Raw genomic sequence first — 246,666 nt, 5'->3', positions numbered from 1 at the left:
AAAATGCGTAAATTGGATTTAAAATATTCAAATGCATTAGACCTCAGAGATGCAGCTGCTCCAGTCTACACAAATAAGACTGAACTAGAGGAGCTCCAGCGTTTCATATCTTACCAACAAATCTGTTTGCCCTTTATTTTAACACGAATGTTTTTGTTCTTCTCTCCATCTAAATATGTTTCCCGTCTTCCTGAAAGTCGATAATCAACACATCGCAAATACGCTAACTAACTTTTGGAGAAGGTTTTGTTAATCAAGTCACTCACGCAATGTTATTGGCAATAAAGAGAGCGACAATGACAAACTCGGGAAAATCAGGAAAATGATGCACTGTTACAAACATTTACCATTTTATAAGTAAGTAAGTAAAGTGGTTTTTTTTTACTAAAATGAACTGGTGCTGCTTTCTGGACCAACTGCGGGCAAGTTCATGAGGACTGGGACAGGCCGAGGTGGACGTATAGTCCAGTCAGGATGTAAGAAAGGCGTGAATTACTTTGTCTTTCAATTGCAGTCTTGCAGGTATTCGTATGTTAGAGTTGCATTAATCCATATTTTTACATGAAAAATGCATGTGTGGTGTGAAACCTGTCGCTGGTATGAACACAAGGAGAATTAGAACACAGAAGTTTCCTTCGGACGGACGGACTGACTGACCCTGTCACAGTTTTACACTCAAGACTGTCTGCCATCAGGGACAGCTGAGGCTGCTGGGGGGGGGGGGGGGACAAAGATGGGCTCACGAGAAGCCCCATGCGCAGAATTTTCACACAGCACGAGACCTTTTATCTTTTCATCCCGCCACCGGCTCGGCGGGTCAAACAGCCCGCCGGGAAATCTCCCGCTGCTCCAGATGACCGGCTCGAGCCTCCGGTGCCTCCACAACCTGCACACACTGGGTTTGTATTCTTCTTTCCTTCCAAGTCCTTAGCATTTATTTTTTTTATTTAGCTTTGTATAGCATTTAAAAAAAAAAAAACATTTCTTACACTCCACTGAAAGACTGTTTTAAGGCCTTTCATGAGACGTGTGATCAATTATTGAGTTGAGCCTGGACCTGGTGATTAGGGACAGAACAGCTGGGCAGTACGGGACAGAGGTGGGAGGTTGAACCCCTTTATAAAATTCATCTGTCTTCACCTCACCCTCAGACAGCAGCTGTAAGCAGCTCCGCAGCAGAGGTCCTGCTCGTCATCGGCGACATTAGCAGACAGCTGGGCAACGAGTGGCGGAGGAGTCGCTGCTCCAAAATGGAAATGTCACAAAGACCTGTGTGCTCACAACAATTTGACATTCAAATCAGTCATTTGCTTTTTTTTTTCCAAACAATGATCCCCTGTGTACTGCACACACACACACACACAATCACACACAGTCACACTGTAGATCTGCGCACACTAACCGAGGCGAACATCGGAACTACATCCGAACATGTTCACAGGCATCTTCACGTTTGGACCTTAGCTCACCAGTCAAGTGACGTGGCTCCAGAGACGGCATCAGTTGATCAGTCCACCCGCTTTGATGCAGACTGAAATCCGAAACGTTGTCCAGACGTTCGTGATCCCCGGAGGATGAATCCCACCGACTTTGGTGATTCCCTGACTTTTCATTTAGCTCCATTTTTTGGGTTGACATTTGAGGTTTTGAGTACATCAGTGCTGTACTTTGTGTTTAGTGCTAATTAGCAAATGTTAGTTCAAAGGAACGAAGGCAATGTAATGCGTAATATTCATTGAAATAATGAGAAAACGGTTTCACGTATCTGGGAAGTAGTAAAACTGTGGACACTGAATGTATCCGACAACAAATTTAAATAAAATATCTGCTCGTAGGAAATAAAGCATGTTGAACATTTTATGATTTTGGTTAAATATTGAAAGCGTCTACAGTGAATTGAGACATGAGTCTCTTTATTAAATCTCTATTAAATCATTCTTTATTGCTGGGTTTTGCTTTTTACAAGAGTCAAGATTTATAATGAGTCCAACTGGATTTCGGGGCAGAATGTGATGACGAACATCTTTACATACATTATTAATGCTCTCTGTGCGAATTCATATGTTTCTAGAGACACACCCAATGTTATTTATGAGCCTGTCAATTTAAATAAACTTCTAACTAAGTTAGACATCAAACATGTTGGAGTTATTACTGCGCAGCGTCTTCTACCATGCAAAACGAATTACATTCATGACCTTGCAGTGCCCCTTTTCTTTGCAAACGTCTTTTGGTTTAATCACTTTTTCCAAAACACCAGAAATAAGAAATGAGACCGATGCCAACCCAAACATCAGCCAAACAGGCCTTTCCTCATATCAGACGTGCACGAGCTGTGTCGCGAGAGGAAAGAGAGAAGGCCGAATTAGCGGGCAATTAGCGAATTAGTGAATCCCCAGCTGAACGGTCATCTGATTAGTTCGGTCCTTAAGCCTTGTGTGATCATCCTGGATCATTTTCTTTCATTTCCGCTGCTGGCCATGGACGTCCTCCAGCTGCTGGGAGGAAACACACCGATGCGCTGGTCTCCGTCGCCCAAAAGCTGCACTCCTAATGTGATTAGCATGCTTTAGTGTACAAGCTGTGGACGTCTGGATGACCAATTATAGAAGGGAAGGCAACCCTAACAGATACATCCCCACAAACTGAAGTGTTGAGAAAAGAAATAAACAGAAGCTGCGAGGCTTTTTATGATGTATGGCTTGTGGCGGAAGAGGACAAACAAAGCTAAATGTGCTGTTTATTTTACACCGATGATGCTACGAGCGTTGGTTTCCATCCTCTCCTCGGTGGACACGCGACTCACTCCCATTAAAATGCCTCTCCGGAGGACTGATTTAACCTCGTGTGGTTAAATCGGAAAGATTTCGGGTAGGGCTGAAATGATTTCCTGAGGAACTCGAGTAATTCAAGTAATAATAATCTCAGATATTCTACTTCAAAGCTTCATGTAATCATGGATCTATTTCGGAGCAGATGAGTGGATGGACGATCTTCACTGTCGCACAAAGAACTGACGCTGGTCCAGTCTGCATGTTCACCCAAAGCCTTACACAACAAAACCTCCAAATTACAGATTCAGCGTTGCTATTGGCTGTTGGCTACAAGGGCGCATGAAAACAGGAAGCCAGAGGCTTCAGTTGAAAGTGAATAGACGAAGCCAACATTTGAAGGACTGAAGTGTAACGTGAGCGTAGCAGAGGAGGGATTCAGCAGCACTTTGTGAAATCATGTTTCCCCCGACAGAAGCATTTCTGTGGCCAGTAAAGTGCAAAGCTCATATTTCATGTGAGTGTTGGTTGCTCTCACACACACACACACACACACACACACACACACACGTACATCCTCTGTGTTATTAGTAACATTTGATTAACATAAATCTAATCGAATTCAAGACAATCACCTGCTGATAAATAGAAAAAAAATGATTAGACAGTGTTGTTGAATGTTGAAAGTATTTCTGATTCACCCACAAATACTTCCACAAATCCACAAACGCATGTGTTTAAAAGTGTTTGCAGTATTTGGGAGAGGGTTTCTGAAGCGCTTCGACCTCCTGACAGGCACCTCCGTCGGAGTAAAATGGCATCTTAAATTCGTCACAAGATAAACGATTGAAAATGTGGGTTTCATACTTATTAGAAAGTGTACTGAAGATTATTAAAAGAAACAAGAATAAAGGAATCACTGTTGATGAAAAGGTCCAGCTCTTCCAACCAGCACTCACACACGTATTGTTAATCCTTTACAGGACAACGCTCTTGGAAGTCTCATCTACGGGGGATTGCATGTTGCCCGTTATATAAAGCTATTGTCCTGCACGACGCAGGCTCGGAGCGCAACATCTGCAGGAGTCCCGCGACGACTCGGAAAGTGACTGAAATAAACTCACAAGCACGGCAGACAATGGGAGGGCTCGGGGAGGATTTCGGCTCCCTGTAAAGGTTATAATTGGGTTCCTGTTATTGGTTTTCCTCAACTGAATTAGGCGCGCCATAGTGTGCTGCCTACACACCATAGGAACGGGGGGGGGGGGGACTTTGTCAGCGGCTGCCAAGTCTTCTTCCACGATCGCTGTGTCTCAGCAGTTTTTAATTAAAACGCTGCATTTGTGCCACCTATCCCGGCTGCCTCGGAGAGAGAATACAAGGGAATAAATTACTGCATCCATCCCTGCTGGCTAAGCTCTACCGTTTCACAGCATTTCATTAGGACTGATACGCCATTTTTATAACAACATCTGGGGGGCTTGTTTACTGTTATTGACTGAAAACCTTGATGAAATGCTAATTTAAAGAGAAGACAAAGGATGCAAACAGTTCTGAATACAGCTGCGGTTTCTGGTAACTGTCAGAAGACGCTGGATAAAGTGGAAATTGACTAAATATAAATATATATATATATATATATATATATATATGTATTCCTTCAAACCAGTTTAATCCTGGTCTAAGACATGCACAAGAAACACTCTGCTTTCTGATATCGTATTTTGGTGTCACACTTGTGCACGTTATCTGTATGTTACATTCGTCTTCCTGAATACTGAGTGAGACTCTTGAGGGTTTCTCCTCACTGTGCAACAATCAGCTCACGGTTCAGCACAATAAGAGGCACAATCCATCAAACACTCACACATAGTCACAACCTGCCATCATCGGCAAACACCAGACGTTTTTTTTTTTTTGGTTTGTTTATGATTGTAATGTTTGTAACAAGAGGTTCTGATTTGAAGAGATTCACACAAAACGCAACATTTTTTCATCTCTTCAATTATGCACAACGCAAAACAAGACACAAGAGCTAAATGCTAAAGTCAGTATGCTAACCATGACGTGGCTAAACTGGCAAGCCTAAGCATGGGGTCTCCTACCAGTTCGTGCCCGGGCAACCTCCAAAGGAAGGCGTCCAGGAGCGTCCTGATCAGACGACCGAACTGGCTCCTCTTTGACGCTCCATTTTGGCTGCTCGTGTCCGCGACCACGTATTCAAGTACGCGATTTAGTTGCATTTATTTGATGCTAATTGCTTGACATTGTGACGTTTCAGCTCAACACTCCAATTCATGCAATCTCGAGATATTGCGCTACAATTTACAGACCTATGAGAGCCTTGCGTGGGTCTGCTCGTCCCTCCAGGAGGAAGCCGGTCCTCCGTGGTTCGCCTCTTTGTCACACGGGCGGTCATCGCTGCATTGCATGGCCTTGTTTCATTCCCTGCAGGCGAACAGAGCCACACAGCAGCCGTGTTCTCCTCTTGTCAGTCATGTTAGAGTGATCGTACCTGCTGAGTGGGTGAGTTGACCCCCCCCCCCCCCCCCCCCCCCCAATCGCCTCAAAAACCTGACATTAATCTGCTGTGTGTGAGAGAGAGCACATCATTTTCTGGTTGTTTAAGACCAGTGGCTCCATTTCTCTAGTCTAGAATGAAATTTAAACGCGCCTCTCTGAAGTGCTGAGCATCTCTGTTGATCCTTCATTAACATTTTACTGACAGAATCCACCAGGTTTCGTGTATAAAAGCAGCTGAGCAAAGTGGGACACCCCTCGTTCATCTTCCTGTAGGACGCCGTGTAAACACGCCAGGCATCTCTTTGCTTCGTCCGACTCATTTGCCCTGACTGAGCACATCATTACGCCCGGTAAATCAATTTCACATAGATTCAAACAAGAGGAGTGCGGCAGATATGTCTCAGAGGCACGACGACAGAAAGCAGAACCTGTCTGCTCCGACCTTTCAGCTCGGTGCTGATGAGACAGACGACACGCTGATGTTAGAAAAAGAAGGAGAGGAAGACGAAGAAGAATGAGACAACAAACAAAAAAAAAACACAGAGAGAGGTTCATTTATATTGTTGTGAAGAGATGACGTCAAAAGAAATCTCTGCAGTCTATTTACCTCAGCCCACATTTGACACCCCCCCCCCCCCCCCTCCATGGATGGATAGACGGATGTGATTTTACAATGCATGTTCTTCATGGTTGGGTTTGCTCATTTCTTGAATTGTTTTATGGCATCAAATGTGATTTATTTCCTTAGGAGTAATCTTCCTTGGAAGATGTATTAAACCTGCAATGGCCGAGTTGTTGATGTGGCAAACACGATCCTTCATGTGGAGTCGTGTTTGTGTCACCTGATGGATGGAAGTCCAGTGTTCTCTCTCTCTCTCTCTGTTAGCTCTGTTTCTGGTCTCCTCCACCTCCTGAGGGAGACATCTGTCTCTTCAGCAACTATGTTCAGCAGCTAATCGCTAACTAAGTCTGTTTGCTGCTGAACATGTAGTGTAAAGTTGGTTTTCGGAGCTTTCTCTCTGAAAACAGCTGCCTGCTGTGTGCAGTAAACAGTCGAGTTGCTTGACAGCGAAACAACGGGCTTATTTACCGTTTGCGCATACTGGCGCGCCTTTGAGCGGTGACACGACCGCTTAGTTTACAGGAAAGTGTAACAAAGTAAATAGTCAGTGACCGAACTGAACAAAGCGATTCGAATCAGCAAAATTATTTTGTGATTTCCTCGTCTAAATAAAAATTCAAATGTATGTAAATGGTCTTTGTACCTGTCAGGGTGGGACAACTCACATCTCTATCATTTAGTACACCGAGTTTGGGGACATCCATGCTACCTAGCATGGCTCCACTTATACGCTGACGAGAGGTGTACTCTAATTGAACACACGCAGATTCTGTGTAGTAACTAGTAGCTATAGCTATCAAATAAATATAGTGGCGCAAAAAGTGCAATATTTCCCTCAGAAATGTAGCGGGGTAGAAGTATACAGTTGCGTAACATGGAAATACTTAAGCAAAGCATGTTGTTCACGAGTGCAGCACGAGTAAATGTACTTAGTTTCATTTCACCACTGAAGAAAAATAGTACATCAATGTGAGAAAAAAAAAAAAAGCAGCGTGTTTTGAGGATTTGTTTCCTGGCGGGTGGTCAGGTGTGCGGTCTGTTGTCCCGTGGAAGTTGTTCATCATGCAGTTTTAGAATGAATGGGAGCAAAATGGCGTTTTCTGAAAGGAGGAAGGTCAGTCTCGATATCTCTGAATAGCCTGGCTGCGTGAACTGAAATCAGTACGTAAAAAGGAGAAACGACCTGAGCGTGTGGAACAAAGCTACAAAAACACTGGTATTATTCTGCGTTACAAGAGGCACATCTGCCGAACCCACCAGGCTTTAGTCGAGAGGGATCGTCGCATGAAAAAAAACCTTGAGTTTTTCTCACAAGATGGAAAATCTCCGGCATTTATCAAAGCCATGCTGCTTTTTTTCAAGTTTGACTGCAGGCCCAGGGTCTGCCATGTATCTGTCTTTTCAAGTGCCTCCTCAGCTCAAACACAGCACGCTCTCACTGGGATCTCGATTAATGTGACGCAACCGGGCTCTCTAAACAAACCACACTGTGCTGCTTCGGAGCAAAATTCAGTTTATGCTTCCAAGAATAGATGCGGTAACTACCATGTAATAGAAACCTGGTGACGTTTAAGACGAGCGCAGATGCCTGCAGTTACGCAAAAAGACCAGGGAATGGAGGGGCTGAGATGAAAAGGTTGACGAAAGGAAAACACACCAGTTCATCCCAGATATGTCCATTTTCCACTCCGGGAGGGCTATCAATAGACCTCGCTTTGGGAACCTCTGATTCCATCGTGAGCTTGTTTTGCTGTTTTGTCTCCATGACAATTTCCCCTCAAAGAGAATGCTACAGCAAGCTAATTTCCAAAAATATACACTGAACCGGAAGGACCGACAGGGCAGCTAAGGTCTCCTGGTTCAAACCTAATTTCCTGAGGATTGTCCCTCGTCTCCGTCCCAGGGTCTTACATGTGGACTTGGCAGGATTTTGGAATTAGACATTTTTGAATAGCCAGCAAAAAGCTTGATTATTTTCACATTTAATTGATGAATTTAACCGTTAAGTTATACATACTGAAACTACATGATGATCTAAATACTGTTTCAAAGGCTTCTCTCTACTGGCACACTACTTAAAAAAAGCCCAATTTAATCCAGCATTCATGTGTAACAAGCTCGTAACTCCACATTGACATAACATCTTCTTGTTCGCAAACATTTTAGCAAACACTTGCTTATTTCCAGCATACATACATACATCCAGCAGACACCAACCAACATAAGCAGTCATTTAATGTAATGTCGCTGACCATCTGGTGAACGTGAGTCTGATATTTGCTCTCCGTTAGCTCTGCTTTGGTCTCCACCAACTGTCTGGTGAAATATCTGGCTCTTTAGCTGCTAAGTGCTCCACTATGTTCAGCAGCTAGTTGCTAACTTTGTCTTTCCGTCGTTGGGTGCTTTGTGCGGGTAGTGAGGAGTGGGTTTATCAGAGGTTTGTATCTAAAAACGGCTGCCTGCTGCAGCCGGAAATGAAAGAGGTTAATGAGTTGCCTGATGTCAGACCGAACTGTCAACTCGTTTCACTCCGTTTCTTCAGTCTCACGTTGCCTCCACTCTAACCAATTTCCGTGGGGGAGTGGGATTCGATTTTCCCTATCCAATCACAAGGGACCAACGGATCCACCTGAATCCTGACAACGCTTGACAATGGCGTTAGGCCCGCCCGAGGTGCTGATTGGTGCTGAAGTCGTGAGCTGTAAAACCAAAACAATGAGCTGAAAGATGCTAAAAGGCTTCATAGAGCTGAGCGACCCCTTTCACTTCGCACAGCTGATCCATTGTTTGTATGAAAATAGTGGTGAGTGAAGCTTTAAAGGTATCAAGGACATGACCTTGTTGTTCTCACTGGTAGCTGCAGTCTACTCCGGAACACGGAGTTGTCCCCATAGTGATGATGATGTTACCTTCATGTCACTGTGGCATTTTCATTTGTTTGTACCATTTGTACCAAGTGTTGAAGGGTGAGTGGGTTTGGGGGGGGTTATGTAATGCAAGACATGACAGGGTGAGATGCGTCTGGGATGAGTCTGTTGTGGCAACCCAGGGAGGAAACAGTGGCAGGCCTCATCAATAGTTCTGCAGCATGCGACTGCCTGTTCCCCCGTCCAGCATTGCTACACTCCAGTTCACTGCCTGGCCGGGTCAGAAAACGAGTGCTACAGCTCGCACCTCGTGTAAATTCAAAAAAAGCAGCTCATCGAACACCGTGCCCATGTTGGTGAGCAACATCCTGCGAGCGGCAATCACACTGGATAAATAAAAGAGCGGTGGGAGGCAGTCGCTGAGGTGGCCGAGCTATTTGTCTGAATTTTAGAGGCGCGTTTCGAGCGAGCTGCGGGAGCCTTCGTGAAGCAAACAGAAGGTGTCTCGCTGCCGTCCGCTCGCCTCTTCATTAGAATGCAGCTCCAGCCTGCAGCTGCACGCAGAGCGGAGAGAGAGGAATGATGAAACCGGAGCTAAAAATAGCTGCCTCCCAGGATCCCCCCTCATACGGCACTGTAAACACTCAGAAAGCCAGCGACAGGCAGCACCAGCCCGGGCCTCTCTCTCTCTCTCTCTGTGTGTGTGTGTGCATACATGGCTTAGTAGCTGGTGTGTGTTGGACACATTGCAGTCCTCCTCGCCCTCCCCTCCTCAGTCATAAACCAGTGTTTGGTTTGGCAAGCATGCATCATCGAGCTGCTGTACAATTAAAGCCATCTGTGGGGTTTTTTTTTTAACTTGGACTAAGTCTGGGGAGCGTCACCGCCTCAAACACAAAGCAATCACCTTGATAAATCAAAGCTCGGCCCACATTCACATGTCTGGTAAAAAAAAAAAAGAATGGGCACAACATGTTATGTTGTACCTTTATCACCAGGTCTGCTATTAGGCGACAGGGTGTCCACTTTTTACACACTTTAAGCAAACAGTGTCAGAGTCTGTACACACACGCACAGCGAGGTTAGCTTCCTGCTGACCTCAGAGTAAATCTGGCAGCATCATAAAATACGCTGTTACGGAACCGACGCTCTGATTCTGTCGAGAAAGATGATCACACACACACACACACACACACAAACGCCACAGACGAAAGAATCACGTCATCCAATTTAAAGCTAACGGGGCGTTTAATCTGCCGCAAATCTGTGAATAGGCATCTAACTCTACACAAAACCATCAAACAGCTGTCAAGAGCACCTTAGAAGCTGTTCCTCGCAGGGATCCAGACACCAGGGTGCTAGGGGCGTTTCTATTCAATGCAAATGAAATCAGGAGGATGACGTCAACAATGCACTGAAAAGAAAAAAAAAAACCTCAAATCAACAAATCCATGTGACTGAAGAGGACGACACATGCACCACAGCCTGGAGATGACGGAGGAACCTCCCTGGAGATAAAAAAAAAACAAAAAAAAACTGTATGTTTGGGCCAGATGAGCTTTTAACAGCCAGAACCCAAAAAATACCACAGAGCAGCTTCCCCACATTCAACCTGACTGGCTGACTGAATGGAAAGTCTGTTTGAGCTGGACGCTGATTTATTGAGCACAAACACACCTGATTAATAAGACCAGCACACCCGAGGATGCGTCATCTGCTCTGAAATCGATTCAGCACGACAAACTCAATGAAGACCAGCATTTATTATGCACACATGGGTCACAGGTAGAAGTCGGACATGCTAACGTTTGCAGCTTTAGAGCCGATACTGTTTAATGCATTCCTCACACAACAAGGTAAAAAAAAAACTACAAGCCACGTTCACACACAGTTTTTGTTGTGTTTAATGTGGGAAAAACGCACCTGTTGTCGGGCTCCACCGCACGCAGGATCCTGTTTGTTTTGTGTCCGCTTCCGGCTGATGTTCGTGCTCATGCACGTTTCATTTGTCCTCCTCACCTGGGATGAGGTCCGCTGACCTTTTCTGGTGAAAAATCCAAACAACACGTTGTGGTTTTCAGAACTCTTAGCAAGTCAATGACACGAATAATCTGTCAATCACACGTCAGGGGCGAGGACAGTGTTCATACAGGAACCAGCACAGGGGCCACTAACAGTTATTGACCTTGCACAATCCACAGAGCAACCACACAGGTGATTTCACTTCATTTGCCTGATTGGACGCCTTCTCAGGACTTTGTGCCTTTAAAGCACGATTTGCTGATGTAACTGCAGACCATAAAGCACCAGCAACTGATGCAATTACCTGTAAAAACCAAAAGCAACGCCGAGAAATGTCGTGTTTATACTATGAGCCTATAAATGGGACTCATCCACAGTTTAAACAGCCAGTAAAAGCTATTCATGTAGCAGTCTTGTCATCCAAGATAAACACGACGACGGCCGCAGAGCTGCCGTCCAGAGGCATTTTAACATCGCATCCAGCCGTTCCTTCCTGCGTTCACGTGGTGACCTAAGAGGATCGTCTCGCTTTCCAAACAGATGCGTCCCCTTTCGTGCAGTAATACAGCCTTCATGCTCTCAGACACCAGGATGGATCAGAGAGCGCAGAGAAACGGAGGGAGATGGGTTTCCATGGCAATACTGTTTCTTTTTCTCCCCCCCCCCCCCCCCCCCCCCCACCCCACCAGTTTGACGTCACGTCAGGCTCCCCGGTAAACCTTTAGCACAAAGGTGTGTATGCACAGACAGGAGAGCAGGAGAGGGAGTGAACACAGAAATGGGTGAGACCGCGGGGATCCGTATTCGCTGTGATTGTGGTGAGAGTGGCGTGAATCATCTATTGACTGCTGGGGCTGCACCTCCTGCTTCATACCCCCGTGTGTCTTACAACAAAACAATAATTGCCTTTTGAGTCTCTGCTCTGCCTTTTAATGTTTTAGGAAATGATCTAAATATCAGAGCAGGAAGGAAAACACCGACAGCTGCTTTTAACGGACGAGGTTCCTTCAGTGATGCACTTCAGTCGGCTTGTGGAGGTTATTTGGTTGTATGAACCCATGAACGTATAAATGGAGCCGTACCCTACTTTAATGCTACTGCGTGCAATACTGCCATCTTGTGGTGTCCAGTGAAACTAACGGACAGGAAGGCGATTTCTGATCCAAGTTCAAACCCCACAGCAGGAAAATGAATCTTGACTCAAAGCCCCGTGAATAAACTTAATAGAATAGAGAAATACTTGTGATATTTAGTCAGTGAATGCCTTTATTAAAGCACTTTGTACTGTGAGCGTTAAAATCATCAACTTTTTTTCCCCATCTGGGTCTTTTGGAAGAGCTTTACATTGGTTTTAATAATTAGTTTTAATATGAAGAACCATTGCTGTTACTATAAGGATTAGCAGTAGTAGACGTAGTAGTAGTAATGATATATCTAACAGGCACAGGTATGTATGTGTACAAGTACACATGTACCAGCTGGGCTTCACTAAGGTCTCTTATTTATTGATTGATTGATTGATTTATTGATGTATTTATTTTTTACTTATTCTGTTGATGTTGATGAACATGAGTATGGACATAATTGATTAACTTAATGACAATTAAGTATAAACAAACTATAGATTATGCCTGTTTATTGACAAATCAATAGGACTCTAACCAGATTATAATATTATGATACATATATAGTCACATATTTTCAGTACAAAATGTATAAAGCTTTTTAATGTCATTTCTTTTTTTTAATTGACATTATTGATTTGACTTGCGCTGCTGTAACTTTCTCCCTGCGGATCAATAAAGTCTCATTTGAAGTTCTGACTCTCAGTTTTCATGCTGTCACATCGAAGTCTGCCGCCCAGTTCTGATCTGACCCCTGACTTTATTGATCAGGAGGGAGGGAATTCAAGAAACAGGCCAATGATATGACATATATAGACAGTATCAAAAAAAAAATACAAATATCATTCTAACATAGATAAATAGGAATAAGAAATTATGAATAAGGAGGAAACAGATTCACAGAGGGAGACAACTCGTGTCATAACATCTCAGATCTGGTTCACTTTTGGCTCCGGCCTGGCGGGGTGCTCTCCCTGCATAGACCTCGGGTCCAAATTAAGGTCCCAGCAGGTCCGGATGTGTGCGAGGTGCTCGCTGTGAGCAAAGGTGCATGTGCGTGTTTGAGTGGCAGGCGTGTGAAGGAGGCCGCGAGATTATTGGCCGACTGAGGGCGTCGCGGGCACCGAGCCACATCGCAGAGACACGACCTCTCCGCAGTGGGTCCCCTCAGAGGACGAGAGGGTGACAAGAGACCGAGAGCAAATTGATCTCGTCCGGCTTCAGCGGCGCCTCTCTCTCTCTCTCTCTCTCCGGATGAGAGGAACTCAGAGACTCACATCCTGGATGTGATGACGCCAGCTTTTTAGTATGATGCTCGCGTTGCTTCTCATCTTTCAGCATCTAACAGCACGAACGAAAAGCACAGGTGTAAATATTCAAATGGACTCTTCAGATTCAGGGTGCTGGTGTTCACTGTCATGACTCACTGGGACACTTGAGCAGAGCTGAGCCATGGATAATGTTATTAATAACGCTGAGACCTTTTGATTCAGGACTCTTGTTCATGGCTTTAGTTGTTTTTGTTTTTGGAGCCGTCTGTAAACCACGTTGCTTTTAGACATGAGCTTCTTAAAGTTCTCAGAAAGGTTATTTGTCATGCATACTCAAGAAACAGCTTTGTGAGGATCTCTAATGCATTTAATAAAGGGGTTTATTTGCATGAGGAGGAGTAAAAAAGGATGTTTTCTTACATTTTGTACTACTTCAATGAATTTGCCTATTACAGTCTAACAAAGGATATCTGACAATTAGGAAATATTAGGTGTTTATAGTAGAGTTATAGTAGATTATGTACATAAGAATCTAAAGATCCAGTTATAAAATGCATTTATCACAATTCTGGGGGGGGGGGGGGGGGGGGACTTACGATTACAGAACAGTAATCTTACTGACTTCAGAGGGGTGAAGGCCCGACACCAAGAATGTGAATTCTACACAACAACAGCGTCATAAACAGCCCCCTCACAGCCTTTTTTCACTGCGGTAGAAGAGTGAGCGCAAACAAACCTGATGCCACGTGTTGCTTGGATCGCCATGGCCCCCTTTGCTCATCCGGAACAGGACCATTAAAATGTAGGTGAAGCCTCGCCGTGTAGGCCGTGCTCAAGCAGAACTAGCTTGTACGATGTGAAACTAATGTGTTTATACCTGATCCAAAGGTGGAGTCATAGAGACGAGGTGTGTGTGTGTGTGTGGGGGGGGGGGTGTTCCCGAAGCTATTCAACCACCCGACAAGCTCTTCTGAGGAAGCATGCGAGCAGCTTATCCGTGACACGACATACTTACGTAACTCATGCACGAATCCCAACAGCCAGCAGCCGCTCTTACGACCGACTCCCTCCTCACAGAAATGGCCGAGGATATTGCCAAAGCATCATTTGTTGCACAGTCAGAACATCAAAAGAGAGAGAGAGATTATGAAGTCTGGCTGAGCGGCAGGTTAGTTCCTCTCTCTGAACTACATACAGTGCCGCTGCGTTGATAACAGCCATGTCATTTCAGAGCAGATCAAAGGCCGTTTACGTGAAGCCGCAGTGGTGCTCGTGGCTGCTGCCGTCCTGAATCAGCTTCAGGTGAAACTGTGTCACGTCGCTGCCTTTCATCAGCTGCCTGCAGCGCATCAGCAATCATCATTTATTGAACAATCCATTAGGAAGTTTTTGCTGGGAGACATTTTGAGGGTAACCAGGAACATCGTGGGTGGGTAAAAACTGCTATAATGCTGCAGGACTGTGCTGTTGGCGACGAGGTGTTTCACCAGCTTTAGCTCAGTTTGTTTGAGGTCAGCTTCTAGACCTTGCAGTAGATTTTGTTGAACGTATCCGACTTTGTTCCTGTCTTGTCTGTATGTTCCTGTCTCTCCTCCCTCTCGCTCTCTCTTACATTAAGTCCATCTCTCTTCTCCCATCTATCCATTGTTGCCATACAAGGTAACTCTCGCAGCCAGAAACGGCATTCTTTTCCCCGGGATTAACACAGTTCCTCTCAGCTGCTGAGACAAATCAAATCCACACAAGTTATAAATAACTGAGCTGGTGGAAGTGCGGGGGGGGGGGACGTCCGGACTCAGCCTCCTGGAACATTAAAGGAGGTTTTTGTTCACGCAAATGACAAAGAATCGTAAAACATCGACATGATGCAGCTGCTACTGTAGACTGGAAGACTAAACAGGAGCTAATTCCTGCAGACGTGAATAAATAAATAAATCTGGTTTTGGATTGTAAAAATATATAAAAGATATCAGGGCCCAAACAAGACTAGAGGAGGTCATATAAATGCAAAACCTTAATCCTGACCACAATTCCAAACCAGGTCTTGACTTGATCCTAAACTGAACGAGGGCTGGGAAAGTAGAACATCTTCACAAATCAATATGTTGAGGCAAAAACACTGACTATCTATATTTCTTATTGTTTTAATTGAAAAACAGTGTTTGTATTCAACACATCAATATTCCGATATGTGTATCCTCACGTCTTGTGTTGCTGTAGCAACGCAGCACTGTGACTACGTTACTTATTGATTTCACAGCCTGATCAATGTAACATAATAATATATTAATATAGATGTTTTCTCTCCTCATTAATGATCTGTATCTCTTCTTTAATCATCTGTAGCAGTGAACCGGAATCCTCGGCTCCCGGCTGACTTTCAGCAGCTTTGGTTTCCATTCTTCTCGTCTTTCACGCGTCTCTCAAGACATTTCATATTCTGTTGTAGCAGGAAACATTTAGTTTCAAAGCCCCGCCCCACTCAGAAATGTATTTCACTTATTGTTACTTGTTACTGACACTAGTTTCGTCTGCTGAAGGGGGAAAGTTTCACTCAGTCAGTCCTGTTCCAACATATATATAACTGATGTGACGTGGAAACTTCAAACTTCCTCTGCACAAACACTCAGTGAAGTGGGAGATATTTCGTGTCCGGCAGTAAATCTGTTGTTCGTAGATTCTGGCTTCTATATGTGGACAACACTGCAGCCTCGTGTGATTCTTGGACAGCCTCCTCTCTTCTGGGAAGACTTTCCACATGATTGTGGAGCCTGGCTGCAGAGATCTGCTCCCATTCAGTCCAACACTGGATGATGGTAGCAATCTGCACTCTCCAAAGTTCACCCCAAAGGGTCTTGGATGGGGTTGAGGTCAGGACTCTGTGCAGGCCAGTCAAGTTCATCCACACCAAACTGGGAAAACTAGAGCGGCTTTGCGCGTTAGAGTATTGAGAGCAAACTGCTGTCTGAACTTTAACTGAAACTAAGGGACCTGATCCAAATCATGAAAAACGGCCCCAGACCAAAAGTACACAGAACTATCTGGACTGCAGCTCCGAACATGAGCCACAAGAGGGTGCACACTGGCTCAGTGCGACGTGTAGCTCCCTCCGAAACCACCTCACATCCTCCCTCCCGTTACCCACTGAAAGCGTGCGGGCGCTGCAGTAAACAAAGAGGCTTTAGAGGTGAATAACCCCAGCTGGGAGAACGTGCTGGCTGGACTCCCTTTGTGTTGTCGGGGTCACAGTGTTGTTCCAGTGAGCCGAGCGTCAGCACTAACAGCAGCTGGCATGCTCCAGGCTCTTACTGGCAAATCCCACTGAGTCATCAGCAAGCTTCACCTCTTTGTCCACAGGTTTAGCTGAGCTCGGTGACCTCCCTCCTGTGCTCCTCTCGGCTCGGTGTCATCGCCCCCCCGCCGCCCCCCCCGTCTGCACTGGTGGCTCGGGGCACACCAGAGAGGGACACGTCCAGTGGCGTGAAGACCGGACAGAGGAGGACAGGCGCCAATACACTGTGTGTGCACCTGGAGAGCAACGCCTCAGGAGACATGACTCAAATGCAACTGATTCGAAGTTGAGACCTTCTTATTCATGGTTTTACATAAAAAAGGGACTTCTGCTCTGTCTTAACTTTATTAGTGCATGTTTGTGCAAAGTAATAAACAGAAACCCACATTGCTCACCCAGTGTGTTCCCTGTAAACACAGTAGTCGGGTATCGATGGGGAGTCATTATGTAAAATCATATTTTGATAATTAATCTTTTTTTTTTTTACATTATTGCGATGTTTGTGGAAGTGTAAAAGTAGATATTACATTTATTTTGTGCCAAAGAACAACAAGAATGATTGGTATCAATTAACAACAATCATTTCAATGTTATGAGCTTCGTCTTTAGGGAGGGGGGGTGAGTATAGTTCTTATATTCTCATAAACAACACACAGTAACAATATCTGTGTCATTAACATTACTCCTTGAAATATTTCTTGCAGGTTCGAGGTGTTTCAGGCGACAGAGGGGAGCTCAGTATCGTACAAACTGTGACTAAAGACGGTCTGCAGGGGCAGAAATGTCAGATTTTTATTAATGTCTTGAATTCAAGAGCAGCAGCAGAAATCTCCTTCTTTGTCGGCTGCGTCATATCTGTAATTATTAGCAGAACCGATCCGTAATTCACAAGCTCCGGGGGGGGGGGGGGGTTATAATCATGTGAGAAAAGAGCTGTACGGTGCCACTGACAGTACACAGTTCAGAGCATCTGTTGTGCAGTGAGGTAACTGATGATGTTCAGTAACTTCCTTCAAGGAGCTGGATAATATCTTAGTGTTGGCTGATTTGTAGAAACATTGAAGTAGTGCTGATCAAGGAAGAGGTTTTTTTTTCAGGAAACCTCTTGTTGATGAGACACATTCTCATACTACAGATCGGGTCAAAGCTGAGCTCGTATTTCAGCATGTGAATGTCGGTGTTAAAGTGTAGTTACTGTTACCAAAACCAATGATGACTTGAAGCAATGGACATGTTGCTGTTAACAGCAACAACCTCCACATTTAGGGAATATACTGCTAGTCATGTAATGTTGCACGGATATAACGCCAGGTTTCAGACACACAGTTCAATTATTTATATTGTTTTATATCGAGGAACCGTTCAAACCCTTTCGTCACAAACACTAGTTGTCGGAAACGGCCACTGATTGTTACTCCAGAACAAAAGCACAAAAATGAGGCCCGACAAGCGATGAAAATATCCACTTTTTTAGAAACCGTCTGATGATGACTTCTCTCTCAACATCGTGTATTCAAAAGACAACAGATCTGCCTGTGACTGGTGGAGCTTCATTCATGGATTTTCTTGTTTTGCTGGAAAGCCACGAAGGGTCCAGTGTCATAAGTGGGTGTGCGTGTACTGAACGTTAGTCTGATGATCAGCAGTCAGCCGCCTTGTTTACAGGGGAAACACAAAAACAGAACATGGAGGGATGAATACTGAGCACAATTCTTTTTTATTAAATTCCCAAAGAACAGTTGTGTCAAACGTGAACTAATAGAGAGACGGTCTAAAAGTTGTGGACGCGACGGAAGGACCCCACGTTGGGGTTCATGGCCGCCCACTCAGTGAAGCGGCGGTACTCTCCTCTCTCCAGCAGGTACTGACGTCCGCGGTAGTTGGGGAGCTCGAAGAAGACCCAGGCGCCGTCCTGCACGTGGGCAGAGTGAACCTCGCGGAGGTGCCAGCGGTCGGGCAGGTTGGTCAAATCTTCAGTGCACTCCAACATCTGACCACCGAAGTCAGGACGCTCGTAGACACGAACCCTGAACACACTGGAGGTCTGCAAGACAAGAGGACTTCAGATGATCTCTGCACAAGAGGGCAGCTAGATGAAAGAGATTTGTGAGATGTTGGTTTTCAGTATATGGGAATGTGTTTTGCGTCGCATCTAAAGACAAGCTAAGGTTCTGCATTTCTAAAATATATTTTCATGACGTATCTAACCTCCTCTCCTAGAAACTACATTTATATACTACTTTACCCAATCACGCTTTGAAAGGGACCACCTCCCTATCCTTGAGTTGCATACAGTGGGAGGTGGTTGGGGGTTTATGTCCAAGTCATGTCGGATGACTTGTCGGATGTCAGTCGAAATGATAAATAATAACCTTTAACCTCGGAGACCAGGGTTGGCATCCTGAGTCCCGTGTGCGGTTCGGTTTAGGCAACTAAAGCAAGTTGGTTGAGGTCAGGAAGGAAGGGGCTCATGGACTTTAATTAAGCCTCATCCTCCAAGTCATTTTTTACTTTTCAATATCAAGACCAAGACCAGAATCTTTCCCAGGGTTGAAATATAAAAACACACCTTCATGAGCTTGTCAGGTGCACGTGAACAGGTGCAGAAAGACAAAGTGAATCATATCATCATATTGGATTGTTCAAGTGCATCCCATTTGCTGGCTCTTAAGGCTTCTCATATGTTTTCCGAGGGAACTCACGTTTCGTACGATCCGGCAGGACCTGATGCTGTCATTGTAGCCCATCCAGCGCTGGTAGTCCGGGTACTCCCCCCTGGTCAGGATGTACTGGTAGCCCAGGTAGTTGGGCCTCTCGTAGAGAACCCAGGCCCCGCTCTCCACGCGAACGGAGTTGCAGCGGCTGAAGTGAGTGTTGAGCTCGGGACAGTCACTGGTGCACTCATAAGAGCGACCTTGGAAGTTTTTGTCTTCATAAAACACGATCTGGAAGAGGGCATTCAGAGGATATGCGAAACTAATATAATATACGCTATATTGCATCATATAGTGTCTACATTCTGAATTGTACGGCATCCAAAATCACTCCTCCGAAAGCAACGAAGCGAACAATAAGAAAAAATGTGAACTGGACTTAAACTAGTGTAAATGCTGATCATCACACAGAAAGAACGACTTTATTCCTTTACTCCTTCTTTATACAAGTGATGCTGGAGTCTTCTGACAAATCAAAAAATCCAGACAACAAGCGTTTTCTTGTCTGCCTACCTTTCCCACACGGTCCATGTTTGGGCCTCACACCAACGTTTGATTACCGTTTGTTAATCCCACCTTTCACATACACAATATTGCCTACAGGCCTGCTCCAGATTTATATATACAGTGTATGTGGGCACGGTGAAATGCACTGCCGGGGGCCATCATTGTCATTTTAATTGCCTCAGCATTTATATCTGCACAATGGCTGATGCGGCAATTGTTTTAAAAAAGCTCGGCTTTATACTGTGTTTACTCACTATCGCAACGGCTGACCTTTTGATCTGTCGATGCCTGATTCCAGAAACGATTTATTGATCCAATTAAATTGTCTCCTCTGCAGCTGGTACTGAGGCTGATGCGGTGGAGTTGGCTGGTGGCCACATAGTACTGTGGTGCAGGCCGTAACATCTGTGTTGCAGGGGACAGGTGTATTCAGTCTGTCACGCTCCACCCTCCGCCTACATCCAACACCTCAGTACACAGTCAGCTGACTCTGAAAGACCCGGTGGATGGAAGGCTCGTTATTCTGTATTTACAGACGGCTGCTGAATGTGTTTACGGCCATCCAACACGAGCATGATTCATCACTCAAACAGGGCAAAAATGGAGGGAAAATCTGTTTTGTCATATCATGGCAGATGGCTGGAAGTCGTCCTACTTGACTGCACAAGTAGAGCTGAAACGATTAGTCCATTAATCCATAAATCAATCCACAAAATAATACTATTTTGACAAATTATTCATTGCAACATTTGATATTTCCAGCTTCTCAAATGTGATTTTTCAGCCTCTCCTTGTCTTAGACCAGAGTTAAAAACTTAATATCTGTGGGGTTCGGACTGCTGGTCAGACAAAAGAAGCTATTTGAAGACGTTTCTTCGGGTTCTAAGATTTTCTGACATTTTATAGGCCAAACAATTAGTCAGTCAATTGAGAGAATAATTGGCAGATTTCTCGATAATGAAAATAATCCTTTGACCCCTTTAGCATTTTGAAGAACCAGCGCTGAGTTTGTGTGTTGATGTGTTTCAGGCTGTAAGATATGAGAGTTATAATTCAGTTCAGTTCATTACGGCCAGGGCGCTTGTTCCCATCTCAGGAGATGAGGAAGCATAACAGATGTGATACTGTTACTTAAAATAAATGATTTAAAGTACTTGTCGTTCAGTGTTTCATTGTGTGTGTGTGTGTTTAGGCAGAAGTCTGTCAATTGCCTACAATTTGTGTAAAGACATTTTTTGGTGCGCGAACCCCAATAATTTGCATGAGCCGTCTCTGACTGTCGCTGTTATGACAGAGCCTCTAATGACCCGGCAGCGCTGCAGCCCTGTAATCACTGCAACATTTATATCACTGAGGGTAGACTGCATATTAAAAACACCCCTCAGTATAACGTAATACAATTCAATATACTATATATAACAAACTATATCCTCCAAAGTGGCCGTAAAGCTGACTGAACACCTCCAACAAAAACTGAACATGTGTGTTTATTGGTTGTTGTTGTATTAGACTGTATTATTTCTAGCCTGATAACCTGATAAACTGGCCACTGGATGTCTGTTTTCCTTTAGTCCTTTGAGGGGACTGGAAAACCAGTTACAGTGACATGTTGAGGTAATTGTAACCAGTGCATACAATAAATATGATATACTGTACCAAAATAAATAATGAAGTGCATTATTTTTTATCATTCATGTCTCTTTTTATTGTTATTATATTTATTTCATGATAAGATTTGGAAGGGAAAAAAACTTCACACAGGTACAAACCGACATCAGTGTCAAATGGATTTATTGCGATGCATGACATAACAACAAACTTGAACTGGCCGAATTTCACAGCTGCATGATTCTTCTGATGGAGCCCACAGTTGCTTTCGGAGCTCCCCACTCTGAGTGGTGAGGGTAGTCCCCTTTCTCCAGCAGGTACTGCCGACCACAGAAGTTGGGATGCTCAAAGAAAACCCAGGAGCCCTCGAGGACCTTGCAGGACTGGACTTCATGTCTGAGCCATTTCTCCTGGATAGACTTCATGTTTTCTGTCAACTCCAAAGATTTGCCGTCAAAGTTTGGCCGGTCGAACAGCATCAGCTTGTATGGCCCTTTGGACTGAAACCAGAGCAGTCAAAGAAATGTGTTTAATTTGATGTATGAGGACGAGAGAGTGTTTATTTTTTTTCTGTTATAGCACTTGGTGACTTACATTTTTGATGATCTTGCAGGATCTGACACAGTCATTGAAGCCCATCCAGCGGCGGTATTCATTGTACTCCCCTGGACCAATGACATACTGGTAGCCCATGTAGTTGTTGCGCTCGTACAGAACCCACCAGCCACCTTCTACCTTGACTGAGTTGCATCGGTGGATGAAGCTCTGCAGGTCAGCAGAGTCCCCTTTGCAGTCGTAGGACTTTCCCTGGAAGTCCTGGTCCTCGTAGAACACAATCTGGAAAGAATAGAAATTGACGGCATTATTCACTTCTAAATAAAAAAGTCGGTGTTTGAATTCTCATTGACAAAACATCTGATGTCTACGTTTATTATTTAGAGAATTATTAAGCTCCCGCAACTGCAAGAACACATTTAGAAAACTGTCAATTCTCACCTTCTCCATCTCTGGCGCTTAAAATACTAGACACGGTAACAAATGCAGTACTCTTTATACATGGCAGAGACAATACTACCAAATGCATGGTTAGCAGTGCATGTAACAGTTATTACAATTCAAATATTCGTCTAGAGTCTGCCCATTGTTCTTACTCACTGAATTGCCTATCCACACACAATGGTTGTTTAGCAGTGCCAAGTATCTAAACCTGAGTCACTGCTCAGTCCAAACTGATCTGAACCGATGCCATAAATGTTGTTTGTGGCCTCGGTTCAGATCGGTTGTTTATGCCAGTTTATGTAAAGCTTTCATGCAAGCTATGAACTGATGACACAAGTAACATAAACATATCTAAAGACAAAAAAAATAAGGTTGCCCATTAATTACATTCAGTTTTGTTATATAGTTCTGGTTATATTGACCATCTTGGAACTTTAAAAAACTCAAATGCTTTCTAGAGCAAAAGTTAATCATACGAAAGGACCCTGAAACAATACTGTAGGCACATGTTTGTAAGTTAATGTCTTTTTCCAACCATTGAGCTCTGTACGCAGTTTGGTGTTGTATACAGGTGTAATAGGTCTGTGTTGACAGGATGATGCTTTTAGGCCGCAGTATTTCAATCAGACTGAAGAATTCAGTGTGGGTTAAAAAAATGTGACAAATCCCATGATCTACTTCGCAGAATGAATACGCAGTAGGATTTCCAAATCCTCTGTTTATGGTTTATGAAACAACGAGTTACATGAACACAATAAATACTATATAACTGATTCAATTCAGTTCAGTCCAATTTTATTTATATAGCGCCAAATCACAACAAAAGTTGTCTCATGACACTTTACATAGAGCAGGTCTAGACCATACTCTTTACAACATTATTTACAGGTACTACAGTACCTTAATACTTAACATCTGGTCTACTAAGTGAGTCAGTGAGTTTGACCTCACCAGGACAAATTTAGAAAGTGATATATTCCACCTGTTTTGTGTGAGCAAGATGATGTCAGAATGTCGCTGACGTTGAATGAATGATGTTGAATATAACTCTTTAGTCACAGTTAAAAAGACCAACTCTAGATGTGTCACCCTTAAGCACCGCAGTGTAAACTATGGAATATGACTCACTATGAAATCAAAGGGCCTTTGCAAAAGACTATTTTACATCCTATTCGTTAAGAATTAAAGTGAATAGTGAAAGGTAATGTTACATGTAACGGTACATATACAATGTAACAGTATTACCATTTGGTTGTAATGATACTACATCATTATATAACAATAATCTAAGTTGTGTATCTAACTTAACATGTCTCTATTGAGCCACTACTGTATTTTCATATAAAACCATCATAGTATAAATTATTGAGCATGTTTCTAAACTCTTCTAAAGTTTTTTTTTATTGTGTGTTAAATTTGCAACAAGGTCTGGTACAAGATATACTACAAGTTTCTGTTGAGCATGAATTAAACATGTTTTTTGACCCTTTATAATGACATTGTGATGTCTACGTACATCACAAATACCTGGCAATATGCTGATGTTGAACTATTAATGTCTAATGTTAACCATTTTGTACATGAATGGTATCAGTTATCTTGAACTTGTCAAATTTCTAATTGATATATTCAGATATGATCTGATGACAGTCTGTCTTTAGATGTAAACTGTGTTGTTTTACTGATGGACACTAGAAGACAAGACTAAAAGCCATTGAGGTGTCATGTAACTTAATAAGAAAGAACACAGGCAGCACTGTTAAGGGATAAGAAATACTTTTATTGATTTGAGTGCAACAGTTCACGGGAGAGAACAAATGTTCAAATGGAACAAGCAGGTGGGAGGCTGAGGGGTTCTCAAATTTTAGCCTTCTGGAACTCTGAAATTCTTGAACTTCATTCTAGAACTTCCTCAAGATTCCAGAACTTCAGTGGCATTAGGACTCTGAACTTTTGAAAGAAGTTAGAGTTTTGGTTGCCTTAGGGCTTTGGAACCTTGTAGGGGTTCTAGAATTCTAGAACTTTGGTGGCCTTAGCATTCAAATAACTCTTTTAGGGGCTGCAGAACCCTGGATGGTCACTGCTGTTCTAGAACTCTGTGATCATGCGGAAGGATCCCACAGCAGGGGAGGTGGCGCCCCAGTCTGTATAGTTGTGGTACTCGCCACGTTCCAGGAAGTACTGGTGTCCGTGGTAGTTGGGCTGTTCGTAGAGGACCCAAGCACCATCCATCACCACACAGGAGTGGAACTCCCGGAACTTCAGGGCCTCGTAAACCGATGGGCAATCCTCAACACACTCTATTGCTTGGCCGCCAAAATCCTGCTTTTCGTAGAATCTGATCTTCCAGGACTTTCCAAATACCTTGAAAGAGTTAGAGAATTAAAATTTATGATATTATGGTTGTATTTTGTATCTAAATTATTTGACCTATTTTTATTTCCTCATTTACTTTGAGCTCACATCTACAAATGGGTTTCTTGGCTGTTTTCCTAGTTTCCTTCAATAATTGATGTGCATGGGCATGGACATAAAGCACCCTGCTGCCAAATCATGAGCCTTTTATCTCTCCTTTTTCTCTGTTGGCCTTTGACTGATTACTGCTTGGTTGGTGCACTCTGTGGTATTTCACTGGAGCTGGGCACACTATGAAACTGGTGCATTAACAATATTATTACATGAAGAAGACAATCATTACTTAAGGATGACTTTCAAAGCGTTGTTACCTGTTGGTTATGTTCTAAAAAGCATCGACTGGTTATTGAGCTTACATTTTTGATAGAGCGACATGACTTGATGCTATCATTGAATCCCATCCACTGTTGGTGATCAGGGTATTCCCCGGGGATCAGGATGTACTGGTTGCCAGTGTAGTTGGGACGCTCGTACAGCACCCAGCAGCCACTGTCCACCTTAATGGAGTTGCAGCGGCTGAAATAAGAGCGCAGGTCAGGACTGTCAGAGCTGCACTCATAGCTTCGGCCTTGGAAATTCTTATCCTCGAAGAATGCAATCTGGATGGAGGGGGAAAAAAGAGACAAATCCGGGTAAACTATCATCCCGACATTGTAACAAATACAACAATAGCATATTGTTGTGCTTATAGGTACCGTTATATTACAACGAACTAAAGACAGTTTACACGCACCATAGTTACTGCCTAAAAGATCTTGAACACCTTTAGAAAATAGCATTTGCTCCTTACCTTCCCCATTGTTAACGATATTGCTTGCCTCCCACCCAGCTGCAGCTGTGTTGTGGTTTATATCGAAATGCAGAATGTGCAGACGAGGGAAAGCTATTGTCATCTAAATTAGCTTGATTTGCATATCAGCAAAATGGTTTGTACAAGTTTGATTTCCCTTTGTCCACATGTGATGGCCTCATATCCAAGAATTGTCAAAACTGACATGTAAGACTTATAAAGGCCAACAGCCATACTTAATGATAATTTGTGCGCATTGCTTCCATTGAGTTCTGTCCTATCAAATTATTATTTGTTTGTTATTTGGTTTCTATCAGCTGTTCATCTTTTGTGGGACAGGAGATTATTTGGTAAATTGTCTTCATTCAGCTTTTTTACAGGAGAAGAATATCATGAGGCTTGAGGCAAAGCAGTGTTTTGGTCTTGGACAATGGTTGGCGGCAATAAACCTTGGGACGTCTTCTCTTTAATCCCAGTATTTCATACTTAAGCGTCTTGCTCTAGTTCTCTTGTGCTAGCAATGCACCAGCTGGTCAAGTTGTTGGTTAGAGATTGTTAGTTAAGCAACAGCATGTATGCCAAAATGCAATGAAAACAAAACCTAAGAGATGACAGCACTCGACAAGGAAATGTGGCTCTTTCGTCTCTGTTTCATTAAACTGAACATCATGCTCCACGCTCCAAGTTTGTTCCCAATTCAAGCTGCAGTGCCGCCTGCTCAGAGCTGAACTCGCAGCAGACTCGCAGACGTGTCAGAGCAGGGAAAGCACAGACGTGACGAATCAATGTCGGTCCCAGCGTTACGTGGAGTCCAGCCATGAATAATGTTATTAGTTACACCTGTGACCAAAAGTCTGCAATGAGAAAGTCTATTTGAGACAAGAGTCATTCATAAGAAGCTGAATAAAGCCTGAACCCAGGATGTTGTGGTTTAATGGTATGAGCCACAGACCACTGGGACTCCAGGAGGCACCGTAACAATTTCGCTTGTTATGGTTATTTTGTTAAAATGTCTCTTGAGGATTACATTAAACCTGCCAGCCTGAGTCTCACTGAAGGGCTTTTGTGTTATAAATGGACGGCGCCCATTGAAAAAAATGACTGACATGAAATCATGGATTTACAGGATTAGCTGGATTCCCTATGCATTCGTGTGTAAACTTTTGGGATGACATTGCCCATTTTTCAGAGAGTATTTTTATGGAAAATAGCGATTAATCACTAGGGTACGTACCACAAAATGTTGCGTCAAAAGTACTCACCACACACTTCCCTTAAAATTTGAAAAGCAAGAATGTGTTATTTTGTCGAACGTTATTCAGAAATACTGCAAATATTCTAAATGTTACGATCTGAATCAAGATCTTAGTGTGTCTAAATTATGCAATTTGCAAGTTATATTTTTAGTTAGTAATAAATAAATCAGGGGCTGTATCTGTATTGTTATTTATTTATTCAGTTAAATTTGATTTTGTTCAATTCAAAACTGAATTATGTCAAAAGGAAAGGGTTTTACAATAACCCACACGACAAACGGTTCAGCATCATTACTGCCAGCAGCAACCAGAGACGGGCGCCGACCTTGTTGTAAGTTACTTCAAACTGCCAGTTCAAACAGAGACATACATACAGTTCACAGCAATAGGTCTTTTTTCACACAAGACATTTTGACATGTCACAGCAGGAAAAGCAAATAACCAATGGCTGAATTTAATTTAGCTGCTTCAGTGTCAGGTCTTTCGCTGCCGTGACAAGTCAGAATGTCTGCTGTGAAAAGGGCCTGTCACAGCAATATTCTTACAAGTAAAAGAAGAATAAGCCCCGCCATAAAAACCAGATTGACAGTACAGAGTGAAAGGAAACACGGGAAGAGACGGAGGCGGGACAAATACAGACAAATGCATCACGTCTTAGACTTCTAGCTTAGCAGCACATCTAGAGCCAGATTTGTTAGCTAAATGTATTGAATCAAAGCTAACCTAACCCTGCTGGCTTTAGAATAAACAAACACACATATATCACTAAGATGAAGAATGATGTTTCTGGACATCCAGATGCTTTTTGGATAAGAGTTCATATTAAGGGATCAGAAATAATTTAATCATTTTCAGCCTTACCTACCGCTTACTGTGGTTTGGGTGCATTGTAAATATAACACTGTGAAGTAAATGTAAGTCATTTGAAATGTGTTATCCCTATTCTTAAGACATCCATGATCTGAACTGGACACATTCAAACAAAGCATGACAAATCCATTCAGACAGACAGTTTGTGATCAAACTCAGATTTTCTAATCGTCCCCAGTCTGAGAAATGTGAAAACTGCAGCTCAGTTCTTCTCCTGCCTTGTGTCTTCCACCCATTTCCCCTCCCTTTGTTCTGGATCATGATGGCACAAATGAAATTAACAGCGATCGCAGAGCTGCTTATTCATCAGCTTCCAGATAATTTGAATAACAAAACCCTGTTACAGCGCGTATAAAGTATAAAAGCCGCCTGGCAGCCACAGGTTGTTGGACAGATTCCCACAAACACAGATCATCAAACATGGGCAAGGTATGTGGAGAGGAGACCAGGGAACAAGCACTTTTCTGTGTAGGAGATGTATAGGATGTAAACAAGAGGGGAAAAAACGAAAAGAGAGGGACATGAAACAAGCCAGGCTCACAAAAGCACATATTTAAAATGGGCAAATTAAGACCTGCTCCAAATCAGTTTGTTCTCTTTTTCTTTTCAACAGATCATCTTCTACGAGGACAGGAACTTCCAGGGTCGCTCCTATGAGTGCATGAGCGACTGCTCTGACATGACCTCCTACCTGAGCAGGTGCACCTCCTGCAGGGTGGAGAGCGGCTGCTTCATGGTCTACGATCATCCCAACTACACAGGGAACCAGTATTTCCTGAGGAGGGGCGAGTACTCCGACTACATGTCTTTTGGCATGAGTGATTCTATCCGATCCTGCCGTTTAATTCCTCAGGTATGCGAGGATTTTGAAAAGACAAACATTATTATAAATGAGAACCTACATCTGGGTAATCTTTAATGTCTAATCAATATAATATTGATTCAAAATAGTCATATCAGTTGCTAATTTTACTTATTTTCCTGCTGTGCTGTTGAAACGTGGGTTTGAAACGGCAGCCAAAGTGCAGTCTAAATTCTTCAGAGTCCCATGCTGACCTGTCCATCCTCTGTATGTTCATCAACAGCACAGAGGCCAGTTCAGGATGAGGATCTACGAGAGGGAGAACTTCCAGGGCCAGAGTCACGAGCTGATGGAGGACTGCGACAACATCCAGGACCGCTACCGCATGTCCGACTGCCAGTCCTGCAACGTGATGGACGGCCACTGGCTGATGTACGAGCAGCCCCACTACAGAGGCAGGATGATGTACATGAGGCCCGGAGAGTACAGGAGCATGAGAGATATGGGATACAGCGGCATGAGGATCAGCTCTGTCAGGCGCATCATGGAATCCTGTTGAAGCAGAGTAAAAGAAATGTGTGTGGTCGAATAAAATGAACGAGGAATCAAACGTCACCTTGTCATCGTGTTTTCTTATATCAAATTACGCCTCAAATCTGTGAGGGTTAAATCTGCATTAACTGGTCTGTAAAGTGAGTTAGTGCATCATATTCATCCAGCTTAGTCACACACAGTTACTGTACAAACTCCAAATTACACACCTGCTGTATAGCATGCCAGTGAGGTATGGAAAAATACAGGAAAATACACACTGTAGTTACATATACATACTGTATTAAGAGGTTGTATACAGACCAAATCTTTTGATTCAATTCATTAAATCATACACTCTACAACATTAAGTCAAGTTACTTCTTATATCCTCTATTAAAGCAGTTTTATGCCATGCAGTTGGACATCATTATTAGTGCCAGCACATGTGAAAATGTCTGCACATTAACGGCACACACTTCCACAAACATCAGCTCACTACAGAGGTTTATATGAACACACGGTGCACATATTATACATGTAACTATACCAACGAACCACATTTACACATACAGTTCAGTTTACTGCTCAGCTTGTGAGCACAGTTGCGTCTTCAGTGTTCTGAGGCCCTGAAGGAGATTTACAAAGTGTGAGAAAATAATGATATCAGCAAGGAATGTATGACCCAGAGCTTTTTAAAGTTTGACCAATATTAGGGGCTAAAATCCAGGACATCTCAGCTACGTTGCCTCTTGTGAGCCCCCAACCTTAAAAAAAGTACAATATTAAATTGCGGGACTGCACCTTTAAGAGGGGTTTTTAACATCTGTGAATACACCCCCACTTTGGTTCCATGCTCATTGACTTTTTTTTTGTCTCAATACACTCCTTTGCTACAATTCATGGTGTATTAGTACTTACGACAGTACTTATCTAAGCTATGCATCTCTTCTTGTCCTTATGTAGCTGGGATCAATAAAGTTTTTTTCTTGTCTTTTTTTCCTTCTCTTGAATGAAGGACATCCATATATATATATATATACACATGTATATATATATTTCAGAGAGGGAAGCTCCCAACAAACTGACTCAGGGTCTTTCAATCTCCGGACAATAAATCAATGTCAAATTCAGAGCGCATCATGTTATCAGGTCCAGCTGATTCCTTTCAAATATTCATTTGAATATTGTCAGATAAACTGTGTACTTGTGACAGAGAGGGAGATGTGTTAACACTTAGAAGTAATATATAACACATTACTGGTGTATTCTTTTAAATAACAGTCTGACAGAACAATAGTGAAGGAGGAAGTATTCAGATTTAAGTCAAAGTAACAATGCCACTGTGTAAAAATACAAGTAAAAGTCCTGAAATGTAAAAGTATGCAAGTATGATTGGCAAACTAAAAGTATTTTGTAAACTTCTATTGTTTTTCACGACCAGCGTTACAAGGCGCTTCACAGCTGCACAGAAAACACATGTACAGTACCATAAAATACACCAGTGCAGAATAACAGCCACTTTGAGTGTTATACTATTATATATTATATTAGTGGATCATCTTTAATGATGCATTCATGTGTACGTAGCGTTTTACTGTTGCAGCTGGTCGAAGTGGAGCTCATTTTATTTCATACACTGCTGGGTTGTTTCATCTATGAAAACATCATATTTCATAAGCAAACTACGTTTTATATGTAAAATCTTCATTTGTAAAGTGGATGTGGGTGTTAAGCAAATGTAGTGGAGTAGAAATGTAAAGTACATTCCACCACTTCAGTTTTCTCATCCAGCCGACTTTACATCAGCGTATTTAAAAAGCACATTTTTCATTATTCTTCTTGTCAGTGAAGCGTTGAGCTCAAGTCAGTCGTAAGACAAATGCATCATTTCCCGTATCCAGATGAAGGACTGGTGATGGGAAGGTAACAAAGTGCTTGTCGCCGCAGACCAAACTCTGGCAGCACAAAGAGTCCCACATCTGATGCATTTGCTGCTGTCACCCACCTGAACCCCATCGTACAGCCACTGCAGTTGGCACTTTACCAGCTGCATACAGTCTGGAATAATAACCATTTACAGACTGATTTAACAAACATGATGGCCCTGTATGCTACACTGCTGAGTAAGATATTCAAAACAATGGCTCCATAGATCATTTAGCTATCATGATGGGGTATAAAAGTGACAGAGAGTTTGGATGGGCAAAGTACCAGTACAATCAGGGGTTAGGATTGAACACCAAAATGGGCAGAGTAAGAGACCATGTTTATGCAGTAATTTAAATAGTTTCAACGTAACATTTCCGACCATGTGCTATCATTTTGAAATGTCACTGTTTTCTTTTCAGATCATTTTCTACGAGGACAAGAACTTCCAGGGTCGCTCTTATGAGACCAGCAGCGACTGTGCTGAGTTGACCTCCTACCTGAGCCGCTGCAACTCCTGCAGGGTGGAGAGCGGCTGCTTCATGGTCTACGAACGCCCAAACTTCATGGGCCACCAGATGCTGGCGAGGAGGGGAGAGTACCCCGACAACCAGCGCCTGATGGGGATGACCATGAGTGACTGCATCCGCTCCTGCCGCATGATCCCCATGGTATGAAGCTCTGTGCTGACTCTAGCTCTGTATGCGTGTGAGGTCAAAGATATAAACATAAACTCTCAAACGCAGAACAGAAGAAACCGTTGACTGTCTCTTCATGTGTCATTTTACAGCACAGAGGTCCTTTCAGGATGAAGATCTACGAGAGGGAGAACTTCCAGGGCCAGAGTCACGAGCTGATGGAGGACTGCGACAACATCATGGACCGCTACCGCATGTCCGACTGCCAGTCCTGCAACGTGATGGACGGCCACTGGCTGATGTACGAGCAGCCCAACTACAGAGGCAGGATGATGTACCTGAGGCCCGGAGAGTACAGGAGCATGAGAGACATGGGAATGGGCCCCATGGACATGAGGATCGGGTCCATCCGACGTATCATGGACTCCTGTTAGAGAAGTGAACAGGCTCGAGACTTGAAAATGTAATGAATAAATATGAATAAAGAATTTATCAATTTATCATTCATGTTGGGTTTCAAAACATCAACCACTGAGCTGGGACGACATTTTGGGCACTATCTCAAAATTAGAGGGAAAACTGCATGAATCATCAGCATCACTGCTCCCATATGTGAAAGGACAGTTTGGGCTGTAGTGAAAGCTGCTATTTTAATAACTGTGTCCCACAGCCGGTCAAGACTTCTTCATCTTCTACCTGCGAAATGTGTTATGTCATATATGATGCACGTGACATTAAAAATGAATTTCAAAGGATGGAAATGGTAGCTGTGAGACTTTGCATGATTTACCTGATGGTTCCTGAAATGACCGCAATTAAATACATCACACAATATACTCTATTTGAGTGTAAATACAGTCAATAAATAGAAATAAGGCTGGGGGAGGACATGCAGGTGTTTTATTAGCATGTCACTGCTTGGTCTTAAAGTGTCACAATTCCAGTAACACTCGTGGTATAAAGAACATCATTCTTTTCGCAGCACACGTTATTGCAACAATGCTAACGTCGATGCTAACGATGGCTGCAAGGCTCTGATATTGCGCTTGCTGCCACAGTAAATAGAGTTCAGAAAAAAAAGTTTTTAAAAAAAAGTGGGAGATAACTGGCTGAGCTGATTAACTCAAGACTGCTGAAGCTTCATATTAACTGCAGATACATTTTGGAGGGAGGACACTGGAAGTATGTCACAGTTGGACGGGATGTCTTCATGGCCTGTATGAACAGGGCGAAATAAAAAAACTGGAACAGAGCCACCATTCATTATTTTGTCATCAATTTCCCTGCGTTTTTTGCTGTCATGACCTGTCAACTTGTCTACTGTGAATAAGGCCGATCGTCACACCAAACATAATTAACCAAAAGTGCATTAACTAGCTGCTGTACTTCATCACCCCACAGTACGATTTAGTGAACTTTCAACATGCCTGCATACAAAACCTTTTAACTTATTTATGAAGTTACACAGAATATGCTAAATAAACCAAAACAAAAGAGGTAGTGAACCATATTTGTATAATGGACCATTATATAAATGTATATTTAGAATAATGCAATACAAAAGAGTTGTTTCCCCCCCCCCCTGAAGTCTATGAATGCACCATTGAGGAGGCAGCCTGAGGCTTGTGCTGAGGAAGGACATTCACTTGATAAGACTGTGCTGAAGATGTGCTGAGTCTTTGGAATTAAAGTCAGTTTCAGAAAAAAAAAAGAAAAAAGAAAAAAGTAAAGAGTTGCAATCTGATTCCTTCAATAAACTTTATTGTAACGAGTGAAGTAACAACGGGGTACAATCAGGGCAGGTGTTTGTAATTATCTATGAGGATCCAAATGAAGAATAACAAACTAGCTCCTGCTCCTAATGTCTGTTGGAGTGTATTCAATCATTTTACATTTACCCACAACATGAATGGACACTGCCTTAGAAGAAAACTCCGAAAAGAGGGTAAAGTTAGGTGATTCATTTGTTGCAGTACCAGTGTATACGTGGACTTACATTTATACGCGTGAGTGATGGAAACATCTCTTAGTAAACTTCACCCTCCAGCATCCGCATTTGATTCGTAATCGCAGCTCATGTACACTGACACCAAACATCTTTTGGATCTTTAGTTAAAAGAAAGTTGATGTTGTGTAACACCTGATAGCTAGCACCTCCTCGTGTTTAGAAGGAGAACAGAATTAACTGAGGGCAAGTGGGAATGACTACGCACAAGCACCCATACGTAATATCCAAAGTTTGGTGTAGCCCTAATTCAATCAATATCAATAAGATGGCTGTTACCAAAAAGATTCACATAACGGGTTTTCTGATCTGCCACATGTAAAGTTGACGTTCGGTTTGGTGACGGCAACTCAAACTACTGTATTAACTGCAGTGCACTCAGAGAACTGGACTCAATGATCACAACCATAAAAGTTCTGCATATAAAACTGCAACTTTGGTGGGATTATTAAACATTAAGCCTCTCTAAAATGAGAAGGGAAATAAAATACAGATAACAATTAATAAAGATAAAAAAGTAAAATCAATATATATTTCTATATATCTATATATAGATATATAGATATATATAACACAAACCATATATAAATAACACAATCCATATGTAAATGTCCATTCTCACTCCAGCCTTCTTGGAAATTCCTCATTTGTACCTATTGAGTTTGTTGTTGATAATTATATAACACTCAACTTGCTTTTGTTTTGCGATTTGTTTACATAAATGTATATTGAATTCCATCTAAGAGAGTATTTTCTTTATCATTTAGTGAGTGAAATGTTGAATGCGCCGGGAGATAGAGATGGCTGTCCTATTACGGTTGGAAGCTTCTCTTTATTTTCTTTATGTTAGACAACAATACTGCATGTGTACAGTACATGCATTTCCACCAGAGTGGTATAGTGCTAGATAATAACCCTTTAGCGCCCTGACTGCTCAGTAGGCTTCTATGGCATGTTGCTGGGTCAGGGATTTGCACAATAGAAGCCCTACATACTTTTTTCACATTGAGCAAGTATAAAAGTAACAGTTACCAGCGACAGGAATACACAGCAGCCACAGCTCAGTCCCGAGGAACAACCAAACAATCATGACCATGGGCAAGGTAGGTACTGGGAGTGCTCCATCCAAATCCAAAGTCCATTTTAAAAAGCTTAAATTATTACTCATTAAAATCTCACTGAAAATGGTACTAATGAAGGATTGTTGTGCTTTCAGATCATCTTCTACGAGGACAGGAACTTCCAGGGTCGCCACTATGAGACCAGCAGCGACTGCCCTGAGCTGACCTCCTACCTGAGCAGGTGCCACTCCTGCAGGGTGGAGAGCGGCTGTTGCATGGTCTACGACCGTCCCAACTACATGGGAAACCAGTACTTCATGAGGAGGGGCGAGTACGCTGACTACATGAGCATGATGGGAATGAGAGACTGCATCAGGTCTTGCCGCATGATCCCCATGGTAGGTATAAAACAGCGTCCATCATACTGTGGTTTTTCTATGGGTGACCCTACCCCCCCCCCCCCCAAAAAAACGTGATATTAAAACAATTTGTTTTCAAAAAAACAGCACAGAGGCCAGTTCAGGATGAGGATCTACGAGAGGGAGAACTTCGGAGGTCAGATGAGTGAGCTGATGGACGACTGCGACAACATCCAGGACCGCTACCGCATGTCCGACTGCCAGTCCTGCAACGTGATGGACGGCCACTGGCTGATGTACGAGCAGCCCCACTACAGAGGCAGGATGATGTACATGAGGCCCGGAGAGTACAGGAGCTTCAGGGAGATGGGCATGAGTGGCATGAGGTTCATGAGCATGAGGCGTATCACTGACATGTAAAAACACTTGTATAGAATATGTCTAAATATGCCAAAATAATAAAACTTTTTTGACAAAATGATTCTATCTGTTGCGTCATTTAATATTAATGATTGGGCAGCCATTCCTGTATCATGTGACTAGGGCTTTCCAGTGATGCTTGTCATGTCTTTATATAATTGTATAAATGACCTATAAATATGTGAAACAATACAGAAAAGTACGCAGTACATACACATTTGATGGTTTCTAAAACTACCAAGTACAAGATTAAGTAGGAACTACTAATAACTACAAACTTATTTGCAATTTGAAGTCACCCATACATTTGATTTATACATTATTTATATAAAGTGTAGCTTAAAATGAGTAGTAACATGTGATGGAGTTACTCCATAACAGATTTGCGAAACAATTATTGAACACAAGCACTAGGTTCGTTTCGTGCTGCACAGCAAACATTTTCAGTTAATTGGGACTTTCTAAGGAAGCAAATTGACCCAACACACTTTAAAACAGACTTTACCCTAAAGAATGAACACAAAGTACAGAAGAAAGTGATGAAAAAACATTTTGTCATTTGTGCTGTAGCCAAACATAAAGGATAAAGATATGATATCATCATGGAATACACAAAATAATGCTTTTAAAGATCTTACTGTTTTGGGGAGAATAGCACTGCTTTGGCCCAAAGGATGCGTCCAGTGATTTTGATGACCTTGACCTTTACTGTAGTGCCATTGTTAGTTCAGAATTGCACCTCACCAACACTTTATTTATATTGTCCAGAGTATGAATCCAAACGCTTTTGTTGGCCCCCGACCTTTGCGGACCATCAGCCCGCACAAAATATTCAAATTGGCTGACAAATTTACTGAGCACAATCATGCAACACAAGAGGACACATTCATGCTCATGAACTCTTTGAATTTAGAAATTCTAGCACCGTGGCCGGGGAAATGTTCACACAATTACGTTGTAATTTCTCGTTAAGAACATCGCCACTACTCTGAGCAGGTCTTGCAAATACATTTTCTATAAATTCCACAAAATACCCACTGGTCTGTTTTGAAAATGTGTTTCACTGGTTGCTTTGAGGCAGAACGAGGGGTCAGTGGGTATGAGATGGACATCGGAGGGTGTAAATGATCATGAGGCGTATCCCGACATGTCGTAGACTTTCATGCATTTAACTGTTATCAGTCTAAGAAGAAATAGTTGGTAAACACTTCCCGTTTGCAATTTCATGGTATTTCATTGAAATGTTTTTTGTCTTATTTGTTCAGATTCCCACACAGATTACAGTTTAGATCATAGGTCACGCCTTCCTATACGGACCCGGACCTATAATCAATAAATTATTAAGGGATTATACATTTTGACGGGGCGCTTCTATTTTAACCGGCGAAGCTTTTCTAGTCTTTGCGGCGCTGGTTTAGCGGATCAGGAAACTCACAGAGCAATTGCATACGAGTTAAGCCAGCCCACGTGATGCTACTCAGCCAATCAAATCTGTGCACTCCAGGCGACTCTGAATACAGACAGACGAGAGAGGTGAGAGGTGACAGATGATAAGACGAGCGAGCCAGAGACAGGGAGAGAAACACAGACGAAGAGACGAGTAAGAGACAACAGAGAAAAATAACTGGACGTGGCTCTCTAAGAAGAGAAAAGTGGACAGCGAAAACAGAACAGGACCCCGACCCATTCGTTCACTGCCCAACAACGTGCTAATGAATGTTCCCTCAGAGCTGCTTGGATTTTGGGTCAACACAAAAAACCATTTGCTGATGGAGGGGTTGTCAAGGAGTGCATGAGTGCAGTAGCTGAAACCTTACTTGAGGGAAAACAAAAAGGAAGAGCCTTGTGACAAAATAAAGCAGCCCTTCTTTTACTTAATGAGAGAGGAACATTATACATATCTACAGTATTATATATCTGTATAGCTCAATGTTAAGTGACAATAAATATTGTCAAAATGTTTTTGAATTGTACTTTCTTTATTTGATTTGACAGTCAGTTGTTGATGACATGCAGATGTTGATACGAAACGACTAGGCTACTTCAATATATATATCACACTAAATCACAACGCAAGTTAGACATTAGGATGTTCCGGACCGTTGCTTGAGGACATTTTCTCTAACTGGACCTCTTCGACTTTTAGTTGAATACCCCTGGTTTAGATGATTGTTTCTCCTGCGCACACTTCACCTTATAGAGTACGTCTTTTTTTCCCAGAAAATGTATAGACAAATACTTCATCGGTTCTAGTTGGTAAATCAATAACCATTTTTGATTATTGTATTTGTGTCTTGTGTCATGTTAATAGGATCACATTCTATCCCTTTTCTACCTTTTTCTTATTTGACTTCTTTATATTTGCAGTATTTGGCTCTTAAAATGTGGCTTCTGAGACAATGATGGAGATGAGTTTGGCTTTACGTAACTTAACAAGTAGTTTGAACACATTCAGCATTAGCTAGGTGATTTACAAAGTTCATTTTGTAATGTCAGTTTACTGGGTGTGGGCAGTAATACTCAGCATGTCAAAACTGCTGTATGATGTCTTCTGTGGCGTTATCTCAGTTGGGGCTTAAAAGCACAAATTTATGACAGAAACCTGGTGTAGGAGTATGAGGCATGGAGTATGAAAGACAATGAGGGCCTCATGTAAACACCATTGACTTGCATTATAGGAATAGCAGGATACAGGGTAGCTTAGGTTATAAATGCTGTGATATGTGGCATTGGTTCATGTGATACACTTTTCCCTACAAATATACTGAAATGAATTCAAGAAACAGCCACATAGACGCTGACGTATCGTATGACCCCTCCGAACATTCGTCTACATGCAACCTGGAGAAGCATAATTCCAGTTGAAGGATTTCAGCTTTTCTCTAAATGTCACGCTGAAGGCATCAAATGCAAAGAAATCCTACAGGGACCTAAACCCATAACCAATAATCACGACCCTCCATATTAATTTTTTTTCCTTCACTAACACCAACTCAAGGGCAGCGCACTGTGTTAGTTGACAGTTGATAGTTGATATTGCCAGCTTTCAGGGGTGACTACAAACCCATTTCAGATGGCAATAAAATGACACACTTGCCCACAAATGTTGACTGTTGAGGTTTTATATGCGAAGCCTTTTGTCCACTGAACATTTAGCTTTGGTAAAAATGTAAGCTTGTTGGCTCCTATTGTTATGGGGGAATCAAAAAGTGAGATCAAGCTATAAAGTAATTGTGGCTCTTGACTATTGCCACATAACAGTTGTATTGTGCAGCTTCCAGCAACAATTTTAGACTCTCATATATAACCAATTACACTGCTAAACCACTTTTTTTGAAAAAAAAAAAAAAAGCTCTATTCTTGTAAAGGAAAATTCTGTTTAGAGGTTGTGACCCTGTTGGTATATGGGTAAGCAACTCAAAACTCTATAGGCTTCTATACTAGGTTGCTGGGTCAGGACTTTGAACAATAGAGGGGCACGCAGTCTTTGTTTCTGGCCAGGTATAAATGTAACTTGTTCAGACAGGCAGGGTATCAGTTCAAACACAGTTCTCCGGGAGATCTGGGAAACCACCGCAATCATCATGGGCAAGGTAGGAAAACATTATTAAATAAACATTCCTTTTCCTAAAAATATGTAAGGGGACAGTGTAAATATGACTTTAGTCATTAAACCCTTCAATGCTTTTTTTTCCAGATCATCTTCTACGAGGACAAGAACTTCCAGGGTCGCTCCTATGAGTGCATGAGCGACTGCGCCGACATGTCCTCCTACCTGAGCAGGTGCCACTCCTGCAGGGTGGAGAGCGGCTGCTTCATGGTCTACGACCGTCCCAACTACATGGGAAACCAGTACTTCATGAGGAGGGGCGAGTACTCCGACTACATGAGCATGATGGGAATGAGCGGTGGTATCAGGTCTTGTCGTATGATCCCCATGGTAGGTATAAAACACACCAAAAAAATTGATCTTTGAGTAATAATACCTTTTTAACTCTGGAAAAAAAAACACAACATAACTCTCTTGTTTCTCGAAAACAGCACAGAGGCCAGTTCAGGATGAGGATCTACGAGAGGGAGAACTTCGGTGGTCAGATGCATGAGCTGATGGACGACTGCGACAACATCCAGGACCGCTACCGCATGTCCGACTGCCAGTCCTGCAACGTGATGGACGGCCACTGGCTGATGTACGAGCAGGCCAACTACAGAGGCAGGATGATGTACATGAGGCCCGGAGAGTACAGGAGCTTCAGGGACATGGGCATGAGTGGCACCAGGTTCATGAGCATGAGGCGTATCATGGACATGTGCTAATTGTACATTTTGACTTCAATAAATGATATAACTTTCTAAAATTTGGTGTCATGGTATTTAATTTAATGAATGTAGCTTTTCTGAAAAGCAAATGTTCTCTAATTACAAACATTAAAGCATTAAGTTGATAGATGATAGTACATTTGAAAGGCAATTAAATCATCTTTCTGTGTCACACTAAACGTCTCACTACAGGACTTTATGTCGTGCTGCACAGCAAACATTTTCAGTTAATTGGGACTTTCTAAGGAAGCAAATTGACCCAACACACTTTAAAACAGACTTTACCCTAAAGAATGAACACAAAGTACAGAAGAAAGTGATGAAAAAACATTTTGTCATTTGTGCTGTAGCCAAACATAAAGGATAAAGATATACACATACACATACATACTATTTAAACATCTATATGCATATGTACAAAAATCAATTGTGCATCAAATGGCAGAATAAAAAAAAATATCTCACATGAACTGTGTGTGCGTACACCCATCAGCTTCTGTCATCAAACCAAAACAAAGTGTGAGGACTTGGCAGAATTCCAACGGAGGATTAAACCACTGAGCCGCTTTTCCATAAAAGTCATACCAGCAATCTGACTTGGTCAGACAATTGTTAAAGGGTCCCTGTTATGCTAATTTCCAGCTCTATATTTTCATTTTGTGATTTGCATGATTCACAGTTCAACAAAGTCCTGATTTATCTCAAACTGGCCCTTCATGCAGCCCCTCAGTTTCAGTTCTAGAACAAGCCGTTTGAGCTCCTGTCTCTTTAAGGCTCCCCTCCCTACAAGCCCACTTTCTACTGATTGGCCAGCCAGAAGTCTTTGGAAGAACTTCCAAAGGCAAACTGTAAACCTAATGTTACTAAGCAACATTGACATAAACATAAACATCTCGTCTGCGTGACATCAGATGGACGCGGCGGTTGAAAAAACTGAAACGGAGCGCTCAGAGCAGTCAGAGAAGACAGGGATTACTTTTACATACGTTTACCTCATTATTGGCAACTTTATTCATGCCAACTGCTTACCAGCAAAATTCTTTACATACACCATGAGAACAAATAGGAACGACCTAAGATCTAAGACATTTTGACATTTTCAACTATAATATATTAGGTAGATTGAGGGTTAGAGTGAAAGAGTGGAAGTGATGGAGGCAATGCTAGTAATTTTGTATAGGGTCCCATTTTCAAATGCTTTTTTACTCACTCCAGGGTTTACACACCCTCCAACTCTAAACAAAGCCTTGGTGATACTAAGTGTCTTACCAGTGGCTATCTAACTAAGAAGACATAACACGTAAGGCAACTTTGGAGTCACTGTAGGCTGACCGTATTTTAAACCCCCCGAAACCAGGACCCTTAACTGGACATGTATGCGCTTATGCACGCACCATAGGCGTTTTCATCAGGACGGGGGACAATTATTTCAGTGCTTATCACACCTACCGAGCACACCTTTCAACACCATGGACGCCATAAACGCAGCATTTTCGCTGGGTCCTTTACGAAGGAAGGAGTAGGCTAAACCTCCTGCCTAGCAACAGCCTTGACAACGACACATTGATTGATTGACACAAAGCCAGCCAAATCAGTGTTGCATTGTTTATGTTTTTATATTGGGTTAGTATTTCCTCCTTGTTTGGTAGAACTATTTGTCTCCCGTCCCTATGTTTCTCTGAATGCAAAGAGACAAAATTGATATCAACACACCCATCCAACTCCGAATCAGCTGTCCAAAATGTGTAAGTAACAGAACGTTATTAGTAACTATAGTATAATTACTGAATTATAAATTGTGATCCCTTATACTACCATAATAAAAGTTATCACATTACTGTAACATTTTATGGAATGCATTAATGCACAAGAATCAAGTGCAATGAACAAATGACACTGCTGTGTAAGCTGCTTAATGGGTGAGCACGCCTGGCTAACTAGCTTACTAACTTACGTAATTACCAACTTACAAGGGCAAGCTAGGTGCAGCCTAAAATTAAGGAACTACATTATCTAATTGGGTTATAGGTTATGTAACAAAAGTCCTAATCAGAAGTGGCAATGGGCCCTGAAGCTCGTCCCAGATGGTAACTGAGTCTTCAGTCATGTTAGCAACTGTACCGTTTTTTTTTTAAATTTGATTTGGGGATTTTTGGATAATTCTCTAAACCTTTTCTCTTGTAAAGGCAAAACACATTGTTTAAAAAATACTTACAATGAAGCTAATATCTCATCTTTGTGTGGCTTTTTCAAATATATTTGCTATAGTTAACACTCAAACAAACAATTATGTTAGAAAGAATCATTTTAAATAATACTAGGACAAGGCTGATGAGCCGTATTCTACAATGCAAGAACCGCTCCTTTATTTCCATGTCTTCCACAGAAATCACACAGAGATTTCAATGTTTGACAGTTACAAACTACATTTGATGTACAAACCCTAAAATTACAAACCCTGATCCAGGGTCCTTCAAGTAGCTTGAAGGTGAAAAATGAACTTATTCCACACTGAAACAGTATCACATGTAGACTACAGTCTTTATTAGCTTGTTCCCCGCTCATCTTGAATCGATGTTGTTTTCACACTGAATTTTTCAAACCATAGAATCAATGCAAAATATCTTTTGTGTTGCGGATCACTTTATACACATTTCCTCAAAATAGACTCTCTACTTTAAGTCCCCCCATTTAGCATTTATATGCAGTATACACATACATTTATAAACACTTAATAAACAGTTTATAACACACTATAATATAGTTGTAAGCAGATGTAAGCGTTTATTCATGTATTTATCAACAACTGTAACTCCTGTGGGCAACCACAAGCAGAGACTGGTTTATAAACAGGTAATGGATGACAATACAGTAAAACACAATTATGTCCTAATAGACGTTATAGTTGTTGACAAATACTGTACATTAATAAACACTTACATGTCCTTATAGCTGCGTGGCTCTACAAACAGTTGGATAAACAAGTTTTGTTCTTATAGATATGCATTAAATACTGGTACATGTCAGACTATTGTCGTCACACAAAAGTTTACTCATGTCAATCAGTGGGCCATACAGTGTGTTTTGTAATGTGTAAAAGAGACTATTGTTGGTTACTCTGTATTGTAACTTCAAAATAAATGCTCGTTGTATTGACCTCCCTATGGAAAAATCCATTCTAAAGATTTCTAGGGGATCCAGTCACATGGAAAATGACAAATGCCTCTCAGCCCTCTATAGGCCTCTATACCATGTTGCTGGGTCAGGAGTTTACACAATGGGAGCCACAGATTCTCTGGGTTTGGTCAGGTATAAAAGTAACAGTTAAAACAGGACCAGCATCAGTGTTGCAGCAACCGTTCTCTGAAGAACTAACACAACAACCATGACCATGGGCAAGGTAAGCACACTCACCTCACCAACTACTTTTGATTATCAAGTATATCAATATTATCTTTTAGCTTTAATTCATATTCCTTGTATTTTGTCCTTTTCCAGATCATCTTCTACGAGGACAGGAATTTCCAGGGTCGCTCCTATGAGTGCATGAGCGACTGCTCTGACATGTCCTCCTACCTGAGCAGGTGCCACTCCTGCAGGGTGGAGAGCGGCTGCTTCATGGTCTACGACCGTCCCAACTACATGGGAAACCAGTACTTCATGAGGAGGGGCGAGTACGCTGACTACATGAGCATGATGGGAATGAGAGACTGCATCAGGTCTTGCCGCATGATCCCCATGGTAGGTATAAAACACCGTCCATCATACTGTGGTTCTACTCCGGGTAACAACCCCCACAAAACTTGATATTAAGACATTAATTTGTTTTTACTCTTAACAAAAAAAAAAAAAAAACAGCACAGAGGCCAGTTCAGGATGAGGATCTACGAGAGGGAGAACTTCGGTGGTCAGATGCATGAGCTGATGGACGACTGCGACAACATCCAGGACCGCTATCGCATGTCCGACTGCCAGTCCTGCAACGTGATGGACGGCCACTGGCTGATGTACGAGCAGGCCAACTACAGAGGCAGGATGATGTACATGAGGCCCGGAGAGTACAGGAGCTTCAGGGACATGGGCATGAGTGGCACCAGGTTCATGAGCATGAGGCGTATCATGGACATGTAAAAACACTTGTATAGAATATGTCTAAATATGCCAAAATAATAAAACGTTTTTGACAAAAATGATTCTATCTGTTGCGTCATTTAATATTAACTTAGCACATGATTGGGCAGCCATTCCTGTATCATGTGACTAGGGCTTTCCAGTGATTTTTAGCGCACATCATGGACATACTTGGCATGTTTTTATGTTTTTTTGAATGTTTTAAATATGTGAAACAATACAGAAAAATCAGTGATAGCAGGAATACAGTACTTGGTACATACAGTACATACACAGAATGACATATGTTGCACATTTGCTGGTTTCTAAAGCTCCGCAAACTACAAATATCTGAGTACAAGGTTAACAATAGTAATAACCATCCCTTTGGCACTTTTTTGGCACAAATCTTTTTGTGGTCACCCCTACGACCCTAAAATGAGTAGTAGTAAAAAATAAAATAAAATAAATGATGACTATGAATGACAGTAGAGGTAGAGTTACTCCATAACAGATTTGCAAAACAATATTTTAACACAAGCACAAGGTTTCATACTGCACAGCAAACATTTTCAGTTAATTGGGAATTTCTAAGGAAGGAAATTGACCCAACACACTTTAATAAATGAGATTTTACACTTAAGAATGAACAGAAAGTACAGAAGAAAGTGGTGCTCTAGACTAAACAAAAATGTCGGCCCATAATGTAAAACACTGGCTTATGATATCACCATGGAATCCATCATGCAACACAAGAGGATGAACCTTTTCCACATTTGCATTTAAGTTACAAGTTATAAAATAATTGGCTGGTTACTATGACATTTGCTGAGCACATGCACGCTCCAGAGGACATAAACCCTTTTAATTTAGGAATTCTAGCACCTTCAGGGAAATCTTTACACAATTACATTTCTTGTTAAAACTATCTCTCCCTCTCTGAACACTACTTTAAAAGCACTGGGTTGATGTTGGATGAGGTGACAGGAAATTCCAAACTTGTTTTGCCGCTTCATTTAATTTCACTCCCATTTAAAGCAAATTGAAATCCTGTGTACAGCGCGCATTGTCAAGCTGCTTTCTCAAGTGGCAAGGCGGTTGGCTCTTTGGGCGGCCGTTCCATAGTCTTGGTGTTTGTCTTCCTGGCCCACAGTGCAGTGACAGTCAGTTGGTAGTGTTCATCCGCCTTGTAAAGATCTTGACCTGGTTAGCAGACTCTGCATGTCTACTTTGCAACAACAAAAATACAATATGCTATCAATGTGACCGTAGCAATTACCTTGTAGCTAACTATTAAAGTCAAGCTAACAGTACTTAAAGCCTATCCTTGCGATGCTTACGTTACCTAAAGTCAGTATTGGCAATCAAAACATGCAACAGAAACTGGAAGGGCAAAGCGTGGTCATAAAAAGATGTGCTCACTTCAGTGGTCTAGCCTGTCGAATTCATACAAACCACCGTCGATTGCCTGGTGCATGTTGTTCATCATGCTCATAATCACAGGAAGCTTGGCGGTTGCTTGCTTTGCTCGACAAATGCAGCTAACGTTAGCTAGTTTTGTTTAAGCCACCAACGTAAAATCATATATTGACGGAAAACCACACCTTGCAATGTATTTCATAATTACTTATTACATACCTGTCTAGGAGGAAGAGGGCCAATTCAGGATGGGTATTGAATTCTTTAAAATCTGTAACCCTCTCCATTTGTTGAATGACCGACCGACGTTGACTTGTGTCTTCGCCCGTCCTCACCGTCCCTTTCAGCTTTTTCTTTTCTTCGGTCAATCCTTTTCTTTTCTCTTTGCTGATCCTGCCCAGGTATCAGCCGTAACCACAAATTGTAACGTGAAAAATAAAATTCTCTGAAGAAAAATCCCTACTTACTATCTGTAATGTTCCCATATTTTAGCTTAGCATGAATCTGCCGTTGGTTGCTTGGTATCATTGGCTGATAATAAAGTGATTTGCAAACGGAAAGTTAGCCTATTTATCAGCCAGCTTTATCAACGTTTATCAGTCTGGATGAATTAGTTGACGTTATCCACTCAAGACAGTATTTTGTTATGTTAGCTAGCTAGCAATTAGTCCGTGCTAGCAAGCGAGCTACGTGGACTTTGTGTTGGGCTCTGGTGTTTTGGATTGTAAATTTGTAAATGGTTTAATAATGTGTATCCTATATGACTCCAAGTGAAATAAAATCCTTAGCTTTGGACAATACGGACAGGTTGTTGTTGATTAGACTTCAAAATGTACAATAAGGTAAAGTAAAGGTGGTGAAATATTTGTTCTACCTCCGAATTTCTCATTAAAGAACTAAAATATTCTGTATTTCCTGTGTGGAACCCAAATTCGTTTTCTATTCGTGGAGTCATTTTCGCTGACATGCCACTACCAAGAGCAAGTTACTACAAGCACTATTGTCTCTATAATATCAACTTAACACTTCCATAATGAGCCAAATAAAGTGTCACACAATACACATGAAGCATATTCTAACAGATTCTGAGGCATATATGTGTGTAACAAAGTTATTACGCCAATATAGAGTGAAATATAGAAAAAATATGCACGATACAGGTTATACAAATGTCACATGGGCCAGCCTATTCATATGTCACAAGCATTGAATGCTTTCTATAATGAGAGAAAAGGCCTTTCTAAAGACTGCGAGGTCCCCAGTCCCTGAAAAAATGGACATAACCTCTGCATTCTATAGGCTTCAATAGTAAGTTGCTGATTAAGGGGTTCTCTGATGGGGGGGGGGGGGCACTGACTCGTTACGTTTGGTCAGGTATAAAAAGAAGGGGTTAAACTAGGAAGGCAGTTCAGGAGCAACAGCACATCTGCAGCCAACATGAGCAACACCGGCATGAGCATGAGGGGCAAGGTATTTATAATGATAATAATATAATAAGTCTTTTTGTAAGTTGAAGAAATGACTGTTTACAAAATGAGATCAACATTTTCACTTTTTATCCTAAATAATTAATTTCATTCATTTTTTTCAGATCATCTTCTACGAGGACAGGAACTTCCAGGGTCGCTCCTATGAGTGCATGAGCGACTGCTCTGACATGACCTCCTACCTGAGCAGGTGCCACTCCTGCAGGGTGGAGAGCGGCTGCTTCATGGTCTACGACCGTCCCAACTACATGGGAAACCAGTACTTCATGAGGAGGGGCGAGTACGCTGACTACATGAGCATGATGGGAATGAGAGACTGCATCAGGTCTTGCCGTATGATCCCCATGGTAGGTATAATATAATTATGATTTGTTGTGTACAAGGTGCACTGACCCATAATACTGTACAATGACATTTTTATGACTCCACGCTTAACTCTCAAACTGTTTTTCAATTTACAGCACAGAGGCCAGTTCAGGATGAAGATCTACGAGAGGGAGAACTTCGGTGGTCAGATGCATGAGCTGATGGACGACTGCGACAACATCCAGGACCGCTACCGCATGTCCGACTGCCAGTCCTGCAACGTGATGGACGGCCACTGGCTGATGTACGAGCAGGCCAACTACAGAGGCAGGATGATGTACATGAGGCCCGGAGAGTACAGGAGCTTCAGGGAGATGGGCATGAGTGGCATGAGGTTCATGAGCATGAGGCGTATCATGGACTCTTGCTAATAAATCTTCACTAAATGTTAACTGAATCTATCAAATGCAACTAAATAAAGCAATTGCTGCACTACTACTGACTTTTGTCGAGCTTATTGCCCAACTGTGACTCAATGAAATATTTCACATTATACCATAAAATATAAATGGGTCATAAGAATTGATATATTAGATTTCTTTTGACAGCAGGTAGCCGTTAGCAAGCAAATGTTCATTCTAAAATGTTTAAAATTTGATGAGAAATTTGGCTCTACATTTTATTGTTAGACCCAACAGACAAAGGCTTACAACAAAGAAGGATATAATATTTAACAATGCATGAACTTTACGGGTGGATAATACAAAATTGACAAATACAACCAAAATTGGGCTACTCAATTGTCAAAGCAAAGTAAGAATTCGATTTAGTTTCACATATTCCCAGTGGCATGTATTCAGATCCTTTATTTAAATAAAATACTAATACCACACCAAAAACACTCCTTGCATTATTGTTACTCATGCATTAAAGTGAAAGCAGGATTTTACTGTTTTAGTCAGTTGAAGTGAAGCTCAGTTCAGCTATTTTTTAGGACTGCAAATAATGATTATTTTCATTGTGGATTAATCTGCTGATTATATTTTCCATTTATGAATTGATTGATTGTTTGGTTAGTAAAAATTCAGAAATCTGTGAGAAATGCTGTCCCAATTACCCAGAGCCCAAAGTGACGCCTTCACAATGCTTGTTTTGTCTGCAGTCAAAACCTCAAAATTTAAATGAGCCAAAATTATTAAAATAATTAAAAGGAAAAGCAGCAAATCCTCACATTTGAGAAGCTGGAACAATGAAATGTTTGGCATTTTTGCAAGAAAAATGAGCGATTATCACAAATGCCAACTCATTTTCTGCCAGTCGATTAATCAGCCAATCGTTTCAGCTGAACTTGTACATTTTCATGTTTTGTGTGCAAAAATCAGAACTTGTAAAGTTACTAGTAAAGCTGTCAAATTGTTGAAGTGGAGTAGAAAGTACAATCTATCCCTCTAAAATGTAGTGACATAGGAGTATAAAGTCGCATGAGAAGTAAAGTACAAGTAGTATTTGTATTTAAGCAGTTAGATACATTCCACGTAAAATCTTGAACAAACACGCAGTTTAAGTATTTACCCAGAGTGAACATCTGTACAGCGTATGAAACATGGAAGGCGCTTCGGACTTTGCGGTCAACCCGTGATGCAGCTAATGGTAGCCACTTGAACGAGCTAACGTTAGCTAAGGTTTGTTGTTTATATGCCACATAGCAAAATTTTAGACATGAAATATCACCGTAATCATGCCTTGTCTCGCTAGCCATTTGTCCGTTTATACATCTACGACTCCCAAGGACCACTTCAGTAATCCAGTCACTGAGCTTAACATTCTGTTTCGTGCACCGCTAAGAGCAAGCGCAAGCTAAAGTTTACTTTGTACTGACCTGAAATAGTTCGCAGTTAAAATCACTTCACTTAAATTATGTTTAAATGTTATATGAATTCAGCAATTATGGTGCAGAGTAGCATTGAGAATTTGCTATACGTTAGCTCTGATTCATGTCTCAGATTGGCTCCTTCTCCGTAGAAACGTCGGCTGAGGCTCATCTGAGTATCAAAGTATTTAGAGATATTTGCCATAATAAACTGATGGGAAAACCAAGGCTTCTCATTTAGAATAAAGAAAACTGATGGCCCTAATGTAAACCTGCGGTATGCTAAATTGATTGTGTTTACATGTCAGAAGAACATTAGGTGGCTTTCCATCGACCTGTTTTTATGCACATTTTTCAATTTGCTCATTAAAAAACCTGAGACGAAACACAGAAGATTCGAAAAATGTTTTAAATATTGCTAAAAAGTTTTTATGCTTGATTGAGGTGGGAAAAGTAAATAAAAGCCGAGAAAGTGCAGCGGAAACACGCTTGGTAAAATCATCACGACATACAGAGAGCATGTGACTTAAACGCCACGAAGAGATGCGGCGATGAGGAAACAAACATAAATGCCATATGTCCATCGTGTGTTCTACATTTTCTTCCACCATTTGAGGTGGGACTGGAACTCTTTTAATAATGTCATCTTCTTCTGCAATGGTCTAATGGCACCTGACTGAAGCACTGAACCACCTGCTGCTTATGTTGATGAACCAACTTCCAATATTCGCATAACAGGAGTGGATGGAAACACGCATTATTTTTGTGTGTTCTTCTTCCAGATTTTTCCGAATATTCGATTAGAATTAAAATTTGCACTACGTTTGGATGGAAACTTGACTATTTAGCTCATACACAAAATTACAGTTAAACATTTACTGCAGTCTGGGGTCACGGCTCATTATGTTTATTCTACAGCAATTGAGAAAATGCAAAATATGACATTTCTGAACAGGGATGCATGAGGTAGCCAATATATCCAATATTGGAATCATACAAAGAACATATTAAAAATAAAATAAACATTGTCAGCTGATTCTTAAATACCAAATCACACATCCGAGCAGATTCATACTGCTATAATTAAATTATTTAAGGTCGAGCTTTATGACTTACTGTATTTTGTTAGTCTTTGAATTCGTTTGATGAATTATTAAGTATAAAGTTAATTACGAAGTATTTAATCTTTTTTTTGCAGTTTTGTAAGTTTGAGTTATTTCCTTCCATAATAAAATCAACATCAGATTAACAGTGATGCACTAAAGTGTAAAAAATCAAATGTTATTTATAGTGCATCATGAAGTACAGCAACTATTAATACTTTCGTATATAATAAACAATTTAAACAGTTAATGCAACTTTAATTGAACTGCCTCTGGCATAACATAGATAATACATTGAAACAGGAATAACAACCTTAGAATTGAAAAAAAAATAGGCTTTGTGTTACCTGATCAGCTGGGTAAAATTTCTAAGGTCTTCGAGGGCCCAGTCATGTGGTTATGTGACACAGTAACACAGGCCTGTACAGCGCTCTATACCATGTTGCTGGGTCAGGGGTTTAAACAATGGGGGCCCACTGACTCTGTAGGGTTTGGTCAGGTATAAAAGCAAGGGTTAAATCACACAGGACAGCAGTGCAGCAGTAGCAATAGCAACAGCAGCAGCTCACTTCCAAGTATGACCACCACTGACATGAGCATGGGCAAGGTAAGCTTCAGAATCATTTTAAACTCAAATTACACATATCATGATTATTGTTATTTACACAGCATAAAATGGTAGACTTGCTAGATTCAATTATGTCCATGTTTTTGCTGTCAACCCAAAATAAACTTAACGCATCCCATTTTCCAGATCATCTTCTACGAGGACAGGAACTTCCAGGGTCGCTCCTATGAGTGCATGAGCGACTGCGCCGACATGTCCTCCTACCTGAGCAGGTGCCACTCCTGCAGGGTGGAGAGCGGCTGCTTCATGGTCTACGACCGTCCCAACTACATGGGAAACCAGTACTTCATGAGGAGGGGCGAGTACGCTGACTACATGAGCATGATGGGATGGAGTGGTGGCATCAGGTCTTGCCGTATGATCCCCATGGTAGGTATAAAATCTGTGCATACTGTGGTTCTACAACGTTCAAAACCCCCACAAAACTTGATATTAAGACATTTGATTTTATTTACCTAAATTTATTATGTTTTAAAAAAAACAGCACAGAGGCCAGTTCAGGATGAGGATCTACGAGAGGGAGAACTTCGGTGGTCAGATGCATGAGCTGATGGATGACTGCGACAACATCCAGGACCGCTACCGCATGTCCGACTGCCAGTCCTGCAACGTGATGGACGGCCACTGGCTGATGTACGAGCAGGCCCACTACAGAGGCAGGATGATGTACATGAGGCCCGGAGAGTACAGGAGCTTCAGGGAGATGGGCATGAGTGGCATGAGGTTCATGAGCATGAAGCGTATCATGGACATGTGCTAGACAATTCCATTTTGAAATAAAACATTAAAGATAAGACAAAAACTTGAGCCTGTGGCTGTTTCTCTGTTCTTTCATGTTTACAAAAATAATGACTTTATGAAATACACTGAATAAACAATGAGGATTACTAATGAGTACCAAAATATAAAGAGGTGTCCAAAGCAAGCATGTTCACAACATTACAGAAAACAATTTCACTACAATGTCACTTTTCACTTGGATAACAAATCAAGAAAAGAACAACATACATTCTGCAACAGTAAATGTAAGAAAAATCATGTATTAGTTTACACAAATCACAACTAAGAAAAATAGATTGAAATTATAGAGGCATCAAATATGTTGATTAAATATGTTTATTACAAATTATTCATCTGGTGTAACAATTGATGAAGCAGTTGTAAGAAATGCATATATAACTGGAATAAAATGTATAAATTCTTCATCTAAAGCCGCCGTAGTTGTCAGCCCTGGCTGTGTTCAATACTCTTCAGTATTCACTATTTTTTTTATATATATGTATATATATATATATATAATATATATGTAATTTACTTAACCAGATAACCAGATCTCATTGTGATTAAAATCTCATTGAAGAAGTCACCAAAAAATCCAGTAAATACAATACAAGATACGAGATCAATCGATCACGTATGAGTCTGCATCTAAAGTAGAGTAAAAACAATACATTTAGATATTTAGTTCACTGTTTACCGCGTGTGCCTTTCTGTAGTGCTGTCGAAATCTTAACTGAAGATGATCATTCCCCATAATGCTCTCAAATGATTCCACGATGCAATGTATAAAATGCATATTGAATTGCATTGCAAATTGTTACCACCCGCAAGCCTGCATTGTGCAAAGTAAGGTCAACTATTATAATTATGCAAACAGCTGATGATGATATTGTGTATGTGTGTGTGTGTGTGTGCAAATAAGCAGTGGTGGAAAGTAACTAAGTACATTTACTCAAGTACTGCACGTAACTACAATTATGAGGTAGTTAATAGTAGATTTTAGGGGTTAAGCAAAATATTATCAACAAATAAAATGAGATATATTATTTTGGATTAAGCTACACAGCAGTATATAAAGTAATTTGGATTGGCTCCATTTACCAGCTGCAACATTAAAGTGACACGTACATCAGTCTATCACTGACTATACTCCAGTAACATAACACACATTATTATGAAAAGTGACATGCTGCATAATTAGTACTTTAACTGCAGAATGCTTTTACTTGTGACATAGTATTTCTACACTGTGGTAATGCTACTTTTAATTAAGTAAACGATCTGAGTACTTCTTCCACCGCTGCAAAAAAAAGCCTACATATGAAATAAGTGTATAAGTGAAGGTTGCCATAAATCAAACCGGTATTTGCTGCAGCCTTCATAGAATTCGTGCACGCCTTTGGAATAGCACAGGCACCTTTGTATGAGCACTTCATTTACCTTCGTGGTGACTTGAGGGAACAGTTTGAACTGAAGACTCACACTGTGCCTTAAAGAGGATTCAGACATGTACTGCCTGTATTTTTTTGTTTCAGTGTTACTTCCACATTAGAACAAGTTAAATCACGATGACATTCAAAGTAATCAAAAATGTAAATGATAGATACAGAAGCCATTTGATCTAGAATGATGAAAGCCTGTGAGAGGATGCATAATAACCCTTTCCCATCAGCAGTCACAAACACAGGGACTGACATTGCATGCTCATGCTGACTCATGGCTTCTACACAATAGTGCCATAGATTGTTTGGATGTCGCGTTAGGTATAAAAAAGGCTTAAATCCGGGATAGGATTGCTAAAGCATCACTCAAAGTATCAGCCACCATGCACGGCAAGGTAAGCTTATTACTTTTACTTTTACTTTTCTATAATTGTTTCTCTTACAATGTTTGCACACATTCAGTTCTTGTCTTTGCTTTGTTGTATTCATATGCGTGCCAAGAAAAGCTACATGGATGCATCCTTTGGGCACTACTACCACACTAAGATAATGATTCCATAATGACAGCTGTTTAGAGTTGACATTTGTAACCATCCATCGTAATGCATCATACTGAACTTTGACTGCTCCTTCGGATTCTAGATAATCTTTTACGAGGACAGGAACTTCCAGGGTCGTTCCTATGAGACCAGCACCGACTGCGCCGACATGGCCTCCCACCTGAGCAGGTGCCACTCCTGCAAGGTGGAGAGCGGCTGCTTCATGGTCTACGACCGTCCCAACTACATGGGAAACCAGTACTTCATGAGGAGGGGCGAGTACTCTGACTACCAGCGTATGATGGGTTTCGGTGACTGCATCAGGTCCTGTCGTATGATCCCCATGGTATGACACTATTGATGATATCACGAAATACAAAGTACTACTACTCACATGACTGCTAACAGGAGCTGAGTTTCCGTCAAAAGGACTAATGCCTATATATTTACATTTCCTCTTAACAGCACAAAGGGTCCTATAAAATAAGGATCTACGAGATGGAGAACTTTGGAGGTCAGATGAGTGAGCTGATGGAGGACTGCGACAACATCCAGGACCGCTACCGCATGTCCGACTGCCAGTCCTGCAACGTGATGGACGGCCACTGGCTGATGTACGAGCAGCCCAACTACAGAGGCAGGATGATGTACCTGAGGCCCGGAGAGTACAGGAGCTTCAGGGAGATGGGATACGATGGAATGAGATTCAGCTCTATCAGACGCATCACTGACTCCTGTTAACTTTACAAATGAATCTGTTCATAAAAAATCTGACCTCATAAATAAACAGTTTTCAAATTCAACATGGCATACACCATTGTTAATGTTGGCAATATATTAATTTAATTGTGTTTGTATATTGTATAATTTGAATGCAAAATTTTGATACACAATACAAAAAGAGACAGTGGTTGTTGCTCATTGATTGGCTCCGTTATCCTCTACATTAGTACCAAAGAAGAAAGACCTCAAATGTTATCATCATTTACAACTTCATATTTTCACCTACAGAAGCTCTTGGTTGTTAAATAAATAAATATTATTCTTAATATATCATGGTTTATTAGATGACATGAGGGAGTTAATGTCTCTGTTCCTTTATAGCTACCAAGAAATGATATGAACATGTTATAATGTTCAAATAAGGGTTAGTGTTTGAATGCAGGACATGCGGACTTGATTGACTGAAATGGTCCCGAACACCTGATGTAGCTTTCAACGTTATGGTAACATTTAAGAAGCCTACACAATTAATGTAATATTCATATGTAACTTCTCACCACTTTTTTGTATTATTATAATCATTATTATTGTTAACAGCTGCTAACAGAATTAGAATTAGAGTCTTCCCTTCCCCTTTATTACTAGAAAATCAAAAAGCAGTTCATGTGTTTCAAACAGTGGTGGAGGAATTATTCAGATCCTTTACGAAGTAAAAGTAGTAATACCACACTGAGAGAATACTCTACTTCAAGTAAAAGTACTGCATTCGAAACATTATTTAAAGGTACTACATGTAACAATTTGCATGTATTAATCGCTTTTTATTGCCAATGTAGGAAAAGATTGTCACGTCATTTAAAAAATGAGACCCTCCCCGACTTTCTCGGTTTCTATGTAATGGACTAGGGGTGGTTTTACTGGGAAAATCAGAACAATGTGAAGTTTATTCGCGCTCCTGAGTGCCTTGCCCGAGCCTCTTTTCAGCTCCCCTACACCACCAACACTGTGCAACGCTAGCAAACGTTAGCTTAGAAATGGAGTCTGCAAATGTCAACAAACGACCAGCACGGGTCCACCAACACAAAGTCCATGTAGCTTGCTTGCTAATGTGGATGAATAGCTTGCTAGCTAAATTAAATACTTGAGTGGATAACGTCAGAATGTCTGATGTGGCTGGTAAATTGGCTCGGTTGCCCTTTGCTAATCACTACATCAGCTAACGTTATGAAGCAGCCAACGATCCATGCAGCGTACATAAGTTACAGCCAGCTGGCTAACCTTAGCTTGCTCGCTCGCTAACGTTATCACTAGCAAAATAGTATGTGAGTGGATCTGTTAGTTGGCTAGCTGATCCATTATAAGTGATGTATTATAAGTGATGTATTATGACAACCAGCGTTGATTTTAGCCAACAATAAATGACGTAACATATCTGTAATGATTTGACAGATATATCACCTGTTTTTGGGGAGATTTTTGTCATTTTATTTGGCTCATGGCCTGCATCCGAAGACGAGAGCGAGAGCCACTGCTCAGCGGCAGACTCTCGTTCAGCGAGCTAACCCCGTAGTACAAAGAGGCCAGCGATGGCAGAGAATTAAGCTAGTCTTAGTTTAGTGAAAGAGAGAAACCTGAATTCAGAATATGTATGTGGGACACAGTTGTACTTTTCTGTCTAATAAAGACATCTGACATATTGTGAGTTTATTTATTAGACAAAAAAGCTAAGGGAGCTTGTGGAGCATAGCGAACCCGCCGCTCGCTCACATCTCCCGGCTGAAACTATGGGGGGTCGTCGCACACACACGTGCACGAGTATATCGGCGGTTGTTGGGTTGACACTGGCCGGTTGTAAAAATATAACATATTGCCCAACCCTAGTGTATACCTAACGTTTGCAACTCCATGTGAAATATTCATAAGAAAACTCCGTATAGAACCTTTAAGTAAAAGTATGTACTGTAAGTATTATCAGCATCATTTACTCAAAGTACTCACTGTATAGTAAAATGGTCCCTGTCAGTGTTTTATATTAGATCTGATGTTTCCGGATTAATATTACTGCTGCATTAATGTGTATGTTGCATTTTACTGCTGTAGATGTTTATGGTTGACCTAATTTGAAGGACTTTATACACTGTTGGGTGGTTTCATCTACAGCGATGCATCATATTCTATAAGATCATCATATATTCGTAGCGTTGCTGTCCTGTGAGGACCTCATATCTCTAAATAGTCTAAAAAGTACTTTCATGAGTTCAGGAAAACGGCGCTGTTTTCAGTTGTGACAATGTATTTTCTGTCATTGCAGTCAGTGCCTCATCCAGACGTTGATCTGGATCTTTGTCCCCCCCCCCAGGAGAGTCAGCCTTTCCCCTTCTCTCCCTAGTTTGCATGTTATCACGACTCCCTCTGTGTGCTTGCTTCTCCTCTTTCCAGGTATCTATGGTGAAGAGGATGTGGTGTGGCTCAGATCCGGCTTAGTGGGCGACACCTGAAGCTGCTCAGTTATACTCCTGGATCCATCCTCCTCACTTTCACAATCTGCGTTTTGTCATCATAATTGTATACACTACGATGTTCTGGTGAGAATCTATTCTGTACACACGACATCTACTTCCTGTCTGTCCATCCTGGGAGAGGGATTCATTCAAATCGAGGGTCTAAGGACAGAGGGTGTTGCATGCTGTACAGATTTGTAAAGCCCCTTGAGGCAAATTGTGATCTGTGATATTGGACTATATAAATAAAAGGCTAGACAGGAAGTGACGCCATGACTTCAGCTCTTTATCTCATCATCTTCTTGGTCTCAGTGTGCGGCACTATAGCAATACATGTTTTTTTAAAGTTGCAAAACCAAACAGAGAGAAAAGTTAAAGTCACTCAGCCTTACCCAGAACACAGGAATGTATGTTAGCACACTTAACCTAAATATATGTGGGGAAAATCTGGCTATGAATGCTGTACCTGTGACCAACAGGCTTTTATGGTCACAGAGATGGTGTGATTTATAGTTTCATGGTCAAATCACCAGAGAGGGTTCTCCTGCATGATGAGACATCTGATTTATTTATCAGAGTTCTGCTCCTGTATACATTCCACACCTTACAAACCCACAGAGTCATTATAGTAGAGCAGGAAACCTACCTCCACCTCCTCAAAGCATCAAACACATTTCCTGACGCTTTCGTGTCAGTTTGACTTTTGGAGATAGAGGCGAGCCTGGTCTCGAGTATTTATTGATTTTACAATCAAATTTAAGAGTCAAGAAGTTACAAACAGAAACTTGCGTGTTCATAAAGGGATAAACTCACATTCATTGGTATACACACTCTCTTGGTATCAGTGAACAGGTGCGAGTAAATATATTTTTAAAAAAAAGTGTTTTCAGCTTGTTTTTGTTGTTTGCTCACGATGATATGGGGCTTGTTTGTGATTTGATGATACTTATAAAGTTCCCTCCACTCTCCGTACATGATCCAAGTGTTTTGACAGATTATGAACATACACTTGTTTTTCATCTATTTGTATGAATAATATGTCAGAATATAATTGCAAATTATTTGAAGATTATGGTTAAGAATAAATCAAAGACCCCTTGTTTTGTATGCAGCACAGTCGGGTTATCTATTCATACTTTATAAAGTACTATTATTCTAAAAATGAAGATATGGATACTTTCATTTGGGAACATTAAAATAACAGCAATATATTTTCTGGTGTGTTTAAAATGTGTTATACGGTTTAATCTCAGAAACCAAACAGGTGTTTCATGTGGCCCTAATCTTTTCTTAATATGATGCTGTACATTAATTCAATTTGGTTTTTAGGCTCCTACAGTTAATTTGAATTCTGCTTCAGCTAGTCGTGTATCTGTATTGTTCGGAACGTACAATTGTAGCAAGCTAATTGCTCATATACAGCAATTAGCTATTTATTTGGCCAAAAAACATCTGGTGTATTGTTTGACCTATTAATCAGAATCAGAATCCGGAATACTTTATTGATCCCGGGGGAGGGGGAAATTGCACGTTAAAAACACTAGATTACAGGTAACATATTTAATGAGCCCTTCAAAGAAAGGTATGTTTGTGGAAAACACGCTCTCTGTTATTCAGTGGCAGAGACAATACAAAGGGGGGCCTCTTCTCACAAATGCAACCACCGCAAATCACGATCTGTAGAAGGTCACTTTGAATTGAACTGTACACGGGGGGCCTCTGCTCCATGTTGCTCTGTCAGGAATTTGAACAATGGGGTCATGTATCCTTTGGGTGCGAGGTCAGGTATAAAAGCAACAGGGGGGACATCGAGAAAAGTGTGCAGTCATTTTGAGCCTATACAGTTGTAACTGTAGCCATGACCATGGGCAAGGTGTGTGCAGCTTCAGCTTTTGATTTATAGCGTTTTTAGTCTAATTGATGGGGGGAAAAAAACAGAAATTATACATTATACAACCTCTGGTACACTGTGGTGGCATCATAATGGTTTACTTTTTTATTTCCAGATCATCTTCTACGAGGACAGGAACTTCCAGGGTCGTTCCTATGAGACCAGCAGCGACTGCGCTGACATGTCCTCCTACCTGAGCAGGTGCCACTCCTGCAGGGTGGAGAGCGGCTGCTTCATGGTCTACGACCGCACTAACTACATGGGAAACCAGTTCTTTGTCAGGAGGGGAGAGTACTCTGACTACCAGCGTATGGGCATGAGTGATTGCATCAGGTCTTGCCGCATGATCCCCATGGTACAGTAACTCACTACTTCATCCTGTTCCTATATGAAAAATATTTAACCTGGTGAAAGCAACGTTTTCACAGCATTTGACTCATTTAAATTTACAGCACAGAGGCCAGTTCAGGATGAGGATCTACGAGAGGGAGAACTTCGGTGGTCAGATGAATGAGCTGATGGAGGACTGCGACAACATGATGGACCGCTACCGCATGTCCGACTGCCAGTCCTGCAACGTGATGGACGGCCACTGGCTGATGTACGAGCAGGCCAACTACAGAGGCAGGATGATGTACCTGAGGCCCGGAGAGTACAGGAGCTTCAGGGACATGGGCATGAGTGGCACCAGGTTCATGAGCATGAGGCGTATCATGGATTCCTGTTATTAGAGCACCAGTGTACAAAAGCGAGATTTTAAATAAAATCTAGTGATTCTCTTTTAAATGAATTTCCTCCCTTACTTGTTACTGAGTGATTTTAAACTCACTAGAAAGTTCAACCCAAAGCAACCTACAATTATTTGATAACGAGTTCAGATTTTCTATATATTAAATATTCTTTATATACAACATATGCCTACACATAACAAAGATCTCTTGTTGGATCAGTAGTGCAAAAAAGGTTATTTGTTGAGACAACATGGACACTAATGCTGTTGTTTGGGATTTGTTCTGTCATCATTTACTTCAAATGTAAAAAAAAAATACTTATATGTTGATATCACTAACAGATACAGTTGAATTAATAGGATTAATGTTGTTATAATACACCAGGTTTGATCACTGGTAAGTGCACCTCCAACCAGAGGGGTACTTTGAGGTAGATTGACAACCTGAGCCCTCCTCGGCACATGGTGCAGTCAATAAGTAAAACACATTTAATGCACACTTACAAATTAAGTAGAAAAACACAGATTGTAGATGGCAAAATTTAAATTACAGTTTTGTTAATCTGTTTTGCAACATACGTGTCACGTCTGCCACATGACTTACTTACTTATTTTACTGGCAGTCGACAAGCCTTACAGTCAGTTACAAGCACTAAATCAATCAATTAGAGTAATGTTATTTCACATTAGTACAAAAAATATGAAGAATGAATGAATGAAAAGATGTTTAAGAAAGCACCCTCATATTCCCTAATGTTTCTAATCACTTGGTGTTGATCACATTGTATACAAAGTAACTGAGTGAGTAAAAACACAAACATCTTTTGTAATTTGCACCAGCTTTTCAAAAAGGCTGACGTTCAGAACAATTGATTACATTACAATCTTTGTATTCCAAGAGAGCGGGGAAAAAAAGAGCCAGAATCGCATTGTGACACACAATGGGAAATGTACAGCATTTTGTTTTTCTCTTTGTCAGTCACCAGTGTAGTGGATAGAACAACGGCCATATATATTCTCTTATTAAAGCAAAATAGCCCCCCTGCTGTTGTGGTTTTGCAACAGGCAATAAACTACACTAATAGCTAATTCTCCACTGTGAGTCAACAGAGGTTCCTTTCTTGAGATGAACGGTTTCCACACATTACTTTTGCCATCTTTATGGCACAAAAACCAACTTCTCGTGTTTATCTGCCCAAAAGCTGTGAAAGTCATTTGTCGTTTGTTCTACCGCGACTGTCGACATCTCGCGATGACGCCGCCCCAAAAACCCATCCATTTAGAGCGTTGACATTCATGGTGCAGCAGTGGTTGCTATGGACATGTTTATACTTTTGTTTATGTGTATATTATATTTTATTATATTACGTATATTATATGATCAGTGTTAATTAGTGTTAATCAATATTCAGGGAAATCCGTACCACCTCAAGACTCTGTAACATTTCAGGAAAACGGCTGTGCTGTGATAATAAGAGACATCTTCTTCTTCTTCTTCTTCTGTTGTTGAGTTTTATGGCATCCATAAGTGTGACCACCATCTGCTGGGCCGTCCCATCTATTCCAGCGTTGCCATGGCACTGTGTGAAGCGGCACACGCCCCCGAATGTAACTGCATGTGCGAAGAGTGAAAATCACTAGCGGTGCCTGAAAGGTTAACCCGGTAATTTACCGGTAACTATGTGTTTGAGGATTTTCTAAACAACACACATCAGAGCTTCTCACCATCTTAATCAGTCGCAACTGTCTAAATTATAAATAACCACAGCAGATGTTTATCAGTAAAGAAACCGATGGTGAAATATGGCTAAATACATGTATTTAACGTCTGTAACTCACAACTTCGAGTCACAGACAGAAAAAGGTAATGTTAGTTAACTTGTTTTATTGTATCTGTGCCATTTGTTATTGTCTTGTATCAATTTTACTGTTTCAATCTATTTTATTGGTTTTATTATTGCATTGTCATGTCTATTTCTCGTGTGCATTAGTTTCATTGTTTATTGTCAGTTTGTCAGTCACCTGTAAAGCACTTTGAATGGCATAAGCCTGTGTGAAAGGTACTGATTGATATAAATTGTAGATACATTGGAATACTGCATATAATTAAAGGATTAATATGCTTTATTATAACTTGGATCTTGTTTTTTGTTGGTTTGTCGTGTTGGTTATGATAACTGATAATCTCAGCATGCGTGGTGAGTGTTTCACCTCCGGATAGAACAGTAGATAATCTGGCTGAACTGTTGGCTTGTTTACAACATGTCTGAGCGCCTGAACATTCGTGTTTCCGGTCTGACTTTGTTGTTTTGATGTTGTCGTGATGCAAATATATTTTAAAGTAACCTGTGTTAAGTTTGGGAGCAATAGCAGCTATCAATCCTTTATGGGTATCGAATTTTGGCGATGGGATTTAGTTCATTATTTGGTTGTTTTAACAGTTATTGACGAACCACACAGAGGAAGTTCTTGACAACATGGTTATGAATTACAGATCGTTTTTATTTACTTAAGTCAAATACAGAAGTCTAGCACATGTCAGTGATACGCCTCATGCTCATGAACCTGGTGCCACTCATGCCCATGTCCCTGAAGCTCCTGTACTCTCCGGGCCTCATGTACATCATCCTGCCTCTGTAGTTGGGCTGCTCGTACATCAGCCAGTGGCCGTCCATCACGTTGCAGGACTGGCAGTCGGACATGCGGTAGCGGTCCATGATGTTTTCGCAGTCGTCCATCAGCTCATACATCTGACCACCGAAGTTCTCCCTCTCGTAGATCCTCATCCTGAACTGGCCTCTGTGCTGTAATACAATGTAAGGGAAAATGTAAGTACGGTCATTAACACAGATTTTAAAACCAAAAATGGAGTTTAAATTGATATAAATCAAAGTGATGTACTGATGCGGTCTCTTACATAGGGGATCATTCTGCAAGACCTGATGTTGTCGAACATCATTCCCATGCTCATCATGCGCTGCATGTCATGGTACTCGCCCCTCCTCATGAAGAACTGCATGCCCATGTAGTTGGGACGCTCGTAGACCATGAAGCAGCCGCTCTCCACCCTGCAGGACTGGCACCTGCTCAGGTAGGAGGACATGTCAGAGCAGTCGCTCATGCACTCATAGGAGCGACCCTGGAAGTTCCTCTCCTCGTAGAAGATGATCTGCAAAGGACAACAGGGGGAGAATCTGGTGTTAATAATTAGTGTTCACACCAGCGCTAACCTTAAAATCTAGAATTGCTGTGTAAAAACAGTTTTTAAGCATGTAAGTAAGTAAATATCCCATTACCTTGCCCATGATGGTGGTTTAGGTTGTTCCTAGTGGATGGTTCAACTTGCTCTGCCAACTCCATGACTCCAGGGCCCTTTTATACAAAACCCCAGGGGCCATGATGTGTTGTTATTCAAATGTGCAAAGCTGATGAATTAGCAGTATGGCTTTTGCTGAACGGGGCCTATAAATGTGTAACAATGGTTCTCCATCCATACATTTCTGGCAGCGGTCTTCTGCATTGTCTATTATAAGCATGAGCTTTGTTTGTGTTCCATTCTCAGTCAGAAGGTTCTCCACATATGGTCTGATCATCACTGATGGAAAGAACGTGACAGCGGGCCATGTCTCCTAACAAACCTACGAGAGACCCAGAACCTGTGCAAATATTCAGTTAGTATAGAGAATTAAACATACTGACTTTGTGTTTTTGTATTTTCACCACAGTTTTTCCCCCGACTGATAACCGATTCTGTTTTGTAAATGAAAATGTTGTTTCATGCAAGCAAATGGAAACCAATTTTATTTAAAAAGGCAATTTGTATGTTTGGAGCAACATGGGATATCCAAGAGATCTTAACTTTAGCTGGACCACTATTTCGTGGGATTTAGAAACTGCACCTTATTAATACTAATTCCGATCATTTCTCGTGGAGTATCCAGTGTGTCTGCATGGGGAGAGGAACCTTCATCTCAAATCAAATGATCAAAACTCAGGTGACTGATCTATTAACTATATACTAAATAGTGTAAGTAAATTAATAAAGACCCGTTTTGATAAGGACGTGACTGCTTTAATTGGCAGTGATTGTTTACTCAGTAGTCATTACTACATTATTACATGAGTACTCATGTACTCATGGGTCGGACCACACCCACATACTAATACACAGGGATACAGTCATCCGTGATTTAAAACGAATGTGGGCCAGGGACATAAAGTGGGGGGTCCCGTGGCCCTCTCCCTGCTTTCTACCCTCCTAATATAATAATACAAACTTTGTTTTTGTTTTTTTAAAGTGAAGTGATTTAAAAGATGTCACTGATTCTGCAAAGATATTGGATACACACTATATGGGTGACACTAAGGAACTTCAGCTATGAAATGTTTGAATATTTTTTCATATTAATATAATTACTAAAATACTCGGTTTCGCTCAAGTGTTTCCATCTAACACAAATAAACAAATCGTATTGATTAATATTGGATGGTCTCTAAAACTACCTGCGTCCCTCTGAATACATCAACAAACACAACTGGCAGTTATTGTGGGTGGGAAGCCGGTGAGGGATCTTGCACCTATGCACTCCAGTTGGACACGTGCTTGAAGGGGGTTTGGATCAGGAGGAGGAAGCATAAACCTTCCCGGAGCAGCAGGTTTGCAGAAAAAAAAAAATAGGGAAGCAAATCACAAAAAGTATATTTTCTGACATTTGTTGGACGGACAGCGACAGCTTAATGCAAACTAAAACGCTGCGTAGGTAACTCTTTCTGTCCTTCTCTTTCCCCCTCACTCATTATGTCTCCCTCTCCACTAACTATATGTTGTGTGTGTGTGTGTGTGTGTGTGTGTGTGTGTGTGTGTGTGTGTGTGTGTTAAACAGACAGTTGTGGGTCAGAATAGTTGCTTGAACCAGGTCCTGGTGTTGTGGATCTGGGCTGTCAGAGGGTAAATCATTTATCCATTAAACTGTATTATTGAATATCATTTCTATTACTGTGATTTGATTATGAAATTGTTAATGGCGTTACATTCGGTAACGTGCACATAATGACTCCACAGTGGCCCTTCAAAATAAAGGTTTAGGAGTTTCTCTTGATTTGGAACACAAACTATGACAGTTTCCCACCTCTGCTTTGAAATGAAAGAAAATATGTTTATTTTTTTCTATAATAATAATCCAATACTATCACTTTATTGTTATTTTATGTTTTTAATCACCAATAAATTATGGGGTACAGCAGTGTGACAGCAGGGAAATGTGGTGCTAATTATGTAGGGATTTATAGTAATATGTAAGTATATTATAATGATTCATATTCTACAGAGTACAACAGTGAACATAAGTGAGTCAAAACACATCACAGAGGAAAAGATTTAACAAGTGTTGCCCACTTGATGGGTAGTTTATTTGCTCTGGAGCGTCCTCAGTACAGTTTATGGCTGCTTACCCCTCTTGTTCCCAGTAGTGAAGGAGTAATCACAATAAAAAAAAAAAAAAAAAGAGTGCTTGTTACCGTCGTGTTAACAGTAATTACAGAGTAAGTACAAGATCTGCAAACCACACAGTCACAGTGTTTGCAGCCATTTTATCGCTCACTCCTTTTACTTACTTGAGGCCAGACAACAAAATCACACTTTCAGATGCCTTTCAGAGCCAATCTGACAAACCAATGAAAACACATGCAGAAAGGAGGTTAAAAATTCAACATCTTTAATAAACAAAGTGTTTGATATGTACAGCAAGGTTTTCGCTTAATGGCTAAAATTCGGTGACCCTCCTGAAGGAGCCGACGATAGCGCAGGTGGCGCACCAGTCGCGGTACCTCCTGTACTCCCCAGTTCTCAGGAAGTACTGTCTGCCTCTATAGTTGGGGTACTCATAGAAGATCCAGTAGCCATTCATAACATTACAGGAGTAGACGTGGCGGTGATGGAAACGGTCAGACACACAGGGGCAGTCATCCATGAACTCCATCATGTGACCGCTGAAGTCGGGCTTCTCGTAGATGCGCAATCTGTAGGAGCCTCGATACTGTGGGACCAAAGGAAAGACGGTTGATGTGTCTTCTGTAGCCAAGTTAACAACCTTAACAATGCACACCAACATATATATTCCAATGGCAGAATCCTTACTACCACATGAAGTCATGCAGACGTTTTGAAATGAACACAAACTTTAAAATAAGAGCTGTGCTTAGACTTTTCCGTTGCACTCTTTATTTTATTTATTGTCTTCTGTCTTCACAAATAGGACCCACTCACCACTGGAATCATCCGACAGGAGCGGATGCAGCTACTGAAGCCCATCCACCTCTGGTAGTCAGGGTACTCTCCCCTCCTCATGAAGTACTGGTGGCCCATGAAGTTGGGTCGCTCGTAGATCATGAAGCAGCCGCTCTCCACCCTGATGGAGTTGCAGCGGCTGAAGTACGAGTGAAGGTCCGTGCAGTCGTTGCTGCACTCATAGCTCCGACCTTGGAAGTTCTTGTCCTCGTAAAAGATAATCTGGTGGGAAATAAAAGTGTCACGAGCCGCGGCGTTTGCTTAATGGCATGTTTCAGCGAAAAGAGAATAAGGAGAACTCAGCTTCGTGTTCAACATAAAACACACTGACAGCAAACTGAAAAGCTTTGTAGCAAATTTACATTTAATGTGAGCAGAGAGGAAAAACAGTACTTACCTTGCCCATGGTCTCCGTTGGAGAGATTCCCCATGTTTTCAGGGCTTTTTATACTACCTCTTGACAAACAAAGTATTGTTATTCAAATTCTCTCATAGCTATAATTGAAGGCTACTGGCACATGTTTACCTTTTTGTTGGAGCACAACATTGGGTGAGAAATATGGATTTGTATTTGAAAAAACAGGATAAATAATTAACTGGTTTGGTGTTTTGACATGCATGGACAAAGGAAAAGACTAGTATGGTATCCACACATCCAGTGGACAATGGCTGCAGAACAATATGGAACAGCTCTTTCGCATTAAATATGTTGCGTAACAGAGCAGGAAGCCATTCACTCTCCCTAATGCTCTACCTGAGCAGCCCCACTGTATGCAAATAAGTAAGTGTATACTGTGCTGTTGCTCTGTATGCGACACTGGACGTACAGACTGTATTAGGATTACTGTATGTTACTTGCATGTGTGTGGGATGGTGGTGTCAACTTTTACTTCGTTTACTAACGCCGCATTTACCCCCAGATTCAGGTGTGCTACAGGGGACACAACATTCCCTTCATGTTGCCTTCCTAGCCATGGTTGACTTTTTTGAAGTCTCCCCCTCTAATATCACACTGCGAAACGAGCATGTGGTCTCAACTGTTTGGTCCAGATATAGCAAATAATTACAATAGTAGTTCATGTTTGGTCACCACAGGTTGTATGTTGTGTTTAATTACACATAATTATTCATATACATCTGTCCTGGAGAATATCTGCCATGGTGTCTTGGTAAATATTTGCTGGTAAGGTGCCATACAGATAACAACAACTATATATACTAAATATATATACATCTCAACTTGATATCTGAGGTTTATACATATCAAAATGATAATGCAGCAGCAATAGTTTGATTTGATTTATAACTGCAGGGACTTTTGAGGATATGTAGCATACATATACACAACATATATATATGTGTGTTTAAATGTTCGTGAGGTTGTTACTGATGTTTGAAATCAACGTTTGGTATTATTTAGTTATAAAAAAAAATGTATTATGATTATGGTAATTTGTTATGAATGAGAGACGTAAAACAAAACAACATGAAACTTTTATCTTTAAAGTAAATTCTGTGGGAATTTATGTAAATAAATGTGGATGATTTTTTGTCAAAAGTATTGTCTTTTAACTGTTTATGTTACGGTTTGATTGTTTTTGTTTGTTTGACAACCGTAAACAGTATGTGTATGATTGTCATCATTTATAGGTGTGTTTTAAGATATATTAAAGGTATGGTAGTAAATAAATGCAATATGACATTCATCATCTCAAGTCTATTTATTTTTTTATCTTTTCTTTGTTTTTCATTTGGTAAAACTCAGTTTTCATGCTGTGCAGAAGTGAAGTGTTTTCTTCTTTTTGTTATTTTTTACTTTGAGATATCATCTGTCCTCATCTTTCACTACTTCTATCATATTCTGTGATTTCCAGAATCGTTGCATTTGTGACATTCAGCTCACTTTTTCATGTCTCTCACTCTCCAGTCTGTGCTGCTCCTCTCTATACAGTGTTTTGTGTTTAACACTAGTCGTATGGATAAATTCCACCACCACAGAGGGCAGCTAATCCCAGCGGGGTGGGGGGGTTGGGGGGGTGGCAAAGTGGGAGAGGGTAACTCTGGCATTGTTTGGTATGGTATGCCAAAGCACGGAGGAGATTAAACTACAGTGTACAAGCTAACCAGAAGATATGGCAGATACATTGTTCAGCCCTCGGCTGTCAGACAGTAATAATCAACTGGAAGCAGACAAATTAGGGGTGTTTTATAACATGATAATAAAGCTGTGTAGTAATCGGGAGGCAACAAACCACAGCTGAGAACAGCCAGATACACAGAATAAAACAGGAATGTTTTAGTGAGCAGTTAAAGTTTATTGGGAGAACAGACAGTTAAACTCAGGGAAAGATGCATTTAAACGGAGCTCGACTTCAGTTGGTGTCAGTGATTCTTCTGAGGGAACCGACTCTTGGGCTGACGCCTCCCCAGTCGCTGTATCTCCTGTACTCTCCGGGCCTCAGGTAGTACGCTCTGCCCTTGTAGTTGGGTTGGTCGTACAGCAGCCAGTGGCCGTCCATCACGTTACAGGAGTTGAAGTCGGACATGCTGAGGCGGTCCTGGACGTTTGGACAGTCGTCCACCAGCTCGTGCATCTGGCCGGACATGTCGGAGCGCTCGTAAAGCCTCATCCTGTAGGAGCCTCGGTGCTGGCACAGGATGGAAAACTGTTACTGTGACCAGTACATATATACAGTATATACTAATGTACCTCATTGGTATCCGGGGATATTTTAGTAGTTTTAAGAATCTCACTACTGACTTGACTACAAAAAAACAGGCATTTAACAGCAAAAAACTAAACTACATTGGTCTATTAGGTTTATTTTTACAGCATGTTTAAACAAAATAGCAAACAAAGTCTTTGTGACGTACCTGGGGGATCATACGGCAAGATCTGACACAGTCGTTCATCCCGATCACACGCTGGTTATCAGAGTACTCCCCTCTCCTCAGGTAGAACTGGTTGCCCATGTAATTGGGCCTCTCATAGATCATGAAGCAGCCGCTCTCCACCCTGATGGAGTTACACCTGTTGAAGTAGGAGTGGAGGTCGGCACAGTCGCTGCTGCTCTCATGAGAGCGCCCTTGGAAGTTTCTGTCTTCGTAAAATATGATCTGCAAAGGCAATCATTGAACACACGCAGGGATAGCTTACATTTCTAACTGTGAGTGTCCCGTCGAGCAGAGGTGCGAGAAAAAAAAATCAAATCTCAAGAGTTAGAAAGTGTGGGTAAAACCATAACATTTAATTTCCTTTACCTTTCCCATGTTGGCATCAGATTGCATTACCGCTCAGTGCTGTCCCTGAGCCAAGCCACTGTGCTTTATAAAAAAAAAAAAAAAAAAGAAAGAAAGGGCAGCTGTGTGATTGCACAGCATAAAGTATTGTCATTCAAATATATCCCTCACAGTGATGATGGATCAGGGGTGGTGTTGGGGGGGTGGGGGGGGGGGTGTTTATGTATAGATGACTCTTGGTGTGTGATGAGTTATTGTTCTTTCCTCCATGTTCATCACAATTTCCCCCCAGAAAATGCCACCGTACAATAGCCTGATAGAGTGTGTACCGCACAGCATCAGCAAGATTCAACTGATATTTAATAGTGCTGACACGTGATCATCTGTACAATCTATCAGATGAAGAGATATCTTTTTTATATTTGGAACGGACGTGGGCAGATATAATCACCGAGGTAGAAGAAGATATCACTTCATATGAAGCATTGACATGAATCTCCCACTCATCATAGGTCACATGTAATCATTGCAGTTGTACAAAAGCTTACGAATGAGGATAAAATGCCTTCATCCGTCTGTCCTAAAGTCCCAAAAGTTACAGCCGTCACAGCTCATGCTGTGTTTTCAAATGTCTGGTCCTCCTCACAACTGAATGGACTATGAAGACTCCTTTTTGCAACAGCTTTATTACAGTGGTGAGTGTTTGATCAAGAACAGGTTATCCATCCAAATATCAGGGAATCAACTGTTCTTATTTTGATTCAAAATTTCAGAAGCAGGACTTTTTGTCTCAATGCTTGAAATCCAAAATATCAACAAAAGCAGTCCCTGTCACTGAGCCTCACGCACAGTGTTTCGTACTTTCTATAGTCTTGTAGGCTGCACCCGGACGACCAAAAACCGCCATGCCGCTCTGGGATGCTCCAAGCCAGATCACTACTCCAGGATGCGTCTGATGGAGCCGACCCTGGCGCTCCTGCCCCCCCACTCACTGAACCTCTTGTACTCTCCGGGCTTTATCAGGTACATCCTGCCCCGGTAGTCTGGGTGCTCATAGAAGAGCCAGTTGCCGTCGGTCACGTTGCAGGAGAAGATGTCGTTTATGTGGAAGCAGTCCATGACGCAGGGGCAGTCGTCCACCAGGTCCATCATCTGACCTCCGAACTCGATGCGCTCATACAGGCGTATGCTGAACGACCCAGGCTCCTGGTTTTGAACGAGGGGGGGGATCGTTTAGTAAAGCACTTCATTTTTTATAATTTGAACTTGTTGTCCCATGTGCTATTTACAATGTAGCTGTAATGACATGTCCATGTTTATAAGCATGTTTTTTTTAAGCTGTCCACTGAAGATGAATCATTGAAAGATGCTGTCAATAGTAATTCATAAAATGTATTGTATGCACCCATGAAAGGTGATACAGTACTTCAACTACTAAGGACGGCGATGTTGGTTGGTTGGTCCACCACTTTGGTCCAGATTGAAATAGCTGAACAACTATTGGATGGATTATCATGAGATTTTGTACAGACATTTCCTCCTCGGGATGAATTGTAATGGTGGTCACTTTTTATCTAGCGCCATCATCGGGTCAAAAGTTTAATTCACGCAAAACTGAAGACATTCCTATCAGCCTCAGCCGAACTATGCGTTCACGGCTAGTTAGCGAATGTTAGCACGCTAACACGCTAAATTAAGATGATGAACAAGGTAAACATTATACCTGTTAGCACGGTCATTGCGAGCATGTTAGCGCCACGGTGTTAGCATTTAGCTCAAATCAAGTACGGCCTCACAGAGCTGCTAGCATAGCTGTATATTTTACGTCTTTAGATCTTCAAATTTGACTATTTTCATGTTAAAATTAAAAAAAAAAAAGTTTCAGTGTTTCACCCAACTCATTTATTCTTAACATCAGTAAAGAAAAACATCGGACACCAGAACTCCTTAAGGTGACGTGACAGTGTCGAAACAGTATCTCACCGTGGGGATGAGGTGACAGGAGCTGACCGAGTCGTTGACACTCAGCCAGTGATGGAAGTCGGGATACTCTCCTCTTCTCAGGTAGTACTGGTTTCCAGTGTAGTTGGGTTTGTCGTAGATCATGAAGCTGCCGCTCTCCACCTTGATGGAGTTGCAGCGGTTGAGGCGACACATCAGGTCCACACAGTCACTGCTGCACTCAAAATGGCGCCCAGAGAAGTTCTTGTCCTCATAGAAGATAATCTACACATGGAAATAGTCGAGAAGCTGAGTTTGATTTCCGCTTTCTCCTCATTTAATTTGAGAAGATAACTAGTAATAATGACCTGTTCGCACTTTGTTTACTTCACAATAAGAGCATTTTCCCGTCAGGTATCAACATGAACAGCGTACTGACACCCCCCCCCCCTGCCCTCCTGGGAGCGTGTGTGATGTTTACCTTCCCCATGTTGGCTGGTTTGCCTGCCCTGTGCCTTGGCCTGTGTGATCCATCCAGCCCTTTGAAGACTCCCACCTGTCACAAACGGTATATAGTGAATGTGAAATGCAGACTCTGCACGTGTCATTCATATTGTAATAGCCAGGAATCTTTGGCGTTCGTGTCGCGGTGTCACCCTGAAGAGATGTTTGGGAGTTATATTTGCACAGGTGAGAGAGCTGGCACGTTGTTTGGGGTCGTTGCAGGAGGTTTTTGTCTCTTTGTCATCACTGAATGGGTGGTGTTTTATGTACTACTCCTGAAACTGGGGCCATGGTCTTTTATTTTGTAGGTTATGCTTTCATCCAAGCTGCCCATGTGGATGATCTCTGACATCAGTGGAGTTCTTAGCGTGGATTTCTTCTCTCACCTCTTTAGCTTTAAGTAGAAACATTTCCAGATTTTCTTGTTATTTCCAAAGTTCAGTTTTACCTGAGTGTTTTAATGTCACATCATCACTTTGTTCTCTTTTGTTTGAATTCGGTTTCAGAGTCACGTGTTGTAAAATATTCTCAGATAATCATGTTATTAGTAGTAAAGGACCTTCAGCTCCTATATTTTTGTCTTCAACTGTGACCATAATAATTACATAGAATTTCAAAGCTGTGTTTGAAGATACTATCAAATCTAAATTCTCCCATGAATTTACAGCTTAGAGTACAAATGAGTACTTGTGTCTCTTTGTTGTCAACAGCATGTTGGTTTGACCTTGTGTTCTCTATAATTCTGACTCTTTACCACTGCCCTCTGGTGGAGAGGCTCATTTCTGTCCAAATAAATATACACACACACACACACACACACACACACACACACACACACACACACACACAGTAACTACACGCTGCTTCGTAAAAAAAAAAAAAAACTGCTCTGAAATGTTTAAATCTATCGTTTCAAGAACAACATTATCCTTTATTAATCTGTAGGATACTCTGTATTTATTCTTTGTTAAAACAAATCTAAAGGCAGAGCTTTCGGTCATGTCACATGACCTCTCGTCCCTGTCAGAGTTCACTCTTGACCTAAGGAACAAAAAGTCCATGACAGCTACACCCCGTGGTGGTGGTGGTGGTGGTGGTGGTGGTTTTATCATTTGTTTTACTCTTTGCACTGTGTGTCATTTACAGTATATGTGTGAGAGGTGAACAGGCAGAAAGACTTTCCTTCAGCTCTGCAATAGATAACGCTTGAGTCTCGGTGGGGTTGAGTGTCAGTGCTTGCAGTATTTTATTCAAGCCTCTGATGAGGGTCAGGATGTCAGGCCATGACCCCATCACATCCTCAAGGGAAAACATGCCCTCCAAACGCAGAGAGCAAGAACAAAACTGAATACACTTGAGCACTGACGCCATTTTATTCAGCGTGTGAAACAAGGCAAAGAGCAGACATTTCACAAGAACCGTCCTTCTGTCTTTAGAGATCCATGAGCCGCCTGATGGAGCCCACCCTGGAGTTGTTGCCGCTCCAGTCGCTGAAGCTCTTGTACTGGCCGGGCTTCAGGTAGTAGTGGCGCCCCCTGTAGTTCGGCTGCTCGTACATGAGCCAGTGGCCGTCCATCACGTTGCAGGAGTTGAAGTTGGAGATGCGGAAACGGTCCATGAGGTTGGGGCAGTCGTCCGTCAGCTCCATCATCTCACCTCCCATGTCGAAATGCTCGTACAGCCTCATCCTGTAGCTGCCACTGTGCTACGGAGGGCGAGAAGGTCAAAGGTCACATCTCAACATCCTATCTTTCACACGGAATTATAAATCTTAACGTCAGAGATAATTACGCCTCAATCAAAGCATATACTGATAAAGGTTGTTTAAAGGAATGGTTCAAACGTTTCAGGAAATACAGTCGTTTGCTGTGCCCAGAGTTAGATGAGAAGACTGATACCACACATGTCCGTATGGGGAAAGCTAAGCTACCACCAGCAGCTAGTTAGCGTAGCTTAGCATAAAGACTGGAAACAGGGAAAAACAGCTAGCCTGGCTCTGTCCAAAGTTAACTAAATCTACCTGCCTTGAAAAAGTCGGACACATAATGCCTCATTAAACTGGGAAATCTATGAGTGAATTAAAAGCTATAATGTGTTAGTTACTGATTACTGATAAGAGGTGCTGGTAGCTATTTCCAGTCCTTATGTTTAGCTAAGCTAACCAGCTGCTCGTGATAGATCCATAACTATAGACATGAGAGTGGTAGCAATCCTCTCATCTAACTCTCGCCTACAAAACGAATATGCATATTTTCTGAAATGTCTGGCCTTTTCAGCGATATCCATTCATTTGAGAATACAGAGCGAACTAAGCCGGCTCTTGATAACTAGGATGAAACTAAAACTCGTGTTTTAAAAAAGAAAAACGTGTGTTAGAAAGTTATTGGTGGGTTGAGGGGTTTTGTTTACAAAGCAGTTCTATACTGTTTATGACCCCTTGTATATGCTAAGTAGATACAGTTAAAGATGGTGAAATGTGCCAGAAGTTTGGAGAGCATTTCCTGCTAAGTAGATACAAGTTTTCTTCTACATCTGGAGCTGCAGAAAAGTCCTTGATACAATCCTCACATTTCTGATTATTTGTGGATCTGTGAATGCAGTTCAATAAAGGAAAATGGTGGAAATATAAACTCAGATTCCCTTAAATTGCTTAGATTCTTACTTAATCTGCCATTTAGGGGACAAGTTGCTTAAATATTCCTTAAATAAAGTGGTGAAACCCCTTAAATATGAATGAGAGGGCAGCTGAGGAGTTATGTTTGGGATCAAATTCGGTTGTTTTATCCCTTGAGGTTATTTATTCTGTGCACATTTGACCTTCACAAGTTTTGGAGGCCGTTTAAAGTCTACAAAATGTGATGATTTTCACATCATTTACATCATACTGACAAAGTATACGTTTATTATTTTACAGAGGGCCTTACCATGGGGATCATGCGGCAGGACCTGACACAGTCATTCAGGCCGGTCATGCCTATGTAGTCGGAGTACTCTCCCCTCCTCATGAAGTACTGGTTCCCCATGTAGCTGGGGCGGTCGTAGACCACGAACATGCCGCTCTCCACCCGGATGGAGCGGCAGCGGTCAAACATGGAGTGCAGGTCGGCGCAGTCGCTCATGCACTCATAGTGACGGCCTCCGAAGTTCCTGTCCTCGTAGAAGATGATCTGAAGGAGCAGAGTGAGTCAGCCTGTCACATTCAGCTCACTTGTTTACTCACAGTGATTCTCAGAGAGCCTGAGGTCCACTTGTTGGACATTGTCTTCATTTGTAATGTAAAACTGGAAACACAAACCTTTCCCATCTTGGCTGCTGCTGCTGGTCAAAGCGCTTCCTGTGTTTTCTGAGCACCGAAGGCAAAGTCACCATCTTTATATACATTACCCTGTGGGAGTAGGTGCTGCCGTGTGTGTTGTTATTCAAATGAGGCCTGGTGTCAGCAGAGACTCTACAGGAGTCTGCCTACTCCTGTTTGTCACGTCCTCTGTTAGAGTTAACAGACACTGGACAGCTTCTAGCAAGAGCCACGGCATGGACAGGCGCTGGAACAGTCAATGCTGAGCTCTTTTAGCCATCTTCTGTTTGTTTTGAACGGGACGGATTCAACACATTCATACAGCGCATGAGAACCTGAAGATATGGTGGAAACGTGGGCAGACAAATATATTAATGAATAACTATAAACAATGGTTTCTCTATGTGTAGTAACAGATGAATGGTGCGCATAGTAACTCCATTGTTTCCAGTCAGTCAGTCTGTAGGAATGTGACACAAAAAACGTAAACAAGGAATGCTTCTATTGAAAATAAATGAAATCAGAAAGAGACTCTAAGGGGCTCATTTTTGTTATTAAAAGTGTGTGTGTGTGTGTGTGTGTGTGTATTAATGTGAGGGTCACATTTGTGTAGACTCATTCGTGAGCAGATTAAAACAGATCACATCATTATGAAGCACGGGAAATAACAAACAACAACGGTTATATTAAAGCTGCTAACGTCCACAGGCGGACAATAAAATGGCTTTTTCGTGAGCCAGTTAGTTAAATCAGTCGATACCAGAACCATGAATTCACAACCACAGAGAAAATGGTTTACAATAGATTAATTTATTTAGTTATTTAAAACAACATCATACTGATATGAGGGTCAGTCTCTTCATCATAGCCAAATGAAACATCCCAGTCCTTAATGTACCACGTGACACGTTCTTTTATTAACATTACCAGTTTCCACACATAGATGTCTTTTAAACTGAAATGTGAATAAAATCAGTAAAGTGAGAGTCCCGATTAAAACTCTGTGATTCTGCGGAAGGACCCGGTGGTGGCGCAGGTGGCCCCCCAGTCGCTGAACTTGCGGTACTCCCCGGGCCTCATGAAGTACTGCCGGCCGCGGTAGTTGGGGTGCTCGTAGAGGGTCCAGTAGCCCTCCATGACGTTGCAGGAGTAGATGTCGCGGCTGCGGAAATGTTCCTGCACTGACTCGCAGTCGTCGCTGAACTCCATCATCTGACCCTGGAAGTTGGGACGCTCGTAGATGCGCATGCGGTAGGGGCCCTCGCTGGTCTGGAGAAGCACAGGGAAGCGAAATGCAAGATGAGAACAGGAACTGCATCCTCTCTGCAGTCTGCGGCCGTTTCTTTAACCAAACATTTTGTCCTAAATCTACTGGTGATTATCCGTCTTTCTTTTACATCTACATCTCAAATGTCAGGCTTGCTCAACACAAAACAAATCAATCAATAAATCATGTGGGTTTTTTTAAAAAAAAAAGGATTTTGAGAAGATGTTACGGTAAGTTTCGTATCTTGTGGAGGTCCATGTTTGGTGAAAAGTGAAAAGCAAAATAAAGCATATCTCCATATCATATATATATATATATACAAAATACAATTCTTTAGTTATCATGGTTATTTGCCTTATGCACACACAAAACACAGAAAAGAGAGCCTAACACGCATCTAGGCACTCATAAACAAACCGGATCAAACACAAGAACAAGTTGCTTCTCGGACACAAGACGTCATTTTCATGCATCTGTCATTTGGTAGGAAACACCCTGCAGGGCGTGCCGCTCCTTCCTCCACGCACTTTTCACAGCAGCACTGGCTGAAAAGCAAGACGTTCACTCACATAGGAGAAGGTGCGGCAGGAGCGGATGGTGTCGTTGTAGCCCATCCAGCGCTGGTAGTCTGGGTAATCTCCTCTGGTCAGAACGTACTGGTAGCCGGTGTAGTTGGGCTTCTCATACAGCACCCAGCAGCCGCTCTCCACCTTGATGGAGTTGCAGCGGCTGAAGTGGGGGTGCATGTCAGGGCAGTCGGTGTCGCACTCATAGGAGCGACCCTGGAAGTTTCTGTCCTCATAGAATGTGATCTGAGAAGGAACAATGTCAACGCGCTCATCAAATGAATACACTCTCTACTATATATACTACTATATATACTCTGAATACACAGTACAGCTGTTGCAGTATTAATCATGCCAGTGCTGTGTGACCGATTTTATCCACCACATGTTTCCGGGTGTTTGGCAGCAGCTCAACACCCGGAACCGCGTCAAGATGCGCCGGTTAGAATGAAAGGTGTTTCAATGCATTTGCTACCAGCTTCTATTTGGCGACAGACGACATGAGAGCGCTCTCTTACCTTACTACTCATCCTGCAAAGAGTGCTGGAGCCAGTCACCTAGGGAAAATGGTGGTCTCAGAAAGCAGCAGCAGAGACCCGCTATATAAACCTCAATCAAAGGGTTAGCAGATCCCACTTTAGCTGTTTTTTCAATGAGCGGGGATTTAACGCGCTGGCACCGCTGCCAAGAGTCTTGATCCTGGCCATAGAGCAAAAATCCCTGAATCATCAGCGCAAAAGTCCTACCAGGCAAATTGCTGACCCACGGTGCCCTCTTTATTGATATGGACATCAGAGAGACGTTTTATCCGCTAATCCGTCATCAAGTGGATGAATCTTTCCACGCAGAATGTCAGAGGTCATCATTAAACAACACGGCCTTTAACCATTTGTTGAACTTCAAACTGTTTATTATGAATATGTGAGGCCTTAATAACAGGCTAACGGCTGTATTGTTCGTGATACCAGTAAATGCACCATTCTCATTAATCATCTGGACTGGGGTTAAGCCAGTTACTCATGAATCCACCACTGGGTTTGAACATAAGAGTCCTTCCTAAGTTCTTACTGGCTACTTTCAAGCTAAGTTGCGCCGTTAAAACGTGGTTGCTAGGATACGTCCGTAAGACTGTCCAATCAAGAGCAACCAACTATGTAAACAGGAAGTCACTGTAGCATCACAAGCTAGCGTAAGTTTTAAAAGGTGCGAAAGATACACTTATCTTTTGTAAATGTCTGCGTACACAGAGAAATATGTATTTCAGAGTTAGTCGTAATTATCCAGTTTATAATGAGCGGTAATATATAACCTGACATTATTTAGTTATTTAGCTAGTCAAATGTTATTGGTATACCACCTCGTAATTTGAGGTATGTCGTGTTACATTTGTGCAATGTAATTTAAAATCTTCCAAGCTTTACTTTATCATTAAAACAGCGTTTATCCAGGTCCAGGACCGTCTTTTCCTGTTCACTCTGAGCAGGTCAGACATTAGCAAGCTGACGCTGTCAGCTGGTTTAGTTAGCTACACAAACAGTAAACAGTGGAGCAGTCGTCATTTTAATGTCGTCAGCTTGCTTTGTCTTTTTTCTTTTCAAATCACCGTTGACAGATGGAAGTTTAAAGGTGGTCAGTGTGAAGTGCACAGCAAATGTAAAGACAGGAGAAAGCGGGGAAACTGTAGCGCTCAAGAGGGACAGAGTTAAAGGGGGGGCTGCTGGAGGGCGGCTTCAGTCCCGCAGAGACTCTCGTGAACCCTCGTAGTGCTCAGCTCTGTCCCCGCGGCCATCATTGATGCCCTGAGAGTGACACAGAGAGAGGAGGCGTCAGTGAAGACCATGTCTGTGGACGTCCACAGGGCGGCAGCAGAGGCCGAAGGAACACTTCTGAGGGCTTCCTCTTGTTTTAAACTTTTCTACTTTTAGCCTGAAACAAGGTCAAAAAGTTTGTTTTTTTTTCTCTCGTTCTGTTGTCCCATCATGTCCAGATGTCCAGTGAAAGACCACAGAGATTAGGACGCTGCTACTCACACTGAGGAAGGAGTGAGACGAGGAGGAGGAGGAGGAGGAGGAGGACTGCACTGGAACTCGTGCAGGTGGGGCACGAGCCTTCACCCTCTCAGACAGCCATCTTTTCAACTTTAGACCTACAAGAGATTATTAAGGATTTTAAATTCATTGATACTGTTACTGTTGGATCAGTGGTTCCCAAACTGGGGGTCTGGACCCCCCCCCCAAAGGATCACAGGATAAATCTGGGGGGGTTCTTGTGATGACAAATACATTAGGACAGAAACAGCAGTGGTGGAAAGTAACAGATTCACTCAAATACTGTACTTCAGTACAATTTAGAGGTACTTGTACTTAATACTTCATACTTTCAGAGGGAAAATGTGCTCTTGCATACTTTCTGCATTTATTTTAGTCACTAGTTGCGTCACAAATGAACATTTTACATAATAAAATATGATGAGCTTACAAAACCTAACGATAAAAATTATGAAAAAAGGACTTTCACTTGTAATTGAGTGTTTTTAAAATGCTGTATTGGTACTTTTACTAAAGTAAAGGATCTGAATACTTCTTCCACCCCCGAGAAAGAGAAGCATCTCAACACAAGGTCCAACTTATTTGTTGTGTGGTTGTCATGGTGGCCTCTATGGCAAGTTTTGTTTCTGTCATGCTGCTATTTACAAGGTCAAGTCTATGGAAAATGTTTTTTGTCGCATCTCTGCTTTTGTTTCTTGTAAAATATCGAAGAGTTTTACCTCCAAAAACTGGTTTAAATGAAACCGTTTCAGAAGGCAGCTCTTTGCAGCCTGTGATGGAGGGTCACGAGTAGACATTGTTTGGCTATATAGGGTCCCATGCCAAAAAGGTTTGGGTGTTAGATAATACCAAGTGCGTGTGTTTAACATTAAATACACACTTACTGTGCTTCTTGGAGTGATGCACAGCCTTGTAAGAGCCGAGCATCGCAAACGGATGGTAGGACAGAGTGAAGGGATAGACGATTGCGCCCTGGGGTTAAAAAAAAAACAAAAAACAATGAAGATGATGATACAAATGGCAATGGCAGCCACCTCTACACAAAACAATTAGACCCATTGCTGTATCCGTTTCCTCTGAACATGAGTGTGAAATATTAGCCAGGATGCTTGTACCTTGGATTGGTGGTTGGGGTATGAAGCAGCTGGTTTACACCTGTACAGAGCCAAGATTTCCTCCACCGGCAGGCTGCTCTGAAGCAGCAAAGTGGTGCGTTTAGTTTAGCTACTAGCAGTACTTCACAGCAGTAAACTAGTCACTTTCATAAACACACAGCATTAACATCCTACAACGCATCTTCAATTAAAAAAATCAACCAAAGGAAAGGAGAATAAACACACGGAGGAGTAAAAAATGGATACCCCAGCTAAGCCCATACCCATAATTAACCTTACTGGGACTTCAAGATTTGATAAAAGCTGCATTCATGTACAAATAACACTCACCAAAATCACCCCGGCAAACGACGACAGGATCATCGCTTCCCGCTCTAAGCGATTAGGGTACTGGGCACCTCCTGAGCTGCTTGTTGCTCCGCTGTGGCAGAGAGGTTTCATTTGCAACAACTCCATATACAGTAGAATCTCATTTCATCTAGCACTACCTATCATTAACCAGCCCCTCCACAGAACCACTAGTCATTTCTCTGCCTTCACAACACCACTGATAACAGTATAGGTGTAGCTGGAAAGCTGGAGAGCCCAATATTATTTTTTAGACTGAACGAAGGACTATGATCTATATCATGTGGATCACCAAACAAATGTTCCTCTATTATGGGTCTTTTTAACCCCAAAGCAGAAATCCAAAAGAACTGGGGTCCAGTACTCTTGCTGGAGGGAGTGTAGATTAGTACAAGTGGGCCATGCCCACAATATGTCCACATATTAAGCCTTTTTGGAAGAAAGTGGGATGTTTACCATCAAGACAACTGGGCTGTAACATTGATGCGTCATGCTTCTCTCTGTATCTTGAGTTATTCCTGAAGGTTTGTGTAAAAGTGATAATTACCTACTGAAGATGTTTATGGTTGCTAATTGAAAATAAATAAATAAATAAATAAATAAAAAAGCTGCTATCAAACACCTGTGGGCCTTTTTATAGGTACTGTCAGTTATCTACACCCCATACACCCTCAATCTACAGAAAGATGGGGGCTGGAAACCACTGGATGAAACGGGAAAGGGTTTTCTTTTTGGTAACATTCATTTTCATTTTATTCCTTTTCGTCTTTAACTCTTTTTTTTTTGTTGCTTTTTTATAATTATTTCCACTTGTTTCCCCACACGTTTTGACAAATTGCAAACTTCTTGTACAAGTTACAAGATGCGTGCATTTGGAGAAACATTCGCACACAGCACCTATATTCATGACTGCACCATCAAACAGATATTCTAGACGCCTTGTTCAGCATTAAACACACAGTTCTGCCAAATTCACCCTCATATGTGTTTACTTTGTAAGTTCTGGGGTTATTACTGCTAGAGGCTTTGAGCTAAACTGACGAAGTTCCAAAGAAGAATAACTCTCAGTCTATAAAAACACAAGCAGCTTACATGATGTCTCTGTCAAGCACATCCCGTCCCTCTTCTTTGTCCAACCACCAAAGGGCAACACTAATGGCGAGGTCATAGTGGGCCTGTAACATGCACACACATGAAATACATAGCAATGCCTCACTGAAGTCCTCGCTGCACCTTTTAGTTGATTAAGTGTTATCTAATGTCTAATATCCAATGTTTTTACCAGGTCATCCAGCATTGTGGAGGCCCCCTTCCCCTTTGGATCAAAAGAATTTTCTCTGAGTTTCTGTCCAATGTAATCGCCACTGTTCAGAAAAGAAACAAATTCATCAGTCGCCATTTTGAAGTGTGCTTTATATTGAGCTTTCCAACGCTCTTCTGGCTTTTAATATCCACTCACATGAGGGCCTCAACGTCTCTTTTCAGCTGCCTTGCCTCCATTTTTGTGAACGGACTCTTTTCATGTGGGACGCCTGCAAAAACAGGAAAACATCGAAACATTTTCTTCCTTTTGAGCGAACATTAACCTAAAAACAAGGGGTTCATTTGCTGCCGAGGACGCAGTATAACTCAGGACATGAACCTGACACCATGTTGGGCTCACACAACGAAGCTACTGACAAATGCAATGAGACAAGTGTCCAGTAAGTCCAGTCCACCTTAATAAACACATTCTCTAGTCACTGCAAGTGCAACAAATCCAAAGCAGAATCCGTCTCTCGGTGCAGTAACAGCTTTTAATTGAGCAGACAAAAAAAAAACAACAACAACAATCATATTAAACACATGTTCAGCAAGCAAGCATCTGTACTCACCACACAAGTCAGTACCCCCGTAAGCTACCGGAACCAGCTCACAGTCCCTCAGTTTACATGATGGTACGAAATGTAAAACATGGTCGGCTGCAGTCATACCACACTGAATATGCCAACCTTTCTGGGGGGGGGGGGGGGGGGGGACACAAGCCCTTTAACAGCGATGTGGAACAGACTTCTCAGGTGAACAGCTCGGACTGAATCATTTATGAGCAACCAGACAACACTGGGAAGCAGGTGGAAGAGTTCATCAGAGCGAACACATTAGTTTCAATGTTTGAGAGGTGAAATGGTGAATACTGCAGGGGCACACAAACACACAACGTTTGTCCCATCAAAGGTTGTCTGCAAGTTTCACTAAAAGTCTTTATTAAGCTTTAATAACAACACAAAATAAACCAGGTAAAAAAAAAAAAAAATTAATAATCAGTCCACCAAAATGGATCTTTCCAACTTTGGGTCGGCTGCGGTCTTCTTGGGCTTCTTCTTCTTCTTCTTGCCGTCCTTGAACACCGGAGAACTCAGAAAATTGCTGTCGGTGAATTTATCTCCACGCCTTATTTTGCTGTTGCAAAAAAAAGAAAAAAAAAAAAAGAAGAAAGAAATACAATGACTGACCTGCTGGTGTTGATATGATACAATCAATACTGTGAAAAGGGCTGTGGCCACAGTTACACAGACAAAGATGTCCTCACCTGTTGAGAGCCGGCTCCTTATAACTGACAACACCTTTCCTTCTTCTGGCTCTCCCTCTACTTTCACTGTCTGGGATTGTAATGGTGTTGGTCAGTGATGTTAAGGCTCTTCCTGCTGCAAAACACAATACATCTTAATAAAGTTGCCTTTTAAGCTTCTTGACAAATTTAACGGGAACAAGGAAACGGACGGATGAAACTTGACTGACATCAGCTGTGCACTTCAGCATATTTTCCTCACATACTTATGGGTATGCAGCCATGCAGATAGTTTTGGGTTTTTTTAATATGTAGCTGTACAACTGACAATGCCGCCTCAACGACATCACAGTCACTGCAGCCCAACAACACTCAAGTTGGATCGAAATCAAATAAATGTGACACTATATGTGTATCTAGGTAGACACTGTAATGGATATCACACCTGGGGAGGCTTCAGCTGTGACAGCAGCAGACTCCTCAATCACTGCCGCCCTGCCCGACGTCTGCCTCTTGGGAGTATCAAGTAGACAGTCCACCTCGGTGTCAGCAGTGCTGACATCTACGGCCAGCCACGGTGGCATCTCATCCGTCAGCAGGTCTCCCAGGTTCCCGTGGACTGCCTCATCGCTGGCGTCCGCCACGTGACTGTAGGCACCCGACACATCGGACGTCCTCGAGTTGTTCAGTGAAACATCGTCCTGAGTTTTCGGCACGTAGACGACAAATGTCTCCCTGGGATTTCTGGTTTCTGCGGGTGTACGCAGCTTGGACGCCCTTCGTTTTGGATTCCAATCCAACGTGGACTTTGACTCGTAGCGTTTTAAATCATATAAATGTTCAAAGATGTCATCCTTTTCACTGACGTCGGAATGTGAGTCGACCACTTGGAAATCATCGAATTGTTCTTTGTTTCTTTCAGGACCACCAAGGCCACGAAGAGGTGAGGCATCACTGCGGTCCCCGAGGTAACACGCTTCATCCCCAGATCTGAAGTCCTTGTTGCGGCGGCTGCTTTTTTTCTTCTTTTGCCCGTCATTTGAATGATCAACGCATTCCTCCCTCTGCGCGGCTTTCTTCTTACTGGATCGACTCGTTTCCTCTCTCCTGGCTTTTTTAGGTTTCTGAAAGTCTGTTGCTGAAGTGCAGCCTTGGTCCAGGGGCAGTGCTTCATGGTTATCGTTGCTACTCAAATCCTCTCGAGCTCTTCCTGAATCCTGAGTGGCCAGCCAAGGACGCTTGCAGGAACTCTGCGTCTCCCCTTCAGAGGCTCTCTCGCTGTGCTCGTGCGGATTTGAATCCGAATGTCGCCGAACGACACTTGCATCGCGGCTCGTTGGCGGTTTTTGTGCCCCACGGTTGGAGGATCCTGTAAAAGGCACAAAGCTCTGCTCTACGGCACCCACTTCTGGTGATGCCCTGTTTGATGCGGTGCTATCTCTGGCCACTGAGATAACAAATGTCCCTCTGCATCTTGATTTGTGACTTTCCCCAGAAATTGTCTCCATTTTGCTCTGTGGTTTAATGCTCACATGTTCTGACTCTGGATCAGTGACCTCATCTGCACAAAACAGGAGCTCTTGGGGGAGTTCTTGGTCTTTGCATGCTTCATATTTTCCCTTAACTTCTTCTTCCACTTCATTATGGACCTGTTCAAGTGTGGACTGACTGCTCTCGCGTTCATGCGCCGGAAAAGTGACAAACGTTTTCCTGGTGACTGAAGACACCCTCCTGCCTTTAGTCCTAGACCTCCTGCATGTGATTTTTGGATTTTCTGCAGTATCTGGTGGTAACTGTTCACCTTTGCTGGCTTTGGAGAATTTAATTTCAGGATCCATGAAATAATCGTCCAGGTCTGGTAGGACAACGTCATGGGACCCGGTTTTTGACTTGGTAGGGTCACAGGATTTGAATTGGTCCTTCGCCATTTTCTGACGGTTGCCAGCTCCAGACTTGCTCAATTTGGGAATGAGAGACGCAGCGACACTCCTACAGAGTGTTTTGGGTGACTGCAGATCAATAACCTCCGGGTCTCCAGTATCCTCTAGTGCGTGGCCCTCTGCCTGTAACAAAGTGCCAGCAGGAGCACTCTGAACCTCACTCAACCTAGAATCCGCAGAGTTCTTCACTTGTGGATTTTCAGCCACACTTGACCCACAGGCTTGTTCCTTATTCTTCTTGCCTTTCGGCCTGCCAGAGCGGCCTTTTTTCTTAGCCTTGCTTTCCACAATTACTATGTCAGCGGCATCACTTAGCGTCATCTCCATTGTTGTATTCAGAAGCACAGTCTTCTCTTGTTTGTTGCCATGCTCTCGTTCCATGGCTGAGCTACTTGGAAGGTGAACGTCATCCGAAAGAGATGGCTCGGGTTTTTCACATGTGCTTACAACTGAGACGGAGGAGGTTCGGCTGTTCTGGAGACCGGGGACTAACTTCATATCAAACTCAGACTGAGAGAACATCATTGACAGCCTCTCTACTTCATCCCTCAGGCTGCTGGACGGGCGGGATGTTCCTGTCTGGGGAGCTTGTATGAGCTGGCTTGAATAGCTTGTCTCAGCATCTGCGTTATCTGTGAAAAATAAGTCACGATGAAATAAACAATTTACTTATTTCCAGGGAACTCTACATCAGTATCTCATGGTGGTTAACAGCAAATTATGATGATTTATGATTATGAATACAAAAAAGCTCCCTACCATTGCAAATATGCATAGACCTTTTGGGTCTGTTCTGGATATTGAAGACATCCGCACAGACGTTTTCTTCGGGCAAGTCCGCTGTTACTTGACTGTGACTCAACAAAGCCCCTGAAATTTCTGGCTGAGGAGGTAACTGGTCTGTAAGACTAATAATGGGAGTTGGGGAGGGAATAGGGGAAAAGCAAGACAGAGAGGAAGAAAAAGCAGATGTCATTCACGGCTGCCTAAACCAAAAAACTGTTCTTAGTTCAAAGTACATAACAATCTCAATACAGTACTTGCTCACCTTCCCACTACAAGATTTTCTTTGTTGATGTCACCAGATAAGGCCTCGTCTTCTTTGGACAGTTTAGGAAGATCCTGTGGGTGATGAATACAGTTGCAGTCACAGACTATACGTCTGGTATATCTTATGAATATGTGTGATTTTTGTTAGATAGCAGTCTGACTTAAAGCACGTTTTTCTCTTGCCATATAAAACAGCAACTGTTAATACTCATTGAGAGGAATCCTTACACTGTCAGAGAACAGGTCCGCCACCATGTCCAAGTGCTGCAGAGTGTTGCTATGGAGGTTTTTCAAGATGAGGAGCTGTGAGAGGAAAAACAAGATGAGCCACAGTCAATACAATCAATCATCACATCAAACACAACCACTCGTGTGGTCACAAATGATTGTCTTCTTGATGTTTACTACTGCAACTCTAAATCATTTTAAACAAAACAACAAACCAACCAGTTTCCTGTGTTTGTATTTCTTGGCGGCCAGCTCGAAGCACAGAGCCTCCACTTGTTTCTGGAGGTACACGATGGCCACCTCCAGCTGCCTGCTCCTCTCCTTCTGGGCCTCCAAAGCAACAGCTAAGGCCTTGTTGTTGGTCTTCAAGGAGACCTTGAAGAAGGACGAGGTGTCTGGTGGGGACACGAAGAAGCAATATTCACTTCTGAATGAATATGTCAGGAAAATGACGCACAGCTAGTAGTGCAATGTACGCGTGCAACAGAAACACTGTTGGTAAACGTGTTCAAATGAATGACATGACTCACTGAGAATCTTATTTTTGATCTTTGACGCTGCAGCTGAAGTCTGCTTGGAAGACTTTAAAGATGCCATTGTCCTCACAGGTAACATAACCAGGTAAACACCAACAGTTGCCCGAGTGACGAAAGCAATAACCTGAAAGACAACAAAGGTGTTGGCGTTGGATGTTGCAGTTGCCAATGATTTAGCACAGGTACAGGTACATTAACACAGTTGGCCAACGTTGATTTTGATGGGTGGTGTCTGTCCGATTGGGCTTAGTCACCCACATTAACGTTAACTAGTAAGATTATCAACATAATGCATAATTTGCTAATCCAAGCGACAGACCAACCGATGTTAATAAAATATAATAAAAATAAAGCTAGCCAGCAGCCAGGTAACTACTACTTTTTGCTATCAAACCAACACTTTCTTTTCATTTGCAAACTGAACATATCTCACACAGAGCGACTTTGCTGAGACACTCGAAAAAAACTATTCATGTTGTCGCCCAAACGTTAGTTAGCTAGCCGGCGCTAACTAAGTTACCTTATTTGAATGCTGAGTCCGCTAACCGGTGGTGTAAGTAGCACATTACTCTCGAAACCGCGACAAAACGTAAAGTTATTAAACGTTAACCAGCGGTAGGCTTATCCTCTTGCAAGCAAACTGCCGACCGTGAATTGATCAAATGCAGCTTATCATCCGTATTAACCTAGCCAGTTGGAAAACGCTGCTGATTCCATTTTAAATATAAATAAAAAGTCCGCCGTCTTTCTGCGCAAGTGCAAGTAGGCGGGTCCTAAAAGCTGGGAGCCAATCAGAAACGATATTTCATGAGTTTTCGTGCCCTTAGTTTATCTGTTCAGGCAGACCTTACTTCGAAGCAAACAAATCAACTGCTCCATCAATCACGTTTTAGTTTAGATTATAGTTCAATTCATAGCGGCCCAAGCCATGGAGGAATGATTTGGGGAAGTGGGAAAGATCAAACATTTATTTTGATATAAATTTATCAAAAATAATTTTTTTTGGAATAACGTTTTATCAACAGCCGTACTGATGAAATGTTATGTTATTTTGGAAGCATGTACTGTTTGGTGTCCTAGAAGATGACAATTCAAAATTGAACTCAAAATCTAGATAGATAGATAGATAGATAGATCATTGTGAGAGTAAGTGGTTCAATCGATATTTCTGTGTGTGAGCTCTGCTGCCTTATCTCTCGATCACAACACTTGGATTCTGTGCTGGTCTCGATTCGTCAGGGCTGCCTGTGTACGGGAGTCGGCTTTTGCAGGTGTTTAGCAGATGTCTTCGAAGTCGGACTGCTTCATACATTGATGTCAAATTCATATAGTTAACGGGTAATTCATCTTGTTTTCTGTCATGGCAGTCCGGTCATATTTCACGTGTAAACTGCTCCAAGAACAAGGTTGTTGCAGCCTGCTATCTAGTTAGCATAGGAGGCTAACATTTGATAGCCTGGCTAAATACAACTGTACTACTGTACATACCGTTAAGCTAGTTAGCTAACGTTAGCTAACCCTATATTAATTGAGTTCTTTTGTGTTTCAAGTAGTTGCTGCTAATGACACACTCAGTTATTAGAAGCTACGTTCATGTGGTTGTAATTGTCGCATATGACAAATACGATGACATTCGAATTGTAATTAAATTAGCTAGCTGAACTGCCTACAGTTGATAGCTAGCTTACAAGTCAGTTGCTAGCTAAATTCAAGTAAAGGCAACATCCACTGGTTGAAATGTTGAAACTCCGCGAGGGTCGCAATCTGTCTGCAGACTATCAGCGCATCCACAGCTAATCTGTGTAGATTAACCACTGTGGGATAAGGTGGAGGGCTTGGCCCTTGGCTGTCAAGTGGTCAGGACCCAGCAGTCATGCTACGGCCTGTTATGATCACATGATGAGGTGGAGAATGTGATGCTGCTACTTCTGCTATTTCCTCTACACATGATCTAAAATGGCATGCATCGCAAACTCAAAGTCTGTAGCCTTCTTCAAAGGGTGAGTCTAGAGGAGATTTCAAGGGGTGTTCCCGTTTTATACGCGGTTAGTAAATGGACAAGAACTGTAGATAAGAGTAACGGCGGTAGGATGGCGTAATCAGCCGGCTCTAACTAACCAATCAATCACCCGTTCAGCTGTCATTTGAGTCCATTTGTCGGACAATCCAGTGATGGATCCGATTAGATAGTTCAGGTTGAGATTGTAATAGCAGTGTGTGGATTAATAAAAACACGTCATAACTTTATTTGCTGCTGGCTACCTGAAATCTGTTTCCTGTTGCTCATGTCTGGGGACACATTCAGAATCACAGGATGAAATCTCACCATGACAGTTTCCTCTCTACTAACGAGAACCAGAATCAGACAGATCTCTTGTAAAACTAGCCTATGATGGTTTTTAAAAAAAAAAGTTATCATAAAGTGTTCAACCGGTTGCACTGAAATCTTGACTTCCTCATTTCAAGTTGTGGTATTTTCTCACATGGTTAATACAGTTCACTGGTTATAGGTTAGTTTGTATGAGGCCACTCGCATGATGACTATCACATGTTTTCCTGAGTGAGCTCATAAAGCTAAAGACCTCTGTGGTTCTGTTAAATTACTGGTGCTGTTTAGTGATTGAGCTTCCTGCTGTAGCATTTGCTATGAGGTCATTTGCAACCACGTTTTATTTATCGTCAACTTCTTCTTTGGCTTTCATGTTTTTGTGTATACAGTGTCGTGCATGTAGTTTTAAAGGCTGCAGTAATAGAATGGTCAGTAAGTTTACAGTTAGGTTGACTTAACCTAACATACTGTCAGATCAGTGGTCCACCGGAGAACTAGAGGGCTTTGGTCAGTGGTTTATGACAGGTGACGGTGAGAGTTTGATTCTCCTGAACGTAGTTCTAGTTCTCCGATTGCCTCTCATTAAATGTCATTTAAAAGTGGACAATTATCAACATCAGGAAATGAGATGTCAGTTGCAAGAAACAAACAACCGCTGCAACCTGGCATGACTGCGGTGAGCAGTTTCTATGCATAGAGCAACGTAGATGAAAGAAACTTCATGCTGATGGTGTGATAACACTGTAGATGTTGATAGTGCTTATTACCATGACTGACATTAATGCAGATGGTCTGTTCAAGGAACTGGCCGCTGACTGACGCTGGCCTACGAGACGAGCTCAGCGACGCTGTCACAATTTGATTAAGAGTCTTTACACGTGGAAAGAAAGTTGATCAGTTACACATGCTTAAGATATATATTTTTTGCCTCTCTCGCAGGACTAGCAGTGACATGGCTGCTGATGACAAGTCCTCGTCTTCATCCTCAACGGACTGGAGCGTCGAGCCGCCCGTCATCTCGCCCACCAGCCCCTCCCACCTGACCCACTTCAAACCACTGACTCCAGAGCAGGATGAGCCTCCGCTCCGCTCCGCATACAGCTCATTTGTCAACCTGTTTCGTTTCAACAACAAAGGTCAGGGACGCACGCCCCACACAAAATAATCTAGATGAAGTTATGGATGTAGCCCCAATATACACCAATGTTTTGTTTTGCTAAAGCCCCTTACGGTCACTTTTGTTCTCTCTACTGTACTTGTACCAAGTGTGAAGGTGATGTGTAGATGATGTACTATATAGTCCAGGGGTCTAAAGGCTGACACTGTGCCCCCATCATTAGAAGTAGGCCAAACTAGCTATTAGCATTTCCTTTTTGTGGGAGTTATAATGAGCATCTTTTTTTCTCTGATTTCTAAGCAGATTTATGGACGTTTATTTGATAATATCCTGATATTCTCAGGAGGAGTACGTCACATTGAATCGAAAAGTACTGTATGTGAATCAAGTCTGTGGGTTAAGATCGGACTCACAATCTGACTGAAACAAAAAGTTCTGTGTAGGTAATTGCCAAAACAAGTTCTTGACCAGGGCTGGCATGTGGTATGTAATTCTGAGGTTTGCCTACGAATTAACTAAGAATTAAGAATTGAGAATAAGTGACATAAACTTTGCTACAGATACTTCAAGCTTCATCATACAAAGCTGCTTCTTTTTGCAAAGATTCTTTTAATCTTTTCACAAACCGGCCCTGAGGTCTGGACATTTAAGGGGTGTATATAGCTTTATTGTCATATTTGACTAAATGTGGTAAAAATGAACAGAGAGAAGGTGATATATCATAAACCGCGCATACAAAAATAAAAGTTCTTTAAACTTAATGAAGTCGTGTTAGTAAGTCGACGGGCGCTGCTGTATTTGTTAATCTTGGTATGAGACAGCCCACCGATTTATAAACTCTTTACAAAGGTCAAATCTTTATTTCTTGTTATATCTTTACTGCTGGAAACAAAGCTTAATAAATCTGTAAGACAAAAACACATCAAACATTACAGCACGTTAGAGCCTGTCCCGCTCAGTAGTTTACAGAAGTCAGGACCATAAACCAAAGTCTTGTGAGGTCACGCGGTAGAAGCTGGACGGGAGCCAGGAACCAGGGAACCACATGACTCTCGTGTTTATAGTCCCACCTCTGAACGCTCCTCCTCTCTCTGTGGCAGCGCGAGATGAGATTTACAAGAGGAGAGCTGCACTTTGTTTTAATTCTATTAGAACAGAAGCAGAAAAGGTGTGTCAAACTGACATCATGAGGGTTTTGACTTTACGTGGTCACTGTGGGCCGTATCTGACCTTCAGCTATTTCTATCAGTTAAAAAGGTTTAAATAGCAATATTTTGTCAGAAACGTTATATCGATATATCATTTATTATTCATAATTTGAGAAGCCATAACAAGGAAATGTTTTGTATTCTTGCATTTGAAGAGACCTAAATGTGTAATCGATTATAAGAAAATAAAATCAAGTATTCAATCAACTAATTGATACAGCTCTTTTCAACTTGCTTTTTACAACTTTAATGAGTGACAACTGAAATCTTTTTCAGGCAGTGGTAGCCTCTATAAAAAAAAAAAACATGAATATCAAAATAATGTGATAAAATTATAATGTGACATTCAACAATTGGAGTTAAATGAAAAATGGGATAAGCGGACGTGGCTTATAAAACCCATCAAAGACACCGCAGAGATATTTGAAGTTGTATCAGCATGTATGTGCCTCACTGACACTAATCTGCATGTTTCTTTTGTAATAACAAAATGAAAACAACGCAAATAAGTAAAAAAGAAAAAAAACGTTGCACCTGTTGTTGGATTCTAATCAGAATAAAAATAAAAGCCTTTTGCTGCGTGTCACATTAACTTTAATTTGTTTTATTTTTTACTGGGGTGTGTGTGTGTGTGTGTGTGTGTGTGTGTGTGTGTGTGTGTGTGTGTGTGTGTGTGTGTGTGTGTGTGTGTGTGTGTGTGTGTGTGTGTGTGTGTGTGTGTGTGTGTGTGTGTGTGTGTGTGTGTGTAGAGGAGGGACGTCCTCCCTCAACAGTTTCAGAGAAGCCAGATGTGCCGTCCCCTTCTCCTCAGTCAGAGAGGAGGAGCTGGTCCTCCAGTCCCTCCCACTCCCTCTACGGTTCGAGGACGCTCCGGAAACAGCACCCAGACCACCTCCGACGAACCTCCACTGCCTCCGGTAAAACACACACACACACACACACACACACACACACATGTACAGATGCCGCTATTTGAGACTTGTGTGTTCGATCAGATAGGAAACAGCTTTGTGACGGATGCTCTTGTTTTGTAAGGGGTTCTTCTGTTGGGGTAAGGTTTTCTCCAGAAGCAGCGAATGATTGTCGTTGTTTATGTTCAGTATGTGCTGACTTACATACTCCATTATTACACTTCTATATCCATCTGGTATTAACAATGCCTCTCTTAAACGTAACTTTATGACACCCGGTGATTTACTGTCTTCTGCTTCACACCGTTGCTGATTGAATTGTCTGTTGGTTGTTTTTTTTAAGGCCTCTGTCTTGGAATAAACTAATCAGAGGCCACTGATAACACCTCGGACCACGTCTTACTTCGACAGAGGTGGAGAGTTTCCAATGTCATTCCTAAATCTCCCAAAATTTGCAAATGACACAAACATTTAGAAAGTTGAGGAGAGATGTTGTTGAACCTCCACTGTTTAGGACTGTTTAGTTATTTGTTGCTGTGAAGATTAATCCTCACATACATAGTGATTAAGCCATTATTAGCAGGGCCAAGACATCACTCTGTGTACGTCACATTCAACGCCAAAATAATGTTCTTATTAATAATATTCTTCATGCAGTCGAGGTTTTGCAGTATTTCATTCCAGCGTCAGTGGAAAAGGTTAAAAGTCAGCGTTCATCCACTCTCTTTTAAAGAGACGGGAGCAGACAGGACATCCGTTTCATATGTTACTTTTCAGAGGAATCTGCAGGACTTGAAAACAAACTGAATATGATGTTTGGGCTTGACAAGTGTTAGAAAGATGAATGCATGTTCAGGCTGTAACGTTCTCATGTCTTTTCTGATTCCAGTGGATTGGCCAGGTGAGGGGTCCCCTGCACTGTGTGGTTTTTACTAAAGATGCTTTTAGCTTGACTGTAACAACTCGGTCTGAACGAATGGCCTTACACAAACTCTTCTGTGTGCCTGAGTGCATGCGAGTGTGCGCGTGTGTTTGATATTTGCATTTTCAATGAAGCGCTTCCGCGTAAGCCTTTGGTTTGCCCTAATGTTTGCCTCTCAGGTACTAATAACTGGAATGATGTTTGTCATGTATGATTTTAAAGCTAACATTTATATTCCACATGCTTCCGTTTTCTTGCCCAGCTCTTTTTATTGATCGCATCACGTGTTATTTTTATACACATTTGCAACTTTTACCGAAGTTATTCATGAGGTGTTGAAGTGCATTGTCAAATGTTAGCTGTCATGTTTAAATGCTCTGCGATGAAGAGGAATTTATTTATTATCACCTTACATTCAAACTATGTTTTTTAACAAGGCATATTTGACAATGCAAGCAGGATGGATTTTATTGAAGAAGTGAACTTTTTTTCCAGCCTCTTTGTTCATTTGTGTGTCTGTGTGTGTGTGTGTGTGTGTGTGTGTGTGTGTGTGTTTCTGCCTACATGCATGATTTTAGACGGCAGCAGGAAATCAGACACCCCTCTCAGCAATCATGACCCTCGCACGGCCGTGCAACTTCGTACTGCACTGAAGAGGCTGAAGGAAATAATGGAGGGAAAGAGCCAGGTATTCATTCATTTTTAATATATATAGAAATAAGACCAAACACGCTTAATGTTCACAAACGTTTCGGCCAAGACGCACTTCTTCTGCGTGTATTCTGGCAATTTCACAACTAATGCTGCACACAGGTGGGGTTAATTATAACCACTTTGAAAGCCTTGCCACTATCTGAACCCACGCAGTGGCTCTTTGTGGATTAAAGACAGCGTGCTGTGGTTGTTGTCCCCCTTCAGGACAGCGACCTGAAGCAGTACTGGATGCCAGACAGCCAGTGCAAAGAGTGTTACGACTGCAATGAGAAGTTCACCACCTTCCGCCGCCGCCACCACTGCCGACTGTGTGGCCAGATCTTCTGCAGCCGCTGCTGCAACCAGGAAATCCCCGGAAAGTTCATGGGCTACACGGGTAAGTGGGATCAGTGAGTTATGAGTGTATGATGACGTGGTCTGATTCAGTTCATTGCGCGGTTTAAACACAAAAAGTCAACTACCTTTTAACGTAAGCACCATTTCCTCATCCCGTCTCTCATCCACCTTTTCGTCTTCTCCCCCCATCTTTCTGTGCCTTCTCTTGGACTTCCTCTCTCTGGACCTAGGAGACCTGCGGGCCTGTACGTACTGCCGCAAGCTAGCACTAAGCTACGCTCACTCAGCTGACTCGGGCTCCATCGGAGAGGACCTGAGCGCCTTGTCCGACTCTCCCTGCTCGGTGTGTGTGTTGGAGCCCAGCGAGCCTCGGACACCGGTGGGCGGGCGTAAGGCCAGCAGGAACATCTTCCTGGAGGAGGACCTGACCTGGCAGAGGTGAACATACACACACACACACACACACACACACAGGGCCAAATCAAGTCAGGGAAATATCGACTGATTATTATCTTTGATCACTTTATCTACCCAGAAAGAATCATATCTGTTATACACAGGGTTCGTACAAACCGCTATGTTTTCAAGGTTAGGATTGTTGACTGACGTGGGCGCTGTGAACCCGCTGTCATGAGGGAGACCGCCTGCTCTCAGAATGGAAATTGTTTGGTTTAGGTACCTTGAAAGTGCTTGAAAAGAGCTTGAATTTCACTGTACGAACTCTGTGTATGTTCAGGTTGCGTGTGACTCTGAATCAGAACCTGATTTGCTGATTTTTCTCAAATACAATCAGAAAGAGCTCTGCATGATGCCTGCCCAGTCCCTCCACACCTGTACTGTTCCTCCACCCATCACTTTCCACAAATTAACTCTTTATGCCAAACTGTTATCTGTTATTAAGCACGTACGGCGGCTTTGTCGTGTTGTGATTTTGCTCACGATGGAATCACACTGCCCTGGTTTTCTTTCCAGCCTCCTCCATCTGTGTTTGCTCTTTTTTGATTTTTTTTTCCCCCGCTGATTAAAACATCTGTGTGTGCTTTGTATGCACTGTGTACCCCGCGCATGGTCAAGACTCATGAAACGGAATCAGTTCATGGCATGTTAGAAATGCATTATCTATATCAGTTGGGCCTGACTAGTCCCTCGTCATAGAGAGGAGCTAGCTGTAAGCCTGCAACAGCCGTGAAGTAGGACCCATAAAGCGAGATGTAAAGACTCTCTGGGTCAGCTTTGCAGCATGTGATCTGACAGTAATGTGGACAACTGTCTCTAATTAAGCATCTATTTTAGTAAAACGTGGCTGTTCAGCCACGAGGTCTAATCTAACTCTTAACGTCTCTGAACTAATTGTTGATGGACTTTTTTTTTTTTTTTTTTTTTTTTTAAAGATTTTCACAACAGGCAAATTGTCGAATGAACGCTCAAGGGCATCTTTGTTCAAAGGATCGTCCAACAATGCATGCGTTTTATAACCCCGTGCTCGTTCCGCTGCTGTTGTTTTGAATCGTTGTGCTCGCTGCTTATTTTCTCTATCAAATCTGTTTCCTCTCTCTCTCCTGGCATAGAAAAACTCCTATTGGGATGAGAAAGAAGTGAGTCTTGCTGTTTGTTTTATTCATTTTTTCACATCTGTCTGAGCTTTAGCCGTCTGCAAGTAAAAGCCTTTCTAGCTCGATTAAACTTTTTTAATAAAAATAGTCCTCTGCATGCTCAAATTCACTGATCGTAAATTAGACTGGCTAACAGGAGGAAGTGTAAAGATGACCACAGAAAGAATATAAATCCGTTTGTCTGTGTATGATTAGTATGATTCACCAGGAGCCTCAGAACAGTGGCCTCACCTCCAGACTGACGACGCTGCAAGAAGACGTCGGCAAATCACCTGCTAGGAAGAGGTCAGTCGCCGCTCCGGGTTTGCTTGTGAAGTACGCCGCGCTCCAGCTTGATCCAGTGCAGTCAAGCCGGTCCCTGTTTGTCTCCACCGCAGGTCTGCCAGTGTGACCAACCTGTCGCTGGACCGCTCTGGATCCTCCATGGTGTCTTCCTACGACAGCTCGGTCAGCCCGCCGACCACCCGAGCCATGTCAGGCACCAAGAGCGGCACCAAGCTGGACCACAGCGAGGAGGAGAGGAAGATCCTGCTGGTGGCTGCTTTGTTCCTTCATGTTTAAAGCACTTCTAATCGATATTTTTATAACAACGATTTATCAAATGACAAAGCGAGAGCTGTGAAAGTACTTACAGAGCTTTATAACGAGTTTCAGCTCAATGTTTAGCCGTCCGGCTTCGGCTTCACTGCCTTGGTTCACTCTCACCGCTCTCTTAGCGCCGCTCTGTTTTCAGCAAAGAGCTCCAAAAGCCCGCCGCACACTACCTGCTCAACAGCAGACAGACACAGTTAGCGCCTAGCTGGCGAACACAGTGGCGCTTTTAGCTGCTAAAGAGCCAGATATTTCCCTCAGGAGTTGGTGGAGACCAAAAACACCTCTGAACTGTAAAAAGACATACCCATCGCCATTATTAAACATTACTGATTATTACACCCTGCAGGACTCCTCCCAGCTGAAGGACTTGTGGAAGAAGATCTGCCTCAACAGCACAGGGATGGAGTTCCAGGACCACAGATACTGGCTGAGGACGTACCCCAACTGCATTGTGGGAAAAGAGCTTGTCAACTGGCTGCTGAGGAACGGCACCATCTCCACCAGGTAGCATCTCATCCTTTTCTGTACCGTGTCATGTCAGTGGTCTTTGGAAGGAATACCTCTTGTCAAGACACTTTCATATCTGACAGTTAAACATGTAGCTGGAGCTTAAAGCAGACAAGCTACGCTAATCGGTTGCGGTCCGTAGCTTCACATGTGAGTGGTATCCATCTTCTCACCTAAGTGTTGGCAAGAAACCAAATAAGCCTATTTCTCAAGATGTCGAACTACTGCTTTAACGTGACATAATGATGGACAAAAGAGGATTGTTGCAGCTTATGGCATCGGATGCAGCCTCAGCTGCACAAAGAGGATCCCAGAAGTTTATATTAAAACTACAATAATATAATCTTAGTAAAGAGTAAATAAATATTACATGGCTTCATCTGACGGGTGGGAGGTCCGTCTTTGACTTTGCCCCTGAAGGTCTCTTTCCTTGTCCTCACCGAGGGACTGCTCTCGGTGATCCAGGATAGGTTATACGCACAGTACGCATGTATAAAGCGGGGTTCCCGTCTGTCTGTCCAACATGCTGATTTTTGTCATATGCTTTGTTCCTATTCCCTCCATGTTCCTGTGATTAAGTGTTGATCCGTTAGATCTAGATATGGCTTCTCTCGTGCTGACAGATGAACTTGAGCTAAGTGCAAGTAGATTGTACAGATGAGTCAAACGGCAGCTAGTGAGCCGAAGATTCGGAGATAGTTTATGTCTCATACCTTCAGTACTACATCGGCTGCCCTTCATCTTGTGTTTTACTGTGACGCTCTGATGTCTCTGTGTTGCAGGGCCCAGGCCATCGCCATAGGCCAGGCATTGGTGGACGGTCGCTGGCTGGACTGTGTCACTCACCACGACCAGCTGTTCAGGGACGAGTACGCTCTCTACCGCCCCCTCCAGGTAACCGCCCGTTCACGAAGATGAGTAAACACCGCACGCACCGGAAAAGAACGGAAAAGAGAAATTTAAACTTCAAACAGTTTAGCATTTGTATTTACTTCGACACGTCACGTGTTGACATTGATTCAGCGGGGTCTTCTGATAACACCAGAGGACATACTGTATCTCCTGCAGCCCCACTGATTATTTCAGCCAAGTGAAATGTGCTGATGGTGACGTCTCTCCGTCTGGTCTCTAGAGTACAGAGTTCTCGGAAACGCCGTCTCCAGACAGCGACAGTGTCAACTCCCTGGAGGGGCATTCAGAGCCGTCCTGGTTCAAGGACATCAAGTTCGATGATAGCGACACAGAGCAGCTCGCAGATGAGACCGAGTACAACATGCCCAGTATGTATCGCATGCGTAGAGCCTTGTTGTCTTGTTGACTCGTTACTCTTTTGTGCCTCCAGGTGGCTTTGGTTTTGGCTCACTGACCCGTCTCTCTCTGTCCAGACTCTGCCAGCCCCAGCAAGAGAACGTCCGTCAGCAGCTTCCAGTCGGTGGTGGACAGTGACTCAGCTGCCTCCATCAACCTCAACATGGAGCAAAACAACGTCAACTTCCACATCAAGAAACAGTCCAAGTATCCACACGTGCCTCCTGCCACTGAGCAGAAAGGTAAACATCACCACACACACACACACACACACACACACACACACACACACACACACACACACACAATATGTCAGTCCGGCTCTGAACGAGAACCAGAACTGTGTGACCTGTTGCTGCACCTCTAAAAAAAGGATTGACCCCATTGATTATTGACTTGGTGAGTTTTGACACAGATCAACGGAGAATAGACTCCACGTGGACTCGTCTGCAGCAGCTGTACACATCTTTTATACCACATTCATCTTTACGAAACTGCTGCAGCCCCGTCGTGCACTTTACCTTCCTACAGATTCTTAATTGGATTGAGTTTTTAATTCATCTCAATCACGTTAACTGATCTTCAGCAGTATAAAGCCACTAAAGGCACAACGCTTTGTAGAAGTACTGTATCGAACAAGCGGAGCTCACTTCTTCTCTCGCCTCTTTCAGCCGAATTTCTTGTGTCTGAGGACGGAGGACAGAACATTGTCATCAGTGATGCCTTCATCAAGGGTGAGAACTCCGCACTTCTTCCACTTGTTGATTCAATCAGACAACATATTGAGCTAGTTAAGCAAGGCGGCTTCCCCCTCTTGACTTCCCGCAGAGTCTCTGTTCAACCGTCGCGTGGAGGAGAAGGCCAAAGAGATGCTGTTCACTCCGCTGGGCTGGCACCACAGCTCCCTGGATCAGCTCCGGGAGGAGAACGGAGAGAAGAAGGCCATGGAGAGGCTGCTGTGAGTGCAGATGATACAGCGGGGTTATTCATATCAGCAGCAGTCCGGCTGCAGGCTACAAGGAATGATCATTTTCATTTAATGTATTGATTATTTCCCACCTGATCATTTAGTCTATAAAATGTCAGAAATAGTCAAATAAACGCCCTTTGCAGTTTCCCACAGGTCAAGATGACTTCGATGAGTAGCTTGTTGTGTCTGATGAACATTCAGTGACTAAAAAACGTTCAATTTCAAATGATACAAAACAGGAAAAAGCAGCAAATCCTCTAATTTGAGAAGCTTGAACCATCAAACATTCACTACTTTTGCTTGATAAGTGACTTAAATGATGAACTGATTATCAAAAAGTGTTGATTTATTTTCTGTTGATTGACTGATCAATGGTGTCAGCACTTTACACAGCATTGTAAGCTGCGGTATGATCGCGACGCGAGGTTTCTGCACGTGAGCGACGGGTTTAAATATCTTCTGCCCCTCCCCGTTGCTCAGCTCGGCCAACCACAGCCACATGATGGCGCTGCTGCAGCAGCTGCTCTACAGCGAGTCTCTGTCTCTGTCCTGGCGGGACATCATCGTCCCGGTGGTTCGACAGGTGGTCCAGACCGTGCGGCCCGATGTTCGCAACTGCGATGACGACATGGACATCCGGCAGCTGGTCCACATCAAGAAGGTCCGACACCACGTCGTCAAATCAGTCACCCTGAAGTCACATGTCACTCTTTCATTTCATTATTTAAACATAAAACTGGCCGATTAGACCGTCTGTTTCAGGTGGTTTCAGAGGTGTAACTGAGTCTTCATTTGCGCTTCAGATTCCTGGAGGCAGGAAGTTTGACTCTACGGTGGTGAACGGCTTCATCTGCACCAAGAACATCGCCCACAAGAAGGTGGAGTCACGCTCTCTCCTGGCCTTGATTACTTAGTCTAAAGAGAGAAAGTGATTGAATGTAACTGATGTGGATCCTGCCGTTCTTTATTGTTTCCATAATTATTTTCACATTCTTTGCCCCTTTGAAATCAACAATAATGTCCAGAAATGAAAATAATGACTATATTGGGAGTTAAAATACCTTCAGCGCAGCCTGTGTTGGAAGTGTTAACTGAAAACCTGAACGTGTCTGTTCTGTAACCAGATGAACCCCTACATCAAGAACCCCAAAATCCTGCTGCTGAAGTGCTCCATAGAGTATCTGTACAGGGAGGAGACCAAGTTCACCTGCATCGACCCCATTGTGCTACAGGTCAGTCAGTCACTCTCACTAATAACAGAAGTAGAGGAAACAGTTGTAGCTGCTGTAGTTTTCTGACACTAAGAAGAGATTTTTCCCTCTCTCTCCATCAGGAACGAGAGTTTTTGAAGAACTATGTGCAGCGTATAGTAGACGTCCGTCCGAACCTGGTATTAGTGGAGAAGACGGTGTCTCGTATTGCTCAGGACATGCTGCTGGAGCACGGCATCACACTGGTCATCAACGTCAAGCCGGTCAGTATGGTATCAGTGCTGTTCAGATCGTGCACCGGCCAGTTTGTTGCGTCGTGTCCTCTTGGTTCATAAAACAACTTTCACAGAAACACCAAAACAAAATAAAACAAATTATAAACGGCATATAAAACAAGCGTCATGCATAAAACTGAAACGTGACACAGATAAAAACACTAGAAGTTAAATAAAAGTGTTCCTTTGCCACTTTGAATCATTTTGAATTTTTCTTCTTAATCAATTTAGCAAGTCTTGGACAGGGTGAGTCGTATGACCCAGGGGGACCTGGTGATGTCCATGGACCAGCTCCTCACCAAACCTCGTCTGGGGACCTGTCACAAGTTCTACATGCAGTCCTTCACCCTGGCCAACAGTAAGAAGCGCACCTCCGCTCTCCTCTCCTGCCCCGCAGTGAAGACTGCTGTGAGGTCCTGATTCTGTGTTTTCTGTCCTTCCAGATGAAGTGAAGACTCTGATGTTCTTTGAGGGCTGTCTTCCTCATCTTGGATGCTCCATCAAGCTGCGAGGCGCTGCGGAGTACGAGCTGGCCCGGGTGAAGGAGATCATCATGCTGATGGTGTGTGTGGCCTACCACTCCCAGCTGGAGATCTCGTTCCTCATGGACGAGTTCGCCATGCCGCCCAGCTTGGCCCAGAGCACCTCGTTCCCCTGCCTGCTGGAGGTCGCCTCCGCAGAGGAGGAGGGGTCGGACGGAGAGAGGAGGGGGAAAGAGACAAATGGAGAGAGCCAGGAGAAAACTGCGGGGACTGAAGACTCTGCACTGGGAGGACAGCCTGAGGAGGACGGGCCTCCCTCTGAGCCTTTGTCCAAAAATGGAGACACTCTCCAAGACAAACAGAACTCGAAATCACCGTCCTCTGTCCAAGAGGAGGAGGCGGCTAACACAGAGACGAGGACCTCCTCGCCATTTTCCAGTCCCCCTGCGCCGCCTTTGTCCGTCTCCCCTCCGTTCCTCATGGAGGAAGGCGAGGAGATGGGCTCAGACACTCTCATCAGGGTGTCTGAGGGGGAGACGGGGGACGAGGGAAGCCTAGTGAAGGAGGACTCACTTGGTACGGAGGACGGCGAAGGTTCAGAGACGCCTACCCCCAGGTTGTTCCGAGACCCTCTGCAGGACGATACGGGGATGTTTGTGGCCGAGCAGGTGACTTCATCCGATGACCACCTGAAGTCCATCTCTGCTGTCTTCAAGCAGGAGCTGAAGGACATCATCCTGTGCATTTCGCCCTTCATCACATTTAAGAAGCCGTTCCTTCTCACGCCGGCGGGCATGCACTGCCCCAGCAGGGACTACTTCCCCGAGCAGGTACCCAGCTTTGTTGTTGTTTTGAACATCTATTCAGTTTACATTTACTGAAAAGTGTTCATCCCAGTTTCAAGGGTCCAAGCTGATGTCCTCAAATGTCTTGTTTGTCTGAGCAGCAGTCCACAACCCAAAGATATTCAGTTTGAAATGATAGAAAACAGAGAAAAGTAGAAAGAAAAGAGCTCGGCTAATCGCTGCAGCTCTAGTCTGTGTACCGTACATGCCCACCTGTGTTGTCCCTGTCCCGCAGGTCTACCTATCTCCTCTCCTCAACAAGGACTTCAAGGAACTGGACGGACGCAGAAAGCGGCAGCTGCTTAAAGACTCCGCCCCCTCCTCCCTGGTTATCGGACAGACCAACGGCGGCCCGCAGCCGAAGCCCATCGACGTCCTGCCCTCCCACAATCTCACCAGCATCCGCATTGTAGAGCAGCTGAACAGCAGCCAGGATCTGGCCAAGATGCTGGCAGACTACCGAGCAAAGGGAGGTCGCATCCGGCAGAGGGACACCACCGACCCCTTCTGCGCCGCCAACGCCGCAGCTCCCGTCAGTGGGCCCAGCAGCAGGACGGGGGACGCCGCCGCCAAAGCGCCAGTGAAGGCCGACAGTGAAGAGGAGAAGCCGAGCAAACAGAACGACATGAGCTGGGCCCCCAAGGTGAGACAGTCGCTCATTAAAGGTGTCTGGTGGAGTCGTGTTTACATTCAGCGAAACCTGCATTGTTTACATGCATGTTTACTTGCCGGCGGTCTGTAGATCAGTGGAATAACCCGAAACCACTGACACAAACAAGAAACTTAACTGCTCCATCGCGTCAAAAATGAATCGCCAAAAAAAAGTGTTGTCAGTCAGTTATCAAGACACACCTTTCCTGGTCCCAGCTTCTCTTCTTCAGGTTCATATCATTGTGTCACCCGGGGCTCTGGGGAAATGTGACGGGAATGTTTTCACTATTGTATGATAATGAATATATGATAGTAAAAGAAGAAATGTTAATGAAATGAATGTTAGTTGCAGCCCTAAAGGTGAGACTCAACAAACATGACATGACATCCTCGGTCTCTCCCCTGTGTCCCGTCCTCTTTTTAAACCAGCAGTGCTTTCAGACCCCCCCCCCCCCCCCCCTCTGATCTTTCATTTGTGAGGGAAACTGAAAGTGGGAAAAGTGCGTGCGCGTCTTTTATTTGACTTTTGACCTGTTCGCTGTCGTCCTCAGCTGGACTGTCTGAACCCCGTCAACCACCAGAGGCTGTGTGTGCTCTTCAGCAGTTCGTCAGCTCAGTCTACCAACGCGCCCAACCCCTGCGTCAGCCCGTGGTAAACTGATCATATGGAGAAAAAAAAAACAACCTCAACACCTTGTTTTGAACTGAGCTTGTAGTCACTGCCTTTGTTGTCAACAGGATCGTCACAATGGAGTTCTACGGCAAGAATGACCTCTCTCTCGGCGTGTTCCTGGAGCGATATTGTTTCAGGTAAGGCGCAATCATTTGTTGTTTTAATAAGAGATTCGTTATCATATGTAGAAACTTAGTGGCTGAAGATTGAAGCTAAATCACTTTCAAATGCGCAGTTTGAACATATGCAGCTAGAAAACACGACTCTGTAGTTCAGCAGTAAGAAAGCTTCTCAGTTTGCGTGACGTAGCGATCGTTTTTCATCCTGTCCTGCTTTACAAACGTGTGTGTGTGTGTGTGTGTGTGTGTGTGTGTTTGCATGTATATGTTCTCTCCAGGCCGTCTTACCAGTGCCCCAGCATGTTCTGCGAGACTCCCATGGTGCACCACATCCGCCGCTTTGTGCACGGCAGCGGCTGCGTGCAGATTGTGTTGAAGGAGCTGGACTCCCCTGTGCCTGGTTATCAGCACACCATTCTCAACTACTCCTGGTGCCGCATCTGCAAACAGGTCAGTAATGATTCCTGTTGTCCGTTTTTTTGTTTGAAAGCGGGAAACATCTGATCAGAGAGTGAAAAGAGCACGAATCCGACAAAACGCTCGGTGCTTTTCAGTTCTTTGTAATACGAACACACTTGGAAAGCGTTAGCGTTTGATTCGTAGCCTGATTGAATGAATGAATGAATGAATGAATGAAGCGAAGTGAAACGGTGATCAGTCTGACCATCAGGCTCGGCCTCTGCCTCTTCTTTAAGGTGACTCCGGTGGTGCCGCTGTCCAACGACTCGTGGTCCATGTCTTTTGCCAAATACCTGGAGCTTCGCTTCTACGGCCACCAGTACACCAGGAGGGCTAACGCGGAGCCCTGCGGACACTCCATCCACAAGGACTACCACCAGTACTTCTCATACAACCAGATGGTGGCTTCCTTCAGGTTGGTCAGCCGCCGCTGTGTCCGTCATTCACCTGCCGCTGAGGTAGATCTGGATTTTAGGAAGACTAAACGATATAGGATACAGAGATCAACGGTTTTCCTGTCTTTCTCCTTCTCAGCTACACCTTCGTGAGGCTGTTGGAGATTTGTCTTCCTCGTCCCAAACTCTTCATCAGGAACCTGGGGCCTTCCAAAACCAACCTCCAGCAGGACCTGAAGGACTTCTCTCAGAAGTAAATGAGCACCATTGATAGAGCCCATCGGTCTACAAGTCAAACACACAGAAAGACACCAGAGATGGAATGCGCTTTGACCACTGTAACGGCCATAGACAGGATCGCTTGGAGACGTTGACGTCAGAATGGTTCATCCCCTCTGCCCTTTAGATTAGCTTGAGTCGTGTCCAACAGGGAATCGTTCTCAGGAAATGTCACAACAGCATGTCCAGTAGCTTCTGAAATGACTGAGGCCTGCAGGGGTCACCACTGAGACCATAATCATCCCTTGAAGTGCGGGCTGTAGTTGTTGATAGCGAGTGTCTAATGATGAGAGGATGTACAGACCGTGCAGAGCTGCAACTTAAGATTCATCTGATTTATCTCATTGCCTCGATGAATCGTTGGATAAATAGTGAAAAAATGTCAAAACTGGAATATATTCAGTTCCTGATGACATAAAACAGAGAAAAACAGAAAATCGTCACACTGGAGCTGAAGCGACACCAGAGGCGACTTTTACTTACCAAAGGACTTTAAAGTGAATATAAAAATAGTTGCGACTTTTTGGCCTGTGCAGATAAAAATGGACTTGCCGTTAAAACATAGTGGGAAAGAGCTACGGCATTGAAGTAGAAAGATTTCAATGCTTTCCAGTCGAAGAATTGTTGTTGTTGTTGTTGTTGTTGTTGTTGTTGTGGCTCTCAGTCTGTATTTCGGTAAAGATAAAATGCTGCATTAACAGTATGATCACAGCACCTTCACTCAGCGGTTCCCCTGTGTCCCTCTGCCGTCTCCTCAGAGTGACTCAGGTGTACTTGGCCATAGATGACCGCCTCACCTCCCTCAAGACCGACACCTTCAGTAAGACGCGAGAGGAGAAGATGGAGGACCTCTTCGCTCAGAAAGACGTAGGTTTTTTTTTTTTCCCCTCCCAACGTATCTCCCCTCTGGGCGCGGTGGTAGTTACAGGCTCATCGCGGCCTTTCTGTGTGTGTGTGTGTGTGTGTGTGCGTGCAGATGGAAGAGGCCGAGCTGCGGAGCTGGATCGAAAAGCTTCAGGCGCGACTGCAGGCCTGCTGCCTGGACTCTCCTCAGCAGCTGCAGGTCGTTCTGGAGTCGCTGGTGATGAAGAAACAGAGTCTGTGTGAGATGTTGCAGTCCTGGAACGGCAGGTCAGAGTCACCGCCGACTCCCTCGCATGTGTTTTCTTGTTCTAAGATATTCAGAATCGTTAAGTAAAAGTGACGCGGAGAATGTACAAATAAAGACGACACAGGAATGAAATGAATAAGACGGCAAAACAAAATGGTGGAATACAAAATCTTTTTCTACGGTCTTCTCTTAGGTGGTCATCAGGATTTAATGTTGGGACTTTAGATGATCTGTAAGCCAGATCTTGATGAACTATAACGTCTATCCTTCCACAAAAACCTAATTTTCCAGCTGTAAGGGAGGAGCTGTCTTCCTGTATGTGGACCAGGCTCTTGATCATGTCTCTCCTCTGTTGCCTCGTTCCCTCTGCAGGCTGCAGGACTTGTTCCAGCAGGAGAAAGGCAGGAAGCGTCTGTCTGTCCCCCCGAGTCCAGGCAGGCACAGGCAGACCACCGCCGAAGACAGCAAGGTCGGTGACATCATCCACCGCCTTTACGTGGCACTTCAGTAACTGCGTCACAGTTTTCTAATGATTCATAGATGATTTGTGGATTCATGGAGGAAACTAAAATACTAGTTGTTGGTTGCAGCTCTAACCAGGTTACTGAGGTGGATGTAAACACACCTGATGTGCTGTGTGATCTCATGTGACCCCCCCCCCCCCCCCCGCTGGTATTTATTAGCTGAAAGCTGCCAGCTTTTGTTTCCCCGCAGAGATCATCCAGGTTTAGTTTAGTTTGATGGTAATCTCGCCTGTTTTTATTCATGTCTTTATTAATGTATTTGTTTTACAGAGTGCCGTGGACTCTTCCCCCCGTAACCCCTCGCCTGTGGTGCAGAATGGTGAGAAAGGTGAGTTGGCGGTCCCAGACCTGAACCCGTCCTGGTTTGTCGTCTCTTGAGTGAAGCTGTTTGTGATGAGTTGACGTGTTTTCAGAGGACCGTCACCTCAGCACGCTGCCCTCCACCTCCTCCTCCGTGCTGCCGTCACCGGGAGAGCCTGGATCTGAACCCATCACACCGGGCCCCTCCTTCACTGAGCAGGACTCGCTCAGCATCCCCGAAGGTAAACAAACAGGCCCTCGTCTCTCGCAGCCCCGCGTCTCTCCGATCTGATCCCCGCTGTGTTTGCTTGTTGTCAGATGTGTTTGACGGACACTTGCTGGGCTCCACTGACAGCCAGGTGAAGGAGAAGTCCACCATGAAAGCCATCCTCGCCAACTTCCTGCCCGGCAACAGCTACAACCCCATCCCCTTCCCGTTGTGAGTAATGGGTGTAGCACCTTTTTGAGGCACAAGGTCTTATTCTTTGATCAGATATTGACTGATTGAAATCTGATTTTAGATGCTTATTTAATCATATGATGAAAAGGTTTTTGTGCCACGTCATGTTTCTGCTCATGATGGTGCGACACAGAGAAAGTATCATCTTAACCGTTATGTTTTTCGAGCTTTGGAATATGCTTGAATTTGAATACACTCCTTGAAAAAAAGTTTTGACATAATCTGGTGTTTCGTCGATTGTTATTATGAACAGCTGGTAAAATAAACAAAGTGACACGATACATGGGTTGCTGTGGATGTAAAGGAAACTTTAATTAAGATGTGATGATGAAGGCTTCGAGACTCTGGAAATGTTTGTTTTAGGTACCTTGAAAGTGCTTGAATTTTACTTAAAAACCTGTACGAACCCTTTAAACGTATTTTAACAAAAACACACCAAAGTTCTCAAATGTTAAATGTTATCTACAAACAACCAGCTGTAAAAGAAGCAATAAAAAAAAAAGATAGCAGTATGGACTCTGACTGTCATGTGGTGTGTGTGTGTGTGTGTGTGTGTGTGTGTGTGTTGACAGCGACCCGGACAAACACTACCTGATGCAGGAACACGAGCGGGTTCCCATCGCCGTGTGCGAGAGAGAGCCCAGCTCCATCATAGCCTTCGCTCTCAGGTGACGGCCGCCTCCTCGGCAGAGAACTGGCCTCCAGGATGGAGCTTCAGAAATACCCTGTCGCGTCAAACATGATGTGTTATTGTGCCACGTTTTGTGTTTTCCAGCTGCAAGGAGTATAAAACAGCGCTGGACGATCTGTCCAAGGCGTCGAACGCAGGAGGGGACGAGGCTCCACAGGTCGTCAGGTACGCACTCGGTGTCGGATGTGTAGTTCGAATCTCTCTGGAGAGTTTACAGGTTGTTGCACGCAGACGGCGGCCTTCAGATTGTGTTTTTACAGCTAAAAAGTTAATCAAAACATTTGGCCATGTAAACTGAAAAGTACGAAATATGTATGTGTTAATATAACATCATTTCACTTTTTGAATATTATTTCCTCTGGTTCAGTGCCGGGGAGAGCCGGGCCAAGAGCAGCCCCGCCAGGCCCAGTGAGTCGGCCTCCTCCCAGCAGAGCCGCAGCAGCATGGACGACCCCCTCAGTAAGTGTTCGCCGGTCAATAACAGCTTCGCTCACTGAGGATCTGAAGTCATTCGGATGTTTTCCTTGAGGTGAAATGCTTCGCTTTTTCTTGTGCAGAGGAGGCGGACTCTGCAGATAAACAGAAGAAACAGAGCCTGAATCCACACGTGGAGCTCCGTGAGTGTCCCCCCCCCCTCTGACGTGCATTTACTCTTCGACCTGTAGGAGTCGTGACTAACGCTGAACTCCGTCTCCTGTCAAACTTTGTAGAGTTCTCTGACGCCAACGCCAAGTTTTACTGTCGGATCTACTACGCCGAGGAGTTCCATAAGATGCGTGAGGTGATCATGGAGAACCCCGAGGAGGACTTCGTCCGCTCGCTGTCCCACTGCGTCAACTGGCAGGCTCGAGGCGGGAAGTCTGGAGCAGTTTTCTACGCAACAGAAGGTTGCTTCTAATAATAGAATAATATCTCACAGATAAACGTCACTAATCAGTAATGTGACTTATTTCTGGGTTAGACGGAACATGTGGGTTCAGTTACGAGAGGGGTTTCATTTTTAGCGTCTGACATCCAAACACACACCTTTTGATATGAAAACACTCAACTGGATTAGAAGATGGAAAATGTATTTTTTGTCTTTAAATGTAGTAGAATAGTTTGAAGCGGTTTGTGCTGTAGGACTGTTCTCAACACAAGTTAAAGTTTTCTTTGTTTTGACACCAGTTGTGTTGCACAAATTTAAAGGACGAGGCATCAACAAATCCCACAAAAAGACCAAAACCCCTGAGTGTGTTCGCCCCCCTCTCCATACTCTCTGTGACATTCAGCCTCAAACGCATTTGTTTCTCCTGAAGACTCGAACCTTTCTGTTACTCCGACAGCAGAAAGTCGTGTTCTTCACAGCAGCAGCATGATGTTTGTGCGACGGGCACTAATCTAAACTCCTCTGTTTCCTGTCAGATGACCGGTTCATCCTGAAGCAGATGCCCAGGCTGGAGGTCCAGTCCTTCCTGGACTTTGCCCCTCACTACTTCACCTACATCACCGGAGCCGTGCAGCAGAAAGTACGCATCATCGCAAAGAGGTGGTTTCTGTCTGAGGTTTTACGAGCCGAGTTTAAATAAAAAATACCTTTTTTTTTTTGTTTGTTTTTTTTTTTTTACCACAGCGGCCGACTGCGCTGGCAAAGATCCTGGGTGTTTACAGGATCGGTTACAAGAACTCCCAGAACAACACGGAGAAGAAGCTGGACCTGCTCGTGATGGAAAACCTCTTCTATGGACGCAAGATGGCTCAGGTGAGACTCGCAGCCAAAGTAGGACACACAGTAAACATGTCGTCTAAACACAAGAAGCTTCATCCAACAAGTGACATATTTGATATTTTATACTTGTATGATAGTGATGATTTAGTACAGGCTGTCTGAAGGTCCTGGAAAGTCTTGAATATAGAATTAATTTAATTTAAGGTCTCTACGTAAAGTTCCACAAAGTTAAACCTTTAATTTTATACAACCTCTGAATACAGTGTTGTTAAAAGACAAAGACCTCCTCCCGAGGTTCTTGATAGATCCTCAGCTGTGGCGTCTCCTCTGCAGGTGTTTGACCTCAAAGGTTCCCTCAGAAACCGCAACGTGAAGACGGACTCGGGGAAGGAGAGCTGCGAGGTGGTCCTGCTGGACGAGAACCTCCTGAAGCTGATCCACGACAACCCGCTGTACATCCGCTCCCACTGCAAGGCCATCCTGCGGGCCGCCATACACAGCGACGCCTACTTCCTGTCCAGCCACCTCATCATCGACTACTCCCTGCTGGTGGGGCGGGACGATGCCACAGATCAGCTGGTGGTCGGGATTATAGGTGAGAGGAGGAGGAGGAGGAGGAGGAGGAGGAGGGGCGCCTGAAGCTTATGTTGAGTTTTCCTTCTTCTCTCTTCTGCAGATTATATCAGGACTTTCACCTGGGACAAGAGACTGGAGATGGTCGTCAAATCCACTGGAATCCTTGGAGGTCAAGGTGAGTCCCGATCTGGTCCACACGGCCCCCCACCTCTGTCTCGTTTTTGAACTTTGACATCATTTTATCCCATTTTCATGAATCTACTTGTGAAATCTAGGTCCATTAAATATACAGCCTAATACTCCGATATTAATATTATATACATCAGCCAATACTCCTTCTTTTTTTCCCCACATAAACATGTTCAGATTGCTGCTTATTGAAGACTTGTGACAGATGAAGCAGAATATTTAGCTTTGTTTATTGGAAATGGCCTCCAATGTGAACAATAAAACGAAGAAATAGAACAAAAATATGAACTTCATTCGGGCCTTCATTATTATCAGCTTGTCTCAGATCAGTAGGTGTTCCTGTCGGGCGGCGAGAAGCTGCTCTGCAGGAATGTCAGAATTGAAAACCCCAAACAAACTAAACAGCTTTTACTCCACCTGTTTCTGTGAAATCTCACACTCGGTACATATCCTAGTTACCTTGGTAAAGTTTAAATAATAAAATGTATATCAGCCAACATACTGACCTTTGTGTTGGATATTGATCAAAGTACACAATGCAGCCAATTATCTGTAAATATAATAACGTCGGCCTGCTTGAACTTTAGTGTATGTATGGATGTGAGAGTGTGTGGTTAAGTCAAAATGTTCATGAACACGGCTGAACACGAACAGCTCTGCTTGGGTGAAACTACGTGGACGAGTCCGTGAATGTAGTCTCTGTCTCTGGTGTCGCGTCCTTCAGGGAAGATGCCCACGGTGGTCTCTCCGGAGCTGTACAGAGCTCGTTTCTGCGAGGCCATGGACAAGTACTTCCTGATGGTACCGGACCACTGGACCGGCCTGGGCATCAACTGCTGAGCGCTGCCTTCAGGCGGCTCTCCTGTCGGACTTCCTATGCACAAAGATCAGTCCCCTGGACCGAGGCCTCGGTGTGCGAGACGTACCGGAGACCCACGAGCACACTGGACGTTGTAAATGTTTGATTGTTACCTGACTGAAGGCTGACCAGTATACAGCACAGCATCATTCCACAGGACAGTTTTTAATCATTGCGGGCGTGTTTCAGTATTATCAGGTTCTAATTTATCCCCTCTGGAACCCTGTTCCACAGAGGGTCTGGTCTTTTATCAGTGCCACGGGTCCCAACGGTTTCAAGAGGACCCACTGAAAACATTCAGCCTGGTTTTAGTTTGGTGAACAAACTAATTCATGTAATTTAAAGTTTGTAAATGTACAGAGATTATTAAAAGGTTATTAACAGTGATTTATTAAAGCTAGCGTTGTTTTTATTTGTGTGTTTAGATAGTAAATAAAAATATTTGGATGGACCGTATGACTAAAGGCGAGTGCTGAAACTTAATTCACGACAATTCTGATCATCAATTAATAATTTAAGCCATTTATTGAGCAAAAATATTTGATGTTTCGAGCTCCACAAGAGCTTTTCTGGTTCTTTAATTAGTGTAAATGAAATATCTTCGCAGGTTTGGACCAACCTGTTCCATTTAAAGACACCTTGTTGTCTGAGAATACGTGACGGCCATTTTCTGTTTTTATATATTAAACTATTGATTAAGGATTAATCACTGATGAAAATAATTATTTCATATTGAAGCTGCGTCGTTGTCAGATTACAAAGGGGATAAATATTCCAAATGATGGCAGACAAACGTCTTTGACACAGTCTGACTTTAAAAACTTAAAGCTGCTATGATCAATATTTTTATATCAACGATGGGTCACATGACTCCGCAAACAAATATCCCTAAAAACCCTAAAAACAAATATATATTATTTTCTTTCCTCGTCTGTTATTTTTGTTGGCTGTTAAAAGACTTGAGTGAATAACGAGAAGTCAACTGTGAAATTAGAAAACAATCAGCTTCAGCAACAGGAATGTGAGTTTTCAGTAAGTAATTAAGAAATCAGGTCTCATTTCACGTCCACGTGAGATCTTTTCACTCTGTGGAGATGAAATGAACCCGAGGAAAGAACGAAAAACACCACAACAGTAACTTCAAACAGGTTTTTTTTTATAATTGTACAATTTATATAAAACAAAGGGTAGCTGACAAACAGCCCTCAGCATGTCGTACTGCATCAGGAACTGGTATGAAAATCATCAGACGCGTGACGATAGCGATTGTCAGGACTGATGAAGATCACTCTGTGGTAGAATAATAATACTGGCAGACAGATTCAGTGTCTCTGCAGACCTCCAGCTCAGGGACAGAAAAAGACTGTGCTTGTTAACAACAACGTGTGTGCTTCTCGTCTCCATAAGAATTCAAACCGCAGCTCACTGGGTTGTCAATGTGAAATAAACCTGTTCATGTTCACACCTGGTGGTCCGTTCTGAAGAGATAACACGTTGTTTTCTCTTTGTTTGTTTGTTTTTTCCATACAAAGCTTCACGTCAACATTATATACAAAAGCATTTTCATTTCATATCAGTACCTAAGCTAGCACACTCGCACACACACGGCCGACTGAAAGGACGAGTCTGGAGGTTTTCTATCGTCTTCTTATCGTCTCTTAAGTCCATGAAAAGACAGAAACCAGCAATGAACTGATCCACAGCCTGATGTTACTTCTTCCTTCATTACCACGAGCACACACACACACACACACACACTGTAGTTTGTTTTACATGTAAACACTCACTAGGGCACCAAATGTGGATTCATCCGCTGCTGAAAATAGTCCCCGATAAATGCGCTATTTCCTCATGTTTGAGTAATGTTTGATTTAAAAACTACAGTGTCCAGATTATTTAAAAATCAAAGTAAGTATTCGTGGCTTGTTTTTGAAGATTTGTGTAATCATTAGGAATGAAAGGGGGCTGAGAGCCTCAGACCGGCGGACTAACACATTGATGGTTTTGGTCTTCTCGAGCGTTTTCGTTGACAACAAGAGAAACAAAGAACGTCTTCAGCCTTCAACGGGAGACAACAGAGGAGTGAGACACCATTTCGCTAACAAAACGTGTCGTCTCAGACTTCGTCATTCAGTGGAACAACACCGCCCACATGACGCTCGACACGTCAGAGAATCAGTTCACCCAAACTGCAAATCAACATTTGGTATCTCGTGGTAGCTGGTCGGGCAAAACGTTTTGGTTTCATTTGTCCAGGTTTTCGGATTTCTGCCTCCAACAATTAGACAACATAAGTCTGTCTTTCAGACACAAGGCCCCAAATACCCCACAGATTTCCCCGGAGCCACTGAACGAATGATTATTTTTCATTATTAATTCATCTGTCGATTATTTTCTCCATTAATAAATTAATCGAAAATAGCAACAACAGCAAAAAAAAAAAAAAAAGCTCATCACAAGTTCCCAAAGCTAAAAAAGTTAACAAGTTCAAATTGATCGTGTTGTCTGAGCGACAGAAACACAACATATTTAGTTTTATTATCATAGAAGACAAAGAAAAAACAGCACGTACTCATATTTGACAAAGTGGAACCAGTGAACTTTTGGCATTTTTGCTTAAAATAACTACTGAATTAATACATTACAATACAATGATAATCAATAATTAATCATAATAACCGACTGATCCTCTCAGCTGCAGAACAAAAATAGAAATAAACCAAGAAACATGTTCACATGTTCTCTGTGGATTATCCCCAATAACTGGAACAATCACACTTCTTCAAAATCCACTGTTCTGGAGCTTTTCAATCACATCACATGATCTTCTTCAGCAGAGGGAGTTTTCCCAGTTGTCATGAAATTTAAACCCAATTTAAATTTCATGACAGCTTTACAGCAATTGACAGAACCGCTAAGTAACTCGACTTCTGGAGCTTTTGATCACTGAATGTGGAGCATCGCTTCTGGAAATGTAATGTTCTTTTGGAGGAGCACAAACAAAAAGCTTGTTCAGGACAAGACAGCGACTCAGAGGTCTGAGGTGGATAAAACCATGTGACCCACAGGCGTACCGTTGTTGCCATCCCGTTTCTCTTTCCTCACATTTCCTGCCTTTTGACTGTATTCTGTCAATTAAAGGCAAAAATACACACACAAAAAAAAGCAGTCACAGCAGACATCTGAGGCAAATATCTCCAAACCTGGACAAACCTGCGCGACTCTGAACCACCAGGGTTTTGTGATTTTGGTGAGCTGATCCTGTAATCATAAGAATATTAAAACCTACTGACATAAGAGTTGTTGTAAAAGAAAAATGAATCGACATCAAGGCACTGGACACGTTTGAGAAGATGGCACGTAGCTGGTAGACAAACAGAGGGGGGGGGGGGACAGTGGTCAAGGCCCTGTGTTATTTTACATTTAAGTGCTGGCAGTATTTGTACCATCGTGTAATATTTAATAAATACCACAATGAACCGAGGAGACCTAAAAGAGCTCCAGAAGTTTGGTCTTTATGGAGATTCTGGTCTCCCTCGAGATGCCCAGGTGGACTGTCCTGGTCTACAGAGAGTGTGGACCACAGGTAGGGACCCACATGGAGTCAAAGCGGCGCAGGAGGCCGCAGGATCAAATGCATCAACCTCAGCCTTCATTCACATCTGCACAGAGCCCGTGTTCAGCAGTGGGTGCGTCCCAATTCCCTCATCAGGTCTCTCCTTCTTCTCAAAGTTATTTTTAGTTACTTGGAACTGTTGAAAGATTTCACTGATAAGATTAGAACGGATTCAGATTCCATAAGTGGATTCAATTTGCTTCTGACTGCTGGTCTGATGAAACGTTATAACATGTATAATGGATAAGATTACAATCAGAGAGTCCTGCTGTCCTTCAGCTAGAAACACACATTTTCATTCCGTCACGCGTGAAACTAGATTTTGATTTGAGATATATTTACAAAATGTCCACTTTCCCTCGGACATTTATGTCATGAGACGTTCTAATTATAGCCCAAATTCTTTAATAATGAATTTACAAACAGAATATCAAGACGCAAATAAGTCATTCATTTCAAAAAAAACGCGCTGCTGCCAGTAGAACTGGTTGGTGTGCGCTCAGCCTCTGACTTTGTGGACGCAGTTAAGGGAACTGAGATGCACCCGCTGCGTCGCGCCCTCTCTCCTGCTGAATATTCACTCAAGCATCTTATTGACGGCTGCACGCTTCACATTCCAGCCACAGTTCATCGAAACCTAAAAGCTAAAATCCAAATTTGTGCTTCAGTTGGTTAAAAACAAGCTGCATGTACCCGCCCCTTCAGAACATGTTAATTATTCACGTGTGGAAGTCGAATATTTGGTACAACAACAAGCCAAAATCATAAAAAAAGGTTCAAACTACTCGCAGCTTTCTTAACGTTCTACTTCATTTTGTACAAACAGTTAAAAATGGCTTCTTCTTTTTTTTTTTTTTTTTTAAAGACAAAACGAGTCTCGGAGGCGAGCTGCGAGGCCATGCGGAGACTAAGTACCGAGGTCGGTTTGGATTTAAGCACCCGTGAGTAGAAAGAACAAACCGTGGTGTAAGTTAACACAAGCATGCAGACCCGGACCACAACTGATCCAGATCGGATCCTTTTCCGTCAGCCGCAGCTTCGTGGAGCAACGTGTTGGGCTGCGGCGGTCAGTCCGGGGCAGGTCAGCTGCTCCGCTCACTGTTTGTGGAAAAGGGCACTAAGGAGAAGCGCTGCAGGACCTCCAGCCTGGTGTCAAAGGAGGGGGGGGGGGGGGGGGCAATTCTGTACATGTTCCCCACATGAAGATACAGACACTGCAAACATCCAAGCTGCGTCACAACCAAGTCTCTACCCTTCTCCCTCGAGAGTGCACGTTACAGACTAAAACACTGCATCATTCCTGGAGGAGGGGGGAGGGGGGGGTGAAAAGTTCAGGTGCACAGTTCGAGGTAGGAGGGTAGAGAGTCGGTTCTGAGGGGTCAGAAGGTTTCCGAGTCCTCTGAGTCGTTCTCGGTGGTTCCTTCGCTGGAGGGTCCGGAGGGGTTCCTGGGGCTGCGTGGCGCCCGAGTGCCGGTGCCCGGGCCTTTACCCCCCTGGTGGGGCAGCTGCCTCAGCAGGGAGCCTGGGGAGGGAGCCCCGGAGCTGCAAGGGGAGCAGAAAGGCATCATGGTAGCCAGAATGAGAGCCAGACAGTCAGCCACCTCTCTGCTAGGAGCACAAGCCAGAGCAGGCGTCAGACCTGAGGTAGAGAGACAGAGAGGAAGAGGGGGGGGAAGGGGGGGAGCGAGAGACGTGGACGAGGAGGAAGCGGGGGAGTCGAAGCAGGAGCAGAAGACAGAGGAGGGACGGAGCAGCATTCCATTAGTGTTCAGCCAGCTGACAGTCCGCCAACACAGACATGGGGGGGGGGGGGGGGGGGGCGTCACACAGAGCACACAGGGACAACCACAGCCAACGTCCGTCACTGCACAACAAACACGTCCAACACAGAGCAGCAGGGTTCCCACCGTCAGACCGAGCTAACACTCCCATGACCTCAACGTCATTACGGCCCACCGTCATCAAAACGGATCATTAGACCCTGAAAAACAGCAACTGAGAACAGCATCGAGTGTCTTCGCATGTTTCCAAACCTCCAGAGAGAAATGAATCCCAGACTGGAGCATCTCAGTGACCAGTGGGAACCCGTTTAGAGAAAGATCCATTTGCCGCACACATGGAAAGTCGCATTCAAAACAAATTCATTCGTCAAGTTGCGCTCATGCTGGAACGGAAGAAAACGTCCATGCTGAGCAAAGACCACCGCATGCAGCTAGCGCCTGCTTAAGAGCCTGGACCAGGTTCCCCCTACCGTTCTCATCCACCGTCTGAACGTTGGCTCCCCGGGACAGCAGCTCCTGGACCGCCTGCTTCAGACCACTACGGGCCGCCAGGTGGAGAGGACTGGCAGAGACCGACAGACAGACAGACAGACAGACAGACAGACAGGTGTTAAAGTTTTATAAAAGTCAAGATGTTTCATTCCGTCAGCCGTGAAACAGAGAGTGCAACATGCGATGATACTACATATTACAGTTGTTTTTGTGATGGACAGAGGTTTCAGATACTCACGTTTGCAGCGCTGCGTTCGTGGCATTTATGAGCGCAGTATCCGGCAGCTTCTGCAGGATGAACATCACACAGTCTTCCTTTCCCTGTAAGGAGAAGACGTCGGGTTATGGACAAAGACCCGATCCCTGTCCTGAAGTATCACAGGCTTAAAGTGGCTTATAATCGATAATGGGGGCAGACACTGGCATTAAAACAAACAATATGTAAGATGGAGGGTGGGGCCCCCATGTGGACACTCACATTACTGCAGGCCAGATGCAGGGCGGTGTTGCGGTCTTTGTCCGTCAGACTGAGGTTGGCGCTGGCGCTGGTCAACAGCACCTCTGGAGCACAAGACAAAATCAGAGCCATGTCCCCACACACACACACACACACACACACACACACACACACACACACACACACACAGGAATGAATACACACACACATTCAAAATCAACTACAAATTATATGAAACAAAATAAACACGCTGCAGAATTGAAGTGTAAAACATTTCTGTACCGAGGGCTCCGACTCTGCCTTTCTCAGCCGCCATCATCAGTGCAGTGCGACCTGATTGGTCCACAGCATCGACAGGTGCATCGTGGGACAGGAGCAGCTGGACACAGTCGACGTGACCCGAAAACGCTGCAGCATGAAGAGGAGTCCTGCAGGAGAGAAGGGTGGGGGGGGGGGGGTTGAAAACAGAAGATCCAGCAGAGCAGTGACACGCACACACACACACACACACACACACACACACACACACACGTGTTACCTGTCCTTGGCGTCTTTGCAGCCAGCGATGTCTGACCCCATCGCCTCCAGCAGCAGCGATGCACACGGCTCGTGATCGTTCACCCTGAGAGTTCAAACACAAAAACACGGAGAGGAAGCAAATGAGGACGTTTGTGACGTCTCAACACTAAAAACAACAATATAATATTTAAGGTGTTATGTGTGTGTTGATGGTTAACTTTGACGCTGCTGCTCAGTTAAAGCCATGTTTAATGATGCTAAAAGTGGCTGACAACTGGATGAAAAGACAGCAGCTCTTTAGCGTTTCCTCCTTTTTTTCTTTTCTGTTGCATTTTCTGAGCCGAAGTCACCACATTCAATCACTTATCAAGCAAAAAAAAAACCCCGAAATATTTGCTTCAAGCTTCTCTAATGTGAGGATTTGTTTATTTTTCTGTTTTATATCACTGAACTGAATTTAACTTCTTTGGTCTCACAAAACAATGGAAAGCGCTGTGACGTTCACCGTTATCTAACATTTTATAGACTACATGATGAATCGATTTAGTGGAAAACTAATTCATAGATCAATTGATTGAGCTAAAAATCATAATTTCAGATCTGCTTGAAGCTACTTTAAAAAGAAATCAGCACAAACTAAAAAATAATAATCATTAACGTTAAACATGTGTGACTTACACAGCACAGTGCAGTGGGGTGAATGGGTTCCCGTCAATACATCGACAACCCTTCTGCTCCAGTAGCACCTCCACACACCCCTCATGACCTACACACACACACACACACACACACACACACACACACACACACACAAAGTATTGGAAAAGACATTCAACAGCCTCATAACTAATGAATAAAATAGGTGTCTGTATGAAGTGCGACACGGACCGTAGTAGCATGCCCAGTGCAGCGGTGTGTACCCGCTGTGGTCCCTCAGGGGGGGCAGGGACGGCGGCTCGGAGCAGGCGATGCTCAGCAGCTCGCTCAGCCAGGAGGCGTGGCCTCGGGCCGCGGCCAGGTGGATGGCGGTACGACCTCGAGAGTCGCCGAGCAAAACCGAGGCTTCCTGCTCCAACAGACACTGGATACACTCCTCCTGACCACACAGCAGCTGGCGGGGGGGGGGGGGGGAGGGGGGTCTTTAGGTCAGAGTCAAGCTTAAAGTATCAACTACTCTGTGTGAAGTTTACATTATTATCAACCATTTGATAAAGATAACAAGTCTGAAGGTTCATTTCCTGAGATATTTACAGTTTACCAATTCAAAGTAGGTGAGAACACTTTTGAATAATAACTGTACTGATCAATTATCAGATGTAACTGCTAATAGTGTGTATTTTGAGTAAATTCAGATTGAGGTTCATGGTGTCGATCATTTTAGACATTTAATTTACTGTCCAACAACCGAATAGAGAATATTTCCAGATGTGCACATGTGCATTGTAAGACATCAATTTCCTGTAATTGTAGGACACTCCAGTCTAAAGGTGAGACAGTGAGACCTGAGGGCTTTTCATACAGTTTAATATTTACCCCGAGGTGCAGCGCAGTGAGGCCGTGGTTATTGGCCACGTTGACGTTGGCTTCCCTCTCCAGCAGCAGCGACACAGCGTCAACGTGACCTCCTGCCACCGCCAGCATCAGAGGAGTCCTGCAGACGAAGACGAAGGGAGAGGAGGCGTGAGAGGAAGACAGGACACCATCGACAAGACTGGAACGGAACGAACGGGGGGGTTAAAACTAAACGAACACAGGAGGATCACTCACTGTCCCTGAGAGTCAGCAGCATCCACGAGGTCTGCACTGTCTGACTCATCCAGCAGGAGGCGCACACACGTCGTGTGGCCGTTCATCACTGGGGAGGCGAGAGAGACAGAGAGAGAGAGAGAGAGAGAGAGAGAGAGAGAGAGAGAGAAATGGTTATTAATAGTCGGCTAGATGACACATCAGTTCATTGAGATCAGATTGTGATGATTCCTTTCACAGCAGCAGAAAGCAGGAAATAAGAACAACAAACCAAATCAATTATGTAAGCATACAAGCTGTGAGCTTTCTGCTACAGGAAGGAGCCCCCAACCTGTTGACGTGACGCTAGAAGCATGTTGTTGTTTAAAATATCACTGCTGCATTAATATTTCTTAATGACAACTGGTCCAAACCATGATGGAACAGTGTCCATATACTTCTGGCCAGCAGAGAAGCAGGAAGAGTAAATTATCAGTAATAAAAACAAAGTAGACGTGATTGAAAATCGTTTGAACAACGCGAGATTGAAACTGAACCCACCTGCCAGGTGGACGGGGCTTCGTCCGTACTGGGTGTCGGTGGCGCGCGGCGACGCCCCCTGGCTGAGGAGGGTGTGAACAGAGTCAGTGTGGCCCCGGAGAGCGGCCAGGGCCAGGGGGGTCCTCCCCGCCTCGTCCCCCTGGTCCACCTCCCTCTCCCCCTGCAGCAGCACCTCCAGGGCCTGAGCGTGGCCGTGGTACGCCTGCACGGAGACAGAGAGTCTTTAAAAAAAAACACTTTATAACCTGCGTCACGTTGGGGAAAACCCCTACAAAGAGACCACAAAGAGACCACAAAGACCACTGTGTGTGTGTGTGTGTGTGTGTGTGTGTGTGTGTGTGTGTGACACTCACAGCCAGGTGCAGTGGGCTCCGAGCGTTCGGAGATTCAGGGTCGTCTTGATGACTGTCGTCTCTGTCCAGCAGCTGCAGGTCAACACACATCGATGCATTGTATTTAATAAACGTGCATATGTTTTGTAAAATCTTAATCAGAAAAATAACTGCAACTGTCAGACAAATGTAGTGGAGTATTATTTATTGTTATTATTATTGTTGTTGTTGTTATATATTTCCCTCTGATACGTAGTGGGGTAGATGTATGAAGTCGCATTAAATGGAAACAACAAAATTGTACAGTAATTAAGTAAATGTACTTCGCTACTTTCCACCACAGTCCAACATGAAACCTTCTGACACTCCACTCATACACACTGTGCCACATTCTTTCAAGCATTTCGTACATTTTTGACAGAAATCGGGATCAATGCCGTAACACGAGACAGAAACAGATGGAGAAAACGCCTGGAGTCACAATACAACTATTTCCTCCATGTGGTGTGTGTGTGTGTGTGTGTGTGTGTGTGTGTGTGTGTGTGTGTGTGTGTACTGACCAGCTCCAGACAGTGCCTGTGTCCGTAGGCTGCAGCGTAGTGGACGGGACTGTAGCCCTGTTTGTCCTTCAGAGAGGCCGTCGCTCCGCTCTGAAGCAGGAACTCTAAACATCTGGAACACAAACACGACACAGCTCACGTGCACTGAACACAACCTGCGGGGCGGGGACAGCGTGATGACTTCAAGGTGTCACGTGGGGGCACGTATCGGGCAGAAAGGGCGGTGAACGGGCTGGATGACTTCTGCAGATGTACGCAAAGGTTATTCAAACATGAGACGGAGTTTGTGGGTCTTTTATGTGTTTTCTTCTTATGCGTGTGCGCACTAAGGGAGATTCTGTCTGGTTTTTGTTTACCTCCTGGCTTGTCACTGTGTGTTTACCCACAGCACATGAAAAGAGACGGGATTGAGTTTTCTAATTGCCGACAATTTCCATGAAAAGACGGAACCCAGCAATGTGTTTGTCAATACTCACCTCCCTGCCATGTGTGGTGTCTGTGGCACCAGTGGTTCCCATGAATACATAAATCAGTAAAAATGGCACCCAAATATAAAGTTTCGTATATTACAAAAGGCTCAGCAATTTTCTAACACCTGGGAACTGCAGCTTTTAGCTAATCTTGTGAGTCAGTGATGCGTTTTTAATAGTTTTAGGAAAACAGTGGATCTATCAGGCTGTGATACACACACACACACACACACACAACATTGTGGACAATAAGAAAAGTATAGAATATCTCCAGATTTATCTTTTAAAACCATAATGGGTTACTGGAGTCCCAATTCCATACTATATACTTCCTGCATACAGCATGTACTAGTTGTCATAGTTACTGTTTTTGCTGTTCCGTAATAACACGAACCAAACTACAACTTTCAAATGCTTCTTCCAACTTTTTAAAAAGGATTTATTCAGATTTCACTGACAATAAGGGATGCACAAGAGAGCTTTGAGTGACGTGAGTGATGCCACCGTTTCATTTGTGCATTGCATTGTGGGACAAAAGTGTGAACAAACAAAACATTCATCAACGATGCACTTCAATGAGCCGTTATCTAGCGTTTAATTCAGGGCTTCAACTAACAGTTATTTTGTTATCGATTAATCTGCCAAATATTTTCTTCGTTAATCGATTAATCGTTTCGTCCGTAAAATGTCATAAAACAGTCCACAATGCTCGTATCAGTTCACCGACCAATCGTTGCTCCAGTTGGGAGACCTCCATCAGGTTTAATGGGAAAACCTTTGCTCAGAGGGTGTGTTGGAAAATGATGTTACATTACAGTTATTTTTTTTATTTATTTGATTACTTATTTCCTTTATTTATTCAATCAATCTTTTCATTTGTGTTTGTTTTCTGTTCTTAGTTTTTTTATAGTGCGTTTTCAGCAGTTTTGAGTCAACTCAGTTCAGTCACTTCTCCTGTGTTCTGTACATAATGGAAAGCTGCGTAACATCAGTATGTGGTGTGGACTTACAGCGCTGCCTCTTTCTCCCTCTCCGCCTGAACTCCTTCACTCTCTGGCTCCAGAGCAACACGGCGCCTGTAGGGGGGGGGGGGGGGGGGGGCAACAGGACGGGGGGGAGGGACGGGTGAGATAAAAGAGCTTACAGCATTAACACACTCAAACAACAGCCCCCTTTATACGGTGGCACCTACTAATGCCAACAAGTTGGGTGGATAACTTAGTGCATGCCCGGGCTGCATCTTAAACTGTGGGGCTGCCGATCCTGGGGGCCATGCATGACTATCACCACCTCGGTATCACCTCCGGTTACCATGGAAACAGAGAGGTGTGGACCATCAGGTTTCTATATGTAGTAACAGTAGACAGCTACCCAGATTTTCAGTGCAACACCAGAGAAGAGGTGCGAAGAGGTTTCAGATTTACAGCTTCTCTCCTCGCCAGATTATCAGAAAGAGGATGTGACGGTGGCCCCTCCCTGCCCTCTCACCTCCTGTCCAGGTCCGAGGCAGCGGCATAGTGCAGGGCAGAGCGCCCCCACTGGTCGGTGGCGTTGATGGCGGTCCCACAAGCGACCAGAGTCTCCAGACACTGATAGTGACGGCTGGCAGCCGCGTAGTGGAGGGGGGTCCTGGGAAGTAACAGGAGGAGAGAACGTCAGGCGACCAGAACACCCAGATAACACCCCCAATACCTAAACTCAGGACATACACTACATGGCCAAAAGTATATGGACACCCAAACTTTACACCCCTATGTGATGGTTGAACATCTTTTTCCACAACATTTTTGGAGCCTGTCTGCAGGGACTGGATCCCATTCAGCCACAAGAGCATCAGTGAGGTCCAGCACTGACGTTGGGTGATCGGGTCTGGCCAGAGGAGTCGGACGGGGTTGAGGTCAGGGTTCTTACACTACGAACTCAGAAAGCCATTTCTGTATGCACGGGGTTGTTGTCATGTTGAAACAGGGAAGAAGCGCGCTGTGAAAAATAACAGGAACTAAAGGGCCACGCCAAAAGTATGTGGACAGGGTGTCCTTGAGCAAATGTTAATGCTACTGTTCTAACAGGTTTAGAAAAGAGCGATGACGTACAGAAACTGTACCAAAACTCCTGATCTATTATCCAGACCAACAGGAGACACGTACCAACATGCAGGACTGGTGTGCTGTGCTACACACCAGCGTGTCGAGGTGGACTGACCACGAACAAAATGACGCATTGAACAGCAAACAATTAACGAGAAATGGCTCACACACACCCTTACCTTCACCTACCTACACCCATTCACACACACACACACACACACACACAAATAAGGGCTGCAGAGGGACCTGCTCTGCTTCTTTACTGAGTCATATTTTAAGCTTCAACACTTCCTTTGGGTACTCTACGATTATTTTCATTATTAATAAATCTCCTCTTTATTTCCTCAAAGTTAAGTTAACGTAACACTTAACTTTTTAAGTCCCCTTTTAGCATTTATAAGCAGTATACAAACATTCACTATAATGAAGTTGAACGCAGCTTTAAGGACCTTTTTAGGTGTTAACTAATGTACAGTATTTGTCAACAACTATAACTTTTCCTATGAAGAGACATATTTTATATTATTACAACTGTGTTGTTGACAAATACATTCATAAACACTTATATCTGCTACAACTACATTATAGTGTGTTATAAGCATTTATTAAATGTTTATATACAGCTTATAAATACTGAATGGAGGGACTTAAACTAAAGAGTAACCATTTAATCTGTAAAATTGTGAGAAAAAAAAAAAGAAAATCACAATTTCCAGACCACAAATGACTTGTTTTGTTCGGCTCAAACTCAATTTTGAGATACTGGAACCTGAGAATGCTGAAAGAGGACTTCAACTATCCTCCAATGATCAAAATGATTGTCAGGTCTTTGTTTTGACGATGTAATGATCATCTCATGGTTTCAGCCCTACTGACGACGTTATGAAGGGAGGTGTTACCTGCACAGCGATGTGTTCTCTTACCTGCCACAGTTATCCCTCCTGTTGTGGTCTCCACTGCTGCTCAGGAGCAACTTCACACACTCCACATTACTGCACACAGAGAGCAGGTAGAGGTGTGTAAAACACATTTTCTCTTTTTAATAATAATAAACTTAATGAACAACTAAACTAACCCAAAGGAAAGCACTAAATGTTGCTTAAAAAGATGACTAAAGGATACTTCCGGGTTTACTCCAACAAGGGTCTCATTTTCAAGTTTGACCCTTGCTTCTCTCTGTTATAATATCACTGTACTTGTGTACTTGCGATGTGGGATCTCATCATTAAGAAGAAGTGAGAGGGGGCGAGAAACACGAGCAGTCCGACGATCAGACAGGTTTTAAACGATCGCTCGGGTTAGCCAAACTGAAGGTGAAAGGTAAAAATCCATCACAGTCAGACAGACTTTTTCTGAGCAATGAGGGATTATTACCGACATTTCAGGTGAGCTCACTTTCTGTTTCACCTCCAAATAAAAGCAGCTTAATCTGAATAAACTGTTCACGACCTCTTTGATCGTCTGAGTGCTCCGTCATGCTGATGTTCTCAGATCTAGAAATGATGTCCAAAACTACAAACATAAGAGCTGTTGTAATAAACCAGAATGATCAATCATTTAAACCCTATCTTTTTGAAAGAGGGCTATGTCCTATAATGACCTCACCCTCCGGCAGCAGCGGCGTGCAGGCAGGTCCTCCCCAGACTGTCAGGAGTGTCTATCTGGAAGCCTGCAGACAGGACCGAGTCGTTACACATTATGCTAAACCTCCGGCCTGAAGAGGGCAGCGCAGGGAGACGGAGGGAGGCCAGACAACACACAGCAGCAGCAGCCACCACAGCGAGAGAGAGAGAGAGAGAGAGAGACAGGAAGAGGAGGAGTTGGAGAGAAAGACAGGTATAAGTGACGACAGGTGGGGGGAGAAGGTTAGGTGAGAGTGCATGATGCTGGCCGTGCATAACCAGGAAAACACAGAAACACCTGCACGCTACATGTTACACAGAGAGAGAGCTGACGACGCGTCATAAAAAAAAGATATTAGATATATAAGATCAGGAAGGAAGGAAGGAATCTGAGAGTGAGAGCAGCAAGTAGTTCAGTTCAGCGCAAGGACTTTTCCAGGAACCCTTGAACATTTTTAGGAATTCAGGAACTTGTGTACCATACCATGTCATTCATCATCATCATAGCAGCATAATTGTTAAGGTGCTAAAAACATGTCACATCACTATAATAATGGTCTCAACACATCTAACAGCACCTGAAACCTCATTCCTGGCATCAGAATAGTGGGGTGGCTATGCACGACAATATTGCAACTACAGTTCCCATAACCAAAAGGAAGTATAATGTTGCCATTGAAACAGTGAGCTAGCTTTGGGCTACAACTTGAGCCCTGTTTATTTAGCCTATATTTGTTTACATTTCGGCATATTGGCATGCCGAATTATCTATTAGAAGTTCCTGTTTGCAATGTACCCATGGATGTACAGACAGCTATCACTGTATAGCTTTTATACGGATTAAAACTTAAAAACTTGATGATTCTCAGGCAAGTTCTGAAGTTATAAGGATTTTTTGATGATTTCAAAGCCGATTTATGGACGTTTATAGACGTTTAGAAATATTGATGTCTTTGGGAAGTGCAAGTTATACTGAATCTAAAATGAAGGGTCTTAAAGTACCTTTTAAAGTACCTTTACTGTCACAGACACTGCTGAACCTCCAACTGCTGACCATGTTGATAAGAAGACAAATCATCAATAACTAACTTCCTGTCGTTTTTAGAAGACCGGCATGCACCTGTCCTGTTCACCTCAACTCTCCTCTCTCCTTGATTGACCTTCGTCAGGTCAAAACAAAGGTTAGTTCTGGGACTGAAAACACTGTCTATTTTAAATAAACTGAATAAACTTGCACCTACATGTGATGAACATATAATTACTACAACATGTGACAATAAGCACTGGTGGCCACCAGAAGAAGGACTAGAGATGGGAAGCTGACTAGATGATGCAACTGACCACAGAGAGACGGAGAAAGCACCTACTTAATTTGCAAATTGTTTCAATGTGGTTACGTGCTGAATCAGAAGAAAAACAGTCAGCAGATCCTCGACACTCAGGCGCCTGTATACAAAACATCCATTCAAAGCTTTCAGACGACACCTCGACACCACATGCTATGTGATGTCTGATTTCTTTAAAAGAAATGCTGATGAAGCTAATGAAGTTTGTTTGACATCTAGCTTTTCGTTTATTGGCAGCTTTTTGTGCGACTAATGAACGTGCTGCAACACTACAGTAGCACAAGGGTGAATTACAGAGAACAACACGACGACTGTGTTGCCGTCTCGTGCCGTGGCTTTTTAATCCTTTAAAGTTACAATTTGCCTAATCTTCGCGGTTCTTCAGATACGGACTTTTAGCTCCGAGCGCAACAAATACTAAGAGCTCAGGCCACTACTGCTCACAACAGTCCTGACCAGACGCAACACACTGCAGCTGCACATGGCTCAAGCACATGTAAATGACTTCTTTGTTGTTTCACTACAGCTACTCAGCAGAGCCACATGAGGAGCCCAGTCTCATCCTGCTCCAGGCCCGCCAGGCCCTTGTTAAATCAGTCAAAAAGGGATCTGGAGCCATAAAGGATTGTTGTCATCTGTGTTGGAAAACCCTCTCTCAGAAAGCCGACAAAATATATAGGATGAGTGGAAACACACATTGTTTAATTGCCAAAAGCAACAAGGAAACTTTTCAGATGTAAACAAGATTTGAACAACCAATAGAGGAGAATGTGACAGAATACTGCCTCTTGTCCAGAGGGAGAGTGGTCCCATCAGTGAGTAATTAGACTCAGTGGGGCCTTGTCTGTTTCTGGAACATTGTGACTTGAATTTGGCCAGAGCTGAATATGTGTGCTTGTGGAGGAATTCACCACTGGGAGTAAGAAAAACAACCGGCCTTAAACCTCCCTGAAAACTACAGTCGAAGATGATGTTAAGACAAAACAGACTCTGAGTCAGCACATATCCGCAAATGATGATTCAAGTGTTCTTATTCTTATCGAGAAATATCAACTAAGCTAGAAGTTTAAATGAAAAAAAATGTTTCCCCAAATCCAATAAAGGGTAGGACACAGCTAACGTGCTAACCTGTAACCCCACACTAACTAAGTAACTGCTAACTATTGTAGTTAGATAATGATATGCTAACTCTTAGCCTTCAAAGTAACGCTAGGTTACTTCGTTACAGGTTACAGAGGGGTGTTTCTGCTATTTAGCCTATCCTGGTTTACGTAAACGGGGTGGACAAAATAATAAAAAACACCTGTCAGTATGTAACGCAATGCAGTTCAACAGCAGCGCGAACTGCAGCCTCCAAAATGACCTTGCAGTTGAATGAACACCTCTCTAGAACAGTTTCAACAAAAACAAAATATTACAACCTTCATAATAGGAGGATTTATTGCAGGACTGTTGTATTATGCACTAGTTTCGGATAGGTGTACCTAATAAACTGGCAATTGTTCACATTCTGCTAAAACACACAAGAATTGAACACCAATTAAAGGTAAAGCAGTAGAGGTCAGTACTCTTTTTTTTTTAGTAAAGATGCAAATACAAAACAAGACGTTCAACTTTATTCTAAATCTAGTTCAGGGTTAAGTTTGTGAGCTACCTGAGGACAGCAGCTTCCGGCAGCAGTCAGAGTGAGCATTCAAGGCCGCCAGGTGAAGAGGGAACATGCCGTGGACTCCTCGCCTTTGGAGAAAGATTTAGAAAGGAAACAATAGTCTCTTTTACTTAGATCATTGGTCACAAATGTCTCAACAGGTGAACAAACAAACCTTGTGCAGTCTGCTCCACTGGTGATGAGCGTGTTGATGAGGAGTTCATGACCATAGCGAGCAGCAATGTGGAGAGGGGTGTTGCCGTCCTTGTCCACGCTGTCAATCTCCCCACCTGAAATAAAACGTCATTTTACACGGAGAATATGCAACAAGTGTAACTTAAAGGGGCAAAATTGAGCATAAAGAGGTCTAACCGTTCTGGATGAGGGTCTGGGACCGAGTGAAGCGTCCGTGAACAGCCGTCATGTGAAGAGGACTCTTCCCGTCCCGACTCTGAAGAGGTTGGAGCAGAAATATATTTTTATCATCATGTCGCCATGCTTCTCTTTGGCATGATAACACGCTAACGTTTAGCAATTTAACAAGCTCACATTCTTATGTTGACATGCCTCCCCTTAGCATGGTAACATGTTATGTTTAGCAATTAAACAAGCAAACATGATCATGTCAACATGCTTCACTTAAGCATGGTAACACGCTAATGTTTAGCAATTTTACAAGCTAACATTATTATGTTGACATGCCTCCCCTTAGCATGGTAACACATTATGTTTAGCAATTTAACAAGCTAACAATATCATGTGGACATGCTTATGCTTAGCATGGTAACACGCTAATGTTTAGCCATTTAACAAGCTAACAATATCATGTGGACATGCTTATGCTTAGCATGGTAAGACGCTAATGTTTAGCCATTTAACAAGCTAACAATATCATGTGGACATGCTTATGCTTAGCATGGTAACACGCTAATGTTTAGCCATTTAACAAGCTAACAATATCATGTGGACAGGCTTATGCTTGGCATGGTAACACGCTAATGTTTAGCAATTAAACAAGCAAACATGATCATGTCAACATGCTTCACTTTAGCATGGTAACACGCTAATGTTTAGCAATTTTACAAGCTAACATTATTATGTTGACATGCCTCCCCTTAGCATGGTAACACGTTATGTTTAGCAATTTAACAAGCTAACAATATCATATGGACATGCTTATGCTTAGCATGGTAACACGCTGATGTTTAGCAATTAAACAAGCAAACATGATCATGTCAACATGCTTCACTTTAGCATGGTAACACGCTAATATTTAGAAATTTTACAAGCTAACATTATTATGTTGACATGCCTCCCCTTAGCATGGTAACACGTTATGTTTAGCAATTTAACAAGCTAACAATATCATATGGACATGCTTATGCTTAGCCTGGTAACACGCTAATGTTTATTATTCTTTAAACGTTTCAGTGCAATACATATATAGTCATACACAACAGTACAATACATATATATATACGTATATATACATATATATATATATATATATATATACACACATATTATATACATTGTTGTTGTGTATAGTTTTTTGCTTATGCTTAGCATGGTAACACGCTAATGTTTAGCCATTTAACACGCTAATGTTTAGCCATTTAACAAGCAAACATTATCACACTGACATGCTAACAGTTAACGTGTTAACATGCTGCTATTTAGCTTGTCAGCAGCTGGCGTACCTGTACGTTGACATCAGCCCCGTTGTTGACCAGGAACTCCAGACAGAGCGCTCCATGTGTGGAGGCGGCGGCAAAGTGCAGCGGAGTGAAGCCTTTGTTGTTGGGCTGGCTGACATTGGCGCCGTAATCGATCAGCTCGCTGACGACGGCGTCCTGACCGTTAAAACAGGCCAAGTGCAGCGCTGTGTTCCCAAAGCCGTTGGACTCATCTATCTGTGGTCAGAGTGAAAACAAGACCTGTTAGTATGGCCAAGGAAAGGTGTGCGTGTTGGTATGCTTTTGCGAGACAATGAGTTAATGTGTACACAATGAGCGCTATTTTGTTAGTTAAAGAATCTGTTGGGAGTATGAGTCATTTTCCTCAAGTGTGAAGCAGACACTGAATCTGTGTGTGTGTGTGTGTGTGTGACTAAAGACCAGTTAATCGGGGATGGCTTGTCCAATAGGGTACAAAAGCCGTGTCCCCAAGTGGGAAAAAGATGATTCTGAGGTCAGTGGTTAAAGTTAGGGTCTCCAGGAAATGAATTCTCTATATAGTCTATGTGATGTACCCAAAAGTGACCCAAGTCATCGCGTGTGTGTGTGTGTGTGTGTGTGTGTGTGTGTGTGCTGACCTCCACAGCCAGGTTAAGCAGGTGTTTGACCACGGCGATCTGTCCGCTGGAGGCCGCCGTGTGGAGGGGAGTGTATCCCCGTTTGTCCTTACAGCTGATCTCCGCCCCCTGACTCACCAGCAGACACACCACATCCAAATGACCTGCAGGGGGCGAACCAGAGCACACACGACATGGACAAAGAAGAAGAAAACAGCTGTTAGATGAAGATGTTCATGGACTAGAAGCAACATCAAAGTGATAAATAACTTCGTTGGGGATTTTGAAGTCAACAACGTTGGATTTGTGTGATTATTCAAAGTTATTATTTCGGATCATTTAACTTGCCAGTGATGTTTCTGGTCAACATTAAAGTGTCACCTTTTATAGTGAAGTTTATTGCTCAACTGTAAAATATCCTTCCTCAGGAAGTTCTTATCGCAACTCTTTATTTACAATATTTTAGGAATCATTGTAAAAATATTTGAGTTTTTTTTAAGAGCATCTGTAAATATTTGTCAAACTTGTTTGAAACAATACTACAGTCTGCTGTAGTGTTTGTATTTACTGTACTTAATGTACGTTTCCTGCTGCCGTGTTAACTTTGTAAAGTCACCCTCTGTGTTATGTCCTGTCTGGTTTCACGCTGCTTGAGCTCTGATGAAGCTCCTTCGGCTATTAGGCGACGCAGAATGAACCACTGATTCATTTTTCCAGGCACGTCTTCAACGATCTGCTTCCAGGAAATATAGGCGTGATGTGCGACATGTAACAAACTCCGTCTTTGTCTCTTACCCATGAAAGCTGCCCAGTGCAGCGCCCGGCCATCCTTCTTATCAAAGGCGTTGATGTTGGCTCCTTTAGCGAGGAGGAGGTTCACCATCTGACAGAGAGAGAAACAGAGGGGTGAGAAATGACTGGGTAATGACTGGGTAATATCAGAGATATACATTTGTGTTAGTATGTTTATATGTGTGCAGCAGGAACAGTATGAGTGAGCATAAGTGTTTGTGTCGGTGTGATAATGTGTGTGTGTGTGGGTGATGGTCTTTATATAACAGCATTGTAAATACATCACTTGGCTCAGTTGTTGCATAAACACTCTGGAGAGACCGTGTTGGACAGAAATAGAGAAGCCGTCCATTCAGCTTGCCTGCAGAAATCTGCCGCCTTCTCGTTGTTAATTTTAGATTCAGCATATTTGTGAATGATTCCATCCAAGACAAGGAGTGTTTAAAAAAAAAAAATGCTCAACCCACTTAATAACCCCAATGATACAGCTGAACTCGCCCACCTCTTTCCTTCAACCAAAATGGCACAAAGGACGGTTACATCACAGCCTGTTTACTGGTGAACCACACTAATATACTGCAGCAGGAAACTGGTCATTTCATTATCATATATTCTACATCTAATGAACACATCTGAAGAGTCGGTTAGTCTCTGCAGCACCTCAGTGTGGCCGTTGAGGGCAGCGTGATGCAGGGCGGTGCGTCCGCCGCGGTCCGACACGTTGACGCTGCTCAGCAGCGGGATGATGACCTCAGCGCATCGCAGCGCGTTGTTGGCCGCAGCGACATGCAGCGGCGTCTGCCAGTTCTTGTCCCGAGCGTTCACATCAGCCGAGTGGCGGATCAGAACTCGCACCGCCTCCTGGGGAAGAGAGTCAAAGAGAGTGTGTGTGTTTATAAATACACAACTCACTTCTGTGCTACTTTCAGGAATCATTTTCAGTTCTGTGTATTTTTATGTTTGTGTTATTTATGTTCACACCTCCGACCACCGGGCAGAACGTCTGCTGATGAGAGATGTACTTAAAGTCACAGTGAACACACAATATGTAGGCGGAGTGATTTAAATCAAGTCCTTCACGTGATTGGTTCACTCAAAAGTGGGTGTGGCTCAATGAATACAGCACAACAACGCAGATGCAGCTGCGGGTTTGTTACAAGAACTCAGTTCGAGTCTCCGAAACGTAGCGATCTACTGCTAGCAACATTAGCACTGCAGCTGAAACCGGCTCCGGAGGGTTACCGCTGTGATGGGAAAAGAATACAGTAGACCTCGACCACATTCTTTGGAAACGTTTTATATGTTGGGGCGGGTTATCTAGCCACCTCAAATCACATTTGATTGGATATATTTATGTAACCGCCCCCGAGTTCAAGAGGAGTCTTCAAAAATGTTTTTATGTTTTACAGGAAGAGGAAAGAGAGGGATTTTATCGACATATATTTAGCATGTCCAACAGAATTAAGCTGCTTTTAGTAGTTTCTGCAGAAACAAAGAAACCTGTTGTCAAAAATACAGACTTGAATTACAACTGACTACATTTACTACATCAAATATACATTTACTTTAAGATCTTTTAATCGTACTGCAGATACTCCACATATTCAGCGTTATTAAGAAAGCAAAGGGCTGTAAATATCTCCCTTTTTAATTCTAAGTGTAAAATGGACACACTAAAAGATATCCCACAATGGATTGAAAATGGTTTTACAGCATGTTTGTACGCAGCTTTAGTGGGATACTTGTACCTTTGCTAAAACATGTCATTTGCAGTTATGTGAATGAATGAATGAATAAAGAAAGCAATGATTTCAGACTCTACACAAGTCCCCCCTGGACATTATTCCTACAACGTGAAAGGCCCTGAATGTATGTAACACCACTAAAAGACAGTTATTCAAGCCATGCTGAGTTACCTGTTTGGGCACTGCTGCTGCTGATTAATGGCTTTGACCCAGATTCACAAAGCTCACAAAAAGTAAAACTGTCCCATGTGCTCTGAGAATCGTGTGTTAGAGCGCCGGGAGAGGCAGAAAAGTGATGAGTGTGCGTGTCGGCCTGTTTTCAGGTAAATACCAGGAGGAGCGGCTCGACACCTGCGACACAGTGAGGATCTGAACGCTGCTGGAGGAGTTGTTGTTTTGGGAAGAAGAAAGGACTGGACTCTGGTGTGTGTGTGTGTGTGTGTGTGTGTGTGTGTGTGTGTGTGTGTGAGTGCGCACACCTCGCTCCGAGATGCCACGGCGCGATGGAGAGGGGTGAGCCACATGCTATCTTTGGCGTTGACCCGGGCGCCTGCAGACAAAGAGGAGGGAGAAAAACGTGGCCCTGATGAGAAGTCACTTCCAGCTGGTAGGATACACAGGCCTGCAGGCTTCATCAATTAACATTTAAGACTTTGAAAGAAGTTTTTAATGCTAAATAGAGTTAAAAAAAAATAAAAAATTAATATTAGAAGGTCTGTAGACTCTCATATCAAGATATCACGCTGCAGGCTTGAAACAGTTTGTAATTTGTAAGATTTATGATACTTTTAAGATGTAAATCCTACATTTGATGAGGAGAAGGTTAGCTGTATTCCATATTTCTTATTGTCAATAAATCCCATAAAAAAAACAAACCAACAACGAATTGATCCTACCAACTAAGTATTGTGTGTGTATTCTTGTTGTCCAGAAAATATACGTTAAGAAAATAAATATATCAACAAGTCAATGTTCTTTTATTACTATGAACATTAGCACTGTAGTTTATTTTGAGTCAATCCCACGCACACCATCCTGCTGCCGTAAATACTCACTATTACACCAAATGTGTATTAATCCGCAACTGAAAATAGTCCCCAGGAAATGCATAATTCACTGCTAGTTGAGTCATGTTTGCTAAAAAAAAAAAAAGACAATTGAAGACAATTGTAAATGTAAAACCACATGTTCGAATGGTGTTTTTAAATGTTTACTTCTTCTTGTAGGAACCAGTGGCCTTGTTACCGGTCTACGTCTTCCTGCCCGCGTCCCTCAGGCCAATCGTTCCCTGGATGCCGTTCTCATTCTGTCTTTCAGACCTACTATTGTGCCACCCACCACCTCCCCATCACCACCACTACTCCCAGTGTGTCCGGGGAGATTCAACTGACTGTTTCCATCAACCACCTGCTGGTTTTAGTCCACCAGCATCTAGAGGATCCTGTCCTTTCTCCTGTCTTCATATTGGTCTACACTAATGAATCTGCTCCACATCGATGGAGTCTGACATATTTCTCTGTTGATAAATATTATTATACACTTCCAACTGACTGCTCTTTATTGAAGTGGTTCTAGTATGTTTCAGGGTTTATTGACAATGACAAAAATATCGAATAACTCCAGCCTTAATCCATTCACCTCAGTCAAAATCATCAAGAGATATGATTGTTTTGCAGATCCACTGTTTACTTTATATGGCAGGTTGTATATATCATGAAAAAGTAGCAGGTTTACAGGCATTTCTCAAAACAAGGTCTTTGGGAACACCAACAGCTGAAAAAAAGGATGTAAGACGGAGGGAGATGAAGACTCAGACAGACGCAGAAACGAGAGGAACAAGTTTTACCAGAGAGGATGAGGAGCTCGGTGATCTCGGCATCTCCCAGGAAGGCTGCTGCATGCAGCGGGGTGCGTTTATCTGCGTCCTGAGGGGGGGGGGGAATCAGTCAGTTGGTACGGTGCAGTAGGTTTCAACCTTAATCAGCAGCTATTCTAAGGTCCTGTGGTTTAAGAGTGGGGTGGTTTTGATACCAGAGCCAATATGACACCAACACCACAGCAACACTTTTAGATTCATTTCTTCCACATGAAGAGAGAACATTATTTGTCTGGAGGACAAAGAAGGAAAGAGTGCTGGTATAAAAATATCAATGAACAGAAAAGAAATCAACAGAATTAGAGCAGAATTCAAAATCAGGACAAATACCATCACATGAGTTAATGACAAAATGACATCTGACCAAGCATTCAGCACCAGCTTTCAGTAAGTTGCTGCGTTTTGATATTTGGTACCCGTGTCAGCTACAGGTCTACAAAGCGCCTCTAAAAAAGGTCCAGCTCTTTCACGCTGACTGCTGGCTGGAATGTTACACGTTAGTGATCCACGAGTTCACGCTGAGAGCGAACAGAGGAGGCTGTGATATCAGTTCACAGATGATGAGCTGAGGATCAGCGACAGGGCCGTCAGTGTCAACACGTCCATTGTTCAGCTCTCACTCACACACACACACAGCATCCAGATGACCACCCCACATGTCCGTGTGACTGCTCTGAGTGCAGCCTCTCCAACAAAAACACATCTGAAGTGGACAATGACACACACAGGAGACTGAACACACAGCAGAGAGGAGACCAGGACTGCAGGCCGGTCCACATCCTGAGCTGCCCTGGTACAGACACGTGTTATGCATCTATACCCATATGATGTAAATAAACACGCCCTGAGCTTTGGCTTTGTTGACTCTTGACCTGTGGACCTCACCCTTGGGCGCAGGCTACAACAGGAAGTGGGAGGGGAGACGGCCAATTTCCACTGAGCCAGGCTTTTAATCTGAGTTGTAAAACTGTAGTTATGAGTTGTAGAGAATACCTCCATCCTGTGTATAAATATTAGGGTGCAGTACACGGATGAGCTGTGCATCAGACATGTTCACTGAGTTATGGCCATATAAACGGTACAAACACATGCTGCTGTGGCACCAGCTGTTGGTAAAGTTGTGCAGGATCTCTCAGTGTTCATATAAGCACGTGTCATCTAAATGTGGTTGCACAATTGCACAGAGAGGCATTACATTCTCCAAAGACTTCAATCAAACACATTATCTCAGAATTATGACTTTTATTTCTTGTCATTTTGACTTCATCCCGCAATTACAACGTATGGAGCAGAAATTACGAGATCTTTTCCCCCGTAGTTATAAGTTACAGATATCATAACTATGAGATGTTAAATGATAAATTACAAGGTCGAGAATTCTTTCAAAAGGTACGCTGTGGAGGTTTTTTTTTTTTTCAAACACTGTAAGTGCTTCATCCAAAATAATAATAAAAAAATAATCACCTTATTTTCCTTGGTGTAACTTTCCAGCAAATTTGACACAAATCTGTTCACGGCATTTTGAGCTATTCAATTAACTATCAAAGAGAAACAGCAAACAAAAAGACAAATGGGACCGAAAAGATAAACTTATTAGTGGTGGATTTCATATGAGCGTGACAAAGTTTTCATATTATTTAGACACCACAGCCTAAAACGGGTGAACTCTAGTTGAACAGACTGCTTTAGGAGGGTTTACCTGAATACGTCTCTAATCAGTATTATGCACCTGTGTGTGTGTGTGTGTGTGTGTGTGTGTGTGCGTGCGTGCGTCCTCACCAGAGCATTGATGTCTTCAGACTTGTATATGAGCATACGAATCTCTTCAGGGTCTCCGCTGAAGATCGCCTGGATGAGAGGCGGCTGAGGGGGAGACAGGAGACAGACGTGCAGTCAGAGCGTGAAGACGTTCAACGCGTGACCAGAAGCAACATGTCAGACATGCGAGATGTGACGAAGCGACATGTTAGGGGGGGGGGGGGGGGGGGTATTTTCCTAGACGTTACACAAGAGGAGGCCGAGCATGATCCTTCCCACGGTGTGTGTGTGTGTGTGTGTGTGTGTGTGTGTGTGTGTGTGTGGAGGAGCAGCTGCTTGACTTTAAGCTGCTGTGTTTACAAAAGCTGGAGAGCAGAGAGAGCTACTACGAGACTGCAGCCTGCTACACGACCGTATACAGAAATCTTCTTTATTACCGACAGGACTTTTTGAAACTCACTTCGTATACGTAGACAGGACCAAAATATTTGCCGCCAAACAAAGAAACTGTTGTTGTAGAAGAGTCTTTGTAGATACACATCATAAAAATAAAATGTCTGAGCAGAGAAAAGGCTTTAATGAAGGGCACAGCGTGGAGGTCATGTCTCCCGTATTTTCTTTCCTGGATCAGAGATATGAGGTAAATAGAGGCCCAACACACACACACACACACACACACACACACACACAGAAAGCAGCTATCAGTGTCAATCAGCACCCCAGCAGTATACTGAAGGCAATAAAAATGCCTGCAGAGCGACTTCTGCAGTCGACATGAGGGAGGGCTGTCAGAGACTTCCAGAGGACCACACAAGTGTTCATGCAGGTTCAACTGTACGTCCTCAGCTAAAAACAGCTGATGATCTCTAAAGCGGCTATAAATCAATAAACGCCAATGTGAAAACAATGCGACAAAGAGGCCGCTCACGGTGATGAACTTACAGAGCAGATGCTTTAGAAGATAGGACAGCAGAAATAAATGTACCTGCTACACCAAGTTATATATAATGGACCTTCCTGTAATCTTTGCTTTGTGAATTACTGGATAATTTTACTTTTTAAAAAAAGTCACTCTTTGGTTCAACTAGTGACAACCGGTACACAAATGCAAGCCGTAAAGAGGGGTCTCAAGCACACATTGCATCGTTTTAAGGGGTCACAAGCCAAAAATGTTGGGAACCGCTAGCTGTAGAGTGAAGAACCGGATAACACAACGATCCTTGGAGAGATTAGTAAAAAACTTTTTACAGCAAAAAAGAAAAGAACGTAAATTGGCATTGGTGTCTCTCCACCTGCTAAATACCCTTTTGATATCACTGGGTGGGACCACTGTCAAAAATAAATACTAAGACTTGACGTTCACTGTGAAGGATTGTGCAACTCATCCATTCATTTTGTTTGCAAAATAAGATATCACTTTGTTGCAGAATCATTTGATTCGGATCCCTAAAATCTATAGAAAGATAACAGAATACAATCACATCGTCATGATTACAGGAAAAGACAATGTTGGGTTATTGGAAGACAACGTGCAAAAACCACTGGTTTTGTGATGTAACACCAACTGAAAAGAGTCTAACGTGCAACATAAATCATTTAAGAACACTGAAAGTCAAAGCCTCTGCAGAGACAGGAATGTAGGCTGCAGGTTGGACGTGTTACTGATGAATCTGATCTAACAGAAACTTCACTTCACTTCCTGCCTCACTTCCTGTTGCACAGTCTCCCCTTCTCAGAAACAAGAGAGCGAGAGGAACCGCAGAGCAGTGTTTCGCTTCTGCTTTAGCAGCAGAGCACACATGTTCGCACAAAATGACAGCACTTCCTCATCCGACCTCCCCCCCTTGAATTACATTCTGGTGTAATGCCACGTCATCTGACTCCGAGGTAACAGGCATCGTTTGACATTTTTAGATACTGGTACCAGAGTTTAGCTCGCGATACCAAATTACTCTTTTTAGAACTTCCTTCACATAGTGTAAACCTTCTTCTGATTAATTGTAAAACGTCAAATTGTCCGTGTACGGATTAAACAAACGAGCTACAACAAGTTAATTCATGAGCATTAGAGGTGCTGGCAGGTGGATTTCCTTACCTTTGGACAGAGCCAGGCTAGCTGTTTCCCCCTGTTTCCAGTCTTTATGCTAAGCTAAGCTAACCACTTGCCAGTTCCAGCTTAATATACATACATGAAGGTGGTATGTTATCTTTTGGGAAATACTCTTTGTTGGTTTCTTTCTGAGAGTTAGAGGAGAAGATCGATACCACGCTCATGTCTAGTTACTAACTATGGAGCTGGAGCCAGGAGGTAATTAGCTTAGCTTAGCATAAAGACTGGAGGCGGGGGTAAACAGCACCTCTGAAGGTCACAAACAGTAATGTCAAAACAACCCAACGTTACATTAGGAGCTGTAACCGCCAGGTGCGGCGACTTTCTACAGTTGTCACGGTGAGGTTGCCAGGCAACCAGCAGAGACACTGCAGGTAAACTGTTAATCAAGAAACAGTTACAGCACGTAACTCCCTCTAAATCAACAAACTGTCATGTTTACATTTCTGTTTGTGTGCAGATTAAACAAATAAGATAGAATGTGTTAATTGATGAAGCTAGCTGCTTCCCCCTGCTTCCAGTCTTTATGCTAAGCTAAGCTAACCTTCTCCCTGCTCTAGCTACGTACTTAACACACAGACATGAGAGTGCTATCAATTTTTTCAACTCTCTGAAAGAAAGAAAATAGACACATTTACCATCATTCCTTCAAATAAAACACTTTAAATATATTATTATATATATTATATATCATTTAAATCACAGAATAAGTAAACAAACTAGGAATCTGGCCGGACATTCAAAGCGTGTCCTAAAGACATACTGCAGTCGGTACCCATGTTTGTATGTAAAGTCAACAGCTAGCCTCAAGACAAAATAAACTAAGACTAAGAATGTGACATTTCAGGGTATTTAAGAGTCTCTCCTCAACACCTCGACCTTCCACCTGGAGGTCAAACCTGGTTGAACAAGAAGGAGCAGGGCGGCTGGTTTCACTTTTTCCTCTGTGAAACTCCCACCTATTCTCACTCCGGGCAACAATTTCATGCCACCTAACAAAGCAGAAAGCATCTCGCCAAAGAGGAATTAAGTGGGTGAAATGGAAGGAGAGAGAGAGAGAGAGAGAGAGAGAGAGAGAGAGGAAGGAGATCGTCCCGTCTTCCTCATCACTTTCTCCTGCACGTTTTCATTCAAGTTCATAGCTGTTAAGCAGTGATTCAGGTTTAATCAGTGTTTACTTGAGCAGAGTGATAAGAGATGGAGGGAGGAAGGACACATTTAGGGAAGTGAACGAGGCCCCAGCTGGAGAGAGAAAGAAGCAGCCAACACTTGGCAGCATATGGCCTCTTAAGCTATGCGTTTCTTTCTAAGTGCTGCACACACACACACACACACACACACACATTCTTGTCTACATGCACAAAAACTCAGCTGGCAACAGTCCCTTGTCACAGTGTCTGCGATCGCCATGGAGACTCGGGGAGACGGGCGCTGGCACAAGAAAGGCAACGAGGTTTAGAAAGCGTGAGCATGAATGAGGGCATTTCCTCGAACACATACCAGCACCTACACACCGACCGATAGCAGCGCTTTGAGGCCGATAAATATCTTTTTTTAAATGTGACACCAATAAAAATCAGCCAATGTTTGTCCAACAAAGACCTTTAAAGACGTAATAAAAACATGCTATCTTACAGTCTCAATAAACGTTACTATCAAAGATGTGAGAATCAGCAACTGACCATTTGATAAAACCCAAAACAGAGACTGTCCAGTCGTATCTTAGCAACCGTTACTAGGCACGGCAGGTCTGCTAAAAATGAGAAGTTCTGTCCATCAAATCAAGTTTCAAGAATTACCTTGAATTTTGAGCTCAACAGGCATAGCAACAGTAACTAGGGGGGGCGTGGCTTAGCGAACAGTCATTTTGTCGACCTCATTCAGAACCCCATTGACATTTGTAACAACTCTAATAACTGAAAATACAGGAACACAACCTTCCTCAACAGCATGTTGTGAAGGTTCGCTTCATGTGTTTAGGTAAGGACGGTAGTTCTTTGTTGTTGTTTATTTGTTATTTATTCAATACTTACGTTTTTAGGGGCTAGATAAGATGAGACATGAGAGAGACGTGGGCGCCCCCAAAGGCTCACAAGAGAAATGTGAAGCGATGTGAGATGATTAATGAGCCAGTTTCTGAGTCAAGTTCTGCTACAAATATTTCATTTGACTTCTTTAGGCCTCCAACAGTTTATTTCAAATGAAACCATCTGAGAAGTTCAGAGCGGAAACATCTGAAGTGACGAGGGGCCTCAACTAGACTCATTTTGTAAGTGCCATAAAGGTTTGGAGCCACTGCAAAGCCACAAATAAAAGGTATAACATAAAGTTTGAGGGTTGGCTTATCTGGAGTAACAGTGCGCTCTCATTTTGAAATAAAGGCATCTCATGCGTGTTCCTGCGTTGTTACGGATGTCACGTTGTTCCCCATTGAGCTCCACGATGTTTCCACACTTGAATCACTGGTTAAACATCAGATATGACCGGTGAATGTGGTCAGACCACGAGTGGTGGTGGGCGTTTACAACCGACGTGCATGAGACTTTTAAGTGATAATCATGAGCCTGCTATGAAAATGAAACCTCGCTAACACCTCCTAGAAAAGCAGCTTTAATTAACAATTTTCAGCTGGAAAAAAATATTGGAGCTGGACCTGGCGTCCCTCATCCTGGACAAAAAAAAAACATAAACCGTATTCTTACAGTACGCTGCAAGGAAGAACACTTTACCACAGTGGATTAATGAAAACAGTTAAAGACTGGCAGAGAGTGCTGTTTGACTTAGTGCCATTAGAGTACTTCAAATGTGTACCACATTCAAAAACAAACCAATTTAACTACGTAGAGCCTGGCGTCTCTGCCATCATGCTGCAGGGACTTTCTTGATTGTTCTTGTTGCACGTTCTCATTATAACCTCCGTGTTAGTGAATCTGTGTTTTTGGTTTGTTTTTTTATGTCTTTTGTACTTTTTATTTCTCTATCCGCCTTCTACTTGTTGTAAAAGTGAAAACTAATAAATTGGTTTGTTTTTTTATGTCTTTTGTACTTTGTATTTCTCTATCCACCTTCTACTTGTTGTAAAAGTGGAAACTAATAAATATATTGCTTCAGCCAAGTGAGTTCTGCAGTTAATCATTTAATAAGTTTTGATGTTCAAATGACAAATTGTAATATGTCATATTAAATGCCACATGTTCTGGCTCATTTGGTCGAAAAACTGCATTTGGTTTGGCATGCAAACATTTATCTTATGCATGCTCTCATCTAAAATCATTATGACGCCGACACTCTTTTACTATAAATCTTAAGAGAGCGAGCCGTGTGTTGATCCAGCTGACTGTCAATAAGCTGCACTTTTGCAGGTTTGGGTTAAAGGACTTGTTGCTATGACAACAGTTCCAGATTAATTATAAGCAGCTTCGAAGAGCCAGAAAAATCCAGACTCGCGTCAAATCGTCGACACTGTAATCTGGATCAGTCTGATGGGGGGGGGGGGGGGTCCCTGGTCTACAAGGAAGTGATTCAGGACCCCGTTGATAGAACTGGAGGGACGTGCAGACCTCCCCTTCTCATCCTACACAAACTTCCTCCATCAGATTAAACTGTTTTCATTATAAACACACACAGTCTAACCTGCAACACATAAACATCATGTCCCAAACACACACACACACACACACACACACACTCATGTATACAGTGTGTCTCTCCATAAAGGAAAGCCTGTCTTCATTTCCTCTGAAGCCTGAGGTGACATTGAGGCCTCCAACAGCCTCGTCTCCTTCCCCCTCGGGGTCAACGACACACTTCTCCCAACAGCGAAGCGCTAAATCAAAACCTGCTAATCTGCACGTTATTATTCCCTCAGTGTCCACCTCAAACTGTTTCACCTGCCCGAGAACAGACACACAGATGTTTAAAAACAAGGATGAAGGAGAAAGAAACACAGGAAATCTGATAAGGGTAGTGTTTATGCACACATCCACTATAGACACACACACACACACACACACACAGCAGTGCTGTCAGAAGTCAACAACTTCCTGAGCTTCCTTTGTTTTCTGTTTGGCGGAAAGATGATGTTTCTACCTTAAAAGAAGCCTTCTGTATCGTGCATGTATACATTACCAGCATGGCAAATAGGAGAAAATACAGCTTAACAAGCACATTGTGCTTATTTATAAAGACATGGGAACTTTGACCTCGACCTCTGGACAACACCTGTACCTGTGAAGCCTCCCTGCTGCAGGACTTGTGACACTAACACAGCAGACGAACACGCCGAACATAATTTACATTCACAGGTTAAAAAAAAAAAAAAAAAAAACATCCAGCAAGAGCAGATTTCCACCATGTGACCCACTCTTGATCAGCACATGATGAAAAACATCTATATGCCAGTGAGCTGCTGCAGCTGCTGAGGCATTCACTTATCAGACATCATCAGCATGTTGTCTGAAAATAACAGGAAGTCCAACAGTTCAGATACGCTACTGAAAAAAAAAAAAACTGCTCTTCCTCGGAGTCAACGACAGATCTGATACGACGGACGGAGCTGCGTCACCTCGAGGATTCCTTGCAGCACGTCTTGTTCATGAACAGATTCATCAGATAGTCTCACTACACAGTAGTACTGTAGTACTGTTACTCAAGTGCTGTACTTAAGTACACATTTCAGTACACTTTCTACTCGTCTCAGAGGGAAATAAAAGTACTTTATACTTCACTACGTTTATCTCACAGCTTCAGTTACTTTACAAAGGAGCTTTTCTGCACAGAGTGTATAAAATATGATGCTTTGTTTTAAATGAAAGTAACTAAGTTTTATACAAGTACAACCGAGACAATCAGTCGATCAATCAATTCGCCGATCAGTCAACAAACATTCATAATTATACAACAACAACATGATGTACTCTCATAAACAATTTTAATGTCATTGTTAATAATGTTGAGGTTCGGACTGTCGGTAAAATACTCAGCAGATTGAGCCAAAATAAAAATAATGATTACTTTCAGCCCGATACAAAATCGTTTTCTGCGTTGAGTACTTTCACTTTTAATACTTCAAGTGCAAGTACCTGATTATACTCGCATACTTTTACTTACGCAACATTTTCAATGCAATGACTTTGATTTCTCAGAGAAAAATGCACACATCTCCAAATGAAAAAACAAAGAAAGTAACCATGAGCTGCAGCCCTTCACCAAATCTAAACCCCGAACGTTGACTCTTGACCTTGACTGAGATCCATTTAGGAGCTGTTCTGGAGCTTTCGACTGTATCGCACACGTCTTCCTCAGCAGACAAGAGTTGCCATGAAGCCAGTTCTGCACACGTCAATATTTCTGAACACTTTAAGGACATTCTTGTCTATGTTTTGCCCTGAAGCTGAAAGAGGTCAAAGCTGCAGCTGAGGAGCATCACGTGATACAGTCAAAAGCTCCAGAGCAGCTACTCAATGGACCTTGTGGTGAGAAATATGTCTCAAGACCTGCTCAGAGATGGATTTCTTTGGGGGGGGGGGGGGGGGGGGGTCATGGATTTGAGCAGAGCATCCGAGCACCGTGGACACACAGAGCTGCATTTAGCTGCAGTTGCATGTCCATTACCGAGGCCGCTCTCGGGATGCTTGCGAAAGGAAACGGAGCAGGAAGTCTGAGAGAAGTGGGCTGTCCTCGTTTCAACGGAGCACCGAAAATTCACAGCCGCAACCGACAAAAGCGAGAAATGAGGACGCAGTAAAAAGACGTCCCGTTTCGTGCAGATTTGTGATTGAGTCCTGGTCTCAGTCTGCGGGAGGGGGGGGGGGGGGGGGCGAGGTTCATCAGCTGTGTTTGACCAAACGCCCAAAGTGGAAACACAAAGACGAGATATTAAAAATGCATTTCTACCGAACAGACGCGTTAAACGCTGCCTGTTCAGAGGCTAAGCTAACAGCAGCTAGCAGGGCTCCGTACCTGGTCGGCCAGTTTGAGAACAGCCATCTCTGGGTCAGCTCCGGCGGCTCATCCACTCCCTCCGACCCCGCGGCACCATGCACGGTGCGATGCTGCGCCGCTCCGCCTCTCTCCTTTCTCCGGTCTCCCCGCGGGGCGGCTGGATGTAGCAGCAAGCGCGGCTCCGCGTAGCTCTCTAGCGGACACACAGGCGGAGGATGATGACGATGAAGGCCGGGGCGAGCACCGGGACCATCAGCCCCGCTCCGCTGACGCTATCTGCGGCGACGCCGCTGAGCCGAGGCGGCCGCTCGGAGTCGCGGGGAGGCGGGGAAGCAGGAACGGCTCGACCCGCCGGTGCAAACAATCCACATTCACGGCTGCTGCCGCCGCTGCTGCTGCTGCACGGAGGTCCCGGGCGTCTCTCCGAGCCATACACCACCCACAGAAGCCTCCCTCCTCCCCGGTCTGCACAGCCACAAGCCTCCCGGAGAGGCAGCCAGGCTGAACTCAGCTGAAGGCAGATCGACACAGGAAGTCGGTGCGTGTCTCTCCTCCTCTCAGATGCAGAAGTGGAGGAGAAGCTTCCTCAGCATCAACAACAAGCGGCGCCTCCTCGCTGCTGCCCCCGGCTGGATGCAGAGGGACTGAAACGCTTTGACCTGCGTCCTCCAGGAGTCACAAAACATGGAGCATCAAACATGAACAGGGCCAGGGCTGGTGGTATAAGTACATGTACACAAGCACTGGTCCTGGTTCATGCTACTTTATACTTCTACATTTATTTGACAATTATAGTTACTAGGTGTTTTTTTTTTTTTACATAAAAGAAACACATGATATGATGCAGTACTAATACTTCTAATATACCAAGTAGTGCACAAAGTATCTAAAATTGGCTCCACATTGACAAACTTCAACATTAAAATACTCTTATGTGTATTCTTAATACAAGAACAGAATAATGTAATAAATATAAAATAATGTAAACACTTATGGAAGAAGCATAACTAGCACTTTTATTTCTAAGTAACATTTTGAATTCAGGACTTTTGAAGTATTGAAGTATTTTAAGACTGCAGTATTTCTACTTTTACTTTTACTTTTGACTTACTTTAGACGTAGAGGAGCGTGAAGAAGTTGAAAGTCATAAATCACACACCACTCTAAGAGACGTTATATGAGGATTAGGTCGGTTTTTAAAGGGTCATAGGGTCATTTGTATGTTTTAGCCACTTAAAGACTCAGTCCGTTAAGTTTTGAGTGATATATTCTGCCCTCCATTCAGGATTTATACATCTCCAGAATTGGGAAACAGGCAGAAAATGTCACTTCAGATCCATCACAACCTGTTCCAACTGCTCCCCTACACACACACACACATTTACATCTAATGACGTATTGATGAAGTATTGTTCCGTCCCTGTGATCTGTGAACATTTTTAAACCCACAACCCTCCTCTTCCTCCTACCAAGAAATGATAGGATTTTCATGCAGACGTTAACGGAAGCCAAACAGCTAACGTTAAACAGCGAAAGGTTTAAAACATGCAGAATCACAAGAGTGGGCCTTTTAGAAACAGGAAGTATAAATGAAAGCTTTTGTGAGCAGCGCGTGATCATCTGCTGTCCTGCCACATCGCTGCTCGTGTCACTTCATGTACACGATGTTTCACTGAGGAAACATCTCTAATCACAGTCATCTCCCCCGGGCAGGTTACAAACGAGAGCTTGCCAGGTTACCTCCCAGTGTTGACTCAACACACACACACACACACACACACACACACACACGCCACCATGCTTATTTCATGGTTCTTTGTGTTCATTGAGATGCATTCCAAAGGTTATAAGGGAGGGAAACTGAAGAGGCTCCTTATTGTGAAAACTTTCCTCTTCAGGATGCTTTTTTTTAGAAAACGGCAATCTCCATCTGTTGGTCGGTAAATCCACCAATTTGGTCCAGAATGAAATATCTCAACAACTATCAGATAGGTTGCGGTGACATTCGTGTTCCCCAGAGGATGAACCGTACTGACTTTGGTTTGATTTGATTTCTTCTTCTTCTTCCCGCAGCTCGAAGTTATCCTGTGAAATATCCAAGCACCAACCAATGCAGAAGTACCTTAAACCAGCAGGGGGTGACTCCACTGGTTGCAAAAAGAAGTCTGATTGTATAGAAGTCTATGAGAAAATGAGCCTACTTCTCCCTTGATTTATGACCTCAGTAAACATTTTCCTGATGAGTTTATGGTCTCAGTCGCTAGTTTCAAGTCTTCTTCAATACAGCACGATGTTCATTTAGTAAATTATGGTCCCATTTAGAGTCAAATAGATGATAAAGCAGGGTATGCTTCAGGGCGGGGCTACCTTGTGATTGACAAGTTGCTACCATCAACCATGACAGAGGCTTTCAGTTGTACTAAAAGACACTCTAGGAGTCGGCTGTTCATGTTTTCTGGCTAACTTTGTTAGCAGCGACTTTGCATGGTGTAGCCAGGAGCCAGGTGCAGTCAGGTTGCAGGTGTAGGTAGGCGTGCGTAGTGTCCTTGGCTTCTCAGATCCCCAGCTCCACCCTCTCATCCAAATATGGCCACAAAAAACCAAGATGGCGACTGCCAAAAAGCCAAACTCGAGGCTTCAAAACAGTAGTCCACAAACCAACGGGTAACGGGTGTCACGGTGGCTACATCCACTTCTTTTATACAGTCTGTGGAAATATCTCAACATTTACTACATGGATTGGCACACAATAGTTTGCCGACATTCCTGGTTCCCAGATGATGAATCCTAATGATTTCAGTGATTCCGTCTTTTCCTCTAGCGCCACCGTGAGGTTCACATTTGTAGTTTTTAGTGAAATATCTCAACAACTGTTGGACAGATTGCCATGAAATTTGGTTTGACATTCATGTTCCCCTCAGGATGAACTGTAATAACTTTGGTGATCCTTTGACTTGTCATCTAGCGCCACCGTCAGGTCAAAATGTACATTTCTCCCATAGAATTTAATTACAAAACTAACATCATTCCCACCAGCCTCAGCTGTACTTTGTGTTTTGTGTGCTAACATGCTAAACTAAGATGGTGAACATGGTAAACATTATGCCTGCTTAACATCAGCATGTTAGCATGTTAGCATGCTGATATTAGCATTTAGTACAGCCTCTCAGAGAACATGTATTCAACAATTTAGCCTTAAAGCAAATCGCACTCAGCAGCCTCCCAGTGGTGTAGGCCTGTGGGAACATGTGACCTGGGTCAGATGAGCTGCTGCTCAACCAAATGTGAGTAAATGTGATCCATAAATTCTCCTCTGAACAAGCCCCAACTCCACGGCCCTGCAGGACAAACGTTCTGCTAAACACACACAAAAGACATTAAAGACACATATATACATACATTTGCATCTGGTTTTCAAGGGATATCCCTCTGCTGCAGCCTCACACACACACACACAGACCAGATTTATTGCCTTCCTCCTCAGATTAGCAGACCTGGAGTCTGCCAGGGGAATCTGGGTCAAAGCGCATGAGCCTGGCTGTGCAGCAGCAGTGAATGGAAGGGAGGAAGAGTGGGGGAGGTTTTTCCATTGTGTGTCTATGAGCGTTCATGCATGTGAGTGGGAGGCTTGAGTTTTGATCTCTTTTTTTTTATTTATTTTTTTAGTGCAAGTGAATTCCCAGTTTATTCATCAGACGCAGAGGTGACAGTCAAGGACACTCAGAGAAGGGAGACGACGTCTCCTCAGCTCTCAGCATTCAAATAATTCTTCACTTAAAGATGAAAAAGAGTTTAGAAAATAGTTGCAATGCCATGAATTAGAGAGGGAGGCTGTGCGCGTAACCGACAGCTCATAGTCTTGGTCTGCCTCCATTATGTCAGACTGAGTTCTCCCATATGATGTGAGCGATGAGTTCATCCTAAACAAGGCCACCAGGACAGACGGCCCCCACGCTCTCATCGCTATCTCTGGTTGTTGTGTCTCTGCAGGATCATAACAAGGAATCTGGGTTTGTTGAGATGCCAGCACCTCAACCAAGTGTATTTACATGCACAAGTACTGTGCTTAAGTACAGATTTCAGGTACTTTACTTGACCCGTTTCCTACTTCTACTCCACCACATCTCAGAGGGAAATAAAGTACTTTTTACTTCACTACATTTATCTGACAGCTTCAGTTACTAGTTACTTTACACATTAAGGTTTTTGCATTAAAAATATATGAGAAGCTTCTAAAATATTCAATGGCTCCAGCTTCTCAAACATCATTTTAATAATTGTATTTCTTCTTAATAATGTTGAGGTTTGGACTGTTGGTTGAACAAAACAAGCATTGTGAAGGCTTCACTTGGGCTCTGCGTCACTGTGATGGAATTTATCACTATTTTCAGACTTGTTTACAAACCAAACAATCAATCGATTAATGGAGCAAATAATCAGCGAACTACAACAGTAAAATCCTGCTTTTACATGAATGCCTGAGTAATAATAATCCAATGATGTAACACATAAAAGAATAACAAGCACACAGCATTACTTTTGCTTTTAATACATTTTCCTGATTATACTATAGTTTTGCTTGCTTTAGGGTGGTATTAGTACTTTCACTTCAGTAAAGGATGTGAATACTTCCTCCTAAACATATAATCTTAAACCTGTAAAGGGAGACTGATGTTGCAGACTTGAGTTTACTGGCCAAACTGGTCCAAAAACTGGTCAAGAAACCAACAACTACTTTCGTTATCAATTCATCTGCTTATTATTTTCTGGATGACTCAATTATTTGGTTGATGAAATAGTTCCCAGAGTTCATATTTGAATATCTTTTCTTTGTCCAAAAGTATTCAGTTTACTATCACAGAATAGGACGGCAAATATCTCCATTTGTCATTTTTGCTTTTAAACCTTTTTCCTTTTATCTGTTCCATTATATATCTAACATAACATTGGCAACAGGAACTCTGCCTTCATAATGAGCACTTTTACTTGTAATTGTACATTTGTGTACATGTGTAGTGTTACTACTTTTACTCAAGTAAAAAGGACCTGAATACTTCCATCACCGTTGACAATACTGCCGACCATTTCTGAAAAGCTTCAAATGATTTTCTACCCTCCGGAGTTTCCATATCGATTCATTTCAAATCTGAACTCCAATAAAGACTAATTCATCTGCGTAAATGTAAATATTCTGCACGTAGTTCAAGTTGTATGACGAAATAAAAACTCACTGATGCACAGAAATGGCGTTTTATACACAAACATTTTATTCGGTTAAATAAAGCAACAATCTAATAAGAACAGAGGAGAAACGAGGAGAAGGTGTGTAAAGGTGTGCAGAAGCCTATCAATACACACAAAAACAAAACGTAATCCAAATATTTAAAACATTGTGATGACTGCTCTGCATTCTTCAATCAAGGCTCGACTGACCTCCGCCATTCCTCACAGGGAACACTCAGAAAGAGTAAAAATAAAAAAATACGTACAGACTCTACGACGTCCCTTCTTTTAATTTCTCCTAATTTCATGCTCATTTTCAACAAGATGGCCAAACGTGCCCGTGTTTGTTGGATCGCGTTGCCCCGGGAGAGGCCGACATACAGTTGCTAAATAAAACCCGACTCGGTCCTAGACCGAGATAAGAGACGACAATGGAGGGAAATAATTGAAGGAGGCGAAAGGAGCACATGGATTTGTATTTACAAGACGTAGTCCAGCTCGAAGCGGACGTACATGTTCTTCTCGTCGTTGTAGACTTGTGGGTAGTGAGCGATGAGGGCGTCCTGCGAGCCGATGTAGATGGAGTTGTAGATCTTCCAGTAGACGTCTCGCACCTTCCTGGCCGGATGGAACAGACCCTGGAGACACAAACAAAACGGGTTTTATCGCGGTGGACTTCAGCTTTACGACCAGAACTGATCCAACACAAAGTACAGAACATTTCTGTCACATCTCGTTTCCTGACCATCAAAATGTTTCACATATAAATACTTACGACTGCTACTAGTCCTCCTCTAACTCCTACTAGTCCTCCTCCTCTAACTCCTACTAGTCCTCCTCCTCTAACTCCTACTAGTCCTCCTCCTCTAACTCATACTAGTTCTCCTCCTCTAACTCAGTTACTCCTATTACTAGTCCTACTCCTCCTCCTCCTACTAAGCTGTCATCCTCCTCCTCCTCGTAGTCATTCTACTACTCCTATTACCCCTACCACTACCATCATCACCATAATGATAATTCAGCAGTATCGCACATCTCTTTTAATGTTTATTCGGGTTGTCCTAACCTGTAAGCAGTACTGCAGCATGCGACAGGGTCCGATGGCGACCCTCAGCCCCTCCAGGGCCCCCATAACAGCCTGGATCACATGAGGCGACGTCTCAAACACGTTGGGCCACACGTAGTTTAGCAAGTGGTTGAGAGAGTCCTCGCAGCCAAAACCGTAGACGCCCAGAGACATGTGCTGGACGACCGCGCTGGCTGTCTGTCTGTGGACCAAGTCTCTGTAGGATGACACAGGCACAGGGTCAAGGCTCAACAGTTACTGGTTTAACTACACTGGAAATGATACACCAGCAGCAATGTGTTTATTAAAGCGATAAACTTGAAGTCATTGTCAGACTTTGAGTGCAAAGTTCAGGTATTCTCCCTGAGAGAAAACGACTGAGTACTATTAAACTATGAGGAGAGAGAATATTAGTTTACAGTGAGCTGAGGACGCAGAAACCCTCTTCTTCCTACTCACCTGTCCATGAGTGCGTCCTCCAGCAGTGGAGTGACAGCGTAGATGTAGTCTTTGCCCATCTCTCCGATGTACTCGAACAGGAAGGAGAGGGACTTGAGAACGCCGTTCTGCACATTCAGCTCAGGCACTCGGTACTCGTTCATGAGCGCCGGCAGCACCGTGAACGGTGAACAGGTCTCGGCAACGATGGCGATGGCCACGGTGGTGCAGACTCTGTTCTGACGCTCCTGGACCTTCAGGTTATTGAGCAGAGTGGCCAAGACATCATGGGGGCTAAGAGGGAGGAGGGTGAAGTGTGTGTGGTTAACATGACATCCGATTTATTACGTGGAGAACATTTCAAATGATAGAACAGACACAGAATGCAGGTTCAATTTAAGACTTCCAAAAGAACATAGAACGCATTTAATAATCATAATATATTTCATTATAATCAAGTGTGATGGAAAACCAGTTGGGCTGTTTTGGCCTAGATTATTTTATTATTATGTCACTTTTGTTTCAGTACTTTCCAGCAGTATATAACAACAATTCCTAAGTCAATTAATGCACACAGGACCCAATTAATTCACACAAGTCTTTGCTATAATTGACACTAGTCCATTATGAGACGATCAGCACAGTGACGGTGTTTACTGCAGGTCTGTTGGTGCTGATCCAAACTCCAAACCTTTTACAACTAACTTTACTTCCTACAGCTGGCACGAGAAGATACAGATACCTGAACAGAGACAAACAGATTTGGTGTTAGTGGAGATCTCGACAACACTCACCCGATGGCTTTGGCGATATAACCAAACGTGTTGACAGTAGCTCTGCGGATGGCCTTTTTGTGAGCCTTGAGCAGCTCCAGCAGTTCAAAACAAATCCTCATCCACTCCCTCGCCGACACGTATTCAGCACCCCTGAAACACACACACACACACACACAAGTAGTTAGGATGAGGCTAACTGTGGAGCTCAAGCCTGAAAAGACACTACAATCGGATCCATATCAACTCCAGTCTGAGGTTTTCTTCTACTGACCTGTCGGCGATCCTGCCCACCAGGTCGATACAGTTCTCCTGCACTTTCTCATGTCTGTTCTTCAGGATGGGAGTCAAACGAGGAAGCAGGTCTTTGATTGGTGGCGTCATCTTGTGCATACCTGCAATGAGAGGAAAATGATGAAAAAGCTATCCAGATGTCTCCTTTTCTAAACTGAAACAAGGCAAAACAGGTTCATCATTGAAAAAGCAATGATTGTTGATGAAGTGAGGAGACTTACCAATAACATTAACAATGGCCTTCAGCGCTCCCAGGATGCTACCCAACACCTCAGGGTACTCCTCTCCCAGGTACTCATACAGCACCACACCCAAATGACCCATCAGCTTCTCCTGCAGTGACAAAGAACAGTCATAACAGCCATTAGTTTCTAAAATAAGTTCTCCGGTTGTGTCTTTGAATCTGTGTGTATGTATATGTCTTCATTATCGTACCTCCTGGCAAGTCTTCATGACCACGGCTGTGCGGGAGATCAGGTCAGCAGCCTGCTGACGGACTTTGGCGGACTTGTTGTTGAGACGCCACAGCACCGTACCACAGATCTGAGGCAGGTAGGGCTTCACACGCTTACCGAGGGCATTCACCACTGTGCCGAAACCATTCAGCATCACAGAGTCCTGGAGAAAAACGAGGAGGGACGGAATTAACAAAACATCCTGTAATGATTGGGCTCTTCTTATACTGGAAAATGATGACTTTAACAGATTTCTTGACAGCTCTTGATGGGTGTCACCCCTCTCACCTCGGTCGTCTGTTCCTGGAAGGCGTACAGGATGCCGTCGATCAACTGCTCCTCCAGCTTGTGGTCGATGTCGGCTGCACCCAGGTTGCCCATGATTTTCTCAATGGTCTCCATCACCATCTTTCTGTACTGCTCTGCCTCATCTTTCAGGTCATCAACGATGCGGGAAATGATCTCTGCTGCTCCCACTTTGTTGGCCAACTCCACTGTGGTGTCCACCAACTGTTTGGAGGGAACAAAAACGTGATATTGTTTACATGCAAGTTTTGAGTTTAGGCAATATATTTACACTTTTGGTGGTGGATATATTTCTTTTTAAAAACAACACCATTTTGTTAGCACAGGCACTTGAGATGAAGTGAAGCATGTGTAAGTCTTAATCTTTTGATGTCAGTAAGCATGACATGCTGTGTCATATTTAATACATCAAATTTGGCAGACAAAAAGAGTTCAAGTGTTGCTGAGCACAAGACGCAAGATTTCTTTAGACATCTGGATTTAAAAAGGTGTATACGAATAGCGTGGATTAACAGGACAGCTGCTGTTCATAGCAATTAACAGTGGCAAGGATTAATATCTACTAAAGCAATAAGTAATTCTGTCAAAGGAATATCTGACTGTAACCAACGGGTGCAGGTTGAGAACAGACGAGGCGTAATGTCCCGTCTGCTAGCTCTCGTGTTGGTGTTAATCTAGCGAACGACTAGCCCTGATCGGACCATGGACTGGTTGAACAGGCGAGAATAGTTCGCAGGAAGCAGAGCGTGTAAGTATTACGCAGATAACGGATCAGATTTGGGGTGTTGTGTGTGTGTGTGTTAGATTTATTTGATGGCTGGTTTCCCTCTTGATTTCTGTGCAGTTTCCGCAAAGGGATAATAAAGCATATTGTTTAGTATTATAGTACACTGTTGCACAAATCAGCAGTGTTCACTTCTTGTCACCTGCTATTAGCTGTTTTTACCGCTTTTTTTTTAGTTGAACATCAACTTCTGTGTTTGCAAACCTGTCTGTAGTTGCGTCTGTCCAGAGCCATCCTGTGCTGCCAGAAGTGCTTGAAGAAGGGCGGCAGGATCTCAGTCTTAATGTAGTTGGCTTCCACACCATCAGTGCCGCAACACTGCTTCACCACCTATGGAGAGACGAAACACAAGTGCAGGTCAGAGACGGAAACTTGTAACTGAAGACATCAACAAGGTTTCGGGGTTCAGGTGTTTCTTTGGTGGTCTTAAAGCCGCGTTCAGACAAAGACTAGATGGGTTTGTAAATGTGACCAACGGGTGCAGGGTGAGAACAAAGAGGACATGGATGTCAGCTCTGCTAATTCTCATGTTGGTGTTCATCTAGCGAACTACTAGCCCTGAAACAACCATGTAGTGGTCGAACAGGCGAGAATGGGTCGCAGGAAGTTAGCGAAGGGTTATAGAAGCATGCTGAACACCTGACATTCACTGAGCGTCACGGAAGTCCTTCTTCCCCTCCCTTACCTTGAGTACAATCTTTTTCATCTCCTCATCGGGGGACTGGAACTCTCTGATGAGGATCAACATCACCTCTCTGGTGTAGTAGTTTGCATACTCAGCATCCATCAGTGGGATCAGGTAACCGATAGCTTTGAGGAAAGCAGCCAGACCCTGATGACAAAGGGGAAGGAATCAATTGTGAACTTCGCTCATGGATTGCAGCTTGTAGACCTTTAATAATTAATGCATTTGTCTGATGCTCCCAGCAGAGTATTAATGGTCATCTGACCTCTACTGAAAGCAGCAGCCCCTCCAAGGAGACTTTATAGCAAGCAAATATTCACACTGTAGCCACATGCAGGCTTAGTGCTGGGTGTTGATCTTGCAAGAAATACGGTTTGTTCTCTTCTCCAAACACTTGTCAAAGTAACTTTCTGTATTTTTTCTTACCTTTCCTCTGTGCTGTCTGATACCCTTCCAGAGCGGCTTGAGGACCGAGTCAAAGGATTCGATACCGTACGGTGTAGCAGCTTCAGCAAGGGCGGCGATAGCCAGGGCACTGATGGTCCTCACCTTCTGCTGCTCGTCCACCAGACCTGCGGCATCACACAGTCAAGTCAAATTAATACATGTCATTCCAGATCTTATCTTATGCAAGTGTTTATTGGACAATTGTGAACTGTACCTGCAGGTTTGAAAATGAAAAATTCATAATTACACTAAAACAATATAGGAAATTGGGGAGCAATAAAAATGAGATTTGGTCTCAAAAAGTGTAAAAACACACTGAAACATGTCTCTGCGTGTGAAAATAAAACCTAAAAGCCTGTTATGAACTGCATTTGTTACTTTAAAAAAAGGTTGCCATTTGATAATGATCAACAATGCAAGTCTACAAGGACCCGCAAAAACCTTTACATGACACCATGACTGACCGTGTTCGATGATCTCCACCAAGCTGCGGAGGTGGGGCAGGATGGCACAGCCCATGAGGATGGCGATCTGCTGCACGATCTTGATGCCCGTGTGTCGGGCCTGCCAGGACTTCTTGCTTTTACACACAGCTTTGAGGAAGGGCAGGAGAGAGGGAATACCAAGAGCGGAGGCCACCACGGCGAAGGCTCGGGCCGTGGTGTTTCTCACATACTCGTCCATGTTGTCGATATCGGGTCGCATTGTGGAGATCATCGTAGCCAAGCCAGCAGCCTGGGACGGACGGGAGGAAGACAAATGTCAAATATGCGAGTCATCGGCAGACATTTACTGAACAGGTGAAGCCACAGACCTCGATCACAAAAAACAGCTTTCTAGATGAAATGTTTTAACAGTACACTTACTATACTTGCTGCAATTTGCATCATGTTTGGGAGCATGATGGCACAATTTTATTTGGCTCAAAGAAAATGGCAATTAAAATGCTTACATATTTCATCATTCACATAAAATCTGCTGGGTAGAATCTCTCCTGATCAGATCAGAGAAGTCAAACAACCCATGACAGCACCAGTGAGCCGGGCAGAATGTGTATTTGGTTTTATTCAGAGTATACTGTCTGCTAAACCTGGTTCAGGTGCACTGATATACGAAGGGCAATGACCAACAGGATACCATTTGTGAAGCAATAAATACAATTCTGTCAATGGAATAGCTGACTGTAACCAACGGGTGCAGGTTGAGAACAGACGAGGCGTAATGTCTCGTCTGCTAGCTCTCGTGTTGGCGTTAATCTAGCGAACGACTAGCCCTGATCGGACCATGGAATGGTTGAACAGGCGAGAATAGTTCGCAGGAAGCAGACCGTGTTTTTTTAAAAAGAGCTCCATGTTACCTTTGCCAAGTTCGAGATGATCTCTCTGCCTTCTACTCTGGCATAGTAGTCCTCATCAATCAGCAGGGGCTCAATCACCACCAGGATCTGGACACAAAAAAAGGCATTGAGTTAGTTCCTCCGACACAATCCACTAAAACAAACGCAGATGTTTCACACCGAGCCTACCTTGTGTACGTATGGTCGAACCAGGTCATCCAGTTTGTAGAGGATACGGTCAATCACTTTAACCAGCAGGTGGCGCTCCTGGTCCTCCAGGGTGGGCGACATCAGCAATGGCAGGATCTGGTTGAACAGGGGGCCTGCTCCAAATTCACGAGCTTTATCTGTGATCTGACGCAGAGCGGCCTACGACAAGAGAGGAGAGGACCAGTCAGGAGGTTGAAATCACAAGGACTGAGATGGCCTTATGTCTCAAACTGATCATGATTTCTGTCTGCCGCCCGCAGCAGAGCATGATGGTCGACACTTCGTCCTCGACTGAAAGCAGCAGTTCCTCAGAGAGGAGATTCTTTAGCAAGCAAATATTCACACTGCAGCCACATACAGGCTTAGTGCTGGGTGTTGATCTTGCAGTAGGTACTGTTTTTGTGCTTTGTGCTATTACAAGCCTCTTTGGCAGATTTATGACAGAAAAAGAAATGGGACAGCAGGAGCTCCGGGGGAACAAGGGAAATTTGGGGACTTGAGGGATGTTTTAAAAGGGGGATATTGGAAATCATATGAAGCTTCACAGTACAGAAATAACAACAGCAACAAACCTTCCTCATGGGCGGCGTCCCATTCTTTATCTTCAGCAGCAGCTTCATGATCTTCCTCTCTTTCTGCTCTTCAGGGCTCAGCGTGGACTCATCCACCTCCACCTAACACAAACACACAGAGCCAGACATCAACACACGGGTTGAACTTCAGACAGGACAAACACCCAGCTGTTGGTTTTACGTATGTTGTGCGCACAAATGTGATGCTCACCAGCAGTTTGTCGAAATACTGGATGTCATCAGGTTTGAGGAAGGGCAGGTTTCCTGAAGGCTGGTCGTTCATCTGTTTTGTGGTGCGGTCCTCGGCCTGCATGTGGAAGCCCGTCATGCCTCCAATGGGGGTGGGAGTGGCTGACAGCTTACGGGCCGGAGTACGGATCGGCACGTAGCCTGCTGGTGGAGGCAAGACCTATGGAGAAGAAAAATACACCGTCAGTACTGTGACTACTTTTTAATATTTACACATGCTTTTGTCACCAGAAAATTAAATGCAATAAAAAAGGGGCATGGACCTTATATCCCTCTGGGAACATGGCATCTAGCTCCTCGTCCGTTAGAGGCCGGTTCCTCTCGTCGATCTCCCTCTCCCACCTCCACGCCTGCAGCTGCTCTGGAGTCATGCTCATCAGGTGACCTGAAGAAAACAGAAGAGGAAACTGATTTTAAAACACAGTACAACTATCAAGGGCTGGAGGGTCTACGTTACAATCATGATGAAGAAATAAAAAAGCAAAACTCACAGGAGGAACGCATAATGCAACAAAAGGTTCTGCCTTATTTACCTGGTGTTGGGGTAGCCATGTTCATAGCTGGCGTTCCTATGGGAGTTTTTCCTGGGGTAAGTAGTGGTGTTGAGGATCCCATCTGACTGGCAGGGGTTTCATCCCACCGAGACTTCCTCTTACTGGCCCCTGGGGTTGGAGTCTCGCCCACAGACTCATCTCCTCTGTCTGTGCGTGGGGTTTCAGCCCAGCCACTCCCGTGACCCGGGGTCTCTCTTTCCGTCTTTGGGGTTTCGTCCCAGCGATTCTTGCGTACGCTTCCTGTGGCTCCACCATGGCCAGGTGTGGCGTGGCCAGGTGTGTCCCTGCCAGGGGTGGCAGCGCCAGCAGGTGTGTGACTGGGAGTGGGGTCCCACATGCGAGTACTGGGAGTGGCCCCTGGGGTCTCACTGCCTTTAGGGCGGCCAGGGGTTTCATCCCATCGGCTGTTTGAAGGTGTATGTGCAGGGGTGTGTCCAGGGGTGTGTCCTGGAGTCTACAAGGGACCAGAAACAAAGAAAATGCCAGATTAAAAACATGTGAGACAATTTACAACTTCAAAATAGTAGTCCTAAATTACTGGATTTCCTCAAATTACCAAATGATGTTTTTCTGAGTATTTATGATGAATTGACCTTATATTTGTCTGTCTGGAGCTTGAGTAATCTATCAAGCAGTAAAGAGGATGAAACTTGGATGGCTCACCTCAGCAGAGGAGTCAGCCTGGTCCCAGCTGGACATCTTTTTGGGTGTAGCATTAGAGGGGGTTTGGTCAGCTGTCTGGTCCCAGCGACGCTTACGTTTGGCAGCAGCTTGGCTGGCAGCAGACCCGTTGACAGCTTTCAGGTCCCCCGATTTGGCCTTCTCTACCAGCTGCTGACGAATCTCTCTCTATATATGCAGAAATGCACAAACATCAGGATAAATGTTACAACTGTGCTGGACAAAAACACAGGACCCTATAGAGGATTAACATCTGACACCTTCAGCTGAATGCCATCTGGAAATAGTTTGCAGCCTTACCTCCTCTTTGGACAGGTTCTGCTCCAACATGACGTCCACGTACGACCTGACTTGCAGCTTTGGGTCTGGCGTTTTGCCCCCTGCGCGAAAGAGCACGAACAAGAACATAGGACACTCATCAGTATACACTCCAGGGACTCAAGTTATTACAAACACAGCAAGCACAAACACAGCCAGCTAACCCTGACTCTCTTTACCAACAGATTAACTTACGTTCCTGTTTTTATAAAGAGTTGATTCACAAGACAAAGTCCTACTGAATTACATACAAATAATACATTTGTCTTTCTTACATACAGTCATAGCATTCTAATGAAAAACAAGCAGATACATAGAGAGAAGAGCTGTGGTTGTGGTGTTTTCTTTAAGTGGATTAAGAAGTTATAGCCATCACTGATGCAGGGGTCCTGGGCTGTGCTCTTCAGAATACGTACACTTTCAGTGCCAAGGGTCCCTCTGCAGTCAGACTTCAACCGGCAGAAAAGAAGCCTAGAAAATTTCTCTTTACCATTAGTAACACTTTGGAAAAGGGTTTGAACTCACACACAACAGTATACCACCTGTGTTGCATTGATTTACGGCACTCAAAAAAACAAAGCATCTTCTTGGGGCATAACCACAAAACTAGAAAAAAAAAATCATACTCTGTGGTCCAGATTCCCAATTATTTATACTAACATATAAAAATGAAGTCAAGATTTTGGGGCTACATCTAAGAATGACATTACCACAGCACAAAAATATGAGTATTTACTTTGGAATTGGAAAATGGGAGGGGGGGGGTTATGATAACTGTCAGAAATATGATAATGCGACATGTCAGAGCGAGGCTGACTCATAACTGCACTGGTTATTAACTTGTACATTTAGATCTTGACTTCCTTTTCAGGTCAAAGGTAACTGATAAAATAAAGCAAGGATAAGTAGTCAAATATTTGGGCAGTAATTTTCCATCATGGATGCATGGAAATGTTTTATCTAAATTTGTTGGGAAATGATAAGCCAAATAAAAACACATTAGAGGCTCTCAGGGGTTGTGGTTTGTTGTAGCTGGGCTGCATCTGATTCCCCTCACAGGCCCCAAACAAGCAGCCAGTGGACCCTGACCAATCTGACAAGTGCACAGTTCTCTGTGTTCCCCATAACCTACACAGGATGAGTTGCTGCACCCTTAACAGAGTGCAGTACAGGACTGGCAAAGCAGTACTGCTGTAGGAGAGAAATTAAGGACAGTTAGTATGGGCCTGTGGTATTGTGGTAAACAATTTTCTTGATAACATATTTCTATTTTACAGAGAGAGTTGTAAAATAAAAATATATTTACACAACAACTTTGTACAAAGAGCTCTCTCTACATGCAGGCTTCAGATCTGCCCTACCTAGACCAGACCTGAAACACTCAGGCCTTTTAAAGCTCATGTTGTCAGGGAAGTGAAGATGTAATAAAAAATGGACAGAAAGATTATTGTTATTTGTGGTTTTACACAAACTCTTCTATGTTTCTATACTCAATGCTCAATAAGCCTAGAAATGATAATCCTCAGATCTGTAAGAAAAGCTGGCTTCACTCAACAGTGAGTTATAACTAACTTGTGTCTCATGCCGAGGCCCAAGGACATTGCATATCTATCAAGTCTAACAAGCCAAGTTACCACAGGACACTTAAATTACAGCCCAGATAAAGAGAAACTGGGATGAAAAATGAGGCCTGATTGACCAGACTGAGTTTATGAATTTTATGTTCTTATATAAGCCTAATAATTCTGGGTTGACTTCGCCAAAGTGACCCAGCATATTTCTCTCCACTGCCTGCTTCGGGATCTAGCGCTCTGTCTATGAGCAAGCGGGTTATTGTTTGTCATCAGTTACTAAGCTCAGCACAGTTCATTGGAAGGTGAATTACACCATAGCTAACCCTCAAACTTACATCTCTCATCCTCATTATACTATGACAAGAGGACACTGCACTTTCCCATCACAATTTAGGCTGACGTTCACATGGGATTGTTAACCCTTCGACTCACACACAACCCTTCTGCGACCCATGTTTGTTAGGTGAATTACCCCTCCCAACATTGAACACCTAACCACCTCTCCCACTGAAAAGCATGGTAACCCTAAAATGGGTTTAACTTTATTTTATTGCACAGACCAGCATAAAATTTTCATTTTGTACATTGAGCCCACGACAGTAACATTTTTCCAAACCAAAATTCTGAAGATAAGATATGAACCCCCATTGACATGTGCTGCGAAGTTGGTACAAATGTAGATCAAATATGAGAGAAAGAGAACATACAATGACACAAAAATGTTCTTGACTTGGACCACAAAGGATTGACCACAGGGAAGGCATCAAGTCTGGGAAGCAAGCTATTGCATTGTGGTCGAAGGGTTGAACAGCAAAACTATGGGTGTGAAACCATTGGTAGTCATGGGGGTCACAAAAAAGTGAACCGTGAAAAGGGGGAGGAAATGGGGAAGGCGTAATGAAGACAAAAAATAACAAAATTTACCATCTGCAAAAGGGTCGAGACGCTCAGGTGAGATGATCATCTGTCTGCGCCGGGCTTTGTATTCGTCTTCCCGCTCTGCGATCTTCTGTGGACGATGCTCTGCAAATGGGTCATACTGCAAAACAAAGACGGGGTAGAGAGCGTAAGAGTATTTCTACATGTTGCTCTTGGGAACAATTAAAAAAAAAAAATTCAGACTCTACAATATCAGAAAACCCACTTTGACACCACACTGAATGTATATGATAGCAAGATCACAGGGATGAAAACTGATGTTTATGATGCGTAGAAATGAACACATACTTGCTCGTCTGACTGAGGAATGGCATTGAGTATTGCCACTGGTGCATGGTACCCTGGCTTCTTTTGTCCCATCAAGCTTGTTGATGAATCCTCTTCATCATCCTGAGGAAAGAAAGAGAATCAGGAGTCTAGTCAAATCTCACCTAAACGGCAAGACTCTCCTAGCTCATATGCAACAGAAAACAGGGAGCAGTCAAGCTCCAAAAAAAACTGTGGAATAGCAATAGAAATGAAATCTGTATAATTATTTAGACAAATTAGACTCTCTACTTACTTCCTCTTGTTCATTGGCAGCAATTGAAGTGACATATCCAGCAAAGCGACTGTCGCTGCCTCCATAGATCTCCTGGTCATAAAAGCCAGTGGAGTCAAGGCCCACTCCCTGGTCTCCTTCCTCCAGCAGGGTGGCCTTCATCCCCTGGATCTCCAGGATCTGGGCCTCGATGTCTACAGGGAAGAAACAAACAAGGGGTGGTGATAAATTACCATAACATCCTGCCAACTCCGCAGTACAATAATAATAATTATCCGTAGTTGAGACTTATTATCTACAGTGGGTATCGCTTGAAGATACATATAGCTTAAGATCCCATTGTACATATGTGTAACGTTAACTAATGTTAACGTGTGGTCGAGTGATGTTGTTAAATGAAGCTATTGCTAACTGGGTTAGCCATTTGAGACCCATATTAGCATCTAAACAACAGTAGATAGTGATTAACTACAGACAGTTGTATAATAAAGCATAAGCTTAATTTCTGATTTGAGTACGTCGATGAGTCTGGTGGCGAAGTTGCATATATATCCACAAAACGCTTAAAAAGCGGCAAATATTGCACGGTGAGGGTAGCTAACTAGCTAGCTAAAAAGCTAGCAACCAGCGCCATTATCTAAGCTGTCCGCGTTGCGTCGTATCACGGCCGGCTTCTTATCGCGTTTTATAACAAAACAATACATCAATCTGCGCTCCAAATGTTGCAACATTTACTACAGCATTTACGGACACATAATATGGTGAAAGTAATCTGAAACAGAGTCTATTTAGTAATTTCTTTGCTAATAATTTACCTTCGTGCGTTTTGGCGATCTTCGCCATTTTGGTGGTGGTTGTCGAGTCTGAAACCGGAAGTGTGTTAATCCAGTGTTCCGTCTCTTTCTAGCTGTTCTCAGACCAGTTTGCACATGTTGACTTGTTAATTGCTTTCGGTTGATCAAAAGTGGGTGTAGAGTATTTGTTTAGTGGTGCAAGAAAATATTTATACCACAGTGTAGAAATACTCTCACAGCAAGTATTAAAGGCAAAATGTACTTAAAGTATCAAAAGTAAAAGAGTTCATTTTGCAGAATGCGTCTTTCCAGAGTGTTACATCATTACATATATTAATCATTATTATTATGGATGATTTTGTGAGAGCTGTCTAGATGGAGCTGATTTTAAGTACTTTATATACTGTTGGGTAATTAAATATGTGACAATGCATCACGTTTTATAAGAAGGTTATATGTTTTGAATTTAAATCATAATATAATCCCCCCCCCCCGGGATCAATAAAATATTTCTGATTCTGATTCTGATTCTGAATCTGAAAAGTAACCATAGAAGTACAATACTTCCCATTGCAATGTAGTGAAGTAGAAATATCATTCTGCATACTTTCACTTTTGGTACTTTAAGTATATTTAAATGCTAATACTTCTGGACTATTAATTGAGTATTTATACACTGTTGTACTGTTGTTCTTCCACCACTGCAAGTGTATATATATATATATATATATATATATATATAATAAAATATATATAGTATAGTATATAAAGTGTTGTATAAAAGATGTATGTTAGATGGTTAGATGGTTTCAGTCATAGTCAAAATGTCACTCTACTTTATTGTTTACACCCCAAACCACCCAAAGCAGAATCACTAAAAACATCAATAAGGAAACAGTAATACGTTTATAATCATCCAAAATAATAGCTGAAAAGATGGTGGACAATGTTTTTAAGACTTAAAGTGAATGACCACACAGTTGGTGTGTGTGTGTGTGTATAAGCTTAAAGTACACTGAACTTCAGTGCATAAAGTAACACAGGCCGAAAGCGAAACCTGAGCCAACATCTCGTGACATTCCCGCGTGTGCCTGTCCGTGCACGCGCGAGGCCGAGACCTTGGTCTGTTGACGAACCACAGGACTGGCCAATGAAAACTCTCAGCGTTTGCGGACCCTCCAATGGTAGGCCGACTTTCAGAGTGTGCGTGACGTTAGGGGCGGGACAAACCGCGTGGGCACTGCTGCCTGTCAACCTGGCATTAACGAGCGAGTGAAGAAATCCGTCAAAGAACTGGAGACGATGGCGAGAGGTAGTCGGAGCCTGAGGAAAGTAGCCGAGTGCATGAAACAGTTACCTTCTGCAGCCAGCCGGGAAATACAGACGAGGAACAGCGTGAGGTAAAGTATTTGATCTTGTAATACTCGACTAAACCTGGCGAGTGAAGGGGAAGACACACCTCAGACAATAACAAAAAACAGCTAGCTAAAGTACGTTAGCGTTAGTGACCAAAGATATTCAGCCAGAAATTGTTTTGTTGAGTGGTAAATATATTAGGATTTAAACAAGCAACATGTACGAGTTTAACTCTTCATGGACCTTGCTTGATTTATTAACCCTATAATGAACTCATGTCTTATTCAGTATAAAAACATGCAAACTCACTGACTAAAGTTATCGTATGGGCTGCATATTGTTGTCAGTTAACTTAAATAGCACTTTTCTACTACTTTAGATTCACAATTAGTTAGTTGGGCCTGTTGTCACTTCAAGTTCAATCACAATCACAATCACAATATGTCAACAGCCCAACACTGGTGGAAGTAGCCCAGCATTCAGATAGAGCCTTTATACTACAAGTAAACGTAGTATTACAACACTATAAAACTACTCTTTTGCAAGTGAAAGCAAAACAAACAACTTTACATACTGTTAGGTAGTGTATGGTATTATAATGCATTATAGTTTTATAAACTAGAAGATAATATGATTTATATGTAAAGTACAAGTGTCTCCAGCCAAACCATCCTAATCTCTCCTGGAGTGAGAAGTTATGGAAATGGATATGTATCAGAAGTGTATTTCAACCTGTAACAGCTGCTGTAACTGCATTGTGTTTTGCAGTATCTCTTAACATCTGTTTTAATCTGGGGTTTAAAATCCTACAGAGTAAAGTTTTTCTTTACTGTGCCAGCTGACAAGTGTTAGGCAAGATAAGACCACTGACATTACTCTCCCAACAGGGGGGGGGGTCACAACTGAAATCCAAGTTAGCCTCTGGCACAATGTTTTGGAAGGTGACAAGTTCCTTTAGAAGTGAAAAAGAGAGGTAGTCTGCACACTGAATATCGCAAGACCAGAAAAAATCCCATTCATGGTCAAAACATTGCTTCATCAAACTGTATATATACGTATACATACATATACATATTCAGTGTGCAAACTACTTCTTTCTCCGTGTTATGCTGGTTTCGTCCTACATGTGCACCCTTTTGCACGCTGTCCTTCATCGCTCTGAAGTCTGAAGTCCCGGTTTCTCAACCTCAGCTCTCCATAACTGCAGCCAGACACTTGCATGTACTTGGCAGATTGAGGTCAGTGCCATGTGTCAGCTGGATCACATTTCAGGTAGTAGTGAATGGGCTCTCTTGGAAGTGGCCAGTATTGGAACAGGAATTCGAAGCAGCACGTCATGAGAAGCACAGAATAGGTTTCATGGGTTGAAGCTGATGATGACATTGACATTGTAACATCCCATTAAGTGGTGACATAATGGTTAGTTAAATCTAAACATATGCCCTGTTGAGCTTCCAAACCATCCAGTGCCAGGGACATTGTGGATCAGGGTACCACAGGTGCTGTGGGCGACAGCCAGGCACGATGGACAAATCAAACTGTCTGACATTCAGTCACAGTTACTATATCTTCATACAAGTCAGTTTTTACCCATCCAGGATTAACAGAGTCCTCCCATTCATGGTGCCAGAGAGGATCTGGCTCAGGACGCACTGGCTCCTGATCAGTAAAGCAGCACTGTGGGGGGAAAAAGGGAACTAAAACGTGAAGAATCACGTTCCCTTTGCACAAGGCGACTTCTTTAAGGTTTCTTTGCCCGATCAACTGTACAAATGTATTCAATTTACAATCAGATAAACCAGGGGTGATCAGCAAAACCTCACATGTTAGAAGCTGGACCAGAAAATGTAATTTTTGCCTGATAAATGAAGAGTAATCCCTTGTCAAAATCATTGGTATTTAACCTCTGTCGGTTGACCAAACATAATATCTATAATAACAGCTGATGAGGCCCCCTCCCCCCCAGGTCAAACAGAAATGTGTGCAGGCAATCACAAGCCCGGGTGGTTAAGCTGTACAGCTAGTATTAAAGTTGTTGCCCCCATTGACCTTGTTCCATGTTTGATATACCGGCATCTCTGACCTATTTTATATGAATGACAAATGCTTGGCAGGTGTTGCAAGAAGGCTTCCATGTAAAGTATCCTGTTCCACAGGAATAAAGGCTTATGTTCCAGCATGCTACTTTATTCTTGATTTGCAGGTGTTATAGGCCAATTAGCACCAGGCTTTATGTTGATGTCAGTGTTCTCAAGAGAGTTCCTGTCCCACTTTTTGTTACGAAAAAGGTTGAAGAAGTATCTGAGGCTAGAACAAAAGATAAAACACTTCACCTTTAAATGAAATAGTAAAAGAGGAACAGCAGAGTTTGGAAACTAATAATCCAATATTACTTGTAGAAACAGTGGACTGGCCCGGCCCGGGTGTGTGTTTTATGAGAGCTCTGCTGTATTGATTCACCTTGGTTTTCTGACCCAGTCGGTGTCGTTATTGTTTGTTTTGTGATCAGATACCTGTCGTCATGTGGGATCCTGATGACTCGTGCACCTCCCCTGCTGGGTGCAGCCATGTCGGGGCGTGGCATCGTGTTGCCTGCCCGCAGCTTCTTCAACCTCGCCGACTCCTTCTCCAAGAAGAGGGAGTACTCAGAGAGGCGCATCATCGGGTGAGTCTCTCAAGTCTGGTTTCACTTGCGCTGCTGATGAGTCTGAGAACGTTTGCTTGGAGATTGTTTTTTTCTTCCCATGGCAGTTCATGAGACATACTTGGCACATTTTTCAGGTTTAATTGGAACTCAAAACATATTCAGATATAATGATATAAAAAAAGTTGCGTCCCCAATCACAACCTTCATAAATCATAAGTTCACATATGAATAATGGTCTTGGTCCTATCTGAGGCTTTACATATGCGTCTCTGCATGACGCACTAAATGTCCTCCCGTGTTCCATAGAGAGGTCATAATCACTAAATCTGCTTGTATAAATAGACGCAGGCGGCAGCAGCTATGTTCCCTCAGCGGGAGTGCTGCAGTTATATAACAGTGGTGTGGGAAACTGTCTCCATCTGAGTCTCAGTCACCACGTCTTGCCTTTATTTTGTTTATTTTATTGCTCTTCTCCTCTCTTGCCCTGTCTTTGCCTCCCTCTCTATCTCTTCCACTTCTTCCCCCCTCCCTCTCTGTTCCTCATTGACCTAGTTCTGACTTTACTGGGTCATGAGTCTTGTACCGTGCCAGCCTTGTTTAGTGTTTAGCGTTATGTCACATTAGCTGACCTTTGTCTGTCTACTTCCTGACGTGCAGCTCTACCGGGAGCTTATGGCTGTTTCCTCTCCATCCTTGACTCTTCAGGTTCTCCATGCAGGAGATCTATGAGGTGGTGGCCGGAGTGGAAAACTACCGCCTCTTTGTTCCCTGGTGTAAGAAGTCTGATGTGGTGTTCAAGCGAGCTGGATTCTGCAAGGCCAAACTAACTGTGGGCTTTCCACCTGTGGTGGAGAACTACACCTCTCTTGTAACTACAGTACGCCCCCACCTGGTCAAGGTAAGGTACTGCCTCCCAGCCCACGTTTGCGAAATGCAATGGGCTTCATGCGAGAACATTTTAATGTTCTTATCCTGAACTTCTCTGGGGTTAGCTTATGTTTCAAGTCAGATTCACCAAACTCTACAAACTGCACAAACTTGTTGTAAATCAGAGGAGGTGTGCGTTCGTGAGATTTCATTGTTAGCATAATCTTTGCTCCTGAAATTGCCATATAAGGCTGCCTATTCTGCTCAGTTTGTGGGCTATATGCATATTACAGCGACCTGCATTTTAATTCTTAAATCAAACAAGAGTGTTTTCCCCGTGGAGAGAGGCTGACTGTGCGTGACTCGTACGACAGGTCTGGACTCGTGACTTTAGTTTGGACTGGTAAAATGGAAGTTTTGTTCAGTGCCTTACCATCCATATACCCTGTATCACTTTATATTCAAACCACAGACTTCTGGCTCCATCAAATTGAAATATGTTACATGCCTTGTGCATCATTTTATTCACAAAATCCAGCCTTAGATATTTGGTATCTTTTGAAACTCTTCGATCTCTGAGAACTCAGTTTGAATAGTCTGAAAAACGTTTGGTTGCACAGCATGAGTTTGTAATGACTGAGCCTCTAGGGTTTTACAAGGTTATAAAAGTTCTATCTATCATAAAGTTAGTCTCTCATTTTCTCATTCTTTGCGGCAAACCAATTATGATTAATGTGTGTGTGTTGCTGGTCAGGCATCCTGTTCAGAGGCTAAACTCTTCAACCACTTGGAGACGGTTTGGCGTTTCAGTCCTGGCCTCCCGGGTTATCCTCGTACCTGCACTGTGGATTTCGCTGTAAGTGGACATAATTTGCTAACTGTAGCAGTCAAACATGCTAAAAGACGCATGTATGTAAACAAAAGAGGAAAAGTTTGTGGTTTAACTTTTGCCCTCTTCTGTGATCACGTGTTTCTCGTTGGATCAGTGTCAGACCTCTAACATATACAGTCTGCACAGTACGAAATCCAGCCGCCAACGTTATCCTCTCCTCTCCACAGATCTCCTTCGAGTTTCGTTCCCTCCTCCACTCCCAGCTCGCGAACGTCTTCTTCGACGAGGTGGTGAAGCAGATGGTTTCGGCGTTTGAGCGCCGCGCCTCCAAGATACACGGTGCCGAGACGGTCATCCCTCGCGAGCTCATGTTCCACGAGATTCACCACACGTAGCGTCAACACGGATACAAACACAGATATACAGATATACAAACACAAAGCCCAATGCAGATGCCAGAGGGAAGTGTAGGAGGAGTGTAAAACTACAGTGCCTTTCTCACAGCAACGACCAAGTTTATACCCAACTATTTCTATCTCATTTTTTATAAGTGATGCGGATCCACCAGCTCATCTTCACCTTGGTGCTAAACACACGCAGACTAGTTTCCATTTCAGTTTTGCACTTGTCATTTCCATTATCAGACCTTTTAACAGTCGGCGCCTGGTTATGAAACTGAGTTTACAGGTTGCGAGTGTGTGTTTCCATGGAGGTGAAACCACGACCCAGCAGTGCTGGGGGTCAGGGTTGTTTCAGACGAGTATGTCATCACATCTGTAAACATCAGCTGCACTCAGTACTTAACTACGCTGCTCTAACCACCATTTTGCTGCAACAGACATACTATTGTGCTCTCTGGTAGTTCAGCCTGTTACCTGTTCATGGTGAAATGCTTATGTTGCTGTGTGTGTGTGTGTGTGTTTGGAAAGGCTCACACCGGACTTTAGTACACTTCAAATACAGAACATGCTTGATTCCTGCTTTTTAAAAGTAGTCTTTTTAACGGTATACTCTATATGTCAGGATGTGTAGTGGATGATTTTTGGGGAATATTTCACGATGCAGATGAGGCTGTTTGAAGTTGCAATAGAGAAAGTTTTTAAAGATATATTCCTCCTTTAGCAGGTGTGTTTAGTTGAAGGTGTGGAGATAAGGATTGAAGACTAAATCTCACTGCCACTTTGGATGATGTGAAATGTAATGTAATATAATTTTCCAAGCTCCGTGCAAGACTGCATACAAGAAATGTACGTTTCTGTGCAGATTTAATTGCTGTAAAACGATTTTGATTTCAGCGGTGAGGCCATGTGGTCAGTGACAGTGAGCTGTGCACAACAGGAGCTTCACGTGTCAGTTAATATGTCCCAGGTCAACCCTCGTTACATGTACAGGTCCAACCGTAATCTCAAGGATGCTGTACTTGGGTCGCCTGACACTGGCGTCTGACCCACATCGGATGTGAGTCGGGAGCTCAGTGGAAAGGGATTACAGAGCGAGAGCTTGACTCAGGTGTGACGAGTTAGGAAGCGATCAACAGAAAGTAATGCCTGCAGAGGACTTCATGGATTCAGTGTGTTTTACGCTCTTTTCTCCGCACTGTGAAGAGGTCACAGTAATGTCTTCGGTTTGCTTTTTTTTTTCTAAAACCTGAAGATGCTCAATTTAGTGTCATACATGATGAAGGAAAACAGCAAATCACCACATTTGACAAGCTGAACCCAGAGAATATTTGGCCTTATTGCTTGAAAAACGACTAAAACGATTATCAAAGTAGTTGCGATTCATTTTCTGTCCATCAACTAATTTATTAATTGACTCATAGTTGCAGCTCTAGAAGAGCAGGACGTTGGTTCAACAGTGCTGTGAAACCACTGTGACCACAGTGCCATTCAAACACTGGTTACAGCAGTGCAGCATGCTAAATGAGCTGGTTTATTATGACACATTTATGAAGCACAACATGATGTGATGATATAAGCAGCAACACGGGGTAAGACCGGGGTCCGGAGAGTATTAACACCTTGATGCTTTTCTGTGATGACTTGAACATGAAGGGCACAAAGCGACTCAAAGAAATTAATGTCTGAACTCCACAAGTCAAAGTAAAAGCAGCTCAATGCACAGAAACCCTATTATATTTAAATGTCTCCGCCACCGTCTCGCCACAGGCTATCACATGCTGTACATTATAAGAATATATTATAAGAATAAAGGGCAGAGGCAGGTTAGGGTGTGTACAAATGATTGGAGATAGATGTACTAAATGTACTGTAAACTGTCAGGAACACACACCTTTCAGAGGGTGCTGAACTTTTTTCTCTTGCTTTATTCCTCAGTAGGGGGCGCTGTCTGTTTTTATTTCTTCTTAATGTTACATGAACTGCGGTCTCATCATTACTAAAGGGAGCGATGCTGGACGTAAAGAGCTGCTGAATTATACAGCAAAGTGTGCAATATCAGCTGTAATTGGTGTTGTGGTATGTGTACCCACCGTCAGGATGAGGGCCCAAACTGGCTGGCCAGGCAGAGGCCGGGTCACAGACCTTGACCTGACCCGTCCCGTCAGTCAGGATGAAACCTTCTCGACTCCAACTGTCCAACCCACACCGCTCACAGAGTGCCTCCTGGCCTACTGGCAGCATATTTATCTTTATTTTTAAGCATTATACTCATTTTATCATATTTATTACTTAGTCTAAGTGTAAATACTGGTGTGAAGATCACGTAAGAAAGACCTATACACTGCTTTTAAAGAAAATGACAAAAGTGTTTGTGTGTTTCATGGGATGGTGGAAGGACTTTACAGTTGTGTCAGTGATGTTTGTGTTGAATGACTTCAGAAAGATGTACCGACTGCATGATTTATAAAGTATTTTTTCAACAAAAAAACCCCCCAAACAAACCTGACTGATGTTTTTGTTTTTGGGCGCGTTTCTCAGCGCTGCTACAGAGTCGGTTCTCGGCCCCAGTTGACTGAACAGAAATAGGGTCATCATGTGAGTGTTAAGAATAGAGCTGCCACCGCGGTGAAGCATGGCGGCCACGTCAGAACGTTTGGAAATGTCACAGCTGGTGAAAGGTCACATTTTAATCTGGACTCTTTCCAGTATTCACCTTTTTACCTTTGACCTACTGGAACACTTATTAAATGACATGTTACTAAGAGGAACTCATCGTTATTCGTGTTTAAATACACGTACATTACAATCTAAACACTACATTTATTTAATAGATTTCCAGATGTTACCACACCCATGAATGAACCAGGGCAGGTGTAGCTGAACATACAGCCTTTATTACGCCTCATGAATAATCGAGACTAAAGAAGAATCACACTACAAAACTCCATTGAGTAGATGTTCTGGAGCTTTTCATCATGATCTTCATTGGCACCTGGAGTTTTCCCAGTTGTCAAGGGATTGTAGAGGTTCAAAGTTTTTTTTTTTTCCCCCAGAGTACTTTAAAGCCTAACATGGTCTCCATCAGCTGATGAAGATCATGTAATATCATCAAAAGTTCCGGTGAGATCGTTTTCTCTTCTGCCGTTTGTCTAGATGAACTTTGAACTTAATCGAACATGAGGAAGAAGTCCCTTTAAGTGCTCAGGGAAAAAAAAGGAAATTTGAACACCTACAAATCGACAAGTAGAAGACTGTCTGCTGATGATCATGTATGATTGAAAGCTCCAGAACACTAAATGGACCTTGTGGAGTTATTATTTTCTCAACTGCTGTTTCCAAGGTTCAGAATGAACTTTGAACGTGGTAGGGAAAATAAAACCGAAGTGGGAACTAAATCCTCCTCGGGGGAAGACAGAGGTTTAAAAAGAAAAGAAAAAACCCAACAAATCTGAACAATTGAATTTATTAAATAAAAAAAAGAAAAGAAAATCACCATTAATCATCGCCTACATTGTACAAAACACAAGTTGATCGCTGCCGTTTGCCACCTTGCAAAGGAATAATGTGGTGGAAAAGAACCACCACCCACTGTGTGTTTTAGTTTAATGTAACGGTTTAGTCGTCTTGTAGTTAAAGCAGAGCGTACGAGCCGAGTCACACAAGTGAAGGTCAATGTTTAACTGCACGAGGACACCACAGGTTTTCACATTTAGACTTTGTAACCTTGATTGGTTTGTAACTGGAGCCCCACCCCCCCCCCCCCCCCCCCCCCAGACTCCTCCCCTCTCACTACAATCAGCCACCTATTGTGAAATCAATATTCAGCAGACTCTATGAAGATCATCAACGACATAAATGCTGCTACATACGTCACAATGCTGCATGCATGAAAATGACTCCCAAAGACTCCAAAGCGCCAGACGTCTGTGTAAACATTATTTCAATTTTACATTGTTTTATAAAACAGGCCCCAGGTGATACTCTGGCAATTTAGGCACTCTTCATCCAATTGTGATCACGTACGGGGGGGAACAAGTGTCACGTCACTGCAGAGACAGAAAATGCTCGAAGCTCTGTAAGAAAATTGGTTTAATTAAATCAAATGACAGATTTTAACCCACATAATGTTAGCTGGGGGAAAAAATAAAACATGACAGATACATATATATATATAAAAAACAATTAACAAAATACTATGACAAAGATAAAGGACAGGGACACGATCCAGGCTGGGCATCTTTTCTGGTTGAAGCTCTGCTCTCTTTGTGGCCGTGCAGAGCTTCATCAGTACGTGTACTATGTTAGTTTCTTCTTAGACCACGTTACTACCTCTTACAGAGATCAAACCTGTATAAGCTTTCTTCTTTCTGATGAGTGTTTTACATGAGTTGTGTGCAGATGTTGATGGTTGATTAAACAGAAGGGGGGATTCTGGTGTGGCAACTGGGCCCCCATACTGTGGTGAAAGGGATGGGGGGGGGGGGGGGGGTGCGCAGAGTCAGGCGAGGCTGGCTCCTCCAGAAACCAAAGAGGCAGAGTCAGGCGGGAAGGGTGGGGGGGGGTCATCATCAAACATTTGCAGCTCCAACACACTCATGTCCAGTCAAGTCTGTCAGTGTGGGGCAGAGTCTGGTGGAGGAGGGTATCTTTGTGTTTTGCTCCTCAGCCACCGTCAGCACCACTCTGCCTATTAGTCTGTACAGCGAGTCAGGAGGATCGGCTTAGAAACCCATGCCTCCTCCCATGCCGCCCATACCGCCCATGCCCCCCATGCCGCCCATGCCTCCTCCTGGCATGTCTTTCTCCTCCTTGGGTATCTCTGTGACGACGGCCTCGGCAGTGGACAGCAGGGACGCGACTCCTGCAGCGTCCAACAGGGCCGTCCTCACCACCTGCAGGGGGGGGGGGGGGGGGGATAAGAGGTTACAGCGTGTGTCTTGCATGGGAAACTACATCCACTGCAACACATGGAACTGTAGTATGCGATTCTGTGTGTAGGGAGGAAGGTCTGGGGTGACGGACACTTTCACATATAGCCAAGCTGCAGGTTATGATCATTGTCCTCTTCCACTAATCTGTCTTATTACATGAAATCAATTACTCGTTTAGTCTATAAAAGAGTGAAAAGAGCCCACAGTGACGTCTTTAAATGTCTCATTTTGTCTGACCAACAGTCCAAAACACAAAGATATTCAGTTTCCTCACATCTGAGAGGCTGGAAACAGACACTTCTCGCTGTCACTAAAGCTTTATAGACCGAGCGATTATAATAAATGATAAAATAGGCAGATTAACCGATAATGAAAATGGTTGTTAGTTGCAGCCCTAATTATGTTCTGTATCTCCTTTCCTTCAAAACTCAATCCTCAGCATCATTTCATATGAACCGTTTTGTTCAAGGGACCACAGGCTTGTTTGTCACATCATGCTAACCTATATTTTCAAATCATGAGGATCAATGAAGAAATGAGCATTAATGGGAAAACTATCACTTTCATGTCAAAAACACTTGTAATTTGGTCAATTTGATTTATATAACCAAATATCACAAATCAAGTCATGCATTTAAAATAAGGACTTTACAATCTGTACATGTGACGCCCTTTCTCAGCCACTAAGAGGCAGTATTGACCCGGTTTAGATCTGATCCAGCGTGATCTGTTCGGGTCATTACTGGTCAGTAGAATACAGTTTAGTAAATCTGCCTCTTATCATTTTTTTTCCTGCTACTACTCTACACATCTAAAATGAATGAGCGAATGAGCACTGTACCTTGGTGGGGTCGATGATGCCCTTCTCCACCATGTTGACGTACTCTCCCTGCATGGCGTCATAGCCGAGCTCAGCGGATCCCTGCAGGATCTTCTCCACGACCAGAGAACCCTCAACACCCGCATTCTTAGCGATGGTCATGGCAGGGATACGCAGCGCCCGTCTGATGATGTCCACGCCTGTTTGGAACGAGGACGGACAGGTTCAAAATCAGTCACTTTCTACACAAAACTGAAATTATGTTGGAAAGGCGGCTGCCTCGTTGACCTCTGGTACAGTCACCAAATAAAAGAATAGAGAGCATCTCCAGCCACAGTGAATGTGCTTGGACTACTACTACTACCTGTAAGCTAGTAGTTTACAGTGTTTTAGAGTTGAAATCTCTTTAAAAAGATTCCACCTTTAATTGTGTTCCAGATTCAATAAATATTACATCATATAGTTTTAGTACATTAGAGGCTTTGCGTGTGCATTACTAACCGATCTTCTGGTCAGCGTTGACAGCTTTGATGGTATCAAGCGATGGGATGCAGCGCAGCAGGGCGCAGCCTCCACCTGGTACGATACCCTCCTCCACAGCTGCCCGAGTGGCGTTCAGAGCATCCGTCACGCGGTCCTTCTTCTCGTTCACCTCCACATCGCTTGTTCCCCCGATCTGAACATTGAGAGGATTCATCACAACTTTGTGCTTCTACGACAAAAAGTATGATCAGCAATGAATACAGTCAGTCTGTATTTCTGTTGGAGACGTACCTTGAGTACAGCCACTCCATCGGACAGCTTGGCCAGCCGCTCGTTGAGTTTCTCCTTCTCGTAGTCACTGGTGGTGTTCTCCAGCTGCTCAACGATCTCCGCTGCCCGTTTATCGACTTCGGCTGGGCTGCCGCCTCCCTTCAGCAGCAACGTATCGTCTTTGGTAATCTGAACCTCACCAACCTTTCCAAAGTCGTGAGCCTGGATGTCCTCGAGAGCCAGGCCCACAGCCTCGTCTCCAAACACCTGGAGAAAGGACAAGATAAATACTTTAAAACATATATGTCTTCATGTCCTCTAACTTGAGGTTGATATAAATTAGCATAGAAATGATCGGCTACTTGACACTGAAAGTGGACTCACAGTGCCTCCGGTGGCGACGGCCATGTCCCTCAGCTGATTCTTCCTGTTGTCTCCGAAGCCTGGAGCTTTGACAGCTACCACCTGAAGCCCGACCTTGAGTCTGCAGATTAAAAGGTGTTAAATTCACTACTTTTAGTTCTTGCTCTCTTTTCAGTGTAACATGGTCCGTCATGTGGCTAATCTTTTCAAGCTACACAAGCTGGTTGAAGTGGGATCAGGAAACAAACATGGCATACCTGTTAAGAACCAGGGTGCTGAGGGCCTCTCCGTCCACATCCTCAGCCACAATAACCAGTGGTTTGCGGTGCTGGTTGGCGATCTCCAGGGCTGGCACGATGCTCTGGACACTGGAGATCTTCTTCTCGCTCAGCAGCAGGTAGGCATCCTGGAACTCACACTTCTGGCCTGAAACAGAGATCATATATTTAAGTATTTAGGGGTTTCTATACAGGCAAATATGAGGACAGGAAGTGTTTAATAGACAAGTCCAGCTTCATGTACAGGTGAAGTTATACTAGCCAGCATGAGCCGCCTTACCTTTGGCAGTGTTGATGAAGTAAGGGGAGATGTAACCCCGGTCGAACTTCATACCCTCGATGATCTCCAGCTCATCATGCAGAGTCTTCCCATCCTGAGATGTGAAGCATGTATTGATTATTACTTTTCTCAGACAGAACAGACCATTTACAAGTTTTAAAATTAAGATTAGAGCAGTAAATAAGTCTTCTTCTGTGATATTCTGACACTAACCTTGACAGTGATGACTCCCTTGCGGCCAACTTTCTTCATGGCATTCGATATGATGTTACCAATCTCCACGTCTCCATTGGCTGAGATAGTAGCAACCTTTAAAAAAAAAAAAACATTATTGAAGAATTTAATTACAAATTCAAGATGTTATGTTGCTTCTTGTCACTCCTATGAATTCTCTACAAATCGTGTTTACCTGTGCGATCTCCTCAGGGGTTGTGACTGGTTTGGAGAGATTTTTCAGCTCATTGATGACGGTTTCTACGGCCGTCATGACTCCACGGCGGATCTCAACGGGGTTGGCGCCTTTGCTGATGGTGTCGAAGCCCTCCTTGGCAATGGCACGAGCCAGCACTGTGGCGGTGGTGGTGCCGTCACCGGCCTCCTCGTTGGTGTTGTTGGCCACATCCTGCACCAGCTTGGCGCCGATGTTCTTGTACCTGTCCTTCAGGTCGATGCTCTTGGCCACTGTCACACCGTCCTTGGTGACCTTGGGGCTGCCCCAGCTCTGCTCAATGATGACAGTGCGACCCTGGAACAGAGACACATAGTGGTGAGATAAACGGTCTGTAACATTCTGAATTACATCTTGGGTTAATACCAAATGAGTAAAAGTGAGTCAAGTGGATTCACTACAACATATCAGAACCTCGTACCTTTGGGCCCATGGTGACGGCCACAGCATCAGCCAGCAGGTCGACTCCCTGCAGCATGAGGGCACGAGCATCGGCTCCGAACTTGACATCCTTAGCATAGGCTCGTGTGAGGTGAGGAGCCAGCGCCCTGCACACAGGCCTCACCTGCCTCATGACTGTTGGTAAGCGAAACATCTCTATGGGGGAAAAAAAAGTAGTAAATTTATGCAACATGTCTGAGAACACATCTTCCGTTAATGATCACTGTGATGAACCAGAGGTGTTCAATTAAATCTGCAAAATTATTGTGTAGCTGTATAATAATAATAATAATAATAAGTGTTCACCATGTGATGAGTGGAGCCAAAGTTCAACTAAATAATTATTCTCCAAATCCTTACACCCCACCCCCCCACCCCCACACACACAGCTATAACAGGAGGACAGATTATCTGTTACAAAGGTTAACTGTGCCCCTAGTGGTCACTAGTGGTATGACGTGTCATGAGTGAATGAATGAACATCCACATATGGGATGGGGATGGTCAATCATTTTCAGAGTTCTCCAAGTCACCTTCTACAAATTGATTCAATTGTAACCAGAAGAACGTGTCACAGCAGAGCAAATGTTTGCAGGTGTATCAGGGGATGGATATGCTTTCACACCACCACAAAAGATTAATACCAAATCCATGTGGACTGGTTTTAAATGCTACTAATGTGCTTTAACTACCTAAGTACTTTAAATCCCAATTAGGGCTGCAACTAACAATGAACAGAATTGAATGGATCGTTTCATCTTTTAAAATGTCAGACAATGGGTGGAAATGGCCTTCACAATTCAATTCCAAAGGGCCATCTTCATATTGATTGATTGTCTCCAACAGTCCGAATCCTAAAGCTATTAAATTGACACTAAAATAAAACAAATGGGAGCGAATTCTTACATTTGAGAAGCTGGAACAAGAGGATGTTTGCTTCATAAACATCTAAAAAGGGTTAAATGATTTTAACAATCGACGAGAACTCCCATATGGTAAATATTACAGAAGATAAATTGCATGCGGCCATGTTTCCTCAGGAAAAACGGTCAACGTTGGATTCAGTTTCTTTGCAAATCCCGATCACCTTTCTTTCTACTTGAACATTGATCTTAAATCTAATCGCATTGGCCTTGGTCGTGACTGGATTATGAAATGTATCCCCCAAACCAGTTCCTGGTTCCCCCCCACGTGTGCTCTTCAGGTCGTGCGTCACAAGGTCAAATTGTAAAAGCATGTGCGGAACTGCCTCACCATCCCAGCTCAGCGTAACGAGTGACCATCACGTTGCCAGCAACCCTCTGATCAATAATTGCTTAACAATTGTGTAACTGACGACAAATTCCTGTTAAGCCTCTTCCTGCATTGTCATTCAAGTTGCACACAGCACTCTGGCAGAGTGTGCCTCCAATAAGGGAAGGTTTCATCAGTCAGACACGAGACACGACATTCCTGAATAAATATAATTAAATGTCCGAATACGATTTAAATGGCTCTTACATGGACGGTTCGCCAGCTAGCTTAAGCGTGTAGTGACATTTCAGCATATATGTCCTTGCAGTTACGAAGAAAAATCTCTTAGCTAGGAGTAATTTAAGCTAGCATTGCTGAAAGGTGTTCCCTCTTTGCTAGTACAAAGTCTACTATAAAAAAAAAAAGCTAGCGTATAGCCTGTAATGTTAGCTGCATAGCGTTAAAGACTTCATAAAATGTCAACACTTACTTGTGAGGTAAAGTAGCTGCTACAAGGTGCACGTCTACAAGACGGAATGATATGACGACTGGACGAAAGGACAGCGGTATGGTGCAAGTAAAGTACTGAGATGGGACTGCACATGGCCTATCACATCCGGGTAATTTACCGGCACGCCCCGGACTATGAATAACGACAAACTCGTTTAAATATCGGGTTTATATTAATGTTTCTAATTAAATAAGCTCACAAGCTACACAGAACTATATATATATCTATACCATGGCGTCGTAAGTTATATGTACACATTAGCGTTTAGGATTTTATAATTCTGAATATATGTCAGTGCTCGTTCCCGGGCAGACGTTTCTAGAATTTTCGCGTGTGCCATTGGAGGAAAAAAATAAAGGTCAAAGTTGACATTGTGCAACATTGCACCGACTTATAATGTATGAACACGGGAGAAATCGTCAAGTTTATATCTATGTCTATTTGAATAATTTGTATAATTGGAAACTTGTGTTTTTCTCTTTTCTTTAGATGTGCTAGAATGTTCTGTTAGGTAAAGAATCGGCAGTCAAGTTCAGGGCAAGTAGTACGCATGCGCAGAATCCTTCTGGATATTTCCTCACGTGGAGAGATTCCCCTTCAGTGTGTCAGATCCACGCTCACTAAGAAACCGGGGTGCAGCCTCACGTCGACTCTCAGACCTCTCACACATCCAGAAATGGTAAGACACTTTGTTTAACAGCCGTCGGTATTTCGGATGAAAACCACAGAGTTTATAGACAGCCAGCGGATCATTTATCGGGCGTCACATGGCTGCTAATTTATCGGTAGCAGCTAATGTTATGTTAGCTACCTTTAACGTCGATTCACAAGGTCAAGCAGTCGAGAAGCCGAATCAGAAGTGGACACTTGCTAAAACACATGTATTTTTATCTTATCATACCCTGTAGAGACCGTTATAGGAGGTGTTTTATCTGTGCTAACGTTAAACCTGCAGGTGCAGCTATAAACGTACTGTTAGTTAGCTAATCAGCTGAGTAGTAGTTGGTTTTCTATCATCACACGGATATCTGGGCTCCGACAGATGTGCAGAGAAGTTAATCTTGAAGCTAACCGATCCTGACATTCATCACTGCAGCAGTCACATGTGGATGAATGAAGTGTCTGTGGTCCATAGACGGACCGGTATGCACTCCCAGTTTGGTGCTATTATCTTTAAAACTGTCTTATTGTTACCTGTCTGTTAGATCAATCTGTCATCTTGCACTATGCGTGCCCTTGGTCAGTGAACATTATGAATTACATGCGCGTATAAACCACTTCCGGCTTCCGCTACGTAGACTCTGACCTCATGACCTATCCCCTGCACAGCATATGTAAGATCAGAGCAAACCCTTTTAACATAGCAGCAAAAATAGTCTTTTCTAGCAACGTATTTGTGTTATTACTCTGTTCATCTCTGTTGCTAACAAACTGTAGATAATTAATGCATTAATAGATTTGTATAATATCCAGAATAATCTAATTTCGCAGTGGTCTTGTGGAGAATTGGACTCTTGCACTAAGCACTTGTAGTAGTAGATATCAGAATATTATATGAATTAAAACATGACTCAAAAGTTGCCAGTTTATTAGGTATATCTAGCCAAAACTTCAAAAACCGCCTTGCAATAAATCCCACCCTCTTATGAACATTATAATGTTGTCAAACTGATTTTGGAGTTTGTAGCTACACTGAGCGGTATTAACCTTCATTGATAAAAATGGGGTGAACAGTATATCAGAAAAAAAACGCAGTTTGAGAACAGTTCATGCAGCTTACAGTTAGAAAATGTGTGGTTAATCATAACCATCTTGTGCAACTTGTACCACCTCCATGAAGTCCTGCAGAGAGAACCTTCTGGGAAAACTGAACCAACTGGCCTTGAGTGTTATCTTTAGTGTTTGAAACCTGGAGGACATCGCCACTCAAGGCTGTTGTCATAGCTTAGTGTTTGTTTGCAACTGACTCCCTAAAATTGTAAGATGCCTCTAAGTTATTAAAGTGTTTCATCAGCAGTCCTTGTCCTTCGCTGCCCCGGGTTAAAACAGCCACAATGAATAAGTAACTCCACCTCTTGAACCTGATCAGTCAACAAACGGGGACCTGCCCCCCCCCCCCCCCCCTTTTAACTCCCACCACCTCTTTCCCAAGCAACCTTCAGCCCAAGGTCACTGGTACATCTGCTGTAATCAGACTGCTGGCAGCTGGTGTTTTAAATCCCATGAAGGTGCTGTCCTTCCTCACTCGGCTGCTGCTTGTAACTTCAGACCTTCAGCCTGAAATATTTGACATAATGAAGAAATGTTGACTTTCATTACACTGAGTTTGGCAATAATTGACTCCACAAAGGCGAACTCTGTGACAGAGCTGCTCATTTATTGTTTAGACGTTGTCTTTAATTAAGCTCTCTGTAGCCTCACCCTCCTCCTCCTCTATTTACTTTCCTCCCAGCCATAACTGTTGATTAATCATTCCTGTATTTAAACAGGAAGATTTTTGTGTTTAAAACATTTTAACTAAACCCTGAGCTTGTGCCTTTTTTACTGTCGATGAGTTGTCATACTGTAGGCCTTGCTATTGTGCTACATTGAATCATATAGAGATTCTGTTTTCTCAGTTTGTGCCTTCAGATGTTGTGAAACCCACTATGATGTCAGTGGAGGGGGGAGTTTTCTTGTGTTACAAAACCCACTGTCTTTGGGTTTTGTGTAACACAAGCTCTGACTCTAGATGGCCCCCTTGTGGTATAATTTGGTTCTTACAGCAAATATCAAGGCTTTATTCTGTGGTGTAACAAAAGTAAAATGTGGTTTTGGTGGTAGTTGATCTTATGTGCTAACTTCCTCTCTTTGTGGTCACTTACAGGCCTTCAGAAAATTCCTTCCCTTGTTCGACCGGGTGCTGGTGGAGCGCTTCACTGCAGAGACCGTAACGAAGGGGGGCATCATGCTGCCAGAGAAGTCTCAAGGCAAAGTGCTGCAGGCCACAGTCATGGCAGTGGGACCTGGCTCTGTCAATCAGGTGATTGACCTATTCCCTGCCATATTTTCAGGGAAAAGCATTAGAGATACAGCTGCTGTGAGGAATGTGGGGTTTTATAGTTGCTATTTGTTTGACTTTTTTGTTTTTTTTAGAAAGGGAACGTGATGCCAGTCAGTGTGAAGGTTGGAGAGAAAGTACTCCTACCAGAGTACGGTGGAACTAAAGTCAGTCTGGACAACAAGGTGCGGTACAGTCTGCTTTTCAACTGAACTACTTAAGATTTGTTTCCTTTTGTGCCTTCATGGGTTAATATCGTGTTTCTTCTTCTATCCTCTAGGACTATTTCCTGTTCCGCGATGCAGATATTCTCGGTAAATACGTCGAATGAGTCTTCATAGTTTTGTTGCCGTAGTTCATGTCAAGTCCCCGTCATCATCCCTGGAGAGAAGAAATTAAGTTCCCTCTTTCATGTCTTTTTTTTTTTCTATGTTATTGCAATTGTAAATAATTCTAATCACATTTTGTTACAATAATAAAGGTGAACTGTTGATTGTTGTCTTTTTGCCTAATCATTTCAATCAGTTTATACTCAGTATGCTTGAGATTAGATATTCTAAAGTCAAGCTTCACTTACTATCTTTTTCTGTAGCGTCTGACTGTATCTCACGGCCATCTTCAGTGAATTGAACATGTTTACTTGGACACTGCTGTTAGTTAAATCTGGGGATTTAGTGCAAGATAACCCCACTTGATCTCACTTAGTCTCTCTTAATTTTAAGAAAGGACATAAACAATATCTTATTGCTAACATAAGGATTTATGGGTTAAGTTAAATTTGTTATATTGCCAATTATATTCTAGTACTCCATTAGTAAAAGTACTCAAGGTTTTTTTGTAAATGAAAGAATCAGAAACTGGTTTATTGCCAAGTAGCTTTCACGTACTGAACGCTCAAGATAAACACAGGTAAAAGAAAAAAACAAGTACTGTAAAGGCCTGGAGTCATAAATATGTATATGGCAAATCTAATCTATATTATAAAAGTATAAGTATACAGAAAGAATAATTATTCTAAAATGAACAGATTTGCAAAAATGTGTGTTAATTTATTAACATGTCAAATTGTATTGTATGTAGAAATGCTTTCATACTGTAATATATGTATTAGTATTACTAATACTGATCTGTATTTAATGGTGGAGCTATGCAACTATTCACTTCACTACTATATATATAGTATACAAGGGAAATAAATTGTGTTTTGTCAGTGTGATGGTTTACACAGTAAGAACAAATAAAATGTATTTAGAAAAAGACACAAAACAACAACAAAGACAGTAAAGTTTCATAGTCCGTGGTGTGTTTAGTTGAGTAAAGTGCAATGAATGAACAGTTCTGTCACACATAGAGACGTACCTTGTTTCATTAAAAACAAACAAAAAAACTGTTCAAATAAGTAAAAATGTACACAAAACAAATACTTATAATACCTGCAACAATAGAAAAAGAATACATAATGACAACAAGTAGAAGAAAATGGAAAAACTAAAGTACAAGTACAGTCCATGAGTAAATTAGTTAGTTACATTCCACCAGTGGTGAAACAAGTAGTCGATTAACAGATTGTTCATGCAAAGAACAAAAAAAAACAGTTAATGGTTCCAGCTTCTCAAAATTAAATATGAATTTATTTGTAATACAAAATAAGCATCGTGAAGGTGTCACCTTGGGCTCTGGGTCATCAGAATTTTGAATAATAATATAATAATATAGATAAAATGAGCTCACGGGGGACATTTTCCTCCATTGAGTACTTTTACTTTTAACACTTCAAGTACCTTTTCCTGATTATACTTAAATACTTTTAATTAAGTAACATTTTCAACGCAGGACTTTTACTTTTTGCAGTTTGGTATTTTTGTGGTACTTCAACTCAAGTAAAGGATCTTAATTCTTCCTCTGCCACTGCTCCACAGTACAAGTATGGATGAGCGTAAATGGAAATACTCAGGTAAAGTACAAGTATCTCTAGTTAAACATAAACAGTCCTGGGCTAAAAGAAGATTTGAGTCTGCCGCTCCGCGTTCAGATCATATCCGAGTCCGCCGCTACAACACAGCGGCTGACGAACATCCGGGTATTCTGTCGAGATGGTCATGGCGGAGGGTACTGCAGTTCTCAGGAGGAATCGGCCTGGAACCAAGGCAAAGGTGCGTTTCCTCCCCGCAGGAATACCTCAACATTACTGCAAATAAGCCCGCACGACTCTGCAGTGCTGTCTCATTTGAGTGCTGTTGTTTTACTGCACGTCTTTTGTCGACAACTTGGTTGTAGACAACATATAGGAAGGGCCTGACCTGGAAATGGCCAGCTAGCTAACGTTAGCTGTTGCGCCGTCTAGTTCCTGGACTAACGTTAACTTAAATGACTGTGGGTTTTGCTCTACATTTCGGAGAACTGCGTGATACTCATTGTTGCTGAAATAATCATGAAGTCAATTTGGTGAATGGAGTTCACACACGATCCACGAACACACAACCGCGGCTAACTTGCCACCTAGCGTAAATGCTCAGGTTAGTTAGCTGTTTGCTTTGCAGGAAGCAGTCGCACCCCAGCTGACGTTATCTAAATAGCTAGCGTCAGATTAGCTTCATAGCTGTGAGTAATGTAGAAAAACGAATTGCTGCTAACTCTGACAGTAATGTATTATCTCAGCAAAACTCGCACAGCAAAGCTTTTGTTGTAGCCACAAGTCAAACTTCAGCTAGCTAACGTTAGCTTCTTTTTGCGTCATTTGTCATTATGTGTTGTAACTTAACGAGAGGGTTTCCTCAATCTCACCAGTTAACGTCAGTTGACAGCTATGTAGCATTGTTTATGCTACAAGGCTAGCTTTGTCCGCTTTGAGTGTAGACTAAAATTATCCTCCCTCCATGTATAGGATTTCTACAACTGGCCGGATGAATCATTTGAGGAGATGGACAGCACCCTGGCTGTCCAACAGGTGTGTTGTCATGGTGTGTGGGTGTGTGGGTGTGTGTGTGTGTTGGGGGGGGCCTTTTAGACTGTCAGAAGTGCATGGTGTTACAGCCTTATCATTTGAGTGGAGGTAAGAGCTGGGCAGAACTGATGAAATCACAAAGTAATTAACCAATTCCTTGATTATTTGATGATATTTATGATAAATGTGACTGAAGATCCTTTTACACAATATTTAATCCAAACAAGGGGTTGGAGATATTATCTTTGAGTATAAACAATCATTAGTAATGTGAATATGATGGCCAAACTAGTAGAGGCATTCATTGTTTATTTCAGTCGGCCACAAATAAGGCGATTTAAAATTGAACCACTCGATGGATGAGTTGACATTGTTCAAGTGTGTCCTAACACAATATTCACGTGCTGATAATGTGCAGTGAGGGAACAGGAGGAATGTCTGCTGCAGTCCTCCTGCCCATACTTGCCATGAAGAAATACCGTCCTAACACTAGTCCAAAGAAAGCGATGAGGGACACATCCTCATTCGCAGTCCTCATTCAGTGAGAGAGTAGCGTTGCCATACGTGAGGTGTGTCACTTCCGATAGCAGTCTCTTTTCTTCTTCTATTTTATTAGACCAGATTTGACAATGGTCATGATTCTCTGCTTAAGACTTCAAATAAAAAAAAAACGAGCTAAATATTCTTTCTTGTTGTGTTTTTGGTGCAAAAGAAATACTTTGCTGGTTGATGTTACATAAAGTGCAGGTGATGTAGAAGCTAACATTTGGGTTAGGGTTAGTGTGTTAGCCGTATAAAATCAGGTGGAACAGATTTTAATATTTTATCCTGAAGCTTCAGCTGAACTTGGACTGTGGATTTTGTCTCCCATCTTTCACATTGTAATTGTGTTAGGATCCCTTCAGACAGTACTGAGAGGCAGAAAGATTACAGCGACCAATAACTCTTTCAGTGCACTCTTGGTTTTGTGAGAATTGCATTAAGATGGACTTGAAAAAAATATGAACCTATCCTTTTAACTGTAATGGGCCTTTTAAAGATCAGGAAATCACATTTATCTTGTGTGTGGAGCCTGACAATAGAGTAATTACAGTTAACATGGGCATTGTGGATTACCAGTGTATATAAAGGTGATGTTTGATCATGTTGCAGTGGCTGAGCGAGGGTCTCTACTAAAGTGTGTCTGATGGCTCTGTTTCAGTACATTCAGCAGAACATTAGATCAGATTGCTCCAATATCGACAAAATCCTGGAGCCTCCGGAGGGTCAGGACGAGGGGGTGTGGAAGTATGAGCACCTCAGGTATGTTAAAGTTTTTCTTTGAACACTTTCTTTATTCATTTTTCCCAATCCAACACAACAGTGTAAACGGCAACAAACAACAGCAACGACAAAGAAAAATACAAAAAAATACAATGCAGTTAGACAATTGCAGACTCCCCGTGTTGATAGTGACATCAAGTTCATTCGTATATTTTATTGCCTGTCATATTTCAGTGGACCTTTTATGTCATAAATATGTGGGTGTGGGAGGGTACCGCAAAGATTAGAGGATCAGGAAGACGCATTATGACCTCCTTGATTCATTGTTTAAAGCAGGCAGCCTTCCACCTAAAGCAATTATGAAACAAATGCTACTTCTTTCGACTGATATTAAGTAACGCTATGTTCTGCTGAAGGTTCACCAAATATCACCATAAATGGGTTTAGGTGTATTATTTTGTTACAGATTATATGAGAACCCTTCAGATACTCATGTCCAGGGTTTGTGGATTTCTTGCAGAAAGTTTCAGTGGTGCTGTCATACATATTGTCCAAAATATGAGGACAGTTTATGGAAGGGTTGGATAGATGATTATGAGAGGGAGAGAGGGGGGTGCATAATAGACGCTCTCAGCCCTCAACTAACCTGTGACCCCTTCCCAATACATTTGTTTAAATCTTATTAATAAAGTGATCTCAAAGTTTGACCAACACCTGGTTGCTGAAGCAGAAATTGTAGTTCAATCTACTCACTCATGTTTCTTTTACCTGTGCTCTGGTTCTGTCCTGTTTTGTAGGCAGTTCTGCCTGGAGCTCAATGGACTAGCCGTTAAACTGCAGGTAAGTGATCAATACGGACAGGTTTTTAAATAGTAATTTGAGGATGCTTAAATTTAAGGAGTCTTGTCAAAGACGAGAATGAGATGCAATGTAAGGTTTTAAATGGAAAAGAGCTGGTTGACCTGTTTTGGAGAGTTAAATCTCCCATTTAAAACACGGCAGTCATAGCTGATGAAAGCGATGAAACATCGGGTTTACAGGTTTGTTCATGTAGACTCAGTGTCAACATATAACGGCAGCTGTAGTGACGCTCGTCTGTCCTCCTGCAGAGTGAGTGCCATCCAGACACCTGCACCCAGATGACAGCCACAGAGCAGTGGATCTTTTTATGTGCAGCCCACAAGACACCCAAAGAGGTGAGTCGAGATTACATTACTTTCACGTGCATGAATCCATAAGCATGATGAATTCGTCCGAGGTAAAATAAATAAAACGTGTTTTGTGCTGCTGCGTCCACAGTGCCCTGCCATTGATTACACCAGGCACACGCTGGACGGAGCTGCCTGTCTTCTCAATAGCAACAAATACTTCCCCAGCAGGTCAGTCAGCTTCCTTTTTAAACCTGTGGATTAAACAGACTCTTTTTTTTTTTTTTTTTAAGTTGATGTGGGGAACGTGTTAGTTTAATTACACACCCAGCGAAAGAGGATGACGTAGTTAAAAGAGCTCCCGTCAAACTTCAAATGGAAACCCACCTATTGTTCGATTTGTTGTTCTAGGGTGAGCATCAAGGAGTCATCAGTGGCCAAACTGGGCTCTGTCTGTCGTCGCATCTATAGGATATTCTCTCATGCCTACTTCCATCACCGCCAGATATTTGACAAGTATGAGGTAGGTTTCATTGTATATATCCTATGAACCAAATACACCTGAAATACACCTGTTGTTTTTTTTTAAGATACTCTCTTAAATTCAAACGTACTCAAACTATAATGAGTGTAATTCTCATGCAGGTTAATAATAGCCCCACCTACAGTAAACTTTCTAAACTAGATCCTACGCTAGAAGCCGTGAACTGATTGGCAAAGTTGCTAAACTGAGAGCTAAAATGACAAACGGCACTTCAGAATGAGGACGCAGAATCTCATTGTTGTGCCGTGTCTCGTGTGTGCAGAATGAAACGTTCCTGTGTCACCGGTTCACGCGCTTCGTAATGAAGTACAACCTGATGTCCAAGGACAACCTGATCGTGCCCATCCTGGAGGAGGAGGTGCAGAACACCTCGTCAGCCGGGGAGAGCGAGGCCTGAGACACAGCTGCTGCCACAAGGGAGACACACACACATGTAAAAACACAACACATTACAGAGGAGACACATTCACGCACCTCGCATATACAGGACACACACACACACAAATATATATACACACATATATATATAAATATACACACTACAGTGTATTAAGGCTCCTGTCTAGTAACACTGTCCATGTCCCTCCACCCTCGTCACCTGTGTCTATCTCAAAGGAAGTAAGGAGAGTGCAGCCATGCCTCTGTCCATTCAGACTGTCTCTGACTGCAGCTCTGCTCTCACACTACTCCTTTAGGGAAAACCCCTTTTCCTTTAATCTTCTTTAAGCAGCTGGATTTGCAAAAAACCTACGTAATCATGGTGACCTGTATTGTTGACAAAGGCACACACACTGACAGCCCCACCCTCCCTCCCCTCTGTATATAACCCCCCCCCCCCCTTCTCTCTCTCTCTTAATTCACTATCATGTTTTCTGATGGTGCTTCACTCTTTTGTGTCTGCTTCTGTTTCTCTATTTGCTTGTGTTGCCTACCAGCCTGTTTTTTTGTTTTTGTTTTTGGGGGGTGTCCCATTAAGATGGATCACTAAATTAGCCTGCTGACTTAATATTGCTATTAAAACACAATGTAGGTGTGTGGCTTGTGTGGTAGTGAACAAAGAAAACCTTAACCTCTAGCTTTGTACGTGTACTAGCAGTCAGATACTCTTTCTTTAGGAAGGCTTGTTGGCTAACTCTGATCCTGCTTTGTGACATGCCCCCATTTTAATACTGTGTACAATGTGCCTGATATTCCCCTTTCCTTGACACAAACCGTGACGTTATGGGCAGAGACTGTGCTGCTGTAAGCCAGTTTTTTTTGTTTTTACCGCTTTAAGCATTTGACGAATAAATACAAGGAATGACGAAATATCAGCTACATTAAAGTATCTGAGCACAACCTCCTTTTCTTTTACCCTCTCCCTCATTAAGTTATTTTGTGGGAGGAGTCTTGTCAATCCAACCCACTTTTTTTTTTTTAATCGACTAAAATTTTGTTACTGTTGACATTTTCATGATGTCTGTTAATAAAAAAGACCTATTATTCGGGCGGTTGTGTGGACATGTTAATGTTATTCAGTGTCGCAGCAGCGTTTCTAAGCAAACTGTGGTGTGAAATTTGACACTTGTGTTCATGTGAGGATGGATTAAGACAAAAATGAGTCATGAGGCTGCAGAGGAGGCTGTTAATGGGACAAGACTCACAGACCATGGGAAATAAGTGTTTAATACAATAAAAAAAAAAAACATTAAAGGAAGCAAAATGTACAACTCTCCAAAAAAAAAAGGAAAGGCTGGATTATTAATACTGACATTTAACAAACCCTGATGGGGAGCTTGTGGCGCTAAAAACATCCATTTAAAACATGTATGAGTCAAAGCTGAACAGTTATACGTCACTGGAATATACTAAACTATACTTTCGGTGCATTTGATCCCTTTCAAAGCAAAATAACATGCATCACAATTAGTTGAAACCCAAATTTGCACAATACTAACATTTAAGATATATACAACAGCATTGTGTCCTCTTTTTAAAAGCAACTGTATCCCTTTCATAGCGCTAAGAGAGTACTCCACCGATTTAGCATTTGCACTCCTGTCTGACTCACGACTTAACAGTAAAAAAAAGTATAAAAATCAATGCAGCAGAACCAGAGATTTTCTTTTTTTATTCCACACATTCTTCTTCCTTGCCAAAAACCTGCTGTCTACATTACCCACAATGCAAGGCGACAGTTTGGTCAGAGATTGTGTGTTATGCTAGTAGCAGCTAACGTAGCCTCTGGTCAGCTCACTTCTTTCTGACTCCGCAGCAACGGATTTCTTTCATTTTCAAACTTGTAGTCTTCAGACCCGACAGACGCTCAGACTTCTCACCGCTCCCTCTTTCTACAACCTTTTCCACACATGCAGTAGTACTTCCCAAGACCCGCAAACAGACTTTGATGTGTGAAATGGGTGGAGTTCCCCTTAAAAAAAAAAAACAAATCGTTATCGCTTCAATATAATAACGTGTTTGTCTCTGGAGAGCTTCATCCGTTACAGAGAAGGTAGCAGGTGTGTTGCAGAATCAGTACCATAGAAGCTGTAAAGCAGCAATTTGTAGTTCTGCCTGAAGAAAATAACATGTACACCGATACCATCAAATATTAAATACTTTCAAACGTATGCACGATACGCCATAACCGTTTCCAGAATGACTGAACTTGACAAGGGGGACGGACGGACGGACGGACTTAACCCTGATGAAGGTGAAGGTGTTGAAACATCTGGGAGGGAGAAGACAAAGGGTGTAGGGGGAAAAAAAGCGTGAAGGAACGCAAATCGAAATGGTAAGACGTGTGAGCTGGGTCAAAAAGAAAGTAAAGCCCTTTTCATTTCACCACCAGTGTTTGTTTCCAAATTGTGCAGAAAGTGTTTGTGCTTTATAGTGTTGTAACAAATTCTCTGTGAGCACCTGAACTGATCAGACAAAAACAAACAGAAAATCCTCTAAAAAGGGATTTAAATATGTGTGAAGAGGCTCCCATGGACTAGTTTCTCTCCCCAACAAATCTGCATGAAGGTTTGGACGTAGATCCACTTCTAGATAAAACCTCATTCTCATTATGGCTTCATTAAAAACATTTTTAAAAAGTGCTTCTACATTAAAGTCTCTGTTAAAAAGGAAGGGGTCACGAACATGATGGCCTGTGAAAAGTCTTTCCAGAGTTGTTTCTTTTCTTCTGCAATCCTCCTTAACGTTTAAATCCTCAACTTGAGGGGGAAGCTGCATCCGTCTGTTTTCCTGCTTACATGCAGGTGACTTCAGCCTTCCCCTCCTCCTGCTCAAAGCCACCTTCCTCCAGGTGGGACAGGGCGCTGGGGTACCCCCCTCCGAACACCGGGAAGCCCCCGATGCCTCCGGCAGTTGGGGACAGCTCCTCTGAGGGGACGGGGCTGCTGACGGCGCGACTGACCGAGCGGCTGGACACGTCGCTGTGCACAGACAGAGCCTGGAGACGAGGAGGGACGCAGAGACAGGCGTTAGATCATGACAGCGACCTTGAGAGACAAACCATGAACACTATACTTGTTGGTAATGATGTCTCAATAACCCATCTTAAAGAGGACAAACTAAAAGAAAACCTTCACTGAGCTACACCTTCAGTCTGGGCAACGCCACTGCAAGTGCACCTTTGGCCACCAGGGGGCAGTATTGGCACAAATAAAGTCTTTCCCTGCAGCTACAGAGTGAAGGAGTCAGTAAAAAGCATCCGTCTGTCACTCAGTCCTCCTCCATAGATCAGTGGCACTGACTTACATATAAAATACAAAATTGCCTTGTTTTTTTAGCAAATACCACAAAACTAGTGAAGTGAGATTCTTTTAGAGACGGCTGTTGCTGCTCCCAGGAAGCAGGCTGACCCAAAATATTCCACATGAAAGACTTTTGAGTGTGAATACGATAAGAAGGTACAGACAGGCCTTTATCCTCACACCGTCGAGTCTCATGTCATGACCTACTGTATGCTTGAGCTCCGCCGACGTGTCGGCTTATGACAGGTGAGTGTATATGTTGGCAGACGGCAAATAGCAAACATATATGAAAATCAAGCTTGTAAGTATTTATGTTGTGCGATTTTTAAGTAGATCTGTAGGTTCATCACTACGAGAGACACCTTTCACATCGTCATTTTGATGCATTGTTGTTATAAAAATATTGATTATAGCGTAATGTTCAGCTGCCTCTGTACAACTCTTTAATAACTCAATTTGAAGGTGGTAAAACATTTTGGTTTCATTTCAGGCGTGAGATAATAATAATTGCTCTGCCAGCCTCTCACCTGGTTCCTCGGTTGTCCTGCTGCCTGACCTCTGACCGGCCTCTGGAGAAACACAACCTGCTTTGTGGCCAGATTCCCATCACTGACACACACACACACACACACACACACACACACACACACACACACACACACACACACACAACACACACACACACAGGCGGATGGTTAGCTTTTACAACAGACAAACATTATTATGGATCCAGTGTGTGTTATATATCTACCTGTCGTGCCGGATGATGGGAGTGGGCAGCACGCATGTGAGCAGCCAACCAAACTCAGCCAGAGTGTGAAGGAGGGGCCCGTAGTCTGTTTTCACATTGGAGCCCTGAGTGGAAACACAATATATACAGACATAAGAGATATAAGTCAGAGAAAATGCCAAAATGTCTGGATTACAATCAGTTCTAAATCCAGATGAAGTAAACCAAGTGCAGCTGTTGAACTATCCTGGCGGGGTTCAAGTTTTTTGGGGAGCCTTTAAAAAAAGGGCCAGATCCCCCAAAACACACATAAAAGGCATTAACGTGTGACTCAAACTGGACGCCCTGGATCGCATTTCATGTCCCCCTGGTACCTTAAACAACACGTCCCCACCAGTTTTAGCCGCTGAGATGTCGCCACCCCACGACATTATGGGTGAAAGAATGTTGGTTGTGGTGCGACGAAGCTCTCTAAACACACGTGAAATTAACCTTTAATTAAAGTTTAAAACCTGCCGTTGTCAAATCTTCCAGCCATGGAAATGCTTACGCCTCCGTCTCTACTGTCCCTTTGTTAATTAACAAACATTTCAGCACATAAAACCAAAATACTGTGTCTGCACAGCTACTGTGAGTGAGACGTTTTTTTAGTAATTTGGGTGAATTGACTTTTCACAATAAGACTTCCTGCCCGCTCACCCTTCACAAATCACACTGCCTGCCCGATTCTTGCACTCCAATTTCACATCACGTCGCTTTCGTCAGAATGAGGTCACGCACCATCATTATAAGGCATTCTCAAACACACACACACACACTCTGACCTCGATGACCGTCCACTGCTCCACGACGATGGTGTCGTTGGCGGGAGGAGAGGTGCTTCTCTCCTCATACACAAACAAGCCCTCCAGCGATCTGGGAACTGGCTCGCCTGAAACACACAAAAAGTCACTTTAAAATGTGTAAAACGCGTTTACGTTGTCGCGTTTTTTTAATCACGTTACGATTCACAGGAAAGAAGGCAGAACATTTCCACATTCACGACACCGTCAGTTAGCAACTGAACGACCCGCAGCGAAGGAAAGCAGCCAATGAGAGAATGTCATTGGGTTGATACTGACCCAGTTATTAGAAATAGGGCAAGTTCCCATTTGTTCATGTGAGTAGAGGAGCTCTGTGTATGAATGTGTAATATTTCCATCTATTAGAGGCCTGAGAGGCCTACAGATGATGTGGACGCCTGCTACTCCGCAGAGGAACAGGAAGTGAGGTCGCCAAGGTCAGGAAGACGGCTCCAAATATAGACGCAGTGGGAGAGAGGAGTCAAAACAGGAAGTGACTGATTCTGTGTGTGAATCAGTGTTTTATGTGAAAAGATAATAATGCAAAGGGTAGAGGAGGAAGGAGAAATACTGACACCAGCTGCCCTTAACCCTTTAAACCTTCTTCTTCACTCCCTTTATTTACAGGCTGGTAGAAATTGACAAATGAGCTATTTGTCCTTTAAAAGGAAATAAAAGACAACATGATGTGTACTTTATTGACACTGGTGGCTTTTATTTAGGCATTTGAAATCCAACATGAAACCAACCTTTCGGCGTGTCCCAGTAGACGAACGAGTCCACCAACGACCAGCCTTTGCGGTAGTAGGCGGCAGTCAGCTCCAGCCAGTCAGCCTCCAGGGAGCTGACCACCTGACCCTTCCTGGAGACGCGCATGGAGAGGGCCCCCTGGTGGTACTGACAGGCCAGTGAGTCCAGGGGAGCACAGCCCGGAGCCCAGGAGTGGAAGAAGACCAGCAACCTCAAGTCTGGACGGAGGGAGGATGAAAGGCAGAGAGGATGAGGAGGAAGACTGGAACCATGAACTTACATTTAATACTTGTTAATACTAGTTAAAGTTTTAATGAAAGGAAAACGAGTGTGATGAGGAGCCGCGAGTCCCTCACCAGGACTGTAGGTGTTTTCCTCCAGCTCTCTGTCTCCAGGCGGCGTACCAGGAGGGGTGCGTGGAGGGGAGCGACAGCCCCTCTTCGGACTGTGCACCCTGCCGTTGGTGATCCCGCTCACCTGCTGGAGGACAGAGCCGACGAATCGAACGCCCCCCCGGGCACTGCTGTTCACCTGCCAGGAAGACAAACCCTGAGTCAGCCGCGCTGTAAACATCCAGCTCACCGTTACCATGAATCAATACTCGATTACTTTCTGAAGCAGCACACAAGTTGAAAAATTCACAAGTGAAGAGAATTTATTGGCATTCTCACTGAGAATGAGACTTCATTTCAGTTTTTTTAAAGATTATAGAGGCCTGGAAGATCAAAGCATCCAGTGTCTTCATTGCTTTAATCATCCGGTGACACCTCAGATGCACCTTGGGACCCCTTGGTGGGGTGCCGTCCCTGGAGTAACATTTAGAGTTACTTCATGTATTTGTGGGGCTGCTGAGCTGCAGTAAACATCACTGACCCTGTCGATGAGCGCTCTGACCGTGTCGCCCGTCAGCGAGTCTCCAGGTAACGGCCACTCCTCCACCTTCAGCATTGGCACACTGTGACACATGGACGCCGTCTGCTTACTGAACACACACACACACACACACACACACACAGACGGAAACATCGATCAGACAGCCAGCGAGACAAAGTTCAACAGCGTTTGACGTTAAAGCTTCTCGGCTCAGGTCAGTGGGGGAGATTTCCACTGCATCGCTTGGAACCGTTCTTTTTTGGTTTGTTGTGAATGGCACCTGTGCTTCTTTTGGGCGAGGTTCCAAGCGAGCTGAGCCACTAAATACTAAAAGGTGGACTGCAGACCACCGATTGGTCAGAGTGAATCGTCACTTGCGCGACATCCTGAACAAACCCTCCATTTTTGTGTGTTGGGGATGATGAAAACGAAATCGAGAAAAGTACCACAACACATACATCATTTATAGGCTCAGCAGGAGATGGATACCAGCTTATTACATAAAGGTTAAACAACCATTTAGGCAGTTGAAGTGATGACAGTTCATCATCCGTCTGCATCATTCTGCCTTTTCAACATGAAATAAAATAACAGAACATGGGCACACACAGTTTTTCCTTTTTGCTCAATTTTGAATACAAATCCCATCATGCACGTCACCAGTTCACCTCTACTGCTACAGTCATCTTATGAAATAAAAATCATCATATAGTTACTGAGTCCCAACCTATCAAACCTCAGAGATCAGAGATACTTCCTCTCCATTGGCTGCTGTGGGACCCTTGTTGTTGGGTGGATTTCTAGCCAATAGACATCATAGTAGACACAAGGAGCAAGTCAAACCAAAACATAGAACATAAAACCCCCACCCCTCTTCCTCCAGGCACGCCAGTCTGACCTCCTACCATTAAATATGCAGATGACTTCATCTATCATTCATCTATTTACTAGACAGTATGGAGGTGAACATGTGGGCACAGTGGGAGGGCATGTGTGGAGAGGGGGGGGGGGGGGTCACACACAGCTTGTATACAGTAATCTTTATCGACCCCTCAAAAGCATCCGATACTGTCAATCACAACATCCTAATGAACAAACTACGGTCTTTAGGTCTAGATGATCCCACAGAGAACTCTGGTGCTGAGTCAAGCCCACTTACCACCAGTAACGGGAGTGCCACAGGGGTCTATTCTTGGCCCATTACTATTCCTATTATAAATAAACACCATTATTATTCCTAATCAGTACTTCAATGTCCATTTTTATGCAGATGATATAATTATATTTGCCCCTAGCTCCACTCCAACCCTGACTCACCTTCAATCTTTCCTTTGAAGCTTTCCAATTTATCTCTTCTTAATCATAAAACTGTTTAAAATGCAGATAGAGTAATAATATTAGAGCTCCATTTTAGGTTTAAGGTTTAAAAGAAGGTCAGGATCCGTTTACCTGGGTCTGGGACGGGCCAGGATGGCGCGGTAGAGCAGGCTGAAGGGCAGCGAGCGGGTTCGGCCCACAGACAGGATGATGGGGTGCAGGGCAGACAGGACGTAGCCTTGTGTGTAGTAGGGCTGCAGGGCCTGAGGCAGCTCGGAAAGTGAAGCCACATACTGAACCGTCGGACGGCTACCTGCATGATGGAGGGATGGTTGGTGGGAAACAAGTCAGTAAAATGCATTCTAGCTGGTTTATAAAAAGGTTACTGACACATGCACTTCAGGCCATGCCCCCCCCCCTTCCTTGAAAATGTTGGTGCTGGTGTTTCTCAGATATGATGGTTAACTGAAGATATAACCCGGGACTGGAAATTAAGATGGAAACTTTTTACAGACATTTTACAGACAATCTAATCCATTGATTGAGAAAATAGTCAATTGATTGAGAATGAAAACAATCCTTAGTTACAGCCCCTATGACTGTTTTTATCATATGTCAATGATAACACCTGTATCATGCGATCATAACTAAACAAATACCAGTACCATATGTGAAGTTTTGTGAAGTTATTTTGGCAGCCTGCAACGGAAGACTTTTTGGTGGTTTTCATTTTTTATATTTCAACGGTCGGCTTGGGAGTGCAGTGTAAAGTGCAGATTAGTTGTAAAGTGTGGTGGCGTGATGCATTCATGGAAAAGCTTCAGTTAGCCTTTCTGAGTTCATCGGCCTTTCTGCAGCAGACTCTTAATGCTCTGTCCTGTTTTAGCCTCCCAACCTCCATCCAACAGTCCAAAACCCAAAGATACTCCGTCAGGGTTTGAACATGGACACTGTCTGGGAACATTTCCTTTTTCTTCCTGTATTATGACTTTAACATCACACACACACACACACACACACACACACACACACACACGGATGATGACGGGGAGCGTACCATTTATTTTACTTTCAGTTATATATTGTATTTTAGTAGAAAAACAATCATCCCGGCATCAGAGACGGAGCTATTCTTAGTAAGTTGTCACATATGGAACCATTTATTTAGAACCACCCACATACTTCATACGTATACGGTCAATACAACGTCATCCTACATCATCACCACCAGCTCCATTACATCAAGCCTCTTTAAATATGAATATGAAGGTATAGCTGATCTGGAAACTAAAACTGCATATATATATATATATATCTATATAGCTGCTTGGCCTGAGAGCTTTAATATCCAGCTGTGTCAGATGCCTTCAAACATGATGTAAAGTCTGTGCTGAGACGGCCATAAAAACAACAACCACCAACCAGGGGAAACACCACATCACCGCACTCTTACGTAAAGGATATATATATATATATATGTGCACACACACTATATGCATATTTTCAGTGCTGCCCTCCAGCTGTGATGTCTGATGTGAAAGTATAAATAGTAAAAATTACAGTGTGATGTGGTAGAAAGCTCTGGAGAGAGCTGGTGAAGTCCTTGAGTTGAGATTGTTTTATCAAGGTTTTCATTTTTTTTATATCCCTTTCCTACCGAAGTCTTTTAAGTTTGGCCTGTTTGACAAAAACTGCAATAACATTTAAAAGAAATTCACGCAAACAAGTTCCGTCATCTCACCAACAGGTGGCGCTACAACACGATGAGTTCAAAAGCATTATTTATCATACACATACATTTTAAAGGTTCCCCTTCTTCTAGCTTAGAACTGCATTCTTTTATGTCTTGTTGAAATGTTGGTGTATTGTCTTTGTGCTTCTACTCTTTGCTGTGTACCTGTGTTGAATTGCTTTGAGATGTTTATCACCTGGTTTACCACAACTGTCATCATCACCCATTAGTACATATGTATGTATGTTTGGATCAAAACGTTGTCTTGAATAAACGCTGTGGCTTCGAGTCCGTGTTCGGACGTCACTTTCAATTTTGCACAATTCATCCTTGTGCAACGCTGCAATCTGTGATCTAAAACCAGCACGACGTCTATCACTGTGTGTGTGTGTTTTGTATCTTGATGCATACTATGCACTCTCTCAAAACCATCACATGTTGCACGATCTTTGTCATCCACTCCACCCGTCTCTCATTTCAGTCAAATGTTATCCATTTCCTCGCCAGTTAGAGGTATAAAGGAGTACAGTCGGTGTTGAGGAGCTGTTTGTGTGCTGGCTGAGTGTTGTTTTTCTTGAAAACTCTGGCTGGAAATCCCTGTGACCATCACCACACTTCCTGTGTCCACAAAGAGTGGCTGTTCGCAGAAGGGCTTGGCTATGTGCCCCCCACACACACACACACACACACACACACACACACACACACACACACACAGTCTGTTTAATGCATTTCAAGTTTTAAACACTAAATTGTGCATTTTGGATGCAGCAAGATTACGAGAAAGACAAATTGGGTGCGAGACAGGAAAAGGGAGAAAGTGAGTGTGTGTGTGTGTGTGTGTGTGTGTGTGTGTGTGTGTGAAAGAGAGAGAGAGAGAGAGAGCATTCCTCACTACAACCCCCCACATTCTCACGAACAAACACCCCAGAGATCGGGGAGACCAGTCCACAGCTGAGATCACTGCAGCCTCTGAATGGGCAGTCTGGCTGGCTCCATTACGAGACTAAAGACCACCAGAAACCTCAATGAAACCAGTAAAGCAGGAGCTGGACAAACACAGCCACAGTTTACTGGCATTCCTGTGGGTTTAAACCCCTTTGCAAACACTTGAATTTAAATTTAACATGGGCTCACATGTTGAGAGCTGGTGGACAAAGCTGATGCTTCACTGTGGACATGCGACTTTTAGGACAACTTCCTGTCCTCTAGAGGACAAAACAGAAGTCAAACGTGGATCTCTGGAAGTGTCTGGAGGGTCAAACCAAAAAAAACAGGCAGCCGTGTCACAGTTAAAGGCTCCCAGGAGGACCATGATGTCATGCATGCACACCTCTAACCGAGGCTTTTGTTGCAGCCTTTTGCTCTTCTCCTCCCCTGCTTTCAGTCCTCACACCCCCTCCCATCCTGCTGCCACTCGCCCTGTCAACCCGCACACTGAGGCCTCTGTTCAGAGCTGTGTGGGAGAAAAAAATGAGGAGGAGGAGGAGGAGGAGGAGAGGAAGAAGAGAGGACTAGCAAAGAGGGTAAAAAAAAGGGGGGAACAGAAGTATCAAGAGGTGGGAACTGGCAGGATGAAGCGGGGGGGGGGGGGGGGCTGGGGGCTCAAGAGGAGTTGAGCAACAACTGAGGGCACAGAGGGGGTGACAGAGCTGAGAAAGCGGGAGGCGAAAGGAGGGAGGAAGGAGCCAAACAGGGGTTACGAGATGAATTTCACGAGCTGGAGAAGGTGTGAAAAGGAGAAAGCTGCCTGGCAACAAAGAGAAACACTAGCAGCTCTGAGAGGCTGAGACACAGCACTGCTGGGAGCTAACCGCTAACAAGCACAATATGGCAATGCTAACATGCTGATGTGCAGCAGGTATAAAGCCATGGTCACGTCATATCGTTTAGACCACAATTAGCAACCGAGTGGGGAAAAAAACCCCCCCAAAACACTCACGTCAGCATCCGAAGTGTGATTCCCGGTCTGAAATATTTGGAATTTCGGTGTCAAGCCGTAAAGCCTCCATCAGTTACAGTACATCTAAATCCCATCCAAATCCTTAACATCGCAAAAAGAACTCATTCAGTCAATAATGTGGCTACAAACAGCGGGGGACACAAGTTCTCCTGCTCTTCCCATTCTGCCGAGATCATTAGTTTGACGGGTATTTAAATCAAAGTTTGAATCTGATAGATGAACGATGAGCAGACCATAAAGCTCCGTAAAGAGAGAGGAGCCACCTTTCACGTTGTCATTTCATACATGGTTGGAATAAAAAAAAAATACTGATTTCAGGGCTTTACGGGATCAGCAGCAAGTTATTACAATTAATTCAAGTTAGGACGCTTCGGTCTGGATCGACCAACCAACGCAGAGACAATTAGAGATAATCAGAGGAGGCATTTAAGCCGCAAATGTGGCCACCTCAGATCATTAGCTCATCATCAGGCACGTTAAGACTCCTCCGAAGTCGCAGACTGGACTCCAAGATAACGGAGTTGCCAGGTTTGTGCTGCCTCTCACACTGCCCTTCAAACTTCCTCTGAAGTTAATAATAATCACAATACTGACTTTAATCTGAAATAATCCAGCACGGGGGCCAGTCAATGCCCAGATTAAACAGAGATTACAGGAAACTGCACTCATCCCTCGAAATAATGAGAAGTGCTGGCAGGCAGAGAGATACCCTTTTACAATCAGGACTCAACGGGTTGGAAGAAGGTCGCAGTTCATCCCACATTTTCTTCATCCATCAGTTCATCCAACCAGCGATGAACACGCGTCACCTCAGGTTAAGCCATCTCTCCACTCGCAAATCCCTTTGTATCCTTCCATTTATCCAACTAGTCCTGACCTGCCATCACGGCGCACCCTTCACATCATCCTCTCCTCCTCCTCGACTCCCTTCGTAGTCCGCTTCAAGTCTCTGCGTGGCTCTGCTCCACGTGTGTGGAAGCACAGGCTTCTCGCCTCAGGCCGGCTTCGTACAGTAAGTCACTTATCACAAGAGGAAACGCAGGATTTTGTTGTCATTACAGGATGCGTGCCATTTTTCTTCAGAGAAATGTCACTATTGCCAGATGAGAAAGAACTTTATTTATCCGGATGGGGAATTGTTGGGCAGCAGTTGCAGCAACAAGTAGGAAAGAGTGGATATAAATCCAACATATACACCGTACCAAACATGTAAACACACTCAGCCGGCTAATTCTTTAAAAAGGTGTATAAAAACACGTTTTTATGGTCTAAGAGTCTACAGCCACGCTAGCAGCTCAGTATGCTAACGTGCTCTCAATGACAACGCTAACATGGTATAATGTCAACTATATTCACCATCTTACTTAAGCATGTTAGCACTAAATAGCTCTAATTAAAGGGAGGCTGATGGGACAGTCATGAGATTTGACCTCATGGTGGTCAGGGGATCACCATGAGGTCAGTGGGATTCATCATCGGGGGGAACATGAATGTCTGTCCAACATTTAATGGCAATCCATCCAATAGCTGTCGAGATGTTTAGTCTTTACTCTCCATCCGCAGTAAAAACCAAAGACAAGCAGCTGAACCTCTTCTGCTTCCTCCTTTTCCGGTCGGCGAACAACAAAACTGGTAAAGACACAGCAGGTTGAACCTCCGTCCTGTCCCCACCTGCTCTCCATCATCGCCTGCACTGTGTTTTAATACAGACAAACTCATGACCAAGTTGTTCTCATTCGCTGATTTTACAGTTTGTATTTGTCAAACAACTGACCGTGCTAAAACGGGTTAAAAAAAAAAAGCTTTGGCCGGGCAGTCCCCGACCATCATTGTTTTACAACAGTAAAAGTAAAAGTTTTCTTTGTCCACATTAAAACACACCCCTGGTGTTTTAAGACTCAAAGCCTGACGTGTGGGCCAAAGCCCAAAACAGAGAGGATCGCTTTCCAAATTGTGGACGCACTCGGAGCAAAGAGAGGCTTCTTCAGAGGCTGAGCTTTTAAAGTGAGGAACACAATGAGCAGTGTGCGATGAAAAGATCAATACCTATAAAGAGCCCTTTAGAGTCCACATGATGTCTCGCTGTGCCCAGATATCAGTAATGAGCTCAGGGAAGTATTAACCATTAGGTGCTTTGATGTGCTGCCTCTGGCTCCAGGCCCGGCGTCCAGTCTCCTCTCAGTCGGAGGAAAAACGAGGCCAAGCTGACTGGGAGCGCTGCTGCTACTGGGCACAGCACTGGGAGAGACACGGGGGGGCTGGTGTGTGTGTGTGTGTGTGTGTGTGTGTGTTTCTACATGGAAATGTGTGAGGGGCAGATTAAAACTGAGACTGGAGTGTGTGACAGTAGCTCTGTGTGTGTGTGTGTCCCAGAAACGCTGCATCGTTTCAAGGAGAAGCGACGCCACAGACAGGTGGAGCGGACATGATCTCTATGATGGTGTTTCCTGGTTACTGCAAAGGGAGAGAGAGATCAGCGTCTCCGCAGGGACATTAACATCACACACCTGCAGGCCACAGACGCAGCAACGTACGGTGATGCCAAATTTAGGGAGAAAGTCGCAAAGCTAGCATCACGTTTCTCGGCACACCATCGCCTCCGACTGTTGGGTCAGTGGAACTGCGTGACACAAACGGAACGAGAACCTGCTTGTACACGACGCTGCTAGAGGCCAAACACCGGAGACAGCAGTTGTGACTGAGTTCGCAGAACAGAAAGAGCTGCAGGTGCTTGAACCTGCCTGAACGAAAACCGTCAGAGGGAGGCCGCTCACCAAGATATGCAACAAGGAGACATATAGACCTCCTCCCCGTCAGGCATCTGTCGGCCAGCTGCTCGTCAGGAGCGGGAATGTGCTGACTGATGAGTTATTAATGCTCCAAAACATTCTAGACTACCGACTCTTCACACCTCCTCCTCTAACAAACGCACATCAGACAGTCACAGCTGTGCAGACACACCGTGCGACTTTACTAACGTTCTGTCTTTCTATACTAAAACTGTACGCATCAATCGACCGGCCATGACGCGGTGTTCACACTGAAGGTAAACACAAACCCCAGGTCAGTTTTGTCCACGAGAGTTTATTCAAACAAGACGGCTGCGTCCTCAGTGTTGGCAAAAGTAGAGGAAGGCAGCGTTACAACCGCTGACGGCTGAGGATGCAGATAATATGGTGTTCTGTGCTTGTTTTGCATCTGACCTCCAGTCTCAAAACTACCGTTTCAGCCACAGCATGTAAAATACGACTCCAGCAACATCAAAACAAGCTCACTACAGTTTGTAACAGATCTTCTCACACTCAAACTGTGAGACCAGACTTTTCCGACCAGAAATCAAGCCGATGGTCTGTTGATCGCTCAGGTGATTAATCAGATGTCGTGACCTCAAACTGCACGTCAAACAAACCAAATCCTGATTCTCATCCTGACTTTAAAACCAGCCCGAGGCGACTAAAGTCAGGCTGAACCCGTACGCTGCCGTTTCGGTTTAAGATGGAGTAGCAATAAATGATCTTGATACACAAATCAGAGCTTTTAGCTGCATTGCTGCATCAGCGAGGTGCTGTGGAAACTTTACACACACACACACACACACACACACCACTTGAGGGAGGGAGTATTTTTTATTTGTTACCTGGCTGGTCTCTCCGTCTGGGAGTGAATTTGGGAGCACATCTAATATCCTCTCTGTCATGGAGGTGGTTTCAGAGTGGGAGGGGAACCCTGCGGAGACTCATCTGAAGTGAGAATGCAGTCCGATTTAAATCTGGTTTACAGCCAGGAAAACACACACTTAGTGGCACATTTTGGCTTTGTGTGGGTCTTTTCGTCTTTCGTTTGAAAGAAGAAACTTGACTGACTAAACCAAGACAGAGATTACACCTATTATTTTTAACTAAATCATGAAACGAAGTGATAAATATAGGTCTTACTGAAGAAGTAGTCTTGTAAAAGGAAAGAAAGGAGGCATGGCTACTAGAGACTGGAATCACTGCGGTTTATCTTTAGCTGTGCCAATTATGGATCCCTCACACTTTGAGAGAGATGCATCTTTGCACATCTCAAGTCAGCGACGACAGAAAACAGAAAGCCTGAACACTAAACCTGTATTTTCAACGCTCGCGCACATCGTAAAAAAATAAAACGTTGGATTCAACTTCTCTTCCCTTCATGAAAAGCATCTTGTGTGATCCAATCGCATGTGGCCACATTTAGGCCGCTGTCGTGATCATCTGCGTGTGAAAAAGTCTTCAATTCGTAGAGGACAAATCTCCTGAACACAGCCGGATGCAGATGATCTGCGACAACAACAACTCAAGACAAGATTTTAAAGTTTATATCACGACTGAGTTGCACAACAGCCAATCTCTCTCTCTGCGGACATGTTCCCACAAATCTAATGTGAGTGGAGAAGCAACATTTGATCCCAGTTTACTGGTATAAACTGCAGTTTGTTTAAAGACACACACACACACACACACACACACACACACACACACACACACACACACACACACACACACACACACACACGGTCTGAAGTGCTGTATTTATAAGTCTGTCTGAGAGCAGAACCCATGACTCCCTGCTGATGACAGGCACAGAGGATCAGAGCACTTCAGAGAAACTTTCCAGGACACGGCCGCAGCGTCCGCTACCGCCACGGGCCACGAACGGTTCGCTGCTGGGCGACCGAGAAAACTCCCCGTCGTTCAACAAGGAAGCTTTTCTGACTGAATGTGACAAATCCATGTGTCACACTCACTGATGTCCTTTAAAAAGGGTTCACGGGACTTTTCCAGTGACCTACAGATTAGGGATGTCTTTCGGGCCCTGATCCGAAATCCTTTCACAGTGAGAGGCAAATCAAAAAAGCGGCACCAGCTGCACGAGGAGGGGCAGGCAGAGAGTGGTGACGCAGCCTACACGGCCCTGCCTCGCGTTTTATCTACCGTTAGGAGCATCCAAGAGGGAACTTTTGCCAGTTGTAGCTGCCTAATGTGACACACCTTAAGTAGTAAGCTTTATGCACCTTGTTGTACTTAATTCGTGATTGTTGGTGATGTTACTATGGAGCACTCTCTGATGTGGTTGTATTTGTCTGACAGCTGCCACAAACGCAAAGGATAATAAAAGGAAACTAACATCATGCTCCTTCCTGACTGTCAAAGACTAACAACTTCTGCAAGATGGTGGAAACAAGTCTTCAGCTAATCCCAGGCTTCAGTCTTCCATCACAGCAAATTCAATCTTTTGCCATTTTCTGACGTTTTATAGGTGAAACGCTCGACCACAAAAACAATCTGTGGATCCGTCTATAATGAAAACAACAAACTACTTTGCAGTGAGTCTACACAGACAGGACTGGATCCACGCTGGATGTTGGAAGTCATTAGAAGGCGGGATACGTACTTTCCTTCCCTGACCCCCCCCCCTAATTTAGAAAGCAGCACTTTCCTCCATGATTCATTATCGTGTCTGCCTGCTGTTTACATGCTCGGCTCTCATTCAGGACTTAATCACCATTTCCTTCCAAATAGGTCACAGTCAAAACAGCCAGTCTGAGGACCAGATGAAGGGATTATCCTTGAAAAAATGGCAGCTCTCGGCCATCTGAGATTACCACACATGTTCAAATATCACAGCAGGTGGGGTTTTTTTCCCCTCTAGGAAGGTATTGCATTTTGCCGCATGCCCACCACATGGGAAGGTGTGTGTGTGTGTGTCCATGTGTGCGTCAAGGGAAGAAGGGCGACTCGCGAAGGCAGGAAAAAAACCTTGTGTGACCTATTTCTAGATAGGCTGAGCCAACAGCCCTGTTGCTAGGAAAGGTCCAGAGTTGGCTGCTGTAACGTTACACACATGTAGTCATTTGAAAGAGCTTTAAAATGCAACGGAGTGCAATTTAAAAACATTAACAGCAGATGTACAACAGTCATATGGATATTAACTGTCTGGCTGTGCATAAATAAAACTGCCATAAACAGGGAGACAGCTGTTTTAAATGGAGGGAAGAAGTAGCAAGAAGGGGCACCTTAAGGCCTTTTTAAAATGGTAAATAGCAAAATAATATTTGTTAAGGAGGGGGCCAACTGAAGGGCTTACATCCTTATTCAACCAGCTAACAGTTTCCGGTTGAATAAAATGTCAGAAAAGTTCCCATCAAGTTTCCAGAGCCAAATGTGACGTCTTCAAAATGCTTCTTATATACACACACATATAATGACTATCATATATGACCAAAACAGCTAAAAACAGCTGCAGATTAACTTTCTGTTGATCGAATAATCAACTAATCATTTCAGATCCACTTGTTTTTCTTGACTTAACAGTCCAACACCCAAATACATTGCGTTTACAAGAGATATAAACACAGAAAAGCAGTTAGATTTCATTAAATCTGGGAAACAGGTCAGAATTTTGTTTTTCTTGTAGGCGTCAAAAAAGTAAAACAACTGTTTTTTTTTTTCCTGTTTTCATCTCAAAGTGGGTAATCTAATAAACACATTTCCCCCCAAATTCCATAAATTTTTATGCACTTTCAGTTCAAGCTGCGCATGCGCACGGTGGCTAAACAGCACAAACGAAAACTAACAGAAAAACTGAAATAAAACATGGATTTTTTTGTTGTTGTTTATTTCATTATAAATTCAAGATGAAAACAGGACGCAACAGGAGTACAAAAAAAACAAGGAAAATCTTTTTTTATTTGTTTTCCTGATTAAATGAGATAACTGACCGAACAGAATGAGTGACTTAATGATTAATAGATTATGAAAACTGTTGCCGATTCAATTTCTGTCCATTGACTAATCAGTAAATCAACTTGTTTTGCGTCTGACCTCCAGGTAGGCTCTGGTTTTGGTTTGAATTCTCTTGGTGAACACAACAGCTCCGTTAACAGGGAGTTTTATCTGTATAAACAGAAATATATTGAATTGAGTTTGGTGTAAACGCGGTGGCAGCATGATGATCTCAGCCTACCTTCCAAGCTGAAGTCGAGCAGCACGTACTCGTACACAGTCTCCGTCTTGCTCTCCACTTGCGGTCTCTTCAAGGTGGAGTAGATTTTCCCGGGGCTGCTGTCCTCCGGGTCTTCCAGTTTCCGCAAGCCGCAGCCCATGGCCTCTGAGGCGGGGACAGCCGCTCGCTCAGCGCGGTGGGAGCACCGGAGGAGCCGCAGCCGACAGATTCAGCTTCTCTTGAGCCTTTAACTTTAACGGGACCGCTCCATCCCTCCGCGGTCCTCCCGGTTAATCCCCCCGAGTGCTCACAGACAAACGGCGGCTAAAGCTGGAGCAGAAGACCCTCCGGTTAACGGAGAGAGGATGATTTCATGTGGCGGTTGCTTCTTGAAAAAGTGTCCCGCTGATGTGGCCGCAGGTCTGAAGCGTGGAGAGGAGGAGCGCGCGCCCTGGAAAAAAAGTTTCCTCTTCAATCAAGCTAGCGAGGAGACGACAACTTCCTGTCGACATTTTCAAAATAAGATACGGACGTAGACTCAACATTCACTCCATACTGAATCATTCAAACAGTGGTGGAGAAAGTGTTCAGAAGTCATGCCAAACAGTAAAAATACTCATAATACAAGATGGAAAGGCATCTTATGTGAAGTACAATCAGGGAAATTTAGTTTAAACCTACTCAATGCAGAAAAACTGTTATACTATATATATATATATATATTATATCATCAGATTATTATTACTCATGCATTCATGTAAAAGCAGGATTTTACTGTTGTAGTTGGTTGAGGTGGTGGAACATTTTGAACTATTTTGCATCGGACTGTCCCTAATGATTATTTTCATTATAGATTAATCTGCTGAATATTTTTCAATTAATCGACGAGAAACGCCGTCAAAATAAATGAAAACAATTCAAAGAAAAAGCAGCAAATCCTCACACTTGTGATGCTGGAACCATGAAATGTTATGCTTAAGCAATCATCAGAATAGTTGGCAACTGAGATGACTGAGATAATTCGTCAATTAATCAATTAGTTGACAGAAAATGAATCAACAACAATTCTGATGTGCTAAAATGTATTTTTGATAAAAATGCCAAATTTCCACTTGCTCCAGCTTCACAAATTTGAATATTTGCTGCTTTTCTTATAGGCTTTTATGACAGCTAACTGAGTAGTGTTGATTGGACAAAACAAGCTATTAAAATATGTCAGCTGAGGTGTTGAGAAATCGTAATGGGCATGTTCACTATTTCCTGACATTTTATTGATCAAACGATTCAATGATTGTGAAAAGTAACAATCAGATTAATCAAAACTGAAAATATTAGTTGCAGCCCTATTTCAGTCATATAACTGTATTATATATACTATTGACACGTTCTACATATTAGATTCTTAGAAAAATGTACACATGTGCTGCTGATTGTGAGACTGGACCAGCCAGTGTTGGATACTTTCACTTGATGAACGACTTAAACAATTAATCATTTAAGAAGGTTGTCTTTTGTTTCGGGGGTTGATTAATAGGTTAATCTCATCAACTGTGCCTGGCTGGTGCCCATGATTCAGATTCAAACCATTCCAGCTTTTATTTTGAAGTCAGATCCGTATAACGTCCGGTCTCATAGAGAGTTAAAGATGTCAGGGATGATAAGTTTCAAGAGACAATATTATCAGCCAGTAACAGAATCCTTATTTATCTACTTAATGACAGTTTATTAGCACAGCAGATCAGTGATGAAAACGTCAAATACAGAATTTTAAATCACACAGTGAGAGGAGGGAACTTCCACATGGGTCTGGCAGCTGTTGCCTCATCCATTAACAGTAAAGTATTAATTAATATAATTAAAAGTAGTACTACTACAGTGTAAAAGTCCTGCATTCAATATCTTACTTAAGTAAAAGTACAAAAGTATTAACATACTTTAAGTACCAATGTGTTCATCGCTTTAATGTTGTAGCTGGTAAAAGTAGGGCTAATTTAATAATGTATCATAATTTATTAGATGATTTATATGTTGTATTACTAATCTAAATCTGTAAAGTAACTTGTAACAATAGCTATCAAATAAATGTTGTGGAATAAAATGTACAATATTTGCTTCTAACGTGTAGCTGGTCAAGTGAAGTAGCCACAAGTAGTAGTATGGTAATAATATTCAGCCTCAGCTGTTCTGGTAAGAGAAAAGAAAAGTATTACAAAAGCCAAGAATGAATGTTCTACTGCTGTCAGCCATCTGCCCCGTCTTCTCCTCACCGACATGATTACCAGCGAGTAACTCAATCAGGGGCCATTGATCACTGTTGTCATGGTGGACTGTGAGGATTTACCGTCTTGATTTGTGGTGTTTGTAACTCCCTGACTGCTGCCTCCACTGTTCTCATGTCATCTAATGAGTCTGTAATGACGTCCGGACCAGTGCCGAGGGGCCACAGAGCATGTGGCATCAAACGGTGAGGTCGGACCAGTCATCCAACACACACACACCTTAACACTGCTGACCTCTGACCTCTGTCACTCAGTGATTTCCACTTAAGTCCATTAAGAGTACAGAGTTCAACACTGATGCACAGCAGGCGGCAAAGTACACACTCCATCCGAAGTCCCTCATTAGTGATGGAAAGATGCACATGAAAGTGTTCTCACTCTTACAAGTGTTTAACAGCTGAATCCAGATCCCAGGTCTGTCACACCTCTGTTTCCTGCAGGTTCACTTCTCAACATCCTCCTTTTGTATTTCTATACCTGTGAGGATCATCATTGACATAATGCATTCCCTAGCCCCTTACCCTAACCTTAACCTTCACAACTACATGCCTAACCCCAATCCTTGCCCTAGCTAAGCTAAGCAGGGTTGACCCTGGCCGCAGCCGCAGACTTCGCCCTTTAACCTAAACCTGATGCTAACCCGAACCTTAAAACCGAGTCTGAACCCTCAAACAGCCCCTTGAAGGTCTGTGCGAAAGTGTGGACCAGCCAAAATGTCCTCACTTCCAAGGTCTAAATCTCAAATTGGTCCTCACAAAGATAGACGTACAGACACTCACCCACACACACACACACACGGTGATGGGGGAACAGGGAAAAGTCAGAGTGGCAGCTGAGGCTCTGGGCCAGTTACACCAGCTGCATACACTCGTGCAAAAACCACTGCCAGGTGGTGCCTGTCACACACACACACACACACACACACACACACACACACACACACACACACACACACACACACACACCATGCAGCGCTTGGATCCATGTCAGCTCTCCACTAATTGCTCATCTGGTCTCATTGTTGAGGACTTTAGAGAGGTAAATGTTCTTGAACGGTTCCTTCCACTGTTTCAGAGAACGTAACACCCACCTTCACACCACTGGATGGTCATTTTATGTACAAGACGTTAATTCACGTAGATATGGATAATTATAAACTAATATCAGAGGGCTTTGGTTGATAATAAACCTCAATATTCTGGAGTGATTGATGATGAATTGACTGTGTGTGTGTGTGTCTTCCTTCCTTCATGTTTTCAGCCTTCTTAATGTTTGTTTGAATGAATGAGAGGAAGCAGCTGGCTGGATGAGAGGCTGCATCAGAGGAAAACAGTGGAAATCCTAAAAATATATTTACTGTGTATCTACTGTGTATATATATATATATATATATATATATATATATATATATATATATCTTTGTTACACATGTCCACCTGCAGGTCTGTTTAATCCAACTCTGGGCAACACGTCACTCATTTATAAGCAGTTTAAACAACTTGGTTTATAACACATTATCATGTAGTTGCAAGCAGACATTTGTGTTTATTAATGTATATATAATGTATATACATTGCTGTATAAACAGATAATGAATGACAATATAATAAAATACAGTTGTAATAATACAAAATATGTCTTCAACTAATAAATGATGATGTATTATTATAGATTAAGCTGCTCCGCAGGATATAAAGTAATAAAAACCAGCCGCAACATTAAAGTGATGAACACATGAATGCATTAATAATTATAATCCAATAAAATTATATAAATGACTCTGAAATGGGCCATCATGCATAATGAGTACTTTTACTTTTGGTACTCTGAGTATATTTTGAATGCAGGACTTTCTACTTTCAGTTAAGTAAAAGATATGAGTACTTCTTCCACCACTGACTAACAAACAGAAGTTGAAAGCTGAATATTTATACACACTTGAGGATTTTGCACCAGACACATGCTGGCCACACACACACACACACACACACACACACACACACACACACACAGAGTGTTTTGGGATGAAAGCATGCTTCAGAAATAACTCATAAATGGTTTAAATTCGACTCCAGCAGGAAACCACTATCTCCACCCGGCCAAGACGCGCTGGGAAGGAAACCCGGGGCCCTCGCTCACTAAACACAGACCTCAGTGTGGGAAGGAAGTGGCCAGTTTATACAGCAGTACATTAAACACTCATGAGGACCTCTGAACGTCCACTGTCCTCCTCTCAGCTTAAATCCGTAACATCAGGATGAGATCAGAGAAGACTCCCTCATCTAAATAACTGGCAATGAATGACTATTCCTTTCAGCTGTACTTGTACATTTTCACGTGTTTTGTGTGCAACTAGTAACTAAAGCCGTCAAACTGTGGTGGAGTAAAAAGTGCAATATTTCCCTCTGAATTGTAGTAGAGTAGAAACTTGCATGAAAATATGCAGGTAATGTACAAATACCTCTAATTTGTACTTAAGTACAGTACTTGAGTAAATGTACTTTTCACCACTGGCAACATGAGCAGCAGTTGCAACTATTAACTTCCACTTATAAGATGTTTTTCTCCAAATGCTCTCACGTGGTCTAATTAAATGAATGATGGATATGTGTACACGATCTCATTGACTGTGTGGACTCGTCTGGTTCGTCTGTGTTGGTTTGTTTGGTGATGGCGCCATCTAGTGTTCACCAGAGTCACAGCTGAGGAAGGACATTTGTTTTGTTTGTGTTGTTTTCTCACAAAGCTTCTAACTTTATATCTTATTTAGATGGTGGAAGTGGTGGAATGTAACTAAGCACATGTACTCAAGTAAGTACAAAAAGGAGGTACTTGTACTTAACTTGAGTATTTCCGTTTCTTTATACTTCACATTACTCCACTACAACTCAGAGGGAACCAGAATGTTTACTTCACTCGTTACTTTATCAACATTTTAAATGCTAAACATGATGAGACTAAGAAGCAGTAACTATAAAGTATTTAAAACAAGCTCTACTGCAAAGGTGAATTACTACTTACACACTAATACATCAATAATAATCTAATAACACTACCATAAAACTCACAGGGGCTATTTTTTTGTATTTAGTACTTTTGATACTTTAAGTATATTTTGCTGATAATACTTACATACATTTTCAATGCAGGCCATTTACATGTAATGGAGTATTATAGTCAAGTATTGCTACTTTAATAAGTAAAGAGTCTGAATACTTCCTCCACAAGACGCATTTAACTGGGCTTAATATAAAGTGAATTTAAGTCTCTTTGAATTGTCTTTGGCCTCAAGGATTTGACATTTATGTCATATGATTTTAATCTGCTATTGATGTAGGGTCTGGTTCTGTTTTTTGTTCATGTAATATACATGGATCTTCTTATTATGTATACAGTGGTGGAAGTATTCAGATTCTTTACTTTAGCAAAAGTACCAAAACCACACTGCATTGAAAATGTCACTTAAATACAAAGTACAAAAGCATAATCAGGAAAAATGTGTCAAAAGTAAAAGTACTCAATGCAGAGAAATGCCCCCTGTGAGTGTATATAGTCTAAACTACATATACTGTGTAATTATATATAGTAGTGTATACTATTTCATGTTGCATTTTGAACACTTTTGAGAACGTGAAACAGGAAATATTTGGCCTTTTTGCATGAGAAATGACTGAAACGATGAATCAGTTATCAAAACAGGTAAACACATAAACAGTACATTTACTGATAATTGATTAATTCATTTTTTAGATACTGTTGGGTACTTAACTTACTAACTAGTAACTAAAGCTGTCAAATAATTGTAGTGAAGTAAAAAGGACAATATTTGAGGTGGAGTAGAAGTGAATTTGAATTTGTACTCAAGTGCAGCACCTGAGTAAATGCAAATAGTTACTTTCCACCACTGTGTGTATATTACTTTTTTAATGAGATGGAAGTGATCGGGACACCTCTGAGCTAGAGACATGTCCTCATGTGGTGCTGTATACCATGAACAACACGGCAGCCGCATGGACACGATCGGTACACAACACCTGTTCGTCTTTACATGCAAATATTACCCACGGAGCATCCTGAACACTTTGACTCCTCCACACACCTGCCACACACCTGCCACACACACACACACACACACACACACACACACACAGGAACAGTGTGATCTGCATAGAGACGACTAACAAACAGAAAAATATCCTAATTTCGAGAGACGTTTCGCTTCAAACTTTAGAGGAAGTCGTCACGAGGAAACACAAGCGTGGACGTTTGTTGATAATCAGTCGTGTGCTGATTTATAAACCTAACAGCGTAATGACTGCATGTCTTAACATTCACTCAGCTGCTGCACATGTATGTGAAACAAAGGGATCGGGGGGTTGATTAGCCACCCAGGTAGCGGATCACTGAGGCCTGTTTTTACAGCTAAATGTTTTATATAGCTGTCTGCATGAGCGATGGCGGAGTAAACAAAGAGGAAGTAGCTACCCCTAATGTGTTTCACACGGCCCAATAACAACACAAAAGTAAACGGAGGGAGAATGTAAATGTATCTGAAGACAATGTTTACACACAGAGAAGAGTTCGTAGGATAGGATGACCTGTTCCTCTACTTTCCTCCAAGGTCCCGAGGAGACGAGCAGACAAACCCAACTGAGAACAGCATGCAGCTGTCTACTGACCACACTGAACATTTTACACACACACACACACACACACACACACACACACGGCATTGGACCTCCGGAAGGCCTTTGCTGTGACTTTCTCACACCATGGTGGCAGCGTAGCATGAAGGCACGAGTTTCAGCAGAGGGAAACTTGGGAGACGGAGCCACATTCCTCTTTCACCCTTTGCTGAGATTATAAAAACAACCATCACCTCATCTACAAAAAAATAATTTAAAAAAATGTATCATTGAACCGGCATTTAAATGTCAACGATGAGCCCGGAATAAAACTCACATGCTTTAAGAAATAAACAGGAAGCTGAATGTATCTCCAACTTCAGCTTTATTATCATCCTGAAGGAGACAGGCAGGTCACAGGAACGCACCGATGGAAAGGAACAACAACAAACAATAGTCGAGGACTTAAAAGCAATATAAATGATGTTTCCACCGTGTGGCTACATGATAGCTTGCATGAAGTATGGCCACAATTTCTAGTTATTCCTTCTGCGATTGGCACACGGATGGCAGGCCTGACTATTGGGAGCAATCTGGGTTCTTGCCCAAGGACACCTCGACACGTGGACCTCCTCCTGAGCCTCAGGAGACTTAGAGACTCTGAGGGACTTCGGGGGAATAAATGAAGTGGGAGCAAAGTCTGTCACAGCTTAAAGGGGATAATGTGATCATACTTGTGCCTCCTGCCAGCGAGGGGTGGGAGGACGACCTGAGGAAGAAGCCTCGGATAACGGACGTTAGCGTATTTGGCTACGAATTGCAAAAGACAAAAAAACAACAACAACAACAACAACAACAACAACAGATTACACAGATTTAAAAAGCACGTATTCATGAGAGAGTTTTAGAGGAGCTGGTAGACGGATGATTTTACCTTTACACAGAGCCAGGCTAGCTGTTTACACCTGTTTCCAACCTGTGCTAAATGAAGTCAAGCTAAGCTAAGCTTCATATCCACTTCTATGTATTTATATTTTTTTAGGCTACAGACATGTCAGTGGTGTTCATCTTCTCATCTCGGCAAGAAAGCGAATTCAGGCATTTTCCCTAACTTCTCCTTTAAGGTGCGGCAGACTGCGTTCCCCACATCCTTTATCTCCCACAAGTCTCTAATAAAAGGAAAGACACCTGTAGCATAGCATACCGCTAACTCTCGCAGGTGCTGGTACAGCGAAAGGAATGACTGGAAGTTGCGCCCATAATTCACGAAGGTGTCATGGGGGCAAAGAACAAGGTGGATATAAAACAAAATACTAAATAAGAATGGAATAATGAAACATAAATATACAGTGCTTAACAAATGCATTAGACCACCACCCCAGTGTAAGGTGTTTGCCCCCGCTGCCCTAATTTAACAGTATTACTGATGTTTCTGTAATGGTTAATCCACCAGTGTGTGCAAGCCAAGCTCTTTAATCAAAATGATATCTTTAATGCTAAAATATAATTATTGTTGTTATCCATGAATTCTCAAATTTACTGTTTTACGAAAAAGCAGCAAAAAAACAGTAAAGCACGTTATTATTTTTTGATTGAGATGCCAAATTACAGTTATTTACTTGCATTCCTGAACAGAAACATTTGTTTTGTGGTTGCAAAGAATGCAAGCTGTTATCAGGGCCAAAGGAGGTCATACAGAATATTAAGATTTTTGGTTAATATATGTGAATAAGGACTATTTAGTTGTTCCAGTTTGTTATTTGTCTAATAAATAACAATACAATTTTTAGTTTGAAGCAAGTTTTTGACAGAGTTCTAAAATATTTGTGCTTTCTCATTTTTATGACAGGTGTTGTCTAATAAATTTGTTAAGCACTGTACCTATAAACAAAGTTTAGTCTGTGTGTACTGCAGCAAGTGATAAAAACTGTTGTTTTGACGCAGAGTCTTCACTTTCTATTCTTGGCTTTCCTTGTCTTTATGAGAAGTTACAAACACGGCAAATTCTTTCTTTCCGCGAATGAACACCGGTCCCACAAATACTGACGGTGAGGTGCGACTGGTGAGCTTCATGCACTAATAGGCCTCACCAGCTGACCACATTCCACAGCTGTGTGGCTCAAGGTCCAAACACACACACACACACACACACACACACACACACACACATTCATACCGCCCTCGTATCTGCTCAGTCGGGAACAGCTTCAAAAAATCATTCAGGGGATTCAGAGAGTTTAAGTCTCAACTACCTTCAAAGTGTTTCCACTATATGAAAAAGGGGCGCCGAGAGTTCATCTGGGATTTAGGACGTATACTTTTTTGGACACAAACCAGCCTCCAGCTCGGCCTTGTGGGATAAAAGTCTATTATTTCAAATGGGGATAATAAGTATTTCTGTAGGACTTCAATATATTGTGCATCATTGAGTGTTAGAGCAGCAGCTACCTGCCCAGAGCCACCAGATGAGCTCATATACTGCTTCATCTACTCTACTCATCCCGCTCCACGCGTTAACTGGATGTCACTCGACACTATTCATTATACTAGAGTGGACATTGTTAGTTATTGTTAGCCATGCTAGCAGCGTTGCTCGAGGGATGACAATGTCCTTCGTTGGTCCGCCACTCTGGTCCAGACTGAACGTGTCTACAAATGGACTTTTCATCTGTTATCTGTAATCAATATTGGATGAACTGTGGTTCTGATACTCATGTTCCCCCCAGAAACGAATTGTAATAACATGGTGATGCCTTAACTTTTCATGCAGCGACATCAATAAGTGAAATTAAAATTTGTCTACTTTGGTTTAAAACCAAATATCTGCAGAACCAATAACACTCCCATCAGCTGCCTTGTGTGAAATAGCACGTGTTAGCATGCTACACTAAGATGGTGGACATGGAAAACATTACGCTGCTTAGCATCAGCTTGTTAGCATTGTCATTGTGAGCATGTTAGCATGCTGACATTAGCATTAAGCTCAAAGCACCTGCCTAAATACAGCCTCGCAGAGCTGCGAGCGCGACCGTAAGACATGGTGGTGCTGACATTGTTGATGTTTACACTTGGTCTTTTTTTCCGTTACGCTTTATCAACCACTTTGCAAATATTCACAAAACGTTTTAAAGCTTCTTCTTCTTCTTCTTTTTTTTTTTTTTTTTAGCTTCTTAATGAACTCTCAATCAACAAGTGGTTTTAGTTTGCTCCAACTGACTCAGGCTGTGGAATCACCCCTTTCAGCCCGTTGGTTTATTGGTAATTATGAAAAAGACACACTAAAGGTCAACCATGCACCTGTTTGAAAGTCTTTTTTATTTTCCTTCTAAACACATATACAGTGCTTAACAAATTTATTAGACCACCTGTCATAAAAATGAGAAAACACAAATATTTGAGAAATCTGTCAAAAACTTGTTTCAAACTAAAAATTGTTTGAATTTGAGAATTCATGGATAACAACAATAACTATATTTTAGCATTAAAGATATCACTTTGATTAAAGAGCTTGGCTTGCACATACTGGTGGATTAACCATTACAGAAACATCAGCAATACTGTTCATTTAGGGCAGCGGGGGCAAACACCTTACACTGGGTGGGGGTCTAATACATTTGTTAAACACTGTATATAGCTGAGCTTCTCCACGTACTCCCAGCATCTGTAGCAGTAGGCCTCCCACCTGAATCGTATTAGAGAGCCTGTACATTATCAAGACAAACAGGGTTCAAGTGTCTGCGTGTGCAACAATCCACCCTGCTGATGTGTCCTTGAGCAAAACACTAAATCCCTGCCAGCTCCAGGGGGGGCCTTGCTGTCTCCCCGACCCTGAACTCTGACCTCCCTGGAAGAGGGCCCAAGAGAGAAAAAAGGCAATTTTGCCACAGCGATGAATAATTTATCACACTTTTATTATACGTCCACGCGGCCCACCAATCTTTACTGGTCTGCCTGTCACTCTGAACCAACTCCAACTGGACAATAAGGACAGGTCGGAGGTCAGGTGTGCACCGCAGACATCTGAGTCCACATGGATCCCAGGGGGATATGAAGGCTGGCTTTGTGCGTTTCTTTAAAGCCACAGTGTCTCTGAAAAGTTTGATGCTTTGTGTAACTCTGAAAAATTAGTGCATTTTGAATGATTAGCCAATAAAGCACATTTCCACCAAACCCAACCACACCGCTCATCAGTGATGCTCACTGTGATTAAAGTTGAAACAGGCTTGAAACTTCCCACCGGAGACGGCTGTGAAACAGTAATGTCACTACTGTAAAAATATAAATGCATATAAATATTAAACGTCTTTCATAAAAATGTACCAGCAGTAGCGAGACAGTGAGGGAGTTTTTTTTTTATTTTTTTTTTTAACTTTTATTTAAAATATGACTTCAAATTTGGCAATTTTTACTTCCGTTTCATAAAACAACAACAAAATGTCCATCATAACTTCCAGAGGAGACATTTTCAAGCCCAAAGTGAAAGTGTTCTTGTCCAACCAGCAGTCCAAAATCTGAAAGTTTTCAGTTTGCTGCGATGTAAGACAAGAAAACGCAGCAAATCTAAACATTTAAGAAGCCTGAAACATCAACATTTTCTGCATTTTTGCTTGAAAACTTGATTAACTGATTATCAAAATAGTTAATTTGATGTCCATCGACTCATCGATCGACCAGTTGTTCTGCCCTTCAGACTCCTTGTATGTGTGCACATACTCTGCCAATAAAACGCATTCTGATCATTTTAAGACATAATGATAAAAACAGGGGCTCCAATGTACCCTGAGATTTACACTGTACCTGCCCCTCCGGCGCTCCCAGTGCTCCCAGTGCCTGCTCCTATAAGTGATAAGGAGGCTCTCTCAGACACTCCACCTATCAGCTCCTCCGGCTGTCTCCAAATCTCCCGGCGGCCGAGCGCATTGGCCGCCCCGCGCGTCAGTCACGATTTGGGGCGGCGTGTGGGAGGAGCTGGGTGGAGGGATGAAGGGAGGGGTGGCAGGCGAGAGGCGGTGCGACTGTCAATTGTGTTCCCTATTCTCGTCAAAAGTCGGCTGTTGTTGCCCCGAGTACGGCTAAGACGACCGCGGGAGCCGCGTGTAGTGAGAGCGCTGCGCACCGCGGGGACGCATGAACGGGTCCTCTCTTCACTTGACGCAAGCCGCAGCGCAACTTCGCCCCTTTCTGCACTTTGACATCGAGGTGTTTTTTCTGGGGGGGCGAGGTGGTGGTGGTGGTGGTGTGGGGGGGGGGGGGGAGAAGAAGAAGAAGAGAGGAGCAGGGTGTCGGGTCGCCCTGTAGCCAGCGCTGGGTTTGTTTTGAAACATTTTCTTTCCGCCAGCACCGCCTCGCTCCCATCGTTTTCTCGTCACGCACGGAGGCTTTAAGCGGGTTTCTGCACAAACTGAGCCTCGAGGACAAGCGAGACTGGGCACGGTGGAGACTTGTTGCGCGCATCCGGGGGAGCGCACCAGTCCAGTTTCCATCCAAGTCGGTACCTGCGTGTGATGCTTTGATTTCAGCAGTGAGTCATTTGGCGGAGCGGGGATGGACTGTGGAGGGCAGCTCACACTCTCAGCCTGAAGTCAGCAGGGCTCGGTGCTCGGCGACTATGACAGTCTGTTCATAATTAACGAAATTGGGGTGATTAGTTTCCTCCTCCGGTCTGTCAGAGCTGCGGAGGCTTTAGGAAAACAAGAAGCCGTCTCTCCCATAAATGGAATCAACGCGCCGTCAAGTCAAACTTTATTCGGGTCAGATCCGACGAGTTGATTAATTTTTTTTTTTTTTTTTTTTTTTTTTCTCCCCCCGTCCCGGTGTTTCGAATCGAGCCCTCCTCCTTCTCTTCGACATGTCTGAGCGTGATGGATACGGAGACGGGCTGTGCAGCGACGGAGCGCCGGAGTGCATCCCGCCGAGGGCGTCCCGCGGCCGGCGGAGCGGGGTCATCCTCCCCGGCGGCGGCCAGGACACCGACGCCATCCTGCTGGATTCGGTGAAGGCGGCACCGCGCCGGAGCAGCATCATCAAGGTAAAGAGACCACAACCTGACGTGGTGGTGGGTTAGGGTTAGGGGCTTGCTAAATCCATTTTGTTCAACATGGTGTAACAGCTGATGAGACACTGACAACATGTTTGGTCATGTCGTCAGATGTTTCAACAAGTGAGTCACAAAGAAGAGAAACTGCAGCAAAGGATGCAGAACCAATCAGAAGCGTTCGCTTTTTGGTCACACGTCACTTCCAAACCTCACGGCTCACGGACCGGGGTCCACATCGGACCGGGGTCCACATCTCACCTGGGTCCTCCCAAGGCCCGGCTGGGTTTGACGCGCGCGCGAGACAGCAGCGCATGTTGTGGCACGCGACTGTCTCTCGTCGCTCACCTCGCGCCACCTTTTCTTTAATGCGCGTCACACGCGCGTCACTTGGGTTCCTTGGTCCCCGGACTGTGTGTCAAAGCGGCTCCGCCACATTCCCACGTGACGTGACGGCTGCTCGAAGTGGAACACAAACTTTTGACTCGTGAGCCTCACGCGTGACACTTGTACGCCGGTGCACGCGGATTCACGGTAACGCGCGATCAGAAGCTCCTGGAGGATTCACTTCCGCCTCCGAGGATCTGACGCGTTTTTAAGGGTTAAGTATCATGAAGCCAGGAGGTCTCTGTGGGAGCAGTGATTCAGTGTCAAATGCAGCACACACACACACACACACACACACACACACACACACACACACACTGTAGATGGATCCCATCAGGGTTTAGTCTTCTCTTTAGTTGGTCGGTAGGCCGGAGAGAAGCGGTGGAAGAAGTACTCGGATCCTTTTACTCAAGTAAAAGTAGCAGTACAGCAATATACAAATACTCCCTGCAAGTAAAGTCCTACTGAAGTAAAAGTGAAAGAAGTACTCGTTCTGGAAAAAAAAAAAAAACGTCCCCTGTGACTGATATGTTATTATGAAGGATGACATTATTAATCTGTTAGTACTGATGATGGTAGTTTAGTCTAGTGCCCCCCCCCACATTTGGACACATGGATAATGCGAGCTCTCTGCGCCTCCAACTGTGCTTTAAATGACACCACCTGAGACGTTCGGAGGGGAAAATGTCTCCCGAAGACATCTGAAAGTTGTCAAAAGGCCCCAAATACACTCTGATTTTATACAAGGGGTCACAAGCCAAAAAAGGTCGGGGGGGGGGGGACCGCCATTTATGATCTTATCACATGTTGTTTTAGGTGAAGTCTTCGTCTGAACAGCAACTGGTGACTCCAGCTGTCATGTAAACGCAGTGGAGAAGTACAAGTACCACAAAATTGTATTTAAGCGCAGTACTTAAATGTACTTTCCACCGCTGCTGGAGAGACCCCTCACCTACTGACCGACCGACGTCACGGTGACATCGTGCTTCTCCGCCCTCACCTGTGCTCAGGTTGCAGGTCACCGAACCCCTCGAAAGGGAGCCGGGTGGGGAAGCGAGGATCATGTTTTGGGATCATTACCTCGAATGTCTAACATATCCGCTCACCTGTTCCCCCCTCAGGTTATGTGTCACCTGTGTTTTGAGGTCACCCGGCTGATCAGAAATCAGGCTGAAGGAGGAGCAAGGTGACGCTTTAGTCGAGGTTCGTGAGCCCGTTTCATCATCTGGTGCTAGCATCCCGCTCCACATTTCGAGTCGCGGGGGAGCCGGCGGTTTTGGCTGTCGCCCGTACTGTACACGGGGACGTGAGTCAGCCCGGCGAGCCCCATCTGGAGGACCCAGCTGAACAGAGAGTCCTTTGACTGCTGCTGGGGAGGAAGTGGATGAAAGGACGGACAGATGAGAGGAGTGATGTCAGTGACAGGCACGATCGGCTGTGACAGCCAGGGCCGGGTGTCCGTCCTCGATACCGGGATGTGTCAGAATATCAATAGCTGGCAAGCACGGAGAGTCGGCACCGAAGTCTTGGTCGGATTCTTGAAGTTAGTTAAAGTTGCAATGATTAGTCGATTAACCGGGAACTATTTTGATCATTGAGTAATCGTCTCAGTCGTTTTAAAGCAGATTAGATTACAAACTGTCTCTGGTCCCCGCTGTGAGGAGATACTGCTTGTTGGTGGTTTATATGATTGTAAACGGAATATCTTTTGAGCTTTGGACTGTTGGTCAGATAAAAGAAGACACGTGGAGACAATTGAACCCTTTTCACAATTTTGTGACATTTTGTAGACAAAACAATTACATGATTCATTGAGAAAATAATCGATAATGATGCAGCTATTGTGCATACAGTACATACAACGGGGTGGGTAGGGAAGGGGTGACAACAACACACACTCACATGTGTCTGAGACGCCCCCCCCCCCCCCCCCACACATACTATGTTACCTTCTGCAAACACACACACACACACACACACACACATGCAGGAAATTAAGGCAGTCTTTGTTCTGTCTGTTGCATGGATGCAGTAATTGCATTGCATCCTTAGCTCAAGAGCCTACATGAAGGTAATGATTAAGGTAATCATCATCATCATCATCATCAGCAGCAGCAGCAGCAGCAGCAGCAGCAGCAGCAGCAGAGAGACTCTTTATGTTCATCTCATAACATTGAATCTCTTAAGTAGCTTTCAAGGTTGTTAAAATCATAATTTCCCCAAAATTCAAGCTGACACATTTAATGTCCTTGGACACTTTGGGATCTGCACAAGAAGTTCTGGGGTTTTGAACATTTAGTGGCCGACTTGCTAAACGTAGAATGTAAAGCAAAGACGAGTGGTTCAGCTCAGATCTCACAGTTCATAGTTCACAGTAAAAACCGCGCATCTCCAAAGTTGGTCTCAGACCTGCAGCGAAAGTTGAGTCGGCAGCGACATTCAAACAAAAATGCTAAAACGTTCTCTGGTTCCAGCTTCTTAAATGTGACAAATATGACAACAAACCGAACATCTTCAACTAAAATAAGCTGCAGATTCATTTGAGGGAACGTTGTCCTTCTTCAGAAGCTAAATAAACCAACTAAAAAACTGGATTGAACTTGTAGGATGTATAAAATGGACCTTCACGCCTGGTGTTTGGATGCTTCTCACCACCATGCCTCTTTGGAGTTGTGCTTAACTTTCTTAAACAATCTTGTATCTTTGAGTTTTTATCATAGCACCAGATTTCTTTCTGTGCCGTTGCTCATCTTTTGCACAGATGATTCATCTGGGAGAGTTTCATGTCCATCCACCCCTTGAAAAGGCTCCAACAGCCAGTCACCTCTTGACCCCTGATGCCAGAAATAACTCTTCCGTCTTCTCAAGTTAATAAGAAAATAATTACATGTGCTCGGCTCCAGAGAAAAGCATTCTGGTGCTCCTTAAGGATGTTGAGCTAGAAGCAAGACAGAATAGCAGCTTATCTCAACTTCAAACTATAACTTTCCCTCTAGCTAACACAAATTAAGTTGTGAAATTGGGTGAAACCGCAGGAGTGTCTTTCTGATAGAGCCGCGTATATGCTGACATTTCTCCCATTTTAATGCAACAGCATTTCACCCAGAAATACGCCAAAACGAAATGAAAAAACCTGGATCCGTTTAACAGTCCCTCCCCTCATTATTCAGGCTCGTTTTCACTCATTCATGCTTTGTTATTCGGGCCGTACTCACTCCAGATGAGCTGCCAGAGAGCCGCTTCATCACATAGAAAGAGTGGGTTAAAGGGACGTTAATCTCCATCAAGTTAAACACATTCGGCTCAGGCTGTTATATTAATTTTCCCCAGCAAAACCACCAGCAATTAGCTTACAGCATTACCGAGTAACAGGCCAGAAGGCAAACAGGGCGCTCTGCCGGTAGACACGCCAGTCAGGCCGGGGAGAGTACAGCGGGATTAACAGTCGTGTACACAAGTGAATGAAAACACACACACACACACACACACACACATAGACAGACACACACACACACACACACAGGTTTTGCAGGGTGAGGCTCAGGGGACGGCATGGTTGGACGTCTCTCTGACAGGCCTGTGTGTTGCCTGACTGCTCGCTGTTTCAGCGCCGAAGGAGGTCGTCTCTCTCTCTCTCTCTCTCTCGCTGTCTCTCTCGCTGTTGTGTTTGGAGAGCAGAGACTTGTTGTCTCAGAGTTTGACCGCCAGACTGTGTTTAGTATGACTGCAGGGGTTTCCAGTGGTCAGCCAAGAAGTATTTGAGAATTTAAACGGGAGCTAATGCATTAACTGTGATGATCTAAATCCTTCCTGACACGAATGTAGTAACAAAGACTAAGACTGTGTCCAGAAGCACCGTCTCCATCACTCATCCGCGCTTGTTAATCATCGTTTCACGCCTTCCCTGACAGGTGTAGAGTCACGCGAAGGCAATTCTTGCGTCTGTAAAATGTAACGCAGTGAGGGATTTCTGACGCAGAGTGAAGGTCTACAGCCACCCTCGCACCTCTGTGAGGCTGTACACCGGCACAACGCTGCTTTGAGCTAAATGCTAACGTAGTTTTTTAAACGTTTACCATGTTCACCATCTTCTTTTGGTGTATTAGCATGCTATCATTTGCTAATTAGCACTTAACATCAAGTGCGGCTGACACTGATGGGAATGTCACGATTTCCCAGGTATTTGGTCATAAACCCAAGTATGGCTGAGTTGTAGTAAGTAAGTTTCTGTCGTGTTTCGACTCTGTACTTGAGATTTATTTTCTGTCTGTCCGTCCTGGGAGAGGGATCCCTCCTCTGCTGCTCTTCCTGAGGTTTCTTCCTTTTTTCCCCCCTGTTTTTAAAAGGGTTTTTCCTCATTCGCAGCAAGGGTCTAAGGACGGACGATGTTGTATGCTGTACACACTGTAAAGTTGTGATTCACAGTGGTCAAATCGTGCCGGGGCTGTCCGGGACTCAACCATGAACGTCTGTATCAAATTTAATGGCTGTTCCTCCACGCTTTTGAGATATTTCATCTTAAATAACAATGTACGTCTCCCCTTAATTCAGTTCAATTTTGTGCCAATCCATATATCTAACGTTGAGATATTTTGATGGATGAGTGAAAACGTGAGAAACAAAATCTGTGCAAGATGTCATTGCTATCCATCCAATAGCTGTTGAGATATTCCAGTCTGAACCAAAGTGTAGCTCTGCTAATTTTACAGCTGCTGGTTTTCGGCTGTATTGTAAAACACATCTTTTTGTAAATCATCATGAGCTGAGAAACACCTTAACAAACCATGGAAGTTTCAAGATTAAAAGTGCGCAGATGACGGAAAGTCATAGAAAAGTCATGGAATGTCATGTGGAGGCCGTGGTGGGAGCTCTGTTGATGTTTGACATGAGGGGTTTATTTCCGTCCCTTCTCAGACTGAGAGCCATGTGGGTTTCTTATCCCACCCCGCCTCCCTCTCCTCTCCAATCTGCACCTCTTTGCTCTGCGTTTTTTCTTTTGTCTTCCCTGTTTCTGCTCCCTCTTTCATTCAGCAGCACTTTGATGTTTTCCCCTTGCTCTCCTTGACATCACTGTTCTCACTTTGTTCCGTTCGCTCTAATTCTCCGTCTCCCTCCCGTTGTGCCGAGAAGTGAACAACGATTTGTTTACAACAACGTACTCCTGGAAACCGGTCAAGAATAATGACAATGTATTCCCTGTGATTTTGTGTGTGTGTGTGTGTGTGTGCATGCAAAGCAATTTGGGCCACTGAGGGCCCTCTGTCTCCCAGTATCATTCTGCTACTGGTGCCACACACCACCTCATCCCAGCTGCTGGTCAGGAGTTTATGTGTGTGACTGCATGAGAGACAAAGCACATGGAGCTCTGAAAACACCTCGCAGTTGCACAGTTATACAATTCATTACAAAAACAGCACAATGGGCAGCCGCAAAGATGACCGAAGCTCTGTGTTGTTATATAAATCAGTTCTAAGGGTTTTTTTTCTGCCCCTTTCAGATGTATGGACATTTTACATGTTTGAGTCACTTCTCCATAAAACTTGCCATGCACACGCCACTCACTCCTCCTGTAGGTAAAAGCAAAAACAAAAGGATGCATTAATCAACTGTTAAAACAAGATTATTCCAATAGAAAATGCAGTGCTTTATCTTTTATATTCCAAACTGTGTGTCTCCACCCTGCAAATAAACTACCTTAAAGTGTTTAAGTGTAGTAAATCTGTCTGTTTTAAAGGGACAGAAACGTATTTCTGAGTGTACTCCCGGGGTCCTATGAGTATGTGTGTCTCTTGATGTGAGCTAAGATGGTAAGAGATTGGTGAGGGATATCTTTGCAGTTCTAATTGCAAAAGAACAAAGAGGGATGGATGTTTCAAATGCAGTGTGAATGGTAAAAATCTGTTCAGGCGCAGTGGAGATATGAGCGTTTAAAGACAATGAAAACTGTCTGGCCCGGTACCACCATAGGGATATGCCATATTGGTGACAGTAGAATAATAATAAAAAAAAAAAAGAATATGAAATGTTTCCTGCAGAAAACTCACTGTGTTTTAGACTGCATTCTTCACCGTCAAAAGTGGCGTTCAAGTGTGAAACAAGCGGCGTCTGTCTGATGGAAAATGACATTATGTAAGCACTTGTACCTCAGCTGTCTTTGCACCTGAAACGTTTGTACAGTGTGATTGACTGATTGCACATATCACCTGGGTTTCATGTTGAAAACCAATCCGAGCGCTGTGAGAAATCTTATCATTATCTTTTTTCTTTTTTTTTTTTTTTTTAATGTATTGATTCTGGCTGGACTGACTGGAAAAAAAGAGCTGTGTTGAACTTTGGACACACAGAAGTTGTGATACCTGTGATTTCATGTAAATGTGCACTGACGTCAGCGGTGCATTTTCTCCGGTTGATGTTTGAAAGTTTTTTTGCAACACAAGATGTGTGTCTACATGCTTGTAGATCGGAAGAAGCTAGGAAGTGAATGTGAAAGTGGACGTAGCCGCCGTGAAATGGGACCATAATTTACTAAATGAACATCGTGCTGTATTGAAGAAGACTTGAAACTAGCGGCTGAGACCATAAACTCGTCAGGAAAATGTTTACTGAGGTTATAAATCAAGAGAGAAGTCGGGTCATTTTCTCATAGACTTCTATACAATCTGACCTATTTTTGCAACCAGTGGAGTCGCCCCCCTGCTGGACAGAATGCAGGTGCGAGGCACTTCAGGATTGGCTTCACTTTTCAGAGCTGGTGGTTGGTGCTCGGCTGTTCTTTTAAGTCTGTGCGGCATGCAGCTGTTCTGGTTGCGAGTGTGACCGTCAGCCAATGACAGAACGGTGATGTCACTGCTTTATGCTTTATTATAATTTGCTTACTTTGTTTGCTTTCTGATTGTTTTTCTGGAGAGAATACAGGAGGTGTGATTTTACAAAGCAGCAGAAAAATAACATGCACTGTGATCTTGGGCATTTGTGTAAGAAATATTTCTTGGAGGATATATGTAGGAAATAAGCTTGACAGATAAAATGAGAGAGATTATATTAATAACATTACTTAATACATGTGAGAGAGTGTTCATGACCGTCATTTGAGTTAATGCGAATGCTGTGGGATTTAAACTGTGACCTTCACTCCCCAGGCGGCAAGGTTTCCAGAGCTGGAATTAAAACACCAGAGCATAAAGAGGATTTTAGATTTGAATAACTGAAAACACAACTAGTTTAAAGCTGAGTGGCTGCCTGGGTGACGGTGGCAAGGACACAGAGGAGTGCAAGCTGTTTATATCTACAAATCACTCCCTCTACCCACCTCTCACCCTGCACATAAACACATTTCTGCCTTGCCTTTCTATCACTGTCGGTCCCTTTTGGGTTTTCGCTTCAAACGAGCGGGAAACAAGGAAGGAGATGACATTTGTGGAAGCAGGGAGGGAGCATCTCCAGTGCAGACAGATGAAGAGGAGCGCTGAATGCGGTTCGACAGGCTGTAGAAAGTGGATTCACCGTGAGGGGAAATACTGAAAAAGGAGGAGGAGAGAGACAGAAAAAGAAGAGAGTCATCCAGGCAGATGTGGCTTGCAGTTTGTGTGTGTGTGTGTGTGTGTGTGTGTGTGTGTGTCAGCTCAGCAGTGCGTGGCGTTAACCTCAGGGCGGATAGATCGAAGGAAAACTCTAGAGACGGCATGTCGGGTTGTTTTGCTGTTTCGGGGCTTCAGCCTAGAGGGCAACACACACACACAGATCCTGGTCTCACCCGTTCCCCTGATGACCCCAGCGGTCTGTTTCACACCTCTGTGGCACCTTTACGTAAAACCCTGCAGTGAAAGTTGCACATACACACATTGTTTTTGAAGGGATCCTTTAAAACAATGTGTGTGTGTGTGTGTGAGCGCCCGCCTCTTTGTGTTTAGTTGAAACTGGACCTGGTCTGAATCAAACAAGGGTTAGCGAGCGTAGGCTTGGTAACGTAGTGACTACTCACAGGGCTAGCTGGTGGACTAATGTAATCAGCGAGCTAACATGCTAACAAGCGGGGAACGTGCTAGTACCAGTCGATTCCTCTCGGGAGTTTTCTTTGTGTTTTCTCTGTATATTGTGCCGTTTGTTCATCATTTTAATCAATAAAAAGTTATTGATGAGGTGAAGAAACAAGCTGGCCATGCTAGCTACAATCGCTAGCTGGGTTGCCTAACGATAACTTTGCACCATCGACTCTTGTCTCATAAATGTCGACAAGCCATTCCTCTTTAGCGGAGCAGTTTATACTCAGACAGAGGAGGTTATATAAATGATGTGAATATAGCAGCTAATAAGCTACGTTAGCGTCCTCCAGTTTGGACTGTCAAGGCGGCTTTCTGTTGGTCAGTGATGCAAATTCGGACTTCCGCCAACGAATCCGAAAACACAGCGATTGCAACATGATTTAATGAATGAATGAATGAATGAATTCTTTTTATTATCGATTAATCTGCCAGTTCTTTTCCTGATGAATTGTTTATGACTTCGTTAAATGTCTCGTTTTGTCTGACCATCGGCCCAAAACACCAGAATATTCAATTTGCTACAACGTAAGACCGAGAAACATCTGCAAAGTCTCACACTTGAGGACCTGGAACTATCAAATGTTTGGTAGTAAGCGATTCATTGGATTATCTAAATAGTTGCCGATTGATTTTCTTTTGCTGCGGCTCTAGATTCCATTAAAGTGAACTGCTTTGACCCTTTAAATGTTGTTGTGACTTGGTGTTTGTGTGGATGTGGCCAGGGCAACCCGACTGAAGGGAATGTGACCCACAAAGAAGTAAAGTGTCTTCTGCGATCCCACCAGAGAGCAAAATGTTGTGTATCACGTCGGGCAGTGAGGCATTTTATCTCTCCTCTTCTATTTTGCCAGCAGTGCAGGAATGTCACTAATGATGTTATCACGATGTGCGGTCTTGAGTTTTCTTTCTATGGGCCGCCGTTAAACTGGAACTGATCTCAGGCCAGCTCGTCCGGGTGGACTCTTTGAAAGAAGTGTTCAGACTACTCCTGGATTCAGACTGAACTAAACCAGTTTGAAAGTGAGCTTTTCCTAACGCCTCTCTTATCTGCATGTTCTCTGCAGCAGTGCTGCATCATTACACTGCTATTAGTCTGTCCACTCCAGCTGACACGTCGGTGTATGAAGCCAATGGGTGTGTCCTGATTTACCAGAAAGTTGAGCCTAGCTATGTGTGTTTGTGTGTGTGTGTGTGTGTGTGTGTGTGTGTGTGTGTGTCACTTATGGACTTAAAGAGTGTTTGTTGTTGTAGTTTATTACAATAAACAGACTAAAGGTAAAAAGCTTGTGTGTGTGTGTGTGTGTGTGTGTGTGTGAGTGGGCTTCTCTTCGTCTGTGAGTCACTAACATGTGCGTGTGTGTTTGTTAGTCAGTGTGTGTGTGTGTGTGTGTGTGTGTGTATGTGAAGGGCATGTTTCAGCTCTTTCAGAGAGGGAGGAATGCTGTGCGGCTGCCAGACTCGGCTGCTGTGACTTCACTGGGACCAGCGGAGATCCCTGGCACCACACACACCTGCTGCCATGGCAACCACATACAGGATCCATGACAAAACCCCCTCTAATCCCAACCCGACTCCCTCCACGCCCCAAAACTGTGCCTGTGTTAGAAACATCTCTCTGTATCTTTTCGAGTCGCTTGGTTCTTAAACCCGCTGTAACTGGTTTCCGTGTCGGCCACTTGGGGGCAGCAGACTCAGCTGTGAACACAACACTGACATATTATCAGTTTTACTTTATTACATGTAAGATGCATGTAGAGGAATCTGCAGAAGAATACAGTTGCATAACATGGAAATACTCCTAAAATGCAAGCACCTTGAAATCGCACAGAAGCGCGAATTTCCATCAGCTGGTTTGGAGAAAACAAACTTGTTTCAAAGCGTAGTTTTGTCAGCAGTTGCCGGTGTCGGCCGTGCTTCACACTTTTTACTTCAGAAGTCGAGACTGCGAACCGGGAACAAAACGAGTCGCCTTGGCCATCTAACTGATCTGCGGTCAGCCAGTGTTGGCCATGTTTCATGCTGTCTGGAGACAAACAGCTGATCAATCGCGTGATTAAATGTTGGCTACGTCGGAACTCATTTGGCAAAGACGTCTCCATATAGCATTTAGAGCAAAGACTCTTTTTCGACAAAAGACAAAAACCACCTCAGTATTGCACAATTGAAGTTTTTCCCAGTGTTACCGTTTCCATACAGCTTTTCTGATGCAATACTTCAAAATGCGCATGGAAATGCTTTGAGTGAGTGCATGCTGTCAGTAGTCGTGTTTCCATTAGAGTTATCTTGTAGCTTGTTTGGGTGCGTTTTGGATTTGATAAGACGAAGTATTTTGCGGATGCTTTGTAGCTGCAGCTCTGACAAACCAACCCACACCGCAGCAGTTAACAAAACCTTCGGCAACTCTGGTGGGGTGACGAAAAGAACTCATAGTTTCATTTTTAAAAGAGCATCGTGGTACTGAGATACTGAGGTTTCAGTTCTTGAGTTACTCCCCAAAGACTCCAGCCCCTCAAGTGTAATGCGAGGCCGCTGTATATTTCCTCAGTACTTTACAGCTGTTTGCAGTACTATTATTTGAGTCAACAGCCTTATCAGCTAGAGGCTTCATGCTTAATAAACACAGCGTGTGTGTGTGTGTGTGTGTGTTCACCTGTTGAGCTTCCAGTGCGGTTGTTTGATGTTTTAACTTATCAGCAGTTTGGCTTTTTAATGAAGAACTGATAAAATACAGCACACACTGTTCCACACACACACACACACACACACACACACATAGATGCAAAGGAGGAAATTATATTAATCCCTAACCACTGTACTTCATTCCAAAGGGGGTCCACATGTGTGAACATTAAGAGGGAGTCCCTCACTTTGCACCTGAACACACCACCAAAACAAACCAACTAGATTAAGAGCTGCTTGCTCAGGAGACGCTGGTCGGCCTGAAATGAGTAAAATGTCATCGTGTACATGTTTGAATTATAACCGTGAACATTTACCAGCTTAAGGCGTCTGCAGACACACACACACACACACACACACACACGCACACACACACACTCCAAGAGCTTCATTTCTCAAACGGTCTCATGTTGAACTCCATCTTAAAGGAGGCCTGTGGAGCTTTCTTAAAAAACAAACAAACAAAGTTTCTGCACTCACCAGAACGCACTGTGTGAAACCTTGAGGTCCGATAAACACGATGAGTGCATTTCCTTCGATCTAGCAGTCTTCTTCAATGCCTTTTGTTAGCGCAGTGCTACATTTCTTGCAGCACTAGCGCCACCAACTGTCGATCGGTGGAGCAGCATGAAGCTGGTGGAAGCAGGGACGCGCACTCAGATCTTTAAATGAAGTAAACGTAGTAACAGCACTGTGTACAAATACTCCTGCGCTCAAACTCTTAATAAAGTCAAAGCACAAAAGTTACATTCGTGTGTTCATCACTTTAATGTTGCAGCCTGTGAAGGTGAGGCTAATTTAAATTACTTTGTATACTTAATCTATAATAATATAGCGCAATTTATCAGTTGATTTGTATTTTGTATTAATAATCTAAATCTGCAAAGTAACAAGTGGCTGGCAAATAAATGTAGTGGGGTAAAAAGTACTATAGTAGAAAGTAGCATAAAAGTGGAAATACTCAAGTATACACAAGTACCTCAAAATTGTATTTAAGTACAGTACTTGAGTAAAGTTACATTTAGTTCATAAACTTGACAGAGTTGCTTAGAAACACACGAATAGTCAAATCAAAGCAATGAAAGAGGACGTTAACTGTGTGTTCAGAATATAATAAGTAATAAGTCTAAGTATATATAATACATTTAAAGTTTAAATTGAGACTCACATTGTGCGCAATATGAAAAGCAGGTGCCATAAAGGATCTTTCGCGGTCTTTTTGTTCTTAAGGACTCTTTTCAGGGATCGGATGCGAGCGTGCTGCGGGACGTTATTGCACAATTACATTCAATTATTAATCCAGGAATGTCACCATGACGTCCCGGTGCTTCAGATGCACTAGAAGTCAACATGTTCTGACAGATGATGTCCTCGCGGACGCGTCTCGCTCTCTCGACCGACAGTAAGCTGAGCGAAATGGGATGCAGCTCTGATATGGAAACATTCAGCTCCAAACAGCGAAATGACAGCAGACTAGGAACCTTTACAGAAACAAGCGGAAGACTGCATATTTGCTGTCGTGGATTATTTTATTTATGTGGAAGCTACGAAGTGGCAGCAAATGTCCCTGATGTCTTCACGCGTGCAGACTGAAGAGACACAATTGAAATTAAAACGCACATTTGCATTTGCTAATGCACGAGAACGACAATATAAGACGAAAAACACATATATGCGCATCTATTAATGTGACATTCTACTACATTTCCACTTCTATCCAACATGTTATCATCATTATTTCTTGATTGTGGTCTCAGAAAATTGTTTTACATTAACACCAGCTCTCTCTCTCTCTCTCTCGCTCATTTCATGGCTGTGGTCGGCCTCTCCCTCTCCGTCACCAGCTTTATTCAGCCGTGCAGAACGAATTGTTGGAGAGCGAGACAAAAGGGGAAAATGATAATGACACGCAGGGGTGGTGGATTCAGACACAAATGGAGAAGGACTGTCAGGTGTTTCTGAAGGCACAAATCGCTGTGAATCATCATGTGGAGGTTGCAAACATAAAAAAGGGCGAGAGCAGAAGAAATGGAGCAAAAAAAAAAAAAGGTGGACTGGAAATAGACAAACAAACGAAGCACTTGTGCATCCTCCCACAGCAATATATTGACACTGTATTCCAATATAAAACAACATTCTGCTGCTGGTGAGGGGAACTTTTTAATAACATTTCCTCTGTGCTATATTTCCCACACTTGATCCCTCTTGTTTTTCTCTCTCTCTACAATCCCTTACAGTTTATAAGCTCCTCATCCCTCTGTGTTATTCTAGTTTCAAGCCAAAATCATTCCCTGTTTCCACCTCGTGGACTAGATTTGCTTCCACCGTTTCTTTTGTTCCCTGTGTGAAATTCATGCACTATTTGCTGCCCTGAAGTGGACAATAAAAGGCACACGTGCTCTACGTTTCGCTGTAAAAATCCTATAATTTAAAGCTTCGCCTTTTTTTGATGGATGTGAAAATTACAGTCACGTGACGCCGCACCTGTTCGCGATGGCAGAAAATGATGATGATTCATAAAAGTCCAGAATCTCAATTTACTGCTTCACTGAGTGTTTATCTTGTAGGAAACGGTGAAGGAGACGTCGAACGCGGCGTCAGTCTGAGCTCAAACATGTCCGGACCACAAACACACACACTTTCGTAGGCGTCCAGTACGCGTTTGAACAAATCTTTAACAACAGTCTTCAAAGTGAACCGACTGTAATGAATCACCACTGACTGAATCAGTGTCTTTCAGTCAGCAGTGAGCTCCACTCACTCCTGACTGAGAGCGTCGTTGTCAGCTGTGATTCACAGTGCGTTACTTCCTCGTTAAAAGCCCATTAAGCCTTATATGTGACCCGGGACTGTATTACACTCTGTCTAATTAATTCAATTCTCTCTGGTTCTCCTCAAACTTCCCATCTCCACCCTCTCTACCAAATATAGTCACCTCTGATTCCAAAAAACCAAGATGGCGACGGCCAAAAAGCCAAACTTAAGGCCTCAAAAGTAGGTAGCCCACGTTGGCCACGTCCATGTCTTTCATACAGTCCATAAGTCACCGAAAATTCAAAAGAAATCTTCCAATATCGCAAAGATAAGTTTTTATGCTTGGCTGTGGTGGAAAAAGCAAAATGTGACTTAAACGTCCACTGAAGCTCCCGTTCACCTGACTGGAGAATTGGTGCCACCTACTGTTTATCTCAGTGAAGTGCATGGAAACGAGCATTCGTTCGCATTTTCTTTGGCTGATTTTCTTAAAATCCGTTTATATGGAAAACTAGCTTACCTCAACATCGGAGGGTGATATAAACTATGGTTTTTCTAATGTTTTTCTCCAAAACCTTGCCAGAGATCAAGGTATGTAAGAATTATATTTGATACAAGTGACAGCAGGCAATGTCGAGTTTCTTGTTTGGCCTCATGATGGCGCTGCTGTCTCATTGTTTGTACGAATGAATACAGACACAATGATGAAAAAGTTTGTTTATATTCGCTTACTGTCGCGGCAACATGAAGGAAAGAGCTTGCTGACTAAGTGAAATGAAATCATATATTTGTGAGTTGTTTTTAAGGATTCACGTCTTCAGCAGAGACAAATAGACTCGGGGGTTGAGTGCCACGGAGTGAGTAGAGAAGTTGGTGAGTTTTAAGAGGCAACTAATGCACTGTTGGTTTTGATCTTTTCATGGGATTTACTGACAATTTGAAAAATGCAGAACCACACCAGTCTTATCCTTTAAGCCTAAAGTAAAGCTTGACCCCGAGGGAGCCAGCTTTTTGTCCACAGATGGGAGGTGAGCACACACTCAATAAGGGCATTTGTTTTTTGTTATAAAACACTTTTTATCTGACCCAGTGTTTCGTAGATTTGATAGATGACGTGATAAGAGCAACGAGCGGGACTGGAGGTTGTGGTACGCTCTGCCGTTCTCTGTCCTCCTAAATCCACCGCTCATGACATCCCATACAAGAATTCGCCATTTCTGTCTAGGCTTATGCTGCATGATTTATAATTTCTATATAAAACCTTCCGACCAAAACCTCCACTGAATTCTTTATAAAAACCTTTTCACATGGTACGCAGCCGGGTGACATCATGTACAGTATGTGGGAAGTTGACACCCAGGCCAGCTCTGTTAGGCTACTTTCTGTATCACAAACAAGTCAAACGCTCATTTTACACGTGAAGTTTTTTTTTATTACCCAGAATGCCTCTGTGTTGGGGGTCGTGTGAACAGAAGTTAAACTGAAGTTTCTCCTCTTGACCCAAATGAAATTCCAGAGAGATTTCCTTTGTGAGAGTTTAAACAACATCAGTAAGAGCAGCTCTTATTCATTCAGTGACTGTGTGCGTAACCATTTTCTCACTGCCTGATGGGCTGATGGACCCGCAGGAGATGAACCAATGTTAAAAATGGTAGAGGAAACAAAAGAGTTCCCACCTGCTTCTTCTCTTCAACAACAACAAACCCTGTTTCCTGTTTTGTGCCAAAAATTCAGCGAAAGGCACCAAATCGTAGCGGCGTCGCGTTGGAGAGTCGCCAGTAGTGACAGCTGGGTCAGAGGTCGGCTCGCACAAATCACAAAAATATCCTCTTAATCGCGGCGGTGTCCATCTAAGGCAAAATCTGTTTATACAGCGGCAGCATTTATACATTTATATATACGAGGCAGTTTCAGTGTTCTTGACGTCCGTTTAAAGTTTAAAAGGAAGTGAAACAAACGTTAAAGGAAGAAATGTGTTCACATTCAGAGGCAATAAAGACAGAGTGACAGAGGGCAGCAGAGAATAACGGGGTCTTGAACCTGAACACGCCATGCAAATGTTTTGAGACATCTGCGTCACCACGTCGGTACATCTGAAAACTCAACAGCAACACCTCTTGCTAGGAAGAATGCCTCGGCTGCTCAGAACGAACCACAGATCTCGATGTGAAGCCTTTTTAATTGGGACTGTTTCCTTTGCAGAAAGTAGTTCTAATGAGAACCGTCCCCAGCGAGGTACCCATGGGACACGGGCTTGTAAACGGGGACTTTATTTTATTTTCTGGTCATTTCTGATGCTTTGAGCACCAAAAGACACACGTTTCCAGTGACCTTCATAGAACTGCAGGTAGCTATTTTTTTTACAGTGTGAGTGTAAGTAATTGTTTAGCCAATTAAGTCAAAAAACAACTGAGAAACAAATGTCCATCACTGTTTCCCACAGTCCAAGGTGACGTCTTTAAACGTCTCATTCTGCACCAACAGTCCGAAAGATATTCCGCTTATAATGATGAACAGAGAACAGCAGCAAATCCTAACAACAGAGAAGCTGGAACGAGTAAATAATTGATATTTTTGTTTGTTAAATGACTCGACGATGGCCTTCGTTGTATTGAGTTAAATGAGAAAATGATTTTTCTTTTTTTGATTTGTGTAAATTGACCTTTTCACAGCTGGCTCGAGTCTGATCTGGATCCAAAAAGGGTCTAAAGAGACACATTAGGGTACTTTGTCTGAACAGAAAGACTAGTTTGGTGCAGTTGCGCAGGCCGCCGCTGGATTTAGATGGTGAGGTCATCATGGTCCCAGACATGCTGGGTGGAGTGGACACATCTCACATAAACCGTGAAAACCTCCTCATTAAGAGCATTCAGGCTCTCCTCTTTGTCTCTGTCGCACTCTGTTGTATCACTTGGGCTTAAATGGTAAAGTCAAATCTCTCCCTCCATCAGCTGCTCTGTCCTCCAGCAGCCATTTCCTGTACGTCACCCGTGACCTGTAACCTTCAATGAGGACATCTTTTGGTTGGTTTCCTTGGCTACTGAGAGAGAGGGGGGGGGGGGGGGGGGGGGGGGGCGGATAATGGCTTCTCCGACTTCTCCATCTGGCTCTCTTTTTCATGCACACACCCATTTCTTTCTTTATTCCTCTCAGCAGATTTTTGGAGGGTCTCAGCTGCGTGTAGACGGCACTGAGGCCGAAGCTGTTGAATGTAGGCGGCGGAGGACTGACTGCCGTTGAGACAACTATTAAGCGTGTTCCCATCCACCTGTTTTTGAATGCGTTTTCAGTTTGCGCATCGATGCAAACAATATGCAACCAAGTCCGATGAAAGCGTACGTGAAGCATGTAGCTTAAACATCACACCGACCTCCGATGACGGGCACTGTAACGTTCCTCAAACTATATACATGTAACAAACATGAATATCATATTCCCGTCATGTTTTCCACATCGTTTTCCGTCATTCGAGGTATTAATGTTTATTTGCGTAGGGAAAAGTATATAGCATGAACCAGTGCAACATACCGCAGAATATCTCAACAATAAAATGTGTACAACAGCAATGATACAGTAACAGCATGAAACGACGAGCATTCATGACTGATCCCGCTTTAAAAAACGGTTTCAACTGGAGTTTAAAATGAACCCAGTCATGATAACAGACAGATGATGAGAGATAGAATAGGTAGCCACCGTCACGTCACTTGTTGGTTTGTGGACTACTGTTTTGAAGCCTCGAGTTTGGCATTTTGGCCGTCGCCATCTTGTTTTTTTTTGGAGCCAGAAGTGACCATATTTGGACGCGAGGGTGGAGCTGAGGGCACTATGCACGCCTACCTGTACCAGCAACCTGACTGCAGCTGGCCCCTGTCTACGCTGTGCGAAGTAGCTGCTGACAAAGGTGGCTTTAAATGTAGCTCACTCCTTAGAGTGTCTTTTAATTCAACTGGATGCCTCCAGGTCCCCATGGTAGCGACTTGTCAATCAAAGGTAGCCCTGCCCTAAAGCATACCCTGCTTTATCATCTATTTTACTCTAAATGGGACCATAATTTACTAAATGAACATCATGCTGTATTGAAGAAGACTTGAAACTAGCCACTGAGACCATAAACTCATCAGGAAAATGTTGACTGAGGTCATAAATCAAGGGAGAAATATGCTCATTTTCTCATAGACTTCTATACAATCAGACTTCCTTTTACAGACAGTGCTGGCTATTAGAAAGAACGCATTTTTTAGACCCGGGGGGTTGGTGCTTGGTCATGATCCCTCTTCTTCTGCGATGGTTTAATGGCACCCGTCTGGAGAATTAGCGCCACCAACTGTTTACCTTGATGCGCCCAACTGACTCTAATGTTCTCATAACAGAACTGGATTTAACCACACATGCGTTTAAATTTTTATTTTGACAATTGTTTTTTGCCACATTTGGATGTAAACAAGCTAAAACTGATGATCCATAACCACACGGAGCTGCTCAGGGCATCCTGTTATTCTCCAGATATTGTTTTGTTAACAGTAATCACTGGGATTAGCTCCTGGCATTTTTTGCAGTGACGGACGGTGAAGCCGATAAAGCCGGCGTGTTTGTTAATGAGCAGGCGGGGAGACGGGGGAACCCGGCTGGTACACAGACAGCCAGCCATATAAAAAAAAAAAAAACGTTTTGCAAAGCAGTGATTCCACTTGAGGATAGTAAGACACATGGGACACACACACACACACACACACACACACACGAGCTTTAGGCCTCTATTCAGATTTAAAGAAGGGCTAATTAAAATAATTACCGCTTTTCTAGCATGAAGAGATGTTCTCTCTCTCCCCTCGTTTCCCCCTCTGCTGTTTTTTTTTGTCACTGCTGCAGGAATGGAGGCATCATTAGAAGTCTATTCACTCCCGAAATAGTCTTCTCCTCTCTGTATGAACATCTCCTCCTTTCTGTCTCTTTCACTCATCGGCCGGCTTTCAACTCATGATCGCTAACGTTGCCTTTGTGGTCACTTCGGTTTCTTTTGTCACGCAAATTGTCGGTCGGTGTTTTTTTTTTTTTCCAAGGTGTCAAAATTGGGTTTGCAGACGTTTTTATTTTTCTCTTGAGATTGTCATTGAGCCGAAGACAAAGCTTCATTTAAAGAAACATTTTGTTATGTAACCTCACTGGTTGATCATGTGTTAAACCTTCTACTGTGTGATTTTTTTTTTTTTTACACTTTAGTAACATACTATCAGGATAATGCTCTGACTCCTAGATTCAATATTTAAAGAGAATTTTGCTCTGTAAATTCACTCAACCAGTTTCAATGTAAAATGTATTTGAATCTAGTGTTGAAAGGATTCGTTGCAGACAACAATAAATATAATCAGTTATTGGTTAAGGTAATTTATCAAGCAAAAATTCAGTTCAGCAAATTAGGATCTGCGTCTTTTCTCTTTTTTATATCTTTGTAAATTGAATATCTTTGTGGTTTGGACCAAAATATTTATTTGTAGATGTCTCTTCATTGATTAAAGATGAATCGATGAACTTATGCACGGTGGTCCTTTGAGCTAAACGCTAATATGCTCACAATCACAATGTTAACGCGCTAATGTTAATCTGAGTTTCGTGTTAGCATGCTAACATTTGCTAACCGGGAGTGCAGAATAAAGTACTCACCAAGTATAAACCAAGTATTGGACAGATTTTAATTTGCGCTAGATGATCATCAAAGTTATTCCACAATTCAACCTCTAGACCTCATGGATATCAGCAATATTTCGTGGTAATCCGTCCAATAGGTGTTGAGATGTTTCTGTCCCGGACCATCGACCGCCTTCATATTAACTGATCAGGAGAAAAATCTTTGGTTGCAGCTCTATTTGAATTAATCTGCAAAAACGCGCTGACGATTTCATCAGAGAATTGCTTGAGATCGCATGTGACTTTATCAGTGGAAGTGCGTCAGACTGTGTACGTGTCATGTGGTCTTGCATTGTATGTGACAGGAGGACCGCAGTCCTGCACAGTCCAGGACGGGTTGTAGTCGTCACACACACACACACACACACACACACACACAGACACACACATGCACACTCATACAGCTTCCAGGCTTCATAGCACGCGGCAGATCCAGAATGTTTCACAGTGTACTGGAGATATTTCTTGCTTCCAGTCTCTTCATCACTCTGTGTGTATGTTGTTATTGATGACTGTGTGAGACGCCACCTGAGGCAACAAAAAGATGGCAGCTCTCTGTATCGTGTATATACTGTATATATATGTGTGTGTGTGTGTCTGACAGATTGATAGACCTAAGGATTCATTTATCAGTGAAATCCTTTTGACATTAAGTCAGACAGAACTGGAAATATTGCACTGAGCATCCAGGAGCATGAAAGGATTTCAGATACAAACAGGCCTTCAGCTCCGTCATTAGAGCTCCTGTATTAGTGAGTGGTCCTGCTATCTTGGTCTTTCTGTGTGAGAGAGTAGGATAAACAAGGCAGCAGGCCGCGACTTTTCAATCCTATTAGTCTCCTCTCCCCCTCTCTTGACTCTTTGACCTGAGGAGTACTTTATCGATGATAATCTGCTGCAGGTAACTCTGACAGGATCACTAAGAGGTCGGGTTAAGTTGTACGTCCATTCAATCTGTATTCCTGCTCATTCCTAATCAGGGACTCATTTGCTATTTGGGGAATGCATTCACGGGGTGAGAGGTCGGCAGTCTGTCAGGCAGCTAACGCATAGGCATTGCGTGCTTATCATTTTTACAGACTTTTGCAGAAGATGCAGCAGGATTTTCACGTGGGTTTTATGTTCTCACGCATGGAAAAAAAGTTGTTTTTTTTCCTGAGTTTACAGCAGGTAAGAGTTAACGAGGTCCCGTTTGCCGCAAGCAAAGCTCCGAATAATGCCTCCGGTAACAGAATAGGAAGAGATAGAGTGCAAAACAAGCAGCTGTTAGGCACCAGAGTGCCTCAGAATAATTCATTTTTTTCCAGATTTTCCATAATTTTCTTCTTATATACAGAATAAACATATGTATTCAAAAACTGGATTCAATAAGACCGGCACATAACCAAAAAGAACCGACACTGTGGGAGGTGAAGGAGGATGTCGGTGCTCTGAAAACAACAGGAAGGAAATGATTGTAGTTTGGATTTGGTTCATCTATCAACACAATCGGCTGTTGCAATTAAGGTACTTCATAGTCATGGAGTCATAAATGTGAACACACAGGCACGACGCACTTATTTTTACATGCTGTCTGACTTTCCGAGGATATCTCAGACGTCTGTCAGTCATACATCTGCTTTTAATGGTGCCCCCCCCCCCCGAAGATTTTGGGGAACTGTGGTTCTGGTGGTGGGGTGTTGGTGTCGCTCAGTAAAGCTTCGCAGAGCTGTAATCATTTGTACTTCCATTGCATTTGTTGCTGTTGTTTAATACGTTTGTTTACATGATTGCATGTTTTGTTTAGCTAATAGCAATCGTGGAGTTTCAGTGTTTTTTTGTAGTTGATTTGAGTTTTAAATATTGCAAAAGGAGGCACGGAAATAAATGAAGAGAGAACAAAGATGAAGATTACAGCGGAAAATTACAAAATTAAGTTCTTTTCGTTACTGTTTTCTTATAAAATGTATAAAATCTGTTGTTTCAGTCTGAAAACACTGGTACGGATTATTTTCTAATCTATTCTACAGTGTCCTGAGACGACGTACGTTGGTGTTGCCTTTAATATAGAAGCTCGTTCGGGACCGTCTGAGACTGGACACACAGACGTATTAAAGATCTTTAGGAGGACGGCGGCAACCTGATGACCTCAAAGCTGCGGGTTTAAGCAGATCATGTTTGTACATTTTGAGCTTTTGCCTCTCTGCTCTCCCCGTGTTTTGATCAAAGTTCAAGGATCCTTTCATTATTTTGCTTCTTTGACTGACTGAGGACACGAGACACTAATTGGGAATTTAAACATTGATGACACGCGGAGTTAAGGTCACCACTCATAGATTAAACACAACTGCTAGTGACATAATGTCACCAATTAGCGGTAATTAGCCGACTCCTGTGTGACTCTTCCACCTTCACGCTTTAGGACATCGCGCTCGTGCTGCATCACATCGTGTCATTTGTCAGCCAGACAGACACACCTGACGCGCCACAGACATGACATGGTCCATTATTGTGCCAATCAGCGGAGCGAACGTTAATGTGGGAAATGAGGGAACGTTGACTGTTGGATAAGCCCCGCCTTCCCTTAGTTGCTGTTGCTGTACACCTTTTTGTTTTGTTTTGTCGTGTCTTCCTTTTTAGAAATTAAAAACTTCAGATGTCAGACAGAAGCAGATAAAAGCCTTTTCTTTTCCAGCAAACGTTGACGTGATAGTGACCAAATGACCACTGTCGCTGGCAGATTTGACCAACTCTCGCTGGCTAATTAAGCTAATCTTAGCTCCATGAGTTTGTTAAAAATGTTGTCTCCGGCTGACTTTCTGACTGAGGCTAACGCTATGCTAACAGTGCACCCAAACAATTCTCATGTGGGTGTGTTAGTGATGAGTGTGGCTTTTTTGTTAGCATGTTACCCCCCCCAATCCTCCTTGGCCTTGGACATAGCGCTCGGTTACTTAAGCTAATTAGCTGGACACGCTAACGATTGCGGCTGAGGTTGGAGCAAAAAAAACACACTGTTTAATCAATTTCTTGCACTTTCGGTCTCATGTTTATGGTTTTGGAAGAGTTAAAAAGAAATACCTCACTCTTTACATGTTCAGTATGTGCTGTTATTACCGCCCCACGCACACCTCTTCAGCATGTGGAGAATGGTCAATGTTAGCATCTGTATCGGTGTTGCCAGGGAACTAAATTCAGGAGGCTGATAACGGACGACCGCCATAGCTTTTAACGTTAATTATACTGATTTAAGCTCACATTCAACTATATATGTATGTATGTGCATATATGTGTATATACTGTATGTAGAGAGAGAAACAGGAAGGACACCCACTGTGGTATTTACAGAAACGTGCGCTGGCTGTCGTCATGCACACATGTTGGATTTTTTTCCAGGGGTCATAGGTCAGAATCCATTGACGCACATCGCCATGTCTCGGTGCTGCCGTTGTGTGGGGTTGTGTAGATAACAATAGGCGTGGGTGTTTTCACAAGCACCTTTTTCGACACACACAAGCACTTAACTCATCCACCTCCACCCGTTTCTTTCTTTTTTTAAATTTTTCTTTTTCTGCCTCTGTCTTTCTGGATGATAGGCAGGCGGGCTTCCCCTCGCTGTCTCTCTCTCTCTCTCTCTCTCTGCCTGTATCTCTGTTGTCTCTCGCCCCGTCTGTCTCTCCCATTATGCTGGCGTATCGTAAACATTTCAGTCACACTTAGTTGCAGCGCTGGCTGATTTATTTAGCGCTGCTCCACGTCTGCCTGAGCACAAAGCTGTCCTCTCCATCTCTGTCGCTGCCTGTCACTCCCGCTCACTTAAAGCGCCTTCCAGCACACAAACACACATAAACACACACTTCACTGTCTCTTCGCCTCCACCTTCACTTCATCTCTCTTCCTGTCCTGGCACCATTGTGTCCCACCTCCCTCTTTTAGCCTCAGAGCTTTATCTTATCAGGAGCTTCTGTTTAAATCCACCTCTCTCTTCTCTCTCTCCTGCCCTCCTCCGTCCATCATACGCTCCTCTCAGCTGTTAGGACTCGTTTGCTCTTTATAATGTATTTGATATTTACTCTATCTTGGAAATGTGTTAAGTAAAATTTGATTTGTATAGCGCCTTTCAAAACCTAGGTTACAAAGTGCTTTACAACAGGAGACAAAGCACAACAAATCAAATCAAAACTGTGTGCACGACTCCAGCACAAAAACACTTTTTCGGATTTCAGGCATCCAGGTTTCTAGAGGTGAAAGTTCATTCTCAACACAGGTGAATGTTGGGTGGGTAGCAGTTGGAGAACGTCAGCAACAATGTGGCAAATCTTCTACATGAATCATCATTACGGAGCAAATCGAATAGCTATTAGGAAAAGGAAAATCAGCGGGAAATGGGATTGATATTTCCCTTTTTAAATCCCTGATTAAAATCTGCATACAGTTATTTATTTCTCTTTTTGATCTGCATTTTCAAATATATTTTTAAAATCCATTATTTATTTATGAATTCATACATGTATCTGTTTATTGGCATTTTAGTTAATGGTTAGCACTGAATACAAATTATATAAAATATTACAAAGTTTACGTGCACAGACACTCATAGAAACAATAGGACATATACAGTATAAATATCATCCAAAATACAAAGCTGCTTTACATGGTGATTATTAACATCTCACGTTAGGTAGCAATGAAGGGTTAATGTACTTTTAAATGATGTACTTAATGACTGTTTTATGTTATCTTTTGTAAATCCCTTTTTTAATTGTAACTATTTATCGATGTATTTATATTTCATTTGTAAATTCTTTTTAGAATTCCTATTTTTATTGCCCATTAATATATCAAATAACAAATCACTTTGTAATTTAGTCTATTTATTTATAGATACATTAATTTGTAAACACATTTATTAAAGCCTATTTTTATTGTGCAATTAGTTCTTCATTAATTTTACTACTATTTCCGTGACACTTGTGGTCCTCCATAGAAACCAACCCTTACCCCAAAAAAGGTACTTCTGAGAATCAAAATGAATTAAAACTGAATTAAAACACCTCCTCCCACTTCACAACTCTAAATAATTAATAGAGAGGCACTGGTTTCTCTCCTGATATGATTCTGATATCACAACTCAGCACATCTGTCAATACCAGGACTCTCTTTTATTATTACAATTTAAAATTCTGTACTCGTCACCGAGTGGAACTCCTTGGAATAACTTATATGAAAGGTCACATGAGGCCAGGGAGTGATGTGCCACTAAAAACTGAGTCGGCGGCCCACCATGGCGTAATGAATTTTATGACACTGACAAAGAGTCTGTATTTAATGTGAATCTGTCGTGTCAGGGCTGAAACCTAATCTGCTTAATAGGGCTGTCATTTGGGAAAAACGAAATATGCAAACTCTAATGGCCTATTCAAATTCAAAATGTCCCGCCTATAAGTGCAACAGACCGTTTGAAGTAGTTTGCCTGGTGATCCAGTAGAGGGCGCTCTTAAAGTTCACTGTCAGCTTGACCTATAGCATGCCCTTAGTCTGGGAACCAGGCGAATCTGCGAGGTCATGTTTTATTTGCTCCGGCAGATGCGTCTGGCCGCCCCTCCCTTTCAGACAGTGGCAGCGCGGAGGCGTCTTCGTAAACAACCAAGATGGCTGCCGCTGACGTGGAGCGATCTGCTATCGCGTCAGTATTAAACGGACTGGAGGGTAGTTCACCTTATGTACAGTGTTGGCTTCTAAATCGTGCCAAACGTCTGTGTATTATGTTGAACCAGAAGCCACATGAATTGGACGTTGGAACTAGCTACCTAACTAGTTACGCTCTGATTGGTCGTAGTGTCCAGAGGCATTTCGGTCTGCGCCTGTTGACAACGCCCCTTGGAAATCAAAACTGAACTGAGAGGTTCCAGACTAATTTGGATTTGTGAATAGGTCTAGCATGCCCTATTGACCTTTCAGGAAACTAAACGGAGGAGGACATTAGCGAACAAAGCTGTTTGCTCAATGAATATGTCACGACTCTGAGCCAGGACTCAAGTGTACGTTGGAGTCAATCACCGTCAGAGACAGTTGATTAATTCTGTTATTGATTTGTTGTTCTTGTTAACTCTGTCCCTTCTCACGTTTGTCTCAGTCTCCATGTCCTCTGCTTTTCCTGTTCAACGTTTTCTCTACTTGTCACCACGTTTCCTTCTCTCTTGCTTGAGGATGTCTTGTCTAGACGTCTTATTAAAGGTAATGACGAGGGACTGTATAACAGACAGCCTGAGGCACGCTTTCCGTCTCTGAGCTCTTTACCTTGTTGACGTTTTTGTCCGTGTGCACGGAAATGTGTGAATTTATGAATAGATGTGTGCATGTGATGTTTTTCTAAGATGTTTTGAGCAATTACCTTTCCATTGAGAGAAGTCAGGTCTTATCTCGGCGCTGTATTAGAGAGCTGCTTTACTCTTGAAGATGTCAGTGAAGCGTGAAAATGGGGTGAATGCAAATACTCTTATTGCACACCTGAGAGCCGCATGAGGCAGATAGAGAGTGCATGTTTGCGTGCTCGGGTGTGTTGTCACCAGATGTAATTGAAATTCGGAACGGCATGACCCACAACATTGCCGCACTAAACCATTAGCTGTGCGGCGGTGCGCGCCGGCCTCATACTCTCTCCATTGACTGCAGGTTTCCGCTGCCAAATAGAAACTCCCAACTTTCAATAAACTGCAAGAATGGAGCTCGCTGTCAATTGTTTTTTTTTCTCCATTTCTTCACCTCTCACTTCGAAATTAGCCCTTAAAACCGTTGTCTTTTTGCCTCCCTGGCTTTAAGACAAGGTCCCGGTTTCCTCGATCTTGGTGAGGTATTAGGTTTTTACATCACTCTTAGTCTGGCTATTGGGGAGGTATTCCAGGCACGGCCCACTGGGAGGAGATCCCGGGGCAGGCCCAGAACATATTGGAGGGATTACTTCTCCCATTTGGCCTGGGAATACCTCGGGATCCCCCAGGAGGAGCTGGCTTGGGAAGACGGATGTCCTGGCCACCTTACTTAGCTTGCTGCCAACCCAACCTGTATACGTGGCACGCAATTAATGGATGTTAAATTGGGGAGTGAGTCGCCATATTTAATCTCTTGTTTCTGTCTCCATTTTTTCCTCTGGTTTTCCAATCCGTCTGTCCACCGCGCACACATCCTAGCCATAATCTTCCGTTGACTGATGCCTTTTTTTGAGGCAAATCAGCATCCGAGCCTGGTCGCACCAGCATTAACGAGAGTTTGGAGTGGGATCAGTTCATCGCAGTGGTCGCGATGAGTGGATTTGCTCGCTGAGGTGAAGTAAATCCATGCAGAGCTTCTGGGTACATTTCAGCTTGGGTGACCTCTTGCATGAATTTGTGCTGCTGACCAACTGCAAACCGTCTTGACAGTGCTGACCTTTGATGGAACAAAAAGCTGGAGAGTCCGAATGGATGAAGGGATCACTGCCATCTTAGCTGCCATCTAATTTACATAACCCTTGATATGCCCCTGTTCTGCCGTCGCATACTCTGCCCCAGAAAACACAGGATGGTACAAATACAGTGCGTCTCTGGAGTAAACTTTGTGAAAGTATTGTCACCAGTTAGCTGACCAGCCACAGTATCGCAGCAAGCCTCCAGCACCACATATTTTGAAGAAGCACAGATGAAATTCACTTTGCTTTTTTCTGGTGAGAGCGGGTGCTTAGA

At 43.1% G+C, this 246,666-nt stretch overlaps 26 protein-coding genes and 2 pseudogenes across 43 annotated transcripts in view; 14 read left to right on the top strand and 14 right to left on the bottom strand.

Annotated features, from left to right (window-relative positions):
• Window positions 1-18,263: 18,263 nt before the first annotated feature.
• On the bottom strand, window positions 18,264-19,737 carry LOC139291991 (gamma-crystallin M2-like). The gene is made up of 3 exons (XM_070914093.1): window positions 19,720-19,737; window positions 19,195-19,437; window positions 18,264-18,536 (listed from the first exon to the last, which is right to left on the bottom strand). The coding sequence occupies exons 1-3, from the start codon at window positions 19,735-19,737 to the stop codon at window positions 18,264-18,266; spliced, it is 534 nt and encodes a 177-aa protein (XP_070770194.1).
• A 1,811-nt stretch (window positions 19,738-21,548) lies between these two features.
• On the bottom strand, window positions 21,549-22,326 carry LOC139292582 (gamma-crystallin S-1-like). The gene is made up of 3 exons (XM_070914943.1): window positions 22,318-22,326; window positions 21,916-22,158; window positions 21,549-21,821 (listed from the first exon to the last, which is right to left on the bottom strand). The coding sequence occupies exons 1-3, from the start codon at window positions 22,324-22,326 to the stop codon at window positions 21,549-21,551; spliced, it is 525 nt and encodes a 174-aa protein (XP_070771044.1).
• A 2,082-nt stretch (window positions 22,327-24,408) lies between these two features.
• LOC139292181 (gamma-crystallin M2-like) lies at window positions 24,409-28,996 on the bottom strand. Of its 3 annotated transcripts, none has more exons than XM_070914387.1 (3): window positions 28,948-28,996; window positions 25,092-25,336; window positions 24,409-24,684 (listed from the first exon to the last, which is right to left on the bottom strand). In XM_070914387.1, exons 1-3 carry the CDS (start codon window positions 28,994-28,996, stop codon window positions 24,409-24,411), a joined length of 570 nt encoding a protein of 189 aa, XP_070770488.1. The 3 variants fall into 3 exon arrangements, with proteins under 3 accessions (XP_070770488.1, XP_070770489.1, XP_070770490.1); XM_070914388.1 differs by lacking the exon at window positions 28,948-28,996 and adding an exon at window positions 25,526-25,534 and having other exon boundaries at window positions 25,092-25,334; XM_070914389.1 differs by lacking the exon at window positions 28,948-28,996 and adding an exon at window positions 25,526-25,534 and having other exon boundaries at window positions 24,409-24,672; window positions 25,092-25,334.
• Window positions 27,911-29,012, top strand: LOC139292178 (gamma-crystallin M3-like; annotated as a pseudogene).
• Window positions 29,013-31,185: 2,173 nt separating this feature from the next.
• LOC139292179 (gamma-crystallin M3-like) lies at window positions 31,186-31,985 on the top strand. 3 transcript variants are annotated; one of them, XM_070914385.1, is made up of 3 exons: window positions 31,186-31,194; window positions 31,336-31,584; window positions 31,704-31,985. In XM_070914385.1, the coding sequence occupies exons 1-3, from the start codon at window positions 31,186-31,188 to the stop codon at window positions 31,983-31,985; spliced, it is 540 nt and encodes a 179-aa protein (XP_070770486.1). The 3 variants fall into 3 exon arrangements, with proteins under 3 accessions (XP_070770486.1, XP_070770487.1, XP_070770485.1); XM_070914386.1 differs by lacking the exon at window positions 31,186-31,194 and adding an exon at window positions 31,232-31,240; XM_070914384.1 differs by lacking the exon at window positions 31,186-31,194 and having other exon boundaries at window positions 31,315-31,584.
• Window positions 31,986-34,644: 2,659 nt separating this feature from the next.
• LOC139292188 (gamma-crystallin M3-like) lies at window positions 34,645-35,396 on the top strand. The gene is made up of 3 exons (XM_070914400.1): window positions 34,645-34,659; window positions 34,773-35,015; window positions 35,124-35,396. Exons 1-3 carry the CDS (start codon window positions 34,645-34,647, stop codon window positions 35,394-35,396), a joined length of 531 nt encoding a protein of 176 aa, XP_070770501.1.
• A 3,584-nt stretch (window positions 35,397-38,980) lies between these two features.
• On the top strand, window positions 38,981-39,713 carry LOC139292189 (gamma-crystallin M3-like). Its single transcript, XM_070914401.1, has 3 exons — window positions 38,981-38,989; window positions 39,094-39,336; window positions 39,438-39,713. The coding sequence occupies exons 1-3, from the start codon at window positions 38,981-38,983 to the stop codon at window positions 39,711-39,713; spliced, it is 528 nt and encodes a 175-aa protein (XP_070770502.1).
• Window positions 39,714-43,101: 3,388 nt separating this feature from the next.
• LOC139292274 (gamma-crystallin M3-like) lies at window positions 43,102-43,847 on the top strand. Its single transcript, XM_070914545.1, has 3 exons — window positions 43,102-43,116; window positions 43,215-43,457; window positions 43,575-43,847. The coding sequence occupies exons 1-3, from the start codon at window positions 43,102-43,104 to the stop codon at window positions 43,845-43,847; spliced, it is 531 nt and encodes a 176-aa protein (XP_070770646.1).
• Window positions 43,848-46,005: 2,158 nt separating this feature from the next.
• On the top strand, window positions 46,006-47,469 carry LOC139292273 (gamma-crystallin M3-like). Of its 2 annotated transcripts, none has more exons than XM_070914544.1 (3): window positions 46,006-46,032; window positions 46,837-47,079; window positions 47,194-47,469. In XM_070914544.1, the coding sequence occupies exons 1-3, from the start codon at window positions 46,006-46,008 to the stop codon at window positions 47,467-47,469; spliced, it is 546 nt and encodes a 181-aa protein (XP_070770645.1). The 2 variants fall into 2 exon arrangements, with proteins under 2 accessions (XP_070770645.1, XP_070770643.1); XM_070914542.1 differs by lacking the exon at window positions 46,006-46,032 and adding an exon at window positions 46,683-46,715.
• Window positions 47,470-50,579: 3,110 nt separating this feature from the next.
• On the top strand, window positions 50,580-51,399 carry LOC139292186 (gamma-crystallin M3-like). Its single transcript, XM_070914397.1, has 3 exons — window positions 50,580-50,618; window positions 50,766-51,008; window positions 51,124-51,399. The coding sequence occupies exons 1-3, from the start codon at window positions 50,589-50,591 to the stop codon at window positions 51,397-51,399; spliced, it is 549 nt and encodes a 182-aa protein (XP_070770498.1). The 5' UTR covers window positions 50,580-50,588.
• Window positions 51,400-53,244: 1,845 nt separating this feature from the next.
• On the top strand, window positions 53,245-54,141 carry LOC139292184 (gamma-crystallin M3-like). Its single transcript, XM_070914394.1, has 3 exons — window positions 53,245-53,256; window positions 53,504-53,746; window positions 53,866-54,141. The coding sequence occupies exons 1-3, from the start codon at window positions 53,245-53,247 to the stop codon at window positions 54,139-54,141; spliced, it is 531 nt and encodes a 176-aa protein (XP_070770495.1).
• Window positions 54,142-56,993: 2,852 nt separating this feature from the next.
• On the top strand, window positions 56,994-59,246 carry LOC139292183 (gamma-crystallin M3-like). Of its 2 annotated transcripts, none has more exons than XM_070914393.1 (3): window positions 56,994-57,015; window positions 58,623-58,870; window positions 58,968-59,246. In XM_070914393.1, exons 2-3 carry the CDS (start codon window positions 58,697-58,699, stop codon window positions 59,244-59,246), a joined length of 453 nt encoding a protein of 150 aa, XP_070770494.1. In that variant the 5' UTR covers window positions 56,994-57,015; window positions 58,623-58,696. The 2 variants fall into 2 exon arrangements, with proteins under 2 accessions (XP_070770494.1, XP_070770493.1); XM_070914392.1 differs by lacking the exon at window positions 56,994-57,015 and adding an exon at window positions 58,483-58,497 and having other exon boundaries at window positions 58,631-58,870.
• Window positions 59,247-61,773: 2,527 nt separating this feature from the next.
• Window positions 61,774-62,550, bottom strand: LOC139292182 (gamma-crystallin M1-like). Its single transcript, XM_070914390.1, has 3 exons — window positions 62,542-62,550; window positions 62,163-62,414; window positions 61,774-62,049 (listed from the first exon to the last, which is right to left on the bottom strand). The coding sequence occupies exons 1-3, from the start codon at window positions 62,548-62,550 to the stop codon at window positions 61,774-61,776; spliced, it is 537 nt and encodes a 178-aa protein (XP_070770491.1).
• Window positions 62,551-65,007: 2,457 nt separating this feature from the next.
• On the bottom strand, window positions 65,008-65,949 carry LOC139292524 (gamma-crystallin M2-like). Of its 3 annotated transcripts, none has more exons than XM_070914881.1 (3): window positions 65,929-65,949; window positions 65,511-65,753; window positions 65,008-65,280 (listed from the first exon to the last, which is right to left on the bottom strand). In XM_070914881.1, exons 1-3 carry the CDS (start codon window positions 65,935-65,937, stop codon window positions 65,008-65,010), a joined length of 525 nt encoding a protein of 174 aa, XP_070770982.1. In that variant the 5' UTR covers window positions 65,938-65,949. The 3 variants fall into 3 exon arrangements, with proteins under 3 accessions (XP_070770982.1, XP_070770980.1, XP_070770981.1); XM_070914879.1 differs by having other exon boundaries at window positions 65,008-65,263; window positions 65,494-65,753; window positions 65,929-65,937; XM_070914880.1 differs by having other exon boundaries at window positions 65,514-65,753; window positions 65,929-65,937.
• A 1,954-nt stretch (window positions 65,950-67,903) lies between these two features.
• LOC139292520 (gamma-crystallin S-1-like) lies at window positions 67,904-68,925 on the bottom strand (annotated as a pseudogene).
• Window positions 68,926-69,707: 782 nt separating this feature from the next.
• On the bottom strand, window positions 69,708-71,202 carry LOC139292526 (gamma-crystallin S-1-like). Of its 2 annotated transcripts, none has more exons than XM_070914882.1 (3): window positions 71,194-71,202; window positions 70,755-70,997; window positions 69,708-69,977 (listed from the first exon to the last, which is right to left on the bottom strand). In XM_070914882.1, exons 1-3 carry the CDS (start codon window positions 71,200-71,202, stop codon window positions 69,708-69,710), a joined length of 522 nt encoding a protein of 173 aa, XP_070770983.1. The 2 variants fall into 2 exon arrangements, with proteins under 2 accessions (XP_070770983.1, XP_070770984.1); XM_070914883.1 differs by having other exon boundaries at window positions 69,708-69,974.
• A 1,446-nt stretch (window positions 71,203-72,648) lies between these two features.
• LOC139292523 (gamma-crystallin S-1-like) lies at window positions 72,649-74,520 on the bottom strand. Of its 2 annotated transcripts, none has more exons than XM_070914878.1 (3): window positions 74,512-74,520; window positions 74,136-74,383; window positions 72,649-72,910 (listed from the first exon to the last, which is right to left on the bottom strand). In XM_070914878.1, exons 1-3 carry the CDS (start codon window positions 74,518-74,520, stop codon window positions 72,649-72,651), a joined length of 519 nt encoding a protein of 172 aa, XP_070770979.1. The 2 variants fall into 2 exon arrangements, with proteins under 2 accessions (XP_070770979.1, XP_070770978.1); XM_070914877.1 differs by having other exon boundaries at window positions 72,649-72,921; window positions 74,141-74,383.
• Window positions 74,521-75,399: 879 nt separating this feature from the next.
• Window positions 75,400-77,836, bottom strand: LOC139292521 (gamma-crystallin M2-like). Its single transcript, XM_070914875.1, has 3 exons — window positions 77,819-77,836; window positions 76,348-76,590; window positions 75,400-75,780 (listed from the first exon to the last, which is right to left on the bottom strand). The coding sequence occupies exons 1-3, from the start codon at window positions 77,834-77,836 to the stop codon at window positions 75,505-75,507; spliced, it is 537 nt and encodes a 178-aa protein (XP_070770976.1). The 3' UTR covers window positions 75,400-75,504.
• Window positions 77,837-78,074: 238 nt separating this feature from the next.
• On the bottom strand, window positions 78,075-81,355 carry LOC139292522 (uncharacterized protein C2orf80). Its single transcript, XM_070914876.1, has 8 exons — window positions 81,315-81,355; window positions 81,138-81,219; window positions 80,948-81,030; window positions 79,838-79,928; window positions 79,508-79,585; window positions 79,277-79,364; window positions 78,375-78,490; window positions 78,075-78,143 (listed from the first exon to the last, which is right to left on the bottom strand). Exons 1-8 carry the CDS (start codon window positions 81,353-81,355, stop codon window positions 78,075-78,077), a joined length of 648 nt encoding a protein of 215 aa, XP_070770977.1.
• Window positions 81,356-87,416: 6,061 nt separating this feature from the next.
• On the top strand, window positions 87,417-110,880 carry pikfyve (phosphoinositide kinase, FYVE finger containing). The gene is made up of 42 exons (XM_070914107.1): window positions 87,417-87,495; window positions 89,426-89,622; window positions 91,561-91,728; window positions 93,223-93,332; window positions 93,563-93,734; window positions 93,925-94,132; window positions 95,503-95,592; window positions 95,685-95,841; window positions 96,248-96,405; window positions 97,191-97,302; window positions 97,541-97,688; window positions 97,794-97,958; window positions 98,388-98,450; window positions 98,545-98,674; window positions 99,167-99,347; window positions 99,490-99,564; window positions 99,811-99,918; window positions 100,020-100,160; window positions 100,404-100,530; window positions 100,616-101,484; window positions 101,735-102,142; window positions 102,702-102,802; window positions 102,889-102,960; window positions 103,221-103,392; window positions 103,638-103,816; window positions 103,936-104,049; window positions 104,834-104,942; window positions 105,052-105,206; window positions 105,559-105,655; window positions 105,981-106,038; window positions 106,124-106,252; window positions 106,329-106,449; window positions 107,043-107,138; window positions 107,246-107,326; window positions 107,529-107,620; window positions 107,719-107,778; window positions 107,872-108,048; window positions 108,566-108,669; window positions 108,774-108,902; window positions 109,203-109,464; window positions 109,546-109,620; window positions 110,359-110,880. The coding sequence occupies exons 2-42, from the start codon at window positions 89,439-89,441 to the stop codon at window positions 110,472-110,474; spliced, it is 6,273 nt and encodes a 2,090-aa protein (XP_070770208.1). The 5' UTR covers window positions 87,417-87,495; window positions 89,426-89,438; the 3' UTR covers window positions 110,475-110,880.
• A 4,072-nt stretch (window positions 110,881-114,952) lies between these two features.
• On the bottom strand, window positions 114,953-144,355 carry ankrd44 (ankyrin repeat domain 44). Of its 2 annotated transcripts, none has more exons than XM_070915248.1 (28): window positions 144,245-144,355; window positions 136,195-136,278; window positions 134,386-134,464; window positions 133,019-133,089; window positions 131,455-131,655; window positions 130,798-130,885; window positions 130,024-130,166; window positions 129,410-129,622; window positions 128,082-128,160; window positions 127,885-127,999; window positions 127,716-127,798; window positions 124,699-124,807; window positions 124,017-124,085; window positions 122,495-122,635; window positions 122,017-122,082; window positions 120,537-120,648; window positions 119,998-120,069; window positions 119,645-119,846; window positions 119,126-119,213; window positions 118,892-119,009; window positions 118,247-118,469; window positions 118,037-118,124; window positions 117,378-117,461; window positions 117,122-117,267; window positions 116,861-116,943; window positions 116,621-116,703; window positions 116,361-116,452; window positions 114,953-115,748 (listed from the first exon to the last, which is right to left on the bottom strand). In XM_070915248.1, the coding sequence occupies exons 1-28, from the start codon at window positions 144,269-144,271 to the stop codon at window positions 115,489-115,491; spliced, it is 3,219 nt and encodes a 1,072-aa protein (XP_070771349.1). In that variant the 5' UTR covers window positions 144,272-144,355; the 3' UTR covers window positions 114,953-115,488. The 2 variants fall into 2 exon arrangements, with proteins under 2 accessions (XP_070771349.1, XP_070771350.1); XM_070915249.1 differs by having other exon boundaries at window positions 124,699-124,762.
• Window positions 144,356-149,470: 5,115 nt separating this feature from the next.
• sf3b1 (splicing factor 3b, subunit 1) lies at window positions 149,471-162,549 on the bottom strand. Of its 6 annotated transcripts, none has more exons than XM_070914334.1 (24): window positions 162,487-162,549; window positions 161,693-161,865; window positions 161,419-161,520; window positions 161,116-161,230; window positions 158,600-158,679; window positions 158,282-158,467; window positions 157,598-158,072; window positions 157,328-157,449; window positions 157,027-157,224; window positions 156,816-156,917; window positions 156,223-156,402; window positions 156,055-156,141; window positions 155,162-155,432; window positions 154,677-154,822; window positions 154,251-154,397; window positions 153,770-153,895; window positions 152,764-152,985; window positions 152,456-152,638; window positions 152,242-152,353; window positions 152,001-152,121; window positions 151,748-151,879; window positions 150,975-151,247; window positions 150,516-150,732; window positions 149,471-150,087 (listed from the first exon to the last, which is right to left on the bottom strand). In XM_070914334.1, exons 1-24 carry the CDS (start codon window positions 162,512-162,514, stop codon window positions 149,929-149,931), a joined length of 3,957 nt encoding a protein of 1,318 aa, XP_070770435.1. In that variant the 5' UTR covers window positions 162,515-162,549; the 3' UTR covers window positions 149,471-149,928. The 6 variants fall into 6 exon arrangements, 5 of the variants coding, with proteins under 5 accessions (XP_070770435.1, XP_070770433.1, XP_070770434.1 ...); XM_070914332.1 differs by having other exon boundaries at window positions 157,598-158,052; window positions 158,295-158,467; window positions 162,487-162,528; XM_070914333.1 differs by lacking the exons at window positions 161,116-161,230; window positions 161,419-161,520; window positions 161,693-161,865; window positions 162,487-162,549 and adding an exon at window positions 159,034-159,142.
• Window positions 162,550-163,748: 1,199 nt separating this feature from the next.
• Window positions 163,749-171,311, top strand: coq10b (coenzyme Q10B). Its single transcript, XM_070914327.1, has 5 exons — window positions 163,749-163,865; window positions 166,331-166,486; window positions 167,174-167,366; window positions 168,090-168,191; window positions 168,395-171,311. Exons 1-5 carry the CDS (start codon window positions 163,768-163,770, stop codon window positions 168,560-168,562), a joined length of 717 nt encoding a protein of 238 aa, XP_070770428.1. The 5' UTR covers window positions 163,749-163,767; the 3' UTR covers window positions 168,563-171,311.
• A 1,031-nt stretch (window positions 171,312-172,342) lies between these two features.
• hspd1 (heat shock 60 protein 1) lies at window positions 172,343-177,036 on the bottom strand. Its single transcript, XM_070914197.1, has 10 exons — window positions 176,863-177,036; window positions 176,403-176,738; window positions 176,207-176,302; window positions 175,994-176,087; window positions 175,693-175,861; window positions 175,457-175,556; window positions 175,094-175,339; window positions 174,821-174,995; window positions 174,341-174,519; window positions 172,343-173,460 (listed from the first exon to the last, which is right to left on the bottom strand). Exons 1-10 carry the CDS (start codon window positions 177,034-177,036, stop codon window positions 173,290-173,292), a joined length of 1,740 nt encoding a protein of 579 aa, XP_070770298.1. The 3' UTR covers window positions 172,343-173,289.
• Window positions 177,037-179,202: 2,166 nt separating this feature from the next.
• Window positions 179,203-182,147, top strand: hspe1 (heat shock 10 protein 1). The gene is made up of 4 exons (XM_070914673.1): window positions 179,203-179,305; window positions 181,493-181,648; window positions 181,762-181,851; window positions 181,947-182,147. The coding sequence occupies exons 1-4, from the start codon at window positions 179,303-179,305 to the stop codon at window positions 181,995-181,997; spliced, it is 300 nt and encodes a 99-aa protein (XP_070770774.1). The 5' UTR covers window positions 179,203-179,302; the 3' UTR covers window positions 181,998-182,147.
• A 1,612-nt stretch (window positions 182,148-183,759) lies between these two features.
• mob4 (MOB family member 4, phocein) lies at window positions 183,760-189,052 on the top strand. Of its 2 annotated transcripts, XM_070914670.1 has the most exons (8): window positions 183,760-183,819; window positions 184,551-184,613; window positions 185,812-185,912; window positions 186,671-186,713; window positions 186,983-187,069; window positions 187,173-187,252; window positions 187,433-187,544; window positions 187,828-189,052. In XM_070914670.1, exons 1-8 carry the CDS (start codon window positions 183,760-183,762, stop codon window positions 187,960-187,962), a joined length of 681 nt encoding a protein of 226 aa, XP_070770771.1. In that variant the 3' UTR covers window positions 187,963-189,052. The 2 variants fall into 2 exon arrangements, with proteins under 2 accessions (XP_070770771.1, XP_070770773.1); XM_070914672.1 differs by lacking the exon at window positions 184,551-184,613.
• Window positions 189,053-190,557: 1,505 nt separating this feature from the next.
• On the bottom strand, window positions 190,558-206,643 carry rftn2 (raftlin family member 2). The gene is made up of 9 exons (XM_070915241.1): window positions 206,500-206,643; window positions 195,950-196,130; window positions 194,501-194,609; window positions 193,984-194,158; window positions 193,627-193,845; window positions 192,860-192,966; window positions 192,057-192,160; window positions 191,833-191,914; window positions 190,558-191,001 (listed from the first exon to the last, which is right to left on the bottom strand). The coding sequence occupies exons 1-9, from the start codon at window positions 206,636-206,638 to the stop codon at window positions 190,798-190,800; spliced, it is 1,320 nt and encodes a 439-aa protein (XP_070771342.1). The 5' UTR covers window positions 206,639-206,643; the 3' UTR covers window positions 190,558-190,797.
• A 12,587-nt stretch (window positions 206,644-219,230) lies between these two features.
• Window positions 219,231-246,666, top strand: part of plcl1 (phospholipase C like 1) — a 74,937-nt gene continuing 47,501 nt past the window's right edge. The window contains exon 1 of the mRNA XM_070914636.1: window positions 219,231-219,410. Coding sequence (XP_070770737.1) covers window positions 219,231-219,410 — 180 coding nt within the window. The remainder of the gene's footprint in view (window positions 219,411-246,666) is intronic.

The sequence above is a fragment of the Enoplosus armatus genome, chromosome 11 (assembly GCF_043641665.1).
Source record: "Enoplosus armatus isolate fEnoArm2 chromosome 11, fEnoArm2.hap1, whole genome shotgun sequence".
Taxonomy (NCBI): Eukaryota; Metazoa; Chordata; class Actinopteri; order Centrarchiformes; family Enoplosidae; genus Enoplosus; species Enoplosus armatus.
Note: the sequence above shows the minus strand (reverse complement) of the source record. Positions and strands in the feature narration are given on the sequence as shown.

Bases quoted from the DNA above. Each gene is read 5' to 3' on its own strand.
- LOC139292184 (XM_070914394.1), top strand. The intron at 53,747-53,865 runs GTATGACACTAT...TCCTCTTAACAG, and splicing joins CCTGTCGTATGATCCCCATG to CACAAAGGGTCCTATAAAAT.
- LOC139292182 (XM_070914390.1), bottom strand. The intron at 62,050-62,162 runs GTAAGAGACCGC...ATTGTATTACAG, and splicing joins CTTGCAGAATGATCCCCTAT to CACAGAGGCCAGTTCAGGAT.
- LOC139292521 (XM_070914875.1), bottom strand. The intron at 75,781-76,347 runs GTGAGTGAACGT...GTGCTTCTCCAG, and splicing joins CCTGCCGCACCTTCTCCTAT to ACCAGCGAGGGCCCCTACCG.
- hspe1 (XM_070914673.1), top strand. The intron at 181,649-181,761 runs GTGATTGACCTA...TGTTTTTTTTAG, and splicing joins GACCTGGCTCTGTCAATCAG to AAAGGGAACGTGATGCCAGT. The intron at 181,852-181,946 runs GTGCGGTACAGT...TCTATCCTCTAG, and splicing joins AAGTCAGTCTGGACAACAAG to GACTATTTCCTGTTCCGCGA.
- LOC139292186 (XM_070914397.1), top strand. From the start codon at position 50,589: ATGACCACCACTGACATGAGCATGGGCAAG. The intron at 50,619-50,765 runs GTAAGCTTCAGA...CCCATTTTCCAG, and splicing joins CTGACATGAGCATGGGCAAG to ATCATCTTCTACGAGGACAG. The intron at 51,009-51,123 runs GTAGGTATAAAA...TAAAAAAAACAG, and splicing joins CTTGCCGTATGATCCCCATG to CACAGAGGCCAGTTCAGGAT.
- LOC139292183 (XM_070914392.1), top strand. The intron at 58,871-58,967 runs GTACAGTAACTC...TTAAATTTACAG, and splicing joins CTTGCCGCATGATCCCCATG to CACAGAGGCCAGTTCAGGAT.
- sf3b1 (XM_070914334.1), bottom strand. From the start codon at position 162,514: ATGGCGAAGATCGCCAAAACGCACGAAG. The intron at 158,680-161,115 runs GTAAATTTTGTT...TCTTTCGCGCAG, and splicing joins TCTCGACCCTTTTGCAGATG to GGGGCAAAACGCCAGACCCA. The intron at 152,354-152,455 runs GTACGATAATGA...TTGTCACTGCAG, and splicing joins TCATGAAGACTTGCCAGGAG to GAGAAGCTGATGGGTCATTT.
- ankrd44 (XM_070915248.1), bottom strand. From the start codon at position 144,271: ATGGCTGTTCTCAAACTGGCCGACCAG. The intron at 136,279-144,244 runs GTACGGAGCCCT...TCTCCCCCTCAG, and splicing joins TTCTCAAACTGGCCGACCAG to CCGCCTCTCATCCAGGCGAT. The intron at 122,083-122,494 runs GTGAGAGGGCAG...CCCCCCCTACAG, and splicing joins GCCTCGGACCTGGACAGGAG to GCGCCGTGTTGCTCTGGAGC.
- hspd1 (XM_070914197.1), bottom strand. From the start codon at position 177,036: ATGTTTCGCTTACCAACAGTCATGAGGCAGGTGAGGCCTGTGTGCAGG. The intron at 175,340-175,456 runs GTGAGTCCACTT...TCCTTTCTCCAG, and splicing joins CCGTCGCCACCGGAGGCACT to GTGTTTGGAGACGAGGCTGT. The intron at 174,996-175,093 runs GTACGTCTCCAA...CTCAATGTTCAG, and splicing joins ATGGAGTGGCTGTACTCAAG to ATCGGGGGAACAAGCGATGT.
- LOC139292181 (XM_070914387.1), bottom strand. From the start codon at position 28,996: ATGCGCCTGACAGAGCTGATCCTCATGCCGCTGTATCCCATATCTCTC. The intron at 25,337-28,947 runs TGCTCCTGTACT...CCCCCTCCATCC, and splicing joins GCTGTATCCCATATCTCTCA to AGATTGCATTCTTCGAGGAT. The intron at 24,685-25,091 runs GTAAGCTCAATA...AACTCTTTCAAG, and splicing joins CATGTCGCTCTATCAAAAAT to GTATTTGGAAAGTCCTGGAA.
- rftn2 (XM_070915241.1), bottom strand. From the start codon at position 206,638: ATGGGCTGCGGCTTGCGGAAACTGGAAGACCCGGAGGACAGCAGCCCC. The intron at 194,159-194,500 runs GTCAGTGATGTT...TCTTCCTGGCAG, and splicing joins TCAGAGCGCTCATCGACAGG to GTGAACAGCAGTGCCCGGGG. The intron at 192,161-192,859 runs GTCAGAGTGTGT...GTTTCCACTCAG, and splicing joins AGCAGTGGACGGTCATCGAG to GGCTCCAATGTGAAAACAGA.
- LOC139292188 (XM_070914400.1), top strand. The intron at 35,016-35,123 runs GTAGGTATAAAA...TCAAAAAAACAG, and splicing joins CTTGCCGCATGATCCCCATG to CACAGAGGCCAGTTCAGGAT.
- pikfyve (XM_070914107.1), top strand. From the start codon at position 89,439: ATGGCTGCTGATGACAAGTCCTCGTCTTCATCCTCAACGGACTGGAGC. The intron at 105,207-105,558 runs GTCAGAGTCACC...TTCCCTCTGCAG, and splicing joins TTGCAGTCCTGGAACGGCAG to GCTGCAGGACTTGTTCCAGC. The intron at 106,253-106,328 runs GTAAACAAACAG...GCTTGTTGTCAG, and splicing joins CTCGCTCAGCATCCCCGAAG to ATGTGTTTGACGGACACTTG.
- LOC139292526 (XM_070914882.1), bottom strand. The intron at 69,978-70,754 runs GTGAGATACTGT...GTTCAAAACCAG, and splicing joins CCTGTCACCTCATCCCCACG to GAGCCTGGGTCGTTCAGCAT.
- LOC139292582 (XM_070914943.1), bottom strand. The intron at 21,822-21,915 runs GTAAGTCACCAA...CTCTGGTTTCAG, and splicing joins CCTGCAAGATCATCAAAAAT to TCCAAAGGGCCATACAAGCT.
- LOC139292274 (XM_070914545.1), top strand. The intron at 43,458-43,574 runs GTAGGTATAAAA...AAAAAAAAACAG, and splicing joins CTTGCCGCATGATCCCCATG to CACAGAGGCCAGTTCAGGAT.
- LOC139292273 (XM_070914542.1), top strand. From the start codon at position 46,683: ATGAGCAACACCGGCATGAGCATGAGGGGCAAG. The intron at 46,716-46,836 runs GTATTTATAATG...CATTTTTTTCAG, and splicing joins GCATGAGCATGAGGGGCAAG to ATCATCTTCTACGAGGACAG. The intron at 47,080-47,193 runs GTAGGTATAATA...TTCAATTTACAG, and splicing joins CTTGCCGTATGATCCCCATG to CACAGAGGCCAGTTCAGGAT.
- LOC139292522 (XM_070914876.1), bottom strand. From the start codon at position 81,355: ATGGAGGCAAGGCAGCTGAAAAGAGACGTTGAGGCCCTCAT. The intron at 81,031-81,137 runs GTAAAAACATTG...TGCATGTTACAG, and splicing joins CCACAATGCTGGATGACCTG to GCCCACTATGACCTCGCCAT. The intron at 78,491-79,276 runs GTAAGTGTGTAT...AATCTCTTGTAG, and splicing joins GCATCACTCCAAGAAGCACA to GTCTAAAGTTGAAAAGATGG.
- LOC139292179 (XM_070914384.1), top strand. From the start codon at position 31,315: ATGTCACTGTTTTCTTTTCAGATCATTTTCTACGAGGACAAGAACTTC. The intron at 31,585-31,703 runs GTATGAAGCTCT...GTCATTTTACAG, and splicing joins CCTGCCGCATGATCCCCATG to CACAGAGGTCCTTTCAGGAT.
- mob4 (XM_070914670.1), top strand. From the start codon at position 183,760: ATGGTCATGGCGGAGGGTACTGCAGTTCTCAGGAGGAATCGGCCTGGA. The intron at 185,913-186,670 runs GTATGTTAAAGT...CCTGTTTTGTAG, and splicing joins TGGAAGTATGAGCACCTCAG to GCAGTTCTGCCTGGAGCTCA. The intron at 186,714-186,982 runs GTAAGTGATCAA...GTCCTCCTGCAG, and splicing joins GACTAGCCGTTAAACTGCAG to AGTGAGTGCCATCCAGACAC.
- LOC139292189 (XM_070914401.1), top strand. The intron at 39,337-39,437 runs GTAGGTATAAAA...TCTCGAAAACAG, and splicing joins CTTGTCGTATGATCCCCATG to CACAGAGGCCAGTTCAGGAT.
- LOC139292524 (XM_070914881.1), bottom strand. The intron at 65,281-65,510 runs GTGAGTGGGTCC...TTGGTCCCACAG, and splicing joins CCTGTCGGATGATTCCAGTG to TATCGAGGCTCCTACAGATT.
- LOC139292523 (XM_070914877.1), bottom strand. The intron at 72,922-74,140 runs GTAAGGCCCTCT...CGCCCTCCGTAG, and splicing joins CCTGCCGCATGATCCCCATG to CACAGTGGCAGCTACAGGAT.
- LOC139291991 (XM_070914093.1), bottom strand. The intron at 18,537-19,194 runs GTGAGTTCCCTC...CTTGTCTTGCAG, and splicing joins CCTGCCGGATCGTACGAAAC to ACCTCCAGTGTGTTCAGGGT.
- coq10b (XM_070914327.1), top strand. From the start codon at position 163,768: ATGGCGAGAGGTAGTCGGAGCCTGAGGAAAGTAGCCGAGTGCATGAAA. The intron at 163,866-166,330 runs GTAAAGTATTTG...TTTTGTGATCAG, and splicing joins CAGACGAGGAACAGCGTGAG to ATACCTGTCGTCATGTGGGA. The intron at 166,487-167,173 runs GTGAGTCTCTCA...TTGACTCTTCAG, and splicing joins TCAGAGAGGCGCATCATCGG to GTTCTCCATGCAGGAGATCT.